Below are 228,383 nucleotides of genomic sequence, written 5' to 3' on the forward strand. Positions count from 1 at the left end.
TGTACCCGGCTCTGATCGCTTGTGAAGATATATTTGGTCTGACATTTACGATAGCCTCACTGTATTCCCTAATTATTGAACAATTTCAGCATAAAATCTGATTTAGCGGTTCAAATGAAGCTGCCTGAAGTTATTTGGCTCTGGCCAAGACTTGTCTCCTCTGGTGGTTTTATTCATTTGTTTTGCTATATTTTCTTCTTTTGTCAACCTTCCCTAAAGATTTTTTCTGCACTGGAGTTTCAGCGTGAAGCGTTCGGTTTAATCACAGAACAACATTGCCCTCTGTTGGTTGCACATGAGAAATCCTTTCCACCATGTCTTCTGGAGCCACACATATCTGCTTTGTAGTCACACATGTTTTGTTGTTACAGCTGATCACTGACCTTGTCTACAAACCTGTTATAACACTGCTAACACATTGATAGCCTTGCATATTAGGCAAGTACTAACTAGGTACAATGACACACTCGCTGTATACAGTGGTAACTCCAGCTTCCAGGTAGGTGAGTGTAACTGAGGTGAGGATAAATCAAACAGGCATGTGTTCTGCGTCACTGATATTCCATAGAACCACACACAATACAAATCAAGAAGGTTTAACTGAACGTTGCAATTTCTTGGCCATATATACAGAATAGGTATGATTGCAGAAGGATAACAATGCCTGCCATCCTGGAGAAATTATTTGATTCACTTTGGTTGGCCACAGCTGTCTTTTCCCTTCACACAGCGTTATAATGTGTGAAGGTTTACATCTCTATTTCTATACTACCCTCCACACTGTCTTGATTAAGTGAGCTGCTATTGCAGCAAAATAGACACTTTTCTGCACCAGCTATGCACAAACAAAAACTTATTTTTCAAAGGATGCTGCTATTTTGGACATTGGATCAAATGTATTTTTGCACAGCGTGTTGTTGTACCTATTTTTATAGTGATTTAGTTGTATCGCAGTCAGTATAAAACTTATACCTTTAAAACTGTCTGGTCTTTTGAGTTCTTTTTTGTTCCTATCCTCTGCTAAAATCAGTATGTCAAAGGGGTGCACAGAATACAAAAAGGGTTAAGCTGAAAATGCACTTGCTGTGTAATGTAACTCACCCTTGTTGATGACATTTGGCATTTCTACAGAATATAAAATGGAAGGTAAAATTAAATTTGCAAATGCACAGTGCTCGCAATGAATGTTGGCTGCCTCCGCTCATGTTTTTTCCCACTGCCTCTTCCCATTAACAAATATTAAAACAAACAATACAGTGGGAATGCTTGTGCATGTCTCTTCAGCCATAACTTTAAAAGCATTCAGTATAAATGTTTTTTTGACCATGTAAATGTTGTCATTTTGTCTAACATGTCCAAAGTCAGTGTATTTGCATAGTAATTTGTCAACTTGTACACAAAATAACACATTTTCTATCATTCCTTCTGCTTGCTTGTTTCAATTTGCCTTACTTTTGTGCTTGTCTATATTAATGCAGTGTTGATATTTGGAGTTGATGTTGAATCACAGTGACCAGCAGCACATCAAGTTTTGATTTAGTACATAATCCATATGACTCAGCTGGTGTTATACTGAGGAGATACTCAGCCTGGATAGTTTTCAAGCTGGAGGCTGGGGCCTGCTACGTGCCTGTACCTCCACTTGTCAGCTGTTGCAGAGGTGTTATAGCCACAGAGGGAACGCTGTTAAGTGCTAATGTATGGTACAGTTAATGGTGCAACATCCTGTGTTGATTGCAGAATACTGATTTGTTATTCTGGTGTTGATTGTGAGCTGCCACCTATTAAGGTGTTTATTACTGTCACAAGATGACTGCACCACAGTTATCTTCACAATTAATTTATTGCCTGCTGTTTACAACCAGTTGATCATAGCTGAACATAGTTTACCAAAAAGGTCTTGGACCAAGTAGATAAAATAGGTAGATTTAAATAATGTCAAGTGCACAGATGTGTTTTTACTGTCCAGTACAGAGTATGCATGCACTAAACAAGAAAATGCCTCACCTGTACTGTAGCTATAGCCTATTTTGCAGGCTCTCAAAATCAGTTTTAAACTACTCTAGCAGACCACCAGCACCATCTTTATCAAATGTGATATATTGGGGTCTGTATGTAAATTGTAGAAAAGTCAAGTTCAAGAAAACACTGAGGTAGTGTAGATATTGCATAAATTCATACTGATGCTTTTGTTGGTATAAAACACCTACCCTACTGGAATGAAATTAGAAATTACAGTATGGTATTATTCAAATCATTTCTTATAATAATCTTATTTTTAAGTGAAATGTAAAATGACACTAGACCCAAGGCCTCGCTATGATAGTCATGGAACATTTTATTGGTTTTCACTCATTAACTAATGTACACATTATAACGTCCAAAAACAAGTTACCACCTTGATTTAACTAAACAAATAGGAAAGAGCCTTCTATTGGATCATTACTGCATGGATAAGTTTCAGCTGGCAACAGGTTATTTGATCCTAACTGATGCAGTGCGTAGCTTGTCATTTCTTAAACAACTGTGGAAAAAATATTCATCTGTTTCAGAAGGGTCAAATTATTGGCATGAATCAAAAAAAGAAAACATCTAAGGAGATTGATGAAACTACTAAAACTGGGTTAAGAACTGTCCAATGGAAGAAGGTCATGTGGTCTGATGAGTCCAGATTTACCCTGTTCCAGAGTGATGGGCGCATCAGGGTAAGAAGAGAGGCAGATGAAGTGATGCACCCATCATGCCTAGTGTCTACCATACAAGTCTGTGGGGGCAGTGCTATGATCTGGGGTTGCTGCAGTTGGTCTGGTCTAGATTCAACATTATGTGTGCAATGAATGAGGTCAGCTGAGACCTCAATATACTGAATGACCAGGTTATTAATCAATGGATTTTTTCTTCCCTGATGGGATGGGCATATTCCAAGATGACAATGCCAGGATTCAACAGGCTCAAATTGTAAAAGAGCGGTTCAGGAAGCATAGCACATCATTTTCACACATGGATTGACCACCACAGAGTCCAGACCTTAACCCTATTGAGAATCTTTGGGATTTGCTGGAGAATACTTCTGATCTGATTCTCCCATCATCAATACAAGATTTGGGCAAAAAATGAATGTAACTCTGGACAGGAATAAATATTGTAACATTGCAGAAGCTTATTGAAATTATGTCAAAACAAATATGTGCACTAATCAAAGCTAAAGATGGTCCAACGAAATATTAGAGGGTGTGACTTTTTTTTTGGATGGGCAGTGTATTTATACAAATCAGGTTTGTACTGTTTATTAATCAAATCAGATCTAGTCGAGGTTTGCTCTTGACTCTTAAGCAGGTTTGTAGCAACCTTGTCTGTTTTGCATCTTAAGCATCTTCTCAGTATGGCTGCGCTCTGTATCTGTGAAGACACATTTGTAATGCAGATGTTTCCCTCTTATTTTTGTCTGTCAAATAAACTCATGAGAAGATGAAGATGAAAACCCCGCCTCTGGCTAAGCTAGATCCTGTGGTTCCATCATTGTCTTAAAATCTAATAGAAAACGAAAGAAAAAAAGTATAATTGAATTGCGCAATTGCAATTAAACTGCCTGTTATTTTACCCAAAAACACACACAAGTTAGTGCAGTAAGTGAGAGTGACAGCGCAATAAAATCTTAAAATCTTCAACTGTGCTTCTGAGCAATCTTAAGTATAGAGGGAAACTGGTATAACGCATCCTACATAATAATTCCAGTAATGAAGCTCAGGCTAAATGTTAAAAACAGAAAAAATATGGATATCCCTATTCTACTTAAACCTCCCACAGCAGCTACTTTTGATCATGTTCTGCTGAGAATGTGATCCAAAAAAAAAAAAAAAAAACTTCCAGGCACATGTTTAGTCACAGCATTAATTATCAGTTGCTCTAATTGCGCTCTGTGTCCATCTAAAGTGTTTGAAGGCATAAATTTTACAGCCAGTGTGCGGGAGGGTCACGTCAGGAACTGCAAATTAGGTCTGGGGTCTTTCTGATAAGCCAGGGGCACTGGAGTAGATACGCCGTGAGTGCACCGTGACCAGATGAAAGAGATACAGTAGCTCTCTAATAATCTCTGCTGCAACATTAGTAGCTTCAGTCCTTCCCCTCTCCCATTCGAAACCTTGTACAGTACTTTGTTTCTGTATCTGCTCAAGAGTGCCAGTTACATAACCCGATCTGGGCCCACTAGGTACTGTAAGCAGTGTGATATGTATTGTTAATTGCTGAGCTCAGTTTGCAGGAAAGTTTGGTTCCCAGCGGAGGCGCCGCTGCAGCCAGATGATAAATTTAACCGGATACACTTTCCACAGCTTTTGATGGGACGGTACCGTAACATGAGATGAGAAATGGCAATTTGAGTAAACAAAATTTGTATTCATGTATAATCTCCTATCTTTCAAATATAAATGTACCTCTTTTTCATATTAAAGCTTCTAAAATGTTTTGGTATATTTACTTTGTAAGTGCCCCAACTCATTTTCGCTTTGTAGTTGCTTTAATTATTTTCTCATCATGCAATTATGATTTTTTGCACTAATATAAAATTAATATCTAAGTTTGTAATTAAGTTATAATAATACAGGTAAACCACAGTTTTAATTTCAAGGCAAATCTACACATCAGATTAGTTTCAGCATTGTCATCGTGTCATTGTGATGCAAGTGCAAGAGAGGGTGTTATTTACAGACGATGGAGCTATGAGTGAGGCTTTAAGTACTGCTTAGTGGCACCATACATCTTACTATAATTACTATATATGTGTGCAGTGGAGAATGCAAGATATACATACACGATGGTTAATATGCAGGGATATAGTGGCTTAATTAGGCACACAGGTAGCTGCCTTTTTTTTTTACAGTGAGTCTCTTAAAAAATATTGACAATATATAAATGGAGTGGAATTCAAGATGATGTAGCATTTATCTATCTTAAACTTAGCAAAATGCCTTAAGCTTTTGGGCCAAAGCACTCCTAGAATAACTGTGTTATTGAATTCCAATTTCAGATTACATGGATATAAAAACTGGCAAATGTGTGCAGGGGACAGTAGCCTTGATTTTAAGTTGAAGTTATCCACAGATTTTAAGAAATGAGTTAGACCTGCAGCACCAGCATTAGTTTATTCGACTTTATATAATCATTACTGTCACTAAACTAAACCTTCCACTATAAATATAAACAGGAGAAGAGCCTTTGTTTGATTTGATTGTGAAAATACAATATTCACTTATATTAAAGGCAGAATTATGGCTTTTTCAAGCAGATGAGCTCTGCAAACTGAATGATTAAATCAGTGTTGATAAGAACAAATTCAAGTTTTTTGATACCAAAACACTTTAGCCAGACAATTTTCATTGTCTGACTGTTAATGCTGCACAATTTCACAAGCGCAACAAATTACAGCAGAACACTAATGGGCAGAAATGTCATAACTAGAGGAAATGGAAGCACATAGATCCAGCTAGTTACTGTGATAATATTCAACAATGCAAAATGCCAAAAAATCCCCCATAGCAACGTTGAAATAGTCTTTTTTTTTTTTAGCTTAAAGTGATATTGTCAGTACATTAAATAGATGTATACAACTTATTTTTTTCTCTGCACTCCTTTCTTGTTTTCCAACTTTTCTTTTCTAGTCAGTAAACACATATGCAACCAACTGTGTTTTGTAATTATAAAAAAGAAAAGATGAAGAAAACTACTCAGAGTTTCTAAATAAAGATTTTAATCTAAACTCTCAGAACAATTTTGTTCAGTAGAATCCAAGTGAAACAGCTTAAAAGATGTAAAAATAGATGCCTGTGGCTGAGGAATATATTGCTCTGCACTTAACGCTGGTGGCAGATGGATTGGGGGGAATGGAGGAGGGGAAGCTAAAAGTAATGGCAGGGAGCAAGGCCAGAGTAATAAGAGGAAGGCCATACTTCTGACCTTGCCTGACTGTCCCACATACCCCGTCCATCACCAGTGGGACTAACAGATGGGTGAGTCAGTGGGCCAGGATGCGGACAGTAAACGGGGCTGACAGCTGACCGGGCAGCTCTTAGTGGGGATGATGAAGGAGGTTATGTGTAGGGGCTGGGTCATCCAGAGGTAGATTTAGGAATCTTAGGCATTTGGAGTGTGTCAGAGAGCCGCAGGCCTGTCAGTGAGGTGGGATGTGGCCCTGAATGACAACAGTCCCTTGCTCCAGTGTAGCACAGGTTTAAATTGGTTCCATGGTTCCACTGCAGCAGGCATAAAATACCAGTCACTGGTCTCTTGCTTTCTTTCTAGAATATTTTACCAGTTTCAACAGAGGATTCAGGTGGAAACATAACTACATACCCCTTCACATAACAGAGCTGTCTCAGTCCATTAATACAACATACAGTACAGTAGAACTGCTGTTTGCTCACCACTGCTGAAACCCTGCTGCACACCTGACTCGAATTTTTTGTTACAGTAGATCTTTAAACTTTCCATTTATCTATTATTAACCAAAAAATGACATTTTTCAGTCAAGTTAATAGTAAAATAAACAAGTTAAATACTCTATTGGATGTTATCTGTAGATGACATGATCTTAACAGTACTTTAAAAATGCAAGCATTACAACACAGACCAATTATACCAAAACAAAATTTCATTTGCACGTGACAAAACTTTCTTTATCATCTCATGAGCCAAGTACTTGAGTCTCCTACACTGATTCTGCGTCCCAGTCAGACCGACATTACTGTGAAAGGAATAGCAAATTCCTGTGTCCTCTGAAAAGGACGAGAACAAAAACAAAAACGCCTTTTGGTGAATAAAATGCTGATGTTGCTAAAAAAAAAAAAACTAAAAAAAAAACCTCACCTAACTATTCCTGAGATGTTCACTCGGGAAAGGAAATCTGCAGATTAAAATGAAATGGTCATAATTGCATTCCAACACAGTTATCTCTCCTCATACAATGTACCACTGCTGACAGAAGCCATTTTGAATAACGATGAAATTTGTTAAGGCTCAACCCCCTCATGTGTTACATCATTCAAGAAATTATGGGAACAGGTTTGAAGTTTCAGTACTTTGAGCTAACATGACTTATCAGCTGCCTGCTGTACACATTTGTTGGAATGTGTGCTCAGCATCCGCTAAACCAATTTGTTAGATGTTGTTTGCTATGTGCTTATGTGTGTTTCGTGGGTGTGTGTGTGTGTGTAGTTGTGTATTTGTCCTCCAGGTGTAACCCAGTTTCTAATCGAGGAGCTCTTTGTTGTTTACACCTGCACAACTGGGGCAGTCTCCAGATAACTTAAACTAATCAATTAACTAAGACAGCACAGGAAAAAAAAACCAAAAAAACAAAACCGCACGTTTCCATACAGCAGAGTGCTCAGGTCTGTTTTTACTTAGAAAAAGCTGCAAGAACAAAATTCCATGACGCGGTATTTTTTCTGGCTGTGCAGGTGGCACGGTGCTGTGGATGGAAACGTGGGTCTGTCTTTTACTCAATCAGTCACTGAGTTATCCCCTGAACCATGAAGTGAACTGTCCTGCAGCTGCATTTTGTTCAGGGCAAGAACAGTTAGCATGCAAACACACTGCAGTAAGATGCTGCATGCTGTCAACATGTTATCATTGTCATGGTGAGCATGTTAGCATGCTGACTTAAGCCTTTGGCTCAAAACACTGGGCCTGAATACAGCTTCACAGAGCTGCTAATGTAGCTGTAGATGCTTTATCTGGTGTAAATATGGGTACAGTTACGGTTAACAAAAAGGCAGTTAAAAGGCATGATTGCTAATAGTTCCTCATATAGATCCATACATAACATTTCATCCTGTACTTCTGCATAGCTCATGCTGACATCCACATAAGAATAAATACAGTATATCCCACATTCACAATGCATGCTACTGTTCTTCTGTAGCACCCACAGAATCTCAGTCCCGTTGCAGCACTCTAACCTGTTTCTATTATAGCCATTAAAAAACAGTGGTGGGTGCTGCTTGCAATAAATGCAAAGTTCATTCAACTCCTAGCCTCACACCCACTTAGTTATAAAAGCTATGCACATGTACAGATTGATCAGTATATCCCCATCAGTGATTGACATTAGCATAAGTCCACTTAAATATTTTGAGCTTATCAAATTATATTTTTGAGACTCTAGTGATACAACCTCTAGTCAAAAAACGTAGAACACAGCCATAGTATTAATGTCCAACTCCAAGGGAAGGAGACAGAATTTTCAATCATTTGCTGACATCAAACAGCACTCTACTAGTCCTGCTGAAGAAAGCAGGGAGGGAAAAGGTCAGGTCCTTCGCTCATTATGCCACAGAAATCTGTTTAACCATCTCTGTCTAGGTGCAGCGGGCGTTAGCATGTTGTCTATCAAATTCAATTTTGAGAGAGTCAGAGGCTGCCACGGCATTCAGGTCGAAGCAATTTCCTGAGCAATAAATCTCATATAACCAACCACAGACTGTTTAAAAGCTCTCCATCAGCTAATAACAATTCAGTTTTCCCTTCCATACCCTTGTTTAAGTTGCTACTTGCAGCTCTCCACCACCTCACTGAACACACCAACATCAATCAATCCCATCTGATGTCTTGTTACTGTTTGGCCATTAAAGTCAGACAGTGTTCAATGAAATCTATCAGTAAAAGAGGTCATGTCTGCAGAACTATGGCATATGCTCCACGGGCCCAAACGAGATCTCTCCACGTAGTCAGCACTTTCACTAGGACGACAGCAAAGCTTGTCAGATTCGCCCTTTAGGCGATTCTTTGTAGCCAACTATTCTATCAGGAAATCATCATGACACACTGGCTAAAATGTCAAATTAACACAGAGGAGGAAAGAGAGGAAATGCCCGCATGCAAATTACTGTAGCGATGATAGATGTGGCAGTGACTTTAATGGGTTCATTTTCATGGTAGTTCTTAAAAGTAGAAGGTTTAACACAACAACTACTGAAACAGTGATGTTCTATCAACTTTTTGCTTAGTTTTCAAATTTACCTGTTAGAAACCAATGGGTGTAAAACCCAGGTTCATAAAATGACTGATATTGAGATTGTCAGTTAACTGTCAGAAGTGGCAGGATGCTTGAAAACTATGATTGCACATTTAATCTAGAGGGTTCCACATAGTGTCTGCAAAATATCTGCAAACTGATATATAGATATATACACTACCAGTCAAAAGTTTGAACACATGTATAAATTACCATGTTTGTGAAAGATTTTATAACATATAATTGAACAGAAATACAGTTTAGACATTGTTAATATTGTAAATTAAAGCTGTTTTTTATAAAAGGAATATTTACATACATTTACAGAAGCTTATAATGAGCATTACTGTAACATGTTCACCAATAATAGTCAGAGAAAAGCACACTGGTGCTAATAAGTGCTTTGATTTTGTTGTAGTCACAAGGAAATACAGTACTTACAACAGTGTGTTGCTAAATATGACCTTAGTTGTGTGATATTCTAAATGGTTAACATTTTTAAAAACATAAAATGAAAATAAAGCATTTGATTTGCATTGAATTTGATATGCATGTCGTTCAAATTAGGTTTGATTTGGAACAGAGAAACAGATGGAGACTGGGTTGGAATGTTTCAGCACTATGGAGAACGCCAAGCGAGCAAACACACATGGGGTTTCTCTCATTTGTCTTCATTGTGTCTTTGTTTATCCTACTTTTCTGCTTTCATCTTCATCTTGTGTCTTAGTTCCTTTGACTTAAAATGGGAAGAAGAGATGTGAAAAAAAAAAAACTTTGTAACAGAAGAAACACATCTTTGACTCGCAAGCGTCACGGGCTGAACCAAAGTTGGTGACTTACAGTGTGGAAGTTGTATAGCTGGGTCAGGTGTTGCCTTTTTTGCAGTTCACAGTTATTTTTTAACAGAATGGGGAAAAAGCTAGTCCATCCTGTCTGGTTTGTTTGACAAGCAACTCTCAATCTAAATGGCCAAATGTGAATACGGTGTGCTACTGTTGTTGCTGGTGTGAACATCTCCTGTTTAAATGATTTGAAACCACGGGGAAAGACACACAGCGATTGTTTCAATACCCACAGCTGGGATACAGGGCTTGCAAAGTAAGTGCTTACTTGTGTGACAAATGTTTGTTGATTGTAATTGTTCTGGTGGATTTAAAAGAACAATTACTCACTTAATAATGTTTTCCTGTCACTCAAAACAAAATTTTGGCTCAGATGTTTTTACCTCAAATGCTCCTTTATTTGATCCTATTAACAAAAAAAGAACAGAGATGGAGAGCAACACAAAAACAACACAACAATAAACCCAGATAAGAAAGAACTGAATCTTTAGTATGACTGAAGGAATAATTCAATAGAGTATGTCATAATCAAATTTGAGGTTCTGCCAAAATGTCACAGTGTATTATATGAATAAAATATCTGTGTGATTGTTTCTGCATTTCCAGAAGAACGTCAAAATGAATAATTCGAAGGCACTTTTGTGTTTCTTTCTGGTTTTGCAATCCATTCCTGCAGCTTTAGAAGTCATCGGCCAGTTCATACATTTATTAAAAGCCTTATTTGACATCATTAAGTTTTATTACTCATTATTTATTTCATGGCCCTGACTGACTGAATGACTGACTGAGTAGGTGACACACATTGACAAATGAAGCACAGCTGGAAACCCAGCAACAACCTTGGCAACTTGTGAGCAAAAAACAAACTGACAGGGTTTATCTGTATCCTAAGTAAACTTGACTATAATATGTTCTACTTAATATATTCTAAGTAACACACATGTGCCTTAGCAAGTGGCACAGCTACAATATAAGTATTCAAAATCATCAGTATGTGGACTAGGACACACACCTTGTGATTGCATGTTTCAGCACCATAGGGAAAAATAGAGTGTGTGTGTGTGTGTGTGTGTGTTTTAATATTTCAGCACCATGGAGAGAGACACAGAGAGAGGTTGACATGATGTCCCTTTTTCCATTTAAGCATGTTTGGAGTGAACGGTATGTTCACTTCAGAAATGTGACACATAATAAGCATTCAAAAAGACATCGGCATGCTTTATTTTTTTCTTTTATTCCTTTAATGGACACTTGCTGAATGCCATAAACAAAGAAAATAAAGAAGTTGATAGCTGGGAAAAAAAAAATATATATATATATACACGTGTGTTTATAGAGGTGAGACAGCTTCAGCAAGAAGCTTTTATAAAATACTTGCTGGAACATTTTGCTTTTCTCTTTTGTCAAGTTTAATTGACAGTTGTGTTCCAAAATGCATTGTACCATAAATGTGAATTAGTGCATGACTGGTATTCCTTCCTATTAGTACAATAAGCAATAATGGATATATGTACAGTGTACTAAATACAAACACAGTATTAATTATCACTGATTGTGTTTAGTGGAGTTTCTTTTGTCTGTTTCTTTGTTTTGTCTATTAATGTTATTTCTTTCTGGGAAAAATATACACTAAAATATAATACTGCATATTAGTCCTTGGTCATTGTGTTAACTGATGTACTATACAGACAGAGCGTCACACTGTCTGTTGAATTGTCAGTATATTGGTTTAATAAACAAAGACAAGCAACTCGCAGGAGCACTTACTTTATAATCTATGTTTCCAATTTCAAAAATGAACCTAAGACCTTTAAGGAAAAAAATGAAATTGAAGCAATAGAAATATGAACATCTACAAATCTATCACATGCGGTATGATGAATACTGATTACTGGGGGTGGTACAAAATAGCAAACTGAATAAAAAACGTATTAAAGTACTGTAGTTACTATGAAGTACTTATTTAAATAAATTATAGTACATTATGTTTAACTTTTGAAAGCTTTGGTTACTTTTACTTAAAAATGACTTATTTTTGAACTACACAGTCTAAATGACCCCTGCTTTGACGAACTTCAACACTCTAAATTTAATATAATACTGGTAACAGAGTACTTCTACACTGTGGTATTGCTACTTTATGTTGAAAAAGAACTTGCACTGGTACTGGTAACGTGACGTGAACGTCATTCACATCCACTACATTAGGAGCTCTGTGAAAATCACGTGGCTGCATTTTCACATACACAGATATTGATATTTATTTACCTGCAATAGTTTATTTGACATCACGACATCAAGCCCAGTAAAACACTCTGATCATTTAAAATGATTGTACAATAACACTGCAAATGAAGATTTCGCAGGGTTTTGATTAATAATTGACTTATTGTCTAACATCATGACTCCACCTCATGTTTGTCTTTAAAGGGACATGTGCATGTTTAAGCGGGTTGTTTGTCCCGCCGTGTGAACACAGATGAATGTGAGGAGTGGATGTCATTCTCACTACACCTGTGCTGCCGCCTCCTGGACGGACGCGACTCCTTTGCAGCGACTGTACTATAAGTGAACGGGCAGCTTATGAGCCCCACTCAAAGCGAGAGAACCACACACAAGGAGCGGGATGGCGAGGACTGTACTGCTGCACCTCCGCGTCCTTCTCGTGGGGCTCCTGGCGGCGGGGACCCTGACGGTCCAAACGAACAGGGGGGCGACATCGCCCGACGAGGAGCGGGACCAAGACAGCGACGCGGAGACGCCGTGCGAGGTGAAGACCGTCACCGTCTCTACCTTGCCCGTACTCCGGGAGAACGAGTTCAGCTTCACCGGCGGAGCCTCCGGGAGCGTGGTCGGAGGAGGGGGTGCTGCTGATGCAGGTGGTGCTGGTGGAGGAGGAACTGGAGGAGGAACTGGAGGAGGAGGAGGAGGAGGAGCAGTAGGAGGGGGGGAATCCCGACTCCTATTATTCGTTAGAACAGACCTACCTGGGCGAATTTCTGTAATGGATGATCTTGACAACACAGCTCTCCCCTACTTCACACTCGGTAAGAACTGCTGTGATACTGTGTTTCCCTCCCATGATGATCACGAGTAGACCTGGCTGCACACTGCTGTGCGCGGGGTCCATTCATACAGCACTGGTAGTCTGTGTCCACCCTGACAAACATCCCCAAATCGTGCGCTCAGACGCGTATTCCCTGGCGCTTCATAACCTGTCCTGCTTCTCTCACCTTGTGTGGATTTCATGGTAACTGTTGTCTCTCCAGCAATAATCCAGGATGCAATTCAACCTTGGCTCGTACTTAAAACACCGCTGCGCCTGTGTGGGAAAACAAACTCAAGCACCTCTAGTCACTCTCTCCTCACTTGGTCCCACTTTGCGTCTGGCTTTTTCCTTATTATGTGGTCAAACGTGATTATGACTTTAAATTTCATGCACACCCTTAAGCACGGTGCCCCCAAATGAAGCAGCGCAATTTGGCTCTGCAAATACGCATGAAATTGGTATTTTATTCTCACTCGAGCACGTAATTCGTAGCGCGCATGCACACGTAGCTGGTGGTGTAAGTTTTACTGAATCAAAGACTCAGCAGGAGTTTGCATCGCTGTCAATATGTGGACACAAATGAGTGACTAACACCAGCACAAGACTAGTGTGGCAATTAATAAGTCATCTGAAGTTCTCCGTGAAAGCCATTAACTTTCAAATGGTCTTAGGAATAGCTGGTGCTATAATCATAGAGGATGTATGAGGGTGAAAGTGACTCTCTGACTAGACTAACCCAACAGATCTATGCAGACTACACATGAAGGGAACCTGCGTTCTCCATGTTCTTCACTTATATCACAGATTCATTATGAAAGATGAATGTTCTTCTGCTTGGCTCTTTGGTTTGTCACCCAAATAGTCAAGCATTAGTAGAAACATAATGGACGTGTGGCACACAGTGTCTGTTCAGTCCAATAAGCCACACAAGGTGAAGCATGATTGCAAAGTGCTGTATGTTTTCCAGCTCCCAGTAAGTTAATGGCATCTGAATTGGCTCACTGCACAAAACCTTTTATATGGACAATACAAAGTTGCAAGAGGTTGGCGACACGGGTGCTGAGAGGATTCGCGAGAATGCCTCATTATTGTAGTTTTTTCAGATTCTGGCTTTCTGTCTTCTCCTGTTTTCTCTGCGCCTGGTCTCGGTTTCGTTCTCCGTATGAAGAGCGCCAGCTAAACTGGCTGCGAGAAGCAAAGGAGAGCAGGCAGGCTGAGGGCTGGAGCATTAAGCTAGTAAATCACTTTCTATTCTCATTAAGGACAGCCGTTGACTGGTGAGAAAGGCCTCTCTGTCCTCCCAGTCAGCCAGCTAGCAAATTTGCTGCTTCACCCTTCTAGTGCATGACTGCATGCTGTGGAGGGAGGAGGAGAGAAGGGGCATAAATTGAAGGCTTGGCATGTGTGCGGTGTGTTCTTTGCAGAGGCTTAGATAACAAATTGTTTGGAAATTATATATATAAAACATTTCTATTAGGGCTTTTTTAGCTTCACCAGGAAGCAGCGACGGTCAGGTTAAAACTTTTTTTTTTTTTTTTTGGTGAATGTAGAGACAAGGTTGACATTTAGTGATTGATTGAATAAAGCTGTATTTATCCCATTCTGGACAAAACTGCAACCATGTTCACATGGGATGTTGAGCCCATGTGGAACTAACTAAATGTAAAAACACTTCAGTAGGATCTATAATAAACATTCTCATTAAACTGTAAAAGATGAATTTATTATGTTAAACTAAGATGCATACAGTACCACTGAGAAAGCTCTATCTGTCGCCATTGTCTTTACACTTTGTTATATCCTTTAATCATTTATACGCCTACTGATAGTTTCTTAGCTGTGTGACAGGCTGACATCATGTCCAGGTTTTACCTTGCCACCCACCCAATGACCGCTGAGGTTGGCTCCAGCACCCACCACCATCCTTAAGAGGAAAAGCAGTTAGGACTATGGATGAATGGAGGGATGATATTTTCATTTCATTTATGGTCTGTCACATGAAAACAACACGATTTTCCAAAACAGACCAAACACTTCTCTTTTTCATACCTTTTTCAAACCATGCTGGTTTTTGTAGGACACCTGCTGGACACGCGTCCCGACACATCTGCATATCAAAGCTTTTTTGTTTGCCTGTGTGAAAATACAGCAATGGCAGTCAGACGGTTTGATGCCACCTGTGTACTTCTCTCTTGATGCTTGTGGAGTTCTGCTCGTGAAACTAAATGCTGTGCCCAGCATTATAAAAAGACGAGCACTTCGACTTAGTAAAGACATACTTCGCATTGAGCGTGATACAGTATATTTATCTGCATTTTTAAAGTCGTTGCGAAAGCTATTTCACTTTTGAGTAACATTTTCTCGCTGGCTCCTGTTCAGGAGAATTAACATACTGAAACCTTAATTGGCCTGTAATTGGACACCTGCTTGCTTTTTTATTCTTTTACTTGGTAGAGGACATTTTAACCTTTTGGGCTTAAAATAGCTTATTTGCTATTTTGCACACTGTGCAGGCGGTTCAACAGTTATTTTTCATTTCTAGTGCTCACTATGTTGCTTTAATATTTAATGTACAAGCTGTGCCTCATCACTCAGTGTTTACCACAATGCTGCACTCGACCGACCTGTAGAGGTGCAAATGATGCATTATATTATTTCATTGCATAACATCAGCTGCATTTATCTCATTTCATAACTAAATCCAACACTGACTTATTGTGTGTGTGTGGTTTTTATTTCTTCAGTTGTGAAAATGGCACAGCAGAGATTTGAAAATACTGGGGTGTACCTTATTAGCCAAAGGCCATCTGAACCATAATGTGCATAGTCTTGTGCTTGTTTCTCCGATGCTGTCAGATGTCCAATTGTTTTGTCGAACCAGTGTCAGAGGTTAGGAAGGGAGGGGGAAGGGACAGCAAGTCCCTTTCCACTGTGGCCTGTCTGCTCAGCTTTGATTTATTACCACAAGTGTCTTGGAGATTGGATGAGCAGAAAGGGCAGAGTGAAGGAAATCTGCAGAGCGTCTTCTCTTCTCGCTTTTCCTTATTTGTTTTGTTAGTCCTTTCCTTGTGGGTTCAATACAAGGATAAAGCAAACTGTGGGCGACATCGTGTAAGCGTTTAGCCTATACATATCCTTATCTCTGGCAAAATAATGTGCATTCAGTTTGCTGATATGATTTATTGTTTTATTGTGTTTGGATGTTTGAGAATGGTTTGTGTTTAATCATATTTAAGGAAGCCAGTGCTTAAAAAAACTATAGTGCTACGCCATCATTTGTTACTACTGCATAATCACTTCACTTTAAAAATGCAGCTCTACTGCTAATTTTCAATGTCATTTTGTCCTGTAGTGTAAAAATATATATATATATATATATATATTGGTAATGCAAGCTTATACCATCATCCTTGGCCATTCTAAGGAGGGCTTTTTATGCCCCCATGCTTTCTTACACGAGATAGTTTGCTTTGCTCATTTTAAGTGATGTTGTGGGACTGGGTGGAAATCGATACGTTTAGCAACATGGCTGACTCTGTAAACACCTCATTAGGAGTTCACCTTTTTGAGAACCTTCAGGTACTTATCGCAAGATCGAAAACATTCAAATGCTTCCCTGTCCTTTTCTATCTCTGTTTATCATATTGGACTGAATCTTTACACTTTTCATTTTTCACCATGTCTTTTTTTGCACATCTTATCAAACTCTGGCATGTCAACCAGCCCCGTCCTCTCTCTCCAGCTCCCCCTCTCTCTTCCTTGCTGTATCTTTCCTAAGCAGGAGTTACAGGAAACTGTGCTCGCTTAGAGATGAGAGATTAAAAGCAAAAGAATGCCTGCGCTATAGTGCACACTGTTCCCTGTGGCACAGACCATGTACACGCTGCACTACGTCTCACTCTCATGTCAGGGGTTGAGCTTAGCACTGCAGGACAAGCAATGAAGAGGGAGCAAAGGTCAACTGGGGAGATGTGAGTTATTACATGGTGTGGCGCAGAGATGGGGGTGGGGGGTTTCCTGTTGCATAAGATTCTATAAGATCTGTTTAGAAATGTATTTAGGAATACTATAAACAAGCTTACACAACTGATACACAGTACAGGGAGATGATAAGCAGTCACTGCAAGTGGGATTCATGGTGGAGCTTGCGCAGGCCATCAAATAGTCTATTTATCATCATTTGACCTGCTATAATACACCTATAGGAGGCTGTCTTTTCAAGATGAATGCTCTAATACAAGTCGCTTTCATAGTGTGAATTCTGCTGATAACCACCCTCTGTAGGTGTGATACTTTACCAACTGTCCTAGCGTTTTTCCGTCTCCTTTGTTTTGCTCATACACAGCAAATTGCACACATTTGGATTTGATCATTGCAAGTGGATTGACCTCTCACCGGCTTTTAGTCAGAAATGTCACACATTGTTTCCCAGTATGTTTCTTGTAGGGATTTTTTTTGTGTTGGGCCATAAGATGCCACCAGAACAGCTTGATTCGTCCTTTGCAGAAGTTCTAAATCTGCCACAGATTTTAGCCTTTGTGCATCTGTTGTTTTACTCTCAAACCTGCAGATTTTTATGCAGCTCGCTCCTGCAGTCATAAGGAGCACACTGTGCTTGCTTACAGCACCGTGTGCGCCTGTAATGTGAATACACCACTGTAAATGATGTTCTGTTTATTATTTGTGTATTTATGGAGAGACGTGTCTTTATTTCAACTTTTTTATTTCTCCGAAAATCCACAACAGCTTGTGTAGTTGTATTGCCTCATGGAAAGAGGAACTCATTCGACTGGCAGAGAGTGAAGAATCATGCTCATTTAGCTTAATGGTTACAGGCCTAAGTGATGGCATGGAAAGGATGAATGGATTGCAGTCAGTGACCCATGCTGGTTGTTCTCCTTTGCAGGAACTGTATTTTCTAATGATTTTGTTTTTTACCCCCACTGTCTCTGGTCTTGCCTTGTTGCAGTGGAGGATGGCTTTGATCTTAAGATAATCGCCCGATCTTTGCTGAGAGGTGCATTGTACTTATCTTTGACGGAATGAACAAAGACGTTTATGTAAATGCCCCTTAATGAATGCACAAGCTCAGATTTACTCGCCTTTTTCCTCTGATTTCTGCAAAGCAACAACAAGATCAAGTGCTCATATGTTGTTTCCCGTTTTATTAACTGGCGGAAAAGATGAAAGATAATATTTGGCAAATGAGTGCGTGACAAATGTAGCCCTTGGCTTTGCTTTTTTATTTTTTTGATCACCTATTGTATGTTTAAAATTATTCAGATGAGATGCAATATTTTGGGTGATTTGCTGTAGCTGTCTAAATAAAGTGGTAAACTGGTAGATCCTTATAATGTGTTTACCCCACCTAATGCATAAACATGAGATGTAAGCTCTGTTTACTTATCTATCAAACAACTTAGGTTGTCTGCTTATACATATAATTGCTGAAGCTCAGTGTCTGACGCCTGATATTTAGAAATCTGAGCAGAGCCTGCAGTACAGTATGTAGTACATATATTTACTGTTAGTAATTGGACAGCTATTTTAGTCGTTAGCATTTTACATAGGATCCCCAATATGGTTTTGAAAGCTTTCAGAGTTTCTGTGACAAGCCCAGGGCCTCTAACCAGTGCTATCATGTCTCATTTTGTGTAAACTGAAACCAAACGCCTGCATTTATTCAGACATTAACATCAAAAATTAAAGCACTACATACACTTTATATAACCCTATCCCCCTGCAAGGGTTTGATTAATTAATTTCTGCTGAGCTTTGTTACATTATTTACCATGTAAAGTAGCCCTTCTATACTATGGCACCTTGTTATGTTATCTTTTGGTGTAAGTTTCTGTTTAGAGCCAGTATTGTTTTATATGGGTGTACCTCTATAATTTCAGGGCCACTTATCTTGATATGGTAAGCTGGACTGTAACAGCCTGGACGGTGTATCTAACAAGAAAGCATGTCGCAAGCGGATTCCCAAAAGAATCATAAACTTTTTGCTTGTGTACTGTAGAGAGGCTTTCTAGTCTGTGCACTGAATGCGTAATGTGACACTGATTTATAAAAGCAATTCCATTTAGTTGCTCTTTTTGCTCCTTGAGCTGCCCTGGTGTGTCCCCTACCACATAATAGAAGGCCCCATGTGACAAGAACTGTTTAATGTATTTGCTCTCTTAGTAAAATACTTTTTTGTAATGCGTGCCAGACATTTGGGCCATAGGGAGTAAGTGTGAAATCAATCAACTCACAGAAAGTATCTTTAAAACCAAACATGATACATAGGCATGGTGAATGTTTTTTGAGCTCTGATTTGCCAAGAAATCCTTGAGGTTGTCATCTGTTGACAATATAGCATTTCCATCAAATGGCTTTAGTATACAAAGAGGAACAAGTAAAAGAAACACTCCTGACCTTTCACACAAAGCTCTGGTTTGATTAAATAAAAGACAGAAAGCAGAAAAGCAGTTTTCCATAACAAGCTAATTGGATAAAGACAGCATTGAAAAGAGAAATTCAGTTTTTTTATCTGGTTTCTAAGATGGTTAACAAATGGACAGTGGTCTGTGTCTTTATAACACTCTCTGTTTGGATTGTTTTGATTTAACAGAATATTACTGAAGCCAGACAAAATGGACGCTATGCTGTTAAAAGATAAAACAACTAAACAAAAGAAAATTGTCTCTGCTCCGTTTTGCGATTTGATTGGTTGTGTTATTAGCGAATGTGCATCAAATATGTTTTTCCACCACTGCTTCCATCTGAATGCGATATTTCACTATTAAAGTTGAGCAAATCCATATTGCTGCAAACCATCCTGATGTTTAATTTTGAGAATTGATCCTCACATGAAAGTATTGATGCCAAATGTTTTCAGGAGCAAACAATAGCTTTAAATTTCAGAAAGAACATTTGCATCAACAGAAGAGTCAGTCACTCTGGAATTGTGCTTTTTCTCCTTTAGCTACATACTCACACTGGCATAGACAGAACACACATACAGACACAGACAGAGACGACACCCACATGGTGACTGTGGTTTCTACTGCTAATGAACATAGATTTCTGTTGGCAGCCACTTCTAGTGTTAAGTTTATGATTTTTATTTAATTCATTCTAATTTTTAGTTAAATTGTATTAAAAGCAACACTTACAACAGGAAAAGTGCAATATTTATTGAAAATTAAAGTGCATGAATATGTGTTATAATTGCAAGAATTTGGCTGGTAATGCAAATTAACAACCAGTTACCCCTTTTTTTACGTGCACAGCTTGAGGGTTCCTATTCAACTAAACTCCAATTAAAATGAAAATGTTAAATAATACTGTCACAAAAACTTCAACAAGATTGGATATTGTATCAGGAAAATAACTTGATATATGATAAAGTGCATTTGCTATGAACTTTTGATGCCATTTATGTATCAACAACGTGATACATTACGTGATACATTTACGTGATAAAACTGTAGCAAATACAGAAATACATATATAGAAATATTATTTTATGCACTAGTCAGTGTTACATGTAGTCCATATATATATATATATATATATATATATATATATATATATATATATATATATATATATATATATATATATATATAAAGTGTCAACTAAGTCACAGCTAATTATACTGCTAAATAGAAAAAACATTTTTGCTTGTTTTAGTTGTAAAGACGTTTATGGCTCAACACAGAGGAGACGAGAGAAAACACAATAGTGAAGCAAGTCCACCCCTGACTGTGTAAACTAAATGAAACATAAGCAGAGAAAAGGCTTGGAGAGGAGCCGGGGTAATTATGGACCATAATGTTTGCTCCTTGAGGAGGTGTGTGCTCACATTTAGATTTCTGCTTGGAAGCATCAGTATTGCTCAGAAATGTTCCTCCTCATGTGAAAGCTAGCGGGGTGCTCCAGAGCAGATGGAATTTCCTTTGCCCGGGCACTGCTCTTACTTGTGTGCATGTTCTAACCTATCTTACTGGAATTGTAATGGAAATGCTGCATACCTGCTGATACTCGGTCGGTTGCAGACTGCTCTGTGCCAACTCTCTGTGTGACACAAGAAAAGCTGGTTTTGACGAATGGTAGTGCCGCTTACATCTTATAGCCTAGAATCCTCTATGAAGCTGCTGTAATCTTTTTTTCATTTATTTATTTTTTTTTATTGGAGACCACCATTTATGGATATGCTAACTTTAACTATTTTGTGCCATTTCCATGCATAATTAATTTAACGCGAATCAAAGGAGCCGTCAGTCATCGGTTCAAGCAATATATTTTCAAAGTCTCTTTTTCCTTTGCCATTTGCGTCTTGCCAATAACAGAAATGGCAACAAAGACCAATTCTTTCTTTCTGGATTCAAAAGGACTAATGTGAAACACAAAACAACACATTGCCAAAAATAAGATGTAAAGTGTTTTACTTCATTTTGTAGCCTCAGCTGTCCGTTTCCCTCCCCTTTTCAGTTTGAGTAGTGTTTCATGCAGAAATATTCAAAAAAATTTCTGTCCACTTACAAATTATCCTTTGGTGTGGTTGATTTTAATGTAACAAAGTGTCCTTTTTGCTGAAGGGAATTGGTGGGTGAATCAAATTGCAATCTGCAAACCACTACAACACTCCGTAGCTATAATTAAGACTAGTGAGGAATAAGATGGTAGTGGTAGTCAGCATCAGACTGACCGTAAAATATATTGCTTACACGCAATCTGTTTCCCTGGAATTCACTTGCATCCCCATCTCTGGTTTCAGACTGAATAAACGATGTGTAAACGTGCTCCTACTGGTTGACAGGTTAGATTTCCTGATCACAGATAGGATAAAAGCCTTGTTTCACTGTGTTTGGGCTCCCTGTTTGCCCTCTCTCTCTCTTTCTTTGCTTTCATGCACACTATATTGTTCTCCAACCTCTGATTTTATTCTGAACTTGTCATACTCTGTTTTTATGTCTTCTGCTAAGAGAACACTGGGTTTATGTTTCAATAGCTTTGGGATTTAATGTAATTTCATGAAAGACAGTCCCAACACAACGAGTTCTCCTTATCTAGTTGTCTTCTTTTTATTCTTCAGCAAGAGAGATGTTGAGTTTATCATTGCATCGCCACAGCAGTGTAGTTAAATAGACTTGGCTAACCTAGTTAATGGAATTACTGAAATCACATAAGGGTCTTCATTTATTATTATTATTATTATTATTATTATTGCAAACACTATGAGCAGTGTGTGTTTTAAAGAGGAAAAGGAGAGTCATTGTTCATATAAGCTGGTCACAATGATGTTTAAGACCCATAAAATTTGATTCCCACCAGAATTTGCTCTGTACCTTGGAAATGTTCCAGCTCTGTACAGCTCACTACCGTCATATCCCTGCGGTTTATACAAAAGATTTTAAACCTTTTATCTATGCGGCTGTGTTTGTACCTATTTGCATTCCCTCCAAGCTGTACAATCGGTGAGATTTCCTTTCAGATAAAGAACGTGCACCATTAAGCTCCCCTCGACTGATGGGTTCCCTCCCCCAAATAATTTTTTATGCTCCATCATGCACCTCTGTCTAAGTTCCTGGTGGAGTTAGCTTTATCTGCACAGGAACACATGTTCTAAGTCTCCCTTTACTTCCAATTGTTAGTCTGGATAATATCAGCCTATTGATTTCAAACAAAACCAAATCATTTCCCCTTCTCACACCTCGGTAAGATGTGACAAACATTCTGTCTGACCTCAGGTAGTGTAGATTATGTTACTCACAATTATTGTTGGTTTGTTAGATAATGGCAGCATTGTGCAGCTTTTTACAAAATCCTTTTTGAGAAAAACAAAGACACCTTACATACTTCAGCGATTAATAAGTGTTGGTTTAGCAGCTGTGCCTGTAATAACATCTCCTTGAAACCTGTCTATCGTTGTCATTGTTTTCAGTTCTACCTAATTTGCATGGAGAGCTTATATACAGTCATTACACATACTGATGGAGCCAGACTGGGGTCTGTAAGCTTCTTTAAATTACTAAAGAACAAAATGTCTCCATGTCATTATCAAACTCTATGCTTTGCATTTATCATTTTACCATTTCAGTCAGATTTAATCTTGTTTTCATGCAGGACAAGTGAAGCTGAATAGAGGTGCATTCAGCACAAATATGCACTTCTGACAAGGCTTAAGATAAAATGGGCATTTGGCCTCACACATTGTATGCTTATCCAGAAGAAGCTCATTGGTATGTCATGGCTGTATCCCGCTCGCCTCCATTCAGAGGCCCAGCACACAGTGTGCATTTTTCAGGTATTTTGTCTGGCTCAGGATTAGCTTAGATCTAACAGCAATTACCCTTAGAAGTGTAACACAACGGAGCATGCTCTCCCGGGGTCACTGGTAGGTGACGTGTCTTTGGACTAGTTAAGAGCATTGTCAGCGTAAGTAATGGGCACACATGCTTCTGCAGCCTTTTTGTTTATGGCAGTTTTGTGCTTGTTTATCCAGGGTTTAGAATCGTCATGTATTTAATGGACTTTCCATCATTTTTTTAACATAATAAGTAGAAAGTTTATGGAACTGTACAAATTGATGTTGAATTGATGAAGACTCTACACAAATACCATTTAAGCAGTGCACTCATGCATACACCCAGTGGTGATAAAACAAGTGTTGATAGCTTACACGAGTAGGCATGTAGACATATCCTCCACCCATCTGTTTCACAGTATTACAGATTCAGAGGGAGAATGAAAAACACATGTAACATGTCTGGTTTTAATGTTAATGTCATCCACATGCTGTCTTCTAAATAAATAAATCACCCTTGGACCCTGGCTCGCTCTGATGCAGTACAGTAGAGGAGCTGTTGTTTGGGTGGCTCATTTTAGATCATTCTGGGCTAATAGAAAATATTCATACATGTGACAGATGAATATATGTACATCCCAATTTTCCCATAGTCAAAGCTGAAGTTACATTCCGGTAAATACAATGTTTTCCTTTGCAGCAATATCCCTGAGTTGCCCAATCAATAAAAGTGGGAAGAAACAGAAGAAATATGATATGAAGACTCGTTGGACTCCGGGAATATGGGATTTTTTTCATTTCACGTGTAATAGTCCTAATGAATAATCGATAATAATAATGAACAGAATGAGTAGTAATGGAAATAAGCAAGTAGCAGAATCCTGTTTTTATTTAAAACAAACTGATGAGGTCTGATGATGTATGACTGCTGGCTCCTTTAGTAAAATGTTTTCACATCTTTCTGTGTGCAAGATCCCCAAAGGCAGCAGCATGTGTGATGGTCAGGACTCCGCTTGTGATACCGACTGCCACAGGGTGAAAGTGATGTATTGGAGCTACTGTCGTCACTGTATACTCACAACTTTGAAGATTAGCTTTCCTAAAAAGCGGAGTTAAGCCATATTGGTTCTAAACATGTGACATCAAACTCCCTCAGTGGGATAGAGTAATGTGGGGTTCATGTAAGCAGGAAAAGCAAGTCTTCCACAATTAGTTTTTGTACATTATATATTGTTGCCAGAGCAACAAGATGACTACAGCTATCAATTTAATATAGTTCTCAGTTTTGTACAGATATTTTTGGTGTTTGTTGGACTACAAACACAACTTACTGTAAAAATTTAAAGACATCACTATCAGGTCTTGTAGCTTAATGGGAACCTGTAATTATTGTAATTAATGTCCCTCTAGCATGAGGCAGAGCAAATTATTACATTAAGTGGCACAGCCCATCTCAGTCAGGCAGTAACATGCAATTACTGACTGGATGAAACCTATGATTTATTTAGACATTATTAGCATTATACTGTACGTGTGATGCATGGTGTTTTAGTGGAGATTCATTTTAAATGTATGCTTCCAAATAGGTACCCTGTACTTATATAAACTGTTGTTTTGTACTATGACTATGCATTGTCATCCAGGACCATTCATACTTTTTTTACTGTATATGTGTCACTACTGCCTGTAATAATATTTAATTAAAATCAAATCACATTTAGTCCCATTTCCAAAATGATTCTTAAGATTACCTGTACTTAGGAGTTAGCTTAAGAAAATGAATAGACACTTCAGTATAAAGAAACCAGACAGATTATCATATATTGCTGTGTGCGGGGTGTGCTTTTCACCCATTAGTACAACAGTGTGATCACTGTTCCGTAACATGACCGCAATCAGGACAAATGCACTATTAACTCTGTAATGAGACAGCTCAACAAACAGAATTAATGGGTCCATTCAAAAAGGCACTCTCCGGCGATCAACACTTAGTTAGGCTCGTAACTATGGCTGTCAGAGTCCGAGATAATAGTTTGCCTTAGCTGAAGTGAAGGCACACAGTTGGAGTTTTATTTTGTCATTTCTAGTTTACGGACAACTTTGCGCCACAAATACTGGAACTATGAGATTAGAATTTTTTATAATTTGAGTAAATAACACTACAATGGCCTCATATAGGTGGTCTTGTAAAATAGTGATTATATTTTCATGTAAAAAATATTGGTCTAAAATATTATTAATTATTATTATTATTAAAAATGTGGAGTTCAGTCTTAGCTCCACAATGTGTTCAATCAGGTAAGCACCTATCCAATTAGATGCTTTTAATATAGATTTTATTATAGATTGTGTATTTCATAAAGATCATGTAAATTGTAGTATGGTCAGCTATTGTACATCTAAAGTTAAGGTGACAATAATTAGTAAAAGTCTGCAGTATTTTTCACATTAGCATGCACGCTCTTTGTTTATGATGTGTATTTGTATTGTATCTGCACTTGTGCCTTGTTGGATACTGTCAAAGCCAGATGATTCAACATTAATAAACTCTGCGACAACCTAATGATGGATTTATTCCTTAGCACTTTGACTATTACATCCACTGATCTAATGGGATTTGCCAAACTGACTATTATGATGAAGTAGGCAAATGATTGTCAGGATGTTGCCACTCATCAGTCATATTAATTGCATTTATATGTCGTTATTACAGTGTTCTAATGGATGATGGCTGCTTGCAGGCAAACTCACTCGTCTTTAACTTAATTGAGTTTGAGCCCATGTTTTTCTCTCCCAGTGCAAACTGCAACTTGAGTGCTGTGTTTTCTGGTGTCTCCATAAAAACCATTGCTTCCTTTGACTACTTAATGCTATTTGTCAGTGGATTTGAACAGGCTTCTTAGTTTCCAACCTATTGATCCAATGACTGCTAAAGGTCACATGGCTTAAGAAAGTCAACATCTAATATACAGGGATCAAAACAAACATATTTTTAGTGTATTGATTTTTTTTCTTCATGGCAGTGATGCTTCCTAGATTGACCAAGGCTGCTGTGTGTCTGCTTCCTCATTTTTTAGAGTCCATTACTGTTATTCAGAGCTAACAATGAAACACTACATATATTCAGTACTCAGTGATGTATTGTTTAGCACGCCATAGTGAAGAATTTGAAACAGCCTTTTTAAAGGTCAACAGAAATTACTCCAAGACAGTTTGACAGCTGGTAATGGATGCAAAAACTAATTAGATCGAAGAAGTTAAATACTTAATCACGAAAACAACACAGCATGCTATTAGCACCTCCTCAAGTTCCAGACTAAATTATATTTTCTGGATGTCTGTGCATGTTCAAGGTTTTTAGTCTTCAAGCCGCACATACTTGAGCACTCCATGATTCAAAGCTGAATATTTTTATTTTCTAACTATGCCAGTGTGCCATTTAAAATAGGCTGTTCATTGTTACATTCCTGCTACAGTGCTCAGTCTGTTTGACTGGCAGAAGCCATTTGATTAGTTGTGAGGCTGTATCCCTGTTAAGGTCAGACAGATTTCTAATGATGTGTTTTGTGGTTTTATGGACTCTTCCCATGAGTACTGGATAGGCTACTGTAATAAGCTGTCACCGAGGCAGAGTCACCCATTAGAAGCAATTTCATAGATGTCCATATTTTCTCCACACGTGGAGGTGAAAGTGCCTCAATCATGTCATGGCCATGACATTTTAAGCTGGTTTATTTGGCTTGCAAACATTTAACCTTCTAAATAATGAGCTTGTGGGGATGCACAGGAAATATCTGGTACTGTATGTGTGCTCAGAAGTATTTGATTAATTTGTAAAACCACAAATTAAGGTGTTTACTTCTGACTGTTCTGCATTTGCTGATTTTGCTAACTGCTCTAACATGACACTGTTGTGAGAAAACCCTTAAAATATGAGGCAGGACTGAAAATGCCAGAGGCACTTTCATTCTTTGTCTTGGACTTTTGAGGGTTGACAGGTTGACAGTACATAAGCATTGACTTTCTTTAGCCCTCATTTACATCACACGTCTGTTTATGTTCATGCCTTTGATTTGTTTAGCTAATTTCCTACTCTGGGTGACTGGCTCTCATTTAAGAATAAACAATCAATTTAGATGGCAAGTCATGTGGTGCTGTCTGCCTAATGATTTTCAATCCAGCAGAGTACCTACTTCCTGTTTTCTTCAACTAGGTGTGAAGATAAATGGAATAATGAGGATAAAATTAAATTTGCAATCATATTACTCGATATAATACATCGTGTGCTTCCCTGATAATACAGTTAATATGATGATAAATCAAATGTAATTTTAAAATCCACCAAAAACACAGTTCTAAAGCCAAAGCATGAGCAGACGTTGTAAAAAAGAGGAGATTTCCTATTGGGAAGAAGGCGTTAATTGTGATTTAATGTTGCCATTTGTGATTCATGTATTATAAGTAAGGCTGTTTTGCTTATCATGGTGTGTGTCATTTATTCTTTATCTGCCTCCCAGTGTTTGTCTTCATATGGCAAAACAGAGCATGTCATCGTGTGTCCCGGCACTACATGAACATTGCAAATCACCAACCATTATATGATTAGTGTGTGTGTTGAGAACAAACTGTGTCTGTGGCTCAGGCACATGGCATTTAGAGCTGATTTGGGGGTTGCAGCTGCATCTTTACGTCTTGAGTTGAAGTTCAGACTCTGTTAGCTACTTCTGTTTAGGCAAATGAATTGTTTAACAGGTATTACAGTTTTCAATGCAACATAACAAGCTACAACAGACAAGCTACAGAAAAACAAAGAAACAAAAAACATGAAATTAATTATGAACCAAAAATAAAAACAAAAGTAGCGCTCGTGGCCTCTAGTCACTTTATGCTAACATGACATTTTACAGATGCCAAAATTAACACCCACATGACAGCACACCTGTCATGGATGATGAACAATGATTCATAAGTGTCTAAAATCTCAATTCACTGCTCCTTTCAGATTCTGCAGTGCCTAATAAAGAATAGCTAGTGAGTCAGACATAACTCTAGGTCTGTATGATGGATCATTGTGGACAGCGATGATCTTCTATTATGTTTATTGGTGGTTTTCATTTTGACAGTAGAATCCCAATGAACAGTCCTGTGAAAGCTGCTTTTACATAATAATGTCTTTTTAGTCTAATTTGTACAAAACAAGTCTATCTATTATTAGCCTCTATTCTGCTTTAATGTGAGACTGCAGCTGGGCCTGAGTAACGTCCACAGACTGACAAGCTCTTACATCTAATGCCAAGTTTTGTGTATGTAACTTTCTTTCTTTCTTTCACAATCTACATGGCTCAGGGGCTGCTGCATAATTTAGTGGTCTGGAGAGGTGACCTCATCCTAGCGGTGACAAGGAGCATTTATTATACTCTTTTTTCATATTTTGTTGCCCGTAGGAGCATATAGTAGGACTTTGTTCCCTAACAGTCCACATTTTCAACAAAATGATTGATGACGTTCGCAGAGAAGTAAATGTGCATCTGTGTGTCTCTGAGCTTTTGTTTGTTTTGAGGTGTAAATGCATCCTAGAAGATTTTTTTTTCTTGTAATTGGTTAATTTCTAATGTGATCCTCTAAGAAATGTCTTTTATTGAACAAATGGTGAGACAGTATTTATTAGAGGGACATCAATTTAGCCATTGTGGCAACACAACCGCTGTTTCCTTTTTTTGTTGTTTTTTTTCCACTTGCTGCCAACACATTTAATTTCAGCTCTCCTAAGCCATCCTGTCTCAGATCATTTAAACACAGGACTTCTCTAAAACACTCTAACAGATGCAGCTTCAGCACTGGAGAGCTCCCTCGCTGTAAAGGAATAGGAAACAGAAATTCAAAGTCAGCAATTCTTACCGAACAGCTTATGTTTCACTCTGCAATAATGGCACAATAAGATTATCAGGAGAAGTAGACAGAAACCAAAAAGAATCAAATGAAAATGGAACTTTGCTTAGCATAGCTACATCTGACCTATACATCTTATGGGTCATTTTACTCTTGCAGAAACAGCGATCACTTTCAGAAATTGTGAAGTTACATGGCGCGTTCACAGATTGAAATAACCATCCTCATCACTTTTCCTCACTATTGTGTGTTTGTTTTAGTTGTAACTTTAAGTTGTTCTCATTATTAGTTTTATTTAACAGTGTGGTTTTGTCATTGTCATCATGAAATCAGGCCATATGTCATGGATTTGTATATTATTGTTTATTTGTCTTTTTTATTACAAACATACGCATTTGCACACACATGCATACATATATTAAATCTCTCTCAGTCGGTAGTTTGCAGTTGACATTTTATTTAATTGGATGTTATCTTGAGTTTTGTGCAATTCATGACTTTTAATTGCTTTTCACCCTTTCCAATATCTATGCAACACCTTGTCCAGCTAATGCTGTGGATATAGCACCTGTCACCAGTATGGAGTGGTCTCATTTGATTAGAAGTATTGTTTGGGGCATTTTAGAAGTCTAATTTGAAAACCATTGCTCAAAAGGCAGATAATCTAATTACTTCATCATGTGGAGCACCTAAAAACATGAACCATCTATTAACTCTAATGCATATTTAATCATTTTCTTCAGCCCACTCTTTGCAGCCTAGCAATACCTATAATGATCCTGCAATAACCTGGCACGTAAACAGCAGAAACATAATGAGTCCTTAATTGTAGAAATGTGTTTGGGAGATTTTTGTGAGTGTGAGTAAAAATCCTTTATGGTATGTATTTGCTGTTTATTAGAAAGTCTCTCCACGTGGATACAGATGTGTAAATCTTTAGTCTGAATGTGTCTGAAAGGCTTGATTGGTTTGGGTTGTTTGATAATCTAGGAAGTCATGCGTTGGTGGAACAAAATATATGACCATATTCTAGGAGGGACATGGTGTTGGGCAAACTTACACGGAGTGAATAAAAGATGAAACTTTTTTTTAATGTGCAAGGACTGTGGAGGTGGACTGCAGAGCAGAAGGAAGGGGACCGAGCCAAGAAATCACTGGAGCTAAAAGAAGGATAATCCAAGTGGTCAACATCAGCTTAAGTAGACTACTTGGCACTTGACAAAGTGTTTGAGTACAGCGTGTTTGCATGCATTTTAAAGTCAGAATTGAACATACACAGAGCTCTGCACAATGATAACGTAATGAAAAGTTGTTAACTCTGCCAAAGTTAATATTCCTTGCTGCAAGAAATACTTTCAAAGACACATTCATCTTACCTTGAGCTATATTTCCAACGACCTGCCTTAGAGACATTTATCATAGAGATGGAAAAATGCATCTGTGTCACGGGCAGGGTTAAGACTGTGTGTATTTTTGTTTGTGAACATTGGGGTTTGTCATCCGAACAGATACAATGCATACTCCAAATAAATGAGTTCTTTCAGTTCAGGACATTGGACTAAAATAAAAGTAAAAAAAAAATAAATAAAAAATAAAAAAGCTGTTTCAGGTTTTACTCTGTGCAGTTAATCAGCTAACTTAGTGATCTTCCCGTGTGAGATGGGCCTCTTGGTGCTGGCATGAAAACAGCTGCGTGTGTGAATGTATTTACATTTATTTTGTTCCTTCTGGCATCTGTATCACTTCACTCGCTGTATGTGCGTCTTAACACTGTCTGCACACTGAAGGAAACAGAGTTATTGGCTAATGACATCTGACAGAGACTGTCTGTTATGGCCATGTGATACAGCCTCAGAGTAGCAGAGGCCTGATTAGTAGATATGATCTGACCATGAATCCGTGCAAGAAAACAGGAAACTGGCCACATATATATGTATCCTGTGCAGCAGGGCTGATTTTGTAAATTTACAGTATCCCTTGCATGACATGGAGTGAGGCAATTCTCAATTGAAATGTGTCTTCTAAAGTGTTGCGGTTTTCAGGTCACAAAATGCTACTACAGTGTAATATATGGGGTGAAATCTGATATAAAAGTATGCCAAACAGAACACCCATATCTTAAACAGAAATGTGTAAGTACCCACATTTATGTCACAGTTTTACTCCAGTCTGCATGCTAGGAACCACTTCAAGCAAACCAGCTCGTCACATTGAATCATCATGCTTTATCGGATACACAGAAACACATACAAAAGCACTTGCACGGGTTTGTGCAGTGTTTCATTCACCCGTCTCTCACGTATGCCTACATCACTTCATCTGAAACTGCTTGGGCTCAGATACGAATCAATGTACCAGTCAAGTGAATCCAGGTGAGATAGAAATCCACTTACAGACCTGTGATCACAATCAGCAGTGGAGAAACCACATGGAGGCAGGTTTACCTCAGCTTCAAAAACACAGGGCCACGACACAATGGGGGGACAACTATGGAAGGGAAAGCAGAGGAGATTACATCTCAGACTCTGTGCGCTGCTCTGCAGGAGGTGCTCAGGGAAGAACACATGGGGTTGAATTGGGAGAACTAATACAGACTGACAGGGGCTAGCATGTGGTCGAGGTTAGATGAGCGATGCCAGTGATCTGCTGTGAGGTCACAAGCGTCTGACTGGTCCATGTGTCCAAGTGCTTCTTTGTGTAGGTGTAAAAAAACAGATTTAATTAATCAAGCCAAATGAGCTGCATCTGTCCACTAGAAGAAGAAGAAGAAGAAGAATCAATTGGACGTCTTGAATAGACACCAGCACTTGAAAGATTTCGCTCAAGATATTAAGCCCTCAAAATGTGATGAAAACATACTAAAAGATTATTTCAAATTTTACAAATAACACTGTGCAAAGTCAGAAAACACAAAGCATTATTGCTTCTCTCTTTAGCATATTTTGCCTTGTTTAAATTAGCTAGTATATGAAAGGAGACTAGAGTTTGATATCCTGTGGTGTGCTGTCCTACATTGTACAAAGTAAAGTCACTTTAGAGTGATATGATTCTGCAGTAAGAAAAAACGAATTGAAATCAACGTGCTAAACAATACACGAACACAAGATCCTCTTTGAACAGTACTAAAACACTTCTCGAGATGTCTTCCTTTTGAGGACTTGAGACCCTAAGGTTATGTGACAAATACAGTACATTATGCTTAAAGACAAGTATGGCAAGTATTGTTTTCATAGTCCAAAACTAGGTCTGTCAAAGCTGGTGCCTAAACCTTTAAATTCTAAAAGGACTACATACTTGGTCTCATTGCTATTTTCATTTATGCCCTAAACAACTTAGCCACCTTGGCTGGTGGGGCGTGCAGTCTGCCATAATCATAAAGAGATGTCTCGCAGAGACTGTTGGCCATAGAAATAATTGATATCATGCTGCAAAGCAGGCCAAGGTAAGATGATCGAGACACTGGAGCCCAGACAACAAAACACATTTATGAGACACAATATTTCCTTTGTTTCAGGTGGATTTGTGTTAAATCTTTGTAATGAATATGGAACACAGTACAGGAGTTATGTAAGAACAATTACACTGTTTCTTCTGAGAAATAGGGAAAATACAAAGTGTTATGAGGGACAGGGGAAATGAGGGAGGCGTGCTCTTGTGATCTGAAAATGTCATTATCCATTGTCCCTTTTTGATGTATATGGACTACCCATAGATACTAGCAGTCCACCTCTGCAGCCCATTCGATGTTTGCTTTGCCTGCAAAATAAGTAGAGACATCATTCACACATATTAATTTTTGAGAACCTGCGGAGAATATCTGAAAGATTTCCTAAGCTACCCATTTTAATATTTCATTCATTCATTACCAATCAATATTGACTTGCCCTCACTCGACTCCACTCGGAGCTCACTGTCTACTGCTGAGTTCCTCACGTGAAAGTCTTTGTAAGTCAGCACATTTAATATGAAATGCACATCCAGTGTTGACTGCAGAAAAGGCTGTCTGTCTATGTCAGCATGGCTTTTTAGTGCTTAATTATCATAAAGATATGCTCTTTTCTCCTTTCTGGGAATTGGAGCAAGCTGTCAAAACTTCTGTGGTGGTCCATGGGATGACTCTGCTGGAGTGCATGGGTCAAAGCATAACCTGTCTAAAACCTTCTGTTGACCTAAAAGGTGCACTGTGTGTAGCAAGATGAGTGGATGGGAAATATATACTTCAACCCAGATAAAACAGAGATATTAAAAACATACAGTAAGAGTCACCGTTCTTGAAATGTATAAAAAGGCAGGTAGAAATAGCCTGCATTTGTCATTCAAAAAGGAAAAGCAGAAAAAGACCTAGGATTGCAGATATGCATACTAACAGAAAATAAAGCAGCACTTGGCAGCGTTTGCTTACTGTTTTCACACCACTCTCGCTCTCCACAGACGGTTTATAGCTACTTGGAGAATAAGAAGTTGTAAATGACACCGGGGTCCATTTCTCTTTTCATGCAGTAACTTGCTAATCAGCCAAACAGAGTGTGGGACTGCAAAAAGTAGGCCGACTATGCTGACAGACACTGGCCGACAGCCGACCTCTGGCTTAGTGTGTCACAGCTCTTAGACTGAGGATTTGGTTTTTTTAATATTGTAGTATCCTTAAGAGTCATACAATGCTGAAATGAGCTAGCTATTATTGGATTTCATCTCTCTGCAAGATTTCTTGACAATAAGTACAATAAACTTAAACTGAATACAGTTAAGACTAATACATGCAAATGTTAAAGCGCTAAACTGTACCTTATTAAGTGATTAGTTACAATTTTGAGCTTTTATGTGCTGCTGAAGGTAATGCGGAACTTAAATCAGGTTAGAAAAAAAGTTTATACACCCTTACAATTTGCAGATGTACAAAAAATGACCACTGTTGCATAAATCTTTTTGTTTTGTGTAACATTGTGCCATTATCTTGTTCTCAGACTATGGCACAATACAGACAATATTTTCACATGTGTTGTGTTTTAGAGATATGTAGGCCTGCTAGTGTAGGACAGCTGACAGTTTTTCTATTTAAGTCAGTAACGTTACACTGTCTCTAGCATCTCTTACCATCAAAACAAATCAAGTAGCCTGCTAAAGTTGCTTTAAGTTACTGCTGTCACAGCAGTACAAACATGTCATAAACTGCCACGTAATATTACAAATGTAAGGAGCTGGAAAGCTACTGAGATTGTATTATGATTGTTGGCCTATTGGCTCTGTTTGTTTCCATAGAGGCAGACTCGCATAGGGCTTGAGAAATAATAAGTGATGCAACAAGTGGTGTGTGGGTGATTGCAGCAGTGGCAAAGATGGGTAGGAACTGTAAATGAGGAGGTGACCTCAAATGACTATACGATAATGAATGGTTATTTTCTATAGGCTCCTAAAGAGCTCTAAATGAATAGATATGAATTCCTCCTTCCTTACAATTATTTACTATCAGCTCAGCTGTAATGAAAGGGATTCATATAGAACAAGAATAATCCTAGATTCATGGCCTGCAGTGACTATGTGACAGAAATCTTCACAGTTACTCCCCCGGAACAGATGTCAATGTGAATATTCATAGTAGCGTAGTCTGTCAATTCAACCTTCTTCCATTGTACTTGTTGCATGAACTTCTCATGATGTTTCTGTCACTTTCGATCAACCGTGCAGCTTTTCCTAATCTTCTTTTATTTTTCATTTCATTGTCAGTGTTGTTAAGTATCTAGAGCTGAAAGCACATACAGAGCAGAGTGATATTGGAACTGGGTTCAAATGCTGAAGATAAGCCTCTTACACTAATAAAGTATACCATGCCAAGTTGACTATGATTACATATTTATTTATCTAGAAAGGAGGAAAAAACAAAAGAGAGGAATTAAGTGGGCTTAAGGTCTTTAAATATTTATTCATTTCACAAAGAAGTGGATAGGGTGTTGAGGACATTACGGATGGTTGCTAACCAACTACGTTAGAATTATTCGTTATATCTTCACATTATGAAATTGTTAATTAGCTCAACTGAGAAGTGCTTTGAAGAATTTAGATTTTTTATTTTATAGAAAATTTATTTGCATTGCAATTTAATTTGTTTTACATTGAACATTTATTTGACTCACTTTGTTTCTTCATCAAATTGTCAGAACTCCCATTGAGAAAACAGGAATGAAACTTGTCATGGCACCTTTCAGGCCATCTTGAAGGTGACAGTCATTTCCTGTGACACGTTGTAAGATGGATGCATGCCTTTTGATTCAAGCAATCGAGAACATCTTTGAATTTTTGGAGAATATGTTACATTCTCCAAGTTATCCTTGCAGTTTTAAATCCGGCTTGTAGAATAATGACTATAGCAAAAGAGTGTTCTTAAAAGGAGAGAATGAGTCTTATCCTTGGTCTGCATTGTGACAGCCAGTGGAAATCTGTATGGTACACTAAGTAATGTGCTTTGCTGCTATAGCCATGCATAATGCACTGAAATGGTGTGGCTGTAACATACTGTGTTTTGAATGTAGTTCACAAACCTGATACATTTTCATGTTTTCAAGTTTGGAAGACAGTTTGTATCACTGCTGCTGCTGTTCACCCACTTAACGTGCCTTTACAAATCTTACAATTCAATCTACCCTAATAGAACAGTCCTAAATACATTTGTAGCATAAAATAATGTGACCTGGACCCCATTGTCTTTGCTATTTGCTCATACCTTTAGCATAATTGATCATTATCAAGTATGCTCCTCAAACCAAAGTTATTAGAATGGGTTCTTTGCTGGGGATGCCTCTTTCAGAATCCATTTGTGTTAAACCCTGCAGGAACCTTTCCCTAAGGCTCTGTACAATCCCAACAGAGACCAATACTTGTATGGTTTAATACAATGTTTGTTTTTTCATTGTAACAGGCTCTCTGCTTGGTGGCTGTGGGGCTCAGAGTGAAATATTTGTGTTGTTATTCTTCTATAAATTGTTATGGTTCATTTTCATCTGACTCTGGACTTGTCCCTGATCACATAGTAATACATGTTTGTAGCTGACATTAGCTAGCTACGTGAAACGAAACTATAAATATCAAACTATTTCAGTTACAAATCCACCAAGCACACTTTCTGGATGTCACTGCCCCATACGTAACAAATTACTTGACTTATGATCATGTACATCCAAGGTCACCCCCTTACTGTATCAGAGGTCAGTAAACCAGTTAAAGCGAACATGTTGGACACAGCTGGGGCATGACGCCTTACAGTGCACCACTGATTTATCTCCAGTGACAAGGGACCCAACTCAGCATGCCAATGGCATTACCATCATTAATCAGGCGAGAAACAGCCATGCCCACAGGAAATTAATTAACTCTTAAAAATCAGCAAAGGTTTATTATTTATAGTGGCTTACTTTTTGCAGGATTGTGCATATCTTGCAATACCATAAACCTACAGTCACAGATGAAGCAGGGGATTAATGTATAAGGCGAATCGACAGTTGACAGTTGAGACAGAGAAAGAAAAAGAACCAGTGCAGTCTATGCTAGCGTCTTCAGTCATTTTAATTAGTCAAGGAATTTTCAGCTTGTAATAACTGTAGGTGCTCCAGATGAACAGTTTTAGCAGCTTAGGCTACACTTCTCAAAGTCTGTCCACGACATGGATGAGTGCCAAACACTGGACCTTGTGAAATGGCACTGGTTCTTTTAAATTGGTGAAGAGTGGCTCTACATTTTGGCTCTTAGCCATTACTCTGTAATAGCAAATAAAATGCTGTACATCAGCTTTGATTGCCAGATCATATTTCTAAATTGTCTGAGAGGTAGTTTCCTGTCCAGATACTTCCCCTTTGGAGGGTTATGCTACAGTATCAGACATTTTGAAAATAGACGAAATGGGTGTTTATGTCTCTCTGGAGCGATATATAGCCCCCAATGGATTTAGAAGGATTTAGTCCTTGGCCAATGGGAGCCAAATTCTCTCTCTCTCTCTTTTAAACTGACATACAGATTCAATATTGATGAAAATATATTTTTTTTTTTAAATCTATGGATTCTTCAAGAGAAAGGGACTGATATATTTATCTAGCATCTAATTTGGAAATTGCATTTATGAAAACCTGAGAAGGGTGAGTGCTTACCCTCAGGACAAATGAAATCAACCTCTTTATTTGCCATTTGCATCAGTCCAGATGTACACAGAGATAGGACATACACATATTCTTATATGAGCAACTGTCCTCTCACTCTGTGTGGTATTCCATGCCGGGATGCTGTTAATTAATCTTCTGTAAACCTGGGCGTGGGGCTAAGGGTTAAGTGCTGCTTTTTTAAGAAGTCTTATAAAATAAAACCACTTCTCAGCTCTCATCCCTGTGGCCACAGGGCCAAGCTGACAGTCCCAGAAATGTGCAGACACAGGAAATTGTAGCAGTCAGCCGACTTCACCTGCATCCCATTGACAGTCAGAGGCAGAGACAAAAGGAGCTTGGTTTTGCCACTGTTCAGGACAAGGTTGTTGCCGTCCTCATAGGCAGGCCTTTTACACCATCTACCAGTAAGAGAGATTTATTGTTGTTGTGTTGGGTGTTGTATCATTGGTAAAGGTTGTGGTCCAGGGTTGATGAGAAATGGAGAAGAGTATGTGATATGCTATGTTCTGTGACTTGTCAAAATCTGTGACCTAGCACAGGATGTTTCCTCACACTGACTTAAAGTACATACTGCATACAAAATTGTTTAGTATATATGTGCTGCATGACAAAATAGAAGGAATTTTCATTGTATTGTTTCAGGTTTAGCTCTCATAGCCTGTGCAGCTGCAGCACAACCTCCCAGTAAGGACACAACACAGAAAAAAGAAAAATAGGTCAGGACGGGGTTAATAGATGTCACAAAGCAGTGATAAAATGTGTGAAATACCTACAATCCTTTAAATAGAACAAAATGAACATGGTTTAGGCTAGATAGTTAATTACAATTTTTTTTATACTTTTCTTATAGTGCATCAACATCAAATTCACCTGGTCGTTTTAATGCTAATATAATGCTACACTGACCTATCAAAATGCCACTCACGACTGTCCACCTCAAAATTAAAACCTCTATGACTGAGTTTAATGTCATTATCATCATCAATGTAAATCCCTACTACGTTTTTGACAAACTTTTATCATATTCATATTCAAAAGGGCTCTATTACATTCAATTAAATACTATCAAACCTATTATATCTTTGTTAAGATTGCTTAATTATCAAGTAATTTAACTGTATATGCACAGTAGAAATTGCTAATGTCAATTGAGTAAGCAAGCCCAAGCGTGGGAGGAATGGTTTGGGTCCTATCAAGCTTTATATCTATTTGCTCTGTACCTTACAGTCATGTATGAAGTATATTATTTTTGGCATTTAGCAGTAGGGCCAACAAAGAACAGAGTACATAGATGACAAAAGAAATGTAGCAATGACTGGACAGATGGGAAAAGGGCAGCTAAATATTCTGAGAAAATGAATCACACACAAATATACACAAACATATCCCTGAAACGATATGGGGGGAGATAAAAGATCTTACAAATCCAAGGTTAACATGATAATGGACAAGTAAATATTAGATGCTTCAAAATTTAGATTTAGATTAAAATGCAGGCTACTGCAAGTAACACAACACTTGATACTTGGCGTTGTACCAAGTGACACAGAGAATGATCCCAATGTGGAACCTTAAAGTAGTACAGTAACCTGAAAATAAATAAATCAAGTAACTTCAAGATTACTGATAGCAGCAGAGATTGTGCCCTAGAACCGGATGCCAAGGGAGATGTGGATGGGAGACTGCCAGTAATGACTTCTCATCATGAAAGTTGTGGCAGAGATTTATTAAAAATGCCAGGAATACAGGCGCAATAGTGGCAGAGCTGCAAATAATTTCAGGGTTTAGTACTGTGCATGGCAGAATGGTAATCTCTTCAGGGTCACTACACATTTTTCTCAGGTAGCAGAATGATAGCCACATGGCAGGCTCTGAAGATAAAGTACATATAAAACATCAACTGCAATGATACAATTTGGCAAGGTGCCAAAATATGAGTGCCGTTTTACCTGACGACTACCACTGAATGGGTTGAAGAATAATTCAATTTTGCCAATAGCTGTATTTATGATACAAAACGTCTTTTTCTTTAAATAGATCTGAAAGGTGTAAATTATGGGATTAATCCTCATGTGTTTTTGTCTGAGGACCAATCTTTAAATTTGTGGTGTTTACTGGTTTCACATATACAGTGACATGAAAAAGTATGTGAACCATTTGGAATTTCATCGTTTTCTGCATAAATTTGACATAAATTGTGATCTGCTCTTTATCTAAGTCAAGACTATTAACAAATATAATGTGCCTAAAGTAATAACAAAACCTGACTATTCATTAAGAAGAACAATAAGAAACCTCAATGTGCTAGTTGAAAAATTATGTGAACCCTTGGAATTAATTACAGGTTGTCCCCGCTTGGAAACAATAAACTCTACCAGACACTTCCTGTAGCTGTGGCTCTGTCATATTCTTGAGATGTCTTGTGTGTGACTCTCTTCAAGTTTTTCCATAGCATCTCTGTTGAATTGCGGTCTGGGCTCTGATTTGGTCACTCCAAAAGGCAGATTTAGTTTTTCTGAAGCCATTCTGTTGTGGACTTGTGTATGACTTGCATCACCTAACTCCTACAGAGTTCTCATATTTTCCTGAAGATTTTTTTAAAACAATTGGGGATTCATCTTGCCCCCAATCAGTGCAAGCTGGCCAGGCCCTGATGCATCAAAGCAGGCCCAAATCATGATGTTTCCTCCACTATACTTTACAGTTGGGATGATGTTTTCACAATGATATGCAGTGACCTTTTCTACAACAAATGTAGTGCTGTGTGTTCTTTCCAAATAGTTAAATCTTACTTTTGTCAGTCGACAAAACATTTTGCCAATACTGCTGTTGAGTGTCAATGTGCTCTTTGGAAAACTTCAGGCGTGCAGCAATGTTCTTTTTAATAAGCAGCAGCTTTGTTTGTGGTGTCCTGCTATAGACACCCTGCTTGTTCAGTGTTTTGCCTACTGTAAACTCATGAACAAAGATGCTAGCCAGTTCCAATGATGCCTTTTAATCTTTGGCTTTCGGGTTTGTTCGTTCACCTCATTGATGTGTGTTTATTGTGCTCTTAATACAGAAAACCATAAAATTCCAAAAGGTTCACATACTTTTTCTTGCCACTGAAAAGATCGTCCTCAGTTCAGTCATTATGTTCTGATAAAAGAAAATATTGCTTCAGTACAAAAGGCACAGCAGTAAACTGATGACTCAGTGTCTCTATCCAGCACACTAATGTGGCTTTGCTACAGGCTTGACATGGAAGTCATTGAAGGATACACTATTATAGTAAACATGCTGGTAGGGGCTACAGAGCTGGAGAGCTGTGCCACATAATCCACTTCCTGTTTGAGAATGATTAAGACCTTCATGTTGGTCACCATGGAGTCTGTGCCAGGCAGAAGATGGTTCCTGCAAGCAGCTGGCGAGGTGTCAAGCTCATCATGTCAAGCTAGACCAATTCCTGTAAAGAAGAAAAAAGGCACAGACTGATTTCTTTTTCCCTTTGCAATGTAGTCAGTGCCAGTACTATGACAGAATTCATTATGGGGCAAAAACATGAGACACGAAATAACTGTAAGAATCCAGGGCTCTTGCCAAAACTGTAATGGCTGGCTCAATGACATAAAAGCTCAAATATTTGGGGAATATGTGGAATATTTATCAGAATTTTTTTGACATTTTTGATCTGGATAGATTTGCATTTATATCGGCCTGCACAGTGAGTCTTGTTGACAGTGGACAGTGTAGCAATAAAGAACATAGATGCTTCTTACCACTGGAAAACTGGCATCACTGGAAGGGTTGAGCAGCATTACTCTTTGACCCTCTATGAGGACACGAACAAGCTATGGTGCAACTTCATGGCCCAGGAGGATGAGGTCGTAATGAAGAACAAAGTAATTGGGATTAAGGCAAGGGCATAATTAAGAATAGAAGCTGCAGCAGAGCCAACAGAGTCAAAAGTTTAACACAGAATCCTCAATGGTGTACAGCATCCAATTACTGGAGCAGTTCTGTGTTTCTAATCCTCAAGTTATTCCAAGGTGAGGTAAGTGATTAGAGGCTGAAATCCAGCAGGAGAATGGGGCTATAGTCAACAGGAGCCTGAGCTATGTTGGAGCTGTAGGAAGAAACATCCCATGTGGCAACCTCTGACAGGCAGCATCCATTATGTATCAAATCCTTGACCAGGCTCTTTATGACATTCCCTTCCTCCCCAACCACATGCTGAGATAGGGAATAGCCCCAATTGACTCCAGCTATAAATTGATCCTTGACGAGTATGTTTTCAGTTGGATACACTTCACACATCATGATCTGTTGTTACAAGGCCATTATTGGCTGTTGTTATAAGGCCATAACTGTGCTGAGTGCGATCCAAGCAGCGCCATAATGAAAACCATCCGGCAAATAAGCTCTGCATAGCCAGGATGGTACAGCTTCATGCAGAATTGAATCCAAAATTGTAAAACTTATGTAAAAGCAGAAAATACATGCATAATCGATACACACCTACAGTACATAAAGACATTAGATATTTGTACCCTGCAACCAAATCCACCAAAACACCTCTAATGCCTGGGCCACTGTCTCTCTCTCCTGTTCATGTTAACTTACACATCTTTTAATTTTTAATTTATCACATGTACATGTACACATGCATAAATACTACATTTATGGCACGAAAAAAAAAACTCCTCCCCAGAGTATTTACTCTCTGTACCTCATGGGAATCTTTTTTTTCCTCACAATTGGATGCCCAACAAGTCTTTGTGGCTCATGATCACTATCAGAAAGGTGAGAGACATGGCAAACAGATTTTCTCCCCAGGGCCCTTGGATGACAGGCAAGCTAGTTTGGACAGGTCACTTGGAAGTAGTCATAATATCACATTTTTACTACAGTATTGTGGCCAAACATATTTCACAATAATGATATTATTAATACACAAACATTTTGAATAATAATAATAAATAGAAATAATGTCTTAATCATCTTTGACTTTGTAAATTTGGTGTTTTGCCTGTTGCCCTTTATTTACATCCTTGTACAACTCAGTGGTCGAAAGCTTTGCCAAAAATGTAGTGTCATCAACCAGTTCCTGGCAACTACCCCCATGGTTCTAGCATCGCCGCAGCTCTGTTCTATCTATTTTTCTCAAAATATAGCAAAAATACTTATTTGAAATCTTCACTTTACTTCCACATATTCGCAGGACTAATGTTTGATATATTTAAATCTCATTTGTGAGGATATTAACCCCTCTTTAATTAGGAACCAAGAGGTAGAAAAATTGCTGGCCTCATTTATTTCTGTAGTTTTAGTAAAGAATTGAAAAGTTGAGTTGATATAATTTTTCTGTCAGAGATGGTAAGTTACCGTTAACAGGTTAGTATCTCCAAGATGCAACAGAAAGCTTCAGAAATTTGACTTCCCTTTGACTTTACATATTATTAAATAACAAAACATTACATAAGGTGTTACTGTATATGTTGGTAACAATACGTACATTATATTTTTCCTTTTTTATTTTTCCTCCTTTTTTATTTTAAACTTTCTTTCACAGTTGTAAACAGTTAATACTGAGTGCTGTAATGGATTCGGCTCTTTTTTTTTTTTTATTTTACCAAGGTCTCAGCTTAAGAGGCCAAAACAAAGGATTAGTAAATCTTAATGTGTGTATTATTACCCCTGAACCTCCCACTTTGGCACTGGCAGACAACACCCATTGGTGGACAAGCTATATATTATACTAAAAGTGAGTGAGAGAGATGTGAAATCAAAATAGGTGTTGTTAATGGGATTGTAGTGTTTTAGAAAAAGCCTATGCACTCAGCAGATAAGGGGAATGTTTATCCTATTAATGTGTCACTTAAAATACATTAGGAGTAGGAGGGCTCTTGTTTGTGTTATTTTTTGGCACTGCTTCACTAATCCTCTAGTGCCAAGGGACAAAGCATTTATAGATCCACAGATAAATCGTAATTTAACAATGTGTTAATGTGGCTAATTTCTTGGAGAAGACAAAACTCATATTTTGAATGATTTGAACAATGGAAGGTGCCATTGTTTCTAAAGTGTGGATTGAAATTATTTAAAAATGAGTTAACCTTGAAATAATAGGGGAATGAACATATGCAAATGCAAATATACAGGTGGAGACACGAACAGTGACACACATGATAGAATGTATTCACTGCTAATGAGAGATAATCCAGGTCCCTCTGTGCCACAGTGGGACCAAAGGCAAGCAGCTATTTGTTTATTCTATTTAAAGTATATTTAAACAGGTTCCCAGAGGTCTGGTAGTCTCACTATAAAACAAATGCTGTTCTATAATTCATTACTTGCTTTGCACTTGACTATGTTGTTAGGAGCTGCTGTATGAAGGATGATGTCTAGAAATATGTGTGGATAGCTGTGTTATATGTTTTTATTAGTTTATATTTATATATATTTTTATTTAAAAAAAAGGTCTTGCAGAAGCAAGATGCATTATTTAGCTGTGACTTTCACTTAACTTCTGCGATTTTTATTGGGGAGGGGGAAGGGTGAAATATCTGCTTTCTTCAAGGCACTGTGACTTCCTAATACTGTTACTGCCACACCTTAGCTGTGTGTACTGAAGTTATAACTCACCTTCTCCTTCATGCTGGGAGACTCACCAGTGGCATCTCTGAGAGTATGATTGGTTTTCTGTAGGAGGTGGTCAGTGCACTGTGTAACAGCTGCCACTGTGATTGAGCACAGTAGGAGTTAGCATGGGTGTGGACATCCGTGATAAAGCCAGGGTGGCGTTAGCAGGACCTCTCGTTAGGAGAAGATGCTTCCATACACTATGCAAAAAAAAAATTCAGGAACAAAGTTGTTCTCCTGATCTCAAGTCCTGTAAAATTCTTTCTGCTCCACTAATATTAATTAGACTGGTGTTTTGCATGTAGGGCAAATTTAGAAGGCAGTTATACTTGTGACTATAAATATTTATACAGTCTCTAATTGACTAATTCAGTATCAGATTGAGATAACATTCCTGAAGTGCTGTAATTTAGTGGTTATCAACATTATCACTAATGGTTAAGTGATACATTTCTTTACATGTGATTTGTAAAAGGCCTCTGCAGTGGGGAGCGTCAGGGACGTGAGGTGAAAAACAGGTCACCCAGAGAAACAGGTGTTGAGTCAACAGAATTGGATCCCCTCAGTGCTGATTGAGCAAGGACGTAGAGTGACAGCAGTCTACGGTACTTAGAGAGCTGGAGTTGTTTTTTGTTGTTCTTTTGTTTTTGTTTTTTGGTTGAGAGCTTTTTCTTTTCGGTGTGTTTTTATGAATTCTACCACCAACAAGTCTTATAGAAAAGAACAGATTATGGTGATCTTTAATATTACCCTTTCCTTTATTTTATGCATTTCTTTATTTGATCAAGGTGTGATCACTGATTTCATTTGGGCAACTAATACTTCTGTCTTTCTGCAGATGAGGTAGTCGCCTGTTGATGGCCTGTTGGTACATATGTGTACTGTGACTGGAGATAACCGTTTCATCGAGTATGGACAAACAAATAATATTGCATTGTTTGGCAGCCCTGTGGAGATAACAATATTTTATATCCCAGAAATAGAAGAAATGCATTGATGCATTTTTAATTGTGTTCATTTTCAGTGGTGTTTATGTTAATGCCAGCTAATTCATTAGCTTTTGTAATGAGACATTAGGGTGGCATTTAGGTGCATGGGTGTTCAATTAAAAAGGGGAACCCTGCATGCATTTTGTAGCTCATCCTGTATTGGCCTCAATATTCCATAGCTCCCATCAGATTATTATAAATGGTAATAGCACAATTAGCATTTTGGGAATGATAGGATAGGACATCAAGACCCTTTAGTAGCTCATCCAAAATGCAGTTTTTTCAACCTGTTTCTTTGCTGCTGATAGGCAGTTCCTGTTGACAGCATTGTGAAATGAAAAAGTAAAACATGTAGAGTTTTTATTGTTGCAGCTGACAGAGATGAATGTCCAGGAGGTATGCTAATATTCTGAATACTTTTGATGAGTGTCAGACTGATAATACCCTGTCTGTTATTTCCCCTCTGTCTGTTTGTGCCTTTTATTCACATACTCTTGCTTCTCCTTCCTTGCTTTCATTTTGGACTGAAACATTTGAAACCAACAAATCCTTCCTTATTCTCTCATATCAATTATTGATTGTGCATCTTCCTTTTGTGTTGTCACAAGGCAGCCATACTTTAGGCAGCATGAGCAATGAGATGTGCATGTGTGCAAGACTAACGCGTTATGTCACATACTGTATGTAATGACAGGCAACAAAGTACCTGTAGGGTGCCAGCTTTCATCATAGTAAATGTTGATGACACAGACTTGTTGCGGAGCTGACAAACTGTCATGGAGCTGTCAGCTACCACAATCATTGATTCTGCACTGCTATTATCACCTTTAAACTGATGAATCCCAACCTTTTGGGAAAGCATGTATGTGGGTAGGCCGAGGACTGTATGTTTGTCAGCTATATATTTTAATGTTTTGAACCAATGTCTGTTAGATTGCTGGAGGCAGTGTAACCTTGACAGTAATTGTGATTATAAAAACCAAGGCTGAATGTGCTAAGATTAATAGTTATAATCTTTCGAAAAATGCAAACATAAGGGCAGTACTTTATGTTATAAATTGGATTATTGTAGTCTGGATTTAGAGAAAGGTTTTTCTCCACTTGAGAAATGTCTGATGGTAAAGTCAGTATTTCTAAATACTAGCTACTATCTCTCCAACTGGAAATAAGATCACCGAGGTCTAAATGGAAGACGTATTCAAGTAATATATTTTGGAGATGCTCCATTGCCACTGCAATAGACTCTATGGGCATGTACAATTTTTGAGACATTCTATTCAAATGGGCTTCAGCCACTGTCACTCATTTAATCTTATCATCACATAGGCACATTACTGCCCTCTGTGGCCAATGGGGCTAGAACACACTCAGCCCCTGATTTAAGAACTGGTAATTTCACTTTCACAAGTCATAATCTGTGATCCTGCTAAAAATTTAAAGTTAATGTTTTAACACTGCCTCTATTAAACACTTCTCCTTGAATTCATGAATGTGCATTGTGTGCATGCGTGTGGACGTTCCAGTCGAAGTGAACAGGTCAATGTTTTACCATCTTACATCTGGAACTGGATATCCATTCTGATCTTTTAAAACAGTGTGTTTGAGTGTGCCGCTTGCCGGATGTACTTTTTTCCTACCATCAATGTGTGCGCCCTTTAATGGAAACACTGAAGAAAGTCAAGTTTTCTTTTTCACCTTGATTTCTATGCCACAAGTCCTGTTACCTGAAATGCATGTTTGTACCAGTTTCATAATGAAATTGGAATGAGTTTCATGGAAGATTCCTGTTTCGAGCATTTTCAACCTGACATAGTGACCTCACTTTTTCACTCAATAAGGGCCCTGGAGAGATACATTAGATATCTGAAGATTTTAGACTATAGCTACACAGTCTTTGGACATGCTATTGCAGTTTTCTGGGTATTCAATCGAACTTATAGCATATACCTTTAATAACCACTAGTGGCAGCAATAAGCCTGTTAAGAATTTAAACATGTGCAGGAAGGGGAGATTTTGTCTTTTATTTGTTTGTTTTTAGATTAATAACTTTAACATTTTAAGATGTTTTTAATCAGACAGGAAGGAGTGCTTCAGTGCTCAAGAACATGCCTGAAAAACAACAAAATAGAAACAAATAATTAGTAACTGGACAGGTCTGGAGTTGATGTTGACACAAGCTAACTTAGCCCTGCTAGTGAAAGAGGCCGACAAAGAAAGAATCAACTGATTTGGCACACGAAAGCAAATCTACACTAGCATTAATTCGCTATTTTGATCAGTAATAAGCTGTAAACGAAACATAGACATTGAGTTTAAGTCAAATTACAGACGTGTATTAATGCCATGTTAACCAGATTGACAATACTTTGTGTAGTGTTTGGTATTAAATGAATAAAACATCTAGTTTAGTATCACCATGTGTGGTATTGCATGTGCACTTGTTAACATTACCAAGTGTGATTCAAGTTTAAGACGTGGCAGGTTGGATTTGGAAATTACAGAATGTTCTTTGTTTATCTGTTTATCTCTCAGCAGATAGAAAATATGGCTCTCACTTTGCTGTTCCTCCATTGCTGATTTAATTTCTCTAATTATATCCTAAATTTGTACAGGCACCTGTGAGTAAAACTATGTCTTATGTTTTAGCACTAATTGGCGAGTACCGTGAATGCAAGCTTAGATTAGGATTGCCTCTGCTTTGTGTTGGAGCCAGACTTTTGTGTTCTCATTTGGTTTTCATGGGAAACCTCATCTCATCAGAGATCTAACACCGTGAGACTGTTCTAAGTGGAAATTACTGTTGCTCAAGGTAAAATTTTAAGAATATGAAAACTACAGTTAACCCCAAAATTTAACTCAGCATTTCTAACTAAGCCTAAAAGTGGTAAAGAAAAGAAGAAGGATTTTAGAGAGTCAGATAAAAAAAAAAAACAAACGCGAAAAACACAGTAACACAGTACATAGACTGAGCACTTACATGATCACCAGGTCCTGTAATAAAAGTTCTGTTGACATAGAGGGTTCAGTTGATTTCACTTACATCTTAAGTACCCATAGAGAAGACTTACCAAAGTTTAAGAAGGCTTTATTAAGGATTTGTGGCAATCTTTCAATATCTCCTTCCTGACTAAACCAAGTTTTTCATATTTGGTTTTACAGCTTTTTATGGCTGAATTGTTATCACGTTCATTGTAACGTAAACAGTTGTTAGTTGATTTTTTTCAGCTTCCATCATTGCACATCAAGCAATTCAGGATAACAGGATAAGCTTTGAAATCAACAAATGGAGTCTTGTCTCAGATTACTTGACTACCAAAAAGTGAATTTGGACATGGAAAGTATATCAATGCAGATCAATCATTCTCTTATTGTTTTTAGGCTTTCAGGTCTCGTGGTAAATGCTTGCTGGTACAACCTCCTCTCTAACCACCACACATAAGCTAAATAAAAGATTTAGCCTTTATGAACTGAACCAAAAAAAACTAAAATATTGCCAACTGAAATACACTCACTCTACTATTGAGAATTATTCAAGCAAACCAGTAAGGTTTTCAGGGGTCATCACAGTAGATTATTTGAAGTGTATAATTTACAGTACTGCTTGTCTGCCTACTCTGCATAGATTTGCTGATAATATATACTGAATGAACCCAAGAGTTGCTTGTAAGATGCATACACTTCACATCACATGTAGTGTTTGGTTTGGAAAATAATTGACAGGAGTGTAAAGATCACACACTCTGTATGTAATGACCTACGAGTATGGTCTTTTGATGAGTTTTGAATCATCTGATAACAGTGTGTCGTTCCTTTGGATTGTCCTTGGTTTGTTTGGAAGACACTGTATTACTGACACTCTTGCTGGAAGCTCACTGCCTTCACTTCACTCATACAATAGCTACATGTGCTCACAATATACACATTAATAATGTTCCTCCTAATGAATTACAAGCACACCTTGAGGCCATACACCTATGTCCCACTAACGTCTGGCTTGTTGCCCAATGACAAGCCTCATAGAACAAAAGACAAGGACACACACACACAGTCCTTTTGTCTTTAAATAGCATGCTTATTGAGTGTCCTCATCTACATAACAATCGTACAGTGGTAGGTAACAGCCCTAGAAACTCTATTACTGTCCATCCGTCTTGCATGTGATTGCTTATATTACTGCAAGCATCACTACCACAGGAAAATCACTTTTAATTTGGATCAAACTGTCAGCTTTGTGCATAATCAGAGTTATTTAAAGCCACCTATAATGCACATAAAGCATGTCAGCAAAGTTCCAAGGTAAATATGACAAGTGCTTGATAAGCTCTGTTTAAAACAGATGGCAGGACAGGCCTCACTGCTGGCCCAACAGACAGAACTTTATCTCCTGTCAAGGTGAAAGGTCAAGCTGTGTGTTCAGCGCATAGATTAAATATAAAGAGCCAGCAGTAATGGCATTTAGGAATTTCACACCCTACAAAATTTTATCATAAGCTGTAGTCAGCAAAAGTATAGAACATTTCACAGGTCCATTATAAGAGTGGGGATAGTATAAAAGAGTGGAGACAGATTTATGATAAAAAAGTATGTTGACTTACAGCTGAAATCAGTCAGTAAAAGTAGACTTTTAGTAGAATTGTTTGAACACAATTTTCATAGCTGATGAATCATATAATTCATTTATTATTTAGTAATATCCAAACTATTTGCTGACGCCTATTATGCCAAAAATTAGGTAATAATATTGCTATTTCCTTTATTTTATATTAAACTGAATATTGTTCGACTTCTGAACTTTTGGACCGAACAGTCAAGTAATCCCAAGACATGACCAAGGGTTTAAGAAGACGTTATAATATAGGGTGCTGTAAAAATACCTGATGTCATGAGTTCTGTCATTTTGGAGGATATCTGTTCTTCATGCTCCCTACCTGCACCTGAATGCCTTTGGCAGTATTGAGCACAGCTCACACAACATCTCCCCTGGCGCCCATATCCCTTGACCCAGAGTCAGTGGGTTAATAACCAGCTGCACCAAAAGCCATTTGTCATTTGCTACCTGCCGCTGATAGGAGATGTCAGCAGACGTCTATGCCCTTGTCACCCAGCCACATGACAAATACTGTATCAAGCCTCACAATCTGAGGCTCCCTGAGGCTTCTCAGTACTCTTCTACTGAACAACCACTCCCACTTGATAGCATTACATTGTTGTGCCATGATCCATATCAAGATAAACCGGTGAGCCCCCTGCCCCTATTCATCTCCTTTTCCCATTGCTCCATAAATTGCAATTGTGTTTTTTTTTTCTGTTTGCACATCTCCCTTTCTCCGTTGCTTTTAAAGGTTTCCAGCTTTCCTTTGATGTTGGGTACTTAGTGCCAGAACTGGCCTCAAGCTGATGTTTTATATTGGTAAAAAATGTAGGAGGATTTATGCAGATATGAAAAGGATATTGAGTGGTGAGACAGCATTTCTGCAACTGGACACATACGTTTAATTAAATTTGATAGACCCATGCTTCATTGGTGAAAAGGTGGACCCTTCTTAAGACATGTTTGCCTATTTACACTGTACCTAAATAAATAACTCTTAAGGTGCCCCAGTGTTCAGTGAATCAGTGAATTAGCAGCGTGACGTTTAGCTGGAGGGGTGGGAGACAAAGAAGACTATAGGGCCAAATATAATGTGCAGAGGATACTGGATCAAGTTAGAGTTGGAGTAAGACTGGGCTCTGGTTAAGAATAGTAATCAGTGACTAACTGCTGCCTCCAACCTTTTGGACATCTTAGAGGTTCTTTGCAGCTGAGGTGCAACTACCCTGCTACTAATAAATGAGTAGTGTAAAATGGACTATTGTCTTCTCATTTAGAGCCTGTGTGTATGTGTGTGTCTCGGCCATTCTTTGACAGACAAAAAAGAGGAGTGTAAACAATCAGATATTAACAGGAATAAGACTTCCCCATCTGTCACTCATTGCGGTTAGAACTGAAGTGCTGCGTTAACTGTCATGGCTGGAACATTTGTGGTGCTTGCCACTTATTCATTCTGAATTTAGACTAATCTTAGAGTAATACCATGGGTAAAAAACTGCAATCATAAAGATTTCATCAAGGAAACTAAACAATTCAGTGGCTTAACAGTAATTCTTACTGAGCCAACTGCACAGCTGCACAAAATGCAGCCTAAGAAGTCTGTCCAGCTCTTCACGTTCTAGTTGAAGCACCGTGTTTGTGTGTGCTGAGATTGAGCACTGCTTTATCTCTAGAATACTAATGCATAACCTACCAGTCACATCTGAACTTTTGTCTGTTCTTCACAAAACAGCTTTGGTGTTTTAACTTTTAAATTTTCACAGAATGTGTTTAAGAAGTGATGTACTTTAACACAGACAGTTTAAATGTCAGATTCTCATGGATTAAGTGTTGATCTCACAAATAGTTTCCATCTTTTCTCTTTCCTTGTTCTCTGCAGAGATGTCGGGAACAGGAGAAGATATTTCTCAGGTACACTGGAAACAGCAGTGGCTGGAAAATGGGACACTGTACTTCCATGTGTCCATGACTGAGTCTGAGCTTCTAGCCCAGACAACACAGCCCACAGCCCGGGAGCCTGCTCATGTCCTACATGAACACATGCATCTGCTGCACATCTCAGTAATGGTGAGTAATAAAAAGTGTCTATACCTATAAATGTAAATAATAAATGTAGTTGAGCATAGACTATATGTACTGTACAGTCAGTCATGAATACATGTGCGCCTGGCAAATGAATACAGAAACGTGTGACCATCCCCCTGTGTACAGTTGAAGACAAGATTATTAGCCCCCTTATGAAATCAAACATAACTCCACCTTTCCATGGAAGCGTCCATAACCATAAACTCTCTGCCCTCTCCTGCTTCTTTTCATGCCACTAAAGGCACTCAATTAATTCATTCAAACTGAGATCTGCATCATGTGCAACATAGACAACATATTTTTGGAGACTTGGAAAGTAGTAACTCCAACTCAGAGTGTGTATTTTCAGAGCAGTGTTTTTTTTTTATTTTTATTTTATTTTTTCAGGACTTCACTCGGGTTTAGCTTTGAATGTCAATATAATCTTTCTTCATGATCCCATGCACCCGAACAAGGTTCCCTGTGCCTGAGGCAGCAAAACAGCCCCACAGCATTATGCTCCCATCTCGATGCGTAACTGTGGGAAGGGTTGAAGGCCTCTCCCTCCTTCGCCAAACAAAAGCAGCATCCATGTGCTTAAACACCTAAGACCAAAGAACAGACTTCCAAAGCTCATCCTCTGGTGTCAAAGGGACGACTTCAGTCTGCCTCTGATATGCTGCCGTGTGAGCAGTATAGTTTTTCTTGGACTATGACCCCGAAGACCACCACGACGAAGAGCCCTCAGCACAGCCTTCCCTGAACCCAGAAGAGGCCAGTTCAGTGACAATCATGTTGGCAGAGATCCAGGGCTTTCTTTTTGATGGCTGAACTTTTGCACTTTTGACCACACCCAGGTTTGTTTTTAATGGAATCTGACTCTGCGCTTTGCAATGATTCAATGTACAGCTGTTCTAGAAATGGCTGTATACGGTACATTACCTCCCCCTCCTGAGGATGAGCATCCATTAGCATCTTTATTCTGAGTTTCATACTTTCTTTTTCTTACTTTCTGTTCTGAATAGAAAAAAAAAAAAAAAAAGAAAACGCAAATGCAAAAACATGGAGCCTAATATTTGACTACCAATTTTTACTACACTTGGTTTAAAAGGGCCAATCAGGGGCCTTAACATTTATGAATGCTTTACTATGTAAAGTTTATGAATGTTGCTAATGTTGGTAGTTTTCTTGGGGGCTAGTAATTTTGTTGTTTGTTGTGTGCTGTTTACTGCGATATGGAATTTTGTTCTTGGGATTACACATTATTTAATTAATTGGATGGTTACTGAAGATGAAAATGCACTTATTAGCTGGATTGGGATTTAGACAATCAGTTTTCATAGTTTATTTAAAATATATCTCTCTACCACAGCCTCCTATTTCAAACAGCTCATGGCTACAATATCGTCTCCATTTTGGGTTTTTCTAGTCTCCATAACCCAAAGGTCACCCTTGCCACTTGCAAGCAATGACAGCTTGCTAATGTTATGTCAAATAAATGAATTCACTGATAACAGCTATGCTATTAAAAGGAACTGCTTTAGCCATGACATTTCACTATTTTGAATGCTTTTGTAATCTGGCCTTTACTGTGATAATTAAAGTGGTGTCCCACCATCAGGTATAAAGGATATATTTATAACTGCATCCTAATGACTTGTTTATCAGAATTCCACAGTAGGTTGCAACTCCTGTTAATCTTCATTTATTGTTAAGTGTATTAAGACACCTTGATGTGATCATACACCTTAGACAAGCAATGAGTAATCTTCATGACGCATAACATGCACAGTGTTAGTGTTTGTCGTCACAGCTGGAAGTGAAGCTTTTTTACGGGAAACGTTTCTGATTTAACGAGACACATTGTAGGGAAGAAGTTTGGTGTGGACATGACAGTAAAGATCTTCAAATGTCAAACCAGTCTGGTAAAAGCACATCTACATCTGCGCAGCACACTACCCTCTTGTAGTGAGAGAGTAGTGGAGTCAGGAGCTGGTGTGCCTCTTAATGTAAATTCTGTAGCTGCAGCAAATCTAGTTAGGTAAGGTGAGATCTCGTCTGACAAATGCACGTGTTATTCTGAATATTTCAGTGTTTTATGCTCACAAGTACTGTTTGTGTTTTATCTGCTTATATGGTTATGTTTTCCGAGGCTTTATGTGATTCTGTACATTTGCTAGATCAGTTATTGCCTCAGCAGATACATTATTGCAGCACTTTAACGTGACCATGTGTACTATAACTTACCATCCTTACAGCTTTTGTTTTCTAAATTGTACTTGGTACCTTTATGTCTCCTTTACAGATGTCTGTACCTTTTAAGTCCTTCATCTTCACTTTTAAACTTGCTGTAAATACACCACACTGTGTTTTTATGGCTCCATCCTCCTCTCCGTCGTTGTTAACGTCAATTTACTGCTTTGTTTTCTGCCCAAAAAATTCCAACTTTTCAGGTTTCCAGTCTCATGTTTCTCACCTATTCTGTTGTTGACTTTTCCTACCTCACCTCTCCTTGCACATCCCACTACCTCCTCTATTTCCGTCTTTCCCCTCTTCTCCTTGCACCGTCTCTTCGCTCTATCCACCTCCGTTTTCACTCAAATCCTCTCACCTCTCCCGCTCACAGCCTTACCTCCTCCTATTTCACCCTCCAAGCACTTTTGGTGACACTTTATGTGAAGATGTTTTCATAAGGCTGGCATAACACTTTCATGACTGTGCAATGGGTAGTGACATAAACAAGATTTAAACATTTGAATATGTCTATAGTTTTTAATTTTCAATTGACACAACAATAACACTGTGGCTTTAAACTATCAAATATTATATAAAACTTCATTCTAGGCAATGTTATACAAGCATTCAACACTGAAATAGCATTGAAACCTGCTATAGCATCTTTATGACATTTACAATTTGAAGTTGTGAAAGTGAAAACATAAAAAAAAACCATAAGACATTCACAAAGTTGCTTGTTTTCATACATTTTGTATACATATTCTTTCTTATACTACAGTATATATTTTTATAGCAGTGTTTCTTAACCCTTTTTCTTTTACCTTGCATCACACCATTATCATTTTCCTATTCTCAGAAAGAAAATAAAACATTTTTGGAAAAAGGATGATATTTAAAATGGTGATAGTCTTTTATATATTAGCTTGTATAACAAGTCTGACACCAGTTATTTCCTGGCAATGAGATTTTTTAGATAGGTCTTTTCACATCAGACATTTTGATTGGATTTTATAGTAGGGAAAGCACAGGTGTTACTAATAACATTAACAATGGCTCTGTTCTATTCAAGTATCCCAGAAACCATGGCAGTGTGACAGTAAGCCAGCGTGCTCCAGGATTCTGAAACCACAGCTTATAAATAGAACGGTTCCAGCATTCATTTCATTATTTACACCTGCTTTTTTCTGACATGTCAAAATGTTTTCCATGGAGAAAGACGATTATCAAATCCTGTAGTTTTCAGCAGGTTAACACCTACTAAAAATATTACCTTTGTCTGGGACCTCCTTTTTGATTAAATACTTTGGTCAGCTTTGAAACAGTCACTCACATCTTTGCGTCTGAGTTCTGGGCACTCTTGGTTCATGTGAAAACTCACCTGGCAGCACCTATAAAAGTAAAGCTTTCCTCCATGGTGCCACTAATAAAATAAATAAATAAAACAACACAAGCTACCTACCAGGTATGTTTTATTAGCAGTGCAATGTCACTCTGTATGATGCAATTCATGTGATCATTTCTTCATTTCCTATAGGCTGGCATTTCTATAAAAAGAGACATTAGTGTATAAAATGCAAAGGTGGGGGGCGATAGGAAAAGCATATCGAGCCAGTCAAAACAGGACACTTCTGCAGGTGTGCTGGTGTGGCCTCATGGCCCCAAGGTGTCTCCTGGCTCTTTGAGTGAACATCATTATATCTGATACTGTCAGTTCTGGGCCAGACTGAAGTGTGAGCACTTTATTCTTCTGGCATTGGGCTGTCAGTTTCTCACTCACTCAAGCAATCGTTTTCCCAACTCTCTCTGCTTTTCACCGTCCTTCTCCTACACTGTCTCCCTGTCATACGACAGCGGCAGACAGAGACAGGTATCAGTTTTAACACAGGCCAAAATGACAGCTGACTGATGTAGCGATCAGAAATAGCTCATTTGTTTTATGATGAGTGAGTTACATTTATAACCACTTGATTTGACACTATGATCTTTTTTCTCTTTTAAGAACTTTTAAGAATTATTTTTGGCTATAACATAAAAACTAAACATTTTTTTAAAAGATAATGTTCCTGTGAAGGTTCATATCAACTATAGTCATTTACAGAATGGTTGTATCCACACACAGACTTCTGTGCTTACAAGAAAAACATGTTTATTACCAAAAGAAAGCATTACTTTCACACAGACAAGACACAAAACAAGCATAAAGCTATTTACCAAATGTTGATGTTGGATAGACATAATTAAAATTTAGATTGAATTCACTGAAAAACAAAAGCAAACAAATAAATATAAAAAGTAAAAAATGCACAAAACTTAAAATTCCCATAATCCAATTTCACTTATGTCACTTAGCAAGTTTTATATAACAACTGTAGAAACAATTTACCTGATTTATACAGTTAATTGCTTTCTAAAGAAAAGTATCATAGAAGTGCAAAAAAAAGGAAAAAGCCAGTAGAGATTGGTTTCCATGGCAGGCAAGAAGAATCACTTACTACCAAATGTACTGAGATATGTGTTAGGATACACACAGAAAATACTGCTGTTTTTTAAAAACAATCACTTCAGACTTTAGAGTACCAGATTTAGTTTCAGCGTACTGGTGTACACTCACCATCATGTATAAAAGTCCTAATGAGAACATTTTATTTTTTCCTACCTAGTCTGTGATGACTTTAGAATTACAACTTGTGTCCTGGAAAACATGAGCTGTTCTCTATGTGAACTAATTAACAACATGAATAAAGACAGATTTTTTTTTGTGGTCAGTTTATTCATATTCTTACTTTACAAATTAAATGAGAGCATCAATTGTTAGAGTTGAAGTCACTTGCTTCCCCCAGCTACACTACTATTGTTTTCGCTGTCTGACTTCTGTACGACACAGTAGTCTGTCATGGATCCATGCCTTCATGCCATAATACAGTATAATCTAATTCCCCCTACCTACACTTTATAATGTTTTTTGCTCAATTTGCTGCCTGGTCTTACCTGGGGCCTTTATCTGAAAACATTTTACAGTTTTATGATTTTCTGCATAATTTGGCAATTGGAAATGTGATCTGATCACCAAAGTCATAAATATCAGCAAAGTCAATATTTCCAAGCTGATGAAATAGAAAGATTCATAACTCACACGTGTCTTTATTATAATAAGGATGGAAAATTGGTGACAAAAATGTTGCCATTACATTGCCAAGTGAGTTTGTTTGTATTTGTGACTTTGGTGAAGATCAGATCACTTTTCAAGACCTAGAAAATGTTACATTTCTTTTCACTGTATTTGCAAAGCCTACAGAGCACGTAAGCGGCAAATGCAAGCCTTTAATTTGTTATGGTTGGCTTTATATCAAACCATTTCGAGTCTTGGCTCTGCTTGTTTTGATTTATGCCTATGAGAATTTCAAGCAGGATGCAAACTGTGATGGTAATCACTGAAAGGGTAGTGTTCTATATATCAGTTTTGGAAACGTATTTGATTACAGTTCCCCCATTTCTGTCACTGTCTCGCAAGTAAAAATGTGCCAAAAGTCTTTACAAAGACAGTTTTGAGCTAAAATGTGTCAATGCAGTCATACAATCATAGAAAAACATGTATGCAAACATACACAGATAGAGAGTATGATAAGTCGGATTTGAAACAATTTCAATAAGAAATTTGACAGCTCTTTAAAATGAAGACAAGCTAATGTGGTTCATAGAATTATTATCATCTAATACTAGACACTTTGCCTCGAGAAAAGAGCCTCGCTGGAGTTTTGATCAAACCTCTGAGATGTCCTAAAGCAGCCCTCAAACAAAGCCCCTGTCCCACAGCTACAACAGATCACTGAGAAAAAGCTATTTTCTCCACTCAGTGCAACCTGTACATCAGCAACCATCTATGATGCACAATACATGATATAATATAGAAAGTTTTTTTGGGGGGAAATAGAATTATAGGTGAGGTATAATTGCGTTTCTTTCTCATCAGTGCTGGGGATGAAATAATGCAGTGGGAATTTGAATATAAGGTTCAGGGGAAACAGCAATCACTCATATTGTGTATAGTACTGAGGAGGATTTTTCAAAGAAATGGTATGTTTGAGTTCACTGGGAGGACAGGTAGTATTTTACCAAAATGAGATGCAATAAAGGCTGGCAGTTCAGAGCCTTTCGTGTGCCACATTACAGGGTATAATGATCTATTCCCTGAGATCTGGAGACAACACAAAATGGAAATTAGACATGCTTCATTGACTATCTGGACATTATGGTAAATACACCAGTTAGCTACCATCACACAGTAGATGACTAAAAACTGAAAGAACCACCAAACATTTCATATTTAAAATCAGTCTGGCTCATTTGTTATATTTGAGCATTTGCCTGAGGTCATTTAATATTCCTGAACTCACACTAAGTGAAGGGAGATCTACTATTCTTATCTCCATCCTGATAGATATGCATGAAGATACAGTGCACCCTACACGGTTGGAATGGCTTCCTTATAATTAAGCAGTCACTGGTGATGTATGACCATCAGTGTGGAGGGTCATCGAGGCATTTGAGGCAACTGTGGGTCCTGTGAAGTCAGGGGCTACAGAAATTAATTTTCACCATGCCCTGGCACACGCAGGCATAATGCTACAGTGGGTGAGGACACTTTCAGTTATTACATTAGAGTCAGAGTGAGTTACCTTTTCTATGATTTTACACATGCATGTTATTGCACTATGAATATGGAATCAGTGCTAATTAAATTACTGATACCTACCAGCTTACACACTGACAGGCAGCTTCTGTATCGTTATCATTATTATTAATGCTGTTGTTGTTGCATTCGTGATGTTGTGAGTTGGTCTTTGCCATTAATAATGCTTCTCTACATCCTTGCTGACACACTCAAAAGGTGTAAGTGGTAAATCGAGCGTCTGTCTCCATAAGGTCATTTACCTTATTTTTAGCTGTACTGTAGGTAAAATCTAACACATCCTTATACCTTAACAACCTCTGTAGGTTATTGCTGTACCTTCCAAAATGACCCACATGACTCTTCTCGAAATAGCCCGGCCACATTTCCACTGCAGTCACAGCCTTGCACACTAATGACACAAGACTGTAAGTGATTTAGGGATTTTAAACAGATCTTTTGATCTATGACTGGTTATTTACATTTGCAAACTATTGATAAATGCTGAAATACATTACGTTATACCGAGGCCACTGAGACGGAACAACCAGACCACTGACACCGATGTCTGTTCTAAACACCACTTATTAGCTCAATTGGTTGTTTCAGCTTAAGGGGCATAAGTTTATGTGCATCTCAGTTGATGCCATATTTCCAATGAAACAATTCATCTTGCACATCCATGGAAGGATACTCTGCTTTGACATCATTACAGGGGACTGTTACATCAGTTATATATCAGTGTATATCAGTAACACTTAAGTGGGCAGCCTGGTCTCAGTTAAAAGATAAGTGTCATTTGAATGCAAATGCAAGTGATCTAAGCTTATCTCAATCAGATTTAAAGAGAATAATGTGGTCGGTGTGAGTAATTTGAATTTGAAAGTGTTCATTATTGTTATTTGTCCATTTACCGTTAGAATTGTAATCAGCACTGGGAAATTCTGATGTCAAGTGAAGAGCACTCTGAAAAAGAAATCAACTATTGTTAGCTGTAGCTTTTTTTATTACATGTTCTCTTTGAGCACACTCTACGTGCACTGCAGTGATTGAAAATAACATTTATAGTGTTATCAGATTGTTGCAACATGATCAAAATGACTTTACTAGTGATCACCTAATTAGTGTAAAGTGGAGTGTTTGTGGGTTTTAATATGTCTTAAATGGGGTCATGGTACTTCAATTGCTGTTTAACTGCTTTGCTTTCATTTTGCTGCTTATACTTTACAAGATACCCCTTATTGCACCATTATTAATATTAATTACACATACGTGTACTACAAATAAAATATTGGTGCCTTGGTAAAATTCTGACTTTTAAACTGTAATAATTCTGGTATTTTTATTTATTCCCCAATGAGCATTCTGCTTACATTCAATCATAACCTCTTAATTCTTGACCTGAAAGACATTTCATTCGTTAAGCTATGTGAAGCATTAAGCCTCCTCAGATCTGAGTGCTTTGTTTTCATTCTTTTCTTTTATACCTAGATCACAATAATTTAAATAATATGTAAAAAGCATTATTTTCATGGTCATAGTCTATAGTATTAAGATTTTCTAAAATTATACTGTGTGGATGCATAGCAAAAATATATTATTTAATAAATAAATAAGTAGGTTAATTATTAAGTTATGTTGTTTGTAATGTTGTGGTTCACCAAGTGATCCAAACTTAAAGTGATGATGTGCCTGAAGTCTGAAACATATTGCTACTGCAGCACTGAAGCGTTTCATATGACACCTATGTCATATTTCATATGACATATGCCCCTGGCACCCATCATCATGCTATAATATGTCTACAAGTGACAAATGTTTGCTTTGTGTTATTGTGTTATTTCATGTGATTCCTTACACAAAGGGAACAGTTTAACCAGAAAAAAAGTACCTTCGTAGAAGTGGATTAAAAAAAAAACTCCAAGGCAAATCTGGTCCAGTGTTGCAGCTAACACAAGATAAGAGATATCAGACATCTCATCCCTTGACACGAGTTGCAGTAGCAAGCATATACCACATCAAGGGAAACTAAATCTACAGCACTGTTTGTTGAGTATTGAAAATAGGAGAGCATTCTGAGTTCATATGGCTCACATGCTACAGATATATTCAATATGCGTCAATATGGGCTGTAAAAGGAGGAGTTTAATTTGAGTTGTACAATTAAAAACAATTAGTGAATAGTGAATTTACATAAACTTTAACTAACTAATAATTAGCGGTGTCATTAAATTTCAGTTTTCACGTGCGACATGTTCCTGTGCTTCCACAGTGAACGAGTGCACATCGATAAACTAACAAGACATCATGTGACACGTTCTCACTTCAGACTTCCTCCTTCCAGGCGGTGGACGACTTGCTAACGATGTATTAGTTGGTACTGTAATTACCGGGCTGGGCATATTGGCGTTAAACCAATATAATGTCACTGCCTGGTTGACATGTAGCTGTGTGAATTATCATTGGCTTTTTTTGCAGGTGTAGTCTGACAAGGCAGCTGAAGCTCTACTTACCTTAGTGAATGTTGTCATCAAGAGCAGCCGTGAGCTCCATCCACTGATGAAACTTCTGCTTTCATCCAGTTGGCTTATTTAATAGTTTTTGGGGGGCCCTAATGTTTGCAATACTGTTTCTGACAATTAAGGTCTTCTGAAAGTCATTTTTCAGAGCTAATTCCATAAATGTTTTCTGCTGCGGCTACAGTCTTTCCACAAGCTGGAATTTTCCTTCCTCAGTCCTCAGATACCGTTGGTTGCGTAGAAAAAACAAAACAAAACAAAACATCAAGCCTCAGTCAGGTTTAAATTAATCAATATATTGTGTCTCAGCCTTATCTCGCTCTTTGCCTCAAGCCATGCTGCATGTGTTCTACTTTGCAATGCATGTACTGTCCATCACAATAACAGTGTGTTGTAAAACAGAAGCCTTGGTAGAGATAAACAGTCTTAGTCTGCAATAGCTATTAATGGCAACTCAAAGGAGTGCAACCGTGGGTCATGTGTGGAAAAATTAACTGTTTTGTTTTTTTTATTTTTTTATTTCTGACTATGCTTTGGCCTCTTTAAATTATGTCCACTATATACAGTCATTTCCTCCCACTAACACCCCTCCAGAGTCACAAATGGTTTCTATTACCATTGCAGATTAAGAGAGAACCTCATCTAGCAACTCGCTGTTCTCCAGGAACGTTAAGAAACCTTTTTTTTTTTTAGGTTTTTCACCTGAAAACAGTATTTAGTGAGCTCCCCTTTACTGCAACATCCACTCACATTGGTGTGACCCTCTCATCCACTGGGACACTCTAAATGTGCCTAGTTGCAGGAGTGGTCCTTGGTGTGCCTATTCCGGGCATAGTTCTTTTGGTTTTTGTTGGAAGTCATAGGGGTCTTTTTGAAAGACTATTTGTCCTCTCACCTGTTTTACCTTTTCTTCAAAGACTAATGCAAACACCCCATGCTCTGTGGGAACACAGATTTTGCTTCCTATGTGATGCTTCTTTTCTGATAGTAAAGCTTTGTACTGTAGGTAAAATTTGCACTGCCTTTTAATGTTTCTCATTAAAAATGTATGGTGTCACTGGGTCACACATGTTCATTATTTTATATATACATATAAACATGCTCATACAGAATTACAGATGAGACACATTCAGCTACATCCTCCCCATACGTCAATCAAATCAATGGATTGACCTGCCTCACCCCCTTGGTAATATTTCTTACCCGAGCCATTTGTTCCGTGACGTACTGTTGGGAAAATAAGCAATATGAAGTTTCACATTTACCTGCTTTTACTGTAATTCATGTTTGCAACACAGCTCACTGTTGTGTAACCAGTGGTCAAATTTAACATGGTCTTACACCTTATGTGGAAACTCTTGCAACCTTCTCTAATCAGTGTTTTCTATTAAATTATTACTGTAGGGAGCTGCAACAGTAACATCACTTTTCTTTGTAAAATACAGTATTTTTACTGTGATCTATGCAGGTATTTTGCCCTCACTCTGAACATGGATATGAGGCCAGTATTCACCTGGGGCAAGTGTAAAATGTCTAATTTCCTTTAATTAGTCCTTAAGGAGGACAGAAGCCTAGTAACAGACCACTATTCACTGTATTCTTCTACAGCAGGTAGAACATATGTATAGGTCAAGGTGATCTTTACATGCTCTGCTTGGCCCTGACTCGCTTGCTCGTATCCATAGGGGAGGGAGCTGTACAAGCAGCTCTTTGTGGAAGCTTCCTGGCATGTTTCCCACATGTTCAAGCTGCTCTGATTCCAGATTTTAACCAGGCACTAAACACATGGTCAGGTGCTCTAGTGCTGCTTCAAGGACTGCACCACTGCCATAATGGCTCGATTCCAAGACTATGGGTGTGATATGAGTCTAACAAAGAAAAGGAGTGTTTCTGGAAAGTGTAAGTTATTAGTTACACATGGAGAAATTATGGCTTTCATAGTGTGACATTATTTCAGCAAGATTTAACATTCTTAAAATGGTTTTCTGCATATGCTTTGGTGAAAATCTAGAGCACTCTGATTCATAGCCATCTGTGTTTTACATGCACAGCATGTCATAGAACTGGTTTGTTATTCAGTATGCACAAACACACTTGTTCACTTTAATGAGGCTACATATTCTCCGCAAGTGGCAAACATATCAGAAAAGTTAGCCTTGTGTTAGCCTTGGGGTTGTGCTTTCTAACAATATTCAGTTGTCTTCAATTATTTCAACAGCGTCTACATTGTGTGTATATTGCAAGTTTAAAGCATCAAAGACAGAATCTTGTCAGCCACCTGTGTGACTGTCGCTGTGCTACATTGCATGTAGTTGTATGTTTGAACTATATGCTATCATGCATGTCCATTTTCTGCATGGCTGTTCACAGACAGATACAGAACAAATTCACACACATTCATACATATGGGACAATCTGAGTGCTGATTTGTGCTAGAAGCATCAGTTTGGTCAATGAAAGAGACAACGCCTGCACACATGGAACTCTGGAAACAGAAATAACCTTAGCTGTTCAGTGGATTTGAACCCAGGACCTTCGTTGTCCAAACAGTATTTAGATTAGAGTCAGTGGTTAAAATATAAAGGATTGCTTTAATATCACAGTTAATTGCTTCAGCAGTAGTGGTGTGCATGACTTCATGTGGGAGTCTTTGAGTTGCATTTGTGATTTAACTTGCCCTGTATCTGTACATTTGCATAAACAAAAGCTATTGTTCTGGATGCATTTCCTTATGCATTAGGCTATTTAAAACTAACTTAAAATATACTCTATTGTACAACTATTAGAAACAATCTCATACCATTTGAGTGGCTTTCTTAGCAACCATCCTTTTAACATCCATTCAGAGAACATTCCCAGACTCAGACGTGTACAGACATACTGATGTGCAACTCATACACAATCTGTCTGTCCCTCTTTCACACAACATGTGCGTGCTTGAATGCACAAACGGTTGTAATAGAGCTCTTGTTCAGCTGGGCAAGTGTCATGACCAAAGCAAATTAGTTCTCTTCAGTCTTTCTGTTCCAATGCAAGTGAATGAGGAAGGATATTATTTATAGTTTATACCTTTGGAGAGACAAAACTCAAGTATGAGTGTTTGAATCACCAATCTTTTTTCCCCTCTTTCTTCTGCCCATTCGCTCACCTTCTCTCTGTCTGTTCGGTTGCCTGGGTAACAGTTACCGATGGAGACCAAGAGTGTGGTGAACAAAAGAAAAGTCTGCCGCTGAAGGGACCGGATCATAGAGTAACTACGCTCATGCATGTGCTCTTGCCTGCTTGTGTGTGTGTGTGTGTGTGTACATCCCTGTGTTGATGCTTGATTCATGACATCATGTCATTGCATAGAAATTATTATGCATATGATTAGTTATGTATGCAGCGTATGTATTTCAAAAAAGACATCTGACCTCCATCAAAAGCAACAAAATCTCAAGTTTTTTTTTGATTCAGCATTTTTCAATACATTGAAATGTTAATATTATAAAACACATTAGCGAACATCACCTTGAACAAAGCATTTCTACTGCTGCAGTTTGGTTGCGTGTAAATGTAATTTGCAGTAAACAGATTGGATGATAAATATTTACTATCAGGAATTAGACCATTCTTAGTGTAGACCTCAGTTACCTCTCCAAGATAATGTCGCCAAGCTCTGCTAAACTAACTAACCCTAAGCTACTAGACGAGCAGCTTCTTCCTCATCTCTTCATCTGCTTCCATATTTCACTATCGATTCATTCCAATTTTTTCTGTTCTTTTAATCGCTCCTTGAAGTACAGTGATTAAAGTCTTGGGGAAATTTTCCATTAACGTACATTTGAACTGCTTGTTTTTCCTCTGCTTAGTGCTAATGATAGCAGATGTGTTCTGCTAGCAGCCATTAATGACTCAAGCAGCAATTGGGAACATCTGTGCTATTTGAATTGGGCTTGGAAGTGTTATTCAGACCTGTGTCATCTATTAGCATTTTCAAAGCAATCCCCATCTAATCCATTATACGTCATGCTGTATACAGCCAGACTGTTTATTTCAAATAATTTCTCCCTTCTCTCAAACCTGTTCGAAAGAGGAGCTGACATGCTCCCCACAGACTCTTATGTTATAACCCCAGGCTTAGGATAAAACAAGTGTCAATAAAAATACTCCATACTGGATAAAACATGAAATATGTGGTCTGGAGCTGCCAGTAAAATGAGGAGACATTCGTGTGATATGAGGAACAGGGAGGAGAACAGAGAGGGTGGGGGGTTGTGGGGAAAAGTAGGAGGGCAAAACTGAGTTTTTGATTGTATCTGGAACGGACGGACAAAGACTACTTTCCCCTTTAGCTGCTGGCGCTCGCTGACAGGTCTACTCTCACAAGCTGTTGTGGTAACACTTGGCCGACAGCTGCAGATACAAATAAAGGCTTCACTTCAAGCTAAATGACAGGGAATATAACAAGGGCTGAGGCCCCAGCTGCCTCTGATGGAGGTACACGGGAGCGAGCCCACTAACGCATAAAAACACCTATTATCCAACATAGCTCAGATGCATGCTGCTCTTTACAAGCATGCACCATTGTCTGCACTCTGATGCCTGGGTCTTACTAAAGCAAAAATCCATTCTCCGCCCCTTTCACCTCTCAGCTTTTCCTTTTTCTCAATCAAAGTCACCCCAAGGGCCTCATTGTCCAGGTCCTCTTATTGCCTTGTTATCAACAGCTGTAGCAAGCTTGTATTGGTCCCTTGTGACACCACTGCAAATATTGGCATTGCCTTTCTAATCACATTTCTTTCTCAGAAATGTCGCTGAGGAGGGCATTTGTGCTTACAGTTTCCTCAATGTGAAGATATCATTTATCTCTTATAAAAGCAAATGAAAGAGCCATAATATAGTGTGGGTGGGTGGGGTGGTGCTAGAGTGTGGGGGCATAGCTGTCTCCTCTTCTCCAGCAGTACTAATTTGCCACAGTAATGAGCAAGCAGCAGTGCATGGTCATCAGGCAATTATATTTGGTTACCATGCAAACAGTGAGCATCATGGGATGTCATTATGCTGAGATATATACCCAGGCTCTATTACAATGGGGGGAAAAATAGAAGTAAAAACAATGCTAGATTATCTAAATGCATATTTTTTGTCTGTGGTTGTAAAACGCTAAATGTCTTTTCTCAGGGATGGACAGCAAACTGTATAGCATAGAGGCCCCGTTTTTTACCCCTATTCAGTTGAAAAATGTCATTACTTAATTTTTTTTCTACTATTCATGAAATGTAATTACATCAAATGAAACTCATGCTGCATGGTCAGCTCTGTAATTGTGTAAAAGAAAAAAAAAAAAAAACATCGAAGGCTGTCATTCATAAATCGAATAATGTTGACAAACCTAATTCACCATGAACTGTATGTATCAAAAACACAAACAGACTGGGAGAACTGAAAACAAACCTAACTTTTTCCAGTGAAAGGGAAGTCCAAAACAAAACAAATCCAAGTTTAATTATACTTTGAAATGCCCATTAGGCTATGTAATTGAAAATGTATAACTAAATGCCAGATATAGTGGATATAGTGCAGTGCTCCAATATCTGCTGTGATTTTAATGGTCATTTTCAATGTAAAGACCCAGTGTTGGATAATACAATTTCTTAAACTAGTCAGTTCAAACTATTTTTAGCTATTAAGTTTTCTAATATATTCCTAACTTTGACAAATGAACTACATGTATACCTTACAGTTCTTTAGCTCATGGTAGTCTATCATATCTAATGCTGACGTTCCTCCTCATTTACTGTGTGTTCTTTGATCCAATCCTTGATCCACCAATTTAATCTGATGTTGGACATGTGAAATCTGGGTTATTGGAGGCAGACATGGATGTATTTATTTATCTGTGTATTGTATGTATCTGTATTTATTTTGCTTCCAGCAGTTCCAGCTACTCTATACAGTACCTGTGTGGCAGAGCTGTTGGTTAACAGCAGCTTGCTCCAGTTGTGAGATGATTTGACATTTTCTTTAGTACTGGCTTTTAGATGATCTTTGTACTGCTTTTTTCTAACCCCCTGCAGACAGGAGGCTGAGATGTTGTCCAAACAAGATTTGCTTGGGCAGGCGCTCTTGAGGCATCCTGATAACAGCTTCTGCCCAGGCCAGGGCTGTTGGTGTTCAGTGACTGTGGCCTCCATGTCTTAGTGAGAACTTCATGTGCTGCCCAGTAGGCACAGCTGGGCACCTTATATGCGGGGGGTGGCTGCATGTGACCCAGGTTGCACAGCTATAGGAGAGTAGTGATGCACACGGCTTTATGGATGGTAACTAATTGTGCAAATTGAGGTGCTTGTTTTGGAAAACCTTTCATCTGGTGAATGCTTTCCTCTCTGATGGTAGATTTCTGTCAAGATCACAGCCCCCTAACATTGCCATGTGGAACTGCTATGTAGTTTATGGTATGCACACTGACTATATTCTTCACTATCGGCCCTAAGCTTGGACATCCTGAAACAGACTTAGGCTGGCAGAGGTAGGAAAGTGGTGGGTGTAGGGCAGGGACTAAAGCTAGAAAAAGCCTGTGAGAGAGAGGTAGTGGGGAGGCGGGAGCATAACACTAGCAAATCAACCCTAATTCTCTGTTATAATCCACAAGGCCAGGATTCAAGGCAGCATTATCTTCCCTCAAATCGTTTCTCTGTGTATGATAGAGCATTGTGGCATGTAAAAGGGGAGGATAGAGAGGAGGAGTAATGAAAGGATAGGACTCAAGGCGATGGAAAAGGGGCTGGGGAGAAGATGATGGAAACATGTATTAGTTCTCATGGTGAGAGGGACAAAATGGAAAGGTCGACCTGGTGATTTCCAGTTAAGCTGTGGGAGATTTTCATTCAGTTTTCAATCACAGTGTAATCAGATTTTATGATTAGGTACGGGCTTTTGGTCAGTGTAATTTCTCTGGTGATTTACATAGCCTAGACTGTGGAATTGAAATGATTCTCAGTTACTTCGGAATACATTATATCACTTCCATACAAAACTTTACCAATTGAAATTTAACCACATTTTGTGGCAATCTTTTCTAGTATTGCAAAGGGGTGACAAATAACCTTAGTTTAGTGAGTTTGTAGGAACGGGTATTGTACGTCAAAACAGCCTGCAAGAGTCTCTCAGTCTCACTGAGTAAGTGAAAAACATTGAATTAATGGATGAGACAGGCAGCAATTAACGACAACAGAGCTGCATAAATAGTCATTTTTTGCAAAAAACTGTATAGTTCATTGTTTTAAATAAATAATCTCATGTATAGCTACAGTAATAGTAGGCTGACTACACCATGTCTGTGCCCAGGTAATGGACAGTAATGTTTCTCCAAAGTGAATTAGCAGAGTGGAAACATTAAACTGAGAGCCAAGTCATGTCATTCACACCGCAACTTCTAGTTGGACAGAGAGAATAGAGAGCAGATGCTAGGGCACATGCCACGTTCCCTTCACGCTGGGAGAGAGAGGTAGGAGGAACAGATACAGGAAGGAAGGTAAGAAAGAGTAGGAGGTTGACAGATTCCTGCCTTGAAGGTATTTGCCTAAAACCCACTGACAACAAGCCATTAACAGCACGGTTGTTTGTATATAAAGGCAGCCCATGCGTATGATTGTACGCCTGTGCTTGTGTGCATTTGGCGGTGATAGCTCACATGAATGCTGCTAAGTGTGTCATCTGTGACTCTGTGGCGGTAATACCTCCACATCGTCTGCTCCTTTGATTGCTGTTTGTCTACATTCAGCGTGCGACTATTTCACAATGGCATTCGCTTTAAAGAATACATGGAAAACCGGTCTTCCCTCGGAGCAGGAGATGGATGGTTGCTGGGGTTCTGTGAGCCACTGCCACCACTGTGCACAGATGGTGGGTAAACCACAGAGCATGTGCTGGGTATGTTGGCTCTGAGTCATGTTGTTTCACTGCATAAATGAGCTTATTAGGTTCATAAGGGATCCTAATCAATTTTTCCACATCCTAGGGCTCTACAGAAGTCATTGAACCAGGAGTAAAGAGAGGATCAATGCGAATGATCATCGAAATTCATAGCTGTTAAGGAGGTTTTGATGTGGATGGTGTAAGGGCTTGATGGAGTGATTGATTAGAGCTTCCATCAAAAAGGTGTATGCATTTATTTCTTTATAACCAGTTGCCTTTTTTCATGATTATGATACTGTGGTCAACAAACTGAACCTAGTTTAGAATCTTTTACAGCAGATCAACATTTAATTAAAGTGCAATGTTTGAACCATCTTGCTGTTCTCCATATGCCTGCATGGGTTTCCTCTGGGAACTCTAGTTTCCCCCCACAGTTCAGAGAACAAGGCTAATTTGTGACTCTAATTTGATTCGCGGTGTGAGTGTGAGCATTAATGGTTATCTGTCTCTCCAGTCTTGTCCTGACGGCCTGTCCTGGGTGTACCCCACTAACCCCAAAGGATAAGGTGATCTAGCTAATGGATATATGGATTATACTGTGATAAGCTAAGCATAGTGTACTATGTGTCAAAATATACACTTACACTTTATTTTTTTACATACACTTATGTGCATTTTCATTATGCTTTTGGGAAAAATATACAATTTCATTACTTTTTATTTAGAGACTGAATATGCAGTTTTTCTCAGTGGCAACTAAATCAGATATTCTATTATAACAATGTTGTTTTGATAGTGTTGATTGATTGTGTTGCTGAATTTTTCTATTTGAATATGAAATGCAGTAACACGTTCAGCTAGACATCTGCAATTGTAGGCTTCTTTGTTTCTATGAAGAGGCCAAAAAGAGGTGCAGCATCTGAGAGATTCATGGTGACGATGCTATTTCTGTCCTCAGTAGAAGAAATGTCATCAGAATGCGAGTCAAATGGATGTTGCAAATATTAGCTACAATTGTAGAAATAAAGATGTGAGAAGTAGATCACAGCAAAACACTCACACAAACACACTTAAGATGTTGCTCCATCATTACGAAATGTTGAATATATCATGCAAAACTTTCCCAGCTGATTTAAAACAGGCAGACTTTTCATGAGAATATAGCACAGCGCTGGTGATAACCGAAACAGGTGAATCTCTGTGACTTCAGCGCTTCTCTTGATAAGAAATTATATTAAAGTGAATGTCATAATGCACTCATCATTTAAAAAATAATAATAAGCTGAAGGTTGAACAGGAAATTGCATTGGAAATAGCTTATACAAATAATCTGAGTTGTATGAGAAAGTGCAAACCTGACTGACAGCTGCGATTAAACAGAAAATAATTTATGTCAGCATTTTATGTCTTAATTTAAACAAAAGCCCAACCTTGGATGTTGCTACTCGCTACTCTATAGGAGTAATTAATTGGTGATTGAATAACTTTAATTCACATTCACTTCAATCACGCTTAATGATCAAGTCTAATGAGGTTCTGCTTTGAGTTTGTTAACCTCTTGACTCTCTACTGCTTATTGACTATAACCAGGTATCTGTGTTGCCACTGTAAGTGTCAATGTCAGCAGCGTTCAGTTGTGTGTTCAGTGTTCAAAATTAGACACAGCACTGATCAAGAAGCATTTTTATCCAGGGATGTTTAATCTATTCATTTTTAACAGCCATCAAAACAAAGTTGTAAAGTCAGGAACTGAACCTGTGCAGAAACATTATAGTGTGTGCCGTGAAGGTGGACGTGAATGGTAATATACTGACGTGGCTCTGCGGTTTCCAACTTGAACCAACATTAAACATCCCAGAACTAGCACTGAGTTCATGTTAATCGAAAAGGGGTATTAGTCATTAGCCAGCGGGTGGCTTGTACTAAACCACACCCCCCATTGAATAACCCAGTTACATTGGATGGAATGGATCGTGTAACTTCACTAACAATTCGTTTGTTCTGAAATAAATCAAAATGCACTCTACTTTTTTTTACTGTAACTTTAAAAGGGCTTTGTGTGAACAAGTTAATTGTGCTTCTAAAACAGGAAAAATGAATTTTTTAAGCCGTGTTAATTACACTGCACTTTTGTCTAAGCCATAAAAGCCATATAAACACATTCTGCTCACTGCGTGCTCATAGTGGTGGTAATGCCAGTGTAATGCGTTTTGAATGTGGGAGAAAACAAAATTACTCAAATGTAATATCTTCATGTTCACTAATGTATTATATAGATTGTTTCTCCCTGCCCAAAACTGTCAGTATGTTTTATTTTTATGCAAAGTTTAAGATTACAGTGAACATTAGAATCATGTAAAGTACAATTTCCACAATTGCACCAAGGTTTGAGAAAACATCTGTTAATATGTATTTTCAGTCATAGCACAGACACTCTTCACCAATTTCAAATTCATTTTGCAGTTGTACATTCAACCCACATTATTCTGTTGGTGCTCGTTATTGTCATTCAACAACCAACCAAATTTCCCTTCTTCTTGTGTTCAGCAATTTAAAATGACTGCCATGACTAAAGTAGGGTAATAGTTTAATCTAAGGAATTTGCTGGTATTATGTAAAAGGTTAGCAAAAGTGTCAAAATTCAGTGCTGATGTTTGTATTCAAATTCTGCATTCAATCTGCAAAAGAATGAGGATAAGAAGTAAGTGGGAAGGGGTGAAACGACATCAAGTGAGCCTGGCAGAGAAACATGAAAGGAAAGAGGCAACATGATCCACAGTTGCAAGGAAAATGGGGAAATGGGAGAGTAGAAAATGGGAGGAAAAAAGCAGGGACAACAGGAACAAGACAGGAAATTTACTGGAGCGTTAACAGGAGAGGGGTGCAGATGAAGAAAAATAACATGCAAAGTGATTCAGAAGGGAAATTGGGGCATTATCAGAAAAAAAGGAATGCAAAGTAAGGAAAATAATCACAGACTGAAGTAAACCTATACTACAGAAACGAGTGGAATTATGGGGCTTCCAGCCACTCTGCTCCCCGTGAAGTCACTTAGGACTAAAGCAGCAGGGATTTGTAGGGTCTGAAGATGAACAGAAAACCCATTTTCCCTCATGGCTACATCTGCCACTGTGAATTTATGTGGCAGTTGTATTGAAGAGAAAAAGAAAGATGTGATCAAACATGAAGGGGAACAGAGATCGAGTGGGAGAGTGAGAACAAAAAGTGAAGAGAGTCAGAATCATGAAATGATAATGGAAAGGAAGTGTAGGAGAAAGAAGTTAGGGAAACTGGCAACACTTTATCAAAAAAAAAAAAAAAAGACATTCCTATACAACTAAAGTGTAAATGTAATTATGCTTTTATGTCATGATGCAATGCATTTCTTTTAATACATGAAGTGCTACATTTTTAAATGCAAAGCAACTTGCAAGAAGGTTGGTGGTTGTGCAGCACGCACGACTGTTTGACCACAGAATCGAGTTCGACTCCAGAGTCTCGTGTAGTTTATCCAAGCAAAACACTTTGGTTAAGGTCAAGTAACTCACACACAACAAGCGCGGTGTGTGAAGTGAATGTCAAGTGATTCTCTGTTAAGCCAGGCTGCGATCGTTCCCCAACCATGACCAAGTGCTGTGAGATCCTGACCACAATCATAAATACGCTTAACAATGCTGTAGTCACAAAACTAGACGGTCAAACATTTTGACCGAAAATAACAGTTGCCTGGGAACATTTTCACCACAGTATCACCGCTTTTGCAACTTAATTTATTTGCTATGTTTGTTAACTGGCAATGTATAATGTCCTCAGTATGTTGAAAATATAACTCTCTATAATAATGAGTTAAAATTACCGAGCTATGAAAAGACAATAATTGACATATGGTACTGTACATTTTGCCATATGAGTGATTGTGCCTTGCAAAAAACATCAATGAGCTACAGAATTTTTTTTTTTTTTTTCTTAGGGCTGCTGAAAGGACAGTTATTTTAAACTGAGATTTCAACTGCTTATCATTTTTCCTTGCAATTTTACATCACAATTTTTCAGTGACACCGCAGAGTCATGCTCTGTCACTCCATTATCACTCCGCTGCTAAAATGAAACATAACCTCTCATATGTTTTCGCTATTCTTCAGCGGGAATTAATGTAGAAGTGCAGGCTAAGGGAAGTCTGTGGGAATGCATTTCTGCAAAGCTGCCATCCTATTGGAAATTAATGAACAAGTGTGTTTGTGGTACTCTCTGCCTCCACCTCTCTTCTCAGCATAGTTTGATTTATGGACACCCAGCAGTGCATGAGTTATAATTTGAAAGGGGTTTGTTTTTCCTCATGAAGATGGAATTTTAAATGTTGTGATGAATGACCTCGTCTGTTTTTTTATTTATTATCCTGTCATGAATTAGTTTGCATGCGTGCAAGTATATGCATACTCTCTGCTCATGCTCCTGTGGCTGGAGTTTGTGAATGTATGCGTAAGTGCGTGGATATGTGTCATTTCATGAATATCGCCGCATCTTTAAAAGTGTGGTGTTGCTCAAGTGCTGACACTACATTTTCCGTTTGACGTCATAAGTATGTCCCTTATAGCTTGCCGTGTTTATTGGCTGCCATTGTGAAAATCAAAGAGTAATGTCTTCCCTTCTGTCCACCATTCATGTGGATTTACTTTATCATCTCGCTACAGCATGTATGACAGGGTGTTTGATGTTTCTAAGATGGTGAGATAGCGAATAAACTGTGGAGAAATGTGATGCTCCTTGGTGAGTTTATACAAAGGGCTTGGGGAAGAGAGAGAAGGCAAAACCAGCTAACAAACCTTTATGTGACACTCTGAAGGTAGGAGTCCATACAGAGCACTACTACAAACAAACAACAAACAAACAAACATTTTGTTGGATAGAAAATCAATCCGTTTTATCATTTCTGGGAATTTCTGAAGTTGTTGTTTATCATATCACTGTTGTTACACTGGTAGATCTCATTTAGTATGTGCAGTATGTGAATATTGCATGCAGATATTGAATGTATGTCTAAATGCAGAATGTGCACAGTAAGTTAATAAATTCTGATTGTGAGCACTAAAATCTCCGATCTGCTGCTCAGCAATTTCATTGCTTGTGAGTGTGTAAATGAGTCCATATCCTTATCCTACCTTATAATTACTTGCTAATTCATCATTGCTGCTAGGTTGCGCTATGTTTCATTGTTCTTCCCTCTTTTCCTAAAGAAGTGTCTAAATACTTTCTAACCTTGTCAGCTTGCTTTGCCTTGTGAAAAGGACTAGTCAAAATAATAATAATTTAGTTTTGAAGTAATTAAATCTACGTTCATAACACTGTTGCAGCATAATAATAAGCTCTTGTGTTGGCACAAACAGTATTAGTACCAACTTGGTATAACCATTCTTTTCTCTTAGCAGATCATCATCAGTTCAGGTTTCATCTTTTTTTTCCATATGAATTAACATACCGTGTTTTTGTACTTTTTTGTGTTCAAGTTATTTGGTCTTCTCAGGACTTGCTTCATGTTCATTTGAGAACACACATATTGAGGTGCTGATTGCCAGGCATCTTCAGTAGCTCGCAAATGGTGCTAATTGACATTCAGCCTAATGTGACTGGCACTGAAGCCGTCACTGTAATTGTTATTGTTATAGGTAAAGTCCTTCTTCTATTATGTGTTTGCGTTGTGATGTAATAGGTGAAATATCAATGTTACCACTAAAACGTGAGATGTTGTCGTCCTTGTGCTCTTCCCTCATAGTTTATTTTTCTCTTTCCTCTTGCTTTTATCCAGGGAGGCCTCATCGCCCTCCTCCTCCTAATTCTCCTCTTTACCCTGGTCCTGTATACCCGTCACCGATGGTGCAAGCGTCGCCGTATACCACAAAAGAGCGCCAGCACAGAGGCCACCCATGAGATCCACTACATCCCTTCAGTTCTGCTCGGCCCGCAGGGCCGTGACAGCTACCGGGGCCCTCGAAGCGCTCACCAGCATGGCACCTCTGTCATCGGTATGCCCATCCGCGAGACGCCCATTCTTGATGATTACGACTGTGATGATGAAGACCCAGGTGGACACTCGCTTAACTCCACACCAAACCAGCTCCACAACAAGCTGAATGATGGGAGGATCCAGGAGGACCACGGGGTTAACATAGGCATCGGAGGACACACTGACATCATATTCAAGGACGATGAGCTTAAGCATAACTTTGAAAAACGAGGTAAGTTGGTTGTCTAAATTTATTTCCTGTGAAAAACAGTTTAGTATAATGGAAATTTGAACACTGTATGCTTATTATGGATATTAATTATGCAGTTGTTGTACGGTTAATGGCATGATGCTGGTTGTCTTTCTTTCGTGCAGCTATGAGCATCGTGAGAAAAAACAAATGTGAGTTGTCATAGAAAATCTGTTGTGCTCAGTGGTAGTTGTCCTGCTTTTGCAAGCATGATTTTTACATCCACGGAGGCTCTCAGTGCCAACTCCCCAGATGGCCCAGCCTGGACAGTTCACTTCGGCTCTGGCCAGCTCATCCATGTTCTTGATAGCACAGCATGTACTGCTTACATTTTATCAAAAATAATCTGTTTTGAATGACTCACTTTGTCACATCCTGAATTCTGTGAGTCATATTATTAACCTGAATGCTACTTCCTTCTGAGACCACCTCTGTCATACCCACTGCTCCTTACCCCCATAGCCACTAACTCAACATAAAAAAAAATATTAAAAAGTTCTCCTAACAATATAAATCTGGGCTATGTGAACGCATTAGTTGATATCATATCCTTTTGAACCTGGGGTGCTCATCTGCAAAGTTGTACTTTAATAATTGAAGGGTGCTTACTGAGTTGGAGAGTGCCCTGGTCTTATACTGAATAATGCAAGACGTTTGTGGAAAAGCTCCAATAATATTTATCACTCAACATCATGTTTGCATCTGACTGTGTACATCACTGCTGAAAACAGGACGCATCTCCAAAAATATTTTCTTCAAATTCATCTCAACTTTGTACATTGATACATGTTCTGGATAATGATAACGAGTCTTCATTTGAAACAAAGCAGCAGATAAGATAAGCTGTTAAGCTGTTTTAGTAATTAGCAGGATATAGTTGATAAAGTGATTAAAAGTATTCCATTTTATGTTTTTAACAAACCTTAAATTAACACAGCCTTATGATCCCAAACCCGACTGATAAGACTGTTAATAATAATTCTAAAAATCAAAGTTGCATTTCCACAGTGATGAAACCTTAAAGCTTGAATACACCACATTCAACCTTAAGAATCACATTAATTTCTCTTTCACCCTCTTTATGAATTTCTTTGATTTTCTTATTCAGGGACAAATAGCATTAGTAATCACCAAAATTCATGCCAAACTTATTCATACTGCATATGATCTTTTCAGCTGCAAATATGTGTTTTAAATGAACGTCTCTCCTATTATAAATAGAACATACTCTGATTTGTGTCAATTCGGATGTATGTGGGTTGATGTCAGAGAGCACCTTAATGTATGGAGGCGGGTATCTAGGGACTGGGGGACTGAAAACACACCACTTTTGGAGTCAGGAGCCAGCATGGCAGCTGCTGTCTTGTGCAACGGCACCAAAATGGTGGTCGGTACTTTCAGCCTAATCACAAATCCTAAACAACCGTTGTGCAAACAAAGCAGTTTGTCTGGGATTAGGTAAAAACACACGTAGGTTAGGTTTAGGCACTGAATAAACATGGTTAGGGTTAGTAAAAATGAACATTTAGCTGCTGTATTTTACAGGAGGACAGTCTCCATATGTTTCTGTGGCTCCTAACCTTCTATTCCAACCTTTATTTAATAGAGTGTAATTGCATTCAGGGCTTTCAACCTAATATTGAATTTCAAATGAAACAGCTCTTATTAGAGAAGAAAACAGAAAACAGTTGAATGTTTGGATTAGACACTTGTGCAGAAGTATGGTGGAGGGCAGAAAGGTCAGAGCTCTTGCTGTACAAATATCTCTCTTGGGCTAATCAAATATGCGGTATTGTTAATAGAAAATAAAAAACATGTCCCCAAATGAATAAAGTTTTGTCAAGCAAATAAGTTTTAACCATCAAACATCTACAGAGTCAGACGTCTAACTGGCTAACATCCAACTGGGAGTTTGATACCATGCATTGGGATTCATTGGATTTCATTTTCCACATACTGTTGTTGACACATCCTTCTATTTACTGCATAAGCAATCTGGCATTTTCTGACAGATAGCAAACACAAACAATTTCATTTGATGCCTCCACCTCTCAATCTGCACTCTGCATAAAGCTGGCAACATTTGATTACAGGGGCGATTAACTCCTGTCCCACCTGTCCTGTGCTGCTGGGCATCCCAAAAGTCTCCAAATACCAGTCATCCTTTATCTGTCTGTCCTTGCTGACAGATAACCCCATTCAACTGAACTCAATTGTTTTATCCCTGGGGATTATGGCTATGCCTCTCAGGGTTGTGCATGGCAATGGCTTTTGTTACACAGACAACCAAACAAATGAGGCCTGTCAGTGTCATTATTTAGCAAGATTCACAAAGATTTAGAAATGCATTGGGCAGCATGGATAGTGTAAATCAGATGCAGAAAAACTTGAGGACTATTCTGAAATTCTTGTTCCGTTCCCAGTGGTGGATTGGCAACTAAAAACACCCAAGGAATTTAACAAGTCAATCTGAAAGTGCCACAACAAGTTTATCTATCAGCGAAACACAAACAGATTTTATTTTTCACAATATGTGAAACAAATGGCTTCTGATTCCTGATGGCTAATCTACCCTGATCTCTCACGTGCACTTCGCAGTTCATACTGCCCCTCTTATTTTACAGTGTGCACTGTTAACCCTCACATGTTCTTTGTTGTGAATGGTTAACATTTCATGTGCTAGGAGGAAATCTTTTTTGTCATTGGTTTTTTTTTCCTTCTGCAAATTGAATTGAGAGATTTGTTAGCCACACACAACCTATTATAAATCTCTGAATACATTGTGAACCTAGAGGATATGAAATCCTCTTTTAAAATCATCAAATTGTCTAATCAAGTGAAAACCGAATATGCAGAGTTCATGTAGCTGGAACTTTCAATGATAAAGTCAAGAGCAATGGTAAATCTTTAATTTATTTTCTTTTGCAGCTAAAACAAAAGTAAGCTATGTTATTTACTTGCAGAGCTTGAGAAAAGCATAATTTCTTTTACGTTTTCAAATTGACTTTGTCTTAGTTGTGCTCCAATTTTCAGACAAAACAAAATGTTTTCTTCAACATATAGTTTCAAATAGTGGGACTATATCAGTGGATTTTTAGTTTGTTGCCAGCTACGTGTTTAACGTCTACAGCTCCAGAAAAAACAAAATGATCTATTGTCAGAAATAATGAAACATAGAATCCACTCCTGTTCCTTTTGGATGTGATTTTATATGACTACACCAAAGTCATTTCCAGGTTGAACAGTTCAGTGTGGATGCTTATGTCTTTTTATTATATGTCGAAATGGTGAGATCAATAAACAAAGTAAACATTATCCCAGACACCACAGACCAAATCGTGGCAGACATTTTGTGCACATTATTTTCTTGTCATGAGGTGTTTCCACAGCAGCGCAGACAAGAGCTAATGGTAGAAGGTTATATACAGCTAATGCTGTTCTGAATGGTCAACAGCATCCTCCCTCTGGGATGAAATGGCCCCAAGCCTCAGGCTTAGTGTGTCTGTCTGGAGGATGAGAGGCAAAGTGATGGTCTTGTGGTTCATTACTGTCAACTGTAAAAGCCAACATCATTTCTTCTTGGCTGTTGTTCTTTCATTGGGTCCTGGCTGCACAACATGACTAGTTTATGGATTAGTTTAGATGTAGTTTATTTATTTATATACATTTGTTTGTATGTGGATTGATGATTTCTGTATTAAGAGAGTGAGCTGAAGATTCCAATAACTTGATCATAGAATATTATTTTTCTTATTGCACAACCAAACATGATAAAAGCCTGTTGGTATTTCAGATGTTACTGGCCTTGCACTTCACACCATTACTCTGCCAGTACAGTACTGAGAGTATCTTGGTTATTGAGCAGGTCTTAACAATAAAAGCGATCCCATTTAATTCCCATGTAAAATAAATCCAATGGCCCTGTCTAACACACTGTTTAAGCGAGGTGAGCAGCACAATGCATTTAGCTGTCTGAGTTCATCCATGACTACTGACAATAATGCAGTTTATTTCTCCTGTTGACATTAATGTTTCTCACTTATTTATAAAGAGTGACAGATAGAACTAAACTCAAGGTCACGGTATCTTCTGAATGCACCACTAACTGAAAAGAAAAAATAAACTAAATCATGTTAAAGCTCTGTTTGATAACTTAGCACTATATGTGCTTTAGGCAGAAGGTCACTGCTTTCTGTAGTTGTAAACATAAAAATGTAACACCGGTACAGGTTCAGTAGACTTCTTGAAGCTAAGCTGGAGACAGGTTCTACCAAATGAAGTGTAGTTATGAATTTAAATATCCCAAAAATTCCTGTAATGCCTTCTTATTCCTCTCAGTGAAATTATGTTGTTTGTGAAGACTGCTGAGTGCAATTACTGGGTATTTATTTTATATTGTAAATGCAGATAAAGCCCTGGGCACCACATGTAACCCGCTGAGAATCCATTGAAAGATTTTACAACTTTAAGGAATTACTTGTGTAACTAAATATTGCTTAAATAGACAAAATAGAGACATACAGTTTGACAAAAATCCCAAGCTAGTACACTGGATTTTTAAAATTTCCTCCGCCCCATGGAGCTACTCATCACAAGCAGAACAAAAAAGCACACATTTCCCTCCTGACTCTTAGAATCTGCATGTTTCTGTTTCTTTTTTCCCCCATTTTTCTGTAACGGAAGCACATGGGAGGGAATAATTGGGCAAATATCAAACAACTAAAGCAGAGCAATGATTTAGCCAGTCAGTGGCAATCCCTTTTTTTTTTTTTTTTTTTTATTCAAGCCTTCTACAGTGCCCTTGGGGAGATCAAGGTCATGCAAGAGATGAATCATCCTGTTACCTAGTTCTGTGTATTTCTCCAGTCATTACTGAGAGGAAATCCCAGCCAAAATGTCAGACCATTTTAGATTTACAGTGCTAATGATCTCTACGGTGCGTTCCTCACATCTTTCATTATGAGAGGTTTACTCACAAGAGAAATTAAGTAACACAAAAAAAAAAGTATTGTTTCATCATCCACCAGTCTACTGACATTACCAAGCTTATCAAGTGTTTACTGAGCTCTAATTGAACTCAAGACTGGAGAGTAATAATCCAGTGTCAAGCCTCAGATCGCTAATGTGACATCATTGATGAGAAATGGCTGCCAGCTTGGCACACTCAAGCTAACTCAGGGTAATGTTTTGATTAATACTGAATCAGGCGTTTTGTCTTCCCCAATGATAAATAGATGGGAGTTAATTACAAAGACTTCCCGTTCTTCCTATTGCTTCAACCATGAAAAGCTGTAAAGCTGTGTGTTGTCAATAAGGGCAATTAAGTAAGATAAATAAGATGACTTAAGGATACACATGCACAGCTGTGCATAAACATCAAGGCACGGCCACAATCAAGCATGTATGTTAAAAGATAAACTAAGGCAATAAATCCAATAAATGTGGACTAAACTGACATTTTAAGCAGAGCATCATGAAATTTGAGTCTTTCTTGCCCACTCCAGTGTGAAAACAGCCCGTGTCAGTTTCATCAATCATAGCTTCTGCTATCTCTAGTGCTTTGTGTTTGTCAGGGAGTTTCAAAGGAGCACAATGAGCAAACCCATCCATGCTCAGTACAGCGACTGATGAAATCATTTAGTGAAGAATAAAATAAGGGGGGAAGAAAGAGGGAAAAGAGAGTATGTCTATGTGTAGTAATTCATTGGAAGATGAAGCTAAAGTAATCTGATTATCTAATATGAAACCTTTGTCTGGGGTAAACAGAAGGAAGAAAGAACGAATGAATGAAAGAACGAAAGGAAGGAAGGAAGGAAGGAAGGAAGGACTGTAGAGATGGGCTTGTAAGCACCAAGGCCACACCAGATCAATATGTGTGGGTCGATCGCATGCCAACAATCTTTATGAGGCTGTTTTGAAATGTGGTTTGGGCTGCTCACCCACATGTAATGGTCAATACATCTTTCAGTGTTTCTGTGCTCCCAGTATTTCAAAGACTTTTAGTTCATTAAACTTATTATGGTGCTTATTTAAACAGTTCAAATAGACGGTGCCTTTGAAGGTTTTAATCCAGTGAATTTGAGAAGAAGGAAACGCAGTAAAACATTTAAGAGAACTAGACTAATAGTAGGGCAGACGACTTAAAGCTTGAACCTCTTTAACTAACAATAGCAGCTGTGTGAACTGAAAAATCAAAGCTCAATTGGTGACTTTTGGTTTTGTGACTAATATTACAACAAAAACAACCAAATGCAAGTGAACAAATACAGGTACAGGACCACCAAATGTTACAATGAAGGTGACTTGATGTTACAAGTTTAAGCCTATGAGTGTCTTATGCATGTTTCACTCCTCTTGGTGCGCACAACAACCTCAAAAGAAACCCACCCCTGACAACAAATGCAAGTGAAATAAACTACTTCCTATTCGTTTAACTCCTGTGTGAATTATGGCCTCCTTTTGAGCCACCATTTAAATGATTAACACACTATGTTTTGGGATAGAATCCAGTATAGGTACCCTTTTCCTCGGCCTGCCTTTGGTCAATATGTAATTGTAGGAAAAATACTGACGCTTGCGGTGTATTAAATTAACTGGATTGTTTCAGGGTGTGATGAATTATCTCGGGGTGTGATAAATTGGCACCAGATTGTAATTATATTTGCATAATGTTTTTTCTGCTTCATTTCTGCTCCTATGTGAGCCGGAAATTCCCCAGTAACACTGTAGCAAGATCTGGAAATAATTCTTAATATTCATTGTTGTCTTTGGAATCTGTCAAAAGTTTAACATAGTTTTGCCACAAAGACATTAATCATAGCCACACTGTGCAATTGATGTAATAAACTTAGAAGTGTCATAAAGTCTCATTAATAATCATAAAAAGAAAATCACAGTCTTACAGCAATTAAGCATATCCAGCATTAATGATACTATGACATGTAGAGTATTCATTTCTTTTAATTTTGAAAGAACAGATGTAAATTTCAGAAAGAACCCCCTACTTTCTGAAAGTAGGGGGTTCTTAACGTAACAACAAAAAGCTTGTGTAGCTTCTGCACAACTGAGGTAAGATAATACAGAATTACAATGGCAGTTTATTAGAAAAGAGTCTCTGATAGTAGGTAGTATTGAAGTACTGTGATTTGACCCAAATCACTACCCTACTACTGTAAGTATATGAAAGTCTAACCTTTGATATAGCTAAGCAGTTACTGTAGCTGCAGCCATGCTTAGGTTTTTCAGTCAGGACATAATATATGTCCTTACAGAGCGAAACCCTATATTTTAACTTGTACACTCTCTAAAACACACATATATCTTACCATTCACAGTGTTCCAGTGAAATAGGAAAAATAAATTACAGTTTCTTTTTGTTGCTTAACTTAGGGTTCCCCAGAGCTCAGCTGGGGTTTCACTATTTAAGCTGAGCCCACATGGTCAGCTGCCCTCTGGATGAACCATATGAAATGTGGGAGGAGATTAACTCACCTAAGAGCAGGATCATTTTCAAAGTCTTTGACGACTCACCAAAGAGTATTTACATTTACCAAACACTTTTATCCAAAGCCTGAGGACCCCTACTGGAGGTAGGCCATTTAAACCCTGCTCTCCTACATGGAGGGTGGTGATCTTACCACTACACTATCCATCTGCCTGAGTATAAACACATTCTCTCTGGTGCTGATGATGCATAAGGGGCTCATGCAAATCATTGCCATGACTCAAGTCTTGACCCAAACAAACCAGGTGGTGTACCAGGCACAAGCTCTGAGCGCAGCAAGTCTTGGTATGGTATCTTTGCCGGTCTGGTGAAAGGAAAACATCTGGCAAAATGGCTAAACCCTTTCCGGTTCAAGCAGAATGTGGGATATGTCTCTCCAGATCTATATAACAGAGCATCAACAATAACTCAGAATCTTTGGAAACATGCTTGTGAAATTGCACCAATTTTCAGGGTCAGGGGTTCTCAATTTATCCCATGTTTCAGGGCTTTTTTGAGTCCCTGTCAAGTTTTGGAGATGTTTTTTTCTTCTTTCTTGTTATCTAACATAAAATGTGACCATCCATCAGGAGACATTGTTGACCGTGTTTCAGTCTTGTTTGCTAAGATCAAACTTGACAGGAAGTCTATGATGCATGTTGAGAAGGGTTGATTGGTAGTCAGAGGATGTCAAGATCTGTTTCTGTCTGCCTTCCTTTTCCATATCGCACCATACGTTAAAGGTATACGTACAAGTTTGTACTCCCTCTGGATAGCTGCCACAGCTCTGCTCACAGCTAGTTTGTCATTTGTATGTCTTGCAGAAAGTATTTTTTCTGCTGTGAAAGAAAAGACAAAACCATAAAACAACCATGGCTGCTCTTATAGACCTCAAGACCTCTAGAGTCTGAATAATGTTTTTATTTGTTTACAGCACTTAAACTAAAGCATGTATAATAAAAAATATAAAATATCACGGTAATGACTGGCTTCTTGTTAGCATGTTACAATATTTTTACTAATAAACCCTAAATTATGCATCATTTTATGACTTCAATGAATAGTCATGCTTTGTGTATGCTTCTCATTCTAGATAAGTCATTTTTAATAGGATCTTGTTTGGGAGTTCACTTTTTTTACCAGCTCATCCAGGTATCACTTTACCTTCCACAACCTCCCTGAGAAAGATGTTGCTCACAGACTTTACAGTAGGTGTTCTCTACCGGGAGCAGGCTGCACACCACTGTGGCCTTGTTGCTCATTAAATAATTAAACAGAATAATTTATCTGTGCATTTCTAAGTTTCCGCCTTACACAGAATCACACTGGAGAAATGTATTTAAATTGTCATTGTATGTTAGATTTTGTCCTTAAATCTCGTGTCTTGGGCTTATTTGTGATTATCAGTTCACAGATTCAGTCCTGTGTCTAGAGCAGTTGGAGGTCAGAGCTTGGCCTGCAATGTTCAGCTGGCGCAGCATGAGGAGACACATCCATATTTTATTCCCGCCTGTGGCAAGTGCTGAGCTATAGATAGCACTTTATTCTTGCTCCTCTGCAAACAGTAGCGGCCTTAAAATACAAGTAGAGGCAAAAGCTAGCAGAAAGGAAAAGTGTCTGACTAAAGATGGGGCATTACATGCTTTCCAGTGGCTGGGAGTGACAAGGCATGAGACAGGGGTGGGTGGGATGGGTGGGGGATGTTTCTTTCTGTTCTCAGTGTTTTTCTAAGTCCTGTAGATGTCTTAAAATGTTTCCAGTTGTCACTATATTTTCATTTTGTCCTGTCTTAGCAATCACCATTGGAGAAAATGCAGCGGCAAACATGTCTGTCTTTCAAACAGACAACAAAGTAACAAGAAAGAACTTGCTGTTATCTTCCAATCTGAAATATCCAACTTTTTAATCTCCTGTCAAACTTATTTTTAAAATCTCTGCCTCCTCCAACTCAGACAACGACAAGGATGATGTGTTATCCCTATGACTGTATGGACTCCTTGGTATTTATTTTACTTATTTCACATTAATCCTGAACATAACATAATAAAATGGTGAATCAAAATTTAATCCATATCGTGTATTACATTTCATATAAACAAACACATTTACAAGAATATTTGCAGTTTAGTTGCATAGGAACATATTTTTTAGCAGATAGGCCTGCTTCTTGTTATTTTTTATCCATTTATCTTCTTGTCATATTTTCATCTTATGTTATACGCTGTGTTCTCCATTTCATCTGATTCGCTAATCTGCATTTTATCCCTACTGTCATCTCCTTTCTCTTTCCTTCAACACCTATGGCAGCCATTGTCCACCCATCTCTTCTTCACACTCCCTGAGCTGTATCTCTTTCTCTCTCAGCCCCTCTCCATTCATGTCAAGGTCTCTTGTCTTCTCTGACACTTCTGTCTTTTTCTTTGTATCTGTCTAACTCCTTACTCCTGTCTCATGTACCTGTCACACTTCCAGAAGCAGTGCTGTCAAAGCTCTCCTAGAAAGCTAGACTGGACTGCCCTTGTTGAAACAATGGCAAATTTAATAAATCACAGAGGAAATCAGAGCTGGGGCTCAACCCCCTTTTCCTCCTCATTGATCTCCTCTGCACTCATTTGCTCCCCAAGCCGTGAAGGAGATGAGCAAGGGAGCAGAGATGTGAGTAGTGTGTTTGTGTGTATGCATACTCTTGTGCATGCAAAAGGCATGCAGAAGTGAGTAATAAAAGGAACTGTAATAACAAAAATAGAAATCAGCTGAATTTAATTTTTTGCTCTCGGTTTCTTTTCCTCCTGCAATTTGCACCAAATTAAAACAGTAGGGGTTTGTAATGTCCAAAGATCTACAAAAATGTTCCTATCTCTTCCCTTGTGCCCATATCTGCCTCTGTGAATATGAATGATGTCGGGCTGCTAGGCGGGGAAAGATAAGAATTAAAACAAGTTTTTTTTTTGTAAGAAAAATAAATCATGTTGTGGCTTTAAATATGTACATAAGTGATTACATAGAATTTGTTTCCATTCTGGGTTTGTTAGTTCATTTTTATTTACTCTTTGCTGATTGTCCTGCCTCGAAGTAGTTATTCCTGATATGCTGGATTATCTGATATTGGTTGGATTAAATTATACTACATTATTATATATATATTATACAAATATAATATATAATATATAATTATAGTATACAAATTAACTAACAAACCATTTGCTGAGTGACAGCTAAAGATGTGAAGGCATCCTTGGAACTGGCTGACATCTGTGTTCATGAGTCTATAGTATACGAAACATTAAACAAGCAGGGTATCTATGGCAGGACACCATGAAGGAAGCTACTGATCACTAAAAAGAACATTGCTGCATGCCTGAAGTTTGCCAAACAGCACATGGACACTGCACAGTAGTGCTGGCAAAATATTTTGTGGACTGATGAAACTAAGATTAAACTATTTGGAAAGAACACACAGCACTACATCTGCTGTAGAAAGGGTACTGTACATCATCATGAAAACAACATCCCAATTGTAAAGTATGGTGGAGGAAAGATCAGAATTTGTTTTTGTGTTATTATTTTAGGCACATCATATTTGTTAATACTCTTGAGAGCAGATGACATTTTATGACAAATTAATACAGAAAACCACAAAATTTGAAAATGTTCACAGACTTTTTCTTGCCACTGTATGTGTGAAAGGCCAGTAAGTGTCTACACAGTTATATTACATTCACATTTAGTCATTTAGCAGACGCTTTTATCCAAAGCGACTTACAAGTGAGACACAAGGCAAAGGCAGGGTAAGCGTAAGGAAGTCTTGCCCAAGGACCCTTACTGTAGGCAGGCCACAGCCAGGATTCAAACCCCAGTCTCCTTATGGAGGGCAGCAATCTTATCACAACACTCTCCAGCCATAGATGTTGCTACAACTTGAAATGCAACATCAAAACCTACAGTATCCTGAAGGGCATTTAGCATATTTATTTACTAAGTTGTATTTTAGACCATTAAGTAGATTTCACAGTATTCCTGTTAAATGACGATGAAAATATACAAAATGTCTATACAAAACTGTGCATACATTTTAAGCTGCTGTAAGTGAATAAATCACCATCATCAAGTTGCTTTTCTTAACAATTTTCACATAATCACTGGGTAATGCAGTGACACCTTCAAGGATATAAACACATTCAGTTAAATGTTTAAATGTAACATTCTGTATTGCTGTCAATCAATTGTCTCTCCTTTAAAACAAATACAGTACTTTAGTAATCTAGTTTACAGTAGAATTTGGTAAGATAAGGATTTGGCGCTACAGGGTTCGCTACAGTACTATGTACAGTATGTGAATTCTGAGGCGAGTGATCCATCTTCCCAGCTGCAGTGCATGTTGTACTGGATCACCACCTGCCTCGGGGACATAGGGCATAGTTGAAAAGCCTGAAAATGTTTCCTTGTGTCTCACTGACTTTCAGTGGAAAGAGAATATCTTCTTGGGCCTAACAGAAATAAGGGTCAAGCACTATTTATGGATAGAGCATCATGGTCAAAGGTTTCAGTTTCTGACAGACAGTAATTCCCATAGCCTGTATCAGCAATTTGGTGGAAGCCAGTCTAGTCTTGTTCATCTGGCTTTTTTGGAGTAGCTAGACCTACAGGGTATCTTTTTGCTGACAGATCAACTGTTGCCCTTCCTTGTGCTGGGTATCATTTTCTGTGAAGGTACAGGCATAGGATCATTGTATCAGATTTTGTCATGATACTGAGCCATACAATTTTAGAAACCTCTCCGTCTGCAAATAAGGCCCAGTGCATCTTGTCATGTATTTGAATCTGTTAAATCTCTACCTGCCTTGTTAATTGTAATATTCTATATTGTACCACCTACATTTATTAATACATGAAAAAAATCAATAGAGGTGACGATTGATCTAAAACATTTTTCATTGTTTTAGGTAAATGATCTCCCTCAGTAAATTGACAGCAGACAGATAGCTAGATAATACAGTTAAATGGCTGGCAACGAGGAGCTTGTTAATGCTAACCCTTTTTGTGTTTTGCCTGACTAGTTGATGCTTTCCTGTCACCTTAGTGGACCCTTAATAAGCACACTGAGTACATGTCCATCAACAGCCTAATGACAGCGTATTTTCCTTCTCTGGGACTGTACGAGTTCATTGTTCCCCAATGAGGTCTCAGGGGACGCCTGAGAATGAGAGCTGTAAAAAGAGAAGAGCTGTGGAAAAGCACACACACTGTGTTGTGTTTGTAGTGCACACTTCAGATGTTCACTGCTCCGTGGCCCTGACATTGCATGGGAACGTACAGAATGTAATTATCTACAATGTGCTTGTGTCTTTGCCACTGTTTACAATGGAAAATATTTGGTTTAGCGGCTGCTTTCATGCTCATCATAAAATCCATGAAAACCTGAAAATTGGTTCTGGAGTCCACTTTATGCAAACTGCTGTGCTTTGCACACAGCTGTGACAGCAATGTTCTCAATGGACAGGGCATCAGAAATACAAGCGGTATGGGAGTTAAGAAATATGTAAACATTTTCATAGACAAAAAGCAAACATATACATACACTCTCTCACAAAAGCCTGCAGGAACACATAAACAAGGACAAATGTGCAGCTGAACAAAAACAGAAAATTGAGTAGGGTTATCTTCTCATACTAAGCGCTATGAGACCACCAGGAATAGGTTGACTGAGGCAGCATGCTGTTGACATCCACTGCTTATGAGACACTGTTAACACACACTCAGCAGTGATAAGAGACTAACTGCAGATAAGGGAGATGAAAAGGAGAAAATAAAGGCACCAGAGCTTTAGCTGACATTGAACTCAAAATGAGAAGACAGCATGGACTTGGGTTCTGGGGAAAAACAAATGTCAGAATAAAATATGCTGTTAGCTGCGTCTGACAGAAGTGAGAAATGGACAAAACAACAAAATAGTCGGAGACCTACAAAAGGAAGCAGACTGCAGAAATGTGCACATTCACTATTGTGCCTTTAAATCAGACGTAATGCACACATATGTCTTAGAAAAAAGTTTGTGCCAACTTTACTAACCATGAGGATTTGTGTTAAGAGGCAGAGGCAGAGCATCATGTGGGTAATCAAATGAACTAATTCCTCTGCATATTCAAATATCAGACAGGCCAAATTTAGAAAACTTTATGTTGCAAACACACTCCCATCCTGATGTTTTAGTATTTTAGGATGTTAAGACTTATTAGTGTGTTAGTGGGGAGGGCACAGCTAAAATCATGACACTGTGAGCTAAAGGTCGTCACAACCTTTAGAGAGAAATTACATTTGGTTCAAGGAGACTGTGGCTCTAAGCACTTCTGTCGTCTCTCCTAACCTCAAAATGGAACAAAGAAAGAGAGATAAAGAGAGTTTCAGGAGGCTATGAAATATGTATGCAAGCAGTTAACGTCAGACACGCTGTCACAGACTCTACTCAGTGGTGGCAGGTCAAAGCTTAAGTGCCAACCTCTCCAGCTCTTCTTGTTTGTTTGCTAACCCCAAGTTCCTGAATAAGCCTGGCACTACCACAAGTGCCTCCAGGGAATAGAGCTCACTTAACCATTTCTGAGTACACACTTTCATTTCAAGGTTACCACCTCAGCCTAGTGTGTTGACGCTACAGGAGAAGTTAAGGCCCGATGCAATTTCAGGCACAGGAAATCTGAATGCGGTGCGATAGCTGATAATCTGAATGTGAATTGACCTTTGGACTTATTCAAAATTTAAAATCTAGTGTATTAGGGCCTTCAAGACACAAAGCTTTTTTTCTACAACAAAACTTATGCATAATGTAATAATATTGCAAATGAAAAAGAATTTGTCCATTTTGTATTTGGCTCCACTGTTTAACACAAGGAAACTGTAGTCAATGTCCACATATGTCTGTATAGTATAAGAGTGTGTGTACTTCAGTGAGAAGTGATCTTTCCTCTTTGAGTCATTGTGCATGTGGGACTTACAGGTGTGAAAAACGGAGTTGTTTTTTTTAGAAAAACAGTGAAGATGGGAAATCCTTTTAGCTCCGTGCCAGAAAATGCAGGGATTTCTGTTTTAGTTTCTGTGTTGTGTGTTCAAAGGAGTTCCTCTATGGTGGTAGCAGGAAGAAAGCGTTTCTTCAGCAAAAGGTAGATCCTATTCGCAGCCAATGGTTACTGTACAGTACATAACATCAGTTTACAAAAGCACTGCCAGAAGCAACAGCCACTGTAGCTGCTCTAGCATCAAAAGCCAGTGTGCAACCCAAAAAACTGTTATTTCAACCAGATTTTTGCTTTTCTTTAAGGTACTATTAATGGGAACCACAAGTGATGCAGCATGATGGCACAGTTTAGAGCTGCTTCCCTGCCCAACAGGTTGCCTCCTTCTTCACTGCAAGAGTTATGAGGAAATTATAGCAGTTCTTTGCAAAATACAGTAAAGTTTGACGTTAAGCAACATACTGTGTGAATGAAGTGATCAATTCTTTACTTTAACTGAAGTTTAATTAATTCAATTTAATGATTAATTAATTTAAGTCCACTGGCCACTTAACAGCAGTAATACGGGATAATAACCACAGTCGTAATTAAACATGCACAGGTATACACACAAAGTACTATAGTACACTCTAAATGACTTCATTCATTTCACCTGCTGATGTTATATGATTAACATTATCAAATGGAGTCATTCAGTTAGTTTTTCATTAAAACACATTTCCTCATAATTCAGTTGCTAGGAAACAATTTGGGTCCAAGTTTAATGTCCGTGAACTTCCATTAATTAGCAAATACTACGGTGTAAGTCATCATGTTATACTCAGATTACATTGGCAGATAGTTTACAGTGTACTGTCTGAATGCTGGATCTGGATTTTACACTGATTTTTTATTTTTATTTTTTTTACTTTTGCTTAAATGTCACCATTGCTGACCTGCTGTAAATTTAGTTACTGTCCCATCCCCTGTTTTCTTTTTTTTTTTTTATTGTAATGCTTAACTTTCTTAGTAGGCCGTGGGGTTCGGCTGTTTGAAGGTTTGAAGATCAATGTATGCAGTGATAACACAATGATCTAATTTTCCAACAAACTGTTGCAATGGAAATATGAGCGAGCACAGCGTTGACCTACAAATAGAGGTGGAGGATTTACTAAAAGAAAAGTTCAAGATGAGCACCCTGGTAGTCCAGTGGTTACAAGGCATTCCATGTAACCACAGTGTCCTGGGTTTGAGTCCAGCTGGGGACCTTTGCTGCACGTCTCACCCTTTCTCTTCACCATGCTTCCTCTTTGCCACTTCACATCTGTTAAATAAAGGCTCAACATGATCAAAGCTAATACTTTAGAATAGGTTTTACTAACAAAGAATTCCTTGCTCTTCTGGCACATCAACATCATTTTTTTTAGTACTCTGACACTTTACGCGCTGTGCAAAAAGCTGCATTTGTAAGACAAAGGCTCACACTGATACCTGCACTGTGTGCTATTCAAAAGGGGAGTGTTGTGTCACAGAAAACAATAATGATGGTAATTAAAAAAATGGTGTTGAAAGATGTTGCCAAAACCTCATTTGCAAACTAACCTCACACACTGAAGATCAGCCTCCTAGTTTGTCTCCTCCCGTAGATCACATGTGCCAGTGTGACACTGACAATGTTGACTTAATTCTCAGAATATTTCAGCTTAATTCTCTGAATATTCTGATATTATTCACAAAATATTCCAACTTTAATATTAAAATAATCAGAATTCATTCACAAGAATCTGACTTAAGAAATATGTATCATTGAATTTTCTTTTTATTTATCTCTGCATTGCAAAGCACTTTGTTATTCATTATTTGATAAGTTTTACATTCATGTATTTTGTTAAAATATGACTAAGGTTTGTTTTGAAAGAAACTGTGACAACTCTGGTTAATGTTAACTTTCCATTCATGTTGTAATATCAAAAACAATACTTCTTCACTTTGATCCCCATCGTCTTCACCTCCCTCTTCTTCTGCTCGCCCATGCTCATTGGCATGCATGATGAGCATCCATTGGGAGCAACACATCACCATTATTCATAGAAAGACTGCATCTCCAAGCCAGACTGACACATGAAAAGATGTTGATGATAGGTGGGGATACTATAGTGGCTGGGGTGATGAATGGCCTTTTGGAAATGACTGTACTGCTGTAAGTTTGGGGACAGAGCTGTTTTCTGTGTGATTGTTTGTTGGGCCACAGACATCCAATACAGTACTTTCTGATATAAAACTGCAGCAAAAAAATCATTTCTTGCAGATATGTTGAAGATGTCACTATCTATATGCTATACTACTTCACAAGATGTGCGAAACACAGCAGTATCTATTAAGAGAGGCTGTAGAGATATGCTGCATATAATTGAATACCATTTACATAGTTATCCACATTGCACGGCTTTTTGTTTTTTCCTGTCTGAAATGATAAGCAAAGCAATGCCTACTCATAATTAATGTCTTTGTTGGCATGAATGAGGTCCAGAGAGGTCATGCTGTAGGAAATTCGTATATCTCTAATTGCTAAGAAAGGAAAGCAATCCTCTCTCTCTGTTTCCCCTTATTTCTCCACCGCCAGTTGTTTTAGAGTCATTCATCAGGAAGAGTGAGACTGAGCCATCAGGGGAAGCGTTGGCAGGATTCCTGTAGAGATGAGGCAATATTGAATTGATGGAATAGTTTAAAGCCCAGAAAAAAAAAGAATAGAAGAAATAACATGGTGCTCTCTTTTTAGGGTGTTTAACTGGACAGAATGGAGGCTCATGATGCATTCTGTAAAAAGACTCTATATATGTGTTACTAAATATCAAATGTCTTTGCTGGTTTTGAAAAGGATTTTAACTTTAAAACCTTATGACATGCCACTTTCACTTTGCATCTCTTTCTCTTAGCCATTGACCCAAACACGGAGTCAGTAGAGGATTTGATGCAGAGGTTCCAGGACAGTTTCCGTGTTCCTAACACACCAACAGACATGTCTCACTACCAGCATGTCATGCACAGCTCATCAACAGGCCGCCGGAGGGTCCAAAGCCACAACAGAGGTAAGACAAAAGTCATTCAAAAACTTTTGTTGAAAGAATATTACTGACCTTGTACAAAATATGTTCAAATTGTTTGTGTGCTCTCTTTCAGTTTATTGTTCATGGCAGTGTTTGCCTAATTGTGTTGTTTTGGGCAAGGTTATTTGATTATTGAACTTTTTTCCACTTAGTCTTATTTGATGTGTAAATTTAGATTTTTTTTCTGAATTTAGCATTTTTGTTCCACCCACTAACGCACAGTAGCAGCCATTAACTGGTATTTGTTAAGCCTATTAGCTCGTCACAGTGACTTTGTGACTTGCTTTTTGTGAAACACCAAGCTGGAATATGAAATTACACATCCTCTAAATATTGTCCAGACAATATTTTGCAGTTTGTTAGACGATTAACTTTATGGGTAGCAAATGGTTTCCGTTGATGTTGATGCATTTGTTATCATAAGAGGAAGGACAACTTCACATACATGGGTAATTTAATGTTTTGCTTTTGTTTGACCTGTGAACAGTCTGAGTAAGTGGGGAAACAAAGACATGCAAATAAAGGAAAAATAAACTCTGACCCTGAGCTTGCTGGAGAATTACTATTTGAAGACATCCATATATCCATTATCCTAACTGTTAGGGGTTGCGCGGGTGCTGGAGCTAATCCCAGCTGTCATTGGGCGAAATGTAGATTACACCGTGGACAGGTTGCCAGTCTATCAAAGGGCTGACACATATTGTAGCGACACAGACGTGCTGCTAATTTGAAGACAGTTTTTCACTGTCTTCTGTCACTGTCACCATTAATTCACTTGAGTTTGTGACCCTCTGTTTCATATTTGGTTTGATATATAGGACACTTATTAATATGCAGATTTGTTTGTTGTTTGTTTTATATCACAAAACTGACCTCTAGCAATACGTTTATCCTTTACTCCCATGAAGAATAGTATAGAGTAGGCGTGGCCCAGTCAGTTGTCTCAGTTGCTCACGGCCACATGTAGAGGCAGGAAGACACTGAACTTGCATAGTATTGCTGCCATTTACTGCATCTGTCCAAGCAGCTATTTCCCTAAGGAGATTAATAAAGTGTGGAATTTAAGAGACACAAGGAACACAATCTCTCAGGCTCATATCTTGCATAGAGATCGAATCTGAAATGTATTTATCCTCAGGTGCATAAAAACAACTTTTCATAAAATCTAAAATTCAGAAAAAGATACAGTGAACTTTTGATTAGAGATTAGAAGATTAATATTTGCCTTTGCACATTTATAAAGGATAGTGTTTTTTAATTAAATGGTTTATTAATAGAGTATTTTTAACGCGTTTTGGTGTGATTTTGCGAAGGAGTAAAAGCAGCTTTATTAAATTGCCCTCACAGGGATAAATAAAGTTGTATTGAATTGACTGGAAAAAAATTAGTGATTAAATATTTTATTATAACCACTGTCAACTTAATATGTTGACTTGTTGTTTGAGTAAAAATGTGTTATGAGCATGGTTCAATGAAAGCATGTGAAAAACAGTTCTCTGCAATTTTGAGGTGTTACACAGTTGTGACATTAACCTCTAATAAATTTTGCTCATTACCAGAAACCTCACCACACAGTGTTAATAAGACATGGCACAAAAATGTACTCTATGTCAAATTATTGTGTAAAAAAGTTAACCATGTGTTTACCTTTCCAGAAAAATGTAATGTCCTCTTTATCACAGTCATCTACTGTACTGTAGAAGCATATACATCAACAATGAAACACTAAATAATGTTGCATATATACATTTGTGGGGATTATTAATTCCATTCATGTAGACTGTCATTGGTAGAGTTTATATTTTTAGTTCAAAAACACTTCGCCTTGGATTGTGCTTATCTTATTTAACTGTGAAATCTGAAAAAGAAAAGTTTTGTTTCAACCTTCCGAGCAAATGATGCCTAAAAAATTTAATCCATGCAGGTCAAGCTCCTCAAAATGCCGTGAAGGACACTGCTGAGAGATGTCCTCTCTGAGGTCAAAAGTAAACCGGTCTCCTTTGATAATGCCTATAATTAGGCGTGAAAATGTGTCCTCTGTGAAAAAGTGTAGCCAATACTACAAACACGGTAATGGGACGAACACTTAAACTGAGCAGGAAACTCTATTAGTTGGAGTAAGGTTAAAGGAGGAAATTAATTGGTCAGACCCAGAAGGTTAGTGCTGTGTAAGTAAAATTAATGTATTGCCAAATTCCTTAAGAAGTGCACCGGGCAGAGCAAGGAAGAAGGAAGAAAAAAGATTGTGGTTAAGCTGATAGTTTTCTTTCCCATATTAGTTGATTTACCTTTTTATGCTCTACAGTAGCCACCGTTCTTAATTTTTCCTAAGTCTATGAATTTATTTGCATATTTACAGGTGCGGTTAAGCGGTAGATTAGACTTGACAAGTGGCTGCAAGTTTTTCTTTTTTCTCCTTACCAGTGAATAACTTTAGCAGTGTCAAATATGCTTTTACTAAATGAGCTGTGGTCCATGTTATGGACAGTATTGCTCTGTAACACTGTGTATGACAGGGGACTATGTCTATGTAAGTCTAACCAAGCAGCAGAGACAGATGGAATGGAAGACATCATCTGTGAAGTTTACAAGAAGTGACAGGAGGTGCTTAAGCAGAGCTACTGGAATTAATGTCACTGTCATACACGACATGGAATACAGGCAGAGGTCAGAATAAAGACAGAGCGATTTTAGCCATCTTCCAATCTGCTTTTAAAACATATACTAGTAAGTGGCAAGTCCTAGGATTTCCCTACAAAGATCATGTCAATTTAATTACATTTACAAATACCAAATTACTAAAATAAATTTCTTTATATTATTAAATTTGGGCTTTGGTTCTCAAGTAAAACTGCCTATAGTTTACAAATAAAAGTTCCTCAAATAACTTGATTAGCATTTACATTATGAAGACAGCATGTCTGCAAATCTACTCAGCTTAAAAACTATGGTAGAATTGTGTCTGCTCAGCTACGCCCTGCAGCTGTTCGTCTACTTTTCTCAAGGTGTCCACAAGCCTGCATATTGAAATCTAGCTTCACGGAAAAAATCCTTAATTCCCTGTCAGCATGCATTGCCCTAGTTTCCTGCAGCACAGTCAGACTCTATACGTGGACTTCCAGCAAATGGCACAGATTTCGCACTTAGTGTCATTAACCTTTGCTTTCCACTTTTAATAGTAGTATATCCCTGACCAACTGTCAGTTACACTTCCACTTCCTGTGCCTTGAAATGATAGAATAGATACATGAGCATAAAAACGTTTTAACCATCTATGGAGATGGTTGCCACCAAGATGTAAATGCATAAATCTCTTCTCTTAGTATGCAGTCTGCTACCAATCAGAGCCACGATACTATGCCTCAGTGTCTTAATACAACTTCATGCATGTAAGTCATCCATTTGTTTGTGTTGTTGCAGAGCTACCTAGATTTTTGATCATGTTATCCAGGAACAGATGGTTATTACAGAGGCAGCATCAACTAGTTTACTGTCTTCTAGTTTTGAAACAGCCTTTCAGGTCATAATTGCCACCTTCATGATTGAAATGCCAGATTGACATACAGCACAGCATTGTTTTAATTGACATTAAAAGCAATCTTAGACATTTCGCAGTTCAAAGTTGTTCAATTTTCAGAAGAGTTGGTTTGAAGAACCAAGAGTTAGCCCTGTGGACTACCCAATCAATGATTTTCTGCCTGAGAAAAGTAGTTGCATCCTACCATCAAAGTGTATGTGTCAGCAGTTTTCCCATGTTGTGTCGAGTCTGGGGAGAGAAAGCCTTTCTTTTGTATTACTGCAGCCCACTGGATATGCCATTTTCCAGCTGTGTGAACACTGGTTCAAATGATCTTATATGCTGCAAGCTGCTAAAGGCATTTGGTTGAACTTTGGTTCAGAGTAGCAGTTCCTCCTGTGCTTTTCATTATTTCTTTGCTTCATTTATTAGTGTTTTAATCCCAACTTAAATGATCAATATGGTCATAAATGTTCAAAAATGACATTTACTTACCAGTTTTTGGGGAAACATTATAGGGAGTGTAGAGAGACGAAATGATTTAAAAATGGATGCCTGAAGGTGGTGTGACCCAGGGCGAGCAATGTATTGGTTAATTCAATCAAGAACTAGGTCAGACAGTGACATTAAATATACAGCATGTGATTGTACATTTAGGAAAATAGATTTGCTGGTTAAAGTGAGCACCATGCAATAGAGGGTTAATATGACTGTCACTCTGACCTTATTGCTCCCATTAGTTTCTATGTGACATTATGCAGTGGGTCCTGGGAATGGTAGCATGAGAGATGGACTCTCCTCTGTTCACGGGCCTATGATCAGCATCAAGAAGAGACCAGCACATGTAAGAAATGTAGTTGTAGCATCGCTCTCTCCCACACAATCTGCTGGGTGCTGAGCACTGGCCACTTTTGGCCTGAAGTAGAAAGACAACTTTCCACCCATGCTTAATGTACACATCGAATATTGCTGGGTATATTTAGAGGTTACTTGCTTGTGTCGTTCTATTAAGACACCGTTAACCCTAGAGTTAATAAAAAAAGAAATATCCCTGTTCACTTCAAGCTGCCACCACCACATGCAAAAGAAAAACAAACCCAGTTTATTCAGGAGTGTGTCAGGTTTGAAAATGGAAAAGAAAACATGTGTGTTAAGTGTCGAACAGAAGGAAAACCAATTTAACAGTTTATTACTGTGTTTGTAATATAGCACAACATCTTTGGCATAACCCGCTCTACCTTCAAACATGGATAAAAACATGCACTTCTTAATAGTCTGTGAAAAGCTTGTGTACAGCCCTGGGGCACGAGGCCTGTAAAACTAGAGTTACAATATGTAACTATTGTTGTTCTGCTGTAGCCACCATTTCAGAAACACTTTGAAGTCACAACACATTGCGGTTTTGTCAAATATTAAGATGTGTCCTTAAAAAACGTACGCCCTCATTTGCATGCACCTCTGTGCATGCTATTCCCTGCTGTGGTATTAATACATTTCCATGTGATGGCTAGAAGCTGTGGTAGTGGTTTGATGTGTCACAACGAATACTTTGGCTCATTATGGTGAGGATAACCTTATGGTTATTATCTAGCTTTTCTCGTGTTTAATTGATGCTTTGAAGTAGCACATGAAAGTAGTTCTGTGCTGTCTTGTGTGCATGTGCGCGCGTATGTGTGTGCCTACGTCTCTGTGTGCGGCTGTGCGAGCTTGAAAAGCAAGGGTGTGTGTGTGTGTGTGTGTGTGTGTGTGTGTGTGTGTGTGTTTGCGTTCCATGGTGCTTGAATTCATTCTCTGCTCAGCTCCACTTTCAGCAGTACTCAATCTCCACTGCAGACAAAACACAGTGATTACAGCTGTGGGTCTGCAGCCCTAGGGCTTCTCTACAACAGGCCATGTAGTTGATCTACTGCCAAGTCAGAGCAGTGTGCGACTCTGTTTCTGTATGCGCTATAAGTGTGAGAGACCTGTAGAGACAGACAAAAACAGACAGAGAGAAATCATATTGTTATCTGCTGATCCATCTGACCAAGTTTATTTTCTCCTATTAAAATTCTCTCCACATTATGGGGAATGATTTAGCCAGTCTCTTATGAATAAGCCTCACTGACATGCTTTTCGAGCATAAACACCTAGATTTTCTACCCAGAATTGTATGTTTCCATCCAAATATTTCAGTTTTTTCCAAGCAGATTATTATCACCTGTTTCTTATCACATATAAGTGCTGATTAAGTACTTAGGTATTGAAACTATCAGACCATATTTACTTTATATAACCATTCATCTACTGCAAACCCATACCTGTTAAGTTCCTCTACAGTATTTGTGAGTGAGAACATGCCCTTGAGTTTCCCCAAAAACAGAAACATGATGTCTGTGTGGAGAAGCAACCTGTTGTACTTTAACTATCAGACAGATGCTCAGTGGAGAGAGCAGCAATTTTGCTCAGTTAATGATGAGGATCGATATTTATTAGTTTATTCAGAGAAACGTGGCAAAGATTGAGAATGCATCTGGTGTTGACACATGGCATAGAGTAAATAACCATGTCGTTTTGGGGTTAGCCCATGTCTCAGCCAGCCATGCCTCTCTTGTCTGGCTAGGAGGAAGGTTCAGGAGGAGCAAGTGAAATGAGTCTATAATCATTTCATTAGTGGCGACAGATACATAGTGATTCATGTTCTTTTTCAAAACCAAATAAAGATTCATCTGTACAGCAGTTTGAGAATGATTCTTTAAAATCTGCCTTTCAGTATAATCTATTGATGCTGTTATATAGTCCTAACCACCCTCTTTGATGCTTTGACTCTCGCACTGTGGAGCCTTTCTTTGATGTTTCCTACAGATGCATTAATTCTGTATTGGCATTTTATTATTTACAGAAAAAAAGCAATTTCCAAAATGTTAAATCAAGTAAAATGTATACTACAGGTTTATATAGACATCACACACTTTAACTGATAACAACACAAACGTGTAAACTGGGGGTTTGACCTACTGCTTTTAAGAATGAGTGACATACATTTCTGCCAACGTTTTACACGTTATATATAAAATAATTGTGTTTGTGTGGGTTATTTGTATCCTGGCTTGTATTTTACTGCAGCTACTGATCTCCCTAACCACCACTTTTACACATTCCTTCCTCTTATGGAGGGCTATTAGAATATATTTGTGAGAATTACTTTTGTCAATATATCACTTTACAATGTCACTAAAGGGATTTCATCCACATATTGCCAGTATATCCACCAGCACCCTTCCAGCAGTGGTCACCTTTTAATATTAGGATTGCTTTTAAGATTTTATTTTATCAGGCCACAGCATGAATTATCCATTACTGGAGCTACATTACTGTGACCTTTTAACTCCCTCTGAGGTAGGTAGTAGTAGACTATCCTAAAGAGAGATCCACTATCTGTTTAAAATATGAAGCAGAATTACTGAGGAGCCTGCAGAGCAGATATTTTGGAGTTAAATGCATATAGTCACACACTGTAAAATCAATCCTCACCTTGTGGAGTTAAATAAAACGAATGACCTCCTGTCCAGTTTTCTCCTTCTCAACATTGCTTTGCTACAGAGTCAGCTCAGTGACTGAAAGCACCAGACTTCTTCTTCATTGCTCCATGGGGCACTGGATGGCTGTATAGTGGCTGCCCCCTTGTTGGACTTGAATAGATACAAGGGCAAACATTTTAAACTATTAGTAAACTAAATATGAAGAAGACATAATTACACGTGATGAATTAAAAAAGACTAAAAGTGGTGACTTTGCCATCATTTTCTAATCTTCCAAATCAGACTGGTGCTACAGCATGGTAAGACTGTACCTTTTTGGGGTGACAGCTGCTACTGTGCACCATCCTCGGTGGCTTCACCACTGTACAAGCTGGTTGGTAACATGTAAGAAAACAACATGCAGTAGGGTGCCAAGAGCCACTGCATCTAAAATTACCCTTAACACTCCTTTTCAGCAAACATCACATATCTAAAGTCACATTACACTTCACCTTTTGCTCATTTGCTCTAAATTGGTGGGTATGCTCTCAATACAGAGAGATGCAGTAAAAAAAACAATATAGAGATGAGTGCACAAATACCGAACACACTAGAGTACCAGAGCCAAGTGTTGCCTGGTTAAGCCTCCCACTTTCTCAAGTCTTGTCTCTCCCACATAACAGGTAGCAACTCATAAATTTAGGTTATGAAATGTGTCGGTGGGGGTTATATTGTGATGCCCTCCGTTATAACTTTTCAGCATGTCTAGGTTGTTTATGTGTATGTGTATAGGATTGTGTGTTTGTGTGTGTGTGTGCAGAATTCTTTACAATTCTTCTGAAAAATTCACTGCACAATGACAGAGGAAAATACTATTGATTGATTATTTTGGATAAGCAAAGAGAGCAGTGAAGGCTTGAAACATGGCAGTGATATTATGGAGAGGCAGAAACAAGCAGAGCTATAAACCCCTGTGACCACCTGTGTACCAATGTGAAAGACAATAGACACAGTAAGTACAATAGACAAACAGAAAGCACAGAGTAAATTGTAGGTTCCAGCCTTTGCATGTGCTTCTCATATAATTCAGCTCTACAATTGTGTGGCAGTTTATACAGCTTACCCTTATACTAATCAAGATCTAAAATGTACGAGTACAGTTACTCTAAAAAAAGTGACAGACGTTGTGGCAGTTTCTTTCTTAAGCTTTCACTTTTTTTCAACTTTCAACTTTTTTTGAGTAATTTGACTCAGTTGAGCACAAACAACTTGAACAAATTTGCTTATGCAGCTTCTCAGATGCTGTCTTTGCAAATTCTCATCCTCCTCATCCACTGTTGTATGGATGCAGATGTTGGTTTGTATTATGTATGGTTTAAAATCTTGAGCTCGGTAGTGTCAGAAAGTCTGACTACTGAATGTGCTGTGCCTTAATTTACTGATTATTAGTTGCTGAGCCATGGGGCAACTCTGCTTCTGTTGCTGTCAGCTTCATTTATTCACAAAAGCACTGTCGCACCCACATGCAGGCGGCGCACATACTTGACGAACTGTACATTGTATAGTATATACTGTACATGCAGGATGACATTTCTCTGGATGTCTAGTAACCATAAGTCGAGGCAATTAATTTTGCTTTGAAAGGTTTGAGTTACAAAGGTCACAGAGGTCATTGAACCTGTGAGAGTCGTAGTCATATGCGAACATATGCATGCAGTTAATTAGAGTGCAGACACTTATTGTATGTATCAACACTAGAGCTAATGCATTAGCTAGTTGTCAACATATATATATATATATATATATACTAACAGATTCAGCTAAAAACACCTTAATTTTTTCATGCTTGTATAATTATATGGTCGTTGTTCTGGAAAATATTGATTTAACCATCTAAATTATATAAAGGATAAGTGCTTTTTGGCAAGTAGGATTGTCACAGTAAAAATTACGTTTATCTAACGTATTATTCACAGCAGCACATTACAAATGACATAATTTACTTATACATAATGAATAATAAAGCTAATATCACAATTGTTTCCGGTAACAGCAATTTTTCAAAAGTATGTATTGATCTTTTGTCGACACCCATTTCACAGAGGTTTTCCAAAAGTGTGGCATTAACCATTCAAAAATTACATTTTCATAAACACACCCCAATTTTTGGTGGGAATGCGCAAAAATAATTACTTACACACAGGATTGCTAGTTGGATGAAAATCCTTTAAGGTCAATAGCTACCTGAAGTCTGGAACCCACGAACATGACCAAAGTCTGCTCCTGTGATTTGTCTTCAAAATGCTTCCCCAAGCCTTTACTGCAGCTGCCTTCAGCTGTTGCTTCTCTGTGGGGCCTTCTGCTTTCAATCTTGTCTTCAGTAAGTGAAAGGCATGCTCTATTGGATTGCGATCAGGTGATTGACTTGGCCAGTAAAGAGTATCTTAGATCTGGTAGTCCTCTGCAATCCGGGGCAAAATTTCGAGAGGTGGTCTCAAGGGTGGTTGTACATATGTGAGGGTAGCGATAAACAATCTTTCCCAAATGGTTGTCTCGGTTATGGCAGTTTCACCAAATGAAAGAAACATCCCTGTGTTGGTCTGGGATGCCACTTTTAGCAGCACCAATACACTCCGTATAGTAGATTCAGTGGAAATTGTGGTACCCTCTTCAAATTTCTACTCAAAGAAGAGGATGAAATTCTGGTGGAGTGCAGTCTTTCTGCACCCTCAATATTACACCATAATTTTTAAGAGTAGAAAAGGACCATTAGATTTGCTAGGGCGAGCTTTTTTTTTTTTTTTTTTTTGTGCTGATGTAAGTACAGTATATCACAGTTTCTACCAGAGTGTGAGGTGCCCTCCATATGCAGAAGATAATTAGATTTTACTATTCAATTTGAACTCATCGCACCACTCCCCACCCCCCTTTCCACCTCCATGGTAATCAATTGTTAATCATTACAGAAAATGGTAAAATAGAAAAAATACAGTGCACTTCCCTCTCCCTCTGCTGTAGATCTGCTGCTCACTTGAACTCGTGTATGAGTCTGTTCTTCCTCTGTGAAACCGTCAGCAGTAACTAGTCACGGTGTCAGTCTTACTTTGGTTTTAACCCACTTTAGCACCAAATCACATCAGTCTTGCTTTGGCGTATAATTGTGACATCTCATTCTCAGTTTGCCTGCAAAGCTTTTGTATATGCTGTTGCTTTTTTCTCTGGTCTTGTCTCATTTTATTCATCTGCTTTACTTTCCATTTTCTCTCTGCAATAATTTCACCTTTAGTCAACTGATAAATAATCAAGTGAAATTAAATGAATGCTAAAGAATAAATATCTTTGAGAAATAATGTCGACAGCCAAGTAATCCAATCCAATAGGTTAAAAACTTGAACTACGTCTTTATGATGATGATGATGATGAGGATCGTTTCTTATATTGTATTTCTTAATTTTCATTGCAAGACTGCATCCAAAGTGCTCAACAAAATTAATTGAGATGTATTCACAGGGAGTATATTGACAGATGATGTTATGACGAAATGATCTAATGGACTTCAGGTCTGTAAAAGAGACTGTAAAAGCGAGCTTGGTATGCTCCAGTAATTGAAATTTGTAACACAGTAATGCTGGAGTTTAAAAGATAGTGTTCTGGCTGTTGATGTGTTTATGGAGGACTGGTATTACTGCTGAGGGAGAGAAAAGAAAGATCAAGACAGAAGAAAATGGACTGAAAGAGAAAGGAATGGAGCAAGGAAAACCATGAAATAGAAAAGACCCAAGGCTAGATTTCCAAAGACTGTTGCACCTTGTTTCACATGTATTCTTGTGTGTGTTATTTATCAAACCTGTGCCTTAGCCTGGGAGCACAATTCACTTGTCATCTGGAACACACACACACACACACACACAGTGCCTGTCAACGCGCCTTTTGTGTGATCAGTGAGATGTTACTCTATCCTTCATGCATATGTATTTGAGGAAGGATCATGCAAATGACAGAAAGATGTAAGTGCTGTTGACTTTACATTCCTCTGGATTTTCCATCCTTCGCACAGTTTCTGGGCGTCTCTGCAACCTGCAGAAATGTGCAAATTTGCAAAAAGGCCTGTTAAAAGGAGGCTGTTAAGAGTAAAAGGAAATGTAACTGACCAGCTTTCCTTTTAGATCTCAGTGACAGCAGACAAAAGGTGAACACATCACAAGACGTGCAAGAATGCTACGCTGAACAAAAAGGAAAAAAAAAAAAAAACTCTTTCACAGAAGGATAATGAGGCAACAAAAGAAAGCATATCTGAGTATTTTATAATACTAAACAAAGGAGGGTTCAGAGATTTGTGACTATGTAGTTATTAAAGTTGAAATTGATTTTGATGTTCGTTGAGCTGCTAATGCACTGTGGCAAATGCTCTTTTGATAATTCATTTACATTTTGGTGGCAGATTCTTTATATACCCAGTCTTTTTCCTTTTGTCGATCCTTCTTTGTCTTTCCATTTGTTTTTAATTACCTCCCTTTCATGGCTAAGTTCTGAAGAGGCTCTATATCATATAATCGTTGTCCCCCGCCTCTGTTTAATCGTGGCATTTCAAACATTACCTTAACTTACAGTGTATTTTATCCAACACCTGGTTCTATGAGACCAGTCTCATTAATTTAATTAGTTTCACAATATGAGACATTTGCGCTTTTGATTTAAAGCGTCATATTATCCGTCTCAAAGTTTTGAGAATGTGAAACTAAGAATCTTCCAAGCATGTTGAAATATTAAAAATATTAAAATTACTGTTCTTACAATTACAACAGTTTCAAGCAACTCATAGTGTTGTGTGCATAATGAGAGGGGGCCAGTCCCTCTTTCTGGCAAAGAGAGGTTGATTGGAATTAAAATTGTAATTAATTATGATTTTATGGAAGCAAGTCTCTAATTAATCTTAATTATTGTTTGCACAACAGCTCAATTGTAAATTGCAGATTAAAGTTAGCAGTTATGACAACACCGGCGTTTATGCAGGGTTAGGAAGTTTGTGTGTACCTTGCTGAAGTGTTCTTTTTATGTTGCAGAGCTGGATCCAAATAAACAAATCCCAGATGGATTTGTGTTGGAATATGAAACGTGAAAGGTGATGAATGAGTGGGTCAAAGTGTGGTTATGAGTAGGGTTCAGTGGAGAAGATCCCCTCAACGAGCTGATATCATTTTTCTATGTAACGACACTTCAATCGCAATCGGAGCGTATGAAATCATACAGTGTCATGATCACGCTGCGATGCCACATATTCTTTGAATGAATGAAGCGTTACATATATTGATGGAAGGCAGCTTACAAGGAGGTGTGTCGGGTGGATGGAGGGCAAACAATGTGCGGGACCGACAAACACAGACCTGAGTTTGAGCCTGAAGTCCTTTGGGAGGTTGGGTTTAGGCAAAGAAAAAACAGAGGATTAGAGACAGATTATGTTTGTGTTTGTTTACATTTTTAATTCAGACATTGTGAGTGTAGTGACTGTTTTGATTATTAAGCAAAGTCACAACGTTACCTCGACTTTAACTCAATGCTCTGAGTGCCTGAACTCAATCATAACAATTTTTCAATTGTTGGAGCCACAATTTGTCGTGTCCATATTTGTGACTAGCCATTTACATAAATAATTTACAATTTTTACAACAAGGAACATGATTCTTTTTCCTTCTTTGTCAATTTGTGCAGTAAATCTTCTCAGTCTTTGACTGCCAGAGACCATCAACGTGACTGGACCTGTGCTCTGGTTAAGTAGCCGTGCAGCAGCTCTGTTTTACTGCACAGGTGTGGAGCTGCACCTGAGTTGGTAAAGTTGAGATTTACACAGCTGGAGTTTTGAGATCAGGTTGAAAGCACCTCTATACTTCGTAACTCAAGTCCTTGAGGAAAAAAAAAAAAAAAACAATTTCCAGGAAACATGTCTTTTTTGAGCAATACATTTAATATGAGGTAATGACTGAGCTGGAGAAAATACTTAATGCAATAAAGGACACCAGAATAGTATTTAGAAAAAGAAAAGAAGTAAACAGAAATACACTCACAATAATTGACAGGTAGTTAATGATTTCGTTTAATGTTCCTTTTTGTGGAATCGAGAAAGCGTTTTTCGTCCTTTTATGTTAGGATGTAAACTGCTCTATAAAAGCTACTTTGGCTTCGCAAGGCATACATCATTTTTATCTGCAGAGAACATGCAAGCGTGTGTTTCTGTGTAATTGAATAAATGAAACCTCTTCTTCATAACTACATCCAACGGTGCGGATGTAGTTAACAATTTCTGGATTATCTATGTGTGTGTCTCCGTGCTCCTTTTTAAATGTATTTGCAAGACTTTCTGTTTCTGTCTCCCTTCCTCACTCTGACTTTGTTTCCATCCACCACCTCTCTGGGCATGTTATAGCATGATGCATAAATTCAGAACCAATTTTACACCACATTGCCTTGGCCTCACTCTCCAAACGCTGCCAGACTCTCACACTCCATATCTAACTCAACTCTCGACCTGTTTAAGTTCACCAGACTGAAGGAATGAGCTTTCTCTACACACTTTTTTTTTTTACCCAGACTTAATAGAACTTTTAATCATGTCTAAAATATTTGTGGTGCAGGCAAATTCGTATGACTTATAAGAAAATATTTATGAAGTGAGTAAAGGAGGTAATTTCACCAAGCACTGCTGAGCATTTGCCTAGAAAATATGACAGTGTCCAATGAACAAGGAAGAGAAAATATGTTGCTCTATCACTGGCAATAAATTACTTTTAATAAGGAAAGTTATAGTTTTGGAGATTGAAAACTAAAACATTCCCAGAAATGTTGATACAATTCTGTACTCACCAAAATGTTTTCTTATTCATAGGTATATTTATAAATAACTGACAAAATGCACTCAAACTTCATTTGTCACCTTCCCTCGTACATTACAGGTAAATTAATTATTGTCTAGGTGCACCATTGCGAGCAGGTTTGAAAATGCTACCAGCTTGTTTTATGGCTACCTGAGCTGAGTGAGATCTGACCTCCTGCTGCACAGACGGCGCAAAAACAGCTTTGCAGTCTGTTTCTTCCTACGTATTTTATATTTATGTTAAAAAAAACTGCACTACACCTACTATACCTTCACAAATAAGGTCCTATAGAGCAGTTTGTTCTCCAGAGATACTCTGTACTCCTGTTGGTGACTAATACATTACATTTCTTATTTCTGCTTCAACAGGTGAAGCATTTTCTCTTATTCAAGACAATCATTGATTTTCTTTCTGTCCTCAATTTCCACTTTGGGAGATTAGGAAATGTAATCACTGTAATCCTGTGGATTATGCAAACAAGGCATATGTACAACTATGATGAAAGTAGATGGATGTCATGTGACACATTTCATATAAACTACATCATTTATGTCAGAATTATAATGTAAATCTGAGCAATACACACACATATTTAGTTACTTTAAATATAGTTATGTATCCTCCAGTGGCTTAACACTTGAAATCCTTGACAATTATCACTTTTTTGGCAGCCTCTGTGCATTTAGCAGGGATGTGTTTTGATGTTGTGGTGGCAAACAAAGCCTCTTAACTCTCACAACCTCTTCCTTGCTCTTACCCTGACTTAAACACAAATATGCAGACACACACTCTGGGGATGTGACCCAATATGATTAACAAATTAAGCTCCCGGGACTCAGCAACAAAGGACAACATTTATCAACAGTGGCTAACAGATCAAATAAAAGGGGACACATTGCTTGACGTGTGCATCAATTGTAATTTCAGTGGAAGGGACATAATCACAATGACCAGGACTTACTGATTTCATGAAAAATACCATGTTTCTTCAGCATTTGAATTCTAAAATAACATAGTGATTGATTGATGGACTCTCTCTCTCTATTTCTTTTCCTCTTATCATCTCATTACTAGCCACTGGAGGTGTGTTTGGTCCTCAAGGGGAGTCAGGGTCAGAGCCTGAAGATGACAGTCAATTGAAGTTTTACACAGAGCAGCACAGAGGACGAAGGCGCAGCAAAGGTAAGAAGGAGTGCAGGGGTACTTTTTTGTATGGTGTTATCAATATGTTACATATAACATTAAATTCACTTAAGAAGTATCCTTCGTAGCCATTGCATTTTGCTAATAAGGCAATAATGTAAAAAGAGAGTATAATCCGATAAATGATTTTGAAAAACAAACAAATTCAAACTTTACATGAGTTGAATATGAGGAGGAATAATGGCAATACACCCTATAACTGAGTGAAATGAGGCTAGGCAGTTTTGGTATTGTCAGCATGGCTGAAAGTAGGAGGGAGTCATGTACATTCCCAGTGGGGTTTAAAGTGCTGTTCCATGGAACAGCTCAATGACACTCAAAGCAGATATATGAGCTGATGTAAATGGAGGCTTGGTGATGAGCAAAGCTGAGTCGAATAACTTTGATGGGAAGCATGATTTTCACTTCCCTCCCCACAATATGATATGTGAAAGTAAAGACTGTGCACTGCACATTTGTGTATGTGAGCAAATGACTTGTGTACACTTAGGTGTCCATATAGTGATTGCTGAAATGTTTGCCATAACCATTATTTTCCACCACTCACATAGTACTGGGTGAAAGACAGTCAAAAACGTATGTCTAATAATAATTGTATTGGGTTTTTTTTTATCACAAGTGTGCTTTTAGACTATAGGATTCAACAATTTGTTGTCCTGAATTATGCCTCTCAGGCAGCATTTACAATTTCATTTTCAGGGACCCTTAAATCTTACAAGGCACTACATTGAGAAGAAGAAAATCTCCAGTACTCACGAACTTTGGAGCCATGGCCCAGCTTAGAGTTATGCCTCACAAATTCAATTCAATTATTTGCTTTGTGTCTGTGATGGGAGCATTTCTTTGCTCTTTTGTGTAATGACAAAGACCTAATTACCTCACTCTTTTTTTAACCTCTATGTTGAGCAGAGGTAGCAAAAAAACAAGATTTGATGAGAAATGTTCTTTATTTCCTCCAAATATACTTAGAAAAAAATCCATTATTTTAAATGTGTATTTCTCAGCCCTAGAGACCCAAAACTGGACAAAGGAAATTGATAGATGGACTTTTAAATATGGACATTGAGCCGTCTATCTTCCATCCATTCGCCATCTATCTTCCATCCATTTTCTGAACTGCTTGTGCAGTGAAGGGTCGTGAGGGCGCTGGAGCCAATCCCAGCAATGGGGCGCGAGGCAGTGTTAGATATTGAGCCTTTGTACAAAGATGAAAGGAGTGAAAGTTCATCTCATAGTTTAAATAATTGGTTCTCTCACTGTGCCTCTCTAATTGATTTCATAGGTTTTGATCAAGTCATTTCTGAATTACATTTCCAGGACTGAAGACATTTAACATGTGAATCATTATGCAACTAATCAGACTTGATTACAGAAAACTGGTGATTGTTCACAAATAAAGATTTGGAAATTGGTCATAGAAGGAGGAGGAGAAGGTTTCAGTCTAAACTGCATTTCTCTGTTTAGATTTTATTAGATAAAGCGCAGTGGGTGCATCAGCAGTAAAGATATAAAACCCACCGCCTGCGTTTAAGTTACATATCCGTCCATGTGTCTGCTGTTTGTTTGTTTTTGAGTTTGGAGCATGAGCATGCAGACTAGGTGTTTGGTTTGTGGCCATAAAGTAAGTGTTTGCCACCGTGAGTGTACATGCTTTTGTCTACTCAGTGGGCTTTTATAGTAATTGAGGGACCCCTTTCACAAGCCCAATGACACCACCCACACCCTATAGGGATTAGCTGCTCTGCCACATTTGCTGTAGACAGCTTTTGTTCTTTTCCCTTCACAATACCAGTGACTGTGGTAAACATGTGATTCAGTATGGGTGGATTGAATATCCTAACTTGGTCTCCCTGGCTGTATTTCACCATACAACCAAGCGTGGGGTTTTGCCTCAGTTCAGCTCATTTGGTCATTTGCAAATTGCATGTGTGATTGGTAAAATCACATTTTGGTTGGGAAACCACTCTGTAGTTGGAAAATGTAAAATTCTGTGTTGCTCTGCTTTTCTCATCTAGTAACATAACCTCCAATGAGCAAATGGACGTTTATTCAATACATCCATAAACCAGCACATGAATTTGTTGCCATCTGAATGTCACTGTTTATTACAGAGAAACCAGAACAGGCTCACTGTTGCACCACTATTGACTTGCATATTCAGAGAAATAGTGTGATATTTTCCTGGATTTTAATTAAAGTTAAGTTAATTAAAGTGCAGAGGTACTGCATGTCATTTTTACAACAGGTAAATTCTAGTTATAACAGTGTTTTTAGACCAGCACTATCATTACCTTCTCCCTCTCACGTCCCAGTATACCTCCATTCCACATGCCAACCACCCCCCCGCATGATAAATATCACCAGACAGAGGTTAAGCAGCTAATTTTATTCTCTATATTCTGGCTTGGAAATGGGAGCCCTGACAGAGGCAAAGGGCAACCAAAACAACCAATCTATAACCCTGTCAGTGGCAATAAGATCATACATCACGCCGGCAAATGATTCTAGGCTGTCCTGAAGAAGCGCTGGTATTCAGTCATATTTTGAATTCCTCGGTCAAACTTGAACCTGAGTTAGAGTCATAAATCAGAAGTCCAATTAACTGTATTTCCAAGTATTTAAGGGGGCTTATAGACTGGACAATCAATGATGCATTGTCTTAAAGTGTGTATATTTCTGTCTGTATTATCTCTGCCTGTAAAAGTAGGAGACTTAGACTTCTGTCAACAATATTCTGTTTGTCATCTGCTTAGGCTGGTCAAAAAAAATGAGCCTCTGGTAAACTGTTCACCTTTACCTTTTTCTCACTTTTTCTACCTCTAGGTTACTCACAGAGTCCTCTAAATAAGGTCACCCTGACGTTGATTACCATCAGCACATGTGTCATTGCCATTGTCTATGCTACGCAAGATTCCTGTCCCCTCACTGTCAAGGTTACTCTCCATGTGCCTGAGCATTTTGTTGCAGACGGTAAGTGCTACGCATTGATTAGATATTGATAGGATGTTCAACTAAAGAAATATGCAACAAGTGGTAATATTTGCATATTTAGCTACTCACCTACCAAGCTTAGAGTAACTTTAGTCAGAATGAAACTCTGCGGAAGACGATGAAATCACTTTGGTGACATAAATATACAGTACCTACCTCAGCCATGGGCAATGCTGAGCTTTGTTTAGCTGAACAAAGAGTTTGATTTGTGGAGCACTTACTTACAGTTACAGTTACTATAATAGCCATTATCCATTATGGTACACGTTTGTTTCTAGCCATAATTGGTTACAGTTGTCTTTCAAGCAGCATACTGCAGGGATGATTGTCGAGTAGCATCTTGCTGTTGTTGAGTGGTGAAAAAATATTAGGTAATTTGTGTAGTTTTTGTTGTTAGAAGGAGCAGCTAATGGACCTGGGACAGCTCTGCATGTATCCCCTGTTTCTATTTATAAATGGCTGGCAGTAAAATTCCCACCCCTTCAGCCATGATTTGTGGTTTTCATTTTCAATGCCTTTCAGTGTCAGTGTTCCCTCTGCACAACTGATAAAGTACAAAAGACGCACATCCATCCAACAAAAAAGTAAATCATGCTGGAACCAAAAAATGAGCAAAAATCAGGACGATAAAACCCACACACTGAAAGCTCTCAATGGGGAAAAAAAAAGATTTATTATCACCACAAATGACTGAGTGACATTTTGAGCCATCAGACTGATGAAAAGCAGTGTGCTCAAAACATGATTATTTTTCCTGTTTTTGCACAGGGACCTTTTGTTGTGCAGACTTTCTAACAAGAGACTGCAAACTGCACATTACAGGGATACTAACCTATTGTGTGGCTCCCACTTTGTCAGTCGACATAATGCAAATATTCTATATATTGTGACTACTCTGTGGTTTATTTATAAAAAAAAGTTCATGTAACAAGCTTGCTGCAAACAAGCCAAACAAGCAATATGTTTCTAAATAAAAATGATATCCAGGAAAATGATTTAACATAACAGAACCTTGGATTTAACTTTTTTAAGGAAATTTATAAAAAATAAAAAAAAACAGTTTTCCATATTTAAAAAAAACAAATGTTTTAAAATGAAAAAAATTAATTAAATTGGGACAGTAAACAAAACATTTCCAAAATAAATGTAAATTCAAGGATAATCAAGTACATTGGCTCGAATGTCCAGGCAACTAGAGTCGTCCCACTGAGCCTGCTTTCAGTTCCTTATTGGCAACAGGATAATTGTAAATTGGGTCCATGTATTGGCAAGACACCACAATAAATTGCACTGGGAGGAGGAAAAGGCCAAAATGGAAACTGTACAAGTAGTAAAAGGGAGTGAAGAGCTGAGCCAATTTAACTAATGATTGCCATATCTCTGAAAACAGTGCATTCACTTATCAGTCGATCAGGTGCTCTTGCCGCCAGGGCCTCATTTCTAGTCCACCCACACACCTACAATAGAAATGGAGCAGTACACGAAACCTCTACAGCAGATTCTATAATCTAAAAAAAAGACAGAAAACTTTAACAAATTTCATGATTACCCACTGACATTAGTCTCCCCCTACAGTTCAAAGCCAAATCAATTAAATTACAGATTATTTTGCATACATTATTTTTGCCGTACATAAAGAGAACATTTCTATCATTCAAATCAACATAACACTGTAGTTGTGTCTGTTTGAATATTATATAAATATATATATATATTGAATATATAGATTTTCTAGTCAGTGTTCTGTGAAAGTTAACATGGGCACATGTACTTCCTGCAGAATGATTGATTTTGGTGATCTCCTGACCTTTGTTCTACCACTGCAAATCTCAAGCACTAAATTGCTCCTCAGTCTTCCTTTTGACCTGATGCTGAACAGAAGATTTTAATATAATCTTTGGATTTGGTCATAATATTCCAAAGAATTCTATAATATCCAGATAATTTTTCATTTAGTGCCACCCTTGTAATAAACATTATATTTCATCTACAAATAGGTAAGACACTTAAAATAGGAAAATAGTCTGTTCTTATGCACGGTTCATCCTGAAGGACTTATAATCAGGCTTTTAATGCTGTTGTTCTGCAACGTCTGTACCATGCGTGCACTGGAATGGGACTTACAATAGCGGACACCTGAGACAGAGCAGATGTGATAAAACATGGCTTAACTCAGCAGTCTGGCAGGCATACAGTTGGCAGTAGGCAGGCAGTCAAAGCAAACAAACAAACAAATCCAACAGATAAACAATCGCAACTAATCCAAAATGGCAAGTCATGTCTAAGTATAAGTTGAATTAGGACAGGAACAAGCAGAAAACCAAATGGAGAAAGTTGCTATAGGTACAAGGTGTCACATATGATCTTGTGTGAGCTGCCCTCTGTAAATTACTCTCTGTGTATGAGAGAAGTAAGAAGTGATGGGAGCCAGCTCAAGAGACAAGGTCAGGCCTGAGTATGAGAAGTAAACTCAGCAGAGGTGACTAGTAGACAGGTGAGACATGGCAGCAGATGGCTGAACAGAAAAACAAAAACAAACCAAAAAAATCACAGAGGCTAACGTGTAGGTAGGAGAACGGAATAGAGTTAGAGCAGTTAGAAATTACAGTCACAAATAACTTAAGACGACAGTTTAAAGGTGGTACAAACAATTGGCAAATGGACAAATACATAATACATGAACATACAGTAAGTTAGTTGTGTGGTTAATCATGAACCCAAATAATCGTGCAGTGCATAATATAAAAAAGTACATTAGAGCACAGAGGCAAACAGCAGAACATTTTTAAATAAGCCAGAAGGATATAAATGAAATATGACACTTTAAATAAGGTGTCAGCAAGTCAGTGGCGGTGGCTGTAACCATGCCACTAATCTTCAGTGCTTTCTATTCCACCTATATTCAGTTAGGAGGATTAATCTAACAAAGTTAATTTTCCCCAGGCTTTTACAGTCAGTTCACAATGTGCAATGCAAAACTGCCAGTAATCAGCAATGTTCTTATTGCTCAGGAGGGGTTTCTTTACAGGACTTACAGAAATCAACCCATAATCTAACAATTGCCTCCTCACTGTGTGAGCTGAAGCCATTAGATTTCTCCACTTTCTCAGCAAATGAGGGTTACTGGCACTTCTGTTCACTAAACTGCAGCACTGCAGGAAATGGCCTTGTTACGCTCACCTTTGGTCAGTCTGACCCAGGAGATGCTTTTAGTGATCCTTTGTGGAGAGTTCTGTGTGTATTTCAGCATTTTGTCATTTTGGTGGGTCTCGAATTCTTTTCCTCCAAAAGCAACAACAGCTCTGGTAAAGAATATGCTTGTTTGCTTATTTTACACATGTCAATGATGAATGTATAACATTATAACATTATAGACCATTCACATCTGAATGTGGTTTTACTTCCATATTGTACTATAGGTATAGGAAAATGGTAACTATAAGAACTGCAGTATTTACTTGACACAGCATTGCTTATAGACACACAGCCTTTGTGTTATTGGTCTGTTAGTCAAACAATTAGCTTTTAACATATAATGTAGGTGTATTTTTGTAAGCTCGCTGTGGGTCAGATAGTCTCAGTGCAATGCTTTCCCAAGAAGTGAAAAGAAGCAGCTGGCAACTTTAAGTGTGTAGGAGAAGGCAAATGATGAAGGCAAATGTCTGTTCTATTATGAATTTGGCACTAAAATGTTAAAAATGAAAGAGTAAAGAAAATAGGGAGGCTTGGGATGCTGCTTTATCTGTTGCACACTGTTAGAGCAAAGTACTCTTTGTGGGATATTTCTCCTTGGAGTTGTGCATTTTATTGCAGAGCATTGGCTGTCTAACTTGTCCTGTGACTCACATTTGATTGCTGGCTTCTCTCCAAGCCTTTCCGTCTGTATTAATCTTCTATTCGGAAAACCATCCTGGAGACCACTATCGCCAAGTTTTATGTCATAAAACAGAACAAAAATGTGAATTCCTTTTTAATCTCCCAATTGATAGCTGTTTGTCCTGGCCTGGTTTTTGAAATATATATTAAATTCAAAAATATTTACTAAATCCTGAAGCTTCTGCTAATTGTGTAAACACAATATAGCCATATAAGAATCTCTGTTTTCACCTGAGAGCTGCGGAACAATCTCCCACTGGTCCCTTTGGAAACAAAAGTCATTGGCATCAATTAGGGATAATCTTGTTCAGTGATCAGAGTTTAACGATTGGTCTGGGAGCAATAAGAAAGAAAGGTAAGTCAGCGTCAATGAGCATTTACTGATTGACTCGTGAAACCCTTTTAGCGCCTCTATTGCAATTACCCAGGAAATCCCATCAATACACACATTATAGGTCTTAATTTTCTCATTTAAATTCAGGCCGGTCAAGATGGGAATTGAAATTACAGTGGAAACAAAAGAATTAGCTACCTTCCAATTGATTTTGCAATAGAACTAGGAAAAGAGCTCTTACAAATACCAAATAGTAAGTATTAATTGTGTGGATGGTTCTTTTCTTTTCTTTACAAACAAAATCATTTCACCCTGTTCTTTCCTTTTTTTCAGGAAGTAGTTTTGTGGTGAGCATGGGCAGCTTCCTGGATGTTTCTAATTGGCTAAACCCAGCCAAGCTTACACTCTACTATCAGACCAATTCATCCACACAATGGGTCCAAGACTACTGTGGCCAGAGGACCACTGAGCCCTGTGAGCAGATTTGTAACCAGGACACAGGTTAGTGCATCGGCAGTACCTGCACAGACAAACAGGTGCATAATTGAAATTGAACACTTTTTTCTTGTCTTATGGTCTTACAGGTGCAGTCTACCAATAACAATGTTTTTTGACTGATTAACACAACAGCTGCTACATGTTTATGTATGATGAACACGTGATACACCAGCCTAGAAATATAACATAATTGTGAAATCATGACATTGAGAAAAGTTAGAAATATAATAATAATAAAGACGAATTTGAAGATATGGTAATAAAATATGTTGGGATTAGAAAAAAAAATCCAGGCATTTGATCCTCTTTTATGTTTTGATACAAAAACTTCAATACCCAGAATGAGGACGAAGGAAGGACAGCTCTTTTTCTGTTCTACAGGGTTACCTTGATAAATGTATTGAAGTGTTTCTGATTTGTAAAATGTTATTCAAGGAGCATGGTGGAATTGCTTTATACACTTCTAAGGTATATGATCAAGTAAAATGAAAGGAATATGTTTTACAGATTTAAAAAGGGGATTATTTCTTATTCCTATACCATCATAAAAACATGCATTCCGATTTATTTTTAATTAAAGTTTGAAAGTTTGGACTTACTTTTTGGCATTCAACTGACATTATACAGTAGGAACAATCACAGTAATGATTTCTTTGTAATCTTCTTTTTTATTAATGGATTCTACCCTGTAGCCACATCCTGCAACAACCACTAAATCAGCTCTAGCTTCCTTCCGACCACACCTCCTTTTATAGAAATTAAATGAGCAAATGAGTGTAGAAGGGTGCAGAAGGCTCTAAAACCAACTGAACAATAGGATTAGGAATGGGAGTCACAAAACACCAAGTCAAGGTAGAATTTTGGTTCATTTTTGAAAAAGGGGTGAAAAATGGGAAAAGTGCATTAACCATTGATGTTTTCTGCTTGCCGACAAATGCTTGAGTTAGTTTTACCAAACCTGAACTGGGAGCTCTTAGTGTGTTTTCCTTATTGACTCAGTTGTTGAGTAAATGTAACAGCTGGAGTCAACGCGTAGTGAGCCAAGATCGACAACGTTGCTAGTGTGTAAGCAGGAGCCCTCGGTGCCTATTGCCTCGTCCAGGTAAATAAATACCAGCTATCATTGCAGTATGTACACAATCAGCTCATCCAGTTCTGTATCTATTTGTGCCCATATTAAAACTATACCAACAAAAGCTGACAGTGCAGCATGATGATGTTTATCTTCCCTTCAGTGGTGGAACCCCCTTGTGCATTACCCATCTAGGTAAAGTCTAAGCTCATTACAATGGATTACATATGTAATGTATGTGAAATTTGTGTCATGGTGGTCAAGGGCATGTTGATGCATAATGTGTAAGAGCTCTTGACACTGACGTCAGGCAGTCCACATGTAGATGGCTATGGTGGCGTTGGTATGTTTGTGTTTATGGATTTTGATTCTGTGCAGATGTGTGTATGCTTGCATCTGTCCCTGTCTGTTTATGCTTGGTGAGATCAGTAATAGTTGCAATTCAATTTCTGAGTCATTTAGTCATTCAGACCCAACTACATTGAGCATTCTGACTCTATTAATACTTCTGCCTCCCCCTGTCTCCTTGTCTCTCTCCATTTATTTCTCTTTTCATCTGTCATTTTCAGCAGCAAGATTATTTGATCAGTAATTGCCCTCAAGTACGTTGTATCTCCTCAGGGCAACCACATCCATCCAGCAGCAAAATTAAAGGTGTTCTTCAAAAGAGCTTTCCGTTTCCATTACTGTCCTCTAGTATAGATTTTAACACCCAGACAATAGCTTTCAACAATAATACACTACACAGTTGTTTCTGAAGACAGCGTACCTGAAGTACTGGTTGTGAAATGTTAAAGGGTAAATCGCATAGGGAAGAAAAGTGCAGCTGCACTGCTCGCTGTGAACTGGATGCTGCGATTCTGACCACAGCAATAAGTAATGTCAAAGTGGGTGTTTTTACTCTCTGACAAGTGACAGCAAAACACCCGTCTGGGCAGGTCTTGTTTAAACATAGAAAACGTAAAAAAAAGCTGTCAACGACGTACATACATTTAGACTGGCGGTTTTTAAATGCTACTGGCAGGCGAAATATCAGTTTGACAACTGCATATTTTGTTGACTTGCTACAAAACCCTGTGAAATGTCAAGTCTACCTTATGTAAATGGTTAAAACACAGATATACTTGTGGAAGTGTATGCTGTTTCTAGGATGGGTGTTTGTTTCAAAACCAAAACACAGCTGTAACTAGAACTTTTGGCATTAAATTAGGGGTGCTTAAACAAAAACCCTTGGACTATAATAGAGAACTGATAGAACTCAAAGGACAAAATGTTGCAGGTGACAGGAAGGTGTAATATGGCAATCTTTAAGTCTGCAGCACAAGTACATCATACCTATATTCACCTGGGTGTAGGGCAGCTGCTGCACTTTCATCACTCTGATGTCCCATGGTTATGATTTTAACCTTATTCTAATAAAAGCTGGCCGAGGTCATTGTGACAATCTTTACAGTGGGTTATGAACAAAGTTGGTCTGCTGTATAAAAGGAAAGTATACAAGCTATACAAATAAAATTGAAAGTACATGCCAGGAAATACAGATGGTCTGCTACACCCTGTTCAGTTTGTTGCAGGGTTAAAACGAAATTCATGAGTGAGAGAGTGGGCCGGGACACACTGGTCAGCCCCTGGACCATCAGTGAGTGGATGTTGGGGCTAGTTTTTTTGCAGTGTGTCTGCACCACTAGCACTAGTAAAAACCTCAGTTGGCGACACTTCTGCTGATTCAGCATGTTGCATCGGTGGCAAACCCATTGGTGAGACCACTCTAATTGGCTGTACAGCTTAGCGAATGAATGCTCGAGAAGAGAAATGGACCCCAGTGCCATTTCCAACTTATCAGACGAATCCTCTATTAGAAGTAGATATAAAATGTCTCTGGTGAGTAAGAGTGGTGAGGAAACAGTAAGCAAGTGCTGTCGAGTATTTCTTTGTTTACTGATTGTATAGCTGCAGTCTTAGATCTTCTTACATTTACATTTAGTTTGTGAACCTGATGCGGCAGGAAGCCAGTGCAGACATATGAAGAGTGGTGTAACGTGTGTCTTTTTTTTTTGGCTGATCAAAAATGAGACGTGCTGCTGCATTTTGGAACATCTGGAGGGGTTAGATAGTGCAGCTGGTATCCCCGTCAGTACCACATACATGACCAGAGCCTGCACAATGAGTTGTGTTGTAGTTGTATAGTCCGAAACGTAGAGTCTGATGATCACCCCCTGCTTTTCCTTTGTGAAGGATGAATACAGACTGCTGCCACCTGCTGGTATAGAGATTTTCTTTGTGACACTTTTTAGCTTCAGTGAAAGCAACGTAAGACGATGCAACAGTCGGACTCACTTCACTCTAGTTCTTCGATGTTCTTGTGTTTAATGGTGGTGTCAAATGTTATGCATTGCTGTCCATCATTGCTGATGGGCACAGTGTCCTCTTTGATATAACCACTGGGACTTCTAAAATCTCATTGTAGGATTTACACATAATGTTTCCGTCATTGAAGCATATCTGATTGCGTAAACATTATTTGACACTGAATCCACAAGGACATTTTCACATAACATTTTGTTGTTTCTTTGTGCTGTATAGTCACAAGTATTTCACCAAATTATTTGTATTTGTGACTGAGTAATCAGCTTCTCTGCTTTCACCTTGACTGTTACCTACTAGTAGATTTCTTGAGATGACTTCTGTTGTGTTTTGGCGCTATACAAATAAAATTAAATTGAAATTGAATAGATGAATGGCAGGAGTTACCTGTTCCTATTGCCAGGTAGCTGCACAGGAGCTATAACTGGACTATCTTTGGAAAAACTGATATTACACAAACAACTGGATAATGTTTTGTCATAACAATGTTACAAAACGAGCCTCTAAATGACTATAAAAGTAGGGCACTTATAAATGTAATAAATTCCTCTTATGTTTAATACCACCTTTATGTGACTATGAAGGGGGAAGGAAGAATAAATTGCCGCTAGCACCTTTCCATCTATCATCATAACTAACCTCATAAGGACCTGAGAACCTCCTTAGCTGCTTTCGTTTTCTTCATTTGAAATTATGTCTCCCTGGCTCCGTGGACTCAAGTAATTGCCATTTGAAATGTTTTATATGTTTGCCTCTTAATTTAGAACAAAGAGATGGTAAAAAAAAAAAGAGCACAAAGGAGAAGGAGATGGAGGACACAATAATGACATAACAGTGGCACATTTTATTGGAAATCTAATATTGGTGTTTATCCAGGATGATACTATTCCCATATGCGGTATCAGGTTGTGTGTCTGTGTAGAAATCTGGATGGGATATAACAGGAGTGGGAGAGCACAGTTAGATAATTGTTGTCATCAAATCGCCATTTCCAATCACAGGAGATTAACTCTAAATTAGGCCGACAACATGTTCTAATCAGTCAACCATAACTTTTGGCATCACAAAACTAACCCGCTCAATCCGTGCACTCAGGCCCAGACATACATGAGAACATTCAATTTGCACTCGCAATCTGCCAAAAATAAACATCTGATTTATTAAGGAGGCACTAGGAGAGCTCACAAGGCCCAGCGAAGTGGGGAGATTTGTTCAAAATGCTGTGATACCAAATTACAATTTCTCTGCAATGAAGTAAAGAGATGCTAAACCATATGAAGTTTCATTTCTATTGGTAACGTTTTACTCTTGAAACCATAACAAGCATGCAAAATTAATGCCATTAGACCCTCTAAATGGACAAGAGATATTTTTTCAAAGGATAGTGATATAGAAGTACACATTACAGAAAATATGGTCTGAAAAATGAATGCATCAATGAGCCGCCACATCAGAAACTGTTCCCAACTCATATTATGACAGATGGTTGGCACTGAAATGGATGCTATATCGTTAGAAGGTAACAGCAGCCAGTGCACACTGGAAATGTAAAAAGAAGTGCAGTTCCTGTAGCACGTTAACAACTCACTGAAGTTCAGATTTAGTGACCACAAAATCACAGCTCCCCACCCTCCTAATGTTTTTATACCTAAAAAACAAGTCAGTTTAAGGACCTCTCCTCAATTATGTTTGTTTTAATATGCTAAAGTTTTTATACACGCAGAAACTGTCACACAGAACTGATTCTTGCAAGTAAACGTTAGTTAATCCAGCGGAATGTGTAATCAGACATATTTCTCCCTGTTAATTGCTTGATCCTCCCTTAAATGCATTTGCATAAAGGAAAGAGCTACACTTTGCTGATTACTTGCAAGGTCTGTCTCAGATTACAGGCAAAATCTTCTTCCAGGCTGGTGCACCTCATTTGAAACAAGGTGTAAATGACGTAGTAAACGTGTTCCTCTGCAGCCTCCGGGCCTATACACACACATATTCTATGGTAATGCATGTACTGAATCTCTCCTGACTGTGCAAGCAGACTACTTTATGTTTTTTAAGTAGAAGCTTTCCGCAGATTCAAGCTAATTCAACCTCTGTATTTTTAAATGCATCACTGCTCATTTCTAAATGAGGAGTGTCCAACTCTAAAGAACACAAAGATCCACTCCTCTAAAATCAGATTCAATGATAAAGGGTATCTGTCAGTGTGAATAAGAGAACAGTTGTACCTTGCAAAGATTTTTTAAATAATGAGCTTTAGAATGAACATTTTCAAAAAGAGAAGAAAACGTATGCTGGTCTTTTTCATGCCAGTGCAACATTTCATGAAGTAACGGGGGTTTTCCTTCTGATGGTTTTCAAAATAACGCTAAAACAAAAACTTCTACGTCAATATTTTTTTATTTAACATTTTAAATGAGAACAATTTTGTTTCAGTACAGAACTGGACTTTGAAACAACGTATTGATGTAATGCCAATACCATCATGCTTTTTACTCAGATTGGCTGCGGAAGCCTAGATTATGAATGATAGGAAATTTTAAACTATGTTTGCTAAACACAGTTGTTAAAGTGACTTTGCTCACAGTTACAGTTACTTTGTGTACTTTTATGTATTAAACAGTAAGTCCATATATAGAATTATGTATATTATAATAATAAAAATCCCACCAAGTGTAACAGACACTTGATATTAGCTTAATGTTGACACACAGTAATTATTAGTAGTAATGTGCGTATATAACATCACAGAATGTGTGGATTCATACTATCTGATTCCTTTGCTAGAAGTTCATTCTGCAAAGAAACACAAGTAATTTAGGTATTGATTAAGCTTTCTGTTTGGTCTTTATGATAAAACAGCCCCCACCCACCTAATAAAACAGTGTTTGTTCTGTCCCAGTAGTTGTTTCTTCTCTAACCAAGCACAAGCTGAGAATAACTTCTGTCAGCAGCAGGCACAATCCTGTCACTGCAGCTTCTGGATACAGCCTGCTGCCATTTCTCCTCTCCAATTAATCAGATGTGTAGCTAGGCATTTTAGCACCAAATCAGAGTTTACTAAATACACTTTCTCCTTGCAGATGTAAAAAGAAAATTTCCAGTTGGGGCACAATTGTTTAACGTCTAACAGACTAATAATAAAAATTCAAGTTTCTGCCTCTGGCAGATCGAAAAAGGAAAAGTACAAAACAACACCAGAGGAAAAAAGAAGAAAGAAAGAAAGAAAGAAGTTATTCAGATTTTGTCCCTGCTTCTTCAGCATGTGACAGGTAACTTGTGACCTGACTGCAGATGTGCAAGAGGACTACTATTGAGCATTCAGAAAGAATTAAATTTAACTAGGTTAAACATGCATATACTCTAGATAGCAGTGGTGTATGTGGCTTTAGGTGTGTGTTTCTTTGTGCCTGTGTTCACTACAGACAGGATACATGACAGACAGCAGTATTGTATATACACATATATATGTGTGTGTGTAAATACACGGTTTATTGTGTGTACTGATGATGATCGTCTGATGATCTCTCCCTTAGCCTTAACCACTGCTTAATAAGATCTTTGAAATTATTATTTGTAAGAAGTGATGATGCGCCTAATGATGTCGACCTTGATGATAGGTGCCTCACATGTAGTGTGCACTGTATGTGTTGTTCTATTGTTACTTTTACATTTTATTTGTCACAGATTCTTATGAGATATCCTGTTCTGGATGCTAAGAAGTAAAAAATCAGATGGTGAGGATACATATATAATATGGATGCAACAGTTATTCTGTCCTCTTCAGTCCTCTTTATCCAAAATGAATAAATGTGCGTCCACATTTTAAACTGGAGCCGTTTCAGCAGCTCCTGCTCCTCTAGTGAGGCCACATGAAATAGCCACAAGCAAATAAAAACATTCTGTTGCTTCCCTGTGACTGAATCTTAGTGGTGCATCACTTCACGAGTGACTCTTAAGCCTATAAAGTCAGTTTATAAATTATTAAACACCAGGTGATAAAATGTGAATGGTGTTTTCGAGGTGGCCATTACAGTTTTTTTCCGGTGTTATGCCTCGATATAGGCCAACAGAGAACGGCCAGTAGCATATATTTTATGCAGCAAGTTTGGTAAAGCTATTAGTGACTCACAATTTCACAACATGCAATATATCTTAATTGTAATTTTAATTTAACTTAACTTAGCATTTCTGTCATCATGAAGCTGGTAGGATTGATCTTCATGAAACAAACCATTACTTAATGGAATCTGAGTAGCACTAGTGTAGAAGTACAGGAATTGAAATTAAGCGTAAACCAGAGACAGTAGCAGTGAGGGTGACAGTTTAATGTTTTTAATTACTAATAATTTTTTATTATGTGTATGATAAATGGCCAATACTGATGAAGCTACTATAATTTGTCCCAGAAAAAAGGAGATGCACTGGCATGATTGTTTTAATTGTATTTTTACAGTGATAATTCACAATTAAGATAATTACTTCTGTAGGTTATGGGTTGTAACATTAAATAACCACTCAAGCTCTATATCATATGAAATTTCACAAACTATAATGTGCAAACACTCACTTTTTTACTTAATTTAGGCGTTGACACGGTTGTTTGACAAGCACAATACAGGTGAAAGTGTGTGGTTTTAAATGGTATTGCTAACCAGTGAGGCCTCAGCACCAGTAGCTAGGGAAGGAACAAACTGACCCCCAGTTGTGTGATTGGCAGCCTCCTGTACCCAAACAAAGCTGCTGTGCTCCTGGGTGAATGTCTCTTGCTCATTCTGCAGAGAGAGCTGTCCAACCAACTGAGTAGAAGTGAGCGGTGATCTTGTTCAGAGACACAAAACTATCAGGGACAAAAATATCTTACAGGGCATGATAAAGACTTACAGGGAGCAAAACAGAAACCATCGTCACTGTTTTCTCATTTCAGCTGCTGACTTCTATTTCTTAAGACCTCTGTTGAAAAAACCAATGCATATACAGTAGTAGTACAGTGCTCTTTTGTATTTAACCGGTCCATACAAGAAGAAGCTAATGTACATTAATATCCTGGGATTTGTAGTAGAAACATGCAACATCTTTTTGAAGGTTTATCTAAAAGGTTCCTAGTTTAGGGACTGTTTTTGGAAAACAGCCTATAGCTAATAGGACCAGTCTCATTGTAAATGTGCTCTGGATTTGTTCACTGGAAAATTAAATAGCAAGACAACTGCTTCTCCATTTGATACGTATCTAATGACAGTGCAGGCAGGGTCACTTATATGGTAATGTATTCACCTCCTGAAGACGAATATCTGCCACTGTGCCCCTTCTTGTTCTGTCTGTCACAGGAGAGTGCAGCTGTCATGAGGGATTTTCCCCTGACCCTGCCCATAAACACCTCTGTGTTCGCAGTGACTGGGGTCGCAATGAAGGGTAAGTACTGTCTGCTCTTTCCACTCACATCTAAAACCTCACTTGTACCTAAATGACCTTGCGACTGGTTTCACGGTCTCTACTCCCAGCTGCATTAGAGCATGATATTAACTTTACATGGAATAAAGGTGAATTGTTGGCTGTGATGGATTAGCTATCTGGAGCGAGTTTCAACTCTCTGCAAGTTGATCTTGAGAGTATTAAAATGAATGGAAACCCAGGCAGGAAAATCTTACTGTATGCTTTGGAAAATGGTCACAGTAATGTAAAATATAAGCAATTTGTAGTTAATGGACTAAAGCATGCAAATGTACCCGTACGGCCTTTTAACTTGAGGAAGTAGACTTTGAAGAGGAAGTAGACTTTGAAGAGGAAATCAGTGGGGCAGATTGAAGGAGGAGAAGGTAGGAGTGAAGTTATACTGCGTGATGAAACAAAACAGCAAGGGAGCGTAGAGAGTCAGATCAGCTCTCTTTCTCACTCTGACAATTAATTGGCTTATCCAATCATTGGTTCATTTAAAAGGTCACATTGTTATGCAGCTCCACCTGCCATCCACTGGATTCACTCCACGAATCAAGTTTCCATTCACGGTTTTGTAAGAGTACAGCAGCAGCATCTGCAGCAGTTGACAGAGGGTACTCTTTCTTTTTAATCAACTGATAATGGTACATTGTGTTTCATTTAGCTGTAGCACATTATATATAGAACACTGTTGGGAAGATATAAAGTGCAAAACTGCAACATCTTTAAAGGGTATACGCACAAATAATCATCCAGTGGTTCGGATTTCTTCTCAGATTAAACAAGCACAACTCACACTCTTTATAAAATGGCACTTTTTGATTAGGTTTTCTCTGTTCTGTCAAGTCCTTGGCCTTACGCTAACTTGGAGAAGGGCTACGACCTGGTTACAGGAGAGCAGGCGCCAGAGAGGATCTTCAGGTGAGTCCTTCACTTTTCGTACGTCTCCTGAGAGCATGACTTCCTCTGGCCATCTGTGACTCACTATGGGAATGAATTCAGTATTCTCGGCATGTGTTTCTGTGTGTGTTTGTGTGTGTGTGTGCACATGTGTGACGGAACATGCAGATGAGCATCTTGCAGATAGACACAGTTGGATGGACACACAAATGCACCTCGTGCTGGGGTGAAGTTTTACCCATGGGCCCTCATGTGGAGAAATAGCCCAAGGGGCAGTCCTGCACAGACTCCTTTCAAATGCTTTTACTGCCATTTTTGTTACACTTCTCATTCTTGATGGGGTCATTGTGTCTGACATTTTTCAGGAAGTGCAATGCACAAAGGACTCATTCAGTATCACCCAGCTGTTCTATTTTTAAAAACGTTTCATAATGCAGTCCTATTGTTTATGCTATTTTAAAATTTGTGATATGTGCTTTTGCTGTATCTATTCTAGAATTTTTTTTACCCTTTTAACTAGGCCAGGTCGAGCTGACATGGCGCATTACACACGTATTCAGATGAAGGGGTTTTTTTTTTGCAATCAAATCTCTCAATCATTTATATGAGGTAAGGCTTTGTGGAGTGCTTCAAATATAAATGAGGGTACAAAACATATTACTAAGCTAAAACATTAAGTGTATTGTTGTACTGTTTCGTACCTTGTTGGATTTGCAGGTGTTAATAATAATAGATACTTTAATAATCACCTTAAAGAAATTATAGTGGCAGGCAGCCACATTTAAAGCTGGTTTCAGGGCCCAGAGTTCAGGAACACCAGGAGTAAAACCATGAGAGTATACAAATACAGGTAAACATACTGAATCAGTAATTTAATACTACAATTTAATATACAAGTAACTACTTTGTCTATACACCTTTAAGAAGTTGATGTCACATCTTCATTCAGTTCTATGTAGTTGTGTAACTAAAGTGAGTGAACTGTAAGCTTTCACTCTGTGATTCAGTGCTCACTTCTCATCCATTATGTTTGTAGAAATAGTTCTTTATCATAGTAACCTTGCTCCATTTTACAATGACCAGAGTCAGTGGTTCAGCATTAGTCCACTCTAAAAAATTTGGTGTTAAAGCCACAATCTTTGTTCTGCACAGAAACATGTTACATCTTTCATCAATGCAGAGTCTGTGAAACAGGAAAACACACACTCACAGTGGCACACATACATTCAGCCATGCACACACTGATACACATAGCAGACAAAGAGAGTAAAGATGCAGCAAGTGGAAGACTGGAGTGTGATTCCACTGGAAGGTTTTTTACATCAGTGCTGTGTAGTGAAGTGTAGGAGAAAATACGGCGTTGCTCTTCAGATGGACAGTGTTAGTATTAGTCCTGTAGCAGTGAAAAGAGGTGCTTAAACATAACAGGAATTGGACTTCACAGATTCAGGGTGTTATGGAAAGAAACAGAAATTTCTGACAGGACAGCCTCTTGAGTAGTTTATTAACGTACAAAGAGGAGAATATGTTGAGTTATACAGCATGACCCTCACATGAGAGAGCTCAGCAAAATGTGAAAAAGCACAAAACAGTTTGCCACACAGTTACAATTATTACAAGCATTATGTCTGCTGAGTGTGGGATCCCACTGCAGACTATCTAGCTTAGACCCTTGTTATTTTGTCATGACTTTTAAATTGTCCTGGAGCACAATAGGGTAATTGTAGTGGTGGTAGGTTATTGTTAGAAGGACCTCGGCTGATGTTCTATACCACCCCTTGGATAATGTTTGGTAGAGACTCTAACACAATGTCATGCATGTTTCTGCAAAGTGCCATAGCCTTCTGATTGGCAAGTGGTATTGCACCACATCGTCACATTTGCACGTTATTCTTATAATGCACCATCATGGTAGGGGTAGCGGCGCATGGAGAGTTAAGTGAATTTCTACTGTTTGCTTTGTGTAGTTAGTTGGTTGTGTTTGAACACATGTCAGACTCTTTTTGAAAAACCAGTGCTGCCTCCAACATGATTTCATACATGAAACAGTATGAGTTCAGGCAACATAATACTACATGAACTATCAGGTTAATGATGATTACAGCTTTTGGATGGAACAGAATAGGTGTGTGTGTGTGTGTGTGTGTGTGTTTCGGTTTTCAGTCTTCATGCAACTGTGAAGAAGACATGAACATTATTAATAACTCAGAAGTCATGATCATTCAAAGACCTTAGTTGTTGCATTAATTATTGTATTGTTCTATGCTTTAACATGTGTTTGATAATGTTAATTCTTGTTATGATAGTTCATATAGTATCACATGCGTGATATCATGGATCAATTCATGATGATTCATGTACCATTACCATAAAGTGTGACTAATTTCATTTAAGTCAGATAGTGAAGGGAGGTCAGAACAAGTGTAATACATAGAGATTCTTTGTTTCGACTTAATGAACTGGCAGCAGTGTTTTGTTCAAGTTGAAGGTTTTTAATGCTGAGGCTTGGCAGTCACGAAAACACGGCGTTTCACTAATCACATCTTGTATGTACAAAGGAATGTTTGACAGGTTGGATGTCAGTAATATTTAAAAGTGGATACATTTACATGCTATTACGAAGGTGAGAAAGTGCTTTTTGTGAAATGTTTTATGTGGGAGTGAAATGGAGTGGCAGAGTTTGATGAAATGCAATTTGAAGATTTTAAAAAGCTAAGCCATTCAAGCTTGGTTTCTAGATTTCTAGGCAAGTGTGGTCTTGTTACGCACCTTCTCAGATACATAAAAGCACATAACACAGTGCACGCACAGCCTTGTTGCAATCTGTGAGCCCCTACCAGGTGTTTCTTTCCCAAGCGACAAGTCTAGGCCCCCTGCAGGGAGTCCTCCTGAGGATAATAATCTTCACTCAGGAGAAATATCTCTGGCAAAAAATTGTATTATATTTACACCATCTTCAACAATGATCATTAGCACACGTCACACACACTGTGCTGTGTCCAAAGGAAAAAGGTAAATTAGTAATGGTGGCTATTTCATCACAACTTCTATGGTTTTCCTTCGAATCCAATTCTGTTTCTAACAGTGGCGTGCAAATCTTCAGTTAGGTGCCTCACGAGACTGACATCTAAAGCCAGCAATTATTCTTGCTGAACCCAGTTATTTGACTGTAACGACTTCATATAACTAGAAAAGCATTGTAAAAATGAATTATTTCCTTGTAAATTATATGATTCAGAAACTTTTTTACACAGTCATTTTAATATCATGAAATATGTAAAATTGCAAAAGATGTCTCAAAGATAACAAATACGGACTCCCTGTAACCCGTGTCCATGAAGCAGCATGTTCTAAGCTCACAGTGAGACATTAGTATTGCCATTATACAGTATGAAATACACTCAATATAAAAAAAAAAATAAAGAAATCTACGACATCTAAGATCTATGATCTTCTTCCTGGCCCTTGCCACCCATTTACTGCAAGCCCACACTTTGCAGTGTGCTTATTCCTGCAACAATTACTGTGTACTGTATCCTTATTTTTGGATGTACTGCACAGTATATGTTTGTGTGGAATAATGAAATGTGACACTAGTTTGATTGACATTTAGGTCTTGTGGTTGTGCCAACACAGATCATTCTACAGTCTGGGCCAAGGGTTGTGGCTGCCAGTCAGCAAGAGCTTCGTGGTGCCACCAGTGGAACTGTCAATCAACCCCATCGCCAGCTGTAAGACGGACGTGTTGGTTACTGAGGATCCAGGGGAGGTCAGGTGAGTCAGACCCACCTCATAACCACACACTTCTGAAACTGTGCATAACAGTTGCGCTGCTGTGCGGTTTACCTAAACCTCCGTGCTCAGTGTTTATGAGACTGTAAACTTCGTTTGATAGACTGAGTCATACGAGGCAACGTTATGAAGCTGCTTTGTGTCCTTTGTAAAAAGATCATAGTTGGACAACTATGGTGTTTTTGTATCAGCATAACTGTACATAGTCACTATACAGCAGTGTGCTTCTTAAACAGGGCATTCATGCTCGAAAACCCTCCAGTGTGACTGAATTGAATGCAATTTAGCTTGAAAGTCTTATCGTCTTGTATCAATGGAGCCCAAGAATAAAATATAAACCCTAAATTCAGCAAAATATGGGCAATTTAAGCATTTAACCAGTTCATTACATCTTCAAACAGCAAAGCAGCATTACCAAAATGCAGGCTTTGCACAGATCTGAATAAAACAAATCTAGGAAAGTAGTGTCAACAAAATTATGGATTTGGCAAGCAGCAGTGCAATAACATATTGGTAACATAAAACTTTTTCATCTATCCATGCCAGTAAGCACTGGCATGGATCAGTGCAGCTGAACTTCACAAAGCACATCAGAGCATCATCTGCAGATCAAAACAATCACCCATCAAGGCAGTCTAACTGACATGTTGATGTTTCATTTAAAAACCAAATTCTCTGCCATAGCAGCATGAAAAATGTTGCTTTTGCCACAAAATGTGCAGGGAAATAAGATGAATTCAATACAGTCAGTGAATCTCCACAATCACTACACAAAGTTTACATGACAATTTAAAAGTAGTCATAAGCGCGTGCCACATAATTCCTATGAATGTATAATCATGCAAAAAGTAATGTTATGATTCTGATTTGAAGGAAATGTTTAAATGTCACTGATAGATGCTAGAAACATGCAGTTGTGCAACTGGTGTGTCCACCTAGACATACAAAAGCATTAAGAAATGAAAAAAGTATTCAGCACAACAAGGAATCACAGTCTTACTTATATCAATTTGAAACTATACATTCAAGACTTAACCTAAAAAAAAGAGTCATCTTGCTCAAACACCTTTCTCCATGTGCTGCAATACAGACAACTTGTGTAAATGAATTTAGATGGTTCTTCCATACTCTGTTTTGTCAACAAGAAAAATATTTTAGGTCAGGGGTCAACACCTTTTTAATGAAGGTTCCGCTGACTAATTAATCTGAGCTTGTTTCAGGTCACAGGTCTGGAACAAACCCAATGCTGCTTTACATGGTATCTAAGAGAATGAATGCATATTTCTCACAATGTTCTCTTGATCAGTGTTTGTTGTCTCAGCACACCCACACTAGCAGGAATGTGTTGTCAGTAGGACAGCTAGCATCTATTAAATAAAACATGTTACTTCAGAAAATGGTCTCTTTCCATGATGGATACATTTATTAGGATGTTCTCTGCATTTAACACAAAAACACCAAATCTGTAGTGAATTCTTTTTTCCATTGTGCATCAGATAAATCGATTTTTGCTAATTGTAAGCACTACTATCATACTTCATTAAATATATTGCCAAATGTAGTTAGATAGCTTTCTGCAACATGTTGATTGGATCAGATTCATAATGTTGGTAGAACCCAAATGATGAAAGGTTACAGCCTCTTCATTAACCTCTTTAAAGCATTTTTTCCTTGACTGTCACAGAGGTGCTACTATCAATGCATACTATTTTAATAGGCCTTGTTGGGTTATATCACACCTGCAGGTGCATACTGACCATTTGAGCAGAGAACATGAACTAAGCGTCTGTTTACTCAGCAGGCTGTAAAATCATTTTAAGTTTATTCAACTTAGAAATGGGAGTTCACTTTCTGCCTGAGGCGAGTTTAAAAGAAGTAAAACTGCCTGAGTTAAGTGAATTTAAGTAAACAAGTGGCATTAACTCAAACTAGTTAACATGAACAGTCATGTGAAGATATAACCAAGATATTTTCTTTCCTTCTACATTTCTCATTATAAAGAATCAGTTCTCCTTTGAGGTCATTTTACAAAAAAAAACCAACAGTACAAAGACAAAATCTAAGGATGTTCCCAGTGGCTTCCTTATATTGTCATGCACCAACTGATTTTATTGAGGGGTGCAGACGCCTGTGTCGAGTGTGTGGGAGGCACAACATGACACAATGGAGATCACACTCCAGCATTATCCGGACTTTGTAGTAGGAGGCTCACAAGATAAAGTCCGGGAGAATCTCTGGGCTGTCTGACTCTCGCTTATATGCAGCTCACCCAGGTAATGTTTAGATGTGTTCAAGGTTTCAGTGCATGTCTGAAAGTAGCTCATGTGGTGTCCATTGGGAGTTGGTTATGTAGAATATTTAGTATTGAGTTGTGATATTTGATATTTTATTGCAATGTGACAAATTGCATGTTAACTGTTGTAGTAGAAACAAAGCCATCTGCTAATGTACAGTAACCTGAACTACTGAAGGATCTGTCTTAAACAACATCACACCAGGAATAAGATCTTTGAAAACATGAAGGAGGAAATGCACGTAGTGTTACTGATTAAAAGCCCACTTCAGTTGGAGTAATAAGTTAATGTTCTGTACTTGGTTAATGATTAGTTCCTGTAACATAGAAGGATCTGTCAGATTGTCATGAATAATGCAGACAACTCATTATGCAAATCATTTCTGTGGAACACGGTCCCGTGGGACCGTATGAAGTTTTTAACTGATGCACTTTCCCAAAGAGTTTATACAGGCATTGATGTAGTCCGTCATGATAGACATGTTGATGTGGGAAATGGTGAAATGCAATATAGCTGTGACTTTTAAAATGATGCATACCTCTGCCCTTCAGCTGAATGACAAAACCTGATGAAATGTATATAAAAAAGATAAGTGAGGGTCAAATAAGTGTCAACTTTACCAAGCTCAGCTTTTAAATGTAGACATTTTGTCTCTTGATATCAACATCGCTCCACCTCAAAATCATTTTAAATAAGCTGCATTTAAAATGACATTTATTTTTCTATTTAGCAGTTATTTTTCATTAGGAAGAGAAAAGGACAATTTAATCAAGTACAAATCCATATTTCCTGCAGTTTTATCTGGCCATGCTGATTAGTTCAGTTCAATTTACCCAGTGGAATTAAATGGAATTGTATGTATCTGCGGTTTTCAAAGCATTGAAAATGTCCTTTTGGTTAGGCATGTTTTGGTGTGCTTTCAGTGAGAACCACCTATTAGACCAAAGCATTCATATTAAAAAATAATTTACATTGGGCTTTCTTTTCATATGGTACAGGCATTAGGCCAGAAAGGGCAGTTCTGCCTCAGATAAGCAGATGCAAGGCCAGCCTTCACCAAAGACAATCATGTGTATTTCCAGTTAGTCTTTTATTTCCTGAGAGGAAATTCATTATTGTTTAGGATACACTGTAAACATTGCCTGTTGTAGGGACATTCATTCACTGTCATTTTGCTTAGCCAATGTATGCAAATTTCAGTTTCCACAGGGAAACCCAAACAATGCAGAGAAAGGTTTTATGTATCTGGTGAATGCCCATACTATACTGTTAGGCATATTTAAACGCAGCAAACATAAAAGGGATAAAATGACTCAAATTAAATAAAAAAGCTTCTACTTGTGCAGTAGTCAGCTTTTAGTTTTGCTTCATTATTGCCTGTATGAAGAGGATTATTTAAGAATTTAGATATTTAGTACATTGTGTATATTCTGCATTTGAAATGATTTGATAATCAGAAATCAATGTATTTGTCACTGTCTACTTTTGCAAGTGGCCAATGCACAATTTGACACTTCAAGTGAGAAGAAGACAAAAATGAGTTGTAGCATTTTGCTCAAATTAGAAAATCACAAACTTTATATGGGTCTCATGCACCCTGAATCATGTACAGAATGAAAAACACAATATATGTTTTACCGTTTTGCTTTGTTCAGTGTTCAGTCTAGTTTAAAAAAAAATCAATAACTGTGTTGAAATTCAGACTATTGTCTTGGTAGTGGTGAAAAAAATCACTGTATTGCATTGCTTGCATTTATAGATACTGTACCTGTAAGCCAATAAGGTAATAGGCTTACCTTGCACTTATACCATTTGTCTTAAGATGAGTTGAGCTTTAACTCTGTATGTTTACTTTTTTACCAAACATGCATTTGATCTATCAATCTCTTATATTCAATCCCTTATATTTAAATAATGAGTTGGCCGACTCTCTGACTCAATAGTTATTAAAATTTAATCATGTCTAATGTTACCCTTGCATTTCTACTGGGTTTTGCTGAACAGAAGCCAATGTGTCAAGCACTTCATAAATAGCACAATATGCAGTGATTCATTCTCTGCATACTGTGTTTAAGGACCGGCATTTTTGTCAATAAGGAACTGTTAATAACCCTGAGTCATGGGTGATTAATGACCTCACTCACTGTGATCAAGTGAACCATCAAAATGTGCCATAGCCAATAGTCCAATGCAACTGCATGAGACTGACACTAGGAAAAATGTAAATACATAAATCTACTTCCCCATAAACCAAGTCACTGTCAAAAATGTTTTACAACTCTACATTCAAACCACCGAACGGATCATATCAGTCTTTATTTTGTCACTCAAGTTTGCCTGCTTTCTTCACCTCCTAGATTTTCCTCCGTGGTTACAGCAAGCTTAAAGAAAATGCACTCTATTCAATGATGAAAGTGCTTGATGAGAGTCAGCATATTTGTGGGGAGCTGGAACAAGAGCATTAATCAAGTGCATGGGTAGACCAATAACGGGCTCTGTAATCATGCTGGAGCAGTGCTCTAACTTTGGGCAGTGTCGCCTGGTCATTCATCATCCGGAAAGGCAAGAGGCAGAGAGGGAGATTAATAACAAGTACATTAGTCAGTGTTTAGATGTAACCAGTGCTGCAGAGTCACACTGCCAAAAGAGATTATTTTGATTCCCTAATGACATTTTCAGGATTTGAGTCTGTTGTTGATTTTGGCATCAGTACATATTGCAAAGTTTAAACAGTGCGATGCATGATATGGGATTTCTTTACTCGTCTGTGCAGCTGTACGGTTTTTGAACTGTCAGTTAAACAGTGAGACACAAACCATGCTCATTTTTCCCTTTATTGTGTATAATGATTTAACATTTCTCACAACAATTAAGGAACTTTTAAATATCCTTAGTTTTCTCCGGCATTCGTTTTAACAGTTATCCTCCCTTTAGACTGTCTCACAACAGGCTTTCTGAAATTGATTGTTTTGCTTTTTTCACATTTTCCACTCACTTTTCTTTCTACCAGAAGGGTAGTCAGTTAGCATGCACCTCACAGCTGAGACTACCCATTACTTTTGTCTGACTCACCTTCCCCACCCTCTGTTTTCCTCTGAATTAAGGAGTCATTTGTCAATGTTTTGAGTGCTTGGCAGAAAGAACTGATTCACAGAATGCCATGTGTTGCCTGTCTAATTCAGAAAAATTTAGTTGTCAAATAAAGAGAAGAGAAATAAGACATGGGGGACCAAGACAGAAGAATGAACATTTTCCTCTGCAATTGTTGTTTCAATAACAGTACAATGTACCTTTGTGACTGTGCTATGCCAAGCATAACTCAGAGGCAGTTAGTAAACCATAGAAATAATAGCTGAGGTTTACAAAGCAAACAGATGAACAATCCAACCATCTATCCATTAGCTATACCACTTATCCTGTCAAGGGTTACGCAGTAAACAACAAATAAACAAGTTTCAGTTGCAGTACCAATTGCACTCTGCCCCAAAAGCACTCTGATTACATCTGCACATTTTTTGTGGTGGTATCATAATGAACATATTGAACCACCTACTATGGAAGGAAAGTGGACAATGATGCCGTTCAACAGCAGACACACAGCCGTGCTGACCTGTCAGTCTCCAATACCCCAACCAGACGCACTTAATAGTGGAGTACACACACATTTAAGTTGCATCTTGCTTGAGTATTATTATGATCAGTCACTGTAGATAAACTTAAAGCTACATTTCAACACAGCTTTTTATGGTGGGTTTAAAATCACAGATAGTACAATACGTCCCTAGCAACACTTTGTACATGAGCTTCCCATCTAATTAATAGCGCATGCTCATTGTATTTGAGGTGGTGCATTTCAACAGCTGAACGATCTCAACAATCAAGAATCTTCGCATATCTGTGATGACTGAGTGCTCTCCAAAGACGAGTGTGACTTTATGTAAGGTGACGATCGAGTTGTATTGAGTATAGAGGCTGGGATCAGTTTGAGGGCAACACTTGTATAAAATGCTAATGCTGTAGAGATTATCCTTACAGACACTACAGTGACACGACAGTGCCACAACATTATGTCAGGAAAATATGCTAAATGCTAAGAAATCAACCTCAAGATGGCAATGACCCTGATCACCAAGAGTGTTCTGATTTTCCGTGACTCATTGCTTCACAGAACTCCTTATCCTTATTAGCTATTTAAACTAGGTGTCCTAGAATGACTCATGATTCAGAAATTACAGAATGGATTTGGTGATCACAGCATAAATCTTGTTCCATTTCTGACACGCATTAATGCTTTGTCAACATTCAAAATAAATTTGTACATTTTGTTCAATAAACAGGCCTTTTAAACAACCTTGAAGTGTGCTCTTGCACCCAGTATCAAATTTAGCCGTATAGTTTTTAAAGTTTTGGTATCTTTTGGATTCATAGTGCTTGAATTGCTAGCCATTGTTGCCTAGCAACTGAAAACAAGTGCATGTGCGCAAACAATAGTAATAGTTTTTCTCTCTGCATTACGCAGCCACATGATGGTGACCCTTTCATCCACCGGGAGAAAATCCAACTGTGCAGCAGCCAGTCGGTGATTTGTCAGTAATCCCACTACCGCCTGGCATATCTCGCCATGGACACTTCCCGAGTAGCAGAGCATCCACATCTATCAAGGAGTTTGGTTCCATAGCCAAAGCTTAGCATAGAGGTGAGCCCAACTACAGTCTGTTGGTACCTCTTTATGCTCTAAATCAGGCACCTTCAGGCAAGAGAGTTGTCCACAAGGACATGCCTTGCCTTTGCACATTTGGTATTGCACAGACTTCTACCATTTAGCTTGCAGTGTCTTTGGCTCTGGAATTGTGGACCCATTTGTTTCCCTTTAGCAGATAGTTAAGTAGTCACAGAAATAAGCTTTTCTTAAATACTTTGTTTTCATTTGAAAAACTTTGTTTCTTAAAAATAGTTTTTCTTTATGGTGTTGGTGGTAACAGGTGTTAGAGCACCTTCTGCGAACCTTTCACTTCACTTAATATATTAGGGGGATATGGTCAAGCATACATACATATCACAGATGGATATTAGAGGATTATATTGTCAATATATATTATATTATTCAAATCAGTTACTAATAATGATAGAAATAAGGTGAACTACCTTAACCAGTCTACAGTAGTAGTAGTAGAAACTGAGTTTCTCCAAAGCTGGGCATGAGTACTGTCAACAAGCTAAGAGGCTTAGGTGTATGTACAGAAAGTATTTATGTAGAGCTCTGGTACCATACACGAGCTGGTACCAGAGTTTTGATGTAAGTTGCATAGCTGTCACGTACAGCTCAGCATGTAAGTAAGGTAACGAAGCTAACCTTTAATTAATGTCGGACTGTATCGACCCCTTCAGCAGAGGAGTTTTCCAAAACTCAGTAACTGACCATGCTTTAAATGATAAATAGAATTTGAAAAGTTGGAAACTAACCTGGGCTAACCATTGGGAATTTTACCATCGTTACCATGAAACATGATACTTTACCATCATCCTGAGTTGTGAATTGTTCCTTTATATTCCACCCCATTATATGTGGTAGACGGACTAAAACCACTTCATGTTCTGTTTAGTTGATGTTATTTGCACAGTATCTGCATTTGAATGATTCAGTAATTAAGTGAGAGCTTTTAATTAAACCTTACCTTACAGCCACCAAATACAAACAAGTCCCTAACCAAATGAATTACCACCATTTTTGTCTGCAACTTGTCTGGGCTCCTTTGTTTGACATCTCTCCTTTTTTATTTTTTTCCTAAATCACTGCGTGACAACGTGAACAGTGAGCGATTTGCTATCAGCACAGCACTGTGTCAGCAAAGGTTTGATTCTGCAAAGGAGACAGTCCCAGTGTGCTGTCAGTGAGCCGTAACACTTCACCACTCGCACAAGGAAGATGTGCCAATTATTGGCTGGTGTGCCATAAATCTAACATGAAAGCCAAATATTTAATATAAAGAATCCTTTACTCGCAGCAGTGTGAGCAGATAAACCACACTCTAAATGCTGATCACACACGAGCTGAAAGCCCAAAAAGGAAATTAAAAGATACTATTTTGTAATTGAAAAAGGTATGTAGACATTATGTGCCTGCATTGCAACACACACCTGCTTATATTAGTATGACATGGATTTTGATGGTATTTTTTGCCAGTGCAGTGAATGGAACATTCCTGCCTTTCTGATAAATTTTAATGCTTTGCATTGCTTCTGACAAAATATTTCGCAACGAATACTGACTCAATACGAGCCTTTAGGAGCATTTACTTAAGGATTAACACCAGTGTGCATTATTTCCTCAGTGGGCCTCTTTTCAGTGTCTTATTTAGTGTAGTGGTAACATCACTGCCTCCCATGTGGGAGACTGGAGGTTTAAATCCCAGCTGTGGCCTACCTTCAGTAGGCAAGACCTACTCACACCTACCCTTGTACCCTACTTGTAAGTTGCTTTATGTGTCTGCTAAATGTAAAACTTCTTTGAAATAGTGATAAATACAAATACACATACATAGTGGCTGTGGAAATACTCTCTCTCCTTGTTCAGCAGGACTCTGTTATCATCATGTAAGATCTTGTTGCTGTTTGTTGAGCCACGTCATCCGCACAACACCCTCTGGTTCCCATGGTACCAGTGCCAAAAAACAATGCTTTTGTTTCTCTGTAAAGAAAAACCTAGGGGTTGCTTACCCCTACGTTCGCTCTGACAGCAGGCGTGCAGAGCCTTGGCGGGGCATCCTGAGGTGAACGCAGCAGACGAGCTAGAGCATACAGCACTGGTCAAGCTGACATGTGTCAGAAAAAATACACAAACATCCAGAATTTGCTTACAGTGATTTTTTGCGTGAAACACACACACACACACACACTGATCAGGAGCATTGTCTCTAGTGATACTTAATATACTCAATGTCTAAAATTAAAGCATATTTTCATCTTTTACTGTCTGCTGGCTGTAGACAGTAGTATTGGTATAAACCCCTTTATAAATTAGCATTATATGTAATTTCAATAAACCTACAGTATATTATAAATACAGGCACTTTGCCATCTAGCTCTCTGTGGAGCTCTGCAAATAAACTACATTGTTCTAAGGGCATCCTGTATGCCAAAACTACAATTACATCTATAAATGAAATACACAACATGCAAATGAAGAAAATGAGAAAAACTGAATAAATTACAAAGTAAATACAAATATTTCACTCTATTTACCTCTTATTGCCCTGGCATGTCTGTGAGTGTGTGTGCACGTGTTTGTGCTTTGTTTGTTTGTTTTATTGCTGTGGAAAGGCCTTTTCTTTGGATTAGTCCTGACAGTCAATTGATGGAGAATGCTGATTCTCTGGGTTTACCAGTAACACGCCATCTCAAACATGGCCATTTAATGTCAATGCACCAGTCTCAGACCCACCATGAACCAGCATGCATCACTGCATGCATCACTCCAGAGAAACTTTCCTATATTCAACAAGACCTTTGTTATTAAGCTGATTTTCATGTCTTTTTATAAAAAACGAATTACTTTCCTTCTCTTTTGTCAGACAAAAGATTGCAAACATTACAGGTTTTAGTTGGGAAGATAAAAGCCACCAAAACACCACAATTTGTCCCAAGCATCAATAGCTTCTTAATTGCACCAGAAACAGAAAGGTTACGAGAAACTGCTTCCCAGGTGGTGAAGGATTCATCTGTTAATGCACTTATTCACTATTCGTACCAGCACACCCTTATTTTATTTACAGGTGTAGGCAAATTCCTTCTTTTATCTTTTATTTCCATTTCAGGGAAGAGGCCATGATGTCCACTTATTTTGAGACTGTAGAGGACCTACTGGCATCTTTTGGGCCCGTCCGCGACTGCTCCAAAGACAATGGCGGTTGCAAGAAGAACTTCAAGTGTGTGACCGACCGACAGTTGGACTCATCTGGCTGCATGGTAAGTGTATCTAGACGACATAGGCTGGTTTTGTTTCCAGATGACAGGCTGACATGAAAAGGTTGCTCTACAGCTGGTACGTTAAGTGTGCAGTAGTCTTAGTGGTTAAAACTAGGGTTTATCCAAGATTAACTCAAATCCACCTGCTTCAATTAAAGCCACCTGACTCAAGAAGAATAAGAGTATAAGTCTATGTGTGTTTGTGTGTCTACTGGGCCGACTGATCAAATGTCTAACACTTGTCCTTCAGACTTTGAGTCAACTGAACTGTTGTTAGGCTGTAACTAACTATCTAAGCATGTGCCACATTACTAATTCTGGATTCAAACCTTTAGCACCGTGAATATAGACTGTTGACCATGAAAATAAGCAAAATAAGGACCAAAATAAGGACCAGTGCTGTTGTCACTCAGTAGTTACTTCAGGACGTTGCAGCTAATGATTGATAAGGTATTGCAGTGATGTTTTTCTTAAAGCTCATTTACATAATCACCTTGTTTTAATGTTTCTTTCCCAAGATATTGCCACTCATTAAATTTGCATGCCATCTGCTATATCCTAACTTATCTTTTGTGCTATTTCTAAGCAATCCATAATATTTTATGTGCTGTTTACAGCCATGATTAGTATGCTTTGGTGTTGTGCTCTTTAGGGTATGCGCAGTACAGTATGACACTGGGGCCTATTGTTAGAAGCTGTTATGACTCAGACTGTTGTAGCTTATGCCCTTGTGTTGATTTTACACAGACTTTTTTATGCTACTGTCTGCTTTAATCTGATTTAGGCACTGTACATTAAATGTGACACAATACATCTGACTTCTTACACTACTGAAAGCTATAGGGGAAAAAATGAGTAACAATATAAGATGGATCAGTATTTTTTAAAGTGTGTCATTTACCATAGGTTGACCTTAGAGGTAGAATTGTAAACTCTAACACAAGGAAGGTTTTACTTCTGGCATGTTGACAAGTGCAGGGTGAGTGGAATCATCCAGTGCCAGGCTTCTGACAGCATGGGGTGGTTCTCAGTTGTAAAGTAATTAAATTGATGAGCCATCTGAATTGCCGGAGGATGGTTTGGTGAGTCATTAGCAGCTCGGACGAGGCGATAAATCGACTGGTCTTTTTGTCGTTTTTGTTGTCCAAAGACAAACAGTGATACAGCATTTTTAAACTCAATTAAACAAAGATTGCTTCTATAGTAACAAAGACATCTCTGTGTACCATATTCATGAAAACTTATCCTGCATTTTGTCAGATTGTTTTCACACAGCCATGATCATTTTCTCTGGCACAGACCAAAAACACACAGCTTTATTAGTGACCAAAACTGACATATGACATATAGTGAATAGTGTTTTAAATAATTTCTTTCTATACTGATCAAGTTATTCAGACTCTAAAAAGTCATTAACCAATTTTCACAGTGTTAGCATGATTACATCTCCATCCAAACTTGGGGTCGTATTATCCATTTCACATCATAACATAGACAATTTCCACCAGTGACTTATTTAGTAAGTTTATTTTGTTTATTTAGTAGTTTTTTTCTTTGTTTACATGCATTACAGTTAAACAGTAATCTTCTTTTTTGCAAAACATGTAGATATTACAATGTTCATCAAAGATAACTGATCACAATTTATATTTTATTATTATTATATTATTTGTTTGGTATGTTCATTCTATTCAGCCACTCAAGCACCAGCATCATGGATCATTTATTAATGCGTGCTACCATATGCTTTTTGTGCTATCTGATAAAGATAGTCTGCATAAACTAAGTGTGTTTGCATTCATTAAGCTAAACTTAACTTTGTAAATACAAATGCTTAGATCAAGCATGTTTGTATGGTGTGAAATAGCTTACAGCAATACCAATCTGTAACACTGGGCCTCTGGACCATAGTAGTACAATTTGCATCCTATACAGGGCTGCAACATAAAATTCAACAGGCAGTTTCTCATTCTAACCCTATAGGGAGGGGCCGAGATGAATTCTCATTAGAAACAAAGGTGGAAAGTAGTGTATCATATACAGAGTGTATAAAATATGAATGAGTGCATGCTAATAAGCCTCTGGATTGTTTGTTATACTCTACCTCACATCAACCTCTGGACATTTAGTATCATGTTTTAGCAAACACCAACATCACACAACTGTTTTTCTGCAATATTTCAAAGAACTACCAGGAACTTGTCATGAAGAAAAGAAAAGCAAAGAGTAAAATGAATACATGACTTGTGTCTTCTGCTTTATTCAAGTGCCATTTAATAGTAGAACCAGCTTGGAAAAATTTTAGCTTTAACTTGAGCTTTCATAAAATATAAATGCATGAAAAATTAATCTAAATGATTTAGAACAGTCTCTCACTTTCATGCATGGCTGATTAATATGCGGACAATAAGACTGACAAAACTAGTCTTCAAAGATTAAGTCAGGGGTTCACCGACACGGCGGCATTATTTTCTGACACTTTTAGGTTGGTGTTATTTTAAACCACCCTTGTCAGAGTGGATGGTAACACAGAGCAGTAACATGCCACACGAAGGGTTTAAAATCCATTATCAGAGTCACTCCCTCAAGGTTGTCTGCTGCTCTTAAAGACAGTTGAAATGCATTTGCAACAAATTAAATTCTAGGCAGAGCCAGTGCTGAAGTTTTTGGTGCCATTGCTTATTCCATTTTTGCCCGTGTTTCATTTCTGCTGCTGCTCAGCCAAACGATGGCAGGTGGCTTATTTGTGCTCGCTAACCTCAGCTTATAACAACAGCTGTTCTAAGCTCAGGCTGGTAATTTTAGACAGGTAATGTTTTTTGTGCTTGCACCTTTCTTATTTTATTCTTTGGCTCTTGAAACAACAGTTGGGTATAGTGTATGCTACAGTGGCAATATGCTGTGTAAAACTGTATATTATTATGCTGTTTACATTTTATCCTGCCCTGCTGTTGCCATGATCAGAGGTCCATGATAACCAGGAGAGCGGGTCACTTTTTGTTCGTGAAAGAGGTGGTTATTGGAAATGTTTTTGTACTGTTTGCTGGACCAAAATTGCTGAATAAGAGAGAAGAGATGAAAGAGAAGGGAACAATGTGTTAAGCTAGATATCCCTTTATTTAAACAAGAATCCTCACTGATGCACAGTCCAAGGCATGGACAAACATACACAATAAAACCATTTTTGCCAAGCTCAGTTGTAACATGTGATGTATTATTATATGCTTTACCATGATCAGAGATCTGAGGTGGTAAGGCAGATTTTAAGTTGAGCCCCATATAGCTCAGATAAATATGTATAATACAGTTCCCTTCTGCCGCAGAGCAATATACTAGAAAACTCTCAGGACACATTCAAATGCCAGACATTGTGGCAACATGATGTGTGTGTCAACCAGCCCAGCAGGAAGCTCAAGGAGACTAAAGCTCCATATCAATCAGGGGCTACCACAGCTATAACAATCAGTACTTTTTCATGCATTTCTGTTGAACAAAAAGATGATTATACTGGTGTTCTTTTTTTGCTGTCTTCCTAATGGAAGTACTCAGAAGCTGAGCAGATGAGCAGATGGTAGGATATTAGTGGCATATCTTTCATCAGAGGATGTCCCCTTTGGGACATCTCTGGTAAAATTGTTTGGATGCAGGGATGGCAGAGAGGTATTTTTTAACATCAAGCACAATCCAGAATCTGTCAAACTCCTGTAGTTGCTAATAGTTAAGAGGAAACACAAATTGTTGTCTCCAGTCTCATTCTAAGGTGCTTTTATACGCTCCCTGCGTGCAGGAGTTTATTAAAATGTGTGGCACACTCCAAAAGTCAGGAATTAAATGATGACTTGTCAGTTGGAGCCAGATTACCGCTTGGTTGCCTCTAGTTTGCATAAAGAGTCAGCGGGGAGGAAAAATGGCAACCCCGCCCAAACAGAAGTTGTGTGCGAACCTTCATCCACTAATCCCTCTACCCACCATCCTCCGTCCCCACAGTCCCGTGTTCCTGACAACTAAGCATCATGAGTCCCCGTGCTCCGCTGTGCAGCACAGCTCCGTTTACCTCATTACCACTGAATTTCAATGTTTTATGCTTTAAAGCAAATAAACTGTGATATTTTTGTATCCTTTCACTCTGACATTGTTATTTAAATGCTGGAATATGTGCATTATTTAGCTATCTTGTGTGCAACAGAGATACAGTACATGTTGCATTGTCCACAATCCAGTATAGTTCAGAGGGAGGGATATTTTAGTTAATATTTACATAGGAGTAAAAGTCAACTATGTTATGATGTGTGTGTAGCTCTGTGTATACACAATCATACTGTATATACTGTACCTAACTGCTCTAAGCATTAAATATTGACTAACTTGTGTTATTGACTTATTACTGTAGTTGATTGACATTCAGTCTCGTACTACATACAAAGGGGCGTCTTTAGCATCAGTATACTACTGAATTACTACATATTTTTTTGGCTTGGCCACCACATGGGCTACACATTTGTTTAACACAGCTTTTACACGGAATGCCCTTTATGATGCATGGGGTTAGATAATGTCTGTTAGTCTTTGTGTCAAGGTTGAGAAACCAAGAGAAGTATTTACTGTTCACTTGCTAAAATAAAATGTTGTACTGTATATTCCTGTCAATTTGGTAATAACCTTCAAGGATACCTGAGAGTAGTTGCATTTTTATGTGTCTCTCTGTATGTCTCGTCTACAGTACAGACTTTGATACCTTTCATATTACTGCTAAAGCAAAATCTTTCTACCACCCCTTTTAAAAAATGTCAGTTTAATAAAAATTTGATATGTTCTACTGTGAATAAAATATGGGTTTGTGAGATTTGCAAATCATTGCATTCTGTTTTTCACAGTGTTCTAACATTTTTTGAAATTCAGGTGTTAGATTCTCTTTCCCGACAAACAAAAATAACTCATCCCTAACAGATCATGCCTTATTGCCTTCATCGTCAAAGGAAACAAATAACAGCAGTTCTTAAATGCCTTTTGTGATCACTCTGAGCTGGTGAGCAGCAGAGTCTAGTGGAGCCACAAAACAAAGTAATCCTTTACTCTCAGTGTCATCTGTTCTGTTGTCACTGCTAAACTACTAAGCATGAGATAAAATGGCCTGTTGTAGAACGAACTCATCCTGATTAGTTGAGTACTTTCATGCAGATTTTAAACTGCAGAGGTGTGGAGATGAGTACTCAAGAATAAACCTGTTAGAACATATAAAATAAGTGGTGGTGTGTTGTTATATATTTATTCATATGTAATCCATTTGCATAAAAATAATTAACAGTATTTTTTTGACTTTGGGCTACACCATTCTCAATAGCCAAAAAAAAATGGTGTGTTTCACACCATGAATTCACATGAACATGAGGAAAAAAAACAGCTGGGTTGAGACTTCCTGTATCTCACATGGGACTGTATAGTACCGTAGCATTTTTTTTTTTCCTCCTGCAGCAATAAATCTGTTGTGCCTAATTTAACCCATCTGAGCAGCAGTGGAGCTGCAGGGCATGCATCTTTGCACCTCTAAACCAGATTAGGCTGTCAAATATGCTTTTAGAGTATTTGACTTTTTTTTCTCACCGCCTGTCAGCGTGATTTAGAGTTGTGCTGGTTTAAAGACTTTTGGGTATGTGTGTCGTTGTTGTTTTTAGTTTGTTTGTTTTTTTGTTTTTTCTGCACCCATCTTTACAAAATATTGGTTCCTCGTTAATGTTGTTAAGTTGTCACTTAACAACATTGCAGCATCTCCGTAGTCACGGCTTATTCTAATTTCCTCAGGTTGCAGTGGGAAAAACCTTGATACTAATTGTTCAGATGTTCTTTGCTAGCTCTTATTTTTTTGGAAATGTGTGATGGGCACTAAGTATGATCATTCAGCATCTTAATTTTGACAAGATCATTAGGAGACAGAGTTCTCAATAGATTATGCTCAATTCCTGATTAAAGCTGAGGGCGCTAATGGGTGATTAGGAAAATGAATAGCATGCATTCAGAATGGGAACTTTAATTTGTAGGGGTGATCTATGTGCAGCATGTAATCCGTACGTGCACATTTTTCCATTTTTCGTTTGTTTTTTATTTTTCATTTCTCATTCCTTCAAACCTGTTCACCATGTGCGTTTATTCCTCCAAGTGTACTCAAGAGTGAAATACCATCACTCTGGGATTTAATGACATCATAAATATTTCATTTGTAATAACCTCAAGAGAATACATACAGAGTCAGCCCTCAGTGTTTTATGTTGCCTTCATATGCCTGAAACAAAGTAAACGGCATGATGTAAACTTCCACTCCATCAGTTTTAATCTGATAATTTAAGATATAATGACGCACACAAACACATATCTACATTTGCTGCTTCTTTTAAATATTTATTATATTAAAAAATAATTACTCAAGCTGCTAATAACAGTAAGAACATCTCACTAAAATCAAATAAAGTTGTTTCTGTGTTTCTGCACTAAACACAGAACATCTTCTGGCCTGTTTTCATTGTGCTACTACCAACGAATTACTACAGAAGAGCTGACTGAAGTTCGTTTATGTGAAATGCTAATCCACCTCCTCCCCGGCCCTTGTGTCTTTGGAGAGCTGTCCGAGCAGAAAGAGCACGCAGCTAGTGGGCAGCGCTGACGGCTAACCTTAAGTCCTTTCATTTGTCTGCAGAGTGCTGCATGACAATTCTGAATTACAGACAGCTATTCCCGTGGCATTGCCTCGGTGTGATGAATGGCTTCAATCTCGTTCTGGTGAGGAAGTTACATTCATGAGATACAGTTAATGGGTCTGAGACCGGAGCTTGCTTTTTCACTGAATGTTGAACAAATGGGACTGTGTCCAGAGCACACATGTGGACGACGCATAATGGGACTAAAATGTCTGAAACGTCTGCAGCAAAGACGGCGCTGATAGAAGCTTATTTCAGCGCCACATAATTTGTGTAAAAAATTGCATTAATTCCATCATATGAGATAGAGATCTTAATTTGATAATGTTTCTCACATTGTGGGAAAGCACATTATAAGAAATAAATCTCATAATTAGAAGACAATAGTTGAGTCAGTACTGGTGGCTGTTGATAGTGGGGGACTGTAAATGACAGTGTTGATCATCAAGTGACTTTAAATCATCAAATTAAGAGTGAGGATAATAGCTGCCAGTAACTTTCCATAAATTATATTCCCATAATTGCTTTGGCAACTGCTGGTGTATAAAGTAGAGAGAAAAGTCCAGAGGGCATCCTTGAGGCAAGAGGTAAATGTAGAAAAGTCTAAAGTATATAAAGTAAAGCCTGATGTGAGCGTGACGGTGTTTCAAATGTCGAAACACATAATTTAGTAAGCTTAAGGTGGCGTCCTCAGCTCATGTACCTGTTCTCCCTCCAGTTTGTTCTCTGCCTGCATTAAAATCTCCTCCTTGATCATTTTCGCAAAAGTTTTGATAGCTGGAGAGTGGCTGTTGCTCTGGGGGCATTCGAGGATTTGGAGGTTTCACATTCAGCCGTGGTGTGCTTGCCAAGCAGTTTAATATTTTACTGCTCACGAGGTGTTACAAAAAGGGGAGAAGCTAAGCAGGATCCTTTACACAAGTTTTAAGCTCCCAGTAACATGTGTTACGTGGAAACAATAGATTGTTGTACGGAAAAAAACGCTTTGTCATAGTATTTAAGACAAGATTTAGTTTTTCTTAATAACACAAAGTGGTTCAGAAAGTATGAGGCATTTTAAATCCAGACCCCTACCCCACTCATAATCTTTGGGATGTGCTGAAGACTTCCATGGTCCAATCCAATCATCAGTATGAGATCTATGTGCGAACTTAATGCAGCTGTAAATGAAAGAAATGTGATGACATCACATAAACTTATTGAACTGATGTCACGGTGATCGGTGCTGTAATCCTTATATATAATAAAGCATTTATTTCACCACACAAACTGTATACATTAAGGTGATAAACAGTAGAAGAGGATAAAATGGAGATGTTGTTCAGCACCTTCTTTTTTTTTTTTTTCTTTTTACACAGGATGATGCGATCATTGTTATTGCTGTCGTGTTTGGTCGCCGCGTGTCTCTTTTTTGTTAATGTTTGTCTCTTTGGGCTTGTTTTGCATCTTTCTGTGATCATGTTGTGCTTTTTAACTGAGCTCTGTGACGTGCAAACAAGAAATATTAACAGTCACATCATGCAGAAGCTCTTACCTAGGGGCCCTCTGGCCTCTCAGTTCCCTTGGGTCTGTGTCCAGTGGGCCTGCTTAGCAGTCAATCCATTATTTCCTCAGACTTGTATATTATCTGAAATCATTCATCAGGATCCTGCAATATTTTCTCTCACCTAAAATAATAAGTAGTTAGAAACTGGTTCAACTGTCTGTACGTTGAGGAGCAGTAGGGATACAAAAGTTATTCCAAACATAACAACGCCTACAAACTGTATGTTATCGTGCCTCATACTCCCACAGTCAGTCCTACACAGGCACCCAGGACATGAGGAATCGCAGATGAGTCAGTGTGGCCGTCAGTGATAGTGGTGTGTGAAATAATCTCATAGTCTCTAACACTCTTCATTTGAAACCAGCACAACTGTTATATCAACACCAACTAAGAAGAAATGACAGCAGCACTTGCAGCTTTCAGAAAAGTGATATGTTGGTTGTTAAAAATAACATACGGCATGTGCCTGATGAGAGTGTGAATCGATTGTTGGATTCTATCCCCAGCAGGCAAAATCTGTCAAAAGATGAAAATTTTATTTTCCATGATGACTAGAAACTATTCATAGCATCAATTACTGTAATGTATGTGCGTCCATCCATTTAAGTGGATGGTAAATAAGTGCTGTTTTCTGGCATCTAATGTGTCACTCGCAGAACCTTCTGGATGTGGCTTGAAGTCTTTTTTCCCCCTTTGTCTTTTGTTTGAGAATATACTGCGCCGTTAAGAAATCTTTCGTCTTTAATACCTGTAGTCTGATGGCGGTAAAGTGATGTAATTGGCAGGAACACCGCAGAACATTTTCTTTTTATTTTTGGAGGGTAACGCAGAGTTTATTTGTCAAGCTTGTGGGGCATTTTTGAACAATGAAAAGCAAAAATTCAACCATTACACTACACAAAATGAGGATAATACTGTAAAATCACTTCCTCTGATTGCATGTTTTGTGTTTTTTTTTTTTTTTTTTTTGCAGCTGCCCTTACATGCTGTGAAACAAAAGTCTTCTCCTCACTTTTACACCATAAAATCCCAGTCAAATAAATACTACAGGAAGTGATTTACTTTATGATAAAATGAAGAAAATAGCTAGATAAAGTGGCAAGTGGAAGATAATGGTGTACTAAATCATTAAAATAATACAGCATTAAACTATTTAAAACTTGTTAATGTCTAATTAATGTGGGAGTCACTAAATTCACTGCTACAGTAATTGCTTCTGCCATTTTTTTTACTACAATTCAACACTGTTGCTCTTAACACATAAGCTGAGTCAGCAGAAAAGATCATCAACCCCTTTGTTTTTCTTTTGTTTACACTTGAGATGGATGATGCAGCGCAAATAACGAACAGTAGGCCATTAAGTCGGCACGTTATTAATGTAAGTACAGTAAAATGAACAGATTCTTTATAGAATGCATCTGCTGTTGTTGCATTCATGCTTAATTAGTTTTTTTAATGCTGGAAACAATATAATAACACTTCATAAATTCATAAATGCTGTTCTATAAGATAGCCAATCTGAAGTTAGGACATCAGATATATTGTGTCTTTTCACATCTTCTGCAGGTAAATTGCGTTTCTACCTCCAATGAAAGGCTGTGATGTAATTTACAAAGTAATTAATTCCACTTTTTTCCAATTTGGATCTGATATTTCACCACAAACTAAATTTCTTTTCATTGCTGAGACTCCTTCTTGGCCTCCTCGTAGATGTCTGTGTCTCCGCTGATAAATACAGTCAGTCTTTTCCACCTGTCCTCCTGACTTTCCACTACTAAGTGCTGAGATGGAACATAATGTGGGCTGACCCACAAATTGACAGTTTTCTTTAGTGTATTCACTTAAAATCCACCCTGTGTTTTTTTTATTCCTTCATTCTTTCTGTCCACTTCTCCCTTCTGATCTTTCCCATAATACTATCTTTGCCTTTCTCAAGTGCCACCTGATCCTGATTAAAATGCACACACTGCCCTCTGTAACTTACTCTCGTACTCTCTCTTCCTCCTAACCCTCTCTCCACGTCTTCCTCCCACCACCTCTCCTTCTGTCTCTGTCTTTCTTTTCTTGCAGTGTCCTGAGGGGCTGAGGCCAATGAAGGATGGCTCAGGTTGCTATGACTACTCCAGAGGCATTGACTGCACGGATGGCTTCAATGGAGGATGTGAACAGCTGTGTCTCCAGCAGCTCGTGCCCCTTGAAGATGACCCCAGTTCCAGCAACGTGCTCATGTTTTGCGGGTGAGAATAACTAACAACAAAAAAACTGCGAGCCGTCTGCAGCCTGGAAATAAAGCTTCATTGTGAATTTGGTTTCATAAGTGATATGTCAATCAAAAGATTCTTTTTTTCTTAGGCAAATACCCACATGAAGGAAATTAGATATGTAAATAAGAAATAACTAGTGACTTTATAAAAAAAACTAAACCACATATGTATGTGACATTTGATGAATATTACATTAAGAAACTGTATATACTACATATATCTTCTAGTTTTATAGTTGTGCTCCACACGTAACTTTTATTTTTTTGCTAATTTTTATGCCAAGCTTTTATCAAGCAGTTAAATTCAATATTTAAAAATTTTATATTACAAATACAAGTAGTATGCATGTTAACCTGTTTGAGGTGGTTTTAATGTTTTAATGCTGGTTTATAAAATAAGCATCCAGTATTAAATCTGAATGCTCACTGTCCTTCTTGCATATTTTCAGTCATATACGTGTATACTCTGTGTAGACCCTCCATTGAGCTGTTGATCTGTTTGTGGAGTGGGGAAACTTTTTAGTAATTTTCATACATACTAATCTCCAGGGCGTTCCCATTTGAAAAAGGCCACACAGCTGGTCAGCGACACAGCGTGGCATTCTAAATTTTTTACTAAGGTGTTTAGTACGTGACAAGAAGTCATGTTCCACATACCATACCACCACTAACGTATACACCACATTACGTGGATTAGTAGATTTAGCCTATTTGCACTATGTTTTCCAGTGATATTTCACACAGGCAACCAGGTAACTTTGTCATGCTGCACTGTCTGCTTGTACCTGACACTGCTGCAGCACACTTTCCATTTTGTCTACTTTGACATTGCAGCTTGACTCTGGTTTGTATTTGAAGATGCTGATCTGGTAACCAAATTTCCAGAAAAACTCAACATGGCAGATTGAAAGTTGCTGAAATTATATACCATCGTTGCCGCAGAGCTGCAAAAGACTGACACAAAGCAATTATGAATGTGTGTATGTACAGTATGCAGCTCCTGACAACTTTTGGGTTTCTAGCAACAGGGAACTTAGCAGATAGAGCAACCTGACAGGTGAAGGACGGTTTAATTCTCCTTGAGGAGTGTCAGGTCCACAGAGGGTGATGACATAATTTTTAAATTACATTACATCCCCCTTTGCACAGTGAACAGGACACTAGTAAAATGGGATTTGTAGCATTGACATTTTCCAGTGTATTCAGTCCAACTGACTTGGACTTTGCATATGTAACAGCTAGCTGCTTTTAAAACGTAACTGTGATTTGACAAATGGCATGCCAATGAAATAGATAACTTTAATACAGCATCCTGCACTGCATAGCATAATGCATAATCAGGCTGGTTCTGTGGTTGGTCAGACTAAAGGGGAAGAAATAGAAAGAGAATACCTTAGGTTATGATTCACATTCAAGACAGTGCTGCAAATAATGGCAAAGTCCTTCTCTCCACTGAGACCTGATCAACTGCCTGAGAACAAACCTCAAAATGAGCTAACAGCAGCAGATACTCAACCTCATCTAAGGGAGTCACAAGCAGATAGACTGAGGTGATGTGATAATTATGAGTAATTGCAGTGTCTGCTCATTTTTAACCCCACTGGAATCTGTTTCTAGCTGAGTGTTTGTGTCCTTAATCTGTATAGAAATGGAAAATACACAGTTTTTTTGCTATTGTAAAAGGCATTTTAACCAAAGCTAAAAGAGGACTTCACCCCAACTGTAAATAGCTTACATTATACCTTACACATTATACCTCCCCCTCAGGTGCGTGCAGGAGTACAAACTGGCAGAGGACGGGCGCTCCTGCCTCCTGCAGTCAGACAACTGTGAGGGACCAAAATGCCCAAGGCAGGATGTCCACTTCAATGACACCCTGTTTGGTGAGATGCTGCATGGATACAACAACAAAACCCAGCAAGTCAACTTGGGACAGATATTCCAAATGACCTTCCGGTAACTAGTGGACACATTTACACTTAAACAGATACACACTTATCTTCAAACTATTATATTATGGAATCATTTCAATTAAAAATATCACTCATGATTTTATTGTTCATTTTATAGTCGAAAAGAAAATGTAATGAGCCTGTTTGCTGTTTCCTGGTTTGCTGCATAAATTGGTTACAAAGCGTGATCCGAGCTTCTCATCTGGAATAACGGTCATCTTTCCACTTTGTGGCCTGTAGAAGAGATAGAAAGGTTTGAGATCTCAGTGGAGCAGCTCAGTGGAGCAGCTCAGAGCATCAGCGGCCGGGGTGCTGGATCCGTGTTTGCACAGATGTGTGCGAGTGAGAGAGAGAGAGAGAGAGAATGAGACGGGGATGACAGAGTGATGGTTGAGTAAGGATTGAGACTTATCCCATGTCGGTTCTTCCTAAACTGTCGGCCCTCAGAAAACCTGGCTCACTCTGATAAGTCGCATGCTGTTTGTGGTGAAATGCTGCTGTAATCACAGAGAGGCGATGAGGGTCTATCTATGCACAAACACAGAATGTGCATAAAAAAACAGTAAAAAAAAAACATGCACACACTATCTAAGTTAGTTTTATTTACTCACTCTTTCTCAGACACTCACACACACACACACGTTACACCGACACAGTTTTTCAAGCAACCATGAAATTCTTTTCATCTGTTTTTGCCCTGTAGTTATAATACTTGGCGAAACACAAGCCACATGATGGGTCTGCTGTAGGTCCTCAGGGTCATGCCTTTGTAATGTATATTGTCCAGAAGTCGAATTTCTGCAGCATCCTCGGCACATTTAACTGTTTTAAGCGTAAGCAAATGTGATCTTCACACCACCTTGGTGTCTGAATGCTTACTGTGCACGCCAGATGCAGTGGTGCAACATCTGCGGTTCAAATCCAGTCTGGGATTTTCGTTTCTTATCATCCCTTCCTGTCATTTCCTGTCTGTTTCTTCACTGCCATATCTCCAATAAAGGCCAAGAAAGCCTGCAGGATAACCTTCAAAAACACTGATATGAAGATCTCTTTCTGAACATAAAGGCCAGTGGTAAGATGATGATGATGGTTTTTAGTCTGCTTTAATGGACTATGACATTTGTGATTTGATTTAGTGGACTATCTATGTGGTGGCAACCATACCAACCATTATCAGGAAAGCGCATAGCACATTTTTGGTACTAATTTGATTTTAAAATGTCCATTGGGGACAAATATCTCTCGATCACCTTGTTAAATTACCAACAGTAACATTCTGCCTTTCCCATCCTGTTGCTGTCTTCATGTCACGTAACCCCCTTCACCCCTACAACCATCACTCTGCTCCTCCCATTGTGTTTTCTGTATGCTGTCGCTGTAACAGCCACATGAAAGCCTTGGGTGTATTGCCTCTTTAATCTTATTTTATTTAGACACTTATTTAAACATTATTAATATGTTATTAGTCTGTCAGCTTAAGTTAAATGACATTAAGTTGTTTTTTTTAATGGTTTTAATGCTCTAGTACACAAATGCATCTCCATGTGTCCTTGAACATATTGGGATTCAGGTGCCCTTAATAGTCTGGCTGCTGCGTGTAGTGATTAGAGTGAGTTGTATTTAAATGCTACTCGCATGTGTTTTCCACGCATTAAAGAATACAGAATACGTAATAGAGTAGTGAAGGTTATGTTGTTTTACCTTTCTGACATGTCCATGCATAGGTTTGCACTGAACACTTCTAGCTACAAGCTAAGAGAATTAGAAGTAACACAGTGTCTATAGTGTAATAAGGGAAAATAACTTAACCCTAATGTTTCCCAAGGGTTCATGGGACCAAATCAGTTGGGAAGTGCAGTGCACAGTTTGACAGATAAAACAAAGAAAGGGATATGGCTTTGAGGCTTTAAAACCAGGGGATGTAGACAGACTTAAGCCATTTGCCCTCAAGCAGTGGAGAACACAGCAGGGCTCCAGACTCCAGTGCTACACAGTGGGTTACATCAAGCTATGGCCAGTACAGGGATTTGCACTGAAGCCAGGACTCCACTGGGGTTATACACACTTCATTTTCAAACTACTCCAACTCCTTGGCAGCTCGGAGACTGACTAGACAAGCAATAAGTGCCTGCCTAATATGGGACAAAGTACATGACAAATTTGATTATTTACCGTCATGTTTTTCCTTCTGCAGCTTTCATTTCACGCTTACATTTACAAGAAGGCGAATCCGTATTGCTACATTGCACATGTCTTTGTTGTTGATTTACATTTGCTGTAGACGTGCAGACCACAAAATGTTCTCTTTTCCACCTAAAACTTTTTTTTTTTTATTACACCTGTGCAATTTGCACCTGCTACAGCTAGAAAAAAAATCACGCTAATTGCGAGATGCATACTCAGCCGCACTTATCGTGTTCCCTGCAGTTAGGGGCACACTTGGCTGATTACATGCAGATGACAGGACAAGTGCATTTCCAGGTTGATGTGCCTTTTTAGATAAATAACACACACGTCTCTAGGTGCATCTGAAACAAAGCATGAAAAGCATTTATGCAAACCAAGCAAAACAAAAGTTATTCTCTGAAACCATGACTGAACTCAGCACTGTATCAGGTGGGTGTTTAGTATTTCGTATGCATCACCATAGTGGTTTCATTTTTCTTTAACGAGCTTAATCAAATGTATTTAACATTTTGAAAGTCATATTTTTTCTTGAGCTGTTCATCATTCTAAGTCTAACCAGACAAGCTAAGCACACAGGAGTATAATACTTGACTCCCTGTGCCTCTAATTAAACATGTGTATTACTGCATGTCATCTCACTAAAGTACTTATTCTGCTTATCAAATCCACTGCGTCTTTTGTTAAAAGAACAATAGCTTTGTCTGCTGAGTGACTTGCTCCCACCAGAATCTACCTCACACTTGGTACATTTATATATTCATAGCAATATGTTACAGTTTTTATACTAATCATTTCCTCCGCTTTCCTCATGCCGTCTTTGATATGCAGATGCAGGTCTTGTCAACCTGCATCTCATTCCTGCTCTCACCTCCACTGATTCTCTCACTCCACCCCTTTCTCTTGCATCAGCAGCACAAAGTGAATTATTAGATGTACAGTACGGGATATATTATATGATTGGAGTCAGCTTCACACGTGTGATTGTGGCTGTTTATTGCCTATGTGTTGTTTTAAATTAATCTAGCTTTGCACAGCCTCTTGAGGTGGGCCAGGGGAATGAATTTGTCAAATTGCAGCTATGAAATTACAGACTAATAACAACACCACGCACCGGGCATGCATTTGGGTGATAAAGTTACATGTGTTAATGTGAATATTACAATGGAGAACAATTCCATTACAGTGTGATTGCAATGTGGCTATATGTTAAGATATAAAAACAGTATCCACCCTGCACAGAATGCATGTGCAGTTATGCGATTTTCATTTCTGAAATGTTCTTCTAGTGAACTGACAGTGGATGCAGTCTAATTAAAAATCTTTTTCTTTTCTTTTATGCAACAGTTTTTGTCCCTTGCATCCAGATATTTAAACACATACCAGTCCCACTGCCTGGTTTTTAAATCTGTTTGAAGAGAAATACTTTCTTTTCAGTTTTGCAAATTCTCCTTAGAGTCCTATCGTTTTATTTAGCCCTATGCGTTTCTACATGTAGAGTAATAGCATCCCGGCGCTTGTGGGGATGTGGACATGCACACACATACTCACAAACCAAATTACGATCAGCGGAAAGCAGTGAAAATGTAGATATGTGAAGGGTGGTGATAATGGCCATCCATCCGTTCCTGAAAGGTGCATTTGGCTGTGTCACATGAATCGCCACACCTGCAGTATCTGACAGACACACATACTGTATACGCTGGGAAATATAGCAGCCCGGCATCCTCTAGTATGGCAATCAAAAAGAGAGAGATGTGCTGTAGAGCACACACATGCACACATTGCCACACTGTTTGATGCAGTGAGTGCTACTTAGTAATCTGAAGCCTGTAGTGGAGGAACAAATAGTCCCATTGGAAAACCCACCTGAAGCCAATATGTGTAAATATATTTTCAGAGGAAGAGACCTGATCCAAAAGGGCCCGAGGATAATTAGACCTGATCCACAATGTGGTCGACCTGAACAGACCCTACGATGGAGGGAACACAAACACTGACAGCAGCATGATGTACCACCACCTGAGAAGCAACAGCAGTTAGAAAGAGAAGCAATACATAACATCTTCCCCTGTACTTCACAATTTACTCTCTACAGCTCGTCTCACCTAAAAAAAGAAAAAAGACAACAATCACCACATGATCTGAAGTGATAATAAGTCTGCTTGGACAGACTTGTATAGAAGATAACTCCAACCCAATAATTGATACAGTTACTATCAAGAAAGTCACATCTCAAGTAAAAAAAAAAACAGTTTTCTAAGTATCTTCCTTCTCTTTAACAAGTTTCCCAGCAAGAATGCAACAAGGCGTGGAGAAAATAAAAAAATAAAAAGAGAAATCGCACCTGCTTTGTGAAGATGCGGCTGCCATCGTTGTCACTCTCATGTCAAAGGTGCTTTTTTACAAAAAAGGAAAAGACTGAGTAAGAAAGACAAGAGACAAAACCGCTTTTGATAGGCACTCTCTTCTAACTCCTCATCGCTGCTCACCTCTCAAACTAAGACGACACCACAACATGAATAATTTGTGAATCTGGCAGCCCACAAAGCTCACAGGCATAAACACAGCCACATTTTCATGTTCATGTGTAATTTTCAGTAATTATCTCCTCGGTGCATACACCGTAGCTTCTACTGGGGAGTTGAGTCAACACACATTATAAGGCAATTTCTTTCCACGTAATGAGTAGCCATGAGACAGTGAGGTAGACTGCTGAGGTGAGGGGTTAAGCTGCTAAAGGTTTGTGATGAGGAGCTTCTTAATTCTGTTCCTAAAATAAGTGCCTGTTTGCCCATTCTTTTTTAAACTCTTAGCATTTAATTTAGCGTTTACTTTTTTTTTTTTTTTTCTGGCATACAGTAGGTGTGTGGGTGTGTGGGGCAGGTTTGTCATACAGAAGCCGGTGGTTTCTTTGTTGTTGTTGTTGCTGTTGCTGCACCGAGGATTATTCCAGTGCTCAGTTAATAAGATTGTGTACACACCATCACAACTTAAATATGTCAGTGTATATGTATTGGATTTTTTACATTTTATGTTACTTTTACTGTTACCTCACTACAATTAAGAGTAAATATTGTACTTTTTTATTCCATTGCATTTATCTCACAATGTTACTTGTTGGTTAAACAAGACTGTTGATGTAAAATACAATCAAACTTAATAAGATTGATTTATTTTTACAAATTAGCCATCACCTGGTTTTGAGCAAGTTGTTCAAATTAGTGATCGTTGTTCCTTTATTAATTACTGCTATTTTTTCCACTTTTTGGCGTTTGTTTACAGTTTACAGCACAAACATGAGATGAGTTCACTATATTTTTTTCATCTATTAATGTATGTTCATAATTAATTGCCAATTATTATATGAAACTCTCAGACAGAAGGTTTTACGCCTTGAATCTGTACGTGAATTAAACTTGTGTCCATCGGTTATAAGTGTAGGACCCAACATTTTGTGTAGATTGACCCATTAAAATATCCCATTTACACCAACTGTATAAGGCGTAAGTGACTTTATGTAGTTGGGATTTAATGCAGAATGCTTTGCTCTGACAATATGGAGGTTGCTGGTAGAGTTTGGCCACATTCTAGATAGCTTGTTCTAACTATCTAAAGCTCTAAAGAAACAGCCACTACACACTGCGTCTTCCTTGAAAAAGACAATTAAGCCTTCCCAAGTATCCCTTTATTCACTAAGGAGACTTTTTACTTTGCCTTGTATTTCTTCCATATGCACACTGTCTGGTCATTGCTGGCAAAGTATTGATTTCGTTAGATCTCTATGATCTCCATATTGACTTATACATATTTGAACAGTTAACACGTCATTACTGGATGTTAACAGCTAACTTTAAAAACTTTCTTTCTTCACGCATTGCAGTAGGTGACCTCCTGAAGAGTTTGGCTCTTATAAACATATTGACATCTTAAAGGGGGGAGTTTAGCAAACGGATGCATAAGAGGAGGTTCTTAAAGCCTCAGTGGTTCCTCCATTCTTGGGACTTAGTACACATAAGGTGAGCACGTTTCTGAGCTTGCTGAGGTTTTCAGTGTGTGTGCTCAGACATTTGTGTGGGCTTGTGTTTACCTGTGTGTGGGTATGTGTTTGCTTGTGTGAGTCAGCGCACATGTGTACGTGAGTGTGATCATTCCGGAGGCAGTCACTCTCTGCTCAATAACTCACATGGCAATGCAGGATCTAATGGACCCTAGCCTAATATCAGCTAATGTCAGGGAGGCTTATAGTGCACTACCTGCTGTTTGACTGAAGAGAGAGAGGGAGGGCGAGGAATATGAAAAGGGAAATAAATGGAAAGAGAGAAAGAGAAATGGCTAAATTAAAAAAGCAAAGCTTGGCAAAAGAGTGCGAATGAGACTCTAAAAAAGAGTAACTGTGAGGGAAATGAAAAAGAAAAAAAGATAGGCTTCGTAAGCACGTCGAAGTGTGCTGTTCAAATAGACACTGCATTTGAAAACTCCTTTTCCTATCTTTAACACTGAATGATGATGTTTCAATCTGTAATGGACAAATGGGTGAAAGCAGTTCGCGTTAGATAAAGACTGTAAATATTCACATTCACCTCTTGTGGTGTGGTCATCCTGCCAAACCTCGGCACATTATTTGATGTGTAGTGTAAATTCTGGAAGTAAATAAAACAGTTAGTCTACAAAATATGTGGTGATGTTCACCTTCTTGTGCTAATCGAAAACTTAATGAAACAGAAGAAACTCAGTAGCTCATGTGGGCAGAGATTCGTGATTCAGAGGTTTAGTTTTCTTCATTCTTTGCCACCTGTGGTCTAGATGATGTAGTTTTTCATTGTCTGGTTCAACTAAGGCACTAATTCATCATTAAAATGATTTTTTTTTTTTTTTTATTGATTCAACGGCCTCTTCATTTGCCCACTTTGAGACTTTGCAATTGCAATTAATACACCACAATAAGCTCAATTAAATCATCTGAATGTTTTTTTTCTAAGACTCCCTCCCAATCTACTCTTTTTACCTTGTGAGGTTTTACATTTCTATTTAACATAAATTACGCTTTTGGCAGGAACCAGATACAAGGACAGTGATTTTGTGGATTTAATTAGCTTAGCTGATGCTGTTTTGCAGTTGTGCCAGACTGATAAAATCACTTGCATGTGCAGCAGCCAGTGAATCGATAGTAGACTGGAGGGTGAAAAATGAGAACATGCAGCATAAAGCATTAAACCCTCAACCTTAGACTCTGATCGAGTTGCCTCACAGGCGGCAGCTCGCTATGCCAGTCCTCCAAAATGGCTTCCACCGCCTCTCACTTCCACTGAAGGAAAACTACATGGAGTAATTTGTGGACCACGGCTAAATCCTGAATTAGTGGCTAGATGTTTTAGTATCAAATAATGAACTACTACTGCAGCATTGAACTGCAGGGTGGGAGCAATTGTAATTTTCTATCCCCTCTGGACTATTATCTATCTTAACTGTTCCCCTTCTTCATTTTTCTCTTCCCATCACACTACCCTGCTTTCCCAAGATTGTTGCCTTGTGCTGTAAATTTACCATTCATAAATTATGCATAAATAGATGGAAGTTCTAAGCCATTTTCAGTTTAATTTAACTGTATAAAGTTTGCCACAGTGAGTTTTCACCCAAATTCACCTCTTTGAGGCCATACTATAAAGCCGTTAATTACCACTCCTGTGATTCTCAGTGCTTTTGCCTTTCATGATGGGACTACAAAAAAAAAAACAGCTCTTCTCCAGTTAGTCAAATCACACTGATAGACAGAATACCAGATAACATAATAACGTTTAATCACGCCTTCATGTCAGTCATATCTCACTAATTACACAGTCCAATAAAAGAATACAAAAAGTGGCTGTCTCGCCCCATTATTGCAGATCAAAACCAAAACCCACATGACTGAGGGGAAAAAAATGTGACAAGACTCTTACATGTCCTTTGGGTGTCTTTTATGTATCAGGAAGACAGAAGATAAACCAGAAGAATGAAGGATGTTGGCTTTAGAGATGGATGCACACAGCTTCTCACACGTTAGCTTAAGTAGACCATTAAAAAACATGCATCAGTCTTTTACGTGAGCTTATTCAGGGTCTTTATGCTTATTTTACCACGTAGAGAAATTTATCAGGGCACCATTCTAGATAGATAGATAGAAGATATGTGATAGAAGATTGCTTATTGTTTTGTCTGCTAAGTTGTTTTCTGTTAAAACTGATGAAAGATTGAAAGTGTTTAAACGACTTTGCAAGAAAAAGAAAATCTTTCCATGCTGCTCTAATTTCAGGGTTGATGACATGAGAGTCTGTCAGCCACTTGTGTTTTTAACTATGAAAGTGTATGAATGAGTGAGTAATGGACAAAGGAAAGACAGAGAGGAGAGAAGACGAGGAGCTAGAGAAGAACCGGACAGATAGACACAAAAGGAGTGTTTAGAGAAAGTAAGTGGAATAATAAAAAAAAGGAGAAAAGCAATAGCTCTAATCAGTTCCGCAGCTAGCACAGGTAGCCTGCATGCCCTCTCGTTCATTGCATTACCAAGCTTCATCTCTATGGTAATGCTCCTGGCCACCAGAGTTCATTTTCGCGATTTCCTAAGGCAGGCCAACAGCGATACCAAGGTACAAAAAATAATGTCTATGCACACTCACGTTGTATTTCAATTGTATGCACAGCCCAGGGGGAGTTAAAGTGAGGTTGAGTGGCTTTGTGTGTGTGTGTGTGTGCACGCGTGTGTGTGTGTGTGTGCGTGTCTAAAGGGGAGTGAGGGACAAAAACAATGAGTAATGTAATACTGTACAACAAGAAACACTTGTAACACTTTTCATATCGTCCCACTCAACATATCTCTGCATCCCTGCATCAAGACATTTAATTTCTCAAGCTCTTCTGGTTGAATTAGATCTTACGCGATGCGTGCTGTATACAGTGCGTCTGACGGTGTGCTGTATACCAGTTCTGACTTGCGCTTGGCAGCATGAGTCAGCTGTCTACGCCGAAGCTGACATGCAAACACGTGGACATGCACCCAGTCGCTGAACGCCAACTCTGCAGTGTACCTATCATCACAGACTGTTCCACTGACAGCTTCAAATCCCAAGCCTAATCAATATTGGCCATAAAAAGTCACCAGATCTCCTTCTTCTAGTGAAATCATTTATCAGCTGAGCTGTGGCTGCAGCTGTAATAAGAGACTGTAACGCAAATCTCAAGATAAACATCTCTGATTGTTTTATTAGGCTACGAATTAGCCTGTTTTTTTTTTGTTTTTTTTGGATGCTGTCCTTTAATAAAGCTTTAATCCTTCATCTGGGCCCCGCATGGAAGGCCCCACTCACAAGTGTTTATTCAAACAACAGATATTAGAGCTATTAAACATATTACATCCAACTAGATCACCTTTGCTGAATCTTTGTGCGGTTCAACAAATTGGTAGAAGCCTCTCAAGGGCACGCGTGGCAACATTGTCAAAGCGAACGGCCGATAAATGACACGAAGAGAATGAGTTGGATTGATTGATGATGGGATAGGACACATTAAATGTTTAATTCAGAAATTATATTACAGTCATATCGGTTAATAACGAATGTAAATGAAAAAAAAACTATATTTCTCTTGCTATTAGTTTTCATAGGGACTTTCTTTCTTTCAGCTGCTTTCCACTCCTCTCCTAAGGTGTTTTGAGAGGTGTCACATTTTTACATTGCACTGCCACGTCCGGCCTACACGATGCCGAACAACAATAGACTCTGGATTCAAACTTCAGTCCACATTCTGGGCTTTGTTTTTTCATTCGACCATGTAAAAAACAGGCTGCGTATATTTTATGGTAGAGACAACCGTTTTGAACAAAGCCTCCGTTTTTCTTTAGTGTTTGCCGCCTTTTGTCGCACACTTCCCTTTCAAATGCTGGGTAATTATCCCATTTAGGGATGAATCCAAACAGCACGGCAGCCAATGAAATTAGAAACATGCTGTGTCAGGCTGGTTGTCAAATTTTCTGTTGTGTTCCTGCTCTTGTGCGTATGTGGAAGGAGAGGAGTGGAGCGAGACGAATGATGAATGCACACCACACATAACTGGTATTCTCCACTTGCAGCTTTGCCATGTTACGCCTAAGAAACTGCTGAGCCCTTGGTAGAACAGTGATTTTGTTTTTACATCTCTACATGTTGAAGCAGACAGAGCATTGTAGATTGTAATTTGTTGCCAAATCATAATGTCAGCTTTTTCACAGCATCTTTTTTTTACTGTGTAATTTTCTCGGCACATGTCAAAAGTTGAAACAAGATCTGGTAAAGTGCAGGCTGCGCCTATAAAAGGTTTTTGACTGTAAAAGATTGGCATCACTATGTTACGTTTGTCAAGCCTAGAGAGGCGTTCTCTCCTTCTGTGTTTCAAGCCAAAGCTTTTTCATGCTCCCTCCTGGTCGTCTTGCATCTACCTGACACCCTCTCAGCTTGCCCAGAATGCGACGAAGACGCAGCATCTATCAGTTCTGCAGCACGCGCCTTCCTACCTCGCAATCTGCACTTCACTGGCACTGTTCACATACACATCAAAACACTGCTGTTAGCCCACGAGGCTATCAAGGGCACAGCAACCCCCGTCTCAACAGATCATGATTCAACCCAACAGCCTCATTCTCAGCTTCTGCTTCACTGTCCCTCCCTTCTCTGTGGTAAACTGGCCATCACTCGGCGCACTCTGTCCTGACTCTGCAACCCCTCCTCGGGTCGGACCCTGCACTCTCCTGGCATGTCAGTGGAGAAGTAGTCTTTTCACCTCAGTCAGAACTTTAATCACTTCCTGTCTGACACGTTCTGAAAAGTCTCGTCTGCCTACAGCTCACCTCTGAACTCCAGCTCTGTGCCCAACTTATGACTCACTGACTCCTCGTATCTTGCAAGTCTGTCATACAAATACAGAGGGACAAACAAAATAGCCGGCCTTTGATTGGTGGTAATTAGGATGTAAATTAATTAAGACGCAGGGTCCTGTTTCCCAACTGACCATGATTGCTGAAAGGAATGGTTTTACTTTACATTTTTGCTGATGATATTTTTAACTTTTGTTGTTGTTTACACTCTGTAATATTCCCCACACTGTGATTTCTAACATTTCTGTGCCTCAGTCCCTACACAGTTTTTTTTTTTTTTTTTTTTTTACTTTCAGACTGATAAAAAAAAAAAAACAGAGAGCCCTAAAGTTCACACATAAAGTGCAGTAACTAAAATATACAGAAATATTGATGCTCCTGGAATAATCCTGATGCTTTAGCCTCTTCTTTGGTGCAGAGAAAGAGCGCCCTCTAGTGAAGGAAAATGTACTTGTGCTTTTTTAAATCTTTTTTTTTCCTTTTATCAAGTCAATTCGGTATTGACTGTAAATTAATACAGATACTACAGAGTCGGATTCTTCACACAGTATCATCATTTCTCCACTCCAGTGTTATTCTATACAATTCTGTGTTAAGTTGCATTCTGGGATGTGTGACAGGGTTATTAATTAATAATTATATTTGCTCTTCGAATTAAACACCTTTGGCTCACAATTCACAACTCATATCAAGTTAATACTTACTATTATATCCATTATTTGAATCATGACTGAATGAGTTTCTTACCTTTCTTCCCCCTGTACATTAACTCACACTTAACTGAAGTTGTTTATGTGCCTAACTCTACTAACTCCTAACTAATTGCAACCAAATATAACCAGGGTTATGTGTAACTTTACATCGTTTAGTCTGTGTTGCTGTCAAAGGCATGAAAAGTTAGTTTTTAGGAGTTTAGCTGGTGCTGTAATAAGATTTTATTCATCATCTTAATGGCTAAGTTAGTCATTATAAGGACTCATCTCAACATAACTACACACATGCCCATTATTTTTATTTACAAGTGAAAAAGAGCATGAAGATTGAAGTTATCTTCTGTAAACTCCTTTTACTTTTTGAGGGCTACTTCTTCTCTCAGCTGTGACCTTAAAACTGTCGCAAATGATCAATTAGCAGCTGAGCAGAGAAGAAACTCTGATAATTAGACTATAGCCTTTGTAAGCTTGACACCAAAGATTTGTATGTATATTCAATACTAATTTCCTCTGGGAATTGGGGAATTTTGTTTGTGCTTGAGTCAGTTCACAAAGGCAGCTTTCGAAGGAGTGTGAAGGAGCATCCCGCGTGGTTTACACTTTGCTGGAACAGCTTTCTCACTTGCTAGGGGAGCTGTTGAAAGTCAGTTCAAAATTCATTCATGTCTGAATGCTACGGATGCAAAAAATGATTGTTGTTGGCTGTCGTGCTGCCAGAATGCAGAGTTTTAGCTGTTCAGCTCATATTTAGTTGAGTCAGTTTTTATTTTTTTTTTATCATTATTATAATTATTGTAAACAGTGTGAAGGGAAAATTGACAGAAACAAAATAATGAGTTGAGGTGTGGATGTGATTTTTCCAATATCAATCACCAAAGAAGAGCACGATTAGCCTACAGTGTTGTTGTGATGAGTTGTGTGGTTGCGGATAATGAACTGAGATGTTGTGGATTGTCAGTGTAGTTGAGATGTATGATGTGCCCGTGTGTCTGATCAGTGCCGCTGTGGTTTCTACGTGGACATTCCCTCTAAACAGCAAAATAGCCAATTACCCTGAAGAGTTTCTTGGTAAGTAGCACTTAATATCAGTCACAGTCAGAAACTTGGATGAATAGACACACTCAAACTTATGCACGGCCACAATTGTGCTCATGCTTGTGACTTGTAGATAGCTCTCGTTCCTATTATAACACCTATGATACTGTGGATTTAAATTCAAACAGATAGATGCTCAAACACAGAGAGAGAGAGAAAGAGAGAAGCACAAAAACAGTTTGTTTTTTTTCTAAATTGACTTGTAGATTGCTCTCATCTGTGCTCATAAACAGAATGCCTGTGATTTGGGAGGAGAGAGCAGGTGGAGCCGGATGAGTGAATAAGAGATGGAAGGAAGTCGAGATGCAGAAAGCAAACCAGCAAGGGTTACCGCTGGGGACCAGGCTGAGCAAACAGCGAACAATTGTTACACTCTATCCAGGGAGGAATACTGACATTGATGTCTAGCTGTGAATATATATATATATATATATATATATATATATATATATATATATATATATATACATGCATGTGAGACCCAAGACCTTGCATACTTTAATAATTACATGTATCTTTACGGTGTTTGAATGAAAATACATACATATACAGAGGGCAGACTGAGACATGGAGACTGAAAGGACGCAGAAGTAAGACGGAATGGGAGCTTTAATATATATGCATGAACCGGTCTTGAATATTTGTATTCATCTCACCAGATATAATTTTATTATACTGTGGACTGCGGAGCTTGGGATTTAGAGATTCTCATTCAAATGGTAAGAGTCTGCCACTTGTAGACTCAAGTAGGATAGGAGGTCTGTTTGGCTAGGAGGGAGCTCAGTGTCCACTGACCTTAATGAACACACATGGGTACTGAATGAAACATGAGTAAATACACAAGTTTGCTGGCATGGCCCCGGCCAGACATATATACTGTATGCCATCTTGTGTATGGGACAGTGTTACGTGTGTGTGTAGGTGAGTACGATGAAGCTTGGCTTGGAAAATAATTGGTTGGGTTTGTGGACAGAGTATAGATTGAATCGAGAGTATGTCTTCATTTAGAAGAGCTCTATGTTTATATGCACATATATTATGGGACTAATGCTACTAGTTACACCTGTATTTAGCCAAGTCAGTAAAAAAAAAAGTCCTGCTTCTTAAGCTTCAGCTTGTTAAAAACGAGTCGGTGTTGTGAGTTCGTTAGGTGAGATAAGTTAGCCACGTCCGGCTCGCGTCTAAATCATGGTGTTACCATTTATGGAAGACAGTGATGATTTTTCTTGAAAGACAAGCAGCTGAAATGGTCTGTTTGGGCTGTAGTTTAACTGATAAATGCCTTCTTCCTTTAATGAACTGTCAGCAGAATAGATGCTTCAAGCCCCTTCACCACCACACACACACACACACACACAAACACAGTCGAAGGAACAGTCTGACCAAAACTATGTAAACAGAAATATTTTCCAGATTGACACTTGAACCACTCTGACTTTTGCTTTGTTTATACCATTTAACCTCCAACAACACTTCCCTTAGATGTTTTTTTTTTCCTCAAGGTTAGAAAAAGAAGACTACGGAGAAGGTTATGAACGTTCAACAATGGTTAGTGTACTCGGGCACTACAAGGAACTGAGGCGATAGTCTGCACACTTCTTTATTCCTTCAACTTAAGTTTTCAGTTTTGTTTTTTGAGGAGCTCTGTAGTAAACTCCTGTATGGTACACAGCACCCTGTTATACTGTATGTTGCTCAGCCCTGGATTTGAACGCGTGCTGTGGTTAGAGTAAAGAAGCTCCTTGCTGACAGCCAAGGACAGTCCACATCTGTTCTTGAAAATCCATAAACCTACATATCATCATGGTCCACACCCCTCCAAAGGTTCTCCGAGCCTCGGTGCGGAGCTGCCTGATTTACTTCAGCAATCAATATATTTTCTATGAGCATAAGCCACGGTAATCTTTTTACAGTGGCTCTCTCTCTCTCTCACTGTCTCTCTCTCCTCTCATCCCCTGCCCTTGAGTCAATCCTTCCACTCCCTCATTGTAACACTAAGGCTGTGATTGCGTCTAACAGGCTTTGTGGTTAGAGAAGGCAAAAAGAGAGACAGAATGAGAGGAGTAGGATGAAAAATTGATATCAAAAAGAGCGGAGCTACCTCTCTGCTCAGTCTCCATGGCACAAGGTCTGTGCTCTGAGACTCGGTCCCATAAAAGTGGATTATGTGAAATAGGTTGCCGCTGTTTGCCATGCTCTTAGGATGCAGCAAGACAACTCATCTTTTTGACAGGAAATGAACCGCAGATGGTTTGATTCAACCAGGACAGTCTATCTGCTGAACACAAAAATAAAAAAAGGAGTTGAACATACTGTACGCTAGCTCTCTGTTTGTAGGACTACTGCTTTTTGTTTTGCGTTTGTGCACAGGGGGTGTATCATGGAGGTGCAAACAGATGGAGAAAGAAAAGAAAAAGACATTTTTGGCAAACATGTTTAAAGTGCGCATGCTATTCAAACCTCTCAGCTCTGTGCGCATTCACGGGTGTTTTATTTATTTATTTATTTACTTATTTGTCACCTCTCAATATCATACAGTCTTCTTGTACCCTTCCCTCCCGCAGTTTATAGTTCCATACTCCCATTATCATTCTTTCGTGTGCTTATCGTCTCCAGCAGAGAAAAGAGAGATTCCAAGGGGTCTGTTCTTATCTCTGCCTGCAGCTCTCTGTTCTGCCCTCAAACTGGGGGATGCAACTGTTTTCTTTATTCAGCCGCCAAGGAATACACACACACACACACGAATACTCAAATATTTTGACCTTGTACCCATGGCAGTATTGTTTACACCACCACAACACAACAAGGGAACTCTTTAATTCTGTTGCTCAGGGGTGGTCGGAGCATGTCCACCTTGATGTGATGAAAGGTTGACTATTTTTCTGGAACCAATGAGCCGAACACCTTTTCGCCTCTGCGAAGGAGATGAGACAAGATCAGGTCATTAAACAGTATCAGATGAAAACTTGTGGGAATAAGTGAGGAGACCAGCAGCTTGACTGTGAACCAGAACATGCCGGGATTGTAGATGTTTATTGTGAAACTGCTGTGGAGCAGTTCATGGAATTCGTAGCTGCTCCCCACACACAACCTACTGTTTAGTAAAAGTATCCTAAATCAGACCAAAATGTGTGTAATGTACAATTAATTCATAAGCCTTGCCTTCCTTCTCCTTTCTCTCTCTCTGTCTCTCTCTATCAGGGACAACAACTTTATCAAGGATTTCCCCCAGCTAGCCGATGGTCTCATGGTCATCCCCTTACCAGTAGAGGAGCAATGTCGCGGGGTCCTGTCAGAGCCCCTTCCCAACCTGCAGCTCCTCACAGGTGAGGGTGTGCACAGTGAGCTTTTTTTTATGTCTCTCTAGTTGAACGCCATTTAATTCATTTCAGTGGCAGCTTTATCATCCAGGAAGGATGCAGTCATAATCTCTGACTGGATGCACTCTATGTATTTATATATGTAGCATCTGGGAAAGCAAAAAAGATCATTTGCAGTGGTATTCCTTTGTACGTTTAACCCCCAAACCTCTTTTGTGTGTGCTTTCATCCACAAAGTATACTACACATACACAGATACTTATCTATGTAAAGTCCAACACTCAACCTTTCACTTCATCCTTTTATCCCTTTTTTTTTTTCTCGTGTCACTTAAACCTGCACCTCCACCTCTGCCCCCTAATCCCTCCATTAGCTAAATTGGCATTTTGTCCACATTGGCTCCTGAGATTTTATTTATTTATTTATTTTTTTTACCGGGGTTCTGCTTTCACCAGAATTGGACACACACACACACACACGTATAGAAACTAAATTGCCCTTTTTTCACCATGCATGAATGTCTCAGGTGTAAAACACTTTCTGGAGGCGAAGGATCAAGGTTCCTGTAAGCAGTTTATTTTTTTCCCTTGCTCTTCACTTTTGTGGCTTTAGTTCTAAACTGGTGTGAAACTTTGGTAATTGAATTGCAGAGAAAGGCAGGATTGCTCCCACTTCTGATGTCAGCAATCCAATTGGAGTTCAAGCTACACTATATATCAGCCATTGATCCGAGAGCAGCTGGCATACGGGCTGTGATAATAAATGATGTTAAAGGCAATAATGGATAACAATGGCTCTGCAATAAACTCTTCAAATGAAATGAAGAAATGTATTTATGTTTGTTTATTTTGAATTACCGCTGTCCTTTATGATTCAGAATTTTTATAATTTGTTTTCAATTGTTGACATATTAATACCCCTCCCTCTGTCTTTCCAAGGGGATGCCCAATTCAGCGAGGCAGTGGGCTACCCTATGGTTCAACAGTGGAGGGTCCGCAGCAATTTGTATAAAGTCAAACTCAGCTCCATTACCCTATCTACAGGTCAGTGTGTGTAGAAAATGAATAACGTGATTTTTTTAAATGTGGTGTTTACTGTCAAGCATATTATTGTTAGATATCATTTTATTTAAACAACTATCATCTATATATCTGTTTTCAGCCTGACCTTTATATCCAAGCCATCATTTCCACTCATGAGAACAAAAATCACTATTCTTCCATCTCCTTCTTGACCTGGTAGGCTTTTCCAAAGTGCTGAAGACACTGTCAGCAGACAGCACGCGCGAGGAGCTCCTGGCCTTTCTCCAGCAATACGGCAGTCACTACGTGTCGGAGGCCCTGTACGGCTCTGAGCTCAGCTGCAGCATCTACTTCCCCAGCAAGAAGGCCCAGCAGCAGCTCTGGCTACAGTACCAGAAAGGTGAGCGTGCTGACAGACAGGAGGAAAGTATCTTGCAGTTATAGTTACTAGTTTACTGTGTTTTCAACACTTAGGTTTCATTCATCAATCATATTCATTTTTGCTACCTTAAAACATAAAAAGGGTTTCAAATACCTGAAATACATCATATGATACACATATTTTTTAAGGGTGAATATAAAAGGTGGGACGAGTATGAAAGATCTCATAAATGTTTATTGCACTCAGATAATTAACAATACAAACATGAATTTCACTACACGGAGATGTCTGTTATGTGTTTAACACAAGGTAAAACTCACAGCCTCCAAACAACATAACACCTGAAGGACATGGGAGTTTGGTTCATAGTCATATTGCAATATTATAATACAACAGTATGAATAAAAAAAAAAAAGATCAAAGTGACACACTGATGTTCAGCGCACAAGGACACTTGATTTTTCTATAATTTTATGCATTTTTAAGTCACTGCAAAAGTATGAATATTCTCTAGTAATGACTACTGCTATTGACACAAAGTGAAAATCTTATGCAAGGTTGGCATGCAGCTGAGATCTTGAATCGGAATCTATTTAGTGTTGAGATATTACGTGGTCTTAGAATAAAACAACACGATGTAAACATAAAAGCACAAGGACATGACTGCGTGAGGCTTCACCTGATAGTTAAACTCACTTCTATTTTTTTTTCCTCCCCATCTGTTTATGTAGACATACTACAAACACATTTTGAAAGTTTTTATTCTCAGATATAAATAGATGTGTGTGTTGCTGTTTTATAGGGCTCCAGGTGTAAAGTCAAGGTCAACTTTGTGTAATTATTTAATTATTACTATTTTTTAAGGCTTAAACTGAGTCAGTATATATTATTATAGAAGCAACCCTGGACTGGAAGAAACTTATTGCCGCAGAACAGGTATATTTATCATTTACGACGTTTTGAACATAAAGCAAGTTACTATATTATTAGGCGATTACCTTGATTCTCCTATTTTAGGCCACTGAATGTGATTGATTAAAGGAGTCTTTCATTATTATTTCACCTGAAATTCTCATCTTACTCAAGCTATTTATGGACTGAAAAAGTTCAGTTAATTTATGTGATAAAATAATACATGTTGATACACGGTGACACCAGTTTCACGTTAACTAACACTAGAAATAACAAGCTAAACACAGAATATGACTGTTGTCTTTACCATATCCACCCACACTTGGGAACTGTGTGTTGTCTAGTGCTGAATAGAAACCTGAGGGAGACACAGCTACATGGAACCAACACCCAAGTGTAACCCAGCCAGGTTTGGTGTGCGAGTTAACACTCTAATAACTATCCTACAGACGCAATGAGGAGGCTACTTATGTTGTGTCCAGTGTACACAGGCAGTATTGATAAGTACAAGACAAAAATATGTAATTAAAAAGCAGTATTCTTAATTTTTATTGCATTAAGTGAATATGCCTCAAAGAAGGTTTAACAAAAATAAACAATAATTTATCAAATGTTAGGGACTTTTTTTAGTATAATATGCCTAGACAAAAAACTTGATCAGATAAAAAAAAATGTTGAACCTCAGTAAAGAAGCTGGATATTATAATTATACTACATTTCCCTAGTTTTCCTCCACAACACATTATGCAGTAACTTAATTTAACTTAATATTCTACATGTATTAATGTTCCCTGAATATTACTGAATGCATTTCAATCAATGGTGCCACTTGATTTTACCATCAGCCAACTGCACAGTAGTTTAAAATTTAAAGCTGTCAGCTGCATTCAGCAACATCAATGTTAACTGGTGCTACTAAAACCTAGGAAACAATGAAATGTCCATAATAAAGTGCTTCACAGGCCAAATGCCTTGGTATGCTTTATTTAATATATAAATACATGTTCACTTTCAGCTCTTCTTCATCACATTTTTCTCCTGCAAAGCACAGCCAACAGTAAAAGCCATGCATCACACACACTTAGGTTGAATGGTGGATATGGCAGCCAATAATAAAAAGGGAAAAAGATCTGTACTTTGTGCCTGCATTATCTTTGACATAAATGGCTTCTTTGATTTTTATTAAAGTGATAACTTGTGCCAGCAGTCTTTGATGTAGAAATGCTGCTACCTCTACATTAGTGTTGAGATCTATTAAAATAACCAGGTAAGAGGCAGCTGTAGCTGATTTTTTTCTTTTGAGGTATCAAATTAAAATCCAGTCTAGGCTAAATGAGGAAAACTAGAGTGAGAACTGTAAAGTGACTGATAACAGTGTGTTTTTAATGTTGCCAAACTTCCATACACACCAACACATACCTCCTATAACTCTCATTCTCATGTGAAGATGACTAGGTTGCTTGTCTAGGAAGTGGAGGAGTGCCTCCTCTGAATGTATGTGTAGACTTTGACACAGTGGTCCCAACAGTCCAGTACTAGCAGCTGTCCTTTCTGGGTAGTGGCCACTCCCACAGGGCAGGTCAACCCTTCTTGGATGAGAATTTTGAATCCGCCCTCTTTGGGAAACTGAAGGATTTCTTTCCTGCCACTGTCTGTAACTAGCAAATCCCCATTAGCATCCACACACATGCCAGTGATACAGCGGAAGTCCTCTGTCTCTGAGAAAAAATGGCTGAGCTGTTTACCTAGCTGGCCATCAGTACCCACTGAACCAATGGAGAACCCACCTTCCAGGTGGGGCTCATTTTGGCGTTTCTCAAAATTCAGGGCCAGTCCCTGGGTGAAATACACTGTTCCAGCTGCATCACATGTCACAAACTTTGGCCGCACAGCAGAGCACAATCTGCTGTAGCTGACCACGCCTACATTGCGGTCCACTGCTAGACACCACAACTTGCCCCCTTCTACATCTGACACCACAAATTGGCCAGATGGCATGGCAGTAATGCCCCATGGTTTAATCAATTGGTTCTTGTGGCAAGCTACACAATGTCCATCCATAGTGTAGACTTTAACAGAGTTATCATAATTGTCAGTGACCCCTATTAGACCTTGAGGTGTGACAGCAATGGATAACGGGATGAGGTTGGGCAAATCAGCACCAAGGAAGCTCAGGACGAAGTTGTCAATGCTACTGGAATTGCGGCGGATTTCACGCTGGAAACCTTTGCGATTAAAGATCTGGATACGGTAGTTACCACGATCAGCTACTAGCACCTCACCTTGTGGTGTTACACAGATGCTGACAGGTAAACTGAACATACCAGGTAGAGTTCCCTTACAGCCCATTTTCTTCACAAACTGGCAGATGGACGGCCCTACGCTTACCCCTGCTCCTCCAGGTGATCCCCCACCAGCATCCATGGACTTTGATTTAAAGCTGCCTGGCGAGCCACAAACCGTCTGGTCTACAGCAGCAACCATGTCAATATCTCGATAAAGATCTACTGGAGCCCCCATTACTCCACCTGTAGCACCCTCTGCCCCAGCTATATCCTCTATGTTACCCTCCAGTGCAATATCCAACCCACTCTCCTCATCATCTGTATTTACAGTGAAAGTGTTTGTGGTCAATTGTCCCACTTCCACAGGTTTAGACTTCTCTGTTCTGACCAGCTCTGGCTCTTGCAGCTCAAACATGGTGGGTAAGCTGCTCCTCAGATCCAGCTCCTCATCATCACTACCTCCACTGTCATCCTTCAGCAAAGCAATATCAGTCTGCCTCACTTGCATTGTGAGATAGTCACAGCGGGACACCACTTTAACCTCTGCAATGTTAAGGAGATACGTCTGCTCCTCCAGGACCTGTGCATTGAGCTTTTCCACCTCTGCCATAGAAGCTGTAAATGTCCTTCGGGACCTGCCGAGCTCCTCTTGAAGACGTAGCTCAGCTGTAGTATAGTCCTGCTGCACTGCCCTATACTTAAGTCTCAATGACTTGGATATGTTTTCAATAACAGACTTTTTTTTCTGAATTTCACCCATGACTTCACGCAGTGCAGCCAATTTGCCACCCAGTTCTTTACGGCGCTGTTCAGCAGCCATCCTAATCAGCTGGACTGAATGGCCTTGATGCAAATGGTGGTCCCCTTTACAAAGCTCACAGAGAACAGTGGCACAATCGTGGCAGTACTGTCGTGGTAGGCGGCTGCAGCAAGACTTGCACATTAGGGCAGCTGCAGCGGCACTGCAGGACATAGTACAGTCTAGGATCTTGAGCACAGTCAGATTATCGGCCAGCTGGGAGATGCTACTCATACGGGAGACCTTGCTACAGAAGGGGCACCGCACACCATTTATGGTATTAGCCAAAAGCTTCTCCAAACACTGCCGGCACACTGTGTGACCGCACTGCAGGAGTTTGGGTCTCATTTGTTCCTGGTTGTAGGTCTCCAAGCAGATAGGGCATTCGAGAACCTCCCTCATTAGATCCGGGTCCAGCGGGGAAGCTGCTACCGCCATTATGATCCTTTCCTGGGGTGAGACAAAAGCAAAGCAATTATGTTTTCTAATATTTTACCATTCTGTGTGGAATTCAAAAAACAAGCCTATATTGTAATAACAATATAGATATTTAAATTAAAAAAGAACCGTAACACTAATTTGATTAAATTATTAAAAGAAATACAGTACTTTTCTGTCACAACTTCACCTATAGTCTATTATTAACAACTAAACCAACATGTTTCAGCTTGCGGCCTCCATTAGGGTCTGTGTCAAATACATAAAGAACATTTAAGTACAATTGGTGAAGCGAAATAATAAATAAAACGTTAAAAAAGGAATAGTACAAATAAGTAGGTATGTTGGGTATAAAATCTGTCAGTTATTCAAATTGGCAAAGGTTGTGATAAGGAACACAACTGACATATTCAGTGAACAGGTAGGAAAAATAGATACATGCCTAATCTACCATGTCAGTATCTATATAGTTTAAATTAACTCAAAGTCAACTCTCAACTTTGATAAACTTTGTGATCCACCTTTATCCACAGACCCTGACACAAGCTGTTGCTCTGGCAAATTTAGACATAACGTTAAGAGGTTTGCCTCCAGTTGTATTTGCTACGAAAAATAAAATATATGTTTTAATATAGTAATAATGTGCTTGGACAGCAAGTTAACAAACGGTAGCTCTCCTCTGTTTGAAATAACTAGCTAACGGTGCTCAGTAACCTAAATCCAAGTTAAATATTTATTGACTTAAATGGAAATAATAACTTAACTAGCGCTAATGGGCAAGTTAACAGCTGGGAACCACTGACTCATGTCTACTGACTAATTCATGTTAAGTTATCATTAGTCAAGGGGGTGTGTTGCTCCTTAGGCTAACGCTAACAGCATTTACACCTGAACACATTCTTTAAATGTTAAAAAATGACTGTCGGCGTAAGGCAATAATGACAACAGCGGGTATGCTGAGGTTATTTATGTATTTATCTAGCTCACGTTTCTATCTTTACTAGCTAGCAGACACCGTTTGCGTGTAATGCTAATGAGAAGCAATGTGATGCATTTATAAGCTAACTAGCTTGTATCGAGTCGCCACCACCGAACAGAAACGGTGTGACCTTCTAATCCCTGCTGATAAATCAACTGTTTGGCTGTGAATACACTAATTAGGCTGCACAACTCAACCGGGGGCCTGTGCACAACACAGCAAAAGGTAAAACTGCACTGTTTTTGTTAAAACCGCCCTCAGACACAATACAACCGTGTTTAAGACGCGCGTTAAAATGCATGTAGAGCTCATCGCAAATATAATCTCATGCCATTGCTGCTTTAAAATATTACCTTTTCTTCAATGAAAGAGTTGGAAGTAGTTAAGGTCTTGATGGGCGTACTGTGTTTCTGCTACTGCAGCTGCCACTGTTCAGACTGCAGTGTTGACGACGTACGTACGTGCTGACGTAGTGTTACGCAATATGCAAACGTCGGAGCTGACGCGTGTTTTGATTGGCTGACACTGTCCTGATGCTCCACCTGTGGTCCTGATGGTCCTGATGCTCCACCTGTGGTCCTGATGGTCCTGATGCTCCACCTGTGGTCCTGATGGTCCTGATGCTCCACCTGTGGTCCTGATGCTCCACCTGTGGTCCTGATGGTCCTGATGCTCCACCTGTGGTCCTGATGGTCCTGATGCTCCACCTGTGGTCCTGATGCTCCACCTGTATTCCTGATGGTCCTGATGCTCCACCTGTGGTCCTGATGCTCCACCTGTATTCCTGATGGTCCTGATGCTCCACCTGTGGTCCTGATGCTCCACCTGTGGTCCTGATGGTCCTGATGCTCCACCTGTGGTCCTGATGGTCCTGATGCTCCACCTGTGGTCCTGATGGTCCTGATGCTCCACCTGTGGTCCTGATGCTCCACCTGTATTCCTGATGGTCCTGATGCTCCACCTGTGGTCCTGATGCTCCACCTGTATTCCTGATGGTCCTGATGCTCCACCTGTGGTCCTGATGCTCCACCTGTGGTCCTGATGGTCCTGATGCTCCACCTGTGGTCCTGATGCTCCACCTGGGATTGTAAAGCTATTTCACTCCTAGCACTTGCAGATTCTATTATAATCAAAGTAACCCGCAGTCTTTCATTTTATTTATTAGCAGCATTTGTTATTACTTGATCTACACAGAGCAGGATGCAAAAATTGTTTGTGAGACTAATTCATTTTCAGGCTGTTGGTTTTCATGCAACATATCAGCATACTCACCCCAAACAAATCTCACACCAAGACTAGAATTTGTATTTATTTTATTTTATTTTCTATCACAGAGCTAGTAATTATTTTAGAAGGGAAGACACAAACATAGAAAATGTATTTACCTAAATCAACAAGTAATCAGATCTGTAAAATATAACGGAGAGAACCCTCTGACCGGGTTACAGCTGTATCTGATAACATCTATGGTTCAAATTGTAAATACAAGTCAGTAATTACAGAGAGAGACCACTAGATGTCACAACAAGTCTTCTAGAGGATAGGATAGGAAATGCTTTTCGTTGGTCAAGCAATTTCAAAATAAATAGTTTCCAAAAAAGTGTGAAATTCTCATTTACAATCAGTGATATTTGTCTTGTTTCTGACATTTCAATTGCACGTGTCTCTCTTACTATGTCAATACTGTTTTAAAAATATGACTGTGTGAAAGTGATTAAGCTCAGCAATGCTAATATGAATTGTGTGTATCTAACAATGTATTTATTAAATTGCTATGAACAATATCTTACACCTTTGCTTTGGTTGCCTGGGCAACATGACCCTGGCCAGAGGGGATGTGTCCCTGATGAGTCTGTAACCAGTCTACAAAAGGATTGTAATTAACGAAGGCAAGAGCGATGGCTGGGGCATTCGCTCCATTCATCTCTTCTCTATGTTTGATGGCAGGCAAGGGTTGCACAAGCATATCATTCATTTTATACACTAAAGACCTGTCACAGCTTATAAAGAGGCAAAATGATGGGCTGCTGGTCTAACTTAATGTCTCCTCCACATACACAAATAAACAAGCAAACAAAGTACTTTAGTGTTCTCAGAAGGTAATTACAATGACAAGAAAAAGTAAGTAAGTAAGTTGTAATTTCCTGATTTTCTACAATAATTTATCATAAAATGTGATCTGTTATTAATTCCAAGAGTTCACATACTTTTCCACTATCACTATGATGTTGTTCTAGAGACCTGAAAGATCAGATTTTTCTCTTTTGTATTATTATTTTAGGCACATTATATTTGTTATGACTGTTAATGATACTGTTAATGACTTAGATAAAGATCAGGTCAGAGAGATCAGTTTCATGACAACTTAATGCAGAAAAACATGAAATTCCAAAAGTTCACATACCTTTGTTACAGCATTTTGCTAGATCAGTCTTAAATGATAGTTTTATAACCAGATTAGAAAGACCCCATGCACTGCTGATGCCAGCTTCCTTTATTTTGGTCACCTTGTATCCTCTACTAAGACTTGTAGTGTGGCAAATATTATATAAAATAAAATTTAAAATAAAAACTTAGTTTTAGTAACACAACTTTACTCTTCATTAGTCAAAGCGCACTACACACCATCACGAGTTATTTTCGTGCCGTATTTGTGTGATTGAAATGTCAGATCAACTTGACACCAGTGAGATTTTCCCCTACGAATATTGAGTGAAAAATTCCTCATCTGTGTTTTTCTCTGAGATGTCGAGTATCTGCTGGTAAAGCATGTGTGTGTTGAGAAGTGAATGGTTGAAAGTTCACACACCCTTTCTTGTCTTGGATAAGCCTCTTTAACACCGTTGATATTACAGGTAGACACATTTAGACAGTATTTGGGTTCATGAACTCCGTGTTGTCTTTGAGCACTTGAGACTAGTTTGAAGGGTATCAATTTCACAGTCATTAAAGCTGTTAAACAGGAAATAGGTCATTTAAAATATTAACCTAAATTCTTCCCAAGTAGCCCATCTTGAACAGCCTTTTCCTGCTGTCTTACCCACTTCCTTAAAGCTTGATGAAGGTGTGCTTTAAGTACATTACAATAATACCGTAATCTCCTCAAATCCATATTATACATGGATTCCACTTCAAATTAATTGTTAATTCTCAGCCAGACACAGAGAGTTAAGACTGGATCATTTCCTTTAGGACATATATTAATAGGTGCACATTTTTGTTTTATTGGGCTTTTTCTAACTTTAGAGTTTAGGGGAAAATTATTTACATAAATGGTTAGAAAACCTCCACGTGCCACTCTAGTTATATTGGCCTCTGCTGCTATTAGTTGGGGTGTAGGATTATATCTTGAACATTTGCACATTTGTGTCTTTATTGTCAGGTCTGGGTCTGAACAACAATATCAAGTGTTTGGTGAAGATAATGGTGCATTTACTGATATAACTTTCTCATCCATTGAGGTTTTCTGCATTTTGTAGCTAGCAGTGTCTGATGATGCATCATGCCTCAGTGACTCAAAAACTAAATCTGCCACATCAGCACAGATGGCAGATCCTCTCCGCTGCCACAAGTGTCCTGATGTGTCCTTCAAATGAAACACTGAACATACAAGTTGTGTCTTCTGTTGATTTTATTCCTCCTGTGCTTCCAGGGCTGCCCCCTTTCTTTCAGCATGGTCACGCTCCAAATGCAGACGTTCCTGGCAACTGATGGATTTTGTGTGGTCTTTGCCGCTATAAGTGTTATGGCTCAGAATAACGTGGACTCAAATATACAACTACGGAAACAGATAAAAAGTTAAAACAGTTAACTTTCATTACTAGTTTTCAAACTTAGCAGAAAGAGAAAAAGCTGAGGGCAAAGTGCATGAACAGGAAGACGTAACAAGCAGTGTGTAAGATTGGAACACTAAGACTAGGATGCAAAATGGATAATGGCACGGAGTAGATGGAAATGGCTTAAAACAAGGGTTAAGGAAGCTTTTTTATTTACAAATTGGATTACATATTTAACTGAACTGCCTGGAAGTAATGTAAATTAGCATTATTGTTAACCTCATGTGTAGTTCTTGCTATTCTATCCATGAATACCATATACTCCTACCTCTACAGAGGCAACAGACCAAGGTGGTGGAGGCGGGCGGCATGAACTGAAGTCGGTTCCCTTCATCAGCTACCTGTCGGCGCTTCAGAAAAGCCAGCTATTGTCTGACGACATTGTGAATGGCGTGGAGATCCGTTGTGAGGAGAAGGGCAGCTGTCCAGGTGGCTGTCACCTGTGCCATCACCAGACTGTGATGGGGGGAGTGTCGGGGAGAGGCCACCATGGTAACAGCAGGAGCGGAGAGCAGCCTTCCCCCGTCCCTGTGCTTCTGGAAGTCAGCCGCGTGGTGCCGCTGTACAGTCTGGTTCAAGATAATGCCACCAAAGAGGTGAGCAGTGTGTATGTGAATATGGGTGCATGATGAGAAGCTCATGATACAGTACAACCAGAGAATCGCAACGATAATCAAGTCAAGATATGTGATACATTAACAAACCCACTGAATGTGCAGTGGGGTCCGAAAGACTTTTTTTTTTCTTCTTTACCTTATTTCCAATCTCGTGCTTTGTGATAGAGGCATAGCCTTTCCATACTGTTCATGTCCGTTGTGCTCACAAACAGCTGAGGCAGTTGTCCTTTTTCACCTCTAGATGGCATTAGTTGGTTAACTTTGGCCACTGGAAAAGAGCACAGTAATACTGAAGGCATAAAAAGATGACATCATGGTTTTCTCCTCTTGTGGGGAAATCGATGTGTATATGTGTGAGATATATACGTATGTGTCCGTGTCTAAACAAGCATACGCAGCTGAATGTAATATCATCTTAATGACCACATGTTGTGGTTATGATTCATCCTGTATGAAAAGTCTTTGTGCAGGGAAAGTTAATTATATCCGATTTCTTTTTTTTTTCCATAAGGTAATTTAGGAGGGGGCTCTGGCGTCACTTGACATTTAGTTTACCATATTTTTCTCTGTTTAGGCTTCATCTTGACATTGTCTTGCCACCAAACATCCGGTGCATGTCTTCTTTGTGCATGTGTGATCCGACGCACAACTGTTTGCAGGTGACTCACATCCAACGCGCGCATGCACACGCCATAGGGAGCAGACTAGTTCATGCTCTCCCCAATCAAGCATCTAATTACCTTACCTTCTGAAATTACTGCAGGCAACAACAACAACAACAACAGTGTGTGTGTGTGCGTGCGTGCATGTGTATGTGTGTTATTGTGTGTACATTTATGGATGTATATACTCTATATATAACAAAGGCCCCTGTACGTGCCACCCATAACAACCATAACAAGCACCACAGCCCCAAAGGAAGAAAGCACAATCAATAGCAGACAGTCCCTAGTGGGCCTCATCGATATCTAAACGTGAGAAAGACTAAAATGTCTCTTTTCCTCCTCTCTCAAACATCTCGCTATCCATCCTCCTCTCTCCCCCTACCCAACCCGCGGTCTTCTGGGGATGTAGAGAGCGAGCTGTGTGAGGAGGAGGAGAAGCGGTAGACTGCAGTGGATCGCTCTGGCAAGCCCTTCAGAGGTAGCTTGAGGCAGGATTATTAGCTTCTTATTGATGTCATCAACCTCTTGGGAGGGAGGGGAGTCCATCACTCTGCTCCTTTTTTCCTTTTCTTTTCTTCTCTTGGCCGCAACTGCTGCTGCTAGTCTGAAAGGCACATACGTATATTGCATTAGAGACGGATGACACAACAACCTGCCTCTCCATACACGCAACCACTCGTTCTCAACCCCCTCCTCTCTTTCTGTTTGTGTGTGTGTGTGTGTGTTTCTCACATACACTTTTACTTGAGACTATCTTTCTACTTGGCTGGGTCTATCGGGAAAGACAGCTGCCATGTTGAAAAAGCTTTCTCAGCGATGAGGTTTCTTTTTTTTTTTTAAACCCACTGAAGGAATCAAAAAGAAGCTTTGTGGTCCAGCATATGATTAGGTAGACTGAGGTCATACCTACATTATATGTGTACACCTATTAGAATGTGTGTGTCACTGAATGCCTACTATTGGCCCCCGCTCTTTCTTTGGCTCCTCATTTCTCAAATACCTCCATCTTTCAGTGGCATCTCCCTGGCTGCCTGACTGTTTGACAGAACATGTGTCCCTTTCACATCAATCTTCTTATTATAAAGCCAGAGGGGGATTTTGTTACAATCTGAAATTACCCCTTTCTTGAAAAGACCACTGCCAGGACTGCAAAAAACTGAATTAAGTGGTAGAAAAGAAGACTGGCAGTGTCTGCCTTATTCTTAGCTCGCTCTGTTTGGCTTTGTCAACGAGGAGTAGGGAGACTTAAGTATTTCTTTGTTCACGGGCCAAGTACTGACTTTACCAATGACAAGTTAAGGATTTGGAGGAAATAATACCCGATCCTATCAGCCGATATTGGATAGTTACCTGAGTAATTCCTAAAAGCATGTTAAAAGGTTGGCGCATACAAAAAGGAAAAAGAAAACATCTTCCTGTAGCTCCTGTGACATTCGCTTATTTACTTTCATCATATATACAATCACAAGAAAAAAGGAATGCCACTGTTCCCAGGCTCCTGGTTTAATGCATATGTTGGTCATGAAATATGATGTGATCTTCACCAAATATCAACAGACACAATATGTTCTAAGCTGCTAAAACACACACTTAGATGGTAAAAAAAATAATAAATAAATAATGTAAGTAATGGCAATGGAGTGTTTTATTTGACTAGCTGAACTAGCTAATCTTAATCGATTCCTGCACAATGTCCGTCAGGAACATTATCAGCTTAGAAACACTGTTTGTTGATATGTGACTAAGACTTGATCACATTTCTAGGCAATTTTTCTTCAGATTGTATACATACTGTATTGGGGTTATTTGTAGCCTTGGAAAATATTTGTTTCAATTATTTATTTACTTCACAGTAAATAAGTCACCCATTGATGACATTGACTTGTGTGGTTATGCAGTCTTCAGCTGTATCTATAGCTAATGTTTTTAATGTTAGCCATACATGCCACTTCTATACACACTGTGCTAGACGTAGACAGCTTTATCTCTGTATGTCATTGTTTCTACTCTTCTGTAAGAAGTTTAACGCTTACATTTCGAATTTGGAAGCGAAGTGTGGTGATGTTTTCCTTTCTTGTCTTGGTACTGAACACATCTCAAGTTGCTCTGTTTTCTTGTTAGTTTGCTGAAAACGTGGTCTTGACTTGAATTCACCTGGAACCGGTCTTGGATTTGGCTTAGATTCGACCAAGGTGGTCTTGCTTACAGGCCTGTCGTGTGCATGCAAACACACACATGCACACAGATACTCTCATGTTTTATTGCCAGAAGAAAATACCTCAGTTGATAAATAAATACACTTACGCTCATGGAGCTTGCCATTGGCCTGATGTCCTGTGTTGCAGTGACTGAATTATGGCAAACCTTTTGAACAAATTGGTTGTGAGTCTAATGGGTCAGAATGCTCTATATCTTGCAGAGTATCTCCTGTCATGGGCTCAACATAATGCACTACTGCAGCCTGTGGGAGGGATGTGTCTAGAACTGTTTTAGTGGGGCAGGAAGGGCTCTGAAGCAGAGAAACAACATATTTACATCTAACTGAAAAAGGCTGCAGTGTTACAGGTTTCAGCAGGGAAGATACTGTATGTTTATATATAAAGCTTGCTTTAGGACATATTTTTAACCTATACAACATGCAGTTAGTAGTGGAGTGAATTGATGATACAGATCACAATATGAAGCATACCTAATACTTTGATTGTTTGAGAAAAAAGAATTTTCCATTTGAATTATTTACATATTTAGCAGGTCTGACAATGCAAGAACGAAACAATTAAAAATTTTGATTAAAAGACAAGATTTCAGTACCTATAGCTCATTAAAACAGATCCATAGAAACTGCTATAGTCTGTAGTCTAGACTGACTGTGCTGACTCCAAACACCAGGTTCTTAATACATATTATTCATAGCTTTTATTATTCATATTCATCTGTTTTGATGATGCATGGTTTAAAAACAGCATGCATAACTATTCCATTCAGTCTTAAAACAATAGTCAGTAATGTATACACAGTAAACTCTGGAACAGGCTTTTCTTCCTGTAATAATCCCTCATTAATTTATTTTTCTGATGTTCTTCCAGTAAAATCCACCATCCTTGTGCTGTTATGTTATTAAGAATTTGATCACTTTTACTTTTCATTTTTCACCAGGACTATTATTCTAAACAACATCACTTCAGATTGCTTAAAGAATTGTTCAACTTTAAGCACATAAGAAGAGTAATTTTATGATATTTCTAGGGTTTGAAATCATAACACATTTTATTTGCTTTTTTTTTCTCTGTTGATTTTTTTAATTTATGATTATTATTTTAGAACAAATAATAATCAACTAACAAATAGTGGATGTTGTGTGTCAAGGTCAGACTAGCTTGAATGTCTTCCAAATAGGTTGGCACACCTAAAAAAAATATATACTTGCTGTTTGAGGGTTTTCCAGTGACATAACAATTCCCCATCAACCTCTGGGTGAACCAACCCTCCAGCTGCCTGTAGTGTTCAGTTTCCTGGAAGTACACCTTCAGATAAGGTTCCTAGAAGCAGCCTATTGGATCATTTGTTAACGCCATTAGCCCTGAATGATTGGAAAGGCCACATAAATGCATTTGCGTGTGCACACCCACACTTAGGTCACCAATGATGGTGTCCTGTGTGTGCTGACTTAGACTCTTTACCACCACTGGTGATCATCGTATAAATCAATACTGTGGGCCAGCTGGCTAGTGTTTTCATGTATTAGCCTCTGAAGATGGACAGTAATATGGTCAGTTTAGACTAGACAAACAGATTAATTCATTGAAGAGGTCACAATGGCCTCGCTTGCCTTCTTGTAAGTCACGACAGGCTTCTATGAAAGTGAAAGGTCCAAATAGTATTTCGGTGCCAGTGTTTCTGCAGGGTCGAAATGACGTCAAAGCTTGGAATTTACAGCCGGACCAGTGTCTGATGCTCAGTGGCCTTGCTGTTCCCTGATGCTGTCTTCTGTTCAAAGCAGGGGGTGATTACATTTCGGCTCAATTTGTTCAGTATTGATAAGGTCAGTGAAGATGAATTGTGGCATATTTGTGAAATCGTAGAACCATGTGTTATTGTAACCACGGGGGACATCACAAGCTCCCGAAAGCAAATCTGTCAAGACTGCACAAAATTGTCTTACACAGTCAGTGCTCAGTTATGACCTTCTTTGTCAAAACATTTTCTTCACTAATATGAAGCATAATAGAAAGAGTTTGTTTCGTATGCTTATCTTTCCAACACAGGACGTATATGGATCTATTGTGTTCTTGGAAATGCGTGATCTATGGTTTATCAATAAAATATAGGGTATCCTCCTCCTTTCAGCTATGACTTCTCTAGAATCTCCATCGAACACAGCTATACTTGCACTTCTTCTTTCTAATCCAAGGCTTTACGTTTGCCCCAGCAGCATCGCTGTGTTCACTACCACACGCATGTATGTAGCTCACCATTAGTATTTCTTGCTTTTTCCTCTAAGTCTCTGTTTTACCTCCTGTGTCCCCCACCCAACCCCCTGCCTCATTCTGTAAACCACAATTAGATTCCCTGTTTACCCAGTGGAGTCTGAATTGCATTACTCTTCAAACATAAACACGGCGGTAATCGCTTTGTCTATTTTTCACATGTGCAGCCATGCAATCAAGCGTGCAGACACATATGGGGTTTTTTTCTAGGAATCCTGTGGTGGTAAATGCATGGCGGTCCTGTGGTCTTTCTGTCTTTTGCCCCTACCAGCGGAGGTCATTTCTTATATTTGTCTTTTTTGTGTATGTATAGGTCTTAAATCCAGTTTTTTCTTGTTGCATTTTTCTGTGGCCTGCTTCCCATTGACATGAGGTGGCAAGATCCCTGCTGCTGTTGTTTTCTGGCAGCATTTAGCCACTTGAGCTCAGGCAAGCAGGGAGAAATATAATAACCTTTTTACCCTTTTTGGTTTTCCATGGGGTTATTATATGGCTATGGATTACAGTGCTCGCCTACCTCCTGTAATAACTGTTCATTCAGCAGGCTCATTTAGTAGAGCTTATATTGGAGGATAAATAACTGAAAAGCCATGACTGCTGAAAGATCTTGATCCTGTCTTATAGTAAGTTTGGGAATGCTATGAGAGTCTGGGAGCCTTCTTTTTCACACATTTGCTTCCTTGTTCATATTGCTCATTTTTTGTCCGGTTTCCTTTGGTCTCTCCAGCCTCATCCACTTTTTTCCCCCACTCCTATACTTTACTGCTCTTTTAGGTCACTTTCACTCACAAAACCCTTTGCCTTGAGTAGAAGCAAGTGGTATTGGAAGAAGTCAGTTCCCACGAAAATCTGTTGAGCCTCCTTTACAACTAACAATGCAGTGTTGTGGAAATGCTAACATCAGCTTCTGAGTTCATACCCTGACTTTTTTTGGCCGAGCCGTCTGCCTTTCTGGTCAGGAATATGCCCAGAGTATTCTCAAATGTCACTTCCACTAATCAACACACTGCAGAACTCTTCCTTGGCATTTCTCTAATAAAATAAAACAACCAACTGAGGAAATTAATCATTAATTGGAGTGGGGGGTTTTTGTGTGCATGTTTGCACGGGCCCATGTGTGCAAACTGCATGTGAGCGGTGGTCTTCAAGATGTGTGTGGTCTCGTCAGTTCCTTTGCTTTTTAGATAAGTGAATGTCATGGTGGACTGGAAGAAAGGAGTGGCCCCTCTCTGCTTTTTGTTGGATGCCTGGTACACAGTGATAATGTTTCCACATGGTTCCAGTGTCCTATTTTTGTGACCATGATCAAGCACATCTCCAAAGTTGTCTGCATGAGGCAGCACTGCCAACCAGTTAGAGCACATAAATAACTGAGTGCTCCATTGATCCATAGTGTGACAGGGAAGCCAGAGTGCTTGCAAACTCCCTTGAATTCACTGTCTATCATGCCTGTGGCTTTAGGGAAAGCCCTGGCATTATTCTTTATTGCTCCGACGGTTATATTGGCGTTTTGATGCCTTTTAGAGGATGACTGAGCTTAAGCCTTTGATTTTTCTTTTGCCCGTTAATGAAGCAGCACAATGAGATGTCAGCAGATGATGTCATCTCCTAATATCTCACCACCCGCCCCTTTCACCCCCTTCACAGACAGAACGACAGCGACATCGAGAGATCCACACACAAACAATCATATGCATAGAATGGAGGAGGTGGGGAGTGTCAAAGCTTTCACACCTCCATCATAAAAGTCACAGTGCATCTATGATATCACAGTGTAAGCTTGTCAATGTTAGTGAGATGTTCCTGTCTACTGGTAATTGGGGATCGTGGGTATGAAAAGGTCATTGTGTGTGTGTGTGTGTGTGTGTGTGTGTCTGTACTTCTATCTTTGTGAGACCCATTTTGAGTTATGGACACATAGAGAGAGATTACATTTTTTCAAAGTGAGGACTTTCTGGCCAGTGCTCAATCCTTTGAAAGGTCTATTTTGGGGGTTTAACATGTTAGTGACCATAGTTAATATTAGGGGATAGGCAAAATGATAAAAATAGTCAGTGAATAATCACCATTTGGACAGAAGTACAAGGATATACGCTTGTGTGCGCCAGAATTTGAAGAACTCTAGTAAGAAGGTTGATGGGATAGTAGATGGAGGTGGGATAAGCATAGATGGACAGGGTGCACATGTTCTAAGAGATAATTGCATTTCTCTCACCTGTTACCCTTTACAGGCCTTCAAGAGCGCCACAATGAGCTCATACTGGTGTGCTGGAAAGGGCGATGTCATTGATAACTGGTGTCGCTGTGACCTGAGTGCCTTCAGCAAAGATGGCTTGCCCAACTGCAGTCCCCTGAGGCAGCCCATGTAAGTGTGAGGTGACACCATGACACATAGGAATTCATGCACAAGAGAGCTTTCATGGATGCATGCACTGATGCACCACAGGAGCATTCACATATGCACATGGACATTCACACACACAGACACATACCTGTCTCCTCTGACTCCTGAGGCACTTGAGAAAGTTGTAGAAACAAGTACAGTCCCCGAAGTTCTAATAGCTGTCAGTCAGCTCTTACACCACTCTGAAAAGAACATGCTCTCATTCAAGGTGTCCTAACAATACTCCTGAGGCTTTTATGAGTCATCCACCCGAGATATTGTTGCCCCAAGAACTTTTTAAGTGAAACAGGAAGTTGAAAGAACAAGGCTTCAGGCCAACAATGAAAGCATTTAATTAAAAAATAAAAATGTAATATGCCTATTAGTATTATTGTATTCCAGAATGAAAGAGGGACAACATTTATTGGAAACAATTTAGAATAACAATAAAAGCTAAACTAGGAAAAATATCTGGTAGCTGCCAGAGAGGACTCTGGATTCCAAGATCTAATGACATTTGCGCACAACATAACATCAGTTTCCCACTGGATCAACTAAATCAAATGTGTAGTTTTACATAAATCTGGCTGAGCTTCACACCATGTGTTGGTAATGCTGTAACACATTGGATGGCAGAGACGTTTGACAAAAAGTTTTTTGTTTCTTTGCCAAGTAAATTTGAAGTTTAAATTGAAATAGCACCAAAGATGACATTGTATTAAAAATGTCCTTGGACTATTTTCTTTGTAAGGTTTGATGCCAGTGGGCAAATATCACATGGATGATAATTGAGCAAATAATGAATTGCTTTGAAAATAATCAGCAACTGAAAAACAACATTAATTTAGTGTTTCTGGGTTTTATTTTCTGAATAAGCATCTAGTGGCCACCAGTGCTATTACAATTTAAAATTCATTCAAGAATAAACATTAAACCTCAGGTTTTATGTAATATGAATAAGAAGTCCTTGTAAAGCCCTTAAATTTGAACATCTACAATTTAAAAATTCCACAACAGCTGCTCAGTGGACCTTGTGGTGAGATTGTTCTTAAATCTTTAGCAATACTTCACCAAAAGTACTGGTATTTGTGACATACGCATGGATATTTGAGACATAGATTATTCTGCACAAGTATTGCACAAGTACTTTGAGATGCTTTTATGGCAGTTTTGTTTGTGGATTGTGGTTGTAGAATTGGAGAAGAAGGCTGAGGTTCCACAATGAGGGTTTTGGTCAGACTGTGCCTGGGCTCATGCCTACTGGCATGAAATAGCAAGAAAAAAAGTCACTGCAGCAACCAAATCTCCAACTCTGGCCAGCGCTAAAGTGTAAGATCAGTAAAAGTCTGCAGGGCTTCTTATTATTGCCTACGAGGATCATACTGAGTGGCATGCTATTCATGAAAGAGGGATAACCTACCTTTCACACACCATTGTCACAGACACAGCTGGAGGGCAGACAAAATGGAAATATTGTTCTTTTATCTCGTTTGAGGGACTAAAGAGGGAAACTGCACAGGAAACACTGCTGGAGAACAGGTGGCATTGGAATGCTGTTTTGTTCAAAGTTTGCCATCCTCTTGTGTAATAGTACTTTAGCTGAGGTGAGGCACTTTGTGCTCCAATAGAACAATGACTACATGGTTATTCCTGCACTGGGTACACACACACACTCACAATTTCATTTGAAATTCCAGACAAGGTCATATACATATTTCCATATATGAAACCTTGTCTTCTCTGTGTTGTTCCAATAGTTTGCGCCTAGCCCCTTACCTGGAGCCCTCAAGCACAATGGTAGCGCTAGAGTGGATGGATGTGGAGCCGCTCATTGGCTGCAAGGTTTCTGACTACATTATCCAACATAAACGAGTGGATGACCCATCAGAAGCAGAGGTCTACACAGGTAGGAAAACTAGGCTCCAATGAGTTGATTTACTTTTTGAACTGTTTAGATTCAGATACTATGCTGTGATGAAGTCATCTTGTCTATGTGTGTGTGTGTGTCTGGGGGTGTGTGTGTGTGTGTGTGTGTGTGTGTGTGTGTGTGTGTGTGTGTGTGTTTGAAGATTTGATGAGAAGACTCAAAAAGGGAAGTTGCAATTGTAGGAAATGAGATTAAAGTTTTGGTCTGGATACAGAACAGAAGGAGGAGCTTAGATAGAGAATGGAAAAAGATGACGTATGGCAAGTTATCAGCTCCCATAAATGGTTCTGGCCATTTTGCTGTAGGCCTAGAGAGGAGTCATGGATGTGATGAGGGACTGGGGTGAGTCAGAGGAAGGGTGATAGGAATTTAATAATATTGGAGAAATGAGGTGGTCTGGATGAAGCTGGCTTTAGTTATTGGGAAGCATGAACAGGTCATCCATCACCATTGGGAGTAGTGCTGATGAAGCGTGGGCACCAGCGAGCAAAGACAGGGTACAGACAGCTAGACACAGGCATGCTGGCAGAGGTGAAGTAGGAAGGGGCAGGTGGTGTGGGTGACTCACTCTGCTATGTGGCAGTCACCACTATAAATCATGTCACAGTGGTCAGTACATTACAGATTAGAAGTCATTGTCTTCTTTTTTTCCTCCCCTTATGTGTCAATCTTTATTTCTAACTTTCCAACATGCTTGTTGCATTTACTCTTAACTTTTCTAAGCAGTGTGGTTGAGTGCATTGATATGTGTTTGTTGATGTATATGACCTTGTAAAGAAGAGTGGTAACGTTGCAGACTTCCCATCAGACTTATTATGATTATGTGTAATCAATGCAATAGAACCCACTCCCACTGCAAGTACTGCACCTCCAAGGTTCTTAAAAATGTGGGGATCAGGATTGCTGAGCGGGAAGACATTGCAGGAGTACATTTATGAAATAATAGCAGTAGCTCTTAGTCAATAAAAGGGCGTAATGTTTGAGAAGTATCATTTTCTCACACTTACTCTGACTTCTTTTTGATTTGTACTCCGTGTACCCTCGTCTTGTTTCTTATTTAAGTAACATCTGAGAAAATTGGACGCCTGTATAATTAAACCAAAAGTTCTGTTTCACCTTGTGCATTCGAAGTAGCAAACTCATCCCATGCTGTCGTGTTCTGTCATTTCTCAGTTCTTTTTTTTTTTCTCAGCAGTGCCTCACATGACATTTGCAGACAGATGCATGCACAAACACACACTCTCCTGTGGAGGCTGGCAGTTAACAAGTCTTCTAACGACGGCCACTGAGCAGCTCTAATGGAGCAGTTTGAGGATAAATTTGCTCGAGGGCATCTTGGTGGTTGTCTGGAAAGCAAGTGTTTCTGCTCCATTTTCCCTGTTCATATTTTCCAAGACTGTGCGATGATTTGAACCAGTGAGCTTGCAGTCAGGCCTGCTTCACTAACATGTAAGGGTGGGTACACTCTAAAGGATTATTCGGCTGATTTACACTAAACCATATTTGACAACCTAGACAATTGTAGGGAAAAAATCAGAGTGATCCAAAGCTTAGTCAGGGAAATGTGAGGTGTTTTGATTCAATTTTAAATTGTTAAAGAGTGATTATTGTGGAAAACCTTTTTTTTTTTTTTGGATATGTTATGAAGTTCAAGTGAACAACTTGCCTGTGAACTTCAATATATAGGACAGTTTCAGCAGTGGTGAACGTTGATCACAGGAGTACAAACAAAGGCAATTTGATTTGAACACATAAATAATCACAAAAGGTATTTATACTGAAAATACATGGAAATACATGGACCTCTAGCAACAATTCCTTCCTGTATGACATAATCAGTCTCTCACATTGTTGTGGAGGAATTTTGGCCCAATCGTCATTTCAACATTGCTTAAATTCAGTTCGTTTTTTGCGTATTTTTGCTCTCTTAAGTTCCCACCACAGCATTTCAATAGGGTTGAGATCTGGACTTTGACTCGGCCATTCCAAAATCTATTTATTTTATTTTTCAGCCATTCTCATATAGAATACTGGTGTGCTTCAGATTAATGTCCTGTTGCATGACCCAAACCTGAGTAAGCATTAGCTGACAGACAGATGGTCTCACATTTGCCTGCTTGACAGTGGGCATGAGGTGTTTGGTTTCTGGACATTAAGACCAAACAACTCCACTTTAGTCTCATCTGTATGACATTGTTCCAGAAGTCTTGTGGTTTGTTCAGATGCAAACCTCAGTCGTTCTTTCATGTTCAGAAGACGCTTTCTCGTGTCAGCCCTTTTGAACAAGCTGTAGTAGCTCTTCAAATTTTGCTGTCATGGACTTTTAACATTTAACATGATATTTGTTTTGTATCTCTCTGAGCATTGCGTGGTCTGACCTTGGGGTGAATGTGCTGGGACGTCCAGTCCTGGGAAGACTGGCAACAGTCTCGAATGCTTTGCGCCAGTAAATAATCTCTCTGTAGAACTTTGAACTCCAAATTTTTTTGTAAATGGTTTTGTAACTCTTTTCAGATTGATGTGCAGCAACAATTGTTTCTCTGACTATTGCTTATGTCTTTCCATCTTGGCATTGTGTTAACACATACTTGAATGCTCCAGATCAGCAAACTGCCCAAATATCTGCTTTTATAGAGGGCTGTACACCTGCTGATAATCAAGTAAACAAGGGCTGATGGTTAGCAGCATCTGGCTGCAGCTTATCTTCTTAAATCCTGTGTAGTAAGGCTGGGGATATACTTGCTTTTAACCACGCAGTCAAACACATGGCGCCCATACGTAGTCTCTGTCAGCATGGCTCCTGTTTACATTGTGCCAAGGCGGAAGTTCACGAGGAAGAAATTGGTCAGGGATGATTAAGCTCTAGTTTGCCTCTTGTGGCTAAACTCTTGTGTATGTCTCTCCAGATATACACAAAATACACAAAGAACTATGAGGCTAATGAAGCCGATGATGCTGATGTTACCTACAAATAGGAGGTGGCAGCAAACAGCAAGTATACTCCTAGCATAGATGGGTAGAATTAAAAGAGGGGGTACTAACTTTTGCACACGACTGGATTATAAATCTGCCCCCATGTCCAAGCTGAAACACGGCTTCTGGTATGTGAAAGAGAGGAAAAATAAACAGACAGCTACACACAGATACAGCCATGCTGAGCGTGAGTCACACACTCAGAGCACACACATTCAGCCATATGCACACTCATACAGATGGCACACAAAGACTGAGTGTAGAGATGCAGACACTTGGATGCAGCCCTCTGTGAGCTCCCAAAGCCATGTTTGTGTGTCAGTGCTGTCTAGACTAGAAAAGGACAAGAGACCATATCCCTCCTGGACATTGTTAAGGTCCACCATACCGAGCAGTGATGATTAATAGGTGTTTCATTTCTAGCTTGAAGATTTCCATAGATTTCGTTTCTCTAATTTCAACCTCTTGTTTTAAGGGACTTTCCCATGTAGACAAAGTACTGTAAATGAACTATAGGTACATTGAAACTGGTTATCAAATTAGGTTGTGTCAATGCATTTTACTATACTCCCCAGCTATATAGGTAGTAGACATTCACAATTTCATCCTAATTCATTTTTTAAAACCTCCAATACCCCGTCATCACTCTGGTTATCACTGCAGTTGATGAGTTTATCTGTTTTGCAATGCAGTGAGTTCATCTCATCCACAAGCTGGGTGACAGTTTTTTTATTCATATATTACTTTATGTTAAAAAGCTGATTCATAATATGCCACCCCTTTAGCTCGGGTTTTTCATCTGAAACAGCTTCCTGCATGAATGGAAGCAATCATAGAGTACTTGAAAATCTTGACAGTGAATGGTATCTTCTTCCAAGCTAATATCCATAAACGTTGCTGATGTGACTCCTTCTCGCTTGATGTAAATTCTAGAAATGATATCACACCACTGCTCAGAATATAACATACTGTAAAACAGCGCATTTTCTAACCGTGGGCATCAGTACTAAATGGAAAAGTCATGTCAAAGTTTGACTACGTCGTCTGGAAGTGCCCTCTTAAGTTATAAACCATCCGATATTACGGTGGGTGGTGTAAGGATCAACCATGTTGGCTGACTGGCTGGTTCTAATACTGTCTAGGCCTCTCCCTGCAATTTGTAATGTTTTTCTCTGTGTACTCTGGCTCATGTCTGACTCTAAACACAGGCCATTATTCATTACATTAGAAAGGCATTTTCTGCTGTCATTACCTGCACTTCAGATAGCTATAGAGTTATAGATAGAGTATTTGGCCAAAAACACACAAAAGTCTACATTTTTCTAATAAATTACAATTTCAGTATCTTAACAAAATTGGAATAAAATAAAATTAAACAGGAATGACCAACAGGATATACTAAAGCCAATCAAGAAGCTGTTCTAATAACACCTACTGTGCATATAGAGTATCAGTGGGTGCCAGTATATTGTTAACCTGCAATGTGGCCTATCAAAATGATATTCTTAGTGCAAATATTAGTTGTTAAACAAGGTTGTCTGATTTCAGGCACTCGAAAGCCTCATTTCCTTTCAGGAAATCAGGATTTGCACAATATGTTCTGTTTAATTTGCAGATTATTCATTTTAACATAGTTCTACAAAAAAAAGACAATTACACATATTTTGTTAGCCAGGATAATAAATAGCCATCCAACTTTGCTAGTGGGTCAAATATTTCAAATTTTTTTCTATTTATTTGGCTGCATACTACTACAAAGCTCTTTATACTTTGAGGACCAGAGCACAGAGGAGCGGTGAGAATTCACTGACCTGTTTGCCTGCTCCTCTCCACGAGAGACTAGAATATTTTTCCAATGCAAATTATATTGCGGAAGAGAACAAGAAGTGCTCCATTCGCTCTAATGTGTGCATGTTGAACATGCACAAACTGAAACGCAATCTGGCCTCACTGCGACTTAGACCAGTAGACATTGCATTCAAGGGCTTTAAGGATGTTGTATCCCATACAGCAAAAAGGGGCATATTGCCATAAAAAGGGGCCCTTTGCAAAGAAGTCATCTGCAGTGTGAGGAGTCTGACCTCAGTGAACCCCGTGCTGAACCCATTTGTATGACATTGATAAATGGAAAGGAGCTGGAAATGGTGATATACACAGGCGTCTCTGCTGCAGTGATAAATCAAATCACCTACCTCACTTTGAGGGGTAAAGGGGAGGCACTTACACTTACAGAGACTAATGCCAGACTGAGGACATATATATGGGTGAGACCATCCAACGTCTTGGGGCTATAAAGGTTGACACCATGTACCAAAGACAAGAGGCTACTGGAAGCTGGTTTGTTGTTAAGGGGGAAGGACCACGTTTGCTGGGGAGTGATCTCCTGAGGAAATATCTGCTGGACTGTGGGGAAATCAAGCTGAGCACCATAGCTGAAGATGTAATGACATTGTACACAGAGGTTTTTAAGGATGAGTTCGGCCTGAAGAGATGGTGTTCTTGTTAGACAAACTGCAGAGCATATGACTGGAGTGGACTGAAGGGGGGATTCTCCCTCCTTATAAAGCTGCTCTCTGATCTGTCCAAATCCACCCACCTGCAGTCCGCACTTGCTCGTGCAGTTAAACAGTATAGTTTAACAATATAGTGGGCAATGCAGGGCTAGCTAGCTGTAGCTATACTGTCCTGTGAGATGCCAGCTTCAAGTGTTGTTGCTGACGTTTCAGTAAAGTCTATTAACTATCAAATGTGCTCATATATTATTACTTGAAGGTTACAACAGGGGGCACTGTGACTTTACACTGAACAAGTAACTCAAAATAGAGAAGTCTAAAAAAATACCACATTTATCAAGTATGTGAGCTGAAATGGACAGATGAGTGTCCTACGTGTGAGATACACTTGCAAATCTTTATTATCATCATTTTTTTCTTCATCAGGAGGGTGCCCAAGGAAAAACACCAGCTCTCCTCTATAGTTTCTTTAGCATAGTATATAAACAAGTCCTGCAATATTTCCAGCCAACTGGAAGTCAGCTGAAGCAGAGGCTTCTACCGGCACATCAATTCTATCTTTCCATGAAAATCAATCAATCAATCCATGAAAACTAACAGCGGGAATGAGGATATTGATATCTACGAGGCCAAAAAGGCAAGAGCGGCGCTGAGTCACTGAGATTCAGCATAGGTGAAGATGAGATCAGCCGCGATTACAGTAAATTATATCAATTGTTAGAAAAAAGCAGACGTAAGAGTAAGTTTTTTGTTGTTGTTGTTGTTTGAAACCATATACAGTCTCTAAACATAATATGTCCTCAGAACTGGTGGATGGGATCAAATTTAAATTCTGTTGCCCTGTTTTGCAGAGAAGACTAAGCTTATAGACCATATAGAGGGGTGGGGGGGGGACTGTAAGAAACAACACTATAATTAAAGGAAACCCTCAGTATCACTGGTGTCTAAATCCAAAACATTAATCTCTACCCCTCCCTGTCTGTTTACTTCTTGTGTTACAAGATAAGGAGAAAAAGTCAAATGAAACCCTGTGGGTTGTATACCTGCCTGTAAATATGATTCAACAAAGTGGCCAGTGCTTTAGGTAAGATCATCATATTCTGGAAACCCTATCTGTAAACATCATTTAAATGTGTATTATGTTCTTTACAGAAAGTTGCATCTATACAAAAGTATTAATGGGCTTTGGAAAGTGTACGGGTAATGTTAGATAAAGACATTTATTGTTTTTTAATTACATGGGTGAGTACATACATGGGCACATCATGACTGTTATGTGGTTTTAATTGAACTACTATGTCTCCCAAGTTATTATTATTGTTTAAGAATTAATAAGAAGGGCCTGCGGAGTTTGGTATATCACTATACCTGATCTTTCAGATTACTCATCCTTGCACTAAGGGCCTTTGACTTACTATATTTCACAAACCTCTTCTCCTCACATAAATTAAGTCATATCAGTGATGGATATGCTCAAATGAGTGATCAGCTTCCCTTGGCCTTACACAGGCCTCTAGATGGCACACCAAGGCAGAGGCAGCATTCACAGAGAAACTGATGTATTAATGTGGGGCTCAGCATTCCTTTACAGCAATAGGTCAAACCAGCTGTGATATGTAAGAAGATACTGTCGATCAGAGATGATATTAAGAAATTTGATAAGAGCATTCAAATGGATAATGGAAAATCTCTAGAGGTAGTTTTAATACCTGCAACAACAAGCACCATTGAATTAGCAGCTGTATGTTTTGTAAATGATACAATATTGACATTGAAAGCATGTCCTTATAATATGTGATTTAAACTTGCAATATAATTAGAAACCTCTATTTTAACTTTAATTTGTCATTCGTAACTAGGGCATCGAAGATAATCTCACATGGTTTTATTTCAATTTGAATCACCTTAGGTACCAAAGCTAGATAATCAACCTCTACCATTAAATACATATTCTCTAAAATTGACTTATATGTGCTATGGTTGCAACTGCAGATTGTCATGCAAATGGATGCAAGACTGTATTTTGACGGTATGGGAATAATTAGTGGCTTACCTAAGCTATAATGTCAGACATGCTTCAGCTGGGTTTCCTGTGTACCTCACTGGGAGTTCCCAGAAAAAAAAGGAAGGCGCCAAAAATGTAATGAAATTTGTGTAATAAAATGCTTAACCAAAAGTACTCCTTACTGGCTGAATTCAGGAAGCTTCTTAGTTCCTTCACTATATTTTTACAATACTTCTATTGTGTCATCAGCTGCTAATTCTGGTAGCTGGTCCTTAAATGCTAGTTTTGCTGAGGTGACACTTTTTTTGTGAAAGTGCTCATCATCAGCGTAGCACTGGGCTCCCCACAACTCTCACACAAATGCACACACTTGGCACTAATTAAAATCCCGTGAATATCTCCGTGTTGCATCACAGACACTTGATTTTGTGACACGAAGAAAAACGGAGGGCAGGGAGGAGCAAGTGGATTCAAATCACTAGCAGGGAGCAGAATGTGAGAAGAAAATTGTATGAAAATGTGTAAAGGCGCAGTCAGGTGAGAAGAAAAATGGGGAAAAAAAAGGAAGAAGGAGAGGAAATAAAAAGGAGATGAACAGGGACATCAGATGCAGCAGCACTAAGGGTTACACAGCAATGATGTCACCTCATGCTGGCACTGTTGGACTGAGAAACAGATTAACCATTTGATCTTTGCACTTATTTCAGTTCCAGTTTTGTCCTCCCAGTTAATGCACCCAGCTTATTGAGATACATGTGACATGTGGATCTTCCTTTGATTTGCTCTGCTCTCCTGTCACATACCTAACACCTCTACATAACTCTCTACTGTCTTCATGTCCCTCTTTCTTCTGTGATCAGGGTCAGTGGTATCCCCCTCCCCTGCTTCATTATTGGTGAGACCAAGAATGCCCCCCAATGCGCCGATAAGCCTTCATTCAAAGAGATTGAATTATATGGAGATAAACGGTGTCCTTGAGCATGGCTGCAGATAACAGCTTGGAGTGACACAGCTGACTCTCTTTGTTTTGTTAATTAAAGATGACCTCATCGCTAAAAATGGACGCTGTGCACCTCCTCGTCACGAGCTTCGCCATCAGCAGATTGCAGATTGCAGGCAGGGGGCCAAGGGCTTTCTGCATTCCCATTCCCTTTTTGCTTCCTTTCCCATTTCGCCTCTTCAGACACACATAGTTTGTCTCTCTCTCTTTGCCATAGGTATAGACTTTCCCGATTTAATTTTTTTTCTCTCCATCTTTCAGTAACTATGACGCTCCCTCAGTGTCCCTTATGCATGCACATGAGGGACATGCACACGTAATATGTGTTCATAGAACCTCTAACTCACATTAATGGATAATGATTCTGCTCCTCAATGCCTTTGTTTTCATTCATCATTGTGTGTTGTCAGGTATTTTGTCCTCATCAATCATGAAGATAATAATGAGACCTTTATGTTTTATGAAGCATTGATAAAACTCAGGATGCTCTGGACGATGTTGAATTTACCGCTAGCTAAAAATCAATTTAAAATGCATTTAAGCATTAAATTGGGATTGATTAGTCTTACTTTGCAATTTGGGGCATTGCAAACAGTAAAAGTGGGAAAGAAGTAAATATTAACTAATGATGGTCTGCATGAAAATACAAGGAAGGTCACATACTATAACATTTGCCTATACACATCTTCGCTGCTAAAACTGTATTTATGTTCCCATTGGCAACAATCCACACTAGTAAAACAGATTTATTATAAATTGCATTATTTCAGCCTCTATTTTCTCTCTTGCACATGTTGAATGCAGTCATTTTGAAACATCTGTGTATTAAACAGAAAAGTATGCACTAAGTATGTACTCCAGAATTCATACCGAACCTCTGACAATGCATCTCACCTCTGTCTGCATGCATATCTTGTATGTCGTCAGTCAGTGTCAGCACCTCACAGTCAGGTAGAAATAAATATGGAGGAGAACAACATCAATGGTGGGGGTTCATTGGAGAGATGAAGCTTAAAATGTATTGGACATTTATTTATTTAATTCAAGCCAAACTGTAAGGAACATATGATGACCAAGCAGTTTGAGGAAGGTGCCAGACACATAATCAGAAAGCCGAGATTTCTCCATTCCCCAATCCATTGTACTGTATCTTTGAAATACCTCTTCCTTCTATTGACAAAATGGACCAACCAACCTACCTAGTGACTACAGGAAGCTTCAACTGTACCAGTATTATGGTGGAGCAGGTGGAGGATGGTAGTGCACATCAACCGGCCAATCCAGTGCAGCATCAGAGTAAGACATAAGCCAACAGCCTGTCAACACCCACATGCCTGTTCCTAGTGCTATAGACCCAGGGGAGTTCATACCACAGTCAATGTAGGGAGCAGTAAAAACAGACCACATTCGGGTCACATCAAAATGGTAGACATTCACCCAGAGGGCCATTGTCCATGACAAAACAACATACCTGACCCAATTTCTTGCTATGCAGACAAGGCAGAGATGGTCTATTCAACCATAATGTCATTCTCAGGCTGTTAGAACTTATGTTTGACATGATTCCACAAATGTCCAACAAAAAGGGTCTGACACATAGACAGGCATTGACCACGTGGCCACTGAATATCTAAAATAGCAGAAGTAAGACGGGGTTATTGAACGTGGATAATAATTTATCACATGTATATCTGATGAGGAAAAACATTGTTTTCATGATCTTTCAGAGATGCAAAAATATAATTGTGCTGTAATTCGATTGATAGGTTGACAGCGAAATGAAACATCTAACAAGTCCCAAGGCCTCACAAAATTATTGATTCATTATTTTTTGCCATTATATCTGCTTAACTGAAGTTTTCATGCAGACCAATATGTTACTTAGACTCCAGTATCACATCTTATCATTGATTACGCCATGGCCTGGGTGAAAACTCATTTATTATTAGCTGGAAGGAAGTTTATTAATTTCAGATGACTTTAAGGCCAATCTTATTACTCTTTTATACGAATGTGTTATCAAGATTTAAGTGTTCCAATGAGCTAATCATTGTAGTAGTTACTGTTAAACAACATGCAGTCTCATCAGTCAGTACTCACAGTAATTGTTTTTATAAAAAATAAAAATATGTCATCCTTTTGGCCCCATCCACAGACCCAAACTGAAATATCTCAACACATACTGGATTAATTGCTATGAAATCTTACTATAGGATAAACCCTACTCATTTTAATATTCCCCTGACAATAACTCTATGGCCATGATTTGTCTCACACTAACACACAACAGCAATATGTTGGCAGTACCATTGTGAGCATATTAATGTACCATTGTGAGCATATTAACGTACTAACATTTGACTAAGCACACAGAACTACTAAAAAGCTGCCTCGTTTTATTGTTATGCTGATGATATGTTGATATGTTGTCCTAGTTAACTTTACTGCCTTACTGTTGTGAACAATACGGGACAGCAAAAGGTGAGAAATGAAACAAAATATGTAATGTACTTTATGTCATACAAAGGGAAAGAATACAAAGAAGCAAGCAGGCAAGTTTTGACTGTACCATGATGGTGTCTGAGTTGAGACATTGCATCTCTTCAACTTTAAAACTGCTTAAATTATGATACTGACAACAGTAAACAAACAATATCATCTTGTCAATGTTATCTGAAAGTTTTGACTTCTCATTCATTCTTGCTGCTTAGTCATTTGTTTGCTTTTAATATTTTTTCTTTGCAGTATTATAACTGCAGTACTCTTTTTCTTGGAATAATTTCACATTGCATATTTTAGCAAAACTCCTTAGTGCAGCTAAGAAGAACCTGCTGTAACTTATTATGTAAATAATGTATGTAATAGCACATGACTGTCTTCCGTCTACATTTAGGGCAAAACTAGGAGTCTCCATGACCTTGGTACTTGTAACTCGACACTGAAGGACAGTTTAAATTTAGTTTATGTGCATAAAGGCAATACACAATACTGAATACACAAATTATGCATCAAAGTAAACACGTCATTCTATTCTATTTTAGCTTCATCTCTCAATCCATGGAAAAGTGTTTTCATAAATAAATATGTCTGTCTTCCAGCACAAAGCCTCTGGGAGGTGTCCAGAAGAATGTCCTGCTAAAAAAAAGTTGGGCAATTACTGTATGGGCAACGTAGCCTAATTGAAGAAATATCTTTCTCACAGTGCTTTGTTCGTACAGTATCTCTGAATGTCTGCCATGGGTACCATTAGTAACTCGATTGCTCTCATACATAAACACACTTACAAGTGCATCTTGTTTTTGTTTTTGTCTTTTTTTTTTACCTTCAATTTTCTGCCCTAGGGGTCACTATGTGACGTTAGATTCTATGTGACAGTGTGTATACCTGTGTAATGTCAACTCTGTGTGAGAGAGAGGCAGAGGAAGGCTGAAAGGTGGTGTTGTGTAGGCTCAGTGTGGAAAAGTGGAGGATTGAGTGCTGACAGATTAAGAGAAGAGGCCCTAACAGGGTAGTTTGAGAACAAACAGAAACATAATTTCAGGAGGAGAAAACTATGAAAAAAAAAAAAAAAAACACGTAACTATTAGAAGAAATAGAGAACAGCACATACTGTAGCATGTAGATACTTATATACAGCCTGTGGTCATTCACGTGTAAACATTAAAGAAATTACAATTTATTACCAAAGTGCAATTTTAGACTTAAACTTTAAGACATAACAATTTTTTTTTTAACTTACTGAAATAAATTTCAGCTGGTAGAGGGAAATATTATACACAAAAATGCTTTATACTGTTTACATTTTGACCATGATCTTTATGCATGAGTTGTCTTATGCAAAGAGAGGTAAAGAGTAATGGAGTGCTGCATCAGGTGACTTGGTCTCTGCAATCATTCAGTCTGAATTCAGTTATGAGCAATTGGGAGTTGGACCATCAAGTGAAGGAAAAGCAGCCAACAGGTATTCACCAGCTCTGGAGACCTCATGAGAGCATGTCAAGAGTGTGCAAAGCTGTCATCAAAGGAAAAGGTGTCTACTGTGAAGAATCCAAAATATATTCCAGAGAACTTCAGAAGATGGCAGGACTTGTACCTGAAGTCTGTGCCTTGTCCAGGTGGGTGTAGGTGCGATGTATGATGGCATCCACCACTCTAAAGTGGCGTTGGTAAGCAAACTGGAGGCTGTCAAGTGAGGGATTGACCAGAATTTGGAGGTACTCCAGCCTCTCAAAAGCCTTCATAATATGTGGGGTCTGAGCCACTGCTCTGTAGTCATTGAGGACACTTGGACGTGACTTCTTAAACACAGCGACTAAGCCCGACTTTTTTCACCCAAGATGAACTCTCTCCAGATGCAGGCTGAGGTTCAAGATGTGTTGGAGAACACCGCATAGCTGAGTAGCACAGGCTTTCAGCACCCTTGGGCTGATTCCATCTGGCCCTGCAGCCTTTGTGGGGTGAAGCCTGTTCAGCTCCGTCCTCATCTGATCTGCTGAGATGGTCATCATTTGGGTCGTGGAGGAGGGACTAAGGAGCCTGTAGTGAAGTACAGGGGGTTCTGAGGCTCAGACTTTTGACTAGTATTGTACATTTATGAATTCTCTGTATTGAATATATATCGTGAACTATTAGCTAAGGACAGTTTTTGCTACTTTACCTCAGATTCTATCCTTTGGCAGTACAAAATGTCCCTTATGTGTGAACTCCCTGCCCCTAAGGATTTACATCTACATTCTCTCTCACACACACACACACACACACACACACACACACACACTGCTGCTGCAATGACCCTGTGCCTGAATTCAGTTTCAGTATAATTAATATGATGCTGGGGATAACGGTATCGAAAGGCTTGCTTTTTAAAATACAGCTGTGGCACCATGCACTCAGCAGTCTCCACATCCTGCCACACAAGGACAAATAAGGTGAACATGTGTTTCTCTTGTGTATGTCTGCCTGCATCTAATTGTACAATGTATATACAAATGTACTGTATAAAGTGTGGGTGCGTATGTTACATCCTAAAATCTATACATTTACTTTGTGTATGTCTGTGCATAATGCCACTGTTTTAATTCAATTTTCCTGCTGTTTGAACTTTCAGTTATTTTTTTGTTGTTGACTTTTTCCTGCCTAAAGCTACTAATACACTCTTATGTTGCACATGAAAAGAATTTCCCTTTGAATTTCCCCTCCTATGCCCACCCCTGCCCTTTTGTGTTTTGTTATGTGCCAAGTTTTTTTTTTTTTTTTTTTGGTGGGGGGGTGGGAATGGGGGATTCCTTGTCTTCTTAAACAATTTAGGTCAGTCTGGGTCAGGAACTGTTGCTTTTGTGGTTGAGCAAATCCCTTTGAGACACTGTATATGATATTGGTCTGTACAAATAAACTTAACTTGACTTGTTTGCAGCTACATCACAGTTAGGAGGCCTGTGTGTTTTTCAATCAGAGTGGTTTTCTCCGTCTGTTCACTGTCCATCAATTCGCCTCATCATCCTCCCATGATTTGCTATTATTTATTCCTCTTTCTGCTTACTAAAAAGGTCACCTGGCATTTACCATGAGGTTTTAATCGCCATGTAAGCTGGAGAACAAGCAAAATGGCTTTTACCGTAATATAATTTTGGGGGCCTTAATTTCTGCCAGCTGTGGGCTGTTTGGCTTTGGTATTGACAGAAATGTTGACGGACCACAGGCCTACCCATGAGGAACCCCTCAGAAGGGTAGGACAATAAATGCTGCTTCTGGGTGGGTTTTAATATCTTATTTTACAGTTAATGGATTAGATTTTGATTAGTATTATCATTATCTAATTCTAGATAGGCATGCAAGCACTAAAAAGCTACCACGTTGGAGGCAGAAGATCATTGAAACTGCAACATGTGTGCCAGCAGCTTGTAAAAAACACTTCCAGTTTCCCGTTGAGTCATGCAATCTCTTTGCATGTGTGAACACTCCACATTCAATTCATCACCTTGTATTATTTCCTCACCCCAGTCACTCTCAGATGTATAAATACACGCTACTCGCTTACTCACCTTTCCGCTCCTGTAAAACTGCATCAAAGGCAATGAGTGATAAAGTATTTGTGTTACAAGTAATTTGTTAACAGCATATATAAAAACACTAGGGAACATCAGGAAACAAGGTAACAAATGTATCAGTATTCCTGTTTCAGCATTTTGCCTTTGCCAGTCTTTAGACCATGTGCTGCTGATTCATAATTTGCTGTTATGCAGCAAGTGTAGCTGGAATTTCTTTTCCGTTCTTCACTTTAATTCAAAAAGAGGTTTGATTGCAAGACATAGGCTGAAAACAACCTAAAGCCAAGTTTTAAAAGATTAACACACAATTTGAGTTCAGTTCAAATGCTTCTGAGAGTGACTTTGGACTTATGATCAAGGTGCTGCAGGTGATCTGTCTTCCACTTCTTAGCAAAAACTGAACATTCATAAATTTTGTTTGCTTTGCTTTGTAATGGTTACCTGCAGTAACAGTATTTCCAGATGCCTTTCATTTCTCTCAGGGTGCCAGCACTGTGATGAATGACACTCTACCATAGACTCAGGCCAACAAAGTGATTTTCCATTACCTGAACTACAGAGTACTTATTACATTGATTTGACTGTTTCTTGGCCATCAGTTGAAATTAAATTTACTTATGCTGCATTTTACATGGAAACTGCTGTTATTTACTTGTATGCAGTGCAAATGTTAGTTTATGTTTTATAATACTGTTTACACTGGAAAAAAAGTTTGGAAACACTTACACAATGTATTCTTAACATATTGTGTTGGTTTTATATAGTAAAGAGATTAACACAAAACAAAATGGACAATTAGTTTTTATACATATTTGAACATGGAATAATGGTCTAATCAGATTTGCATGTCAAACTTTACAATCAACTGATGAGTTTGTTCAGATATCTATGTGTGATTTTCCCCAGGCCTTCTGCTACACATTTCAAAAGAAAGGTCTGCTGTGCATGTTGGGCAGTGTTCCCAAACGTGGCAGTCTAGCTTCTCCTTTACCAGCTTGATGGGGATCAGATCTGGTGATTGGGCTGACCAAGCCATCACAGAGCAGCTACTTTCTTCTACAAATATTTTTTACAGTGAATTCTCTCCATCTCTCTCCAAAATGAAGCAACCCTCCAATCAGTTGTTGCCCAGAGTGAATAATATACTTCTTCTGTTTGGATACTATGCTAATTGAGGATGCCTTGCACATGATGCGTATCTCCCAGTCTCCAATTGTCAAAGCATTCCCAAATCATCATGTTTCCACCTCCATGCTTCACTGATTAGGAGTATTAGACTGTCTTTTCACTCAGAAAAGATGACAGACTTTATGTTCCTTGCTTGCATCCAACACCTCAAATTTGGACTCATCAGTCCACAAAACATGGTTCCAGTCATCTCAACTCCACTGTTTGTGCATCTTGGCCCACAGCTACTGCTTTTCTTCCCATTTGCCAGCCATAGTATAGGGGTTATATATGCCCATGATGTCAGGTGACCTGCACACATGTCTTTGCACACTGGTTTCTCTATTGTTATATTTGGTGCTGAAGGTTCAGAAGCAGTAAGGCAGCTGTTTTTGAAGGCAGATTCTTGAAAAGGAATTGTCTTTTTGGACAGGGCACTTGAGCCTCCTATTGTGTCCTCTGTCCTGTTATATATCTGTCCTGTCTCTGGAGACTATGGTGTATGCCTTTTAAAGAAATCTTTGATTTCTTGGTGATTTCTTCCTTCTTTTATCAGTACAACATAGGCTGATGCGTTAATAAGAAAAACTGTTTTTGTTTGGATGTTTTTGAGTCAGAATGACAGGTCATTCTTCCAATGGATGAAGAGCCAATCATAAACTCACATCATTGGTTTACTGGACATTAACTTATTTTAAGAAGTTTCAATGCCTCGATCTATTTAAAGCCACCAACATGTCTTCTTCTGGAAAATGGAAAGCCTTCAAGTTTAACAATTGAGTAGTAAATGGTGCTTATTTTAGAAAAAGGTAATCTGTCAAGTTGTAGATGGTTTAAATGCGGAACATGTTTTCTGTTTTTTTGACATTTATTATTTTATATTTCAAGGTAAAAATCCAATGTATTGTGTTTCCAAACTTCTCTTCTTAAAATAATTTTCTCTGTGCAAACTGATATTTACATTTAGAAAATCCCAGTAACTGCTCCTTTACTGTGTGCATATGATAGAACACTGTGTACTTCTACTAAGCACGCCATGGGCCCTATATTTATCTAATTGCATAACAAGTTATAGCTTTCAGGTGGCTCTGTTTAAGACTTTGACTTATGGAATGTGCGGCCAGTCCTTGCTAGATAATGGTATATGATTGTTAAAAGAATTGAAACATTCCCTGTGTTTTCCTACTGAGTTCTTAAGTTGATAATTATAGTGTAAAGCACTCAAGACCAACTGAAGACTATTCCAAAGGTATTTGTCTTGCTTTAGTCTTCCAGATGGATCAAACTAACTTTGTGGTGTCAGTGACATAAGTAGTCTATTCACACTGTCCAATTATGACATGTTGTCTCACGTTACAAAGCTAAGTTAAACTTGTGCTGCTCTACTATATTAATGGTGGCAGACAGAACCTACTTTTAACAGTACACATGGATATTGTCATGTCAAATTTTGGTTTTGGACCAAACAATGTCACAAATTAACCACAGTATAAACCCTATGATCAACACATTTGGTAATTACATATCCAATGCATTGCATAAATAATAGTTCAGAATTCATTTAAATGAATTATAGTTAGAATTTCTTATGAACTTGTTTGTGACCCCAGGGGACATTTAGAAAGGAGCAAATAAAATTTCAGTAAATCATTATTTACTGAAATGTTATTATTGTTAGTCATATGATGGTTACTTAGTGTTAACAACATCTGAAAATCAAAACTTCAGTCATAACAGATAAATTCTCTTCTTGCAAGTTGCAAGTTGAAGTTATGTTTTCTGAATAAAAGACATCATGTATGGTCCTAATATTCCAACCCACCAACGATTAATATCTAGCCTACACATCAGAAAAAACAAAAGGGTCTTTCCTTCCCTCTTTTATTGTTTGTCTCTCTCTTGACTCATTTTCTTTGTTATTCCATCCTTTTACTTTTGTCCACACTGTGTTAAGAAGCTTCTCTTTCTACTTTTTAGCATTTGTGAAGTATCAAAAATCTGGCATTCAGTGGGCATTCCTCTTGTAGCTGCCTGCAATAAAAGGTGGGGGCTAGCCATGAAAGGAATAATGAATGCAGGTCAAGTCAGGCCAACAGTCAATCTTTAATAGATCATTACCAATTATTTCTTCAAAAGATCAAGTGGTCTGCTTGACATAATTTATTGTTCCACCAAATTTTGGTGCGTTCACATACTTAAGGCGCTAATTGCAAGAAAAATAAGAGAGCCACACACATCTAATCTTTCCATGGTTTTCAGACAGGGAAATAGAATCAGTTGTAGAGCTTGCTCTGACAAAATTTGTGGCACTTATGCATGGTACCAGCTCTTCTCTTTGCAGATAATTAGGGCGCGATCATTACTGAGATCTGTGTGTGGTGAGGTTTAGCAATATTGCAAAGTAAACATATCCTGTCTTGGGCTTTTACTTTTTCAGTATTTGACCAATACTGCAATCTTTTTCTAATCTTAAAGTAGAAATCAAGGGATATAGGAGAATAATGACTTTCATTCACAATGTAATGATGTAAAATTCATTACAGCACCACCTTAGGTTCATTTGACATGAATTTTGTGGTTGGTGTTTGTAGGCATTATTGATCCAGTTTTGAGAACAAAGTATATCCAATTTGTCTAATTTTAGATACATGTTTAAAAAGGTAAAAACCTTAGAAATACCAATAGTGTATTTAGGGGAAACCTCCTATACACAGGCTCTTTCTGCGAAAAGGTCAAATCATTCATTCGTGCAGTTCTTTTTCCTTTCCTTTTCTGCAGCCTTTTCTTACCATCCCCTCATGCCCTACCAGCCAGTCTTACTCCCTGTGTTTATAAGTTGGCCCATGTATCATAAGCTAAAACTAAGCTGCCCTTTAGCTCATGTAGAAATAGCTGGAAATCCAACAGTTTGAGAGCTTTTATACTGTTTTGACAGCTCCATCTTTTTTCCATCACCCCCATGAGCACTGGAAACTGGCGGTATGTATGTATGCGTGTGTCTCAACGAACAAGTGTGCATTGCTCCCTTTTCCCGTAAGCTGACATGAAAGATATTTCACAACTTGTTTTGTGAGACGCCATGGTGCTCAGTGAGATATCACTGTAACAGTACCATGTGCCTATAAAGGAAAGAAATCTTGTTTTCTTACAGTTCTGTAATGTTATGGGTTTGTGCCAATAAAAAGTCATATTTAATTTAGCTTTGTGCTTGGTGCTGGTAAAAAGGCTCTCACTGGACCAGCCAGAGGTGAAACTCACACCAGAGACAAATGGCACAATCATCGGAAAGGCGCTGCTTTCCGAAATGTAGAAATTCATTCATGACTAAGTTCATGTTGTTTTTTTTCCAGTGCTGAAACATGTGGCCTTGTTTTGTTTTAACTAAGAACAATAGATGATAGATATCAGTGATGGATAGGTTTGCCTTTTTCCTCCCTTTTTAGCTGAAAGTCTGACAGATGGTAAAACAGTACAAATAACATTTTCCAAGTGACCTTTTAGTAAAATTGTCTTTGTTTCTCTCTTTATTCAGTTCTTTCTTTCTATGTTTATCTCTCTACCAGGTGAGGTTCTAAGCTTGATGGATGATCTGTTCTCTGGTTTGGGTTCATCCTGTGTTGTTGCCGGGAAGAGGAGTGGAGACCATCCTCACTCTGTGCTATATTCAGTGGTCTTCAAGTGCCTGGAACCCGACAGTCTATACAAGTAAGTCTGCCGATGCTCTTTGCCAAGTTTCCTGTCAATCGAGTAACTGATTTATTGTGACTGTTTATTTCTTCACTGTATGAATAAACATGAGGCATAAATTTTGTTGTGCTTTACTTTGTGCAGAAATATTTTCTAGGTTCCCGCACAGGTCTGTAAAGTACAGAAGGTCTCTAATAATTTCCAGATCTCATAGGCTAAAAATAAACAGATGATAACTTGTGTAAAGTGAAATATACGGGTCAGTTAAGTTATATACATCATATTAAAATCTTGAAGAGAATTGCCATCTGACCATAATGGGCGGCTTTGTGTGCTCCTCTAATCCTGGTAGTGTTGTGGAGCTCCTACAGTAGTAGGGTCAACTAAAACAAATTAATCCAAGGTGAGGAGCTGGTCAAGGACTTTCAAACATCTCTACAAAACATCTTTCGGAAAAATGTACTCTTACATGTCACCTTCCTGGTGCAGAAGTGTGGATATATTTTTTTATATTTTGTAACACTTATATGGTTATTGGTGGAATCAAACTCCAAATACACACTACTACTAGTGCTGGTCCATAATCAGTATGTTGTAGTGGTATTTTGACTCAATTGATAAAAGTTAAGTTTACACTGGTACATCCTGCGTCCAGAAAATAGCCGCTCTCGCTCTAAAGTCTGACATTGACATAAGCTTTCTCTTTCCTCCGCCCATTTTTTATGTTACCAAGCTGACCTCGACCTATACAAGTTAAAACATTTCGCCCTTAAATTGTCCTAAAAACTTTAGCTTAGCTTTAGGGAGACTGACTATTACAGACTGCTCTATTTAAGGTACATAGCTTTTAGTGTCTGTTAGTGTTAATAATTAATAAATAAATAACCTGTAAATGTATTTATTTAATAAATAAATAACCTGTACACAATACATTTTAAGTTTTTTTAATTTACAAAATCAGTAATCTGAGAGATTTCCTGTCTCTCTCACCTCTAACCTTCTTTTTAAAATATATACTGTAACATCTTCCCCCTCTCTGCAATAGCTAGCTTTGTGTTAGATTTACTTAATTTCCAACTTGGTTGGACAGCACATTTTACAAACTAGTTCTGACAGATAAACTGGCCCATAGGATTACCCAGCCGTCTTGGAGTGATAGAAAAACTAAAGGTCTAACTAGGACTGGAACAGCTTGTGAGATCTGAATCTGATTTGAGTCTGATCTGAACCATGTGGTGTCTTGTCACTGGGCTTCTGGGTTATTTCAAGTATCACATTCTGCGCATTTGTGGTACAAGAACATATTTTTTCAAATATCTTTGATCTTCTTTGTAGTTATATCATAACTTACAACTTGGCAAGTTCAGGGTCAGGTTTTAGGAAGCCTTCTGTGGTCACGGAAGCAAATGTGTGCAAAAAGTTTGGGAAGACCCTAGAGAGGAACTTGTTTGGATTCACAGAGATTATGGCAAACCATAACCCAATTCAGGAAGCAAACGCAAGGCTGGACCTAGGTGGTTTTCAGCCAAGGAGTCTTTGACTGTCACCGGTACTGTGAAGTCAGTAGAGGTAAGAGATTCAAAGGAAGTCTTACCCATCTTTTTAGTGGAGGTAGGGAAGGTGCCTAAATGCTAAAGAAATGCTAAAGGAAATAAATACAGTATATTTTGGCAATTTCAGTGGAGGAACAGTGTTAACTGGCTCAATACAGTGACAGGTCAATTTTTGATAAAGAGGGACCAAAGGGTATTCTCCATTTATGTATAAGACCAGCAGCATGGAATCAGTTTTTGTTTATACCATCCATATGGCTACCCAATTCTTACTTATAAGGAATATCTATCTACCTATCTTCAAACTGTCAACTTAGACTTTGTGATGCACTTATTAGATTTTGGTGGCCAAAGGACAAGGTCACAGTCACCTCATGTTCATCCAGTTCTTGTGAATGTGGTGTTTCAGGAATGCCTTCAAATTTGGCACAAATCGTCACTTGGGGTCAAGGATGAACCGATTAAATTTTGGTGGTCAGAAGTCAAGGTCAATGCGACCTCATGTATGGTCAATGCCACATCTCAGAAATGCCTGGGAGGAATTTCATTACACCTGGCACAAACCTCTGCTTGGAATCATGCATAAACTTATACTTGAGAATAGGAGTCTGGACAGACATGTGTGTAAACAACACTGGTTAGCGGAGGAATACAACTGCAGTGTTGTAATTCTAATTTAATACCAAAATTAGAAAGTAACCAGGCAGTATATAACATAACTATGGCTGCACCATGTATCTTGTATACTCACCTATAGTCTTCTGTGACATTGCTATTGAGCTTGGCTCAAAATTTATTGCAACCAATTGACTTGATCCTTTTTTTCTGACCACATTTTTATGAGTTCACTGTTTCCCATTACCATATAAAGACCTTTCATTAAACATTATGTTGTGGTCATGTGTGCATCTTTCCATCAACAATGACTGGGCAAATATCAGCAATACCACATCCTCCCCTGGGTGTCTACAATTCCCACTGCAAATGTTATTTTGTTTCAGGGGGTGAATTTTGTTACCTACTGCTGAAGAACAGCTGGCTTGAGTTAAGGAAATGCAGGGAAGCATACTTAGTCTCAACATGGTGGATGCTTCTATTCTTTAGTGCTCTATTTGGTCAGAGGAGAGCAGTGAGAATAGAAGGATCCACATTAAGAGACCCTGCAATTAAAAAACTATTCTGTCTGAGACCATACTGTCTCTGTAGATTTTGAGGGGTCTTTCACTTCACTTTACTTGATGTCATTACCATTGTGGTCATCACCATAACACTTCAAGAATCTGAGCATGCACTTAAAAATCATTGTAAACAACCAGAAAAAGAAATCAATGAGCATATTATAATGCAGCGCGACTTTCCTTAAACAAATATTACATTACTATGCTAAGTTTTGATGTTAATAACACTTAACATAAAATTACACAACTCATTCAACATTTTTTTTCTCCGATGGGTATTACTGCAATATGCATTTTCTACGAGTACAATTCGCTTCCTACTAAATCTTGAAATAAAGTTGTAAGAGCAATCACCAGACAGGACCCAGATGTTGTTGTGGCTGTTATTGGACACATGAAACACGGTGTCTTCTTGGTGTTTTGCTGTCTTATCAGGTTATGTTAGGTTCTCAGTTTTATATTGATCTGACTTGGTGGCCTTGGTTTGTTTTGGGAACCTCAATATTGCATGCCGAAAAAAAAGAGACCTTTAAAAAAACAGATCTTAAAGCTTAATTTAATCATGCTTGTCTTATACAGTATGTGCGTACCATTTAAACTTTAAACTGTTTAATTAGACATTTCCATTTATTCTAATAATACAAAAGACTTATAGACGTTATAAAAACCCAAATTCACATCTCTCACTGCGAGATACACCAGTGCAGGACATAGATGAAACCCGACACTTCACAGCTGAATTAAATGAGCTTTAATAATATTTATGAAAATACAGGGGAAGAAGAAGATGTACTGTAGTTGTGTCAAACACTAACAGAGCATTGATACAGTGGGAGTTGAGACTTTGTCACATGCACAAGGCTGTTTTCACACAGACAGTTGTTTTGCATAAAAACAAATCACGAGATGCTGCATTGATGGGGTTGTGTTGTTTCTTATATTGCTGACAAAATGTAATATGAACTAGGAAATCCAGGTGGAGGAATGGCTGTATGTGTTTATAACTTATAAGATGCTAAAACACCAGTGTGGTGCTACTTTAAGTTCACACTTCAAAAGAGATCGCACAGAGTTCAGTTCACACAGATTCAAATCAACTAGTTCACATTCATAGTTCACAATGCTGAATTTTGAACTACCACAACACAGGCCTACTGTAGGGCCTTCTATGAGGTACTCTCTGGAAGTGGTGGTGGAAATGTAATTACCTTATGGTTAGTATGGTCCCTAAATGCCACACATACATCCCATGAAGAATGGGAGGAAGGCAGATGAAGAGCTAGGGATGCACACTGAACAAAGTCTTTGCTGCTCACATTCACATTCTTAAGTTGCAAAGTGATTCATTCAGTTTACAAAAAATGGCAGTATTTTACAAAATAAGTTATCTGGCACCTATTTTAAATTTGGTTATGACAGTGTCAAGTAAAAAAGCAGAAATCTGGCATCCATGCAACATTCAATTTAGCAGGAATGTGCACATTAAATGTATGTAAAATATGTTATTATATTTTAAAATAAATGTTCAATTAAATACATTTAAGACAAAAACTAACTTTTCTATTTTCTATTATATATTAAAGGTAGAAAAGAATGGTCCATAACTGGTAAGACGTCCTTGTCTGTCATAACACAAGTGTTTTAACATTTTAACAAGGAGAAAGAAATATACCTAAGAAAGGTGCATAGGATCAGTTTTTAGTTTAAGTGATAATAATAGAAGCTGAAAACAATGTCAAAGACCCAATAAGCTTTTTTTAAATAGTTTAAAAAATAGAGTTTCCTAAGGCCTTTGACAGTTGATATAAAATAGCGGGAGAATAAGTATTACATTAATCTGTAGAAGTCAAGCCTCCACTAACAAAAACCTGTAACAAGAGCCTCATTTCCAACTTTGTAGCGGTGTTATCTTTGTTTAGGCATTCTCCACAGTGTTGTTTTTCTCTGATAAGAGCAGAATTTACGTCGGAATTACGTCTGAGGGCACATCTGTTTGCAGCCAACACTGCTTGTCTTAATCAGGAGACTGATAAGACCTCTACTGCTATTGGCTTTACACTTGATCATTACCACAGCTGCTATGGCCTTAATGTTCCCCAGAACTCTAATATGCTCACCTCATTTCAAAAGTTATTTTCAGAAAATAATAAGTGATTACACTGGTTACAATGCAACAGTTCCTTGTGCTGATACTTGTTGATGCCAAAGGATCAAATGTTAAAAGCAGCATTCACTATGTAAGAATTGCTTCCCCTAGAGAAAAATGCCCTGCACATTAATTTTCAACTGCATGTTAGTGCTGAGTTTGTGAAACCAGAGGGTTAAATGGGGTTTTAAAATTTGTGTTTGGAGTAAAGGGTGACTTGAATGGCAATTTGGCTTACACACAACGGTGAATTAAATCTACATCAATAAATAAAAACAATAAATACAATATATATGCACAAATTAACACCAACCTTATCCTCATCTCTACTTAGAGAAAACGGTGAGATGCCAAAAGCAGAGTAAACTGCTGTATTTACAGCTATTAACAGGCCAAAAGTGCATTTTTTAATGACCATAGATGCTATAATATTATGGGTGTGCATCAGAATTAGCATTTGTCCCGTTGTAATTATATTATTTGTTATACTGCACTGTATAAAGTACAACAGTCATACCTTAAATCTCTGCATTACTTAACACATCCTCCTGATTGATGTAGACTACAGTATATGAGACAGTGTCTCCAGGCACACGGGTTGTCACAATTCCTGTGCTATTGTATCTTGTCATGATTTTTTATGTCAATTTTCCATATTTCTAGTTTGTTTATTTGTTCTTCTGTTAGTGCTACTGATTGGCCTACGGAAGGATACGGGCCTTACCTGAACACCTGGAGTGTTTTGAAGAGATTAGTTCCTGTGCTATTTGTAATTTTCTTTAAACTTGAGAATCTTACATGTCTGTTTTGTATTTACTTTTTCAACGTATTCTATGAGAGCTCTGAACTCATATGCTGGAGGCAGTAATGAGACTTCAGGTGTGATTGTGGTGATAGCCAAACGGAAGTCATTGTGTGTCAGGTTTTTTGTGTGCTTTTAATTTGATGGTGACCAGAGCACTGGAAGCAGTATCTGACACATATGTTGTTGTGAATATCTGGCAAGTTGATTAGAGTGAAGCACAAGTACTGTGGTGGTAGTTGGCCTTTTCACAAACCAGAACCACTTTTATCCATTTATTGCATTATATATATTTTGAGAAATGCCCAAAACAACAGGTAACTAACCTTTGACTGCTGGGTTAGTAAGGGAAAACAGTTGTCCCCTTTCACCAGTTTATTATTTTTGTTTCTGCACCCCACTTGGAGCACCACATGCACCGTCTCCTTACATTCAATAACAATGGCAGGTTGAATATCTGCCCAACTATGATGGGAATTTTATCTGTCATTTGTATCAATACTTTCTGATTATGGAAGGTTCAGAATTACCTTATTTGATTTTAATGCTTGTGTCTGGTGTGTCTAGTCCTTGAACAGCTGCACAAAACCTTGTTTGTTGAGCTTTAAGGTGTTAAGGTATGCCATGCATAGACAAGTGTGTGCGAGTGTTTGTGTATGTGTGTGTGTGCTCAAAATTCTGCTAATATTTGATAAGACCTACTTGACATTCTGCCGCTCTTAATAGGATGATGTCAACAAAGTGCCTTTGGCCAGATAGATGAATGGGTATAGACAATGGGTTATAGGTTATACAGTTCAGTGCTACTTGCCACTAAAACATGGTCCAGATATGAGACTAATCAATTGTTACTCATAATGATAATAAAGCTTAATTTTTTAGAAGAGCATGTGCTGTGGTAACAGTCCAGCCAATATTGTCATGTGAAGATAAAAGATGCCATTAACTGTCCCATTCGGAGCATTTTTAAAGTGGTTTGTAAACGGTGGTAATTAAAAATGAATGAGTTTTAATGGAGCGTATTCATAAATATTATTTATTACTTTGGACAATAAAGTCTTGATGCTCTGCAATGAAAGTATTCATTGTTGCGCTAACTTTTCTAATTGGCAAAGCAACTTTATGTAGGGCTGTTACACCAATGTGACATCATTTAGATCTAAGGATTTCAAAGTCATGAGATAATGTAAGCTGCCACAAATTCTTCAGGCAGTGAGAAACAATGCTATGTGGCTTTGATTGATTTGTGGACTGGTTCGACTGATGTGTATCCAAATGTTGATGTCATGGAAAGGCATTCCCCCTACTGCCCTGGCTTCTCTCAGCATGCCAAAAATACTACCCTAATTGATCCTCTCTCACTTTCTCCCATTCGTTTGCTCTTGCTCTGCCTGTCTGCTAGCTTTCTGTCTTGTCATCTCTTGTTCAGCCCTCTCTCCACTGTCTCATTAAATTAGAGGACAATGGTTACTTTAATGGCAACATTGTTAATTTGCGCAAACGTTAATCTGCCATTTGTCCACTTCATTGTTTGCTGAGCTTTCGAAACTATGGCACGCAGACAAAATCAAGCACTTCCAAAGGAGCCATGTGCAGCAGACAGCCTTGGAATAGATTTGAGAGACGGAATTAGAAAGAGTGGATAGATAGAGCTGGGTTATATGCAGGAAATGTAAATAGAAAAATAGAGACACAGGAAAGTGTGTGCATGTGCGTGTATGGATGCCAATGTCTTACCAATACTGTTGCTTTATGTTTTGACATTCTCGTGGCATGCCAGGCTGTGGCTGGTTCTTTTGTTCTCTCAGGCAGTCTTTGTCATCACTGAGTGCCTGTACTGGCCTCAGACACCACACTCTGTCCAACTGGCCCCCATAACTGTTATTAATGTCCATGAATGAGATCCACAACATTTTAAAGGATTACATCTCTGCCCATGGTTTCATAGCTTGACCACAAAGATGCTTAACCCTGAAGTTTCTTTACATTCTCTGTAAAATGTCAAATGTCCTTGCATGATTAGCACTTTTCTTTTTTCTAAACAAAATGCCGGTCTACAAAGTTGACTCTCTGAGAGGCTTTATTGCTATACATAACACTATTGTAATTGCTGTAGGTTCTGTGGAAGGAGAAACAGTACCTATCATTGATGCCAAATCTTTAAACAACCAAACAACAGCAATAAATGGCTGGCAAGCTCACATCCTGTGACCCAAACAAAATTTTTAACAAAATGTCTTGATAAAACTCCCGCCTCATCATCCCTCTGCTTCCCTCCCTTCTCCCACCACATTGTATCCATTTGCACGTTATGTGGCCACATAATTTAAACAGTGTGACTGTTACATGCCGGCATTGTTTTGCTGGGCAGAGGAGCCAGCGTGGCCCGTGTGTCTTTTGTGAGGTTCTTGGGGAACACCGCATCCACCCTGCTGAATAACAAGAGCAGACAAACTATGTGAGCAATGTCCAAACAGGTCATATTACAAACAAAACAATCATTTGACAGCACTGGAGCAACTCTCAAAAGACAATGCTTTAAAAGGAAAGCAAATGGACTTAGGAAGAAAAGCAATTTTGTATAAAATTGCATTTCATTAACTTTGTCTTTTCTCGTTTTCGTAGTTGTGCTTCCTCCTCTCTGTCTCTTTCTCTCTGTACCTTTCTGCAGGTATCCTTGAGCCCAGAGCTGTACATCTCCAGAGTGAAGTTACTGGCCCTGCGACCTTTCCAGTGTTTTTGCTGCAGCTTGTTGTTGTTGTTTTTTTTGTTTTTGCTGCTTGTTGTTGTTTTTTGTTGCCTGCTGTTCTTTTCTCTCTCCTCTTTCCACTCACCCCAACCGGTCGAGGCAGATGGCCGCCCTACCTGAGCCTGGTTCTGCTGGAGGTTTCTTCCTCTAAAGGAAGTTTGTCCTCTCCATTGTCGCCTAGTGCTGCTCAAGTGGGGATGTTGGGTTTTGTATACAATTAGACTTTGTAAGGTCTAAAACCTTGTAAACCTAAACACTGTAAAGTGCCTTGAGATGACTTCTGTTGTGATTTGGCGCTATGCAAATAAAACTTGAATTAAATTGAATTGAATTGCAAACAATTATATCATCATTTATTTTCTTTTGTGTATTTCTCAAACTATTTAGCACTGGAATGCCATCTGAGTTGTTCATTTTGTCTCACTGTGTTTTGTGGTTTCCTTTTTGTCATTCTGTCGTTTTTACAGTGGTAACTTCATGGAAATACTGCTGAAAGCTTACAGTTTTCTATAACTAGTTACAAACATTTCTCAATACTTAATTCACTTTTTCAAAACTTCCCCCACAGTAAGAAAAACATGCATGTGGACCAAAAAATTATTTTCTTTTATTTTTTTCAGAAAATAGTTGTCTTCCCACAACTGTGCATAAGTTACCATACAATTTTAAAACCAGAAATAATAGTAAAAACTAGCCAAATAGTAACACTTGGTTTCTATTGAGCAGCTGGCAACTTTAGCTGTAAGGCAACATTACCATTTTGTATAAATTAGACAAAACATACAGTGACAATGATGGCTCTGTAATATTCAAGTGTCCTGACAGTGTGGCATCAAGACAGCATGCATTATTTTAGGACCCTGAAACCAAAGCAACACATAGGTTCCTAAGTGGTTCAGAAATAGAGCAGTTGTCCAGCAATCATGGAGTTTCAATTTTTACGCACCTCTTAATTTACTATAGACGGATAGGAGGAGTTGTGGGTCCTATTCAAGTGTCCTTGGGCAAGACACTAAACCCCATTGGTGTTAAAGGCACTATGTAATTGCAGACTATTTTGCTGTGGTATCAGTAAGAGCAGTTTAAAACTCAGCTATTATCAAAGCAGCAGTGGATAGTGAATAGTTGTGCTCATTCATAGGAGCTTTCTTTTTCAGAATATGACCAGTTCCTCCTTGTACTGTTATTCAGAAGTACACAGATTGGCATTTTCAAAAGGCCATTTAAAGGTCATTTGTTTTCAGTTTTGAGCAGTGAGGCCTACACAACTCGAGATGCATTACATTTTTTCATTGTGTCTCATCTCCTATTGAAGTGTCTTGAACTGTTTGGTGTGGTGGTTTCAGTGTACTGAATGGTCTGTCAAGGAACCCATATAATTCTGATGTTTGACATTTTCAGAGTGAGGAACTTTGTCCTTATAGAGTTCTTGGAGTCAAGCCAGATGCCCCTTTACTCCTGTTTCCTCTACCATTGTGGTACTGGCTGTGCTCATTTTCAGATATAATTAAATTCCACAATCTCTGGCTCCTTGTTAACAAGACATTTTCTGAAAAAACTATATGATGTCTGTGTGGTCAAATATATTCCCACCTAGCAAGATGATTCAAACTCTAAACTCTATTCTATTCGAAATTTTTATTTAAATGTTTATTTATTTTTTCTGTAGAAATATTTGTATCATTTTATATTTCAAGCCTCTCGTCATAATATAATGAAGAATTATTTTATGGTAATAGAATTTCAATTATGAAGTAATAATATTTTAATAACTAAAGTAATAACTATGTAATATCTAGGTTTAACTATGGACATGTCTAAATTTGTTGTCTGTCTCTGTGCAATAACCATGAAACAGAGATAAACTACCACAAAACTACGTGATTCTACTTGATATGATAATATAACATTGGGCCAAAAACTAAAAGCTATTTATAGTAATTACCTGGGAACTCACCTGGTGGTTTCTAGATAATAATCATGAAGGGAAGGAAAGAGAAAAGCACTTTCCAATTAAGACCAACTACCTGCCTTTTGATAACATGGAAGGTCCTATTGGACATAGCTGCTGTTGGTCCACTTGATCCAATAAACGAGCACAGCTCAGAAGGGCATAGGAAACAACAACAGAGGCTCAAAGCACCAGTTGCTTATGGACAGAATAGTCACCAATGGCTTAAGATCCAGCCAACCCAACCTGAGTAGAGCCTGGATTGACTACAGGAAATCCTACAACACAGTGTCACACACATGGATTTGGGAATGCCTGGCACTATTCAGAGTCAACAGGATATTCTCTTTAAGAAGCATAATGACACAGAGGGATGAAAGTTTCCATATTAACTGATACAGGACACAGAGAGTCCACTGTAAACACCATACTGTGGGAGAGGCCACTTGTAATGAAAAAATATAAACACATCAGTGAACTTCTGTCCCATTCTTATGACTGCAACATCTCAGGAACACCTGTAGAGAATTTCATTACATCTGGCACAAACCTCCACTTTAAGTCATAAATGAACTGATTAGCAAATGAATGTGGACAGACATGAACACAAACTGGAATTTGACTGTTTGGCAGAGTCATACAACCTGTAAGGCAGTAATTCTAGGTTCATCTTAGGTTACATCTTTTGTACTTTAATGGCTCAAAAGATGAAAGTGTGGCAAGCTCTCTAAAACACTATTCTTCAAAGCCTTTAAGCTCTTAACTAATATAATATCAAGAGATTGCGTAAGGGTAAAACAAATGATATTTTGGAGATTTATTCCACCCATATTCAGTTACCTTGCTATTAATGAATCATTCATGTTCTAATCATTTTTTAAACATGTCTGGAGTCAAACATGCGGCTGCGGCACAGACAGCTGGAGAACAGTCAAGCCTGTTATTCTTATCTGCAAACCCCTGTAGCAACTGTGGCTGACCTGAGATCAGACCTCTGTAATGCTTCTGAACATCTTTATGACAAATGCCTGGTTAGCAAATAGTACATACAGGAGTCTGTGTAGTTACAGTACTGGAAAATTTTCAACTACTGTTGTTTTAATGGTATTTAACATGCATTTCGTTTTGAGTCTCCCAACTCTGTCGCATCTTACATCAACCGGTCAATCAAAGTTGTCAATTATGTCAAATATCTTATTAAAAAACACAAACCTTTAAGAAAACTTAAATCAGTTTTATAGCATCTACCTAAAATGACTAGAGCCATTTTTTAGAAAATTGTGTTTGATGTGTAGTACTGTGGATGGGTGGAGTTTAAGACCTGTACTCCATCTATGACTTAAGTTTGCTTCACTTCTCTTCTTAATATGTCAATGTGAGTTTGAATAGCACCGATTTTTCATCTTTGTAAGATGTCATTGTAATGTAAAATAGACCATATTATGGAATGTGACATAAACAGATTTGCTGACTAAGAATATTGAGGATTTATATCTTAATGAAGGGTAAACATCCACTCATATGTCACTTTTGAAGCCTTATTTTTCTTGTTTTTTACTTGGTGAACTCCTTTGGTGAGGAGTGAGTTGTCTTTGGCTCCCTCACTAAACATTTGTAGTTGGATAGTTAGAGTTTAAAGTGTGTTGTTCAGGGGTAAACTGGTAATGGCTTCCAGACTTTTAATGAGTATTTCCTCCTAACGTTGCCACTTTTTTCCTACCCACCTTGGGATACTTGCCACAAATAATAAACTCACTTTTTTTCTGTCATTTTGAGGTTTACTCTGAATGCAGTGGATAGCCGAGGCAGTCACTCTGAGTCCAGCTTTGTTTCAGTACGGACATCCTGTCCAGTGGTGGATGACAGCCGAGCTGAAGGTATTTTCACCTTTTGACTTTTGAGTTAAAAACAAACACGTACAGTACATATTCATTTTTGGCATCACAGAAATTCTTTCCTTCACTGCTTTTTATCTTTCTATATATTTTGTTTGTTGTGTGTCTCATCCTTGCTCACAGAGATAGCAGACAAGGTGTACAACTTATACAACGGCTATACCAGTGGCAAAGAGCAGCAGATGGCCTACAACACACTGATGGAGATCCCTCCTCCACTGCTGTATAGAGTCCAGCACCACTACAATTCACACTATGAGAAGTTTGGAGACTTTGTGTGGCGTAGTGAGGATGAGCTGGGCCCCAGGTGAGATTTGGATGATGGCACAGTGTTCTCATGCAGGCTAAAAGTGTTAATGTTGTCAGCTATTTCTGAGATCCAGGCTAAAAACATGTTAATTTCAAGCTTTTTGTTCTAACTACAACTAGAGTTTTGAAGTTAATACGGTAGCTAGCATTGTTGGTCTATTTTGGGTGCACTGCTTTTATCCAAAATATTGATATTTTTGTGTATATCAACAAATGGTAAATATACACACAGTTTTTATTTTTATATTCCATTTTTGTTACCTCTTTTTTTTTTTAATTATATAGATATTTAGTCAACATTAGATTAAAACCAAGTTACAGTATGTTAACAAAATGAACACTGGATGATTCAAACATTTTATCTCTAACAGTTTTTCTTTTGTTTTAGGTTTTTTTCTTAAAATGTTATAATTTAATTAAGTATGCTGCTATTTATCTGAGTCTCCTGTGCTCTTGTTGATGACGTGTTGTTTAGGATTGATTACAGTCATCCTGAGGTTTCTTACGTAACAAAAGCCAAAGCTGTGTGAACTAGTCCTGCCAGATTCAAACAATTTGGCCATTTCTCATGACATTGTCTGCACCCCATCCAAGCAGGAGTACTGTTGCACAATTGCCCTGTCCCCCTCCTCATGAACCCTTATTTTCCAAAGTGCTACTGAAAAGCGAGGGGGCAAGGTCACCATGAATACTCTGGGGTTACAGTTGGTCCTCACATTACCATGGTGATGCCAAAACAGCATTTAACAGCCAAGTCTGACACTAAATTTGACAGTTGGGAAACACTAAGTCAACTTCCAACATCATTTCCTCTTCTTCATCATAAAAAAAGTTCCTCCATGTTCACACCACACAACCCCAACATCCATCCACCATGACCCTCTTTAAAGGGACTCCCCCATTATAGTTTGTTGTGTGAACAAACAGTGAGACATTGGAACACCCTGAAGACAAAGGGAAGGTTACTGACAAAAAGGTAAGGGAGGAAATACTTTACATTCATGTATGCACGTCTGACAAGGCAGTTGGTTCAGAACTCATGGTAGCAGCAAAAGATCTTAAGTTATGGCCCAATGTTTTGGTTTGTCCACCCCCACTGCCTGGAAGCACTCCTTTCAAGCCGTAAATAATATAATAATTGTGGAATAACTTTGGTCTGCAAGAAGATTGTGCTTCTTTCTGATTGGTATAGGGGGGTGGGAGGTATGGGTTGGCCATTGGTTAGTTAATATGGGGACAAGGGTGGTCGAATGGTGTGTTTACATATGTGTGTTTGCGAGAAGGGTGGTTGAGAGGTGGTGGTGGTGGGGTTTGGATGAGCGAGCAAGAATTATTTACTGCCTGAAGTTGGCAGGGTTGAACCTCATTGGGGTAATTTACAAGCAGCCTGTATTGGTGGTGCCTTTTAAAAGGTAACAGAATGGCCAAGTGAAACGTAAGCACAGTCAGCACTCCTCCAGGAGCTGAGAATCCCAGGAGCCCCCAAATGTCCAATAGCATGCTTACAACTGAGCACAAGCTCCTATCATGTAATTCTATTGTTCTCCAGTTGTGCTGTGATAAATGTTACTGTTTTTTTATCTTTATTGTAAACACAAGTATTGTTTTGCACTGCAGTGTACTTTTTCTACATATCAGTCTTCTAGTTGTGGGCTGCGTTCCCTTGGAGCTGTGTTTGTGTCATAATCAGTTACTTTGGACTCAGTTCCTTAAATCACAAGAAGCAAAATCTTTGAGTTAGTTGCAGTAGTTGCCAACTGATTACACAGAAATATTCATTTACATGGTTCTTTTTCCTTTTTTAAGTAGCTGCTTTGTCTTTCTGAATGACATTTAATGTGTTTGATTTGTCCCTAGCTCACATGCTTGCAGCCTCCATTGATTATGTGTTTGGTATGCTGTTGTTTCAGACTTAAGAATTTAAGGGAAATGAGAAAAAATGCCCCCCCTCCTCCTTCAGCAAATAAGTGAAAAGGATGTCTGTACTCCTTGCTTAACTAAAGACAGATGTTGATGCTCAAAAGACACTGCTTTTCAAAACAAATGGAATTTTGCCCTTCTCCGTGTGTGTTTTCCTCATTTTAGTATCCATATGAGCTAAACAACCTGGAGTACTTTTTCTAACAGTGTATTTTTGTTTTGCAAGTGTGGACTGTATGCATGTATATATGTGTGTGTGTGTGTTGGTTTTGTGAGCCATGCTTGCAGTACTAAAATGAGCTGAACTGACATGTGGCTTCTTCATGTCGTAAACAGTAGCTCCAGACTCCAGACCTGGAGTGAAAATTCTTGCTTCCACTCACTTTATATAAGCAACCTCTTTAGTACCGATCCACAACACGAGAACTCAAAATACCAATGCATGTGGTGTCTTTGACCCAGTCTGGCAGCTAAATGAGAGTGACGAACAGGAAAGGCATAGTTGTAGTTCTTGCAACTGTGGTAACATTTAAAGCCAAAGTACTTTAATGCAGACACAGAACCACTGGCAGAACAAATGAAAACACAGTGTCACATTTATCTACTTTCTTTTCTGTCTTTTTTTTTTAAATAAAGTATATCAAAATCAAACATGAGTCACCTTATACTCAAGTATACAGAGTAAAAGATCTGAGGCTGCATTTATGTTGTAGAGAAATTAAAAACTGGGGCTTTTTTCTATCCATCCAATATCGCGAACACATACAGCAAAACATTTTTATTGCTGTTTTATACAGCTAAAAGAGCAATTAGTTGACCTACCTTTTCTACTTTTATAAGCTATTTTTAAAATTTCGTGATTTTCAAGACTGATATAAATCATCTAGTATTGATTAACGCACATGCTCAATCAATTTATCTAGCATTTACCTGCTTGTTTAATAGATTATAATAATAATTTTCATTTTTTTTTGTTAATCAATACTGCATTTTACAACTTAATTAAATTACATTTTGTGTAATGATATTTTTGTTTTTTCATTCAACAGAAAAGCCAACCTGATACTTCGAAGGGTAGACAAAATCAGCCACTACTGCCGGTCCCTCCTGCATAGCACCCACATCCAGAGCCGTACCGACACCATGGCATATGTCTTCTGCCGCAGTGAAGAGGGTCGACCTCCTAGTAACACGTGGCATGGCTCTTTACACGAAAGTCGCACCACCTGCATGGAAAAGCTCATTTCTGTTCAGCGCAACACATACAGCAACACCAAACTCCGATGAGACAGGAGTTTGGAGACAAGTGGTGTGGTCTCTTTTAATTTCCTGCAAAGGAACATCATTTATTGATGTACCTCGTCACTCCACTGCAGCAGGTGTATCTCCAGTGACTGGTGCATTTGGAAAACCAGGAGAGCCTAAAAAACCTCAGAATTCACTGGACATTGTGTTAAAGCTACTGAAAAACATATTTTTGTGTGGCCTACTTTTATTATAAGACCGAAGATTAAAAAAATGGAACGAACAACATATTTCTCAACTACAAGATGCCAGTGATTGCACATATCAATGACAAACTGCAGTGTGAACATGTAAAATATCATTCAACCAAGAGGAAAAACTGGTTGGCTTAAGTACTTTGAATGTAATATTGTAGTTCCTATTTGGTGCTTTGAAGCTTACCTGGAACTCTTAAAAGAGAAAAAAAGACATCAATAGCTTAACTGATTTGCCTTTACTACCTTTATTTGAAAGGAGAGATTGAAATGTGTTAAAGCCATTTGAAAATCACTTACTCGTTTTCAAGTTCTACTATAAATTATACAATTAAAGCTTTGCTTCATGAATTTAAAATCAGTAAGTGAACAACTAAGTAGTTAGTCTTGTATTACATTTGATAGAGTCATTTGAAATAGCAAGGCTATGTGTGGTAACAGGATTGAAACATAGGCTCCTACCAGCCTGTTAAAATTATGCAAAGATCAAGTGGGTTGCAGACAGACATCATAATCAATCATCAAGACTTTTAATACAGTGCTGATTTCTGTACTGTAATTTAGGAATCCCTTTGTCATTTCCTTTTTTGATATTAGAGGAACTAAAATCAGTGCTATTGGAAAAATAGTAGCTCATTTTATAACATTTGTTAGACTAGAAATTGACCTGAACATAGATTTATTATGCACCCAGGACAATGCTTTTGCCACACTGAAGTCTTTAAATACTTTCATTGCATTACATAATTACAGTTGGTACATAACCAAACACAATATTGATACAGAAAGTATAATAATTTGGAAGCTATGACAGTAGAAGTTATATACTCATATTTTTGTGGAGTCAGATATATTATAAGATAATGATCTATTAATTCTGAGAAACATTTACAAGTGGCCAAAGGGTTTGTGTTGAACCAGCTGTAAACATCTGAGGTACTGTACACTGAATTGAGAAGAATCAGTGATTGTAAGGATCATCCATGGGCCTTTGAATCCACTTACTTTTGAGCCCAATGTTATATCTTCAAAGCCATGGATATTGTTTTAATGGAGATAATGCCTTTTTTCAATATTTTCATCTCATGTTATATCAATTGTAATAATAAATTATTACATTGTAAATTTTGAATTGTAAAAAAAAGATGTCTGTATTATTATGTCGCTTTGATTGTCTTTTTCAGAAGAAAAAGTGAAATGTGAAATATTAAAAATGTATATAAAATCAAAAGACTTTTATTTCATCACTATAATACAACCATTACTTTACATTACATTAATTTAAGTGGAAATATCACTTTCATCTGAACAGCTGTGAGGCATTTTTTTAAACTTCACAAGTGGAAAATAAATAGATACTGTATAAGTCACTGCATATTGTTTTCTACGTGTTTCTGCCTGCCTTTCCGTTTTCAGTATATGCTTCCAAATGCAATTTAATCTGAAAAAACTGAATCAAAATGTGAATTATCTCTTTGAATTGCAAGCTTTCAACAGCCACCACTGCCTAAATAGCTGGCGGATAAATTGTCATGTTAGTTAATAGCCAGTTTAATTCTATGGTACTCTCACACTTCCTTATTTAAACCTGAGTGTTCACTTTGTGGTGTGTTTACGTCATTTTGGAAGAAAGTGAAGAAAAGGAATGTTGCCTTAACCTGAAAGTGTTAACATATGTTGGAACACACACACCCAAAATCAGTTGTATTCTTGACTTTGTAATAAATTAGCTTCAGCAGATATTGCTTACCTGTATAAAAAGTATAATTAAAATTTAATTCTACACTGTTAACTTTGAAGGGGCCATGTTATGCTATGTTCATTTATTATATTTATATTAATTTGCATAATATATTTTAAATATACTTTTACTGATGTGATGACGGGTGCCCATATTTAAACGTTTTAAAACAACTGTACGTATGTAGCAGAAATCACACAAATACAAAATTGTGTGTCTTGTTCTCTGGACCCAGTCAAAATCGCTCCCTCAGGTTATATGTACGACCGTCGTGAGTTCATATAAAAATGTCCACTTCCATACAAAATCAAATTGTGCCCAGCTGAGGTCAGCAATGAAGTTTTTCCATCATTCTGTTCAGAACTAGCTGTACTTTGTGTGGTCAGAGTCCGGTTAGTATGGCGCACAGAAATTATTATTTTTGGTTATGAAGGAAAAGGAACCTTGCTTTCTTTTCCCAAATAAGGAAATCTAAGACAACACATATAGTATGTTTTAAGGGACAGAAACAGTCTTACGAAAACTTTTTCATCTATTAACAGCATTTAATACACATTTTCACAGCTTCCCCCAATATTGGTAAGTTTTCTACCAAAAACATTAATGTGTCTATTTTCAGTGATATTGTAGATGTGACAATAATCAAATTAGAATGGGATTTATTGCATATAAATCAGTGACAGAGAGGAGAGAGGTTGGTACATTACAGTAATGTAACCCTTAATAATCTTAACTAGTAAGGAGGTTGTCTTGTCCACTGTCACATTCTGGATCTGATTTTGTCTAAAACATATAAAGCTGGATTTACATTTCTAATGATAAACAAACTATGTAACAATGTAGCTAAGGCTACATTTTACATGCTCAAAATGCATTATTATAACCAAACATTGTTAGCAAGGTCAGTGGCTATTCTGGGTGGAACTGTTTTGTTACGGTTTGTCTTGGTTTTCCAACTTGGTTGCCAATTTAGCAGTGATTATTCCCATCTCCAACTTTTTCTAAAATGCAATAAAACCCAATCTGTGAGTTGTCCATCCATTTTATTTATCTGACAAGAAATTCAAAGGAAAAATTGACCAAATTATTTGTATTTTGTAGCTATATACAAATTTAAAATTTGATTCCAAAATTAGTTAAATTAGCAACGGGCGACGGTATCATGATTTCATATAAAAGCCTTTCACCAAAGACTGCTGCATTCAGAAATGCAACATGAAACTCTATGAAGGAGGAAGCCATACCTTAATTCAGTGCAGAAACACAGCCAAATTGTCTGGGCCGAGTTCATATCAGATGCACTCAAGTGGTCAGATTAGATCACGTTCACGCATGTCTTTGGGGAAAATGGACACTGCATTCTCTGCTCCAAACATTTTAGAGAGACACATGCTGTCATCAAGGCAATGTTGGGAAGGCAGAGGATATTTTAGTAGTACAATACTAAACCGCATTCTGCATGGCTTCACAGCAGCATGCAGCTGTAGTTCAGAAGCATTATGAAACTGATGTGCAGCTGAAATCTTGTATTCAGCAAAAATGTGCAAATAATCCACTTTGAAATCAGTTGTCAAAGATTAAAAAGTGTAAATAAAAAGGAATGATGATGTAACACAGCGGTAAACATGCCTTAGCCCTAGCCTTTGCTTGGGGGTGTTACCAGCATCAAACTTTAAATTGACTTGTGTTTATAAAATAAAATAAAGGTTGTGCCGGTGAAAACACAAGAAATCTTTTTATAACATGATGTACACGTATGGCACAAGTCATTGATAATCATGGAACTGTGCACATTTCCTAATGCCTTGTGTTATTGTGTTTCAACAAAACCTTTTTAGTTAATTAACTTTAGTTTCACATTTCTTTTCTACAAGCCTTCAACTGAGTTTCAGTGAAACCCACATGAGGTGTCAGCAGGTCAAGCCAGCAACAGCACTATGTAGCAACAGTGATAATTAAGAGGGCAAACTTCATCTGACGTGGTTTTGATCAGCTGATATGACCTTATGTGTTGTATCCTGTGTGAACTGAGACAGACCTCCCCGGAGAGAAGCCCCTGGAGTTCAAACCACTGCAGTGAAGTTGCAAAATATCACAGCAATATTTGGATCAGGATTAATTAGCATGATGGCAAAATTAAGCACAGCTGAAAATGGCTGTAATCATATCCCATGCTCGCAAATGTAGAATGCATTGTTCTTTCCCATGTTTTACCCAATTTATCTATATGATCCAGTTGAACAATATTTACATTGAGCTGGAATGGGGGGAAATCATTCACTGAACTAACAGACAGCTATCCCCTATGAATTACTCTAATTTATATCATTAACTAAAGGTGGCTATGCCTCTCTGCATGTGAGCTGCTGGGAAGCATTTTCTTTTTCCATCTCCCTCAACAAACTATTCCTTTAAGCTCAGATCCAGTTTCTTTCCAGTCATGCAACATTGACTGCACTTTAAAAATCAGTAGCTTGATGTTCATTCTCACAAATTAGGCCATTAACGTCATTGGTGTGCCAGGAACAGCACTCACATTTCCATGCCAATGTATCAATGAAGGCTTAAAGAATGAGTTCCTTTTTTAAAGCCACCTCAGCACTTCTT

The 228,383-nt window shown here is 38.5% G+C and overlaps 2 protein-coding genes across 2 annotated transcripts; one reads left to right on the forward strand and one right to left on the reverse strand.

Moving 5' to 3' along the window:
- The first annotated feature begins 12,469 nt into the window (after positions 1-12,469).
- Positions 12,470-225,174, forward strand: LOC113159659 (astrotactin-2). The gene is made up of 23 exons (XM_026356476.1): positions 12,470-12,899; positions 51,313-51,500; positions 74,626-75,055; positions 92,479-92,631; positions 107,610-107,717; positions 110,562-110,708; positions 115,273-115,440; positions 124,201-124,285; positions 125,156-125,230; positions 128,846-128,983; positions 139,110-139,260; positions 149,566-149,732; positions 151,526-151,714; positions 167,791-167,915; positions 168,848-168,952; positions 169,152-169,331; positions 178,839-179,158; positions 186,563-186,696; positions 188,472-188,620; positions 207,910-208,051; positions 220,189-220,289; positions 220,431-220,614; positions 223,586-225,174. Exons 1-23 carry the CDS (start codon positions 12,479-12,481, stop codon positions 223,821-223,823), a joined length of 4,098 nt encoding a protein of 1,365 aa, XP_026212261.1. The 5' UTR covers positions 12,470-12,478; the 3' UTR covers positions 223,824-225,174.
- trim32 (tripartite motif containing 32) lies at positions 169,561-175,164 on the reverse strand. The gene is made up of 2 exons (XM_026356478.1): positions 175,080-175,164; positions 169,561-173,759 (listed from the first exon to the last, which is right to left on the reverse strand). Exon 2 carries the CDS (start codon positions 173,745-173,747, stop codon positions 171,690-171,692), a length of 2,058 nt encoding a protein of 685 aa, XP_026212263.1. The 5' UTR covers positions 173,748-173,759; positions 175,080-175,164; the 3' UTR covers positions 169,561-171,689.
- Positions 225,175-228,383: the final 3,209 nt, after the last annotated feature.

Source organism: Anabas testudineus, chromosome 12 (assembly GCF_900324465.2).
Source record: "Anabas testudineus chromosome 12, fAnaTes1.2, whole genome shotgun sequence".
Taxonomy (NCBI): domain Eukaryota; kingdom Metazoa; phylum Chordata; class Actinopteri; order Anabantiformes; family Anabantidae; genus Anabas; species Anabas testudineus.

Coding starts and splice junctions, on each gene's coding strand:
- LOC113159659 (XM_026356476.1), top strand. CDS start 12,479: ATGGCGAGGACTGTACTGCTGCACCTCCGCGTCCTTCTCGTGGGGCTC. Junction 168,953..169,151: donor CTCCATTACCCTATCTACAG/GTCAGTGTGTGT, acceptor TTGACCTGGTAG/GCTTTTCCAAAGTGCTGAAG. Junction 186,697..188,471: donor AGTCCCCTGAGGCAGCCCAT/GTAAGTGTGAGG, acceptor TTGTTCCAATAG/TTTGCGCCTAGCCCCTTACC.
- trim32 (XM_026356478.1), bottom strand. CDS start 173,747: ATGGCGGTAGCAGCTTCCCCGCTGGACCCGGATCTAATGAGGGAGGTT.